Here is a 276,930-nt window from a genome sequence, read left to right as displayed (position 1 = left end):
GACACCTTTCTTTTTCCTTAACCCATCAAGTTTACATTCTGAAGGCCTGTCTGGATTGTCCCTTTCTCACTGCCCTCCCCACGCCACTTTTAGTTCTCATTAATTTATGGTCTGCTTCCTAAGCTGCAGCGAGTGGGTCTCCCTACCAATCAGTTCTCTACGCCGATGTGAGAGCACTCCTTCTAGTATATAAATTTGGCCACGTCATTCTCCTGTTTAGAATGTTTTATGACTTCCTGCTGCTTTGGGGGTAAACTCCACGCTCCCTTTGTTGGCAGTCCTCTGCTGCCCTCTCCTCCCTCTTTCCTCGCCTTCCCTTCCTCACACTCTCTGTTCAAGGAGTAACTGTAGTGCCTCAGAATCACCACCACACTTGTTCTGACCTCCATGCCTTTTAACATGGTTTCCTTTCTGCTGGAATGTCACTCTCCTGTTTTCTTTTAGCCAAACATGGCTTGTCCTTCAAGATTCCACCTGGTTCTGGCCTCTCTGAGAAGTTTCATTTGATGCCCCAGTCTAAATTGCCTGCCCCCTGCTCTCAGCAGAAGCTCCCACTCTGGGCTCACCTCTTTCTTAACCCACAGCACAGGTAGTAGAATTCTTAGCTGATCTTGACTCTTTCTCTCCACAAGAAGGTGAGCTTATTGAACACTGATTTTTGTGTCCTTTATGTCTGTGATTCCTGTGCCTAACAGAGTTCCTGATGTATTGTAGCCCTTGGTACCTATTTTATGATGAAAGACTGGATAAATGAAACCACATCCTTCTTTCTCCCTAAGAATTTTAGGCCTTGCTCATAGATTCTCTGGATAGGGGGATGAAGCATTAAGGAGATTTCCTTGGCTTATTCCCTTAGGTCTTCTCCCCCACCCCCCACCCCCGGCCCTTTTCTTTATAGTAGCATGTGGAGTCTTGAGTTGCACAGAGCTGCATTTTGCAACTTGGGGAAGCGATTGTTGGGAGGCCCACTGAATGCTGGAGAGAGAGGAGAGCTGGAGTTACAGAGTGCTACATGTTTGAAGTCTATGCTTTGGTAGAGAAGAAAGGTTATCTGTGTTACTCATCTGGTTAAATTAGGAGGGAAATGGTGAGCAGGAATTCAAGGCATATTCTGTTTACAGGAAAAGAGTATATTTGATTTGGGCCTTCTTTGGCCTTTGTCATTTGGGGACCTGAGGGTAGCGGTAAGCCAATGCCCTTCCTTGGTTCCTCTTATGATAAAACTGGTACCTGAGTCCCCTAGGGTTTTCCCTTCTATAGCCTCATCTTTTCTGCTTCCCTCAATCACAAACCTCATCCGGAGTTTCCTGAATCATTATGAAGAGACACAGAAGACTGGAAACCATTGTGGAAGCTCCTATCAGGCTGACAGATTCATCCCTCTTTCTCACTGCTTGTCTCCTTTCTGCTTCTTCATTATAACTGGAGTGTTCCAGACTCCTACCACATATTCCTCAAATATGTTAGATTGGTTTTTAGGGCACCGTGAGATCCTCCAAAGGAAACATCCAGTCCTAGGAGCTTCATTTCTCAGTTTAGTCCCAGCACTGTTTATATCTTCTAACCCTGGCTTAGAGATGCCCAATTCAATTCAGTTCAGCAGGTCATGGCTAGGCACTAGGCCAGGCCCTGGAGTCCAAAGGAAACATCGACAACTGCTTCCAGTAGGCCATGTGCAGTGTAAGGAGAGAAGCTCTTGGCAGGGTTCAGAGCACTGCCCAAGGGTCAGAGCAACCCTCGCCAAGCCTGCCCTGGCAGTTGCTGGAGTGGTGCAGGCAGGCTCTAAGATGGCCCCCCAATGCACAATCCTCTTTCTTGGAGTGCGGTCTGGATTTAATGACTCACTTCTGAAGACCAGAACACAGCAAAAGTGATGTTATTTCACTTACGAGATTAGGTTCTAAAAAGATTCTTCTTCTATCAGGGGGTTTCAGAACAACAGGACTCGGTGAAGCAGAAGGAGGAACAGAAATGATGTTGAGGTTTCGGGATAGAATAACTAGGTGGATGTGTATCAGGAACTGAGATGCTGAAGATTGGATTAAAAACCAGTTTGGGGGGGGGGGAAATGTTCTTAATGATGATTTTCTATTTGGATGTGAAGTTTGAGATGTTTATGTGACAATGCAAATAAAAATGTCTGCTAAGTAGGACCAATTTAGGTCCGAAGCTCAGAAAAGAGGTTTGGGCTTGAGTATAAACTGGGGGAGTTGTCAGCACACTGATGATGTTTAATCATGAGACAGCACAGATTGTCATGGGCGAGTACAGATGGAGCCAAAATGAGGACCCAGGATCGAGCCCTTAGTAATGTCAACTGCGAGAGGCCGCATTGAAGAAGAACACGTTAATAAGGCAGGAGAGAGTGGTCAACAGCTGCCAGAGAAGCTGGAGGAAGTCCAGGCATGTGCATTCTTGTGGGAAAGAGAAGGAAGTTCCCTGAGAAGATGGGAGTGGTCAGCTTGGTCAGAGGGTTTTGAGTGGGTGAGGGAGTTTAGGAATGGGAAGTGGCCATTAAAATTGGGAAGTAAATCTTAAAAAAAAAAAAGAAAGAAAAGAAAGAAACCTAAAGCATGATACATTTGACTTGTTAACACCATAGTTAAAGTAGCTTGGTAAATTGCTTCCCAAAATGACTAGCCCTAGTTTTTGCCATAGATTGAAAGATCAGAAAATGAATATAGTCAACTTGCCCTTCACCTTACCTAGCAGTAATTGCTAGTTGCACACACAGATTATAAAAATGCTTCTTTACGTGCTTGAATTCAGCCATCTTGAATGAATTCTAGATGCTAGATGCATCTTCTAGCATCTTCTATAAATAATGCAGTACACTTACAGTGACTATGTTAGATAAATAGGGGCTCAGGAAGTGTGTATGTATGTCAACACTGCGTGGAAAGGAATTTTCCAGTTTTGAAAACTATACCACCCCAGGGGAAGAGAATCCTTCATGTAGCCCCTCAGCAACTCAACGGCTCAGCAGCACAAAATAACACTAGGAAAATTATGCTGCACACTGAGTAAGCATGACGTGGTCAATTTATTCATAGTCTATTTTTGCAGCGATCTCTTTGAGCTATGCCAGGATTAATAAATGTGGTTTATGCATAGCCATGATGCTCTCGGGAGACTTAATTTAATAAAAATATAAACCCCCAGATAAGTCTTATTTTTGTAATGTTCTGGTAATCACAGGATTAGGGTAGGCAACCCAGCAGTGCTGCTGGCTCTTTCTCAAAGCCTGGGTGTGTGGCCTGCGGACCAGACTTAGGGTTGCTTTAGGTTAGTGCAGGGCAGGGGCCGGGCTGAACTGTGCTGACTAGGGAAAGTCCTAGAGATTTTGAGCTGTGATTTACACAGGCCTTTATGCATTATTACAACACATACTCAAGGGCACACACATTTTCTGTGGTTTTCTATCTTCATGAGCAAAGTACTATTTGGAGATGTTTCTTTGGCAATAGTCGAATAAGTTGGTTGCTGATTGTACGTCTCTGGATCAAGAAATATTTGAAGATTGCAATAAACTGATGTGATTTTAGGCACTCTTTGTCCTCCGACATTTTCTTTTTAAAAATCTCTTGCTGATTTTAGCCATGCACTGTAAAAAATAAGAAGAAAACAACCATAAGATACTGAGAATAAAAATAACAGTCAATTCACAGACATGCCCAGACTTTAGAAAACAAACATTATTACCATGTTTGTACATTTATGTCCTAACTTCTATCATATTCTATGTACAGAAAATATGTTAAATAAAATATGACGCACACTGCACATGGTTTCGTGTACATTTCTACCATCATTGATTATTACAGATTTTATTTTAATGTACAAATACACTATTATCTGTGTAGCCATTCTCCTGTTGTAGGTAGTTCTGATTTCTAACTATTAGGAATAAAATGTCAGCATCTTATCCCTTCTGTTTCATGTGATGCTGTAATTATGGCCTTCCAATCATTAAAGAAATGGAATTATTGAGTCAAAGTGTGTGAATATTAATGAGGCCCTCGGTATGTATATTCAAATTTCCTTCCAGATGTTTTTGCCTATGCACACTCTGTCACGACATTCTCATTTTTGAACCCGTTATGGTAATTTGATGGGCGAAAAAGATGTCTCGTGTTCTTTTGTTGTTAGTATGAGGTGTATCCTTTTGCAATATACGTGTTTGCCATTAATACTTTGTCTCTTGTAAATTATTACGTTGTTCTTAGTTTATTTTTCCTCTAGGATGTTTGTTTCTTATTTAATTTAGAAGATATTTATACATTAAGAACTTTGTTATATGGGGCTCCTGGGTGGCTCAGTGGGCTTAGCATCTGCCTCTTGATTCCGGTGCAGGTCATGATCTCACAGTTGTGAGTTTGAGCCCCGCATTAGGCTCAGCGTTGACAGCACGAAGCCTGCTTAGGATTCTCTCTCTCCCTCTCTCTGCTCCTTCCCTCCTCGTGTTCTCTAAACATACAAACAAACATTAAAAAAAGAACCTTATTATGTACACTGCTAAACTTTCCCTTATTTTTTCAGTTTGTTTTTTATGACTAAAAAAAGATTTTAATTTTTATAAAACCTAATCTTTCAGACTCTTTTCTTATATCCTCTCTCTGTTTTGTGGTCATAAAAGCTCTCTGAACCCCCAGAAAAGATCATTTTCACCCATGTTCTCTTTTAGACTGTTCAGGCGTTCATAATTTTTATATTGAAGTTTTTGGTAAATCCAGAATTATTCTTACTTTACATGGAAAGTAGAAAGATGACATTATTTCTTAAAGCATAAGTTGTTCCACCTCTATTTATTGAAGAATATTCTATTCATCCCATTGATCTGACATCTCACCTTTTTAGAATATTCCAGCCTTTAGGGCGATAAATTGGTAGGCCAGGGAAAGGCAAAAGGAATTAGTTTGAGTGACAACTAAGATGATTGCATAGAATGGTACGCTAAAACATTCTGGAGCCATGTGAGAGCAGACTAGGGTGCCATAATTGATTACTGATGTCTCCCATGAGCCCACGAATGGGAGGGTAATAGTAAACATGCTTTATATTTGTACATTGTGTTTTGTTAATATCTGTTCCTTGTTGACGCACTGTCATGTACTATAGCTTTATGCATCTAATTATATAGCCCCAATAAACATGAAAGAAAAATTTATAGAATTGCTATGAGGAATTGGCAAATCTATAGCCTCTATGGAAGATTTTAACATACCTCTCTACAATTGGTAATTTAAGTGGAAATGGTTAAGTTTTCCCCAGATTTATCTATTATTTATTTATTTTTTAATGTTTATTTCTGAGAGAGAGAGAGAGAGAGAGAGAGAGAGAGAGAGACAGAGACAGAGCATGAGTGTGGGAGGGGCAGAGAGAGAGGAAGACACAGAATTTGAAGTAAACTCCAGGCTCTGAGCTGTCAGCACAGAGCCTGATGTGGGGCTTGAGCCCATCAACTGCGAGATCATGACCTGAGCCGAAGTCAGACGCTCAACCGACTGAGCCACCCAGGCACCCTACCCCCAACTTTATTAAGGTTTCTTTGGCAAATTTATAAGATGTTTAAACTCTACAACTTGGATGATATGATATATGTATGTATTGTGAAATGATTCCTACAATCAACGCACTCGTTACCTCACATAGTTACCTTTTTTAAATTTTATTTTTGGTGAGAATGTGTAAGATCTATGGTCTTAGTAAATTTCAAGTCTACAATACAGTATTATTAACTATAGTCACCATGACATACATTAGGTTCTCAGAACTCATTCAGCTTATAACTGAAATTTGTACCCTTTTATAAACCTCTCCTCGTTTGCTCCCCGCTGCAGTCCCTGGCAACTTCTATTCTGCTCTTACTTTCTATGAGCTTAACTGTTTTCTTTTAGATTCTGCTTATAAGCTATACCATACCATAATGTATGGCTTAGCTCATTTAGCATAACACATTCCAGGTTCATCCATGTTGTCACAAATGGATTTCCTTCTTTTTTTAGACTGAATAATATCCCATTGTATGTATATACCACCTTTTCTTTATCCATCCATCCATTAATGGACACTTAAGGTTTTTTTTAAGTTTATTTATTTGAGAGAGAAAGAGTGAGAGTGTGCATGTATGGGGGAGGGGAAGAGAGAGGGAGAGAGAGAATCCCAAGTAGGCTCCACACTGTCAGTGCAGAGCACAACACAGGGCTTGAACCCACAAACCCTGAGACCATGACCTGAGTCAAGACCTAGAGTCAGATGCTTAACTGACTGAGCCACCCGGGCACCCCACTTAGGTTGTTTTCTTATCTTGGGTATTGTGAGTAATGCTGTAATGAATATGAGAGTTCAGATGTCTCTTTGAGATAATGATTTTGTTTCCTTTGAATAAATACCGTAAGTAGAATTGCTGGAATGTATGGTAGTTCTGTTTCTAATTTCTTAAGGAGCTTCCATAATGTTTTTCATAGTGGCTGCACCAATTTGTGTTCCCACCAAAAGCATTCATGCATTTCCTTTTCTCCACATCCTTGCCAACACTTGTCACCTCTTGTCTTTTTGATGATAGCCATTCTAATAGGTTGGAGATGGTGTCTCATTGTGGCTTTGACTTGCATTTCCCTGATGCTTTGTGATATTGAGTACCTTTCTACGTACCTGTTGGCCATTTGTATGTCTTCTTTGGAAAAATGATATTCAGCCCTCGGCCCATTTTGTAATTGGATGGTTTCTTCGTTTTTGCTATTAAGTTGTAGAAGTTCTCCATATAGTTGGGATATTAATCCCTAATCAGCTGTATGATTTGCAGATATTTTCTCCTGTCACATAGATTGCTGTTTCATTTTGTTGATGGTTTCCTTTGCTGTGCAGAAGCTTTTTAATTGAATGTAGTCCCACTTGTTTATTTTTACCTTTGTTGCCTTTGCTTTTGGTGTCAAATCCAAACCATCTTTGCCAAGACTGATGTCAAGAGCTATTCCACTATGTTCTCTTTTAGGAGTTTTACAGTTTCAGGTCTTATGTTTAAGTTTTTAATCCATTCTGAGTTGATTTTTGTGTATGGTGTAAGATAGGGGTCCAGTTTCATTCTTTTCATATGGATATCCGGTTTTCCCAACAACATTTATTGAAGTAACTGTCTTTTCCCCATTGCGTATTCTTGGTGCCTTTATGGAAAATTTGTTGAACTCATATGCATGGATTTATTTCTGAGTGCTCTATTCAGTTTCATTGATCTCTGTGTTTATTTTTATGTCATTACCATACTGGTTTGATTACTGTAGCTTTGTAGTGTAGTTTAAAAACAGGAAATGTGATGTCTGCCATTTTCTCTTCTTGCTCAAGAATGCTTTAGCTTTTTGGGGTCTTCTGTGGTTCCATACAAATTTTAGGATTGTGTCTTCTGTTTTTGTGAAAAATGCCATTGGAATTTGATGGAGATTGCACTGAATCTACAGATCGCTTTGGGTAGTATGGACATTTTAACAGTACCGATTCTTCTAATACATGCATATAAAATTTTCCATTTACTTGTGTCTTCTTCAATTTCTTTCATTAGGTTTTTTTTTTCTTTTTTTCTCTTTCTTTTTTTGCAAGGAGAAATTCAGCAACACATGAGTAATTGTGTAAGATCTTTGAGTTTGGCCCAATTCTGAGATTCAGTATCTTAGTTTAATCTTTGGGATATTCATGGGGACACAGGTAAAGTGTTACCTTATGGACTAAAAACACTAGATGTGCGATATGAGGGAATAAGAAGATGGAACAGAGAGAAGATGGACAAATCAAGGCTCAGATATAGAAAGGCACATCAGAAAGGCCTGATTTGGGGTTTACTATAGTGACATTAAAAGTAAGGAAGAGGTGTGTTTTGACATAGAGGTGTTTTAATTTCAAGTAAATAATGCTCAACTGTGTATGAAAATAGGCTCTTTGAGTATCACCTACAGCGAATGATCAAAGGACACACTTCATTGTGTATGTAGGGTGGGAGGAAAAGGTGGTTGCCCCCACATTAGTTGTTTTAGCAGTGCATTCTCACACATTATCATTATCAGCATTTTATCATTGAAAATAGCAGACAGTAATATATTAAAAATTTATTTAGTGTTTGATGACTGAAATACCAATTCATCAAATAATGGAGTACTATTTGTATCATTCTTCAGTTCAAACCCAAAGTGTTAAAAACCACCCCCAGTGTAATGGCTGGCACATATTAGGCACTCAGTAAATACATGTTCAACAAATGAACCAGGGACCAAGATTCTAACAACCATGCAAGTTTTGTCTGACAACATTGTAATATATAATTGTTAAATATGGTACTTTGCCCCATAGTATTTAGCAGTAAAGCCTTTAAAACCAAATAAGACAAATACAATGATTACCTCTGTTGTTACGGAATTGTATATATTTATAATGTTCTTTTTTTACTTTCTAAGTGTTATAAAATATCCACCTTGAATATTGTTGTCCGTAGTTCGTTGTTACAGAGATGGCTGTCCCAAGAACTTGGAGATAAGGATAATACAGCTGCCGTTAGAGTTAAGCTCTGATCTTCATGCATGATGGATCAGTAGATAGATACAAAACATCATGCAAAGAAGATAAAGTGGGTTCCAGGCTTAAAGGGCTTGGGTATAATCTGTTTTAATATATTCACCTATTTAATTGAAGTATTCTTTTTTAAAAAAATATGTATCTATTTTTGGGAGAGCACAGGCAGGGAAGGGGCAGAGAAAGGGGGACAGAGGGCCCAAAGTGGGCTTTGCACTAGGTTGACAGCAGTGAGCCCAATGTGGGGCTCGAACTCACAAATCATGAGGTCATGACCTGAGCTGAAGTCAGATGCTCAACAAACCCAGCCACCCAGGTGCCCCTGAAGTATTCTTAATCAGAAATATAGTACTGCTAAACCGTGGAAACATGAATAAATATCTTCAGAGGTTAGTATTAATCATACCCATCCCAGGAACATCCCAAGGAAACTGAGTTTTAGCAGTCAGGCTTAACATTTTTCTTAGAGTTGTCCTTTACAAGATAATATGAAGAACTGACTCTGCTTGAGTGTTCACTCTGTGCCGGTCACCGTTCCAGGTGTTTTGTATCAATTTATGTAATCCTTATTAGAATGCTAGGAGGCAGGAGCTGTCAATGTCCTCATTTTATAAAGAATCCGATTTTGTAACTTGTTTAAGCTCACACAGTCACTAAGAGGCAGAGGCAGGATTTCAAACAAGGAAGCCTGAATATAGCACCTGTGCCCTTCGCCATTACTCTGCCCAGCTCCTGGATGTGCTTTCGTTAGTTCATTTATCAAGTAGGTCCCGAATGCTTTCAGAGGTGCCAGGCACTGTGGTTGGCCCTGAGGAGCTAGTGGGACTCAAAACAAACGTGGTTCTTGCTCTCCTAGAGCTTACAGTCTAGAGGCAGACAGATCTTACAGCAACAGATGAGTAAGTGAGGTAAGTGCTATAAAGGGAAATTACAGAGCGCTCTGGAGTGTTCAGTGGGGACCCTTTCTTAGATAAGAAGACCAAAAAAGGTGTCTCTAAGAAAGTGATAATGAAGCTAAGATTAGATGGATTAGTAAAAGTTAGTGAAGAATGGGGAGAGAATGTACCAGGCTTTGGGAGAAGCATGGCAAAGTGTTTCTAATCCCTTTGACAAGGCTTCATAGAGAGATGGACGTATCAGGCTCTCAGAGCCATTAAAAATAAATTTCTCCGTGTCCCCTTGTTCTGACTGTACGTTCACGAAAAAATTTTATTATACTTTGGCTTCACACATACTTTAACAATAATAAGAGAATGCACTGATTGTGCAGACTTGTAGTGTTTTTGTTATTACGAGAGTCCTTTCTCCTCGTAAATTACTAAATCCACATTTACATCACTCTCCAGCACACGGTCTTCTTCTTACCAAATTTGTCAACTTCAGACGCCAAGCTTTCCCAGTAGAAGACCAAATCCTCAAATGGAATGACCTGGATTCCAGGTTGAGCTCCCACCAAGCTCCAACCTGCCTTTCCTTTGATAAGTTAATGCTAATACCCAAGCTCTCGCATTTGTGAAGTTTTATTTATATGCACTACTTAGTAAAATAAAAGAGAGTTGAATGGTTTAAGAAAAAAAAATAGATTTAGCAAGCACACAATCCATGATTATTCTGATTAGTTTAACTGAAAAGGAAGTCCATCTGGGAAAGAGTCTGAATGAAATCATGTTTTGAATATTTAGGGAATAAAACAGACACCATCTTGTCTTAGCAGTCATGTGCTGAGTGAGTAATGCTGGTATTCTTTTATGACATTGTTTCAGTTTAAGACTGTAGTAAACGGTGCTAGTAAGTGTTTCCCCACTACAAGCATGGAAACGAGACTTACTCATAATATTTATTTCTTCTCCAGAGTGCCTTTGCAGACCTGAAACATCTGAACTAACAAAAGGCCTCCAACTTATAATATAACACAGCTGCTCTGAGGATTGCGTGCGTGCATGTGTGTGTGTGCAATGGGAGGGGATTTCCTTGTATTTATTCATTTATGTGCCCTCTGGAGAAGGGGCAAGTTTAGTCCAACTGGAATTCTAAGTGTCTTTTACTGGGCATTTGTTAGATGTAAAAAGTTGGCTCATGTCTAAAGCATCTTCCAGGCAGTGTGCAGCTGAGAGCCATAAAACACAAGATTGTATATCGTTTGGGAGCGGTGGCACTAATGGGTGGCATTTTCACAGTGAACAACTTATTTTTCTACCAGTGCAGAATAGTGCATGTATTATAAAGAGCTGGGATTATGTGGAGCCTATTATCAAAAGCTATGTTGTATTGCTATTTGCTGTTAGTAACTATTTACAATCAATAAATTAACCTAACACACGCACTATGTTTTTAACAGGGCATAAGCAAAAAATAGTTACCAGCTCCAGTAATCCAGCTCTTTCTTTATTCTTCACATTTGTCTTCTCAAATTGGTCGAACAAAAGCATGGGAGAGCTTCAGTGGTACCAATTTAAGAACAATCTAGAGGTTTTAGGAAAACGCTCCTTCTTGACTCTTTTGTCTCCTTCCCAAACCTGTTTATTCCTTTTACTAACTGAACTTGGCCCTGGGAGTACAGTGACGAGTCCGTCTCTATCTGGGAGCTCAGAGTCTGGGTAGGGAGATGAGTGAATACATCAACAATTAGGATAGCGTGGATAAGTGCTAGAGAGACATGTTTAGAGCACTCTAGGGGAGCACTCTGGGCACTTATGGGGGCTCCTGCAATGTTGAGGGCAGTCTAAGATGACTCCCCAGAGAGGGTAGCATTTGAGCTGAACAGTTGTTCACTAGGTAGATGTGAGGGCAGGAAGCAAAGCTCACAGGAAGCAGCCTCTCGAAGAGGTGGGGATATGAGAGAAATGTGCTATTTCCCTTCTTGCCTAATTCATTTCTGCCTCCTGCCTTTCTGTCAATGCCAAAAGAAGGTAAGGAGACAGGAATTCAAAGGAGGAGGTGAAATAAAATATAACAAGAACAATTGCAGATCACGTTGCCATCTGTTGGACAAGTTGGCTACTTGACAGCAGATGTCCAGCATTTCCCTCCGTAGTAACTAGGGGAATCAGCCAAGAATGGAGAAACAACTACATTCATATAAGAAACTAGGGAAGGGTACCATCCAAATGCTAGAATTTCTAATTATAAGGCACATGAGACTTGTTTAAAGAAGATTAATCAAGATTGACTTGCAAATCATTTGCCTTAGAAATTAGAGCCTTCCAAAAATTAAGAATTCTAAACATACATTATTTTATATGGTCCATGGCTTGAGTTGGAAATGGACCATGGGATCATAGGAAAATCCTCTTCCTGGAAGGCCTTTGCCAGCTGCTGCTTACCAGACTTTGATGGTGTAAGTGCCGTAGGGGAGTCCAGTAGGGCTCACGAGTAACTGTCCCGAGAGTTCTGAGCCATGGAAGTCTTCAAGTCACTGGCTGCTAACAGTGGTGACGTTAGAAAGCTTTGGTCAAGGTCTAGACCGCTCACTGTTCAGAGGGCTGAAATAGGCATGGGCATAGGTGGGGAATAGTCTCCTGGAGGTGGCACAGCTTCTGCGTGGGTTTCCACAGCTTATGCCGTGACACCCAGCCACACAGGATGAGATATTTTGAGAGACACAGATGAGAAATTCTCCAGAAATGAGATTTACCTACCAGGACTGTCCACTACCCCACATCCCTCTGCACTCAGTTTGGACTACTGGATCCAGGAGCTAGAGATCAGCCTTACTTGGGGGAAATCAAAGAGCAACCAAGCACCCTGTTTCTGGGAGGTATACCAGGCGCTTATCAAAAGAATGAACAAAGAGAAGATGTTTCTTTCACCAAAAGTAGAAAAAAAACCAGACCTTAAGAAATATCCTTTTCAAAACAAACTATTGTGGAAAAAAGAAATTTTTTTATTGTCTAAGTAACAAATATTCAAAATGTTTTAAAAATTTCAGGTATAGAACTTCATTACCGATACGTGTGTGTGTGTGTGTGTGTGTGTGTGTGTGTGCGCGCGTGTGCCTGTTTTCTTTTTCTTTCTCTTTTTTTTTCTTCTCCATTTTTCCCCCTGCTGCCTACCCAACACCCAGACTTTCTCCCTTCCTACTCTCAGGGACTCTCTAAGGAGTCAAGGCACTCCTCACGCTAAAGAAGCCTAAGGTTTCAGATTCTCCCCCCTTGCTTCCAAACCAGGCTGGCACATGAAGAGCATTGGCCAATCAGATGCTCCTAACCAGGAATTTAAGTTCTAAGAATAAAACGAAAGCCAAGGATACCTTAGAACTTATTCACTGTCATGGCACATGGCAGCCACAGAGTTCAGGACAGAAGTGCGAGGGCCAACGTGTCACCAGAGCCCGACGTCTCCCAGGCCCTTGCTTTGACACAGTGCCTCCCGCCTAACTTCCCTTGGTTTTTACCCATTTTTCAAGTTTGATCCTCTAGGCTTCGTGTGGATTCTGTGAGATTCATGATCTTCTTCCAGTAATTACTTGTCCCCTTCAGTTAGGCAGAGGTGGTATTAATCAGTAGCATCTAATACAACAGATAAGGAATTTTTTGTTTTAAGATTTACCTCATAAAAAGGTACTTTTGCACTCTGTCCTGGGCATTTCGAGTTTTCACAGATACCAAATGTGAACACTTCTTGTCATAGCCCGTGAAGGTTCAGTGCTGGCATCTCCCCCAAGGTTGTGTCCTGCTGGTTAGGGCTCAGCTACCCTGGTTGTACATGCCTGTCCTGATAGATGTCTGGCTACCCCAGAACATATAACCTCGGTCACAGGTTATCTGCTTTCCCAACATACTCCTTGGAATCAACCACCTTCTATATCCTTAGTTGATGCTGTATTCCTCTTACCTGGTTGAAAACCCTACTCCAACAGTTTTTATGATCATGACTTAAGTGCTAGGCCCTGTGGAACACCTCACAGCTCAATAAAGTTAAAAATGTGACCTAATTAATTGTGTGGAACAAGCAGGTCTGATTTCTCTTTTTGAATATCAGCCAATCATACCTCTCACACATGGGTGCCATAAAAGCGTTAGCAAAACCTTCTCATGGCTCAAAGAGAGATATGCCTGATTTACGATTTCTTGATAGCCCTTAACATTTCATTTGGATTTAGAGATGACTCTAGACACATCAATCAAACAAGCTGTTTGCAAATCTCTCTTCTCAGCTGTTACTGGTGCCAGATTGTCTAACAAATAGAGGCACAAACAGATGTAATTTGTGACTGGTGGTGACCGTTCTCTGTCATGCAATAGGCCAGCTGGCAGCACAATCCGCAATACAGTCTATGGCCTGACTCACAGACTCTTCATACACACGGACAGTGCTTAAATATTATAATTATAAAGTGATAAAAGCTGTTGTAGGAAATTGATTTAAACATTTGCTTGCAAACTTTATAGCTGGAAAATAGTATTTTATGTTTTGTTGTGGATTATATCATGTATTCGCATAATCAGATCACTCAAACCAGAACTTTCCTTACATGATTAAAAAATATATATGGATTGCATGGCAACTATACTTTATTTGTTTTTTAATTTTTTAATGTTTATTTTAGAGAGAGAGACAGAACATGAGCCGGGGAGGGGCAGAGAGAGAGGGAGACACAGAATCTGAAGTAGGCTCCAGGCTCTGAGCTATCAGCACAGAGCCTGACACAGGGCTCGAACTCACGAATCATGAGATCATGACCTGAGCCAAAGTCAGACACTTAACCAACTGAGCCACCCAGGCACCCCTGCTTGTCAACTATACTTTAATGAAAAATATATATATATATGTAGTTAGGGTAATTGACAAATAGAACTTTGGTAAAAGAATCAAAAGAGTATGTAATTGACAGTCCGGAGACATGACATATACTAATATGTGGGTAAACACGTGCATATATATATATATACACACACACACACACACACACACATATATATATATACACCCACACACATATGTATATACACACACATATATACACACACACACACACACACACATATACACACACACATGCATAACATATACATACACATATACACTCACACATAAATAGATGTTATATTATGAAATTATAGCAATTTTGTGAATAAAAAAGAAAATTTAAAACTTGCCAGGGTGTTTTCTTAATTATTTAGAAAATAAATCTTCCCATCTTTTGTACATAAGCTAATTTCACATGAATTTAAATAACAAAAAGCCAAACTATGTAATAGCTGGATGGAATATATAGATAAATCTGAATGATCTTAGCATGGGTAAAGATTTTCTAAGGATAAAGGCAACCTAAAGAATAAAAAAAGAGCAATACATTTTACTTCCCCCAAATTAAAATATTTTATATTATAAAAAAATCGTTAAGAAAACACCAAATTATTGAAATTCAAATTGTCCAATAAATCGTACCTCTCTACTCTGTCCCATTTCTGAACCTATTGAAAAATAAAAGAGATCGGTCAGTAGAGACCAAGATATCACCTTTCTTAGTAAGCTAATCTTGGAGGGTGTTGCTGGATAGTAATAGGCAGGTGTGTGCTAATATAAAGTCGCTGAATTAGGTCTTTATACCCATCCACTCACAGCTAGCCTTGGACCAACCAGAGCCTTCACAAAATACAGGGGGCCTGCCCCTATCAAACTCACAGCATGAAAGAGCAGAACAGAACTTGTTTCTCTTGTCTCACTGGAGGGAAGTTTGCTCCCAAACTCATCGATGGGATCATGATGCTTTTTTCTCCCTCGAAAAGAGTGATAACAAGGTCAAGATATCCAGGGATTTTATGCAAATAGATTCACACATAGACATCAAGAATGAGGTAGAACCTTTCTCTACTGAAGAGAAATTAAGGGTAAATACTTGTTACTGAAATCATAATTGATTACTAACTATAGCACATCAACAGCTTATGTAAACTACATAAAATAAGAAAAAAATTCCAATTGACTATTCAGCAAAGGACATAAAAATTCACAGGCTTTTCTCCCTCTGGCATGGTTGTGGGAATAAAACCACAAACTCAGATATTTTTGTAGTGTGGGTTTGGATTCTGGTGCTTTACCTGAGGGGAGTAATTTAATCTCTTTCTTTCTTCATCTGTAAAATATTGTAATAATAATAATGCCTACCTTGTGTGGATGTTTGATAAGGAAATACACCATCCTGTGCTTAAAGATTTTAAATTATTCCTGAAAACCCTGTCCTTAAGTGAATGACTATTATTTTTTAAAAAGCCATTAATTTAAATGAGAATATTCTATCCCAACTAAGCAGTTCCCTAAGCAGTGAGTACATAAGAGATACTCACATCCTTCTTTATAGCATTTATATTATGGAATTCAGACCCTTATAATCCATTGTGTGTGGTGACATGAATCTGTGGTAGGGCTAGTTTGAAGGGAGACGTTGAAAACACCTAGAAAACATTATCAATCCAATGTTTAAGGCTACTGAAAAGATCAAACTCTTCAACCACTTAGAAGTATCTATTGATTGATATATTAATAATGTACTAATTGATACATTAATTAAGAAGCATACTAAGTAGTGTAATTTGAGATTTAAAAAAAAAGAGAGCGAGAGAAAGAAGCAACTGAAATACGGCGAAGAGCTTTTTTTTGAACCAAAATGCAAAATCTACACAATATGTTGATTATGAGCTTTCATGCACCAAATAATATAATGAGAAAGCAAAAAAAAAAAAGAAAATGAAAAGAAACATAACTGTTTTTCCATGAAAAACCAAGTGGTCAAGAAATAAACATTATGTAGAGGATATGAGAAATATGCCAGAACTATAAATTTTGAATTCTGTAGAATGCAAGTATAGACTAACTCTTTTCGTAGCCCCTGTGGACATTTATTAAAATTAATCCTAAAATAACACTCAAAGAAAAATTCGATAAACTTTAAAAATAAGAAATAATATTCTTTTTAAAGTAAAATAATGTTGTCCTACATTACTTTTGGGTTAACGGTATTGGGATATTTAGGATAACCTTAATGGCGATGATAACCTTAATATATCAAGAATCCTTACAAAATAAGTAGAGAAATCATGAATTATTCTGTTTTTTAAAAAGGGGTAAAAGACATGAACTCTGTGAAATTCACAAAAATCAAGCAGGCCATAAACCTATAAAAAGTTTGAAAATATTTAATCAGACAGAATTTTTTAAAAGTTATACTTTATACTTACTTTGAAACAAACGTATTTTAATATAGAGTATATGTAAATCAAAGGGAAAAATTGGTCCTGGGACCAATTTAAAAATAATACTTAAAAAATAGAGATATATTTTAAAACAAAAATTCTACTTTTAGGAATTTATCTTGTGGAGACAATTAAGCATGTGACCCTGTAATTAAGGAATTAGGCAATAGGATGTTCATGACAGTGTTATTTATGAGAACAGGAAACTGGAAATAATCCAAATTTCAGACAACATGTAATTGATTAACTAAATTATGATATACTTTTACAGCCATAAAAAACCGGTTTTTGAAATATGACAAGGCAATTTGTTTCTAATACGTGGTTCATTTGAAAAACCTGTTGCAAGATATATTCCATTTTTGTTAAACATGTGAATAGAAAACTCGGCTGTGCACTAAAATGTTCATAGTGATTTTATCTGTAATTATGGATTTTAAATTTCTTCCATCTGCTTAACTTTATTTTCCCATCCTACAATACACATATACGGTGAAAACAATAGTGTCTGTTAATAGTTTTAAGAAGTCATGTCTCCAATTTTTAATGCATCTAGAAATTGGTTCTTCAAGTTAGCAGTGCCATCTGCTGTTTCTTTAGAACAACAAGAAGTTTCAGAATTTGGGAAGTCAGTAATTCTTAAACATTGTGACATACTTAAGGGAAAAGAGGAATATATATGAAGAAATCTTATGAAATTCACTTAGTTTAACTTACATATGGTGCCATTAAAATGGTTTTCAAAATCTGAATATGGACTCTGTCATTCTTTTATCCCTTTGTTTTACTTTATAGCTTTATCATCTTCAATTTAAGAAGTAATCCAAGAGAATGTGAATTCTAGCCAGGTGTCACTGCTAGCCAGAAAATTGTAATGAATGCCAAGGCTCAAGGCAAAGTCATAAATGGGAAAATGGAACAGGTCAGAAGCTGGGGTAAAAACAAACAAGGATCAGATAAGGGAAAATTGGTTAGGACAACAGTAGTGAAAAAGAATGTGTTGATAGTGAAACAGTAGTGAAAAAGAATGTGTTCCTACCTCTTTTGTAGGAAGGAATGAGTATCTGTCACAAATATAAGTCTAATAGCTTATAGGAAACAGTAAGAAACATACAGCCTCCATTTTCCCATTCTGTCCGAAGGGGTTTAATAAAAGATTTGTCAAATGTAACCACACATCCAGATACATTCATATTTACAACAATCCCCAAATCTAGCTATCCTGTCAAAAAAAAGTCTAGATAACCTGATAGTACTTCTTCACAATAAACTGATGTTCAACCAGTGCTTCACATGTTACCTTTTTAATAGCCATTCTGTGACACTATTTTAGGCTCAAAATCAAAATCACTATAATATGTTAAAATCCACCACTTAAAATTGTGGGAGTCTGAGGAGCCCAAAGCAAAGACAGTGGTGTAAATTCAAATCTCCCAACATGGCCTCTTAAAAAAAAAAAATCAGAATAACAAGAAGAACAAATAAAACTATGCAAAACTCTTGTAGTAGAGAAGGTCCAAAGTTTACATGTAAAATTAGAAGACTAAAAAGACCAGTGAACTATATCTCATACTCATGACAGAAGTGTTCTTTGAGGTCAACAGCAGCCCATTAAAAACTGCGTGAGAGAAAAAGAGAAATGTCAGTGGACCTAAGATCTAAAAATTACTTCCAGAGAAAGGAAATCAACCCTAAGTGTAAAAATGCTGAAAAAGGGTAGTAATTTCATGAAAGGGGCTTAAAAATGTATAAGAGGATATAAGAAAGCAATTGGAAGAGAACAAATTTTGGTGAAAGATAAGAGTTAAAAAGGTGAGAGAGACATGTCTTGAAAAATTCAGCGTAAATGAGAAAAAGAAGCAAAAGAAATTTAAGATCCTGAAAGACAAAAGGAAATAAAAATGTCAAAGAGCACACATTTTCTTTACTCTCTACAGAAAATCAAGCACCATCTAAAAAGAAGTTACACTTTGTTATACTGACAGAAGAAGGTGTTTTTGAGTAAGAATCTCATAAGGGGCATCTGGCCAGTTTAGTTGGTAGAGTATGTGACTCTTGATCTTGGTATTGTAAATTCAAGCCCTGCGTTGTGTGTACAGATTACTTGAAAATAAAACCTTAAAAACAAAAGAGTCCCAAGCAAGGACATAGTCTTTGTACAACTTACTGTTAAGAGAAAACAAAAATGCAAATCGAAAGAGTTTATCTGATGAACTTTTCCTCAAACAGAAGAAGAGCAAAGTAGGAGGAAACTATAACACAGTGCTCCAAGCTGAATTAAATATTCTTAAACCAGTCTTTTGGAATTAAAACAAAAAACAGGTTACGTCAAAAATCCAAGAGTCAAGAATAGAAGGAAATGAAATGGGAATTGATTGAATTGGAGGGGGAGGGGAATCATATAAAAAATAAAGACTAAATTATGGAGAACCCAAGGAAGAAAAGATGTGAGTGAACACTTAATAAAGTGTAATGAAAAATAGTAAGAAAACAACCTTGTGAATGAAAAATAAAGAAGAGGTTTTTAAAAGGCCAAAGAAAAGTGACTGAGATGGTATTCAAGCAAAGAAGAACTAACTTACGTATAACTGCAGTTTCAGAAGGAGGAAAAATTGACCCACCAGGCAAAATTGAACCACAATGATAAATGCTGTGATATACCCTATTAGACCTATTAGTCTGAAACTATTAGACTTTAAAAATTAGGAAAAAGAGGGATGCCTGGGTGGCTCGGTTGGTTAAGCATCCAACTTCGGATCAGGTCAGGATCTCCTGGTTTGTGGGTTCAAGTTGCACGTCAGCCTCTGTGCTGGCAGCTAAGAGCCTGGAGCCTACTTCGGATTCTGTGTCTCCCTGTCTCTTTCTGCCCCTCCCCTGCTCGTGCTCTGTCTCTCTCTCTCAAAAATAAGTAAACATTAAAAAATTTTTTTTACATTAGGAACAAGCTTCTCAAGGCCACCAGGTTAAAAAAAAATTAAAAAAAAGTTCCAAGGACAAGATAATGAGACCAACATCAAATTTCTCAGAAAAGCATAAGTAAAGCGAGGCATCAATTGACAGTGTTTTCAAACAGCTTAAGGACAGGAGGTGTGAACCAAGAATTGTAGAAAGGCAAGTTGCTTTTCAGATATTGATGCTAATATGCTAGTGAGCAGCTCATTCTGTACCCAACGGCCCTTCCTGAGAAATCTACTAGAACAGGAGCTTTTCATAACTGAAGATATGACTGAGGAAGCTTCAGCAAAAAAAAGACGGCATACATTTAATATGTTCAGTTGTAGATCTAAGTAAGATCAAAACAAAAATGGAGACAAGTGTGGTAGAAGAACTCGTTGTATGCTGTGTAAGTTATTCTTTGACAAATATAAACAATGCAACTAAACTATGGGAGAAGGGACAGCAAAAGGGGAAGGTAGAATAATTTTATTCTTTTATAAAACTTTTTTAATGTTTACTTATTTTTGAGAGACAGAGACAGAGCACAAGCGGGGGAGGGATAGAGGCGGGGGGGAAACACAGAATCTGAAGCAGGCTCTAGGCTCTGAGCTGTCGACACAGTGCCCAACGTGGGGCTTGAACCCATGAACCATGAGATCAAGACCTAAGCTGAAGTCGGATGCTTCACCAACTGAGGTAGCCAGGCGCCCCGCTAATTTCATTTTTTTTTAAATATAGAGAATGGAGGAGAGTAAATGGATATCAGAAATAACTAATAAAATGTTGAGTTAAAGGTTAAAGAAGGAAGAGAGAACTAAGAGTATTAAAAAATACGTAAGGATAAGGATAACACTAGAACTTTCTAAATAGAAAGAGATTTTAAAAGGTAAAAAACAAAACAAAGAAAAGATGCAATGTATAGAAAAAAACTCAGCAAATGTACATTGTAATTATAAAATACCATGATAAACTTGAGACCACAAATACCAAGTTGATAAAAAAGCTCAAGGATATATAAAGCTTCAAACTCTGTTAATAGAGTGTACCTAGTCAAGTGCACATGGCAGTCACAAAAACTGATCATATGTCATGAGGAAAATATCAATCATTACCATGAAGTAGAAATGTTATACATTATCTTATCACAGAGCCAACAAATAAAAATTATTGACAACAGAAGTCCAGCTGGAAAATTAAAAGCCTTCCATTCAACAGTTCTTGCTTAATAGGTGATGGGGGAATACAAACTGAAATTACAGAATTTTCGAAAAATAATGACATGAAAACACTACATATCAGACTCTATTTGGTATATTTAAAGTACCGATCAGAGGAAGCTTCATAGCGTTAAACACTTTTATGAGCAAAACTTAAAGAATGCAAATAAATAAATTTCCAGCTCAAAATGCAAAGGGGAAAAAATAAAGAAAAAAAAAAGATAAATAAAGCAAACCAAAGAAAGAAATAAGCAAGGAAGTAGTAAAGATAAAACCAGGAATTGTTGAGGTTCAGAATAGAAAACAGTAGATCTAATTAATAAATAAAATCCCCATTTTGTGGCAAAATAAAACACTAGACAAACACTAACTTAAGGAAAAAGAAAGTTAAAAAATACTAAATGAGAAATTGAGTGGAAACAAACTGAAGCAGAAAGCAATTAAAAATCACAGGGGACTGCTTTATAGATGTCTATACATGTAAAAATTTAAAACCTTGATAAAATGGATAATTTCCTAAGGAAATTGTATTTGTGTCCTATGGCTGCCATAACAGAGTTCCACAAACTTGGTGGTTTAAAACAAATTCTCATTGTGTTCCTGGCTCACTTTCATTGCCACAAAAATGTAAAGGCTACCACGGTTCAGTTATTTATTTTTCCTTTTGTGCGTGTCTCCGTAAGGTCTTAAGGACACATCTTCTTAATTCATCATTTTGTACTTACAAACCAAGCTTGATGTCTTTGCTTCTCAAACGCGGTGCATTTCTGCTTCTGAATTCCCCTTCTTGCTTAATAATGCCCATTGATCAATGAAATTATCTTAATGTGCTAGTCTCAAATATATTCTCCTAATAATTGATGGGGACTGATAGACTAGAGATGGTGTTGTGTGTTAGATTTCATTGCATTACAATAAATTGATTGAAAATGTTTAAGAAATTGTATGAAAATATGTGCTGAAGTTTAAGGCACAATTGGATAGTTTATTTATTTTTTAACATTTATTTATTATTGAGAGACAGAGACAGAGCATGAGCATGGGAGGGGCAGAGAGAAGGGGAGACACAGAATCCAAAGCAGACTCCAGTCTCATCAGCATGTAGCCCGATGCGGGGCTGGAACTCACACTGCGAGATGATGACCTGAGCCGAAGTCAGATGCTTAACCGACTGAGCCACCCAGGCACCCCCACAATTGGACAGTTTAAAGTCCTCATTGTTATAAGAATAATGAGAGTTGGGGTAGTTTTTGGTTACAGAGTCAGATTGTCATTATCTGACAACCTCATCGCAGATAAAATCACTGTTATTAGCTCAGAGTATGTTCTTTCAGACATTAAGTGTACATATACATAACACATAAATGTACACACAATATATACACGCACCTTCATTTCTAAAAATGGGAGAAATACTGTTTGTACTTAGTACTTTTTTTTATTTTTTAACTCCCAAAATCTCTTATAATTTTAACTTTCACTTGGTATTTTAGGGACTTGTAACAAGCAAATGAATAATTAAATTAAAACTTTGAATTCCTGAATATTACTGCATTCTATGATACTATTGAGTTTATATCATACATCTCTTGGACATTTACTTTAGTTTATTATTTTTTTAATGTTTATTTATTTTGAGAGAGAGAGATGGAGGGGCACAGCACGAGTTGGGAAGGGACAGAGAGAGAGGAGAGGAGAGAGAGAGAATCCCAGGCAGACTCCATGCTGTCAGCACAGAGCCCGATGTGGGGTTTGAACTCTTGACGCCATGAGATCATGACCTGAGCCATGATCAAGAGTCAGATGCTTAACTGACTGAGCCAGCCAGGTGCCCTTATTTTAGTTTATTTTTTAAATGCTTCAGTTTTATAAATAAAAAACCTTTTGTGAAAAAATTACTCTCTTAGGATTACTTCTAAAAATAAATGTTCTTTTATAATATTGCCAGTATTATAATTGAAAACAAGTTGCTAAATTACTGTGATGTAAAAAGCACAAAAATGATACATTGGCTAAATAAACCCAAGAGCTTATGAAAATATCAGTGAAATCCACACGACTCTAGTAATCTGAGAATAAGAAAAAATACTCATTATTATGAAGGATAATACCACATACTTCCATAGTACTGAAAAGGAAGAAATTGTTCAAGTAAGAGACAGAAGTAAGAGATGGAAAGTAAAGACTAAAAAAATACAATAAAAATAAATAAAAGTACATAAAAAGACTCTAATTCAAAAAGATAGACTGCAGATGAACAAAAGGATAGAAATAATCGCCTCACCTGGAGGTATGGTGGCAGACGAGGAAAGAATTGAGAGACTCCTTGGCTAACATTAAAAGGATATTCCAGAAGAACTACAATAACAGGGGAAGATAAACACATTAGGAAGTCATGTAGAAGATAACTCAGTTGGAGATTGTTGTCTAAAACCACAGGATGAGGCCAGAAGCAGGATATCTAGTAGATCATAGCTAATGTCAAAGCACTGAGACTGAAACAAGGTTTCAGAAACAAGGTTTCTCTAGAAACAAGGTTTCTTCCTGCGATCATTCTACTGACCAACTACCTGAATTCAGGATATAACCCCCACAGACCAAGGCGATATAAAAATACAGTTCTAATGTTCACCGATTGCAGCGCTGATATTTGCTGATGGTGTTCGCTGCTAAGTTAACATTTTTCTACAGTACTACACCAAGATGATACGTAAGTTTAAGAGTTCTGGGATGCTCCTTAAGGTGTACTATGGATGCGAACCTTCATGCCTAATGGCACTTGACAACACTATCATGCCTTTGTATCTGAACAAGGGGCCAGAACGATTTCTTTTTCTTTTCTATTTTTTTAATGTTTATTTATTTTTTGAGAGACCAAGAGAGACAGAGCGTGAGCGTGAGCGGAGGAGGGGCAGAGAGAGAGGGAGACACAGAATCCGAAGCAGGCTCCAGGCCCTTAGCTGTCAGCACAGAGTCCGATGTGGGGCACAGACCCACCAACCAAGAGATCATGACCTGAGCCGAAGTTGGACGCGCAACCGACTGAGTCACCCAGGCGCCCCCAGAACTTTCTAATAAAAGAGTTGCAATTATTTTCATTATTATCAGCACAGATTCTTACTAGAAGTTTAATGTGGTGACACAAATGAAAAATCTCTATGAAGTATGAATGTACAAATATTCGTGTTTATTGACCCCATCTGTAACTATTGCTTCAGTTTGACCTTCTTCAGGTGGGAGGAGACAGATAATGCATTTGATCTTGACCTACCAAGGTAATATCACAGAGGACGTATATAAAACTTTGTCCAAAATGAATACCAAGCCCCCAAAATCTGAACAGTCAATAGTCCCTTCAAATAAGGATCTGGGAATGGAAGACACTTGATTTTCTCTTTTGAAGTCTTTCAGAGTTAAGCACGTGAGCCACTGGAGGGCAGCAGAGACAGAATTTTAACACCAAGGTCATTTACCATTCGTTGACCAATTGCTGGATTTCTTCATTTAACACCTAAGGAGTGCCTACTATGTGCAAGGCATTCACTGTTTATTATGACCAAAGTCATATGTAAACTGTTCCATTAATTACTTCTATTGTGAAAGAACATTTGCCACGCATTTCTGTAGGGATCTGGATCCCTATTGTGTCTAGTGTAGACAAATCTACATTTGTGTGCATAGTACATTGAGAAGTCATAAAATTATAGAATTTTAAAGATAGCAAGAAACTTACAGACCACCCATATTTACTGATTTCTGTTTGAATGATGTCACTATCTTTTCTGTTCATTCCTGTGTGTAAGCATGTTTATTGGTTTTCTTTTTGACTTGCTCATTGTGAAAGTGTGGGAAAATATAGAAGAGTGAAAGATGAAAATAAAATTCAACCATAGATAACTGTTGTGTTTTGATCTAATCCCTCCCAGTCAAATATACATAGATGGAGGTTTATTCACTTTCCGGATTTGATCTTGGAATCTATAGATATAGCTTAAAATTATGCTGTAACACTGAAGTGCCATATCCATATCAATAAATATTTAAAGAAAAATACCAATGACATAAAACATTTTAAGAAGTTCAGTACTTTTTATGTGTTACACTGTGCAGACAACAACAATTTATTTGGACGGAATTCTTTTTATTTTTCTAGATTAGTTCATTTTAGTTTTCACCCTGCTCTCAAAAGAAAAGAAAAAGCTTTAAGTTGATTTTGGAGATGCCTTGTATTTTGATCCATCATAAAACATAGAGCAAGAAGAAGTCACGGAATATTCTCAGTGGGAAAGATTGGGGTGTTTATTGATTTCAGGATGAAACATTTTAATGATAAATTAGAACTAAAATGTGTGAGGGAGGGGAAAAGGGAATATGTTCAAGTGTGTGCATTTACCATCAGATATCTCAATTCATGTAGTCAAGTAGTGAGGCTGGGGATAACTTCCCTTACCTCCCACGGCTGCCACCGTCAAATGGTCTTACCAAAATCAAGGGGAAGAATACACGGTTTAATTTTCCACTTACTTAGCAAATCATCACTAAGATGTGCCAAGGCTCTATTTCACATCAGGAGATTTCCAGAGCAAATGAGGGGATATTTCCTGTCCTTGAGGGATATATAGTCTAGTAGGAGGCAGGCAAGTAAATCACTTGCTGTGTTAGGGGCTACAAGGTGTAAGGCCTGGGGTGTTATGTGGTGCATAAGAGGTTCACCTGCAGGGGGCGTCTGTGTGGCTCAGTTGGTTAAGCATCGGACTTTAGCTCAGATCAGGATCTCCTGGTTCCTGGGTTTGTGCCCGTGTTGGACTCTGTGCTGGCAGCTCAGAGCCTGGAGCCTGCTTTGGATTCTGTGTCTCCCTCTCTCTGTGCCTCTTCCCCGCTCGCACTGTCTCTCTCTCTCTCTCTCCCTCTGTCTCTCAAAAATAAAATAAACATAAAAAAAAAAAAAAAGGTTCGCCTGTGGGTATAGCTCGGGAGTAGAACATTTGCTGCCTAAGAGGCTCACCTAACCATGTTTTAGTCCTTGGAGAAGTTTTAGCCAAGGAGATGTTTAGGTTAGAAACTGAAGGTCAGAGGAAAAGGGTGAGACAAGGAGAGGAGGAAAAGCATTTGGCCAGGAGAAACAGAATGCAAAGGCCTGACTTACTCTGTGAATGGTTAGTAATTCATTATGATCAGGGACCTAGGTGGAACAGCAAGGCAGAAGAGGTAAGCAAGAGTCACACCGTAAAGGTCTTTGTAAACCATATTGGGGAGTTTGAGCTTAACCATGTAACTAAATTTTAACTTTACAAAGTTAATTCTGGCTTGTATGTGGAAAATGGATTCAAATAGAATATACTGGAGGAAGGAGGTCCAGTTGCATCTACAAGCTGATGAGTAAATTTTTGTTATAAATTCTAAGAAAATGGTTGATTCTTTCCAGAAACTGATACGGACTCTAGACATAACAGGTGTTCAATGTATATTGAATAATGACTAAATGGATGAACCTATACTTGGCCTATTGTTATTCCATCTATGACCATTTCAATATCACTGTCTTAATACCACTTACTTTTACTTCTAAATCAGTATCACCCACTTGGAGTTGCACACACTGAAGATGTCAGCTGATTCATCCTCTCTTACCACTGTCAAAAATTGGAAAAGTCTGGGGGCGCCTGGGTGGCTCAGTCGGTTAAGCGGCCGACTTCGGCTCAGGTCACGATCGCGCGGCCCGTGAGTTCGAGCCCTGCGTCGGGCTCTGGGCTGACCGCTCAGAGCCTGGAGCCTGTTTCGGATTCTGTGTCTCCCTCTCTCTCTGACCCTTCCCCGTTCATGCTCTGTCTCTCTCTATCTCAAAAATAAATAAACGTTAAAAAAAAAAATTGGAAAAGTCTGATTTTCATCTGAGTGTATGTTTTACATAGTTTTACATACATCTGAGTGTATGTGTTGCATAGAGGAAGACTCTGTTTACTTTGTTGGATTTCTTTTACCGGTCTTATTGCTTCAGCCAACTTCCCTCGGAGAATTTATTTTGGCAGTCTAGTCATTTGTTGAATGTTTATCCATAAAATGGATGAGACTACTTGAAAATTCGCCCCATTTTATGGTTCAGATTATAAAAGTAGATCTCCATATTTTAAAGGAAAACTGTTGCACAGATTGTGTACCTAGCACATAAAATATTGTTTCCTCGGGCACCGTGTCGCCTTAGGGTCAGAGGAAGAATCAGAAGGGAAATGTCTGATTATAACAAAATATTCATGTAGTTCTGTGTTTCGTGAGTCTCAAACTTTCTCCGTCTGCTGTTTGTTAAGAAACAAGCTGGGGGAATGGAAATTCAATTTATTTTCTTCAAGAGACTTGCAGGGAGTAATTTCAAAACTGTAGTGTCCGGGAATAAAATGTTTTAAGCGTGGCAAAGCAATACAGGAGTAGATGGTACCAAAGGACTTTTTTTTTTTAATATGAAAGAAAATTACATGCAGACAAAAGACAGTGGTAAGTCAAGGAAACATTTGAGTCATCTACAGCTATCCCTATCTTCATCTGATCATTTGATATCTGTGGTGTTCACTTGGGACGGCTTAAATATACTTCAAGTTTGTCTTTTGAACTGCAAGTTAATTGTCACTTGTGGTCAGAAAAACGGAAAGCAAATTTAGTAAGTAGCATTCCTTCAATAATTTTTAAAGATGCAAAAAATAGTTTTCACATATAGTCATCAAAAGCACGTATTTCCAACACCCAGATGGCTTGAATGAAAATATTAACATTTTCTAAGCCAAAAGTAAAAAACGTATAGAGATAGTTTTATACTTAAATTCATTCAACGATAGTCCATCATTTTAATCACACAAAAATAGATTTGAAAGAGCCTTAAAACAGTAGCAACTCCCCCCACCCCGCTGGGATAAGTGGATGTTATTCTTCCTACTTACATATGCAGAAAATGGCGTTTAACGAGATAATACCACGTGGATCGTTGAACGTAGGGGATTCTGAGTTTCACGTGGATAAATTAATGAAGGTGAATAGTATGGGGTAGCGCGCAACATCAGAGGTTAATTCTTTATGGGTGAATGGCGGGAGGGAAGTGGATGATTCGGGAAGTAGAAGGATTGTTGAAGGTGATAACTTTATTTTGGACGTGTTGAGTTTGAGATGCCCATGGAAAACCGGATGGCCGATCCAAGTTGTAAATGATTAAACAAGTCAAGAGGTTGGAAAGAGGTCTGGGCTGGGAGTGGAGGACTGCCAGAGACTGGATGAAGTCACTCAAGGGGAATGTGTAGGGCATGAAAATATGAGGCCAGAAAAAGGAATATGCATAAGGAAAGCTTTTGAGTGGTGGAAGGAAATGACAGAAGCTAGAAGACTAAAAAAAAAGAAAGCAGGTGATCACAGGACGAGCAGTTTCCATTACCTGCTGCCATTAATGGCAAATATTTACCAAATAAACGTGGGCATGATAGTCTTTACAAAAACGGTGTTCTTTTCTTCACAGCCTTGCAATGAACATTGGGAAGTGGCAGTTTTCTAGCTGATTTCGTATTTAGCATGAAACCAGGATGAATGCAAAAGAAAACAAGGTACGCATGTATAAAACATAGAATAAGTTTCAGTTTATGACGCAGGTAGCTGGTTTTGGGGAAAAGCCAAAGCTAATAGGAAAGCCAAATGGCAGTGTTGGAGTTCTGCCATGGAAATGACAATTCTGGTCGGAATGGTGCATACAAGGGCTCAAATGGCCTCTGACTAGCAGCTCCGACTTTACCGTGTCCAGAGTTCACATTAAAATACTGACAGAGCCAGAGGATAATGACACTCCGAAACAACAAACAGTGAAAAGCAGTATTAACAGACTGTTGTTAGAATCTGGAAGAAATTTTCAGTAATTCCTGGGGCAACGAAGATGGCTTTATTAAAAAAATGATTTGTGTTCTACACATTCTTCCCTTCATGAAACAAAGCTGTTCCTGTCCCACAATAGACTGTGAGACCATTGGGAGTTACTAGAATTCTGACGTTCTTCATTAGTAGGAAGGATCTGTTTACTAAGATTTGTTTGTATTAAATGAGCTAATGCAGACTAGTTGCTTATCAGAGTGCTTGGTACAAGGTCATTAATAAATCGCCAGTAGTTCTTACATGGATCCTTTCCCAAGTTGCCAAAAATTATTGATTAAAAACAGAAAAGAATGAGCATTCAAAATAACGTATCAATAGTATAGGCTGACAGCCTGTTGCCAGAATCTGGGAGGCATTGTCACTAGTCACTATCCTAAATGAAACTCCATTTATAAAATAAGTGGGTTTTTTCCTCATTCTTCGCTTTGTGAACCAAAGCTATTTATTATCATCATCACCAACATATGTAACTTATTCTATGCTGAATTGTGTGAAGTCTATGACTCACTTGGGCTCCAGGCACCCTCACCCATTAGCCATCTTCAGGGCATCTGGAATCTATGGAATTATGTGCAAATTATGAATTTTTCTGAGGAGAGGATCCATAGCCTTCGGAAGGTTCTCAAAGCATTAAGAAGCTCAAAGCCACTGCCCCCATAGACTAGGAAACGGTGTCAGATAGAACCTTCTCGTTTTACAGAGAGCCCAGATGGGGTGTCACCCCAACCTGTCTTGTTCACTTGCATTGATCCCCGAAAGCCTCTATACCTTCACCCATGAGCTCTCAGCCTGGTGAAAATAATCCTAATTTGCAAGAGAGAAATACACATATTACTGATTTTATTTTCACTAACATCCGCTAAGTATCTTATTCCTATTTTTGAAAGGTGGCCTTATCAAATTCTTTATCATTTTCTGGTATTTCTTGCCATTTTTGTATCTGTCACTGCCTCTAAAATCCAGAACCTTAAGTCTGAAAGGTTCGGTTATCACACTACGATGCTGTTTTATTTGGTTATTCACATATTTTCTCAGAATTTGAAAGTCTGACATTCAGATGTTTCCAAAAAAATCCATCAGTTCCTGAAAGTGAAGCCATTGCTTTAACGTGTGCCTGCGAAGTACACAAAAGAAACCAAATGTTCTCTCTCCACCCTATAATAAGACCTTCATTATCCAAAGAATAGAAAGCACTAAACAAAATTCAGGAATTGATTCGTCATTTATGCAAAAATGGATAAACACTTGCAGAGTAGAAGGAGCATAGAAATTGTTAAGCCTACTAAGTTTAAGCATAGAAAATAAAAAAAATACAAAGTAGTTAGCAGAAGCTGAATTATGAAATTGTAACATTAGAACTCTTCTGTGAAAATGGCCCCCAGATCATTATTCATGAGCCTGGTTGTTCCAATCGTCACATTAATAGGTACTTTTCAGGCACTGATTTTTACTAATGACCACAAGACTTACGCTTTTATTCCAAGGTTCTTGGCATTTGCTTTTTTCCTTCCAAATGAACTTACCTGATAGCGTTTGGTCGGAAAACTTGTCAGGCCTCGAAAGGGATGGTGGCAAACTTTAGTAAGGTGCTAGCTGTACATGTTCAAGTTCAGGAAATGCACTTAGAGCCGTAGAAGCTTGTCACTCCAGATAAGCAAATTAGGAAGGTTCACTAGTGTGGTGGTAAGCCAGTTATATCACAAACAGAATCTTCATGTGTTCCTCCCACTTCTCAGAAGAGCCAGAGTGAAATCTGATACTTCTTATGATGTACTTAAAAGCATAAATATGGGTTACTGGTTTACTCTTACATTCTTGGTTAGGGCTGATAATTTGCACTTGAAAAAAAAAAATGAACAGATATAAAAACTGGATATTCCTTTTTTTAAATATAATTTATTGTCAGATTGGTTTCCATACAACACCCAGTGCTCATCCCAACAAGTGCCCTCCTCAATGCCCAGCACCCACTTTCCCCTCTCCCCCAACCCCCATTAACCCTATTTGTTCTCAGTATTTAAGAACTTCAAAAAACTGAGTATTCTTAAATATCACCTGAAGAAAACCTGTCTGTAATGCTGACAGAATTATATAACGGAGAAACAAACATAGGCTAAATGAAAGAAGCCAAGCACAAAAGACCGCATCCTGTGTGATCTTAGTTATAGGAAATGTTCAGAATAGGTAAGGACGGAAGGTCGATTAGTGATTCCCAGGGCTCACAGAGTAAGGGAGACGACGGGAATGGCAAGTGACTGCCACTCAGTAGGGAGTTTCTTCTCGAAATAATGAAAATATTCTAAAATTAGATCATAATGATGGCTGCACAGCTCTGTAAATGGACTAAAACCATTGAATTTTGCACTTTAATTGGGTGAGCTTTATGTAAGTAAATTATATTTCAGTAAAACTGACAAACATATATTATCAATGTTTTGGGAGGCATTCTGGGGCATTAGACACTTCTACCTTAAAAAGACAGAGCAGAGGCCCCGCCTTTCCATTCCAGCTGCTGCTTCTTTCCCCACCGCCGCCAATCCCAGATCTGTTCTTTAGTGCAGACAAAAAAGCAGGTATCAATAGGTCAGGAGAAGAATGACATTCAAACAGATTTCTAGCAACAAAGGCTTTGGAGATTGTAGAAAGGTTTGGAACATGACAGTGTTGAACTGAACTGCAAAATAAAATTGGCTATCTCCTTACTGATGTGGGCAACAAAGGCAAAGGAAAAAAATTAAGTCTCCTGGCGATTTACAGCCCATTGAGGAGTCCTTGAGACTGGCAGAGTGACATTCCTGTAGGAGGTCAGCTGCCTCCATGATGACACTTTGCTGAGGGCAAAAGGCAACCTCAGCTTAACATTATCCTGACTTCCAGGTTCCTCGAAGTCTACTTTAACATGTAAAAATTCCTTTGGAAACTTCCCCCAAATGTATGTTGGCAATCATCCTCCAAGCATACGCTGATGTACATCTGACAGGTCTCATGACTGAGTATTTACTAAACAGAAATAAATGACCTCTTCCTAACAATAACAGCTAGCCCTGTCAGGGTCCTGGAAACCTTGCTCCCAAGATTCCTTAGAGAGTTACACTATCCCCAGCCTCCGCCCAACTTGAAAGTGCATAAGCAGTCACCCATCACAACCCCAGCGCAGCTGTTTCTGCCCACGGGTTCTGTGCCTGTGCTTTAATAAAACCACCTTTTTGCACCGAAGATATCTCAAGAATTCTTTCCTGGCCGTCAGCTCCGAACCCCCGCATTCCCACATCACTTACTACCAAAGGCAGAAAATGGAAAATCCTCTGCACTGAGTTGGCTGTCTGGTTTAACTTGCACAGAACGAAATTTTGTATCAAAGTCTGGTTCTCATCAAGCTGCCTCAGAACATGGCCTTGTCCTTGCTCCAGATACCAGCCCTTGTGTCTGTAATTTTAAAGGAGAAGGCTAGAGCTGGGACTTTGGCAACGGCGCTGGGTTTTATGTGGATGCTATTGAAGATCCTTGGAAAATTACCTATAGAATGTATTCTTAGGTAACTGAGGAGCTGCCCAACTCATAAATGCCCATTTTCCAGTGGACCCACAAAGGATGTCAATTTCTGGCCACTCTGTGGGAGCACATGAATCTCTAATCTGTACTTTGAAGAATCCTGGAAAGTACAAATCTGTGTCAGCATTTGCTCCAATTTGCAACCCAGTGCTCTGTCTTTGGGACACACACACACACACACACACACACACACACACACACACACAAGCCTTTAGTGGATATTTGGGAAGAGATCAAAGTAAGTGGAAGGCTTATAATGCCTCTCATCTTTTGAAGTCTTATCCAGGTTCTCAGCTAGACGTGCTAATTGACCAAGGAAAAGATGACCAGTTCCTTTCAGATGGACAGTTACTACCTGGTAACTTCATAGCTGTTTGTACAAAGTCCCTGTTGTTTTCAGATTACAAGAGGGTTATTATTATAGCTACTACTTCATTGCAACCTTTATTACTGATCATATCAGACATCATCTTGAATGCTTGAATGCATGACTACAGATAAGAGAGTTTCTTCAGGCCTATAGAATTGTAATGAACAGAATTGCAGGGGAAAAGGATTTGAAAACTCTGGATTTCATAGTGGTAAAACTATTCACTCCATAGTTGAATCACTTTGAGAATAAATATAAAAAGCCTGAAAAGAAAGTACTTTTGGTTTTCTTATTCTGTGACATAAAACAGGTTTTGTTGTCATTTCTCAGAGATCATGAAGTTTTTCTAATGTATCCATGTAATAATATTGAAACTACAGTTGAAAACTTGCTTCAAAAGAGTGCTTTGGTACTAAATTTTTTCCCCGCTATTTCACAAAATCATATGTATTTAATGAATTCCCTGCTCTGATGGTTAACTACCCATACTCCAATCTTTTGCTGTATCCAGTATGGTTCACAGATTAGTATCATTAGTATCTCCGGAGAGGTTACTAGAAATGCAGAATCTCTACTCCAATCTGGCTGAATCAGGCCTGCCTTTTAACAGAATCATAGGCGCAAGAAGGTGATTCATATGCACGTGAAAAGTGCTCTAAAGTAGGGCTTCCCACAGAAGATCTCCAGAGCAACTGCCTCAGCTGGGGTTTTGTTACAAATGGAAATTCTCAGGCCCCATCTAAACCTAGCAGACACCCTAACAATCTGTGTCTTATCAAAATCTTGGTGGTTCTGATCATGATAAATTTGCTGCACACGATAAAATCGTTCTGTTGCAAAATAGAGTCACCCGGGGAACTTTAAAAATTCTTGATGTCTAGGTTGCAACTCATGCAAGTTAAATCAGAGTCTTCATGCCTGGGAATCAGGTGTTAGTGTTTTTAAGAATTCCTCTGGCATTCAAATTTGAAAATCTGCATTCTAAAGGAGAAAAATAATATAAATTGATTTTTTTGATTGATCAAACTAGTTGTAGTTCTCAGAATAACTATGACTTATTTGACGAAATTATGTTCTAGCAGAAAATAATTGACTGGCCTTTTGGTTCATCTGTTGCAGGAGAGTTTTTTAAAATTCTTCATTCACCTTGAACTCTGTGTTTTTCTTCACTTAATCTGTTACAAATCCTCTGGTGACATTTGTGCTACAAATGTGGAAAATGAGTGAAATCCAAGCCCTAAATGTAACACGCCTAGGGCTTTAGAAAAGGATACAAGAGAACAGAAGAGGGAAATACCTCTTTAAAGAAGGGGTAGCGCATAAAGAGGTAATTATGTGTAACAGGGACAGTAGGCCATGCCTGCTAGCTGTTGAAAGACAGAAAGAGGAGAGCAGATGTTGTATTTTCTTAAAGAAGCACATGCCACAGGTTTTGGTTATAAAAAAACAAAAAAGACAGGGCAAGGGCTTCAGGTATTTCTGCAAAGTTGGGGATCACTTCAATGGGAAACTAGTAGTCTGTATGTAACTAAGAGGAGAAGTCCAGTTTGGGAGACACCATAAAGACCATGTCCTCCTGGTCTTAAATCATAAGGAAGATCCTGGATGGGATTCAGAATTCCCAGGGAGTGTGGGAGAGGAATGAGGCCCAGTTCTGGTGGTTTAAAGAAATTCATATTAAATAAGGGGGCGGCTCTTGGGAAGTTCAAACATTGTAACTTTTATTACAAACTCCATTGCTCCTGTGTTCTCTCAAAGTATTGCCAGGAATGTACCTGTCATACCTGTCAAGGCAGTGGCGAATGCTGCCTGAGAATAGATACCTGTCCAGTATCGGTATTAGTTTGGAGATGCCACTCCAAAATTATAAGAAATTGATAAAAGTTACTTAATCAACTTTCAGACAGAGACAAGAATTATGCTTTTGGTATATGTATTTTCCAGCATATTATACGCTCACACAAACTAACTGGAAAGCTGACAAGAGAGGAGGGGCCCTAGAAGTTAATCCATAAACCAGAATCTACAGACGTAAGTTGTGTAGAACACATTGAGTTCTTCCTTAAATTAGAAGGAAGAGCTATAGCAGATGTCCTTTTAGTGTCCTAATCTTACCACAATTATTTGAACAAAGAGCTTAGTTCCTCTGAGGACTCTGTGGGTCCTTTTAAGCAGGAAATAAAACGCTTGAGACAAATCACATGCTCCTGAAAACTGGTTGATTTGGGGCGTAGTATGGCTAGATGAAGAAAGGCCCTTGACTGAGGGCTTGGCCATGTACAGAGTAGCAAGCAAGTGCTTTGAAACTTTCTGAATGTACCCTAATACCAAGTGCACATGTTGCTGCTGAGGAAGTTTTGGCAACAGATAATAGGGAGAGAGGGGAGGGACTCCTAGAAAGAGAAGGTGATCAGACACTCTTCAAAAATTTCCCTGTGGAAGGGGCGCCTGGGTGGCTCAGTCGGTTAAGCGTCCGACTTTGGCTCAGGTCACGATCTCGCGGTCGTGAGTTCGAGCCCCGCGTTGGGCTCTGGGCTGATGGCTCAGAGCCTGGAGCCTGCTTCTGATTCTGTGTCTCCCTCTCTCTCTGCCCCTCCCCCGTTCATGCTCTGTCTCTCTCTGTCTCAAAAATAAATTAAAAAAAACATTAAAAAAAAAAATTTCCCTGTGGAAGCCTACGCTGTCCAAGATTCCAAAGATTATATCAATTCTTCTCAATAAAAATAGCCTGGGGAGGGCAAAGGTATGAAATTAGAAGTTTCTAAGGAAAAGGGTGGACTGGAGAATCAATGGCCAGAATTTGGGACTAAACTTTGATGGTAGCTGGAGGGTGGAGATGGGAAATCAGCTTGAGGCTAGAGAAACAGCACCTGGGAGCAGGCAATTGTCCTGAATAAAGCCTGGGGAGTTTTTTGAGATGAACACCTTCCAGTCACAAAAAAATTGGTTTGGGGTGACTTTTGGTAGTTTATAGTTTTCAAGAAATTGGTCCATCTCATTTAAGTTGTTAAATTTATGTGCATAGAGTTGTTCGTAGTATTCCCTTATTCTCTTTGTACTATCTGAGGGATCTGTAGTCTTATCTCCCCTTTCAGTCCTGATTATGGTAACTTGCATATTTTTTCTTCCATGTTTCATCTGGCTAGAGTTTTATTGGAGAACTACTCTTTGGTTTGATTGGTTGCTCTACTATTTTTCTGTTTACCACTCCATTTATATCTGTTCATATATTTGGAGAGTGCACTTCCATAGTAATGTGTACATTGTCTCCTTCCTTCTGCTTATTTTGGGTTTAACTTGTTCTTCTTCACTAGTTTCCTCATGTGAGGTTAGATAATCAACGTGAAATTTTCCTTTTTTTTTTTTAAATTTTTTTTTTAACGTTTATTTATTTTTGGGACAGAGAGAGACAGAGCATGAACGGGGGAGGGGCAGAGAGAGAGGGAGACACAGAATCGGAAGCAGGCTCCAGGCTCCGAGCCATCAGCCCAGAGCCTGACGCGGGGCTCGAACTCACGGACCGTGAGATCGTGACCTGAGCTGAAGTCGGACGCTTAACCGACTGAGCCACCCAGGCGCCCCAAAATATTCCTTTTTTAAATATAAGCATTTAACTTTACCCATCCCATAAATTATGATACATTGCATTTTCATTTTATTTCAGGTAAAAATATTTTCTAATTTCCCTTGAGTTTTTTTTTTCTTTTGCCCATGGGTTAATTTCTAAATGTTTTGGAATTTTCCTGATGTCTTTATGTTATTCATTTCTAGCGTAATTCCATTTATAGTGAGCCATACGATGTAGGGCTGTGTGTGATTTCAACATTTGTAAATTGGTTAAGACTTGTTTTATGACCTAGAATATGATCTGTCTTGGTGACTGTCCTATGAATATTTGGAAATAATTTGTATTCTGCTATTGTTGGATGGAATGTTCTATAAATGGCAGTTAGTGTTAAAACTCCTATATCCTTGCTGATTTTCCATCTGGTTCTATTGATCACGGACTGTAGATATCTTCAACTATATTTGTTAATCTGTTCTTTTAGATGTATCAGTTTTTGCTTCACATAGTTTGATGCCTGTTATTAGGAGCATATGTATTAATATTATTATGTCTTCTTAGAGAATTCATCCCTTTATTAGTATTTAACAATAAATTTAATGTCCTTTGTTATCCTGATAATATTTCCTTATTCTAAAGTCTACTCTATCTGATGTTAATATGGCTACTGCAGTATTCTTTTGATTGTTTTCATAATATATCTTTTACCTTTTACTTTTATCGATCTGTATGTTTATATATACAGTGGATTTCCTGTCATCAACATATAGCTGAGTCTGCTTTACAATCTAATATGCCAGTTTCTGTTTTTAATTGGAACATGTAGAAATGTAGAAGCCTTACATCCACATAGGTCCCTTTCTACTCCTTTCTTTGTATTATAGTTGTAATGTATACTCACATACTGACATTGAAAGGGTCACCAGACAATGTTACACTTTTTGCATTTGATAGTTATATTTAAAGGACTCAAAGGAAGAAAAGTAACCTATTATATTTACCTTGATATCTATCATTTCTGTTACTCTTTATTTCTGTGGTTCCAGGATTCCCTCTGGCATTATTTTTCCTCATCTTTAAGATCTTCCTTTAGTGTTTCTTTTAGAACAGGTCTGTTGGTTCCTAGTTCTAGTTTCCCATCAGCCAAAAATGTCTTCATTTGCCATTACTCCCGAAGATTTTTATTGGATATAGAATTTGGGGTTGACGATTCCTTTTTTTGTTAGCACTTGGAAGTTATTTTACTGTCTTTGGCCTCCATGGTTTTTGATGAGAAATCCATAGTCGTTCAAATTGTTTCCCTGTGTGTTTTATGTAATATAAATATATTGTCTTTATCTATACTATATATATACTATATATATTATATATATATTTGGGTTTTGGTAGTTTGATTATGATATGTCTGGCTAGGCATGGGTTTTGTTTTGTTCTTTAGTTTATCCCATGTAGGGTTCTCGGAAATTCTTGAATCTGTAAATTTATGTCTTTCACAAAACGTAAGAAGTGTTTATATATAATTTCTTCAAATGTATGCATTTTTGCATCAATCAATTTCTTCTTTCCTTCTGAGACTCCAGTGATGTGAATATTAGGACTTTGATATTGTCCCAAAGGTACTTATGACTTTATTCTTTTTTTCCTAATATTTAAAAAAAAATTTTTTTTAATGTTTATTTATTTATTTTGGGAGAAAGAGTGAGAGAGTGAGCCCGAGTGAGCACGATGGGCAGACAGAGGGAGAGAAAGGATCCGAAGCAGGCTCCGTGTCACTTGAACGTACAAACTATAAGATCACGACCTGAGCCGAAATCAGGAGTCGGATACTTAACCAACTGTCCCACCCTGGTGTCCCCCCTTTTTTTAAAATTGTTTTTTAATGTTTATTTATTTTTTGAGATGGGGGAGGAGCAGAGAGAGAGGGAGACAGAAGATCTGAAGAGGACTCAGCGCTGACAGCAGAGAGCCTGATATGGGGCTTGAACTCATGAACCATAAGATCATGAGATCATGACCTGAGCCAAAGTCAGATGTTTAACTGATTGAGCCACCCAGGCACCCCTTTCCTAATCTTTTTTTGATTGCACTTCAGATTGGATCATTTTTATTTATCTATTTTCAAGTTCACTAAACATTTCCTCTGTCATCCCTTCCTCCATTGGAGCCATCCAGTAATTTTTAAAAATTTCAGATATTGTATTTTTTAGTTTTTAAGTTTCTATCTGGTTCATTTTACAGTTTCTCCGCTCTAAAATTCTACTTTTCTATGCGTTTTCAGAATGTCCGCCTTTCTATGGAAGAAATGCCTCTATGTAGGTAAAGTGTTATCTCTGCTGCAACAGTAAAAGCTAAGAAGGGGAAAAAACCAATTTGAACACAAAGGCTCTATGGAAGAAATACCTCTAGGTAGGTGAAGTGTTATCTCTGCATGCAACAGTAAAAGTTAAGAAAAAAAAGAAAAAAGAAAAAGGGGAAAAAAACAATTTGAACACAAAGGCTCTATGGAAGAAATACCTCTAGGTAGGTGAAGTGTTATCTCTGCATGCAACAGTAAAAGTTAAGGAAAAGAAAAAAAGAAAAGAAAAAAAAAACAGGAAGAAAATTCACCTTTTCTTTAGGGAGCATGGGTATAATGGGTGCTTGAACATCTTCGTCTGATAACAAATATCTAGGCGATCTTTGGGTTTGTATTTGTTGCCTGTCTTCTCCTTTGAAAAGTGGTCAAAATTTTCTTTTTCTCTTAAGTAATTTGGGGTTATATCCTGGATATTTTGGACATTACACTGTGACATTCTGGGTCCTTTTAAAGTCCTCTGAAGATGTCAGTTATTTTTATTTTGCTTTGTTTTGTTTTAGCAGGCCATCAATCCAGTTAGGTTTAGACTACAAGTTCTCTCTTTCTGTGGGTGGTGACTCAAACATAAGTTTCGTTTTCAAAGACTTTTCTGTGTTGCTTGGGTCTGCTTCGTCCATGCCCTTTAGAGGGATTAGTCAGGGCTGCTAGTGGTTTATATTGTCGTTCGGTTCTCAAAGCCATGCTTCTCCGTGTCTGTTCCACTCACTTGTGGTTCATGAATGAGAACAACTTCCTCCAGTAGTCTACTCCCTGGGATCTTCCCTCCACTTTCTGCCCCTTGTGGTGCCTTTTCCAGGTCCTCTGACTAGACAGCCAGTTTCTTTCAGAGTTGGATCCCCCCCACTCTGTGTGCAGACCTGCTACCAGGACTGCCCTCAGGATGAAGAAGCAAGAGAAAAGAGAAAAGAATAATAATGCTGATTGCCTCCATACTCTTTGGACCACAGAGGCCCTCTTCTTTGTTCTATAGTCAAAGACATGAGCTTTCTTTATGGATCCTAGTACCCAAATTGCTGCTGCCGTGGCAAACTGCCCTAAGATTTAGGGCTTTACACAAGAAACATTTAGTATCTGACGTTTTCTGAAGCTTAGGATGTTAAGTGTTGCTGAGCTGGGTTTTCTGGTGCATAGCATCTCACGAGGTTGCAGTTACGATGCTGCCTAGGGCTGCAGTCATCTCCGGGCTGGGCGGTGGGAGGCTCTGCTTCGGAACATACGGCCATGGACAGGCTTCAGAAGTTCCACTCTGAAGGTCGCTACATGGCTATTGACAGGCTGCTGGTTCTTGCTGGCTGTTGGCCAGAGACCTGAGTTCCTTGCCACGCGGACCTCTCCATAGGGCATCCCGTGACTTCTCCTCAGAGCAAGTGAGGGAGAGAGTGAAAGAGCGTGAGCAAAATGGAAAGCAGAGTCTTTTGTAACCTAATCGTGAAAGTGACCTCCCAACACTTTAGCCATATTTTATTTGTTGGAAGTAAGTCATGAAGTGCAACCCACATTCAAGGAGAAAGAATTACAAAGGGCATGAATATCAGGAGGGAGGGGTCTTCAGGGGCCATTTCAGAAGTTGCCTACCACACTTTCCTCAACCAAATGCCTGGTGTGCATGATCTTAAAGAGCATATTATATCTTCAGACCTCACCCATGTAGCATGGAAGAATATAAAATACTGTCGCATGTTTGGTTTTCTTTTTTTCCTGGCAAACATAGATTCCATCTGGGTTCAATAGAAATTAAGGATGTTGAAAAATGCAAGACAGATCTAGAAAGAGCCAAGGATATGGAAAATAAATGTGGGTATGTTTGGTGCATCATTTTAATGCTAGAATCGTTTCCTAGTCTGAATATTGTTAGGCAAATGAAGTATAAGAAACATCTGGCTAGAGGAAAACAAGGCACAGATTAACAGGATGAACAGAAGTTAGTGGAGTATGTTATTTCATTTTAAACTGTTCAAGTTTGCAAACATTGTAAGTCTGAGATCAAATCACATTCCATAAGGGATAAATTAAGCTACTGCAAATTGGTCCTTTATCAAGTAGTGAAATTAGAGAAGTTCCTGTTTTTTAGACTTTACATCAGCTTAAGACACATTGAGTACATTAACGCTCTTTGAAGGATTAGAATCCTTAGGTATGAGGCTGGCAAGATAAAGAATAGCTAAGATATCTTTAAAAGTCACAGATTTGCAGGGCACCTGGGTGGCTGAGTCTATTAAGCATCTAACTCTTGATTTTGGCTCAGGTCACAATCTCACAGTTTGTGGGAGTTCCAGCCCCACATCGGGCTCTGCGCTGACAGTGTGGAGCCTGCTTGGGATTCTCTCTCTCCCTCTCTCTCTCTGCCCTTCCCCTGCTCTCTCTCTCTCTCTCTATCTCAAAAATAAACTAAAAAAATAAGTGACATATTTGCTTCTAATACTGAGGGACAGAGTATAATTTCCAAAGAGGTCCACAATAATAATTTTCATTCCCCATGATCTTCTGTGATGTGATCTCACTACTTCCCAATCAAGAGGTAGAGTGTATTTTTCCACCCCCTTGAATCTAGATAGGTTTTCTATCTGCTTGACCATTAGAATATGACAGAAGTAATGCCATGCCATCTCCAGTCATCACTCTTAACAGATCCAGAAGTTCTGCTTCCTGTCTACTGAAGCTGTGAGCCACCATGTAAAAAGTCTGGGCTATTCTTTTAGAGCAAGAACTACAGAGAGATGCACTGAGTTTCATACATGTGAGTGAAGAAGCCATCTTGGACGTCCTGTTGACCCTCTAGGTAACTCCAGCCAGAGCCTCTGTCTAATTGGAATCACATGAGAACCAAGTGAGACTCAGTCAACTGATCCCAATTAACCAACACAATCATAAAAGATAATAAGAGTAATAATTTTAAGACATTAAGTTTTAGAGTGGTTTATACACAATAGATCATTGGAAACCATGATGTTTCCAGAATTTGAAAAACATTTTTGTATTAGACATGGACATTTTGAGGGGTGCCTGGGTGGTTAAGCATCCAACTCTTGATCACGGCTCAGGTCATGAACTCATGGTTTCTGGGATCAAGCCCTGTGTCAGGCTCTGTGCTAGTAACACAGAGCCTGTTTGGGATTCTCTCTCTCCCTCTCTCTCTGCTCCTCCCCCGCTCACATACATTCTATCTCTCTCTCTCTCTCTCAAAGTAAACAAATGAGCATTAAACAAAGATGTAGACATTTTGGGAGGTTTACAATATTAAATTACTTAACCATAGCATACCGCTGATATATATTTCATAATATCTATATTGTTGGTTCTCAAGCTCGGAAGTTTCCCAGGAGTAATCTGAAACTTGCCTCTAGGCATGGAGGGCACAAAGAGATCTAAGAAAGAGGCAGACCACTCCAGATTGATAGATGGCAGGTTCAATAAGTGAGCAAACTTAGGTATGAGACTTGCAGGCTGAAAGATCAGTAGACCTCTGCACCCACCTGCCAGAATCTTAAAAGTTTATATAGAGGCCTGACCTGGGTTTAGTCACATATACCATCCAGAGGGCCTCAACAACACTTTGCTCTCTCAAGGCTACTTCCTTGAAAATGCTTCCCACGGTGGGAATGGTAGATAGAAGGTATATTCCAAGGACAGGGCAGGTGGTGGGGAACCTTCAGTTGCCTGGATCCAGCTCAAGGGTCAACTGGCAGTTACATCCTCTGTATGACTTCCTCAACACTGTCTGGATATGGACACAAAGGTATAGTCTGTGGCTTAAAATACAGCGAATAAAATAACCATAGTAATTGCTCTATCCTAAGATGAACATTATTACATATTTATGTGTTTCCTTGCATAGTTTTTTTCCTATGTGTATTTTTTTTGGATTCACATTACATGAGTGTGTTTCTTGCCTCTCCCCTCCCAATTTAGCAAGATGTATTGAGCATTTTTATAGCATTACACTTTTTTGAAAACATAAGCATACTAGTTGTAAATGTTCTCTGTATGCATTGAATGTGCTTTAACCATTCTCTTATTATTTTACGTTAAGATAATTGCCAATATTCCCAGCATTTCACTTTTGTAATTAGTACTCTGAATTTCAGCCTTGTACACAAATGTGTGTTCATCTTTGATTAGCTACTTAGAGAGGATGCCTTGTTAAAGGATATGATCATTATAACTTAAAAAGAAAATCATATTGGGGTGCCTGGGTGGCTCGGTTGGTTGGGCATCCGACCCCGGCTCAGGTCATGATCTCACAGCTTGTGGGTTTGAGCCCCGCGTCAGGCTCTGTGCTGACAGCTCAGAGCCTAGAGCCTGCTTCAGATTCTGTGTCTCCCTGTCTCTCTGTTCCTTCCCTGCTCACACTGTGTGTGTGTCTCTCTCTCAAAAATAAATAAACATTTAAAAAGTCATATTATTGAATCAGGCTGCCAAGGCTAACCATGTATAACAGGCACTTTCATCAAACTTTAGGGATGCCAGATTGATTCAATCTGGAGTACTAGCATCAATGAATTAGTAGTGGTGACCTGGTCTTCCTTTATGAGGACTGGCTGTAAGACCACATGTAGTTTATCTTTAGCAGTTAAGGATGCTAAGATAAATTAGTGATGTTTAACTTCAGTGAAGGATGGAAGAATAGAAGCACATGTGATTTGTGTCCGCTACTCAGCCTTAGCCAGTCTGGGGCTGAGTACATATTCAGTAATTTTTGCCAACATGAAATCCAAAAAAAAAAAGTTTTTTGTTTTCCTTATAATGCCTATTTCCACAATTATAAATGTGGTTGAATGGTTTTTCGTATGCTTGGTGACCATCTGAATTTAGTCTTTTGTGAATTGCTTTTCCATTATCCTTTATCCATATTTTCAATTGTCTTGCTAATGTGGACTCACAAGAGTGCTTTATATGGAAGGATAATGAGATTTTTTTCTGCCGTGATCCAATCTTTATCCATCTAATTTATGATATTTTATGATTATGATATTTTATGATGAGTAAGGGTGTTCATTGCTATGTGGTCAAACAAATTTATGTTTCTCTTCGTGGTTTTGTCTTTTGTTTGCATGTTTAAAACATTCCTTCCTACCCTAAAATCTTCTAAATGTTCATCTGTGTATTCTTTGGTCTTATTTGTGATTTAATTTATATTTCTCTCTCTAAATCCATCAGAAACCAACTATCCTCGTAAGGCATATCAAAGAGAGACAGACTAAAAGAGGGGGTAAAAAGATTGAATAAGAAAATATCGAGAAAATCGTGGGGCACCTGGGTGGCTCAGTTGGTTGCGCATCTGACTTTGGGCTCAGGTCATGATACTGCAGTTAGTGAGTTCGAGCCCCCCATCAAGCTCACTGCTGTCAGCCTGTCAGTGCAGAGCCTGCTTCAGATCCTCTGTTTCCCTCTCTCTACCCCTCCCCCACTTGCAGTCTTTCCAAAAAATAAGTATTAAAAAAAGAAAGTATCAAGCAAATTGAAAATAGTGATATTGATGATAATAATAGTAATAATTTTAATAAAGCCGATGAGCTAGTGAATAAAGATACAGAGCATTTAGATAATGTGTATGGTAAAATTGATTTATTAGAGAAGAATTTATATCTTACAACTAAAAATGTTCGTTTTTCTCAAAACCTAATGGTATGTGTTACTATATGACATATATTAGGTCACAGAAATGTTCAGTTGAGGACAGTCCTATTCTCTGGCCTCCGTGAAATAAACTTGGGAATTAATTTTAAAATAGTTTAACAAAACATACAAACACTGGGAGTTAAAATGATCACGTAAGAATAAAATAAAATATGGGGTGCTTGGGTGGCTCAGTTGGTTCAGCATCCGACTCTTGATTTCGGCTTAGGTCGTGATCTCACTGTTCAGGAGTTTGAGCCCCATGACAGGCTCTGTGCTGACAGCCCAGAGCCTGCTTCTGATTCTCTCCTTGTCTCTCTCTTGCTTGCACTCTCTCTCTCTCTTTCTCTCTCTCTCAAAATAAATAAATAAACTTAAAAAAAATAAGATCACCCATTTCAATAATTTCTTGGCCAAAAAGGAAATAAAAGTCCAATTATAGGGTGTTTAGAAAATAATCATGCACTACACATGAGATTGAGTGGAAAATGACATCTATAAGAGCTCTATTTTAAAAGTCGAATAAATGAAAATAAATGAACAAAGGATTCAAGTCAAAGAATGACGAAAGAAATGGTTCAGGATAAAAGCATAAATTAATATATCAGAAAACAAAAAGCCCACAAGTTTTGGGTCTCCATAAAGCACAGCAAAATAGATTAAGTGTTCACACAAGTAATCAAGAGAAAAAAAGTAAATTGAACATTAGAAAGAAACTACCTGACACCTTACATACAGAAGAGAATATGATAATTGGAAATATAAGCTACTTAAATCTCTGTTAATAAATTTTTAAATTTGCATCTAAATCAGGACAATTTCCTAAGAAAATGCTAATTACTATAACTTTCTTAAGAAAAGCTATAAAACTTTAAATGAACAAATAACCTTGGAAGAGTAATGAAGGAAAATTAAGTTGTTTTTCAAAATATAAAGTAATGTTCTAATTCTGCATGAGTTGGAGTAAGTTTACTCCACCCTGTCTCTCCCACTGAATACAACTATAAAGTCTGTATGGGAGGCATGGAGCCACTATTTGAGAACTCAGAAAAGTTAATAGTAGCAGGGGACTTGGGAAGAAGGCGAATTCAGAATGCCACTGAACCAGCAATGAGTTTATCATTTTCTTCCCCTCCAGGATCCCCCAAGGTTGAATGCAACAGTCTGAAACCCAAAAGTAGGCATTGATACCGAGTGAGCTCCGGAGAAGGCATTCTAGTTCAGGCTTAAAAAGGGAGAAAGAGAGTGTTTGTTTTTCTCCTCTCTGCTTTCATACTTCCCAAACTTCAGGCAATCTCTTGAGCACTGCAGTGATGGCAGAGACTGTCATGCAACAGGAATCTGCAGAAGCCAAATCTTGGAGGAAGAGCCTTCCTCTCTTATCAGCAGAGCTGTAAATCCGGGAGGATGGGGCAAAGCCTTTCTGTCTTCCTGCTGTTTGGCCCAAATGCAAAAACACAGTCACAAAAGTGTGCAGGAGAGCAGGGTAACGAAGTTATCAGCTTTTTGGAGAGAGGACTGAAAAGAAGAGCCCTAGAAAATAGGAATGTAATGGGGAGGTCATGGGAAACAAAGGGCTTGGGATCTTCTTGGCTGCTTGTGCATGGATTTGATTTTGATTTGTAACTGGACGCCAGCCACCCAGGTTCCAGATTGACCACTGGGGAGCTCACCCATAGGAAAAAGTCCTAATAGCATTGCAGAAACTTTGGAATCTGAACTAACATGGGAACGAACACCCACAAAAGGCCGGTTGGATCTTGTGACCTGAACCTTGTCAGGTTAACTGACAACTAAAACAAAAATATCAGCCCTTTCTATGGGATTTAAACAAGATCCAGAGTCTCATAACATATCTAAAATGTCCAGGATACAATTAAAAATTTCCCACCATATAAAAAAAAGAAGCCACAGATTGCATGGGAAAAGATGACATATTAGAATTATATACTTCCAATTCACAAAGACTTCAGAGAAGGTATCATAGAGATACCTCAACACTCTATGTTGAGGTTATAAACACTCTTGGAACAAGTACTCTTGAAACAAATGGAAAAACAGATAATCCTAGCAAATAGAAGATATGAAGAAGAATCAAAGGAAAATTTGAGACTTGAAATACATAATAACTGAAATTTAAAATTTAAATGGGCCCAACAGTAGACTGAAGATAACAGAGAAATGGGGAGTACTAGCAATCTAGAATTATACGCAACTATGTAATTACATATGTAAGTGTATCTATATCTATTGATCCAGATATAGATATAGATATAGGTTTTTATATAATCTGTATACTTTTACATATGTATTATATACATATCCAGCAAAATATCCTTCAGGAATTAGGGTGAAAAAAAACACATTTTCAACGTTTTTTTTTATTTATTTATTTATTTTTGGGACAGAGAGAGACAGAGCATGAACGGGGGAGGGGCAGAGAGAGAGGGAGACACAGAATCGGAAGCAGGCTCCAGGCTCTGAGCCGTCAACCCAGAGCCCGACGCGGGGCTCGAACTCGCGAACTGTGAGATCATGACCTGAGCCGAAGTCGGACGCTTAACCGACTGCGCCACCCAGGCGCCCCCAAAAAAACACATTTTCAGATGAAAGATAACTAAGAGGATTTGTGCCAGCAGATCTGCTCTACAAAAATTAAAAAGGAAGTTCTTCAGACAGAAGGAAATTTGAAACTTGAGGAATGAAGAAAGAATAAGATGTTCACTAACCATTTGGAAATGCAAATTAAAACCACGATGAGATACCACTACCTACTGATTTGAATGGTGACAATCACACACACACACACACACACACACACACACACACACACAATCAAATGTTGGGTAGAATTCACAGCCACACATTTCTGTTTCTATTGTGAATGAGAAATGGTACCTGCACCACCCTGAAAACATTTTGGCAGTTTCTTATAAGATTAAATATACTTTTCCCATATAATCTAGTAATCCCATTCTTGGGCATTTGTCCTAAATAAATGAAACCTTAAGTTTACACAAAAACCTGTATACAAACTCAGAAGACTCTCAAAGTTATTATGCTAAGTGAAAAAAAAAAAGTCTCCAAAAAATACATACTGTATGATTCATTTATATGATTCTGAAAAAGGTAAAACTATAGGGATACAGAACAAATCAGTAGGTTGCCTGGGGACTAGGGGTGAGGAGAGGGCATAATTACCGAGGAGTTTTTTGGAGTGAATGGACCTGTTCTGTATACTGATTGTGGTTGTAGTTACATGAATCCATATAGGTGTCTAAATTCATGGAACTGTATACACATGAAGTCAATTTTATTGTATGATAATCTTTAAAATTTTTTTTTTTAATGTTTATTTACTTTTGAGAGAGACAGAGAGCATGAGAGGCAGAGGGGCAGAGAGAGAAGGAGACACAGAATCTGAAGCAGGCTCCAGGCTCTGAGCTGTCAGCACAGAGCCCGACGCGGGGCTCGAACCCACGGGGTGCAAGATCATGACCTGAGCCGAAGTCAGCGGCTCAACCAACTGAGCCACCCAGGCGCCGCCCCGACTGTATGATAATCTTAAAAATAAAATTTATAAAGTAACCATATTATAGGTGCCTCTAAATGAGAGTGATGGTGATATACTTTGTCAATAGGAAATTAATTATCTTTACTGATACTTTCGTATTTCACACACTGGTAGGAGAAGGAAAAGAGATAAAGAAAAATATGCCTTTTTAAAACTTTTACCATCATTATTATTTGTTATTAGCAGAGCAACCTCCAGAATTATGGTAGAAGTCACCAATAGAGTTGGGCTCAAGCCTTGACCTTGGGGTGTAGCAGTATCCCATGTAAGATTCTCAACACATGTGCCTTTGCAAGTTCAAGATGCAAGTCCTGCAAAGGTTAGCCAAGGATAACCCCAACTATTGTTTGGAAATATGCTCATGGAACTCAGGTCTCCTGGACAAGAGCACCTGCTTTTCTAAAGACTGTTTTGAGACCAAGCTACTTTTCATTTGGAAAGGGAGGCACACAAATAAGGAGATGGACCAGGAGACAATCCAGACAACTTCCACTGGACTTCAGCCACCCAAACACAAGGCAGAGCGATGGTGTGACATGACCTGTGTCTTGGGACCATTTTCTTTGAAGCGACACGTCTGAAGAGATGAATTTCATCATGCAAAAGGACCAATTAGTGACCGCGTATGACAGGCTTGGGCTGGGTTCCAACAGGCTGGCACAGCACCCCATTAAGGCAGAAGGGGAAGGGACTCATTGGATAATTTCCAACACTGGGTTGGCTGATGTGGGTGTAGACTGCCAGATCAGAACTTTTTTGATTCCTTCTTCTGGGGTTTGTTAAAGGCTCAGGTTTAGCCTGTGGGGATCAGAGACCAAATTATCTGAGGGCAGTACATCATAGATACAAATGCAGAGATTGACACGAATGATATAGTAATGCACCACATTCACTGCAAGCTTGCATTGCTAACAAAGCACAGCACGTTGAACATGCCATGCAGTGGAAGGTGATAGCAATAAACCGCTTATATCTTCAGGCTTTATGGGCATCTTTACAGTTCTATCACTTCACCTATAAAAATGGAGTAACCATGATATTTATTTCAGGATTTATGGAGGATTAAATGAGATAAAACACATAAACAGGATGCTTAAAAATTTTTTTTATCTGCATCTAGTGTTGTAACCAGATTTACAACATTTATTAGGAAATTAATTATCTTTACTGATACTTTTGTATTTCGCACACTGAGCTCTGTCTTCGGGTAATCATACAAGGTGGTAATATTTTTCCAACCTCTGTGTGTGGGAGACTGTCTTTGTTAAACTCACAAGAAAAAGATACTCTTATAGAAAAGAGTCACAAGGGGGCACCTTCCTCCTGTCCTTACTGTCTGTCGCTGTGATTAGCTCACGTTGTGTTACAGATTTTAAAACAAAACCAGACACTTTTCCCAGCGCACGTGGAATCTGAAAATTTTCCTGCTCCCCTTCCATTTACTGGACTCGATTCTTGATGTCTCAGAAGGATCTTTGCCAGCATAACTCTGCTCCCTTTCTTGGTCCCCTCTCCATGTTTCCCCAAACACACACGCGTCCTGTCTTTTTCAGCACTTGCTTTAATGTAGAAAGATGGTTGCCACCGAAGGGTGGGATGGAGGTGAGTGTCCTCTGTCACCGGTCAGTGGACAGACAGGGATGGAAGTTCAGTCTCTGGTTGATCAAACCATAGGACTCTGAGTCAGGGTGAGAGAAATATAATGCATCCCTCCTCCCCGACTGCACCAACACACTTTCTTTCACAGAAATCTTTATTTCATGAGATGAAGCCAGGGTAGTTTTTTTCTCAGCTGAGTCATTTGAGTAGCTTTTGGTTGCTTCTCAATCTTAGTTTTTGGGTATAGTGAAAGTTTATCATTTTCTGTGTCCGTTACTTATTGTTTAAACCCTGTTTAAGTCAGGATTTCTGAACCTTGGTGCTATGGACATGTTGGTCTGGATGATTCTTTGTTGTGGGGGCTGTCTAGTGCATCCTAGGATGCTAAGTTGCATTTCTGGCCTGTCCACCAGATATTAGTAACACTGCTCTCCACCCCGCCAAATAGTAATACTGCTCTCCCCCTAAATATTTACAAATTTTGCCCAATGCTCTCCGCAAAGTCAACCCCCGTTAAGGACCACTGCTTTAGACTAGAGAGTAGAATACGTAGAGAGCTTTGAGGAGTAGTGCCCAGATGGGAGCTGGAGTCTGAATAATGTTCCCTGTGCCCCCACTTTCTTACCATGAGGACGATGAACATAGTCCTGACTGTTCAGCCTATCATAAGGACACGACGCCGTGTTGACGTTATATGCTCACCCCTAGGGCATGTGTCAGGATCATCTAGGGAGTTTCAAATGTGCCTAGACCCATGCCAAATACCTCAAAATATTGTTACCTTCATCACTGTTTAGAAAATAAGGCATTTACAGGGCCACCTGGGTGGCTCAGTGGGTTAGGCATCCGATTCTTGATCTCAGCTCAGGTCATGATCTCATGGTTTGTGAGTTTGAGCCCCACGTTGGGCTCTGTGCTGACAGTGAGGAGCCTACTTGGGATTCTGCCTCCCCTGTCTGTGCTCTCTTCCCAGCCCTGCTCTCTCCCTCTCTCTCTCTCTCAAAATAAATAAATAAACTTAAAAAAAAAAGAAAGCATTTACAGGACAGTTGACACATGTTATTTAATGTGATCATGAAGAAGTACATGACACATTTAGCTTTAAAAAATATTTTAGTTAGGGGCACCTGGGTGGCTCAGTTGAGCATCCGACTTCGGCTCAGGTCATGATCTCACAGCTCGTGAGTTCGAGCCCCGCGTCGGGCTCTGTGCTGACAGCTCAGAGCCTGGAGCCTGCTTTGGATTCTGTGTCTCCCTCTCTCTCTGCTCCTTCCCCTCTCGCATTCTGTCTCCGTCTCTCTGAAAAATAAATAAATATTTTTAAAAAATTTAAAAAATATTTTAGGTAACTAACTTGAATCTAAAAAAATCCAAAAAAACCTTAGAATAAAAAACATTTTAATAACCATATTTTAATATAATCCAGTGTTTTTATGCACAGAAAGACAAAGGTTCCTAGATGGGCTGGGGTGAAAAACAGAGAAAAGAAGATTTTAACCTAATGCCCATGGCTGCTCAATTAAAACTCCTGTGAAAATTGGGTACCGTTACATAATTCACCACAGTTATATGTAAATATAGCAGTCATCAGATAAACTTACTGTCCCAAACCAAAGATCAGAAAGCTCTTCCAGAAACTGATTGATAACTCTTTCCTGTAGGAACCTCCGAAATGTTGGGGTAGGCTAAGCTTTCCAGGCTTTTATCTCTCCTTTGCTTTCTGGGGTTTTTTTTTTTTCCCTTTCCCCCTGCCCACTCCTTCTCCCCTCCTTTGCTTTGTGAAGTCATCTGTCTTCTCATTGTCACGTGACTCAATATGGTAATTATTTGTTCTTTTCATCAAATATTTCTAGCTTTCTACTTGGAATATGGTAGGATTATACTTCCCTATTCCTTTTTGGAATTACAGATGGCCATATAATTTTCTTTGGCCAATGAAATGGAGAAGTGATGTGTATCACCTTTGGGGACAACTTTGGGAGGCCGGGAACGATTCATTATGTTCTCCTTTTTTCTGCCACAGCACTCATGTAAAGCAAAGCCTGTTTTGAAAGACAGCCCTTGGCTACAGGTTTGGGTTTATCAGTCAGGATCCAGTTCAGCTGCATGTGACAGAAAGGTCAATATCAAGTGGGTAGATGGGAAATCTGAGATAAGTATGGTGATTCTGCTCGGCCCATCCCCTTGATCACAGAGTGGGTTAAGGGATGGGCATATAACCCATGCCTACTCTAGTGGAGACCTTCCTTAAGGTGATGGTGGTGGTTGTGTTGATAACTTTTTAAAGTTAAACTTGAGAAGAAGAGTCTTTCCTTCTCAGATCACAAATCTGAAGATAGAGACTAAATCTAACATGCAAAGAGAAGCAGAAGGAGAGAAAAATGGAAGATCTAAGTAGTTTGTGATTTCCTTCCCAAGCCTTTTTGAGACCAGCTCTGCCCCCTACCCTTTCCTGTGTGAGCCAAGAAATCCCTTTTTGTTTAAATGAGGAGAAGGGGGTGCCTATTGTTTGCAACCAAATAATCCTAGAGCAATTGTCTACCTCCCTGGATTTTTGTGAAGAACACATGGGCTAGTACACATAGTAGTTGCCGTGGAGTCTGACACATACAAGTCCTGAAATGTTAGCTCTTAATGATGTGTTTGAAATAACACAGAGGAGATACAATTTGGAAAAACTCTCCCTTTTTTTAAAGTCTCAGCTCACATGAGGTCTTGCTCACCCCCCAGGAGGATTCAGACCTTTCTCCTTCCTGCTACCCCTTCTCCATTCCTGCAGTCATCTTACTGCTCTGTAACTGCTTGCAAATTACATTCTCTTCTGATATCCTCTGAACTTCTGGAGGACTGGATGGAACTGGGTCTTATTCAGCTTTAAAACCTCAGTATCTAACATCCTGGTGCATGATAGATGGTCAATAAATATTGTTAGAAAAATCAGAATTTGAAGAACCTTCATGATGAAAGATGGCAATGACAGAATCAGCAATTATAGAGTACACACTATATTCTAAGCACTGTCCTAAGAACTCTAGGTGTTTATGATTAAGTCCTTGTAGTCACCCTAACAGACTGTTTTTATTGCCCCATTTTACAGATAAGCAAACTGATGTCAAGGTGATACATTAGTGAATGGCAGAGCCAAGATTTCATCCCCGGCAAACTGATTCCAGAACCCTAACAATTCAGCCAATGCCCTGTGATATCTCTCATTGAAGGAATTTCAATAAATATAGATGGAATCAAATCACCTGATATTAGAGAGCGAGGAAACTTTAAGATCATTGAATTCTAGCATGAAATAGATGCAGCTGATGCCAAGAATTGGCGGTAACTTGGTTCAGGTGGTTTACGTAACTGCCGGGACTTTCTCCACAAGGCTCCCGACTCCTAGCTGGGATAGTTTAATGAAGGTCTCTCTCCGTCTCCAATGCAAAGTGTGCTTTTACTTTGGGGATCTTGCTTTGGAAAAACCACACCCAGGTAGCAACTATGTTTCACAGTAGCTGTGTGCTGACTACCGCTCAAAGTCAAGGGAGTAGACCTCTTTGGGTCCTGCTTGTTGAAAGGGACCACAAGCACAGGAAAGGGGACTGGGGGAAAAGGACCCCTACTCATTCTTCAGATTTCAGCATAAATGTTCTCAGAGGTTTCCCTGACCTCTTCAAGGTCGAGTCTGTCTACTTAAGATCTCCTCCACAGCACTTAGCATGGAGGACTGTAACTATAGATGTTGTTTGTGGAATATCTGGCTATGGTCACCTCACTTGTTACCCTTTAAGTTCCCTGGGGCAAAGATCCACACCAATTTTTTGTTCCTCATTATCTTCCTGGTGTCCTGGCCCCATAATAGGTGCTCAAAGGTACTTGTTGAATGAATGAACAGATGAATGAATAAATAAATGCACGGATGAAGCAGCGGGACAAATCATCTCCCTGAGGTGCGTGGGGGTCGATGCAGTCCCTGATACGGCGTGGTCTGAGGGGACCTCAAGAGTCTATACGCGCACACACAGCAACTGATCAGAAATCCCCACCAGGAAAGTCACACATGTATTTGGTGAGGGTTTGGGGGCACCGGAGGGGGGGGGGTGGGTGGGAAAGAGACACACAAAAGGTGAGCAAGCAGTTTTCAAAGGATGCTTTCAACTCTCTGGCCGGTCCGTGTGTGTTTTCCTCTACAAAGTGTTTCCAATTACTGTGGCACTCTCGGTATCTGGATCCATCTCCAGTGAATTCCTCTGCAGCTCCTGCCAGACATATGGGATCAATCAGGGCTTCGGCGCTGGTGCGCTTGCTGCGGGAATGTTGACAGCCTGACAGACGCGGGGTTCTGGTGTCATGGAATCTCCGAGACTTTGGCTGGATCCCGGGAGGAGAATGAGAGGGGGAGGAGAGAGATAGAGGCAGAGATAGAGGAAGGAGAGAGGAGAGGGGAGCGGGAAAGACAGAGGAGGAAGAGAGGGAGAAGGAGGGACGCGGGAGATTTTTCTTGACTGCCCCCTTTCCTTCAAACATTTTATAGGCTTCGGGGAGAGAGGAAGGAGGAGAGGGGGAAGAAAAAGGGCGAGAGCGCGACGGGTAGAGAGCGCGCGCCGTTCCCTGCGAGCCCCCGAGGCGCCGGAGCCCACCCGTAGTCCCCCGGCTGGGATCAGGGGGCGCCGAGGCTCCGGCCGCCGCCCCGCGCCCGCGCCGCGCACGCCCCTCCGCGAGCCGGGCGGCCGAGCGTCTCTCCGCGCCGGGGCCGACGCCCGCGCTCCGGGCCGGCCGCTCCGTCTCCAGCGCAATGTGGCCGCGCCTGGCCTTTTGTTGCTGGGGTCTGGCGCTCGTCTCGGGCTGGGCGACCTTTCAGCAGATGTCCCCGTCGCGCAATTTCAGCTTCCGCCTCTTCCCCGAGGCCGCGCCCGGGGCCCCGGGGCTGCTGCCCGCGCCGCCCGCGCCCGGCGAGGACGCGGCCGAGAGCAAAGTGGAGCGGCTGGGCCAGGCGTTCCGGCGGCGCGTGCGGCGGCTGCGGGAGCTCAGCGAGCGCCTGGAGCTCGTCTTCCTGGTGGACGAGTCGTCCAGCGTGGGCCAAGCCAACTTCCTCAGCGAGCTCAAGTTCGTCCGCAAGCTGCTTTCCGACTTCCCCGTGGTGCCCACGGCCACGCGCGTGGCCATCGTGACCTTCTCGTCCAAGAACAACGTGGTGCCGCGCGTCGATTACATCTCCCACCGCCGCGCGCACCAGCACAAGTGCGCGCTGCTCAGCCGCGAGATCCCGGCCATCACCTACCGTGGCGGCGGCACCTACACCAAGGGCGCCTTCCAGCAAGCCGCGGTAAGGCGCCCGCCCTCCCGGCTGCGGCCCTCGCCCCCGGCCCTGCCCACCCTTTGCTGCCCGCTCCCCTCCAACCCGGGGTTCAGCCTCGGGCGAGCCACAGCCTCCCCAGGTCAAGTTCCCCTGCACAAAATCAGAGTCATACCTAGCCTCCCATTGTTGGGGGGGGGGGGAAGGTGGGAGTCCTCGGGGGTCATGGATTTTAACCTCTTAGCGTGATGGCACGGAGTGGTCTTCTTTGAGGGAGTGGTCTTCTTTGAGGGCCTTCTTAGGAAGGGACCCTTAAGATGCGGTTCGCATTCACACTTGTAAGGACAGACCATATCTGAGCTGAACAGGTGAGTGTGTTTTATGAAGTGTCTCTGAAGGTAAGACGTAGCATAAACGGAATAGTTTCTCAATTCCTTTTCATGTTATTTTATGCTTTTGCTACCCTTGCGTGCCTTTCCTATTTTTACTTTGAGACCTTTACAGAATTTTTAGCATCTGCAAGAGGAAGTCCGTTTTAGATGATGGGGTTTTACACCATTTAACTTTTTCTGATTACCAAGTGATACATATTCAGTTGAAGAAAATTTGGAACATATTGACATGCCTGACACATAATAGCAAGCCAGTGTTTGTGGAATGAATGAAACAGAAAGGAGGAAAAGGGGGGAGAAAAACTGTAACGCCATCACCCTTACAAAACCACTGTTTACGTGTTGTTGGACAGTTGCCCAGTATGCACATTTGTGCACACTTTTCACCCAATTGATGCCTTGCTGTTTTGTAGCCTGCATTTTTCATGTTATATCAAAATGATCTACTCTAGCATATTACATATCTAATATAGGTATTAGATATCAACATTAGTTGTATAATATTCCATTGAATACATACACCATAATTTACCTGTCACCTATTATTGGACACTTAAGGTTTTTATCAACTAAGTTATGGTAGACACAAATATTTGTGCACCCTTTTAACTACTTTAGGAAGCATTTCTATAGAAGTTCCTGAATTAAAGAACTTGAACGTTTGTAAACTTCTTGATACGTACTGTCCGATTCTCCCTTGGAGGGTTGTCTCAATTTACATTCCCACCAGCAGAGTATCACAGCAGTTAGTTTGCCACATGGTCACCAATAACATGTACTATTATTTTATTTTTTTTAATATACAATTTATTGTCAAATTGGTTTCCATACAACACCCAGTGCTCATCCCAACAGGTGCCCTCCTCAATACCCATCAACCACCCTTCCCTCCCTCCCACCCCCCATCAACCCTCAGATTGTTCTCAGTTTTTAAGAGTCTTTTATGGCTTGGCTCCCTCCCTCTCTAACTTTTTAAATATCTTTGCCAATTTCACAGGTGAATAGAGGTATCATTTCAGCAAATTCAGAAACTAAAAAAGTTTTATTGAGGATGAACATTTTCCAGTATGTACTGGGCATTTGTGTTTTTCCTTTGATAATTACCTGGTCATAACTTTTGCCCATTTTGCAATGACAGTACACGTTTGGTTGTGTGTGTGTATGTGTGTGGTTTTAATGATTTATAACAGCTCTTTATATAGTAAGAGTGGTGACTCTTTTTTGTATATGCTGCAACTGTTCACTGCCTTTTACTTGTCTTTATTGCAGTGTCATTAGATGGATGATTTAACTTTTTATATAATTCAAATCTATCAAACATTGTCCCTAAGGTCCTGTATTTGCTTATACTCTTAGAATGGTCTTTTCATTTCCCAAGTTGGAGACATGGTTTTCCGTTTAACAGTTTAATCCATCTGGACCTTATTTTAGTGTATGGCATGACAAAGATGTCTAATTTTATTTTTTAGTAAATTTGTCCTCAAATGATTTGCTTAAAAGTCATCCATCCTTTTCAAGTTTAATTGAACATCACTTTTATCATATATTAAATCTTATGGGTATTTATCTTCTCCTGGCTTTCTATTAATTTTTACTATATATTGATCACTTTTAAATTTGCAAAGGTGATTTAATTATTATAACTTTACAATATAAATATATGGTAGTGCAAATTCTCCCTCTTTCTTATGCTTCTAAAATCAATTTTTATGTATTTATTTCTTAATATGAATTTTTAATTCATTTTCACATATTTCAAATGAAAGCACCCAGGATTTTCATTTCAATATGGAAAAATACTAGGTGGCCGGTTAGCTCAGTTGGTTAGAGTGTGGTGCTAATCAATATGGAAAAATACTGAACTAAGTTGTGAATTACTTATATTTTATAATAATAGTCCTTCCAAGTCAAAAATATGGTATGTCCATACATAACCAGTTCTTCTTATATTGTTCAGTAAAGTTGTAGATTTCTAATAAGTCCTACATCTAGTTCCAAATTTAGATCTAAATATATTCTATTCAATATTGCTACCATGAATAACACCTTGTCAAATTAAATTTTAAAGAATTATTCTTGATGTGCAGAAACGTTATTGGTTTTCTGAATATATCTTCTGTATCTGGATTCTTGTCGAAGTTTCTTTGATTCGTTTTTTTCTTTTTAAATATATTTTATTTACTGATGATAAATAGTTATTATTATAACCAGAAAATAAAATAATCAGACAAACTTTGTGTAAATACATTGTAATATTATGACACACAGCCTTCTTGGCTTTGCAGTTATCTAGGTAACAGGGATGATTTTGTGCATGTATAAACAGTGTTTGCCCCCAAAAGATCATGTTGTATGTTCTCTTTTGTAACTTGACGTTCTGTTCCACCATATTTTCAGTTTTCTTTCCATAAAAAGAAATATACTTTTGGGGCACACAGGTGGCTCAGTTGGTTAAGCATCTGACTTCAGCTCAGGTCACGATCTCCCAGTTTGTGAGTTCAAGCCCCTCGTCAGGCTCTGTGCTGACAGCTCAGAGCCTGGAGCCTGCTTCGGATTCTGTGTCTCCCTCTCTCTCTGCCCTTTCCCTGCTCGCACTCTCTCTCTCTCTCTCTCAAAAATATATAAACATTAAAACATAAAAATAAAAAAAGAATTATACTGTATCATTTTCATTGTCACTTAGTATTCCACTATAGAACATGCCTTTGTTTTTACCACATAAATACCTATTATTATATATTTAGGCTGTTAAAAAGAACACTGTGTTACTAAATTTTTGCTCATTTTTTTAAAGTTTACTTATTTTTTGACAGAGCATGAGTGCATGAGCAGGGTGAGGGGCAGAGAGAAAGGGAGAGAGAGAATCTCAACCAGGCTCCACTCTTAGCACAGAGCCCAGCGTGGGGCTAGAACTCACAAACTGTGAGATCGTGATCTGAACCGAAATCAAGAGTTGGACACCTAACCGACTAAACTGTTCTGGTGTCCCGAGTGTGCCCATCTTTTAAGGCCTTTGGTACATGTGCCAAGTTTCCCTGCAGAAAATCGGTACCAAATTACACAGCTATGTGCAGTTATCTGGATTGGTACCTGGGATGCAGCCAACACTTTGTTCATATATGATTTGCCGTATATAGTTCTTCTTTTTTGAATATCCATTAAAATATTTTGGGACTGTTACCTATTTTTTATTTGAGGATGGTTCTTACCGATTTGCAAATGCTCTTTGCATCGTAATGGTATTAACCCTCCTGCTGCTAAGTATGAGGCAAATAGTTTTTCTCAGTGTTTCACTTGCCTTCTAAATCTGTCACTGAACTTATTTTTCTTTTTATTTGTGCTTTTTTCATTTCCTGTGATGTTTCAAAAACTTTTGCCTCTAAGAGATGAAATAACTCCTTAAAGATGCTCTCTTTTTATTGAAGTTGTTTCACCAGTCAGGGTTCAGTTTTGCAGATCCAGTCCTCTGTTGGCCTCCACTCCAAGTACTCATGAGGTCCTAAGGCTGGCCTTATTCCTGATGTCACCACCCACGCCATCAGAGAAGAACCCTGCTGCATCAGGGAAAAACTTGCCATATACCCGTTCCTCTGTTTAGCTTGGCCAGGTTGGCTTGGGGCCCCTGAGTACGTTGATCCAAAGCAGTTATATGGGTAATGAATCGAGTACACACTGCTTGCCTCCAGACCTACTCTGTCTTCAGCTTTCTCCTTCCAAATACTACATCCTGTCTTGGAAAATGAACTTGCCAACAAGGTTCCCAGTGCCTTAATTCAGCCTAGATCCATTTGTAATTAACAAGCAGAGACTTTTCAAAAGTTTTTGTTAACTCAACTTCCCCTTGATTTTATTTTTCTTTTCTCATTTTGATTGGGTTATGAGAAGGTACAGGAGAGGGTCAGCTGGACTCCGTCCCTGTCTAACCTGGAGACTTACATGTCTTCACTGTAACCTTTCCAAATCCCCGATGAGCATTCTTAGGTGTAATTAAAGTATGCCGTCTGGAGAAAATTGATTAGAAGGTGACTGATGTTTGAAAATGACATTAGTAGAGGTTTGAATATGGATTCATTGCACGGGGATCAGGGAGGCATATCTCATTGGGGAATTAGTTTGAAAATGGTTAGCTCTGTCGTTTGGATTTGGATATGAAACTTAATACATTTCATCATGGAAATGAGACAGTTCATCAGATTCCCATGTGTGTGCACAATGGTATTACTGGAACTGATTGTGTTTATGATCTGGGAAATTGAAAATCATAGGGGCAGTTCTGAGGTTGTTAATTACTTTCCCCAGAAAAATTAGTTTTTCAAATGTTTCCACTTGTAACTGAATGTCCACACAATGATACACAGACACAAACACAGGCAGACAAATACACAGACACATAAACGTAGATATAGGATGTGCCTGTAAGCACACAGCTACCCCTCACAATGCATACACCTTACTCCTCTTCTGTAAAAATCTCAAGATACGGAATCTCTTCTGCCAACGCAAAATTTGCTGTTATATTTCAGCACATATGACTTTTCGACTAAACAGAAAGATAACAGTGGGCTTCATTTTTTATTTGGTATCAGAATTGGACAGCTTAATGGAAAGTATATGTGTGGACCCTTATCACACTTTATTTCAAAGAGTAAACCGCAACGTAGACCTTTTCTTTTTAGACACCATCTCCCGGCACTCATCAAAGAGTACAGGACTAAAGCAGTGAAATCTACTTAGCACAGATCCTTCCAGAAGCACAACCAAGAGAATGGGGGTAAAATTTAGCACCTTGAACTTAATTATGTGAAAACCTTTTACAAAATAAACAGAAATCTCTTCAGATTTTCCTTTTCAAGGAGTGACAATTTCATAATGACTTTTCTTCTTAGTTTTTCTCCCCACAATGTACTTATTATACATTGCCTTTCCTAAACTGCATATTTTGGATCAACCCCACTATGAATGCAAAGCTCTCCACCTCTTCAGCATTTCAAGTCATAATAAAATCTCCTCATTCCTACATCACTTTTGCTAAGTATCTCTTTTTTTAAAATTTTTTTTAAAAATTTTTTTTAAACTTTTTTTTTTTTTAATTTATTTTTGAGACAGGGAGAGACAGAGCATGAACAGGGGAGGTTCAGAGAGAGGGAGACACAGAATCCGAAACAGGCTCCAGGCTCCGAGCGGTCAGCACAGAGCCCGACGCGGGGCTTGAACTCACGGACCGCGAGATCATGACCTGAGCCGAAGTCGGCTGCTTAACCAACTGAGCCACCCAGGTGCCCCGCTAAGTATCTCTTAAACAAATAGCATGAAGCTTCCTTTGAAAAAAATTTCTGCTTTCCCCATTGTTTCAGAGTTCCAGAAATAGGATCCTTTGGTGGGGAATGTGCTGTCTCACCAAAAATTCCAGCTTGAGATGGCCAGAAGACTGGGAATGGATGGGGGCAGCCCTTCCTAGCTGTAGGCAAAGAGCATCATTGCTATATGTCCACAGTAGTACACATTCACACTGTTACCAGGACACGAATCTGCTTTGTCAGCCTCATGGGAAGAAAGGATCTGCTTTTAAGTTTTCTAATAAGATCTGGAGATGTGTGAGATGGCCCTAGATTAAAACCCTGATGAATAAAATTAGGGCCATTTTGTTTTCAGACAATAAGCTGATAATAGCCATTGGGCATTTTCCAGCAGTCTTTCTGGTGGCCCAACTGCTAAAGGAATAAGGAAGGTTTGAATTTTCCTTTCCTTTGGGAAAATGCGGGGGCAGCCATACAATCTGCAGTAGATTCAGCTGTTCCAAACTGAGAGCATGATTTAGATGTCAAGAGTTGCTCACTGATGCAAAAGCTAAGTTCTTTTTCGATCCTGAGAAGATCTATTTCTAAATGTACTTCTGGAAATGTTCTCTTTTTTGTGCTACTTAAACTTTTCAACAGTTCCCCTATTGCCTTGGTCTTCTATAGGAACTTTAGCAGCATGAAAGAAAAAGAAAGAAAGAAAGAAAGAAAGAAAGAAAGAAAGAAAGAAAGAAAGAAAGAAAGAAAGAAAGAAAAAGAGAAAGAAAGAAAGAAAGAGAAAGAGAAAGAAAGAAAGAAAGAAAGAAAGAAAGAAAGAAAGAAAGAAAGAAAGAAAGGAATGAGTCCTCAGTGCATAAAATAGATCCAGACCCCATGTATATTTCCCAGGCAAAGATGGTTCCAGAATTGTTCATTTGAAGAGAGAGAGCAAATAATTCTCAAATATCGATTGCATCCAAAGTTCTTAATTCCCCACTTGCATATATTTTATTTATCCTTTTGCTTTTCCCAGCATACAGGACACTGTATTATTATTATGGGTATGCAATAAGAATGTACACCTCCTGCTTCTGTTAAAGACACTTACCATTATTGGCTGCCAGTATTACGTTATGCTTGGCTGAAATGCATCTTGAGAACTCTTGGTCAAAGGCTTGGATGCCTAGACACAGAGAGAGGTTAGACTGTCCTGTCCTACTTCACTTCTGTGGTCAAAGGATAGGAAAGTCCCTCCCACCCCCTACTCCCTGCCATGTCCTCCTGGTACAAACGTGCTAAGAGACGATCTCTCTTAATAGTGGCCATGGGGGCGCCTGAGTGGCTCAGTTGCTAAAGTGTCCGACTTCCGTTGAGATCATGATCTGAGGGTTGGTGAGTTGGAACCCTGCATCAGGCTCTGCGCTGACAGTATGGAGCCCACTTCTGATCCTCTGTTCCCCCTGCTCCAATTTGTGCATGCACACACTCTCTCTCTCAAAAATAATTAAACCTTAAAAAATAAAAAAATAAAACAATAGTGGCCATGAAATTATTAAATGCATCATTCTTGACCAATTATACCTTTAATTTGTAAAGTGATTTATAATTTACAAAGTGCTTTCATATTACGATTTTACAGTCAGTTTTACAGATTTACAGGAACAGCATCAGATTCTAGAAGTCAGGTAACTAAATGCTAATCACAAAGCTAAGTAAACGCCACAGACAGAGTCAATCCAGCCTTCTGACTTGTCATCTTGTCTTTTTCCTTGTGTCCCCTGCCATTTCCCACATTTTACTGTGTTACTGCCATGTCCTGAGTTATATCAAAAGCTAGGGAGAAGTGGAAGATTCCATTTCTGAAGCTGAAGTGTTACATAAGATATAAAGCCAAACATGTTAACCCAGAAGACATAAACCATGGCTTTCAGGCCTTTTCATTCTGCGGGTGCATTTCAGTTGGAGATATGTGTATATGTTCATGTTTGTGTGTGTTTAAATATCCATTTCTCTCTATATATAATATACATACAATACATTTTCTAACTTTAGCAGAGATTTTAAAATCAGAAAATAGCATTTTGTAAAAAATCTGACTTTTTGGCCTCCCTTTAACAAATTGTAGTATGTAGCAATTCTGGGTGTGATCTGTCTCAATTCATCAGAGACCTGGCACAGGGAATTTCATTTCATGGTCCTTGATTGCTCTTCCATGGTCTAACATAGACTAATCCTTGGCAGAGCCTGAAATGGCCTAGTCCCTTCTAATTTATCTTCTGAGCTTCCTTTTTTAGCCAGTGAATTAGCTAGGAGTAGGTTTAGCTGGATGTAATTGAAAAATCTCCAGTGCCACTAGCTTAAGCACAATAAACATTTATTTCTCTCTCGAATTGTTTTAAGTAGAAAATTCTAGTATGGCAAGTCTGTGATGTCTTCTGGGATCTGGAGTCTTTCCTTTGGGCTCTCTGTTCTGTCATCTTCAGGGCACCTCAGTGGTCCAAGATGGATGCTGGAGTGCTTACTTAGACACCAGGGGCTTACTCCAGACTCCAGGAAGGACAGAGCAAAGAGAGTTACACCATTCTTTTTTTTTTTTTTTTACATTTTTTAATCTTTATTTTCTTTCCAATATATGAAATTTATTGTCAAATTGGTTCCCATACAACACCCAGTGCTCATCCCAAAAGGTGCCCTCCTCAATACCCATCACCCACCCACCCCTCCCTCCCACCCCCCATCAACCTTCAGTTTGTTCTCAGCTTTTAACAGTCTCTTATGCTTTGGCTCTCTCCCACTCTAACCTCTTTTTTTTTTTTCCTTCCCCTCCCCGATGGGTTTCTGTTAAGTTTCTCAGGATCCACATAAGAGTGAAAACATATGGTATCTGTCTTTCTCCGTATGGCTCATTTCACTTAGCATCACACTCTCCAGTTCCATCCACGTTGCTACAAAGGGCCATATTTCATTCTTTCTCATTGCCATGTAGTACTCCATTGTGTATATAAACCACAATTTCTTTATCCATTCATCAGTTGATGGACATTTAGGCTCTTTCCACAATTTGGCTATTGTTGAGAGTGCTGCTATGAACATTGGGGTACAAGTGCCCCTATGCACCAGCATTCCTGTATCCCTTGGGTAAATTCCTAGCAGTGCTATTGCTGGGTCATAGGGTAGGTCTATTTTTAATTTTCTGAGGAACCTCCACACTGTTTTCCAGAGTGGCTGCACCAGTTTGCATTCCCACCAACAGTGCAAGAGGGTTCCCGTTTCTCCACATCCTCGCCAGCATCTGTAGTCTCCTGATTTGTTCATTTTGGCCACTCTGACTGGCGTGAGGTGATATCTGAGTGTGGTTTTGATTTGTATTTCCCTGATGAGGAGCGACGTTGAGCATCTTTTCATGTGCCTGTTGGCCATCCGGATGTCTTCTTTAGAGAAGTGTCTATTCATGTTTTCTGCCCATTTCTTCACTGGGTTATTTGTTTTTCGGGTGTGGAGTTTGGTGAGCTCTTTATAGATTTTGGATACTAGCCCTTTGTCTGATATGTCATTTGCAAATATCTTTTCCCATTCCGTTGGTTGCCTTTTAGTTTTGTTGGTTGTTTCCTTTGCTGTGCAGAAGCTTTTTATCTTCATAAGGTCCCAGTAATTCATTTTTGCTTTTAATTCCCTTGCCTTTGGGGATGTGTCGAGTAAGAGATTGCTACGGCTGAGGTCAGAGAGGTCTTTTCCTGCTTTCTCCTCTAGGGTTTTGATGGTTTCCTGTCTCACATTCAGGTCCTTTATCCATTTTGAGTTTATTTTTGTGAATGGTGTCAGAAAGTGGTCTAGTTTCAACCTTCTGCATGTTGCTGTCCAGTTCTCCCAGCACTATTTGTTAAAGAGACTGTCTTTTTTCCATTGGATGTTCTTTCCTGCTTTGTCAAAGATTAGTTGGCCATACGTTTGTGGGTCTAGTTCTGGGGTTTCTATTCTATTCCATTGGTCTATGTGTCTGTTTTTGTGCCATTACCATGCTGTCTTGATGATTACAGCTTTGTAGTAGAGGCTAAAGTCTGGGATTGTGATGCCTCCTGCTTTGGTCTTCTTCTTCAAAATTACTTTGGCTATTCGGGGCCTTTTGTGTTTCCAAATGAATTTTAGAATTGCTTGTTCTAGGTTCGAGAAGAATGCTGGTGCAATTTTGATTGGGATTGCATTGAATGTGTAGATAGCTTTGGGTAGTATTGACATTTTGACAATATTTATTCTCATAAAAGCCATTTATGAAAAGCCCACAGCTAACATCATCCTCAATGGGGAAAAACTGAGAGCTTTTTCCCTGAGATCAGGAACACGACAGGGATGCCCACTCTCACTGCTATTGTTTAATGTAGTGTTGGAAGTTCTAGCATCAGCAATCAGACAACAAAAGGAAATCAAAGGCATCCAAATTGGCAAAGATGAAGTCAAGCTTTCGCTTTTTGCAGATGACATGATATTATACATGGAAAATCCGATAGACTCCACCAGAAGTCTGCTAGAACTGATACATGAATTTAACAAAGTTGCTGGATACAAAATCAATGTACAGAAATCAGTTGCATTCTTATACACTAATAATGAAGCAACAGAAAGACAAATAAAGAAACTGATCCCATTCACAATTGCACCAAGAAGCATAAAATACCTAGGAATAAATCTAACCAAAGATGTACAAGATCTGTATGCTGAAAACTATAGAAAGCTTATGAAGGTAATTGAAGAAGATATAAAGAAATGGAAAGACATTCCCTGCTCATGGATTGGAAGAGTTACACCATTCTTTAAGGAGACTCTGAGAATGTGCACAACACTTCCACGTAGGCCTCATTTGGAACAACTCGGGTTCATATCCATCCTTGAGGAGGGAGAAGAGAATGGATGCTGAGGAAGTTATAAGCAGTCTTTGCCACACCAGTGTGTCAGGGAGAGCTTGTGTCTAACTGGGGAAATTTTGGAAATCCCACTTCATTTCTTCCTTAGTGGCACTGGCCTGATTCAGCTCAAGATGGAAGAGTCAGGCCTCGCCTAACTTATTCCTTGTACTAGGTTCCACTTCTTTTAGTAAAAACTATCAATGTTCCAGAGCAATCCATGTAAATTTTGGCATCGAAAGCTACTTATGTAATTTTCCCGGGAGCCAGAAGCTTCTAAATAATATGGCATTAACTCCCAAATAAAATATTGTACTGAAAGTGATGGGGGAAAATGCACACAATAAAATAAAATTAATATTTTAATTTTAATATTTTGTCATTAATTAAGTAAACCCAAATGAACACTTCTCAGGAAAACATGGTACTTCTTTGGCTTTTCTTAGAGTAAGCTGTCAGGTTAAGAGAATTTTACATTAAAAGGAATGTCCTGTTCTGTATTGTGGCTGCCTTTCCAATAGATTTTTTGAGACTGTTCTCTAAAGCTCCCCAGGCCATATGAAAAGTGGGTTTCTGGCATAGACTCAGCTTATATCCAGTAACCTGCTATGATTTGGAGGCCAAATGTGGATAGGAAAAACTCTGTGAGAGTTGATGATGTATGTTCAATGTTGCTACAGCTCTTCACATGAGATGGGCGATAGTGCAAATGAAATCTGCAACACATTAGTAGGTAATTTTCTTATCAATATTCATAAAAAGATTTTTATAGCATGTATCTTCTTTGTTACCAGTCCTTCTCATGAGGTCATTCAAGCAGTTGCTATTTTATTTTGTAGTGTTAAACAGTAAGGAGTTTTCAAATTCAGAGCATATAGTTCTTTCGTAGACGGAGTAAACTTGAAAGCTATAAACCTGAGGACAGGTTCTCATTACTGTATATGTTGAAATAGTGATAGTTACCTTGTTTCACGTGAATAGATGTAATTCAAAACTAAGGGGGAAATAACTTCCCACAATACTGATAGAAACATTTTAAAGAAAGTTCTTAGCAGGAGCTATTACACGATTGAATCATTTGCTAAGTAAGGTTACTTAGTAAACTTAGTCATTTAATTAGTAAAGTCCAAGTTGTATGTTTTTTCCAGTTGTAAGTTGTTGCTAGAGCATATGAAATATACTTTGCGATACGTGCATTTGATGCACTATTTTCTTAATTCCTGCTGAACCATTCCTGATAACCTTCATTATTTTAATGTCCATCCTGTAGCACCTGGTTATAGGACGTACTAGCCGCCAATGCAAAATGTAGTTTTTATTTTTTACTTTCAAATATGATATTTTAAATGCATATACATTTATGTGATTAAAATACATATGCATTTTCTCAGGTGTGAACTCTTCCAAATTTTCACTAGTTCCTCTAGTTCCACAAACTCAGCGTGCATCAATGCTTCCTTATACGTATTAGAGTAAGGGTCTCTTCCCTCAGCCAAGGAAGACCTTCCACCAAGTATTTCCCCTTCTTTCTTACATCTTCAAGATCTTCCTCCCAATGGGGAGCATTCACAATACATCTGTGTGTTTACAACATGGTAGCATGTTTCCAGAGCAGTATGATAAATGGTCAGTATGTTTACAGGTCTTCAAAGTAAATATCTTAAAACTAAGTAATTACCAGTCAAGGAGTTTCTTAGAAAATAATGACCCAAGACATAGTGAAAGATTCCTCTAAAAGGATATTCATCTCAGCATTACTTGGAATAGGGAAAATTTAGAAACAGTTTGGCTGTGGTTTGGGAAGGCTCAGTAAATTATACTTTTCTTCACCTCTCTTGAGTTCCAAATCCATTGCATTTCAATGCAACGGAAAAGGCAGGTGGAGAATCAAACATGTCCTTGTCTTCTGCTGATGGAGAATGTAGCTTAGGTGCACAGCTTTCTAATACTGAATCTTGAAATTAGATTGACTTGCCTCCCCAGGAAAGACAGTTCTGGGCACATGGGAGCTTGCCCCTGTAAAACCTAGCTGTTTCCTGGCAGCCAGAGGCCAAAGAGAAGGGGGCAGAGAGGGGCTGGGGAAACCCTCTTCCTCAGGAGAAGAGTGAGAAGTGGTGTGGGGGTGGGGGGGCAGAGGGTAACTGTAATTGCTGCCACCCCACACAGAAACTGGAGGCAGCAACCACCAAGTTCCCACAACTCAAGACAATTTAATCAAATATCCTATCCACAATGAAATGTCTCATAGTCAATAAAATCACATTTTTGAAAGCTACCTAATGATGTAATACATTGGCCAAATGGCATATTAAATGAGCTGGAACTCTGTGTGTGTATTTAGCATCAGTATATAGAACTGTATTTATAACATAGAAAAAAAAACTGGGAAGAAAAATTTTTAAATGTTAACAGTAGTTATCTATAGGAATTATATTATTTCTACTGCCTTTGAAAAAGTAGTTACAATGAACATGTATTATATAACGGGAAGTGAAATCTCAATGTCTACCTGGGCACAGGTGATTGAAGACGTACCTTTGGGGCATTGGAGGCATAGCCTGAAGGGATCGGTCTCAAGTATGAAAGTCCTTTTATGGCTCAGCTTTTCTCTTAAATATTCAGGAGAATATGGTGTTCTATCCCGCAGCATAGCTCTGCCTTATGAAATGAAAGGCGCTTTAGCTAATTATCAAGAAACTTAAAATGATATAATTCTAGTCTTATTTTCACCAGATGCCAAGTACTGTAGCACTGAGTCTGTTAGGACTGGAGAATCATACTGGGTTGAAAGCACTGACCCTTCAGACGCTGTCACCCCACCCCAGCTGTCCTTCTCCTCCCTCCTGGTGCCACACTGGCTCTTGAGAACCCAGATTCCCACACAAGTGTGCACACAGATGACGGTGGTTTTTTCACTGCTTGGCAAGCTGCCTTCAGTTATTCGCTGAGGAGATGAGCCCGGACAGCTGGCCATGAGGTGACACAGCGCAGGGTGTTGAGGCTGCGGATGGTGGAAATAACTTCCTCCATCACCTTTCTGAGAGGTCGGGAGAATGTGGCCTTCCTCTGTCTTGTCACACACCGAGAGGGACGCCGTGCCCACTGCTCTGTCAGCATCTCTCATCCTTACTGGTAATGCTCATCAAAGAACATTCTCAGGGAAGAAAGACTGTACCCCTCTAATGTTATCACATGTAAATGAAATGGTTGCCTCAAAGGACCCGTTTCCCACAATTCATTCTCTTTCCGTAGCTCTCATGCTTCATTTTTTATTGTGAGGTTTTTTTTGTTTTTTTTTTTTTTTTTTGTCCTGTGCAGTAAAAGACCGTCTGTGTGCCTGCTGTTGTTGATGGAGAACATTCAGGCACATTCAGAGGTGTTGTTTGATAGTGTATTTTGATCCTGGCATTTCTTTCAACTTGGCTTACATATTTTGACCTACGCCAGTTGAGTCATATCTGCAAGTAAAGCCTCATCATTTTAATCCTGTTTTATAGGCTTCACCTTTCCAATTGAACCTGAAATTCACTCTGAAAGAAGCGAAGCAATTTTTGTTTATGTTTTTCACATTACTCTTTGTAGCCAAGATTGCTCTTTTTTTAGTCACAATTTCCTTCAAAATATGTGTGCTTGGCTTTTAAATGGCACGTCAAAAGTAATAATTTGAGACCGTTGTTGGACTTTTCTGGCAATAAAGATACCAAAGTTTAGGCTTTGTGTATCTGGTCAGTAGTAAAAATCTGTGTTTTAAATACTCATCTGCAACAGGATGTTATGTGGGACTCTCTGTTGCCCCAGATTTTGCACCAGGACCCACGGCTTAAACGAAAGAACACTGAGCATTCCACATTTTAGAGCCACCAATAACCGAAAGTGATTTATTCGCTCAGAGTTCACAGACTGTGCAGCACAGACCCTATAAACTCAATCCCCCTCACCTCCTGCCCAGCATCCGACTCTAGTCTGTACCACCGGACAGAGAATTTGGGAGCAAGAGATAAACAGTGAAATAGAGCAGCCATTGGGACCCTGGGGGAGAGCAGAGTTCGTACTGAAAGCAGATCTCTTCTGTCCTTTGTCCAGTTGTTTCCTTTCCAGCAACTTAGCAAAGAAGAGACCGGCATTCTATATACTGGTTGGAAATGTCCTTGGGCAGAAGCTTTCATTTGTCCCCGTGCCTGTGTAATGGAGAAGAAGCGAGCCAGAGACAACGGCCAATGTCTCAGTTTTGGGTTTGCCAGAAGCAGAACCTGAGATGAGGATTCAAGTGCCAGTTGTTTGTTTGGGAGGTGATCCTAACTAAACACTGAGGCCATGAGACAGAGAAGGGAACCAACAGCAGAAAAGCTAAGAGTGGCTAACTGTACCAGGGGTGGGGGGCACTGTAGAGTTCAAGCTTTAGAATGACCACACCTGAGAGGGATCTGTGGCATTTAAAGACCTAGTCTCATCTGTCGCTGTCGAGATTTGCTCTCCGGAGGGCGTCAATTCTCTGTCACTGTCACCTCCCCTGTGAGTGGGCAGAGTGGTCTCCAGGCACCAAAACAAGCCCTCAGATGAAGAGATACAGATGCTGGCAGTTGGAAGTCTGAGATATGGGAACAGGGAGGGATGGACAAGGTCTGCTGTTGCAGGCAGAAAGGGGGCTCAGAGGAACGGCCTGCCCTAGTAGCACTTTGTAAAGCCAAGAGGTGTGACTTTTCCACGGGGAAAGGACAACCACAGAAAGTATCTGGAATTGAGTCACTTGGTTCCCCATTAAGCAAGACATCTCCAGTAGTAAGTTGTGGAGTGCTCTCCTGGGAGCTGGATCTGAGTAAAGGTGTGCAAGTCTCCAAAGCACAGAGCGTCTGGTGGTCCACAAACCCAGAAAGCGCCAACACCTTTTTCTTTATTTCTTTTCACATTTTGCTCTTTCGAAATTTCCATTTTCTCCTACACCTTTAAGGCGTAAGACCCATTATCAGAATTTACTAGGCAGAGATTGATGAAGTCCCAGCAACAGAGAACCTTGCAGGGATTTGCAGACTAATCTGCATTCACTCATTTGACATGTTCCCAAAATGTGGAGAAACACTGTAAGGACGTATCTGATTAAGGAAATTACAGGGAAGTGTGGCAAATAGCACTTGTCGTGTGATGCCTGTCTCCCCTCTACTTGTGGAGGACAAAAATTACATCTTACGTGATGTTCATCTATGCTCCACGACCTAGCAAACGACATTCATTATAACCCTGGTGTTCCGGAAAAGACATACCTTAGTCTGTTTAGCATTTTAAATTTTAGTATATCAAGGGTAGTACTGTGCTCTGATTTCAAACTAAAATGAGGATAGTTAGGACATCTTCTCAGAGGACCACTTAGGGGATGCTCGACTTTTGAAATGATGGATTATAATGATTTTAGCAAATTTACCCTTCAGACCACTTTCCCAAGGGAGCGACATAAACTGTTGAATAGAATCTCAGGCAAGTGTGAATCCCTACCTCCCCGCCCGCACACCCACACTAAATCTGATCAAGGGGGGCAAACCCCACAGCACCTCTGCGGAGAACTCCATGCCGTGAGTTCAGAAGGGGAATCTGCAGGCCTCTGCGTTGTGAATTCACATCCTCCCTCCATGTCGATGTCCACACTGCCCTTTACCAACCTTGCAGTATCATCCTCAGTAACTGCAAAAGTCAGGTTATTATTTTTTCTGGTCTTCCGCCCAAAGCATTATCACCTTCTTCTTGGCTCAAGTAGGGTTGTGTGGTCCTTGGTTACAGAATAATAATTCTCCTAAATCCCCTGTCCCACTTTGTCAGCTCCTACAAATACGATTACTTGTTTCCATTCACAGCTTTGGACAAAATGTTGGTTCCATTGTATGTTTTATCTGCTTGACAGACATCCCGGCAATGTGCTAGCAGTTTCTTTTACTCATCATGATAATGGCGATGAGTAATCAATCAGTGCTTATCAGGTACCATGCTAAGTACTTTCCCTGTATGAATTCATTAAATCCTCACAACAGAAAAATCTCCCCCTGTAGGCTAGTATTATTATCCCCTAAGTACAGATGAGGAAACTGAGGCACAGAGAATGTCGGTAACTTGACCAAAGTTATACTGCTAGTAAGTCCAGTTATTAGAATACACATCAGGGCAGTCGGAGCCAAGGTCTAAGTTCTTTGATCTGCTCTACAGTTTTTTTTTTTAGATTCTATATTGTTTATTTCTGCTCTGATCTTTATTATTTCTCTTCTTCTGCTGGGTTTAGGCTGCCTTTGCTGTTCTGCTTCTATTTCCTTTAGGTGTGCTGTTAGATTTTGTATTGGGGATTTTTCTTGTTTCTTGAGATAGGCCTGGATGGCAATGTATTTTCCTCTCAGGACTGCCTTCGCTGCGTCCCAAAGCGTTTGGATTGTTGTATTTTCATTTTCGTTTGTTTCCATATATTTTTTAATTTCTTCTCTAATTGCCTGGTTGACCCACTCATTCTTTAGTAGGGTGTTCTTTAACCTCCATGCTTTTGGAGGTTTTCCAACCAAGGTCTAAGTTCTTAACCACCGTGTAGTACTACCCTGTGCTGTACTGTCAGAAGATCTAGTAGGTACAAGGCCCCCGGATACATACTTATCGTTGAAGTTCATTGCGAAGACACGAGGCAGAGAGGGCAGCCATGACGGGCCCTAGGTATATGGGTGACGGAGCAGAAGGCCACATGGAGCAGATGCAGGACCAAGAGGAGTGAGCATTTGGAGACTATCATTTGAATGGATGCTCTCTCACTATCTGGTAGTCCCAAGTGATCACCTTGACCCCCCACCCCTCTGACCCCCGTCCAGCCCAGGGAATTGCCTCTCGTGTGCCATTTGTATACAGTATATTTTGATTGGCTAGCACCTCCCGTTTTGTGTGCCTTAACTGATGTGTCTACCAACCATTGCAGAGACCAAGGAAGTGAAAGATCATCTTCTATTTGCAACACGTCTGTGTCTGTCCTCTTCATTTATCTAGTTTCCTGAATGAATTCTTAGGTTTCTGTAATCCATGGTCAGTACTCAACCTCACACTCTCCACGAAACTAAAAATATGAGTCAAAGAGAATTCATTTTTCCAATCCTAGGTACATCTAGTCCCTTTCTCAGATTACCATACAGCCTAAACTTAAGTTTATAAATGTTTATGCCAAACCTCCACATAAAATTTGGTCTTCCAACTAAATTCAGTATGTCCCAATCGGGGATACACAGTGTTCCCCCCTGCATCGTAATATTCCTTGTTTGTTTGTGTGTTTGTTTGTTGGTTTCCATACGCCATCCCGTTTCACAAAAGAAAAAAAAATCTCCCTTATGACTCTTCTAGTAGTTTCTTCAGGTCAAAAGAATGCTCACTTTAGCAATCAGCTCCATGATCATCAGTGTTTAGAAAAATCTTTTTTCAAATCCTTTAGGTAATGAACTAGACTCACTTATGTATCCAGTGCATATTTAGGGAAAACTGTCACTGTTGTAAGTGTAAGCATGTGATTAAATGATAAGAGTTGGCTAAAATTAAATGATAAGAGTTGGTGCCTGGTTGGCTCAGTTGGTTAAGCGTCCAACTTCAGCTCAGGTCACGATCTCACAGTTCGTGAGTTTGAGCCCTGCACTGGGCTCTGTGCTGACAGCTCAGAGTCTGGAGCCTGCTTCAGATTCTGTGTCTCCCTCTCTCTTTCTGCCCCTCCCCTGCTTGCACTTTGTCTCTCTCTCTCTCTCTCTCTCTCTCTCTCTCTCTCTCTGTCTCTCTCTCTCGGTCTCAAAAACATTAAAAAAAAGAAGTTGGCTAATCCACCAGGGTATATTTTTCTCAAAGTAATTTTAAAAGTCAACATCTTTTGGGGCACCTGGGTGGCTCAGCATGTTAATTGTCTGACTCTTGATTTCAGCTCAGGTCATAATCTCACGGTTCCTGAGATTGAGCCCCATGTCAGGCTCTGTGCCAACAGCACAAAACCTGCTTGGGATTCTCTCTCTCCCTCTCAATCTGTCCTCATGCTCCTCAAAATAAATAAATAAACTTTAAAAAGTAAAAGTCAACACCTTTGAACACTTACATATGTAAATATTACTTTGAGTCATTGATTATTTAAGTATATAGATACAATGAATCTTTTAATTTATGCAACCTTAAATTATTTGGGTTTAACTTCAGGTTTTCTTAAGCTATGAAACACAGAATCTTTTGCCCTAGAATGGTAATTGATGCGGTCATTTATATAAACTAAAATGCAAAACAAAAAAAAAAAAAGAAAAATGAAACAAAATGTCATTTATTTGGAATGCTAATAAATGTCCCAATTAAAAGTGTTTTTTTGATAAATTTTGGATAACTGTAACAAATGAAATACACAGTAGGTTCATGAACTTGAAGTTTCCCCTCAGCCTCTGCTCCCTGTGAATTCCCACGTGTCAGTACATTTGATTTGAAGTATATCTGGCTTTTTGAAAAGTAAGGTTGTTCCTGAACCCCAAGTGTTTGCCACATAATGGTTAGATTCTCTGTGTCTTTTATATATTCTAAGCTCCTGATAAATTTTTCCCTCATAGTTACTATTAATATACCTAGTAAGACAGTGTTTCTTTGCTGACAGCTTTGAATCCTAAAGAAGATTTTTCTCCTTTCTGAGGAAAATGTTTACAGTTGACTTCTCCCAAATCTCTACATCATTTCCTGGCATTTTGTGCTTTTCTAGAAAGAGAATTTGCTCTGATACGCTTTTGCAACTATTTTTCTCCTGGATAAATCCAAGCATAGTATTCAATTCTTTCTTCTCCTTGAAGCTCATTTCTTCCGTAGTCCCTGTCCGTCAGCAACCATTTTCACTGAGAACCACACGCATCGCATCGTCAGTCCTTTGCCCAGCCTAGAGAGGCAATCCTTTTCTGTTTGGGTTGGGGGGGGGGGTGTGTGCAATCTAGAGGTTGAGATGGATCATTTATATTTTTTCTCCTAGGAATTTAGAAGAGGGGACAAAGAGCTCTGAGAGCATAGTTGTTTTGTTTTGTTTTGTTTTGTTTTGTTTTGTTTTTTGCCAGTAGGTAGGGAATATAAAGTTAAGACTGTGCACAGAGAACCAGAGGAATGTCATCAATGTTAGGAGTGAGTGAGGATGTGTTGACAGAAACTGAGACGAGACACAGCGTGGCCGCAGAAGCAAACAGGCAAACAGATGGAAGGCTGAAGGGAGTAGCCACTGGTTCCTGCAGCTTGGTTGGTCCTCTTGAGGCCCAGTTCTTCTCCCTGCTCTTGGGTTTGGAGGGATAGTCCTCTCTGTTTCCAATAAATTCCCATTTTGTTGAAGCTAATAAAGCGGATATCCAATTTTTACTGACAACCAAGTGTGGTTAAGACATCCTTCCCTAAATTTTTATCTTGCAACCGTGCAAATACCTGTTTTTAAAATTTAAATTAGGGGCGCCTGGGTGACTCAGTCAGTTGAGTGTCTGACTTTGGCTCAGGTCATGATCTCATGGTTTGGGAGTCTGAGCCCCTTGTCAGGCTCTGTGCTGACAGCTCAGAGCCTGGAGCCTGCTTGGGATCTGTGTCTCCCAGTCTCTCTCTGCTCCTCCCCCGCTCGCACTCTTATCTCTCTTTCAAAAATAAATAAACATTTAAAAAATTTTAAATTTAAATTCAAGTTAGTTAACATATAGCGTAGTATTGGTTTCAGGAGTAGAACCCAGTGACTCATCCCAACAAGAGCCCTCCTTAATGCCCATCCCTCATTTAGCCCATCCCCCCACCCACCTCCCCTCCAGCAACCCTCAGTTTGTTCTCTGTATTTAAGAGTTTCTTACGTTTTGTCTCCCTTTCTGTTTTTTATCTTATTTTTCCTTCCTTTCCCCTATGTTCATTTGTTTTGTTTCTTAAATTCCACGTATGAGTGAAATCATATGATACTTGTCTTTCTCTGAGTGACTTATTTCGCTTAGCATAGCTCTCATAGAGCATGGCTCTAGTTCCAGCCATGTTGTTGCAAGGGCAAGATTTCATTTTTTCTTGATCACCGAGTAATACCTTTAATTCAAGGGTAACCATTCAAAGTCATTTAGCCCTCTTTCATTTTTATTTGGATTCTGATGACTTGACTTTTCTTCATTTCCTTTATTCCTTGTGTGTCTATAGAATGGATAGTGGATGGAATTCAGCATTATTGGAAATCTGTTTGGGCTTTTGCCTATTTATTCTGTTGTTTTTTATAGTCTGGATTGAGTCTTCTACTCATCAACTCCTGTGCACACCATTTCCCAATGTGATGTACTGTCCCTATGGGTCCATTTGAAAATGATTTGTGTCCATGTTTAATAACAAAAACATGTATGTGGGTGGAAAAATTCTATGACCATAAATCTGAGATTAAGTTCTTTTTGACCCTCTGGCTCTTCTGTGATTTGGCTAGACTGTAACAAATAGCCTAAATGTTATTTGAGCCAAGATTTTCTTTTCATGCTAGAATTTCAGTCTGTGAAGCCTGAGTAAATACTTAAAATAAGTGAGACACATTAAATACCTAAATATGATTTATTTGGTATTGTAATATAAATAGGAAAACTCAGTTACTGCAGGATACTCTTGCCAGGTATACTTTTGTCATTGTTTTAGTTTTGGCTTGTTTTTAGTTAATGGTTCTATTGTATCATCAAATAGTACAATTAAAAACCCTTGCACAGTGCCTCATATATAATAGAGGCTCTGCCCGGATTTAGTGAAATAAGTTTAAGCATAATCTTTATAAGAGTTTTCATGTCACAATTAACAGAAAAGGATTTACTGTAACAGTAGCGTTTGGCTTAGAACTTACTCATTTATTCTGCGTGTTAAACGTGTAGCTAGTGAAAATTAAGGCATTTGTTTATTGATTTTTTTTTTCATCTACTGGTTGCATAGCCCTTTTTTGATCATCAACAGAGTGGAAATGTAAGAATCAACCTATGCCGTAGAGAATCTTGCAGTTAGCTTAAGGATGTAGCCAGACAAGTTACCTATAATTTTGACGGGGTTAGTGTAATGGCGTGCTGTGGGATTGTTGAATTGACTTAATATTTTCTGTACAGCAGAAGACTTGGGGAAAGTTTCAAAGAGAAGGTGAACTTCGATCTGGATTTTGAAGGATTGATGAAGATATAGACATATTAGGAGATGAGAAAGATTTGTTAAAAACTTCAGGTAGGGCAAACATAAGGAAAGAATGGTATGTTCCAAAACCTTCAAATAGACCTGTGTGGTGAGGGCATAATATAAGAGGTAGGTTGGGGAAGTAGGCTGGAGATGGGGTGCGACAAGGGATGTGGCTGGAAGTATTATTTAGGGCTGAATTGTCTAAGGACATGTAAAGAAATTTAAACTTCAGAGACAGGGAAAATAATGAAAGCCTTAAAACATGATTAGATCAATATTTTAGAATGATAGCTTTGATGGTAGGTCAGAAAATGAACTTGAAAGGAGGAATTTCAGCAAGAGATGCTGAAAACACCTCTTGCTTTTCAATAGTCCAGACAGAAGTACCTGAACCAAGGCTAGGGCAATAGGATTTCAAGGTCGGGAGATATTTCAGAGGTGAAAGGTATAGGTCTAGATGGATTACTAAAGGTGATAGATCAGAAAGGAGGCATCATAATTGCTCTTGGATACAGACTTGTATAGTTTCTGGTGCCATGTTTATGGGATAGTTTATGGTGCCACGTTTCATGTATCTTGAAAACAGGAGAAAGGAACCTTTACTTTTGCACGGAGAGGATAGGTTGAGTTTGAGAGTACTATAAAATATTCAGGCAGAGGTGTCCACTGGGCCAATGGAACTTCACTTTGAGAGTTAAAGAGTTTAATTTGACATAGATTTATTTAGGAGTCATTATCTTTAGGTGAGATTCAAAGTTCTGAGTTCACATGACATTCCCCAGGAAAAGACTAGAGAGAAAAAAGTAAAAATTTAGAAATGATATAAAACTACAGAATAGGAGTCAGTAAAACTTCCTAAATATACTACCAGAGACAGTCAACATTTGGATGTATATACTTTCAAACATACTAATACATACATGCCCATACATGTAGTACATGTACACGTACATGCACAGGTAATGTAATAAAATCATTGTATGTGGTTGCCTAGTTTTAAAATTTGTTATTACACAACAGTAGCATTGTAAGGATCATTCATGATTGCCCTGTAATTTATTTAACCTGTACCTATTGTTGGAATTTTATACTCTTTCTTTATATTGCAAATTATTTTGGGATACACATCCTTTGCAATCAATGTTTTCTGTGTATCCATGCTTATTTCTTAAGGCACCCCTACAATTTTATAATTAAAAACATCTTTGGCTAGGGGCGCCTGGGTGGCTCAGTCAGGTAAGCATCTGACTTCGGCTCAGGTCATGATCTCGTGGTTTGTGAGTGTGAGTCCCTGTTGGGCTCTGTGCTGATAGCTCGGAGCCTGGAGCCTGCTTCAGATTCTGTCTCTGTCTCCTCTCTGCACCCCCACCCACTTGCACACACACTCTCTCTCTCTCTCTCAAATATAAATAAACATTAAAAAATATTACGGAAGATTTCAGTGGGCCTGCTCTTGGCTTTTTGTAACTTTTTCTCCTGGGATGAGGTTATATCTATCTTGACCTGCACTATCCAGTAGAACCCCTCTCTACCTGGCTTCTTTGAAAGGCTTCTGCTAAATAAAATAAAAATAGAATGTAAGATACAGATAAAGCACAAGAATTCACTACACAGAGCAGAACCAAATCCTAGAAAGCGTTTGTTCCATGAACTTGAGTAAATAAAACGCTGAAATAAGATGAGAAATGAGGGAATAGACAACAGACTGAAATGAAAACAAAAGTGGCCGAGAAGCTGCAAGGAACAAAGAAAGAATGTGCAAGAGGAAGAAATATCGTCACAAGAAAAATAAAATGCGAGGCCAGCATCAGTTCTTAGTCAGAAATGCAAAGGAGGAGGCACGATTGTGCATCCGGCACAAAAGGTGATAGGGAAGAAAAACTTCAGACATTTCCACCAAATTCAGAAGGGCAAGAAGATGAGATAAAAGTGGGGAAAAAAAAAACAGGATAAAATCTATGAAGTCCAGAAAATGACGAGCCAACAGACGATAACCTCTTTCCCCAGAGGTGTTATTCAAAGATGCAGAACAGTAAGCATTCCTTGAATTGAAGAATATTTGAGTCTTCAGATTAAAAATATGAAGTACCTAACAGATGAAGCTTGGTGAAATCTTAGATTGTGAAGGATGAGGACAGTGTTATAAGTAGCTTCCAGTGTCTTGTTTGTCCTTAATGTTTCCTAACGAGGAAAAAAAATACATGTGCAAAACCAGTTGAAACGCTGACAGTATTTACTAACTTCCTGCTCGCTGACTGAGAGCGGCCCCGAGAGAGTGTCGCGCCAGGCATGGATTCCAGTCCACGTCTTTCAGGGGTGACTTCTGAGCTTCTCTCGTTGGTCTCCGCAGTTAGGTTGGGCCACAACCGCAGGGCTGTGCGACAGTTGGTATTCTACCGACATGTATTTTAATTAATGGAGGCCAAGGGCAAATATTGTCGCCACGTCAGATTTGTTGTGACTTCTCTTTTTCTTTCAAGAGCATCTTTCCAAACAGTTCCCTTGTGGCCTGACTTAGGGGGTAGGGGTGGCGTTGCAGTCTTGTGTAATGGTGATGAATCTCGGGTGTTAGAACAATGTTACACAACCCTGCATTTTTATCATTTTAATGACTTTTGCTGGACAAGGGGAGCTTCCTTCCCTGCCAGATATTTATACAAGCTAATCAGAGGCTTGATACAATACAGATGGTGATAACCTTTGGCCGTACAAAGCCCATGTCGAGTTTTTCTTTGGCAGCAAAGGGCTTGCCTCATTCCGTATTCTGGACCAAAAAAAAAAAAAAATTCTATTTCTTAAATGCCTTATAAAGGATAGCAGATGATGTAAACGATTTCAGGAACACCAGAAGGAGAATCGAGTGCTAGGCCTCTACCACATTCCACAAACATTACCAAAGATCTATTTATTTCTTAGATATGTGGGATGAAAATGTTTTTATTGAATTATGTTTTTATTCAAGTATGATGGAGCAGAAAGATTGGGGGAAGGGGACAAAATATTTTCAGTAAATCATCCGCTCCTCCTCTGTCTTTTAAAGTGCATTCCAAACCCAGATCTTGTGTAATTCTTTGCTTGGACTAGTAGTCCTGCTATTCTCCTGACTGTTTTAAGCTTAATATATTGTCCTGCCAACAGATATAATGGTTCCTGTAAATACTTCCCAGTTCCCTGCAAGAAGAGAAGAAAAATAGAATTACAGCTTAATGTGTCTTGCACGTAATGAATCGTACTGCAAGAAATGTCTGCTAAACCCCTAAATCCTAACCTGAATGTTAAGGAATATTACCGACATGAGCTAAAATTAATATTACAAAATAGTATTTGTTTATGTCAGAAGGACAGTAAAGGCACAAAAAGAAACTTTATCTTTTTTGTACAGAACTCTGCAAAATGAAGTACGCGAGGGCACACAAACATTCTATACATTCCTACTGCTCCCTCAAGACCAGCTCATTCAAGTAACTGTGTTCAGGGCATCCTTCCGTCTATTCACCCATCCATTCTTGAATCCATTCATTGAGTAGATATTTATGAACCCATACTCTGTGCCAGACACTGTCAAGAATACCAGACCGAAAAAGACAATTTACTTGTTTTCTCTCTTCTTTCTGCCCCAGTTCTCACTTCCTTAGGGTCTTGCTTCCAGTTTGCTCCATGGTCTCCTAAAAGAGAGAGTAATGGAAATGAGCAAAAGCTTAGCAGAGTGTCTGCGGAGGTTAGGTTATGATTTCAGAGGGGAACAACTCAGAAAGAGAGAGTTTATCACGTGGTTAAGAGCAAGGCCAATGTAAGCACAAGTTGCCACATCTCAGAGTGCTGGAACTAGGAGTTACCCTTTGAGTCCTGATGTCTATTATTAAAGACAAATAAAATAATATCTCATTTCATGCCACCTGTAACAAATCATTGGATTTCCCCCCAGAGGTGGTACTGAATGAAAAAAGTGCCTGTGTGTGTGTGTGTGTGTGTGTGTGTATGTGTGTATTTCAGTCCATTCCAATTATTGTTTATATTGATAGGGCTTTTCACCTGGGGTGTGTACTAACTGAAAATATAAATGTTTATACACATTTAAAGGTAAATGTTTATGATAAAATGTAAATATATATGATACATTTAAATTCATTTCAGTTATTACTTTTACTGGTACTCAAATTGCCCTTTGGCCAGAAGGAGCTTCTTTAGGCTGGTTTAATTCTTTTTGTCTTTAATAGTAGTAGGCTTTTGAGAGAAGGGGGTGACATGTTTGAATCCTTCTTCTCAAATTGCTGGCTTTCCAGATGTTTCCAAAGTCATTTTTAATTTGTCTTTTAAAAAAAAAAAAAAGATTTTATTTTTAAGTAATCTCTACACCCAACGTGAGGCTCGAACTCACAATTCCAAGATCAAGAGTCACATGCTCCACCAGCTGAGCCATACAGGCGCCCTTAACTTGATTGTCTTTAAATTCAGGTTTAACAGCTTTATCTTTAGCTCACAAACAGGAGTAAAATTTGCTAAGAGTTATTAAATTAGAATCAATAGCTATGAATTATATACTGATGAAGACATGGATCTTATTAGCTGAGAGAGTCTGGAGCTTAGAGCTGAAGTCTGCCCCTTGAACTGAATTGAGGCAGTGAATGAGTGAGTTTTTAATCATATCATCCCCTTTGAACTTTACAAAACATAGGGTATGATTGTTGCTCTTCCTCACTACCTCCAGACTGTACTTGAATTATTGCCTAATAGACATTGAGGTCTTCTTTCTAAGAGCTTGCCAGAAAATACGCCCTGGAACTTCTTTTCCTTTCCTACCCATTTCTGGTAAAAAGCAATAACAGTAAATTTAATTATAATGCCAGAGTGACCACTGGATTCCTCGTGCTTTTACAAATTGATGTTATAGTGCATCAGTGGCAATAAATAGATACCTTTTTAAAAAAATTTTTTTAATTAAAAACAATTTTTTTAAATGTTTATTTATTTTTGAGAGAGAGAGAGACAGAGTGTGAGCAGGGGAGGGGCAGAGAGAGAGGGAGTCACAGAAACCAAAGCAGGCTCCAGGCTCAAAGCTTTTAGCACAGAGCCAGATGCGGGGCTCGAACTCACAAACTGCGAGATCATGACCTGAGCCAAAGTCGGACGCTTTACCGACTCAGCCACCCAGGCGCCCCTAGATGCCTTTTTAAAATGTTTGTTTATTTTTGAGAGAGAGAGAGGAGGAGGGAAGGGGCAGAGAGAGGGAGACACAAAACCTAAGGCAGACTTCAAGCTCTGAGCTGTCAGCACAGAGCCCAATGCAGGGCTTGAACTCATGAACCGTGAGATCATGACCTGAGCCAAAGTTGGATGCCAAACCGACTGAGCCACCCAGGTACCCCATTAGATGCCTTTTTTGAAAAAAGGTTTCATTTTTTTCTCTTCTTTCTGTAGAGGAAGGAGAGCATAATAACATTATAAAGCATAACTCACTTGCCCTAAAATAATAAAGCCCAAGTGTTAGGTTGAATAAATCAGTATTTTCTCATAAAGATAGTACACCACCAAAACCAGCTGATTTTGTGCTAATACTGGGTGGTCCCGAAAAGATGAAGGATTGAATCAGTTCTACAGCTTTGGAGGAGCAGTGGAAAAACAAACATGGGAAGTAGGTTGGCCATTGTTAACTCTGGAAGAGACATTTTCTATTAAATTTGCATCTACTCAGGCTTTTGATATATGATCACGAGGGGGTTCAGCTAAGTGGATAGATGGGCAGCTAGCTGGATGTACTTGATGTACTTGGAAATAGATATGTAGGACTCAGATTTGGTTCCTGTTTTGAGAGCCTGGAAATCCATAAGAATTCCACAAATATTTGTTGATGATAATGCTGCTGCTGCTGCTGTTAATGATATCTTTTAAATGCTTTTAAGGTTTTTGTGGGTCTGTGCGGAGACCGTGGTAGGCCCTAGTCCGCCTGTTTCTGTCTTACTCTCATTGATCAGTGTTTGTCCTCACTCTTGCGACATGCTGATGATCCTCACAAATACTCTTTTATGTAAGAAAGGAAGCATGTAGTAGGCCAACACCATACAAACTCACGCTAACTTTGTTTCATTACAGCAAATTCTTCGTCACTCTAGAGAAAACTCAACAAAAGTTATATTCCTCATTACTGATGGATATTCCAATGGGGGAGATCCCAGGCCAATTGCAGCATCTCTGCGAGATTTTGGAGTGGAGATCTTCACTTTTGGCATATGGCAAGGGAACATTCGAGAACTGAATGACATGGCTTCCACCCCAAAGGAGGAGCACTGCTACCTGCTGCACAGTTTTGAAGAATTTGAAGCTTTAGCGCGCCGGGCATTGCATGAAGGTAATGGAAACCCAGTGGCATAACATGATGCAATTAAAGGGGCGGGGGGGGGGGGGTTCCTTCACTTTTACTGCTTGAAACCCATTGGAGGGTAATACCAGACCCTGTGATGTCTTCACTGAGAATGATGCCCATGTGTCCTTGGTGTTTTGTGAGCTGTGTTGAACTTCATACATAGAAATGACAGTCTGATTTGCAAGAAGAATATTTGGGGTTTTTGTTCTGTTTTGTTTTTTAACAGTTGTGATGGATTTTCACTAGAATATCCATAATGCTCCCACCTAGGAACTGTTAGAATCAATGGAATGAATTTAGGTGTGTTTTAAGGCCACACACAGAGTGGGAAGCCTTGACTTAGATCTCATTTACAGCTATCTGGAAAGCCGAAGTAAACATTCAGAGACATGCATAGTGAATCTCACCAGAATGTTTCCAGAAATACACATGAAGATATAGGGACAATAAATACTAGCACATACTTCTTGACTGACTGAAGACACATAATGCTTATGTAGAAGTTGAAGAACGTTACCCCAACAAGGAATAAAATCAGTAACTCCATCATTAGAGTTCTTTATACACCATTTATAAGGATGTTTAGTTATATGATTTAGGTTAGATGAACTTCCAGGCATAATATGGGCATGTATCTTGGTAAGCCACAAGAGAAAGTGTAGATTGGGAGGAAATTAGAGGAGATCCAGCCTCAGACCAAAGCCATGCAGCAGGTGAGGCTTGATCCTTGCAGGTATCCATGTGAAAGATTTGGTTTGATGGGCAAATCGGGCCACACAAGGTTTCAAGCAGTTAGTGATGTACATAACGACACATCAGCCCTATCAGAGTTCCAAGGGAAGCGTTTAGAACAGGGTCTCAGACTAGCTGTGGATACAACAAAAAAAATCTTAGTCACCTGCTTGCTGTGTGACTTTTGGCAAATTATTTAGCTTTTACATTCCTTAGGTGTCTTGTTAATAGAATAGGGAATGAGAATAGTACTTACTCCATGGGATTGTCACAAGGATTAGATGGGTTAATACATATAAAGTGATTAGAAAAGTTACTGAGGGCTTATTATCCGAAGCCCTCATTAACCGTCCACTGTTATTATTACCTTAGGCAATTTATCTAACGTCTACAAGCCTCACTTCCTCTACTTTTAAGACGGAGACACTATAATGTGTACCATATGGTTTTGTCAGGAGGATTAAATAAAATATTTAAAATTTACCAAGTATAGTGCTGTCACTTGGTGGAAGTTCAGTAACTATGGGGCTTCCTTTGTTTCTCCTTTTCTCATGGAAAAGTGGTATGTTGAGAGGGAAGGCACGGTGGCTGTTAATAGATGGGATTCTGAAATCATGGTGTTACTAGCTATGTTGTGGAGGACTAATTTCCGGTCCTGTGATCCCTCTGCTTGTAGCGTTGGGGCCTTCTAGAACCCTAATGCCAAGTTGCCCCAGAAGCTGGGTGGGACAGAGTGTTCTTTCTCTTGGTTACAGTATTGCAACAGAGTTTTGGAAGGCATCACTTTTATTACAATAAACAAATATCTAGAATGCATAATTCTCTGATCAAGTTTCCGGATTTGGTAAGAAAAAATCCTGTTCCCATTGCAAAGACATAGTCAAATCGAAGGAGATGAGCATCATTTTCCCTGCCTCTCTGTCCTCTGAAGCTACTTTCAATTTGGTTGGATCCACTTGCGGTCTCAAGACCATCCGTTTTTCTGGCCATCTTCCATAGACATAGCTTGCAGAATAATAGCTTGCCTCCCATAACACGTATCCTTATCTCTCTCCCAGACATGAATGCCAGTGTACCAGTCTTGGTAGCTAGATCTTTCTTGCTCCTAAGTTGCTCTACCGCCAAATAATCCCATGGCCCAGTGCCTCAGAACTAAGTGTGCATGTTGCAGACCTTTTACCTATACCACAGTCTGTTAGATGGAGCTTTAATAGGGTACCTGATTGTACTGGTCTCTTTCTCTTGGGGCTGGAGTCTTCTCCTTACTTTGCCCCTGTGTATTTATTGTTCAGAGTCGTAATGCATAGAGACAGATGTTCCATAAATGAGGCCACTACCAATCTTATTTCCAGGTATTCAATTGCAGTGCATGTTTCTTGCTGGAACTCATGCATTCGAGTTCCTATGACGGGCCCATCACTATGTCTGGGCCCGGCACCATGGACCTACCTCTAGGATTTGGGTTAAGACTTTTGAACTTCCTCAACAGAGTAAGTGGAACTTATTGTTTGCCTGGTTCTAGGCCATTCTTTCTGGGTGGGTCATATTCAACCTTACCTTACCCAGTTAAGTCACTTTCTGAACAACTCTGCCTGAATTATTGACTTCCCAGCATGCCTCACTTCAAAACATGGCTCACGTAATGAGTATGATCTCCCGTCACATAAAACATGATAATTTACTTAACATTGAGAAATAAGCCATATTCTGGTTCTATTATTAAACTTGTGTGGCGTTGTGAAGTCTTTATCAAATAACTATAGAAGTTACGGGATTTATTCTTAAGTCAGTAGCTCATAATCAAAATCCTTTTGCAGCGATCGAGATTGTCATTTTATTTATTTTTTTTTTGAAAAAGCGTTTTGGAAATCTCGTTACTGCTGTCTGACCTCATATTGAGGCAGTGGAACGCTGCTTGTGTGGAAGCCAGGGAAGTGACCTATGGAACGGACCACAGTACTTCCTGCTGCATCTGGAGATTCCTTGCTGAAGTGCTTAATTTCTGCCTGACCCTGCATGGCCCCAAGAACTTATGATGAGGTCCCAGACTGAAATAACTTAACTGGCTGAAGCAAATTCCCAGCCTGTGCTAGTGCAAATAACACGCATTCGTATCTGGGTGGGAGTGGGGTGCAGCTGGGAATTAGACGGATATGAAAAGATATTTTCTGCAGCTTGCACCTACATTTTAGTAACTAGAGAATGTAACATTGATCTGCGAATTTGTTTTTTATTACCCTCTGTCATATGTCATTGATAGATCTGCCTTCTGGGAGTTTTATTCAAGAGGATATGTCTCATTGCTCCTATCTGTGTGAAGCCGGCAAAGACTGCTGTGACCGAATGGCGAGCTGCAAATGTGGGACACACACGGGGCAGTTCGAGTGCATCTGTGAAAAGGGCTATTATGGGGAAGGTCTGCAGTACGAATGCACAGGTGAGTCTCCAGTTTGTGCGTCATCGTGTCAGTTATCTGTTGCCGTGTAAAGAAAAGATCCCCAAACTCAGTGGCTTAAAGCATTGATTTATTATCGCTCATGAGTCTGTGGGTCACTTGGGCAGCTTGTCTGGTCTCAGCAGTGCTGGCTTACACGTGCATTTGTCATCAGCTGTGAGTTGGGTCGGCTGCCTCGCTGGTCTTAGCTGGGTTTTCTTACCTGTTTGGGCATCAGCTGGCTGGAGTCTGGTCTATAATGACTTTGTCTAGGACCACTAGGTTGACCTTCGTGTGACCTCTCAGATTCTCTCAGGCTGCCCGGGCTTGTCCCCGTGGGGGTGGCAGAGGTCCAAGAGAGAGAAAGGAAGTTTGCGAGACCTCTTGAAGTCTCGGTTCAGAACTGTGAAAGGGAAGATTTGGGGTCTTTCATTTGTAATCAATCAGTAACCAAGTCTGTCCAAAATATGCTGTCGTCTCTGTAGGAGATTGAAGCCAGTGGGATTCTGGTCCTTAGGCCACATATAACTTACGGGATTGTCACAAAAATTGCGACTTTCACTTGGTGATCTTTCACCTCTTCACAAGCCTCCACGTAGGGGCCTCATAAAGCTTGACAGTTGGGGCACCTGGGTGGCTCAGTCAGTTAAGCATCTGACTTCGGCTCAGGTCATTGTCTCACAGTGTGTGGGTTCGAGCCCCGAGTCGGGCTCTGCGCTGACAGCCTGGAACCTGGAGCCTGCTTCAGATTCTGTGTCTCCCTCTCTCTCTGCCCCTCCCTGCTCACGTTCTTTCTCTCAAAAGTAAACGTTTAAAATAATTAAAAAATGAAAGCCTTAAAAGTGACATCACTTCACAATGGGTTTCACTTCATCGACATTTGTAATTCTACCTGCTCTAGATTTCCTGACAGGAGAATCTTTCTATTTCTAGTATTTTATTAGAAAAGCCAAGAGAGCAACTTAGGATTCTGGTATTTTACATTTTATCTTAGGAACTACTTCTAAATCATATTCTCCTAATCTTTAGAAGTAGTATGTGGCTTTCTGTGATAGCATTTTCTTTGTTCTGTTTTAGCCAAAAGGCAACATTTGCTATTTGGGAAAGATATATTCCCATGGAAATTAACAGCCACCAGGAAAATGTAGGAGCAGTAGCTTAACTTTATACTGCACCATGTGGTCTTTTACTGCTTGTTTCATGTGAACATTATTTTATGCTGACATTTGGGAGGTAGGTAGGCCTGCTCTATAGCACAGAAACGTGGCTCTTCTCTGTCTACGTGACCTGCTGTCTCTTTCCTTTTTTCTCCTTCTCCTCATAGGACATTTCCTCTTGCATTCTTCCTTTATTCTCTTTTACTCCTGTTGCCCCTCAGTTCCTCTCCTTTCATTTCTCCTTCCTCCCCTGGCCTGGGTCCCAGCGGGCAGACACATACTTCCTAGGTCCAACCATCCATGCTCACCCAGCAAATCACTCCTTTCTTGGCTCTGCTCCTACCCCACCCAGCAGGAATTCTCATTTAAGCAGAAGAAAGGGGGGGGGGGGGATCAACCCAACTGCCTCTGAGTTGGCAAAATGCCGCCCCTGGAATCTTCCCACACTTTCATCAACAGCCCAGCTTGGCACTCTCCCCAGCACCCCCTTCTCTCCCCTCCTCCCACCCAAGCCCACCAAACGCAGGCAGAAGCTCTCATTTTCTTTGCTCCGTGCTGTAGTCAGCATGTTTGCTTTCCATGTGGTCGTAGGCTGAACTGCCCCTTGCCAATAAGCCACTGCCATGTGGCTGCCCAGCCATGCTGGGCTGCAGCCTCCGCTGCTCCGCGACCCTATAATCTCGCATCCTGAGGGAGAAGCAGCAGAATGAGAGAGGGGGCAGTTCACAAACCCACTACCCCCCAGATCCCCAAGTAGCTGCGGCCGCTACTAGTCATGCACTCCAGGCTGGAAGGCACGGCGACAGCAGTCTGTAAATGTGTGAGATCGGGTGGGCTTGTCAGTAGAGCTTCCTAGAGGGGCCAGGAGTACTTTTGCAGCTGGATCTCACCAAGAACACCAACACAAAAGGATTAATTTATCCATCCCTTCTCTTAAATGAGTGAGCGTCAGCTTACTGCTTCCTTTCACGCAAGAGTTAAATTAGATTTAGTTGCATCGATATAAATGTTCATACTGTCATCTTCAGTATTTGTTTCAAAGGGATTAGGAAAAGGAGTGTCGGAACCCCAGTTTGTATGCTGTGATTTGTATATTTGTAGGAGGCGGCACTCATCACTGGCTTCTCCTACACGCTAGGAACTAAGAGAACATAAATTAATTGCATCTTTCCTGTGGCATGAAAGACTCATTACCAGACTCTTTAGGCAAGGCAAAAAGAAATATTAGCCCTAAATCATCCAGCACTGAAAACGTGGAAGCCGTGATCCTCCTTTTACAATCTGTTCAGTCGACAAATGGTATTGAGCGTGTTTTTCACGCCAAGCCCTGTGCTAGGCACCAGGCAGGGGTTCGATGGTGAGCAGACAGACATGGTCCTCACCTGCTGGGAACTCACAGCCTCCCCACACAAGTCAATTTGTAATCACGCAGTGTGATTAAAGAAAAAGGCCTGTGCTGTAAAGAAGGAGCTGCAGGGAAGGCTCTACTAAGATCGTCCCTCTAAGTAAGATCTGAAGGTGCCTTGATAGCAGCTATTGTCTTGCTCCAGGAGAGGATGTTACCTTTCGCTCTGAATACTTGGAATTCCCAGTAGTTTTCCTCATTGTAGAAACAGTGCCTTTCAGAACCAAATCATTCCTTTTCAGAGCCAGAAGAAACCTTAGAGGTTATCTGCTTGAAATCCCTCATTCTCCAAGAGGAAATTGAGGTCTCAGAAAAGATGAATGTTTTACTTAAGATGGCATATCCACCCATCAGCAGGACCCCAATAGGGACCCAGGACACTTTTATCTAAGTTCTGGGTTATTTCCAAGATAGCACGCTGCTTATTTTGCCTTTTTGAAAATATCTTCTTATATACACTGCTCTTCAGAGACCATAGACACCGAACTGTGCTCAAAGTGTTTAAAAACGTAGGAAGATCTGGCTCAAATTCAGCCTCTGCCAATTACAGATGATGTGGGTTTGATAATTTCTTCTGATTCTCAGTTTCTTCTGTAAAATGGGCCTAATACTGGTGTATGTATACATACCTGATGAACTGTGCTCAAAGTGTTTAAAAACGTAGGAAGATCTGGCTCAAATTCAGCCTCTGCCAATTACAGATGATGTGGGTTTGATAATTTCTTCTGATTCTCAGTTTCTTCTGTAAAATGGGCCTAATACTGGTGTATGTATACATACCTGATGATGGTATGTATATGTGTACATATACACACATATATATCTTTGTATATAGAAATGCATAGATATGTCTATATGCGCATATATATGTGTCTATTTTACATATATTTATATATTTTATATATGTATATATATTTAGGTTAATTGAGAAAATAGACTGCTTAGGATGGTATCTGGCCCATCAATTCCTACTCATACTAATCCTAATAATACTTTTATGATTAATCATTATTGTGCGATGATACAAGTATTATTATGAGAAAGTTAATGGATGGGTATTTAAGTAGTTACCTCATGTGTGGGATTCTTGAAGATGAATGACACCGTATATTTTATAAAACTTTGCCATGGGAGGATTAGGAAGGTCGATGCATGCAGGTGGACACCATCAAGAAGGCTTACACGTACTCAAGGTAAAAGGAGTGTTGGGAATGCAGTTTTGACCCATGAGTATCCAGTGCAAATCAAGAATACTGAGTGGAGAGAAGGCAGTGAGAGAATGTGCCACTAGATGTTGAAGAAAGTTGAGCTTGTTTGCTTTGATTAGGGAAAACTATGCTGAGGTAACTTGTGTTTGTTAATTTCATAGACCAGAATGCTAGAGCTACCTTGCCTGTCAGAACTTTTCTCCCTGCTCACTTGGGAGGTGAGGAAATTCAATCCTCTGATCATATAGGAAATAAGTGTCAGAGTGGAAGCCGAATGGAGGTCTCCCAAATCCCTACGGTCCTTCCTTTATACTAGACCATCTTCACTGGTGCTGTCAGCCTTCAAAGAAAGCTGATAACTGTAGGATGAGTGGGCTCTTCTCTTTTTCTCTCCTCGTTCTGGGTGAAGGGCAATCTAGTTTGCTTGGGTTCTGAAAGAGTGACTTTCTAAAGCTCTGTCCAAGGCAGTAGCTTTGCTTGAAATGGCCTGAGAACCACTGTCACAGTAAGCAGCTGCTTCACAGACAAGACCTTGATGCCCAGAAAGATCTTAATCATTGGGGATCCGTCCCATATTCTGAACATCTTAGCTTGAATGCAAGCTTGAATATATTCATTAGAAGTTACTAACAAGTAATGCTCTGACAAAAGGGTTTAATTTTATGAGACGTTGCTTAATATGTTTGAGCTGGTTTCTAATATCCCTTGGCTCAAAACTTTTTTGAGTTCGTCTCAAAATAATCACGTGCTTTTGGCTGGTGGTCTTGGAGAGTGTGTGCTAATAGGTTTTACAGAAGTGAGGACTATATAATAAATAGATAATCCAAAGTAGAATGATGCTTTGTTCGTGTATGTCTCATTCATTTGTGTTATGGCCTTGACCACAGAAACCATATTTGATAGAAGTTCAACTAATGCTAGAAAACCTGCTAGGGAAAGAGAATTTGAAACATAGTTGTAATACTTACAGATCCATATTCCCGGTACTCCAGGCTCAGAGAGGCATTGCAGGAAAAATCCAGTGCAGCAACCAAAATAGATTTCAAAATAGTGCAAGTCCTTTGCTTGATTTTCTCTGACTCCAAAATAGGGATTTATAGACCCAAGCAATTCTTAAAATCTCCCCTTTTTAATCATCCTCTCCCTTAGAAACCATAACTCTTCTGTGCTTATCTCTTCAAATTCCTCCCTAAACACACACACACACACACACACACACACACACACACACACACACAACCACTCATACTCAAGCACACATATATGTACCTTACAAGACCTAACTCAAACTCTGCATCCTTATCACTCTTTTCCTCCTGCATCTGCATCACCCTCTGGGGTACCAGAGAGGGAGAAAAGCCAAGAATACTTACATATCAGTATTTTTTGTTGTTGTCATAAATCAGTGCTTAAGGCCTATGATATTTTGGTTTTGTTTAAACCTACATAACTCAGTTTCATTTACCGTAAATATTTTGTGTGATTCAAATTCAGGTGTGGGGTTTTAATGCCGCATGTTTATATTTAAAGGATTGAAAAGACATTCCTCTAGGATTAGTAATTGAACTTCAGCTAAGGGAACTGTACTGCTTAACTGTGGAGTCTAGTGAAAAGTAGGTGTTGCTTCCATTTCTAGCTCTAGTATTCCTTTATTCATTCTGCATCTTTGACATTGGCTTTGACAGTGATAGATATGGATGATGATGATGATGATGATGACAGCAATAATAACTGATAATAATTAACTAATATTTAAAGAGCACTTATGATATTCCAGGCACTCACTTTCCCAAGCATTGATATATATATATATACATATATATATAATTGATATATGTATCACTATATCAATATATTGATCAATTATATTGATATATCAATATATATCAATATATATCAATACACACACACACACACACACACACACACCAAGGAAGAGCCAAGGAAGCTAAAAATTGGAGAGGTTGAGTCACTTGTCCTGAGTCACATAGCTAGTAGACCTGGGAGGTGAACCTAAGTTGTCTGGCTCCAGAGCCTACAGTCTGGCCATAGAGATTGGTATTTAACAAACACGCAATTAAAAATATCATTTCAAATTTGCTAAGTATTAGTTGGACCCTTCTGAGATCTTCAGTATTTGATCATTTTCTACCCACAAAATAGTGTATGTTTTAACTGAATACTAGGAAGGAAAAGAAGAAAAAGAGTTATATAAAATGCAGATCTGCTTAATGTTTTTTAATTATGGCTCACTCATAGAATAAACTTCAGGCTTATTAGCATGGCATAAAGGCTTTGCCTGAGTTGGCCTGTCTTTACCCTTTGAGCTAAAAGCTGGAACTAGTTATGGTTTCCACCAAATACCGTGCTATTTCTTTCCTCAGACCTTTTTTCATGCTTCTTCTGGTTCTCTTTTCCACCACACCCAACTATTTTCTTTGTCCTACCTCATCCAACTAGTGATTCTAACAGGCACTGAAGGACCATTTTATATCCCCACTGCCTACCTTCAGAAGAAGAGTAAATGCTAAAGAAAAAAGGATGTAGGTAAGAGGTCAAGTTTAATACCAGAATCTTAAGTAGACGAGAATTCATTTTTGAAATCTCAGTCAATGCATGGTTTCCATGTCTGGCTTGGGGACCACAGGATCCCTCGCCCAAAGGCACATGGTAAGAAAAGTTCAAGAATGTATTTTTTTAATGTAAAATATTTACATTTGGTTAAACTTTGTCAACAATAAATCAAATTCAGTCTATGGTTGATATCTGGATTGGTCATTTTGGATGGCTAGGTCATCAAATCAGTTGTGAATAGCCAGTGAACTCTCATTGTAAATCCATGCAAGGGCAGCTGTTCTAAACTTTCCCCTGAAGGGATTTGAGAGATACAGAGTATGAAGACAATAGGCGTCTTGAGGACACTGCTCCTCTGCAGACATTGACTCTATTTCAGTGAGTTTGGAATGATTCGCAGATTGGAAATTATAGCTGGATAAGGGCCAAGGCTGAGGGCTTGATAAAAAGCGGAAGCCCCAGTTACATTATTTTTCATAAAAGGAGGATACACCATAGAAATAGAAACACTAAAATATTTGTGTGGAAATATCTTATGCATGTAAATATATGCACATGAATCCCTACCCCCTACTGCACACAGATATTTTCTTGTCTAAATATTATGTCATTTCTTTGGAAAGAGAGAGGACAGAGAGCTCTACAAATTCTTGAATGGAAACCAAAACATTTGGAAATCTGTTCTCTGAGCAGAGCTTAGCTGACTTTTTTTTTCCCCAAAAAACATCCCCAGCAGTGCCTAATAATGGGTTTGTAAGGTACAAGGAATTTGTACAATGTATTCCTATTTGCTTTTTATGAGAGAATATTGCTAGCAGGTTGACACTGATTCCCACTAACTTAAGGTTGCTGCCTAGAATAGTTTAGTTTGTTCAGTTTTTCACTGAATGAAGTGGGTATTCAGTCCTGGTGGTGCATTTTCCAGTCTATCACGATTTTATAACAGGGAAATGCATAAAATTAGATGCCTACAACCATAGGTGTGAAACACCACCAAACTCCCAAGTCAGTAAATTGTATTTTCAGCTCAGTTATTGTATTCTTCCTGTCTGTGACTTCTGTTTGGTACTTTCTCATATTTTCTGTCTCTCTGTTGAAGTCCTCACTGTGCTCATCCATTCTCCTGGGTTCAGTGAGCATCTTTATGAACCATTACTTTGAAGTGCATCAGGCAAATTAGTTATCTCCATTTTATCAAGGTTTCTTCTGCTAAAGTCTTATATTGTTCTTTTGTTTGAAAAATATTCCTCTGTTTCTCCATTTTGCTTGACTCTCTGTGTTCGTGTCTATGCATTAGACAAAACAGCCACCTCTCCCAGTCTTGAAGCAATGACCTCCTATAAGGAGATGAAGCTTAACTTTCGTTGTCTCTCAAACCTTTGCGATTGTCCAAGCAGCCATTTTTATTTTCAATGGCTTTCAGTTGTTAAGGGTGTGCCAAGACCTGACAGCGTCCCAAATGGGAGGAGTGCGGTTAGCATCTAGATACAGATTGATTAGAAGCCAGACCCTCAGGAAGCAACTTTTAAAGTATGCAAATATACATAGTCTTGTGGGAATGCTTGCATAAGCCCTGGCATTCCTGGCCACTAGAGCCAGGTGATCTAGAGGTGTCCCCTGGGTGGCAGTTGGAAAAATTGAACCTCCAGTGGAGCGTATGTGCTCCTGTGGGGGAGATGTTGGTGAGCTGTAGCAGGCGGAGGGAGAGCACCAAGATAGCATCCACCTGCCTCTGTTCCCTCTCAGCAGGAAGCATCTGTGTGCCAAACCAGAGGCTGCGCTTGCAGGCCGAAGCTCCAGGACAAGTAACAGGCCTCTGAAAGAAAGACAGGGGGTGTTGTCTCTGCAGTGCCCTGGCGGTGGTAGCCTGCCAAGAACTCTCCCTCCCATTGATACCATCTGTGGGACCCAGGAGCACAAGCCCGTGGCCACCAGAGCCAGGTGATGAAGGGGCAGCCTTTATTAGGCTGCAGCTGCAAAGCCAGGGCCCCAGACCGGAGATACTGTCACCATAGAATGTGGCAGAGAGACTTCATACAGATGGCACGTGCTGGGAAAAAACCCTCAAAAACCTTGCATTTGAAACAAACAAGATGGTGCCCGTTGGCTAGCAAGTGTGAAGATAGCGCCTGCCAGCCTGCAGGCTTCTAGCTGTGAGCTGTGCGAGATGCCTGCCCACCAGGCCGACCCTTTAGGGTTAGCAAATGAGCCTCATCATGTGAGGTCTGGGTGCCTCCGGATTGGCTGCAGGTGGCTGGGCGGGGGCAGGTGAATCGAGGGATTCCTGAGAGACCCGCTTCTGGGTTGGTTACGGCCCTGTGCAGCTTGTGAACACAAGCCTGGAGCCTGAGTTGGTTTTCAAAGCTAGACGTTTTCTGGGCTCGTCTCTCACGTGTAGGTCTCAAAAGTTCAGGTGTCTGATGTAGGATTCAAACCCTTCACTCTTCAAGGAGATGCCCTGGGCTTTGAGTTTCCTCCCATTGGTGGGTCACCCCGGGCAGGGATGGGGTTTATGATGAGATGGTGTCCTAGTCTCTCCTACACACCGAAGTGGGCCTTCTCTTTTTTGTCTGATTCGTAGTGGTTGCTCAGTTTTTAGTTTCTTTCAGAGGAAGTTGTTCCATATGTAGCTGCAGAGTCAGTGTGTCCTTGGGATGAAGTGAGCCCAGGATCCTCCTATATCATTATCTTGAACTGGAATCTCCCAAAGTCAGTATGTTGTGTCTTTTAGGAGTACTTATAAAAATATATCCAGTATTCTAAAATTGTGAAAATAAGGATTATAACCAGTTCCTGCTTATCATCATAGAATCTTACTTTTTCTCCTTCTGTTTCCTAGCCCCATTATAAGTAAATTCAGTAACAAGAAAAAGGATGCAAAGAAAAACATTTAACATATGCTAATTGGCAGTCCTTAAATATTTTGCTCAAGTCACCCCTAAAATAACTAAAACCCCATGTACCCCTTGTTGATTTTTAAATAGCTATCAAAAAGTTTTCAGCAAGATTTTTAAAGATGGCATTTCCATAATTCAGTATTGCCTTTTAAAATAAAAGTGTTATATCACTTTTAAATGTACCCTTTGAAATCTCAGTACTATAACAAATTTGATTCCTTCTGGTAATATTCGTTTGTGAAGCAGCTTTTTTCAATGGAGAAACTTTGCGTGGTTTCTTGTTTTCTTACATCTCTTCCCTTCTCCTGGTACCATGTGATTCGAATACAGTAAGTTTTTATCTTCTAAAGCCTTTTATTGATCACAGAATTCTACTTCTCCACCATGAAGATTGTGGATATATATTGAAATTAATTTTTAAATTTTCTGCGATCAAAATTGATGTTAGATATCAAGTATTAGAGTTATTATTATAATTGTTATTTGTATATAATTTGTCAGAGCTATTACTCCTTTTGGTACTTACTCCCCGTAGAAATAAGATGCTATTGGAGATTTCATCTTTTCATGGGATGGATCATTAATTAATTCATGTGCCCGTGGACTTCTGCTATAAGAATAAAGGCATATGTGACATCAATTTCATTTCTCTTTTTCATTTTTGTAGGTCTTAGTGCTGAAAACCTTCATACAAATGCGTAGATGGAGCTTGAAAGAGTTGTGTGACATTGACGTCACTTCATTCTTTGAGTTCCTCCTGAGTTATGTGCCAAAAATAAATGAGTGATCTATCATCAAAAAAATATTGGAGATGATTAGCTGACTGTTCCCTTTGGTCCTTTTTCAATTTTATTGAAACTGAAGAATTGGAATGCTTTTGACTTGCAAAAGTAGTTGTTACCCAATCATTATAACCATTCGCTTTTTCACAAGTTTCTGGGAAGTCCCCTAGAGACTTTACTAGGACACGTTAAAGGACTATTTAATATGGAAGAGCTTTGTTTAATTATGTCTGGGAAAATCAAAACAATACAAATTTCAATAAACTTTTAGCAATCCAGTAGTTTCTGGTAAAATTATTTTACCTTAGAATGTGCATTAATATATCCTTACCAAAATCTTGGAGCCATAGATTTAGCTTATTTAATCTATGGACAAATATCTATATATAACCTATTTGTGAAAATGGTTCACACAGTTAAACCTATCCTCCAAATATTTTCTGAGAGAAAAAGGCTAAATAAACTAATGCACATTCCAGTGGCCAGCATATTGCTTTAGATTTTCACAATTGATGAATAAGGCAGAGAGCCTGCTCTTGAGTCTCTCAGCTGGATGGAAGTTGCTGCTGCCTTCAATATTTCCCGTCGACATTTTCTTCCTTGCTTTGCCCTCATTGGACTCTTCTAAAGAAGTGACATATTCTTGGACAGTAGTCAGGAAGTTGGAAAGAAAAGGTGGTAAAGGAACAATGCCTTTACTGGTACTTTCCCAGCCTACAATGTTTCTGAATTCAGAACATCCCAGAAACGAGCCAAAATACTCCATTTCTAAGGTCAGGAAATATTGAATCATATTTGACTGGGATATGTGAAAAACAAGGAACATTTCTTAGAGGACTTGCTTATGGTGCCTTAATTAAAGAAAGGTTTCCAGATATCAAGATTTTTGAATTGTGCTGAAGGTTTGCCACCTTGGGACAATGCACCGTAGTAAGATTCAAGGGGTGAAAAGTACACATTTCTTTTGAAAAAAATGAATGAAGGGCAGTTGTGAAGAGGTGCTGTGGATGCTTTCTTTGCTACATCAACTTAGGTAAGAGTACCTGTCAATGTTGAGGTTCTGGAAATTGTTTCTCTAAAAAGATTCGTGCTACAACCGCATGCCTCTTGCAGTTTTTCCCTATTTACGTTCCTCATTTGTAGAAGAGGAAACAGTGTTAAAGAATTTAAGAAATTTTCCTAATGCCATTCAACCATAAAGCAGTTAGCATGCGCACCCAGTTCTCTCAGATCCTAGTGTCCGTATTGTCTCTGAGCCGTTAGATTGCCCACGATCCATCCATAGCGCTTATTGCATGGTCATTCTCCATCAAAGAAATGATCCAGAAGTATTTTGATGCTCTTTCCAGGTTGTATTTAAAGGCAACTCTTGCTTCCAGGTTGTAGCTCAGCATCCCAAATGTTTGGCTCTGTGGGGTCTGCATGGGGTTGATACTTTACTGAATGACAGATGATAAGCCAAGTTTGGGTGATAGCCACTGTTGGCAATTTGAAAATGACAGCCCAAGCTAGAGAAAGTTAGACTCTCTAAAATCATGATGTGCCCCATAGTATGCTAAATGCATATATATCTGTCTTACTTTTTTTATATATGATATATATAAATCTTAGCATCTGTATATATCATACATATATGTATGATATCTGTATGTATAGTTCTTGAGTGCAGTTAGTGGCATTAATCTTACTCATAAATCCTAGTTCTGTCACTTACTGTGTTTTTCTGGGCAAGTTTTTTCACCTCTGTGGACCTCAGTTTTCTAGTCTATAAAATGGGGCTAGTAATAGTAGGATTGTTATAAAAATTAATGAGATAATGTGTGCAAAAAGCTCACTAGGAAGCTTGGCATATAGTAAGTGTTTGCTTAATTTAAATTTTTTCTATTTTTTAACAGTTATTCGTTTTTGAGAGATGGAGAAAGACAGAGCATGAGTGGGGGAGGGGCAGAGAGAGAGGGAGGCGTGAAATCACAAGCAGGCTCCGGGCTCTGAGCTGTCAGCACAGAGGCCGACGAGGGGCTCGAACTCACAAGACCTGAGCCCAAGTCAGACACCTAACCTACTGAGCCACCCAGGCGCCCTTCCCCCCCCTTTTTTGGCCTAACTTAAATTATTACAGTCTATAGTGTGATTCTCAACAGGGAGCGATTTTGCCCCCCCAGGGGGTACTTGGCAATGTCCAGAAACAATATGGTTTGTCCCAGCTGGAAGGAGCTACTGTCATCTAGTGGCTGGCAGCCAGGGATACTGCTAAATATCCTATAATACACTAACCATCATCAACAAGTCCCAAATGTCAATAGTACTGGGGTTGGGAAACTGTGCTCTGTACTGACAAACTGAGTTAATGCTTTAACATAAGATTCAAAAAGCATTACTGGATCTCTTTTTAAACTTGTAGAGGAAACATCAAAGCCACGTGATTCTACTAGGATTAAATTATCTCTTGGTTATGAACATTGCAGCATCTTCTCCTCCAGCTATCTCAAACCCTTGCGGCTTCTCACACACGTCAAGGCCTTTCATGGCTCCATGTTTGCGCATTTTGGTCCCCTTTGCCTAGAATATCCCACATCTTTTCTATTTCTTACTGGTACTTCGGGGTTCACAACAAATTCACTTCTCCTGTGAAACTTTTCCTTTCATCCCTTCTTGCATAGATTCATTGCTCTAGCGATGAGTTTGGGTTAGAGTTTTTGGTTTTTTTAAATACCTCTCTCTTTCTGTTAAGACCCACCACATGGTATTATCATTCGGGGTAGTTTTTTTTTTTTTTTCTTTACTATTCTATGAATTCCTTTAAGGCAGGATTGTATCTATCTCCCTCTCTCTTTTTTTAATAACCTCTGCTACATGGCACAGGGACTTAGAGTAAGCATTAATAAACTTTGAAGAATGAATGAATAAATAAAGCGAACTGTATGTTCAGATACTAGAACACAACATATGGAAACTCTGCTTGGTTCCCAACTTCCTGGGAATTTTCCATTCCTTTTTTGGAGAAGTGAAGGTGAACAAGTCTACTGACCCTGAGAAGCACTGGCTTAGAATCAAAGCAAGCCATCTGGAAGGCTGAGTTCAACAATAGGAAGTGGCTAATAACACATTTATCTCTTTTATGTTATCTAGTTATTGGTATTATTTCCCAAATCCAGTCCTAAAACAGTGGTGTGTGTGTGTGTGTGTGTGTGTGTGTGTGTGTGTGTGTGTGTAAAGCCGTTTGAATATATTGATGATTGATAGTTTGGGAAAGTGTTTTAATTCATCTAGCAGTGTAAGACAGCATTCCGGGATGATGTGGATTTTTACCACTTTAGCAATCATTTAACGGATATATAAAGCATATCATTGTTACTATATGTAGGATAATGTTAGCGGTCAGGAAAATTTGCATTGAAACTTGAGATTTATAAATTTTGTCAAAATATGGAAGCAGGCATATGAAAATATGTCATGAACTATGGAACAAGTTATAAGAAAAGACAAATCAAATGCACATTATCTGTGAAATACTGAAGGCACAACCATAAACATTAATGTTGAAGCAACATTCAACATCTGTTTCACGATCAATATTTAATATTTTAAACAAAAAAAGAGCTGTTTTACTATTGTATGTAGTATTATTCTTAACCTAGAAAATACGAAGAAGTAAATTGGAAACTACTAGAATTAATAGATTTATAAACTGACAAAATAAAATACATTAAAATCGATAAATTTTTATGTAGAAACTTTTGGTTTAAAAAACCTTATCAAATCCCTTTTACAGTAATAAGGAAAATATATATATTTCCTGAGAATAATTTGAAATAGAATTATGTGGCCCCCATGAGGAACTGTAAACTTTTATGGAAACCGATTATGAATAAGAAGGTCAATTTATGACTTTAAGCAGAAGGAATATGAATTTCTAGTCATGCTAGTGCTCACATACACTGTTCATGGTATTCTGTTTCACAGATCAAGGTATCTGTAAGGCAATGATTAGCCATGAAGAAATAACCTCCAACTACCGACCAACCACACCTATGTAGTGTACCCCAGACTTTAAAATACAGTGTTTTGATCTTGGATATTCTTGGATGTACCTTGAAATTTTGCTTTCCTGCCTTTTGCTTTTTAATTTTTATTACGTTTTTAATTTTGAGAGAATTGTAGTGTCACATGCAGTTTTAAGAAATAATACAGGGGCGCCTGGGTAGCTCAGCCGGTTAAGCGTCCAACTTCCGCTCAGGTCATGATTTCATGGTTCGTGAGTTTGAGCCTTGTGTCAGGCTCTGAGCTGACGGCTCAGAGCCTGGAGTCTGCTTTGGATTCTGTATCTCCCTCTTTGCCCCTCCCCTGCTCATGCTCTGTGTCTGTCTCTGTCTCTCTCTCTCTCAAAAATAAATAAACATTAAAAAAAACTATTTAAAGAAATAATAAAGAATAGGGTGCCTGGGTGGCACAGTCTGTTAAGCACCTGACTTCAGCTCAGGCCATGATCTCATAGTTCATGAGTTTGAGCCTCACGTCTGCCTTTGCACTGACAGCTCAGAGCTTGCTTTGGATTCTCTGTCTCCCTTTCTGTGCCCCTCCCCTACTCATACTCTCTCTCTCAAAAACATAAATAAACATTTAAAAAAAGAAAAGAAAAGAAAAGAAATAATACAGAGCAATCCCCTATATCATTTTCCTAGTTTCTCTCAGTGGTAGCATCTTGCAAAACTATAGTTAATATCACAGTGCAGATACTGACATGGATGTAGTCAGGATACGCAACAGCCCCACCACCACAAGGATTCATAATATGCTCTTGTAGAGCCCCAACACTTCCCTTCTACTCCTAGTTGCCCTCACTTTGACCTCTTGCAAATGCTAATCTGTTCTCCATTTCTATAAGTTTGTCATTTCAAGAATGTTAAATAATCATTCGCTCAGCAGAGAAAGGGATGATGAGCATTGCCTTATGCCTGCCAAGTGAACATAGATATCTGCATTCCTCATTTTGCTACTAGTGACCCTGATATGAATGTGTGTGAGGGGATTCTCATTACTGCTGGCTGCAGATGGGATTTCTGGCTCTAGGAGGGCCTCCTTATTGCTCCCCAGTCACTACAAAGAGGGGACCTCCTTGCTGCTTGGTGGTGATGAAAGTTCTGACTCTCCACAGGCTGGCTTTGACAGCACTGCAGGGGGCAGAGGAAAGACCCTTTGCTACTTTCTGGTGGGTGTGGAAGTGAGAGACAGTGCTCACCTCTGTGGTCTCCACTGGTGTGAAAGACTACTTGACCTTCTCTGATACCACCTGCAGAGGCATTGGGGTGCCTTGCTAGAGCTTTGTAAGAGTAGAAATCTAGACTTCCCACTTGGTCTCTGCCTGGTATGGCTGCATTGGGCCACAGTTTTTATTTTATTTTATTTTATTTTATTTTATTTTATTTTATTTTATTTTATTTTATTTTATTTTATTTTATTTTATTTCATTTTATTTCATTTTATTTCATTTTATTTCATTTATATTTATATTTATATTTATATTTATATTTATATTTATATTTATATTTATATTTATATTTTTGTGTGTGTGATGTTTGGCTGGAGTAGAGGAGTTGAGTGGCTCTTGTCTAAAAGTGTCCTAAGTTGCAAGGCGTCTGTTTCTTCGTCCTTTGGCTGGAGAGAGCAGTATTTTGTTGTTTTGGGGTTTTTTTGTCCATTCCCATTGGTGTTTTGGATTGCCAGCTTCTGTAGCCCTAAGTCTGGGATATGTGAGGTAAAAGGAAGCCCAAGGGACTCACTGCCATGTTGGGCTTTGGTTCTCAAGGTCCCTAGCTGGTCTGCCTTTGTATCAGTGTCATTTTATGTTTATTTTATATGTAACATTCAGAGGTTTTAGTTGTACCACTAGGAAGACTGAGAAAAAGTGCACCTACTCCCTCTTCTCAGAAACAGATTCCTCTGCTTTTTGTGTGCATCAGATCTTCTCTAGGGACAGGTTTTTTCCATGTTGGTTGTATCAGTCCGACTGTGGTTTTACTTTTTATGTGTTAACTTACTTAGGGACACCTTTTGTGGAAGCACAGCGGTATCAGTTTTCCCACATATTATACCCAGTGATGACTTTGTTTCTATTGAAATCAAAAGTGAAATGGAAAAAAAAATAAAGATCAATAAATAAAGGCTAACAATTTTAGACAAAGCTATAGAGAAAATCTTGATTTTTTGCAGTTAAGCAAAAGAGAAAAAAAAACCATTCATCAAAGCTCAAAGTTCTTAAACGATCCTTACATATAGGGAAAAATGGAAGTGACTGAATCATGCCATGTGTCTGAGAATGAAATGTTACGGTCCTTCAGAATAAGTCTCCAGAAGTCACCCAAAGTGATCTTGTCACGTACCTTAACTTAAACATTGTCATTGTTCTTACTGTTCTAAGGATAAACTCCTAGCTTTCGAATGTGGCCTACCCAACCTTCATGGTTTTGGCACTCACTCTCTTTTCTGGCCTCTCTGTACTCCAGGCAGAGTGAACACGTGTATTTTCAGGCATGCTCTCTCTTGCCCCTGGGCCCGCACATGGCGATGCCTCTGTTTTGAATGCCATCGCCCTCCGCCTACACTTCTCACTGGTGTGCATGGTTCATCCGGTCTCGCTCTGAGATCGCTTTGACCAACAAAGCTTACCTGATCACCCCACCCCTGCTTCAAGTCTAGGTAGTGTCTCTCTTATGTGTTGTCATATAACATGGCACTTTACCCCTCTTAATCATCTGTGTCAAAGTGGAATGACTGTAAGGGTACAGACGGAGTTCTGTGTTATTCCCTGTCCCCTGTAGCCCATTACCTGTCATACCCTTTTCATCTCTACAGAGGGTCATGAAATTTTACAAACATGATCACCCATCGTGTCATGATGGCAAAACAAGGTCTTCAATTGGTTATATAACTTAGAGAAGGGCAGACAGTGTCAGAGCCAATAATAATTAGCAGAATTCTCATCCAAGGATTCTGCACTTGGTCCTTCGCACCACACCCTGCTTTAATGGATGACATGGGAGAAAGGTGATGACACAGTGAAACTTGCAATTTTATTTACACACAGATTATTCAGAAAATAATCCAAACATTTTAACATGGGAATACGGAAGGAAAAATATTGCTTCATGAGCGGACTACTTCAAGGTGCAGTGACTGGACCACACAGATATCAGAATGAATGCCAGGTGGAATAAGGGTTTTATGGAAACTCCAGAAGGAAATCATTTCAGTCTATCCATTGACTCCTTTAACTGTCAAATATCTTTTAGATATTTTGGAAGATATGATTATTGCCCCAAACTTGCCTTAAAGTAGCTTATCATGAAATGGAGCTATAACTATAAAGAAGTCAGGATGTGTGTCATGAACAAAGTGTTATAGCTGATCCGGTTCTAAGCAACTGAGATTGAATGAAAATTAAAATGCTGTGACATGTATGATACACAAAAGGCTATCACTGTTCTGAAAATATTTAGTTATGAAGGTAATGGGATTTTCACCGGGTTTGAATGATAGGACTTGGACAGTTAGAAATAGGAGATACCACTGTGGAGAACAGAAAGTACAGACCCGTGACGGGGACTGGTGATAGCTTGTATGGATGGATGAACGGGCTACATCTGTGAACATAGTGGGGTTCAGAGCAAGAAAGGTAGGGAGTAGGAACTAGACTGTACTCGGGCTTGAATTCCATGCTACAGAGATGGCCTTTGGTTAACTGACAACTGCAAGACATTGAAGATTTTTGAGCAGGAAAGTGGCATGTTCAGAACGATGTTACAGGAATATTAATTCGGCATCTGTGGACAGAAATCACTGAATGTAACCTAGAACAAGAGTTGTATGTATGGAGGTTACAGAATCAATCATATCATAAAATAATTAGGTATAATTAGTGTAACAACAGTGAGCATGGAAAACAACAGGTAAACACATTTCCAAACTACCAAAGATCTTAAAGCCTTATTGAAGGCGAGTGTGGCCTCAGACTTTACTCGTCACTTACCACTCCTTATAGACCACAGGGAAACACAAAACTATACTCAGAGCTTTCTTCCTTTCTTACTGCCAAAGTTGTTCTTAGATTCAACTTGCACCACTGCTCTCTTTCCTTAGGAAAGGCTAATATTCAGCAGCTATGCATTAGTCCAGTTGTAAAAGTTGTTGAGATATTGAAATACTTATGTACTGATTGGTAAACGGCTACTGCCCTAAGTCTCTTGAATTTTCCTTCACTGATCTAACCCCTTTTCCAGGGTCACTGGCACCTATCCCATGGTCCAGCACCTGTAGAGGCAACATCTGGCAGATGGGTGGGCCTGCAGAATTCTGCATGATGCTACAGCTAATGTCTCTTGTCAGTGATCAGTGGTCGTGCCACTGAGTTGTAATATTTTGAATATCACCCCTTCCATGGATGGTGTTTTCTCCCAAAACGTTCTCACGTTCTTCAAGCAATAGACCTACACATATTTGAATCTCAGGGGTAGATCCACCCTAAGTTCAAGGTGAAACCCTGTTGCACTGAAACTCATAGGATTTCACTTTTAGATAACTGATTAATTGGTTATTTTATTTTTTAATAAGAGAACAAATCTACACCTATATTTACTTTTCAGTAAGTTTAAATCCGTGAGGGGTACAGCATCACACGGATTCTGTGGCCATGGCCTTAGCAGGAAGACGCTTTGTAATCTGGCATGAGCCATGCCACTGTTTTCCATGCACAGAAGTTACTTTTCCCCAGATTACTCTGGTTTTTATCGGTTTGCCACCAGGAGTCACTGTGTTGTTCTTTGTTTTGCACGCATAAGCACATCTCTTGCCTAAATAGAATTTGGTTTCATCTCGAGCATAAACACCTTCAACTTTAAGAACTGTGTGCTCCCAGCAAAAATGGCCTCGGACCACAGCCTTCCAGACATGTTTGTCATTTTAGGAGTCCTGTTCCCAGCAGGCCTCCGCAGGCTCCAAAATGGCCTGATTAATTAGTAATTTTAAAAAAAAGTTAATACCCAGTGTTCATGAGAGTACAATAAGATATATACTTTTAGCCCTAATAAAGTATTTGACTTTAATTCAAATATAAAGTAATATAAATATAGAAATATAAAGTAATTCGACAATAGTCTAATGAGTTTGAAAAGTTAATACTATTTTGCTTAAGAGAAAAGATTTTCACTGGATGAAAGAAATAAGAGAACAAGATGATTGCATGAAAGTTATTTATAATTACTAAAAAACTGGATTCAACTTAAATATCAAACATTAAACCAATGTGGTTTAGCTTACAGTAAATTTTATTTTCTTCTTTATATGATTCTGAGTCATTAGCTATTTTAGAAAGAATAAACAAGGTTAAAGATAATTTTAAAATCCCCAGTGGCCTCTCCTAAAAGTGTTTGCCCACCAAGTTTTCATTATAAAACTTAGGATGATCTCACATTTCTCGTCTAGACAGTAGACACCTTAAGACAATTAAGAAGACAGAATTTTCAACCCAAAAGACCTTGTATTCTGTACTCAGCCAGGTCGTATTTACGTGTGAGCGTGTGTGTGTGTGTGTGTGTGTGTGTGTGTGTGTGTGTGTGACATATGTCATTTCTTAATACATAATAATAACTTTGCTGATGCATCCTCTTTTGGACACAGTCTTTTGAGGCTTTTCGTTTTTGTTTTTTGATAGACTCGTCCTGATCCATCAGTAATCTCCTCTCTAGTCTGAGCAGGTGCTTCTATTTGCAGCATGGCGTCCCGCTGCGAGTGTGCCATTTGCTCCTTTGGCACCACACAGTTACTCGAATTCAGTTGAGTCCAAATATGCTGCACTTCAGCCAAATGAGCTACCCAATGGCAGGGAGACTGACAGGCTCCTAATTCGTTTACGACAGATTCAGTTGTGCAGCATCCAAGGCAGTTAAAAGTCTCCTTATCTAATTCATTAATGAAAATCGGAAGGATCTCGGCTCTCTGGTAGAAGCGTCGTTCTTTGTATGCATGCCCACGTCCTTGTCTTGTAGTTATGAAAATATTGGCTCGGCATGGGGAAAGAGAACTGGTTCTCTTCTAGGGCGGTGGATCCCTGTGCTCGAAATTTGAACAGAACTCTTTGTAGGAACATTTTCCTTATTCAGACCAGATCCATAAAGTTGAGGAGGAACATGATGTTGTAATAATAAAGAACCTGTCTCTGGGAGCCCAGACATTTGCTTGGTGCCCTTCATAGATAGAGCAGAACCGGGGTGGCACTGTCATCTACCTGAATGGGCACCCTTGGGGTGGTGTAGCACACAGCCTGAATGCAGCTGATGTAGCTACCGTACCACTATATTCTTTAAAGGAATTCGTTAACCTTTAAAGATGAGTTGTGCAAGGAAAAGAGGCTCTTAACAATTATCACGGTTTTAAAAAATTAATCTTAGATTATGTGTGAGAAGGAAGTTTATAAAATATTTGTTACTGTATAACGGATGTTGTTTATTCTAGCTAAACTAGTCATCTAACAGTTTAATATTGTGGATAAGATAGAGTAGAGAGAATGGAGGCTCCCTTATATTTTACAAATTCCAAACTGGCTGATGTTTTAATTTGCATCAGTCAAAGGATTCCTCTGTCAGCCGAGCAGAAGACTAATGTTAGCACAACATGATAATTTCAAGAATCACACTGCCAGTAATAGTAGCTGATAGCTGCCAAGATGTTTCTGAAAAGAGAAAGTGGTTATTTTAACAACTAAAAGAGCAATTAAGAAACAATATTTGGTACATTTCCAGGAAGGAAACATTTCGTGACAAAAAAAAAAGAACATACCTGGCCCTTTACCATCACTTGTGAAACTTGTTAAAACCATGGTTTTATTTAGTATTTTCAACTTTTGCTTGGTTTTAGATGAGGAGTTTTCCCCCTTGGGTATCAAAGAAGTTGATTACACCTCTCCCACTAGAATTGTGCAATGCCTTTAAATAGTTCTCCTAAAGTCTGTTTTCCATTATCATTATGAATTTCACAATACATTTCCAAATGTACTTTTGGATATTTTTATCCAAAACACTGTTCTCCAATGTTATAAACTCTTGATTACTCAAAACAGTTTGGAGAGTAATATTGTTAAGATTGCTTCCTTTTTATGTAATATTATTTTAAAAATAAATTGTAGAATCTGTAAACCGAATCTGATTGCTCCTATGGAAGATTTCTTTAACTTACTTTCTAGTATTATTCTATTTCTAGAATCATCAAATGTTAGCATTGAAAAGGTCAGGGCCATCATCAGTTGTAACTTCTGTAGTTTGTAGGAAAAGAGAAGAAAGTCACTTGCCGGTGACCCTGTCCCTTGTCAGCAGAAGAGCCAAGGTTGCATGCAACTCGGTGGTCTTGACCCCAAGGTCAATGCCTTCACATCACCTGATTGTTATTCTCTTTGACTTTAGTCCTCCTTCCGCACTAACCCGCCCTGCACCTTCCAACACAGTTGTTTGCCCTTGCCCTTCTTTGATTGAGTGACTTGGTCAGGCGATGCAATGGCTAATGGCTAGGTCAGATAATTGGAAGACTCTGAACATACAAGGGCATGTTCATATTACTGAGAGAAAGAGACAACTGCATATTTTACATACAGTGTGACATGTGCCAGAGCAGAGGTAAGCATGATGTACTCTGGGGGCACAGAAACGAAGGCAAAGGAATCTGTCTGAAGAAGAGGAGCTGTGAAGAACGAGTTAGTCATGAAGGGTGCTGGCGGTTCACTCAGACAAAGGAGAGCTTATGCAAAGGCAAAGCTAACTGGAAGATAAAAGAGGTAATATTTGCCAAGCACCAAGCACCCACCAGGCACAACAAATCTATAAAAGATGGATAATTATCTGTTGAGAAAGTTAAGAGTTGGAGACCTTATTCTAAAATTTACTGAATGCTAACTACATGCCAGGCATTTACTCACATTATTTCTGCTAATCCTAACAACAAAATTTATAAGGGACATACTACTAATGTTACGCACAAAGAAACCAAGTCTCAGAAAAATTAAGTAATTGCTCAAACTCCCAAGTCCAGTAAATTGAGATGGAGGAGGTATGCAAGACTAGGCTCTCCTTGATTCTGAAGCAGGTTCCAACCAGGATGTGAAATTGCACTGATCCCTTGTAGGAGACAGACAGGAATGTTACAGACAGATCAAAGATCTGTGAAGATCAGAGTGAAGAGAGAAGGCCTTATCCTGTTGGTGCAGTTTTTAGATAGAAAGTGATTTGATCACATTTCTATTTTAGAAAGCTCTTCAGGCACAGCATTCATGGTGGAATGAAGAGAAGAAATGGAGGCCAAGAGACCAGTAAAGAGCTGTGTAAAAACCCGGATGAGAGATAATGAGTTCAGATCTAAGATAAGGCAATGCTGATGGAGGGAGGGGGGAAACGCAGAGGATTTTGGAAAGAGAAAAATCCAAAAAACACGGTTTCCATTTGGATATTGGAGAAGATGGAGAAGGAGGAACCAAAGTGATCTCCGAGGTCAGAGAACCAGTAACCTTGTGAAATACAGCATTTGAGACAATGACTTTCTTTTACATATAATTTTTATTTACTTTTAATTCTTTTTGCACAGGTAATACCTATTCAGTGTAGCAAAACTCGAAAATACTAGATCAACAAAAGTAAACCTGAAAGTCTCATAATTCTACCATGAATATATACCATGTATACATAACCTTAAAAATCATATCCTTGAAGTTTCCTATATGTATTTATTAGCCCAAAAGGCTCATATAAAACATAGTGTTTGAAACCTGCATTTTTTACACTCAGCTACATAATTTGAATGATTTTCCATGTCAAGACTTGTATTTTTATGGCTACTATTCCATTGGATGGAATTGTCATAAGAATTTAACAAACCCCCCCACCCCCCATCTCTTGACGTTTGTGTTATTGCCACTGCTGAGTGTGTAAATGGTTAACAACAATTATACATATGTTTTTACTCATCTTTACTTGGGACATATTCTCAGAAATCAAGTGATTTATCAAAAGGAGGGTTCCACTTGAGGGTTTTGGCGTCTGCCCCCAGGTTGTCCTACAGAGAAGGAGAGAATGTTCACATGCTTACTGGCAAATGAGTATCAACATCCTTTAAAAATTTTGCCAAATTAAAATGTAGCCATCACTATGTATTTCTTTATTATGAGTGAGGTTAAACTGTTTATCCTGTGATTTTTGGTTATTTTCATTTCTCCTGTAGGAAATTTCTAGTTCTTGTTCTTTGTCAACTTTTCAATTGGAGTATTCTTTTCTTTTCATGCATTGGATAAAGCTCTTTATGTATTAAGTTTCTATTTCTTCTTAAAGTAGTAATTTATAGGTTTTTGAAGTATTTAGTGTATCTTTGTACATCCAATGATTTTTGACCTGTAGGTCTGGCTTATTTTAGGTGTGTATCTTATCAACAGGGTTAAATTAGTCCATGAATATTATTTATGATAGCTGATGTGTTTGGGTTTTCTTCTGTCATGTTAGTTTATGCTATTCTGTTTTTCATTCTTTCTGTTATTCTTTTTTTATTTTCCTAGGGTTTTTCTATCTGTATTCTTTGGTGTTTTTTTTCCCTCTTCCACTGATTTGGAGGTTATACAGTCTTTTTCTGTTCATAGTTACTTGTTTTTTTCAGGTACAAATTTCTTTCGGCTTTATCATATCAATGTACCTAAAAAGAAATGAGAACCCCCCCCTTGTTCTTCTTTCCACTCATCTCCCAATTTCTCTCATATTTTACACCTTTCTTCTTTATATTATGCAGATTATTTTCTTCTTTAGATCATATGTCTTTCTTTTTTAAAAGAAGTTTATTTATTTATTTTGAGAGAAAGAGAAAGAGGAGGAGGAGGGGCAGAGAGAGAGGGAGAGAGAGAATCCCAAGCAGGCTCTGCACTCTCAGCTCAGAGCCCAGTGTGGGGCTTGATCCCATGAACCATGTTCTGAGACACTTTTCAAAGTGATTCAAAGTACAAAATGTACACTACGTGAATACACACACATTCCAGACTTTGTGCCTCTAAATACAGCCCATAAAGATATGGCTTCATGACTTAAAAAACTAAAGGTACTAAAATGAGATTCTGCTTCTTAGCTGGAAAACCACAGGATCTATAGATCAAGAGTCAAACACTTAACTGACTGAGCCACCTAGGCACCCCAGATCATCTATCTTTCTTTTTAAAAAGGGCCTTATTTGATATTTTTTTTCATTTTTGCAATTTTAGCAAGATATTTAGTGATTTACTGTATGTTTTACTAGTTTCTTAATCTCAAGCTGTTTGCTAAATACCACTTTTCCCATGCTTGAGTTTTTAATTTGATTTCTTTTCAGTCACTGAAATGTGTCTTTATTTCCAGAATCTATGCATATCCTGGAATGTCTTTCTCTTCCTCATATTTACCAATAGCTTGCCTAGATACAGAATTCGGGGCTGATAATATTTTTTCCACATAGCTATATATCTTATTTCCATTATTTCTCCTGCCATTTGTTTTTGCACAGGAGAAATGGAATATCAGTTTGATTTTGCATTTATAAATGCTTGCTTTTCTTTCCTAGATGCTTGCTATACTTTTCTTTTATCCTGGGTGTCAATCACTTTTTGTTAATTTCACCTGAAACTTGAGGTTTTTTTTTTTTTTTTTTTTTTTTGCACTAAATCTTCAAGTAAGGAATATATTCTCGTGTTAATATCACAACTAGTACTTTTCCTAGGTGTACTTAGTTCTGTTGTTATGGAATTTTATGGCTTCTTTTTACTGTCTCAAAGAAGTTTAATTTTGCTGTTACAGTTTGAATTTTCTTCTCCATCTCAGTGTTCGTCTTAATCATTTTCTCCTACAGCTGCTGACTTCTGTTTAAAGGAGACCATGTTCAGGGTGCCTGAATTGTTCAGTCCGTTGAGCATCTCACTCTTGATTTTGGCTTAGGTCAGGATCCCAGGGTCATGGGATCAAGCCCCACGTCAGGCTCTGTGCTGAGTGTGGAGCCTGCTTAGGATTCTTTGCTTGTCCCTTTGGCCCTCTCTCCTGCTTGCACTGTCTTTCTCTCTCTCTCTCTTAAATAAAATTTTAAAATAATAATAATAAAAAAAATAAAGGAGACCATGTTGTCTTGCATCTTCTTGAAGACTGGTGCAAATATTTACTGAACTTTTTCTAGAAAGAAATACTCAGTAATATGAATAATTCAGTAATAATTTGACATTTAATACTGTGATGCTTTGATTGCAATGTTCTCTTTCTGCTGAGCTATTTTTCATAAGTCACATATCATTATAACTATTTTTATAATGTTTCTCTCAGTCTTAAATACTGTCACAGATCTAGCCAGTCCTAGAATTTTCTACTAAATATCATGGAAAAATGTTACCTTCTGTTTTTAAATATAATCAAGAATTTCGGAAGCATGGTTATTTTTTTCTAATAATTACATTATATTGTGAATCTTGTCTCTTTTATATTTTTAGCCTATTCTAGTGGTTAAAACAAGGACGATAGCATCCAAGAGACCTGGTTTTAAGACACAGCAAGTGTAGTGGTAAAGAATCTGGACTCTAGGGGCGCCTGGGTGGCGCAGTCGGTTAAGCCTCCGACTTCAGCCAGGTCACGATCTCGCGGTCCGTGAGTTCGAGCCCCGCGTCAGGCTCTGGGCTGATGGCTCGGATCCTGGAGCCTGTTTCCGATTCTGTGTCTCCCTCTCTCTCTGCCCCTCCCCCGTTCATGCTCTGTCTCTCTCTGTCCCAAAAATAAATTAAAAACATTGAAAAAAAAATTAAAAAAAAAAAAAAAAGAATCTGGACTCTGGATACAAACTATCCAGGTTCAAATCTCAGCTTTGCCACTTACTGTGTAACTTTGGCAAGTTATTTAACCTCTTACTGCCTTGGTTTTCTCACCTATAAAAGGAAATTAATAATATTAGTTACTTCATAGGTCTTTAAGGAGATATTAAAAGACAATATTTATAAAATATGTAGAACAGTCCCTGGGACATAGTAAATACCATATAAATATTTACTTTAAAATTCTAGCTCTACTCTTCCTCTCAATTTTGTTGTAAACCATATATATATTTTTTTTTTTTTAAATAAATAAGCCAGACCTTATCTTCTCAGAAACAGAGCTTAAACAAATGACAACAGGAAGGGTAAAGGAATGTGCTACCATTTAGAAATATGTGACTTGCTAATTAAGAACAAGATAAATGTAACTTTGATTTTTTTGTCATAAAAATGTAGTAAACCAATGTTAACTACTAAAGAAAAAATTCTAGCTGTATTACCTCCTCAGTAACTTCACTCAAGTCAGCAAATCTCTCTAAGCCTCCATTGTCTCATCTTTAAGGTGGACAAAATACTAATAAAATTAATGCAAATATTAATAACACTATTAATACTATTGACTAATACTTTGTAGACTAAATGAGATGATTTATATAAAATAGTATCACAAGTATATATTACTTGTTTCTACTATTTTTAAAATTATTTTTTTAATGTGTGTTTATTTTTGAAAGACAGAGAGGGAGACAGAGCATGAGCGGGGGAGGGGCAGAGAGAAAGGGGGACACAGAATCCAAAGCAGGCTCCAGGCTCTGAGCTGTCAGCGCAGAGCCCAATGCGGGGCTCGAACCCACGAAGTGTGAGATCATGACCTGAGCCGAAGATGGACACTTAGCCAGCTGAGCCACCCAGGCGCCCCTGTTGCTACTATTGTTAAATAATTGCACATGTACTTGACAGTGCTACATCAAATTAGCTGAGCATTGCAAGTCCTTCTTTTGGAAATGTCCTTTTTTTTTCTTTTAATGTTTATTTATTTTTGGGAGAGACAGAGCATGAGCAGGGGAGAGGCAGAGAGAGAGGGAGACACGGGGAAAAAAGCAGGCTCCAGGCTCCAAGCTGTCAGCACAGAGCCTGATGCAGGCTCAAACCCACGAACCCACGAACCCGCGAGATCGTGATCTGAGCCAAAGTCAGAAGCTTAACCACTGAGCCACCCAGCCGACACCTTTTGGCAATTTCCTTACTCAGTTTTGAGTTATTTTGTAGTAGATGTGTAACTCCAGAGAGTAAGTCACAGATTCAAAGTGACATTGTCAGTAAAGAGCACTGTGTCTGTAAAATTGAAGCAAGATCAGTTAGATCCTGCTTTTGATCTGTGTGTGTGTGTGTGTGTGTGTGTGTGTGTGTGTGTGTGTGTGTGAGAGAGAGAGAGAGAGAGAGAGAGAGAGAGAGAGAGAGAGAGAGAGAGATTTTCTGAGCCAGGGACAGCAGGGTCTTAATAATTCTTTTTTCTTCAAAGGGCCTATTTCCCATCAGTTGGATTATTTCCCTCTTTTACTTTCTTCTATCCTTAGACAAGTGCTTTGAACAGAAACAATGGGCTCCTTGGTTTTTGCGTATTTGGCTCTTCTCCTCTGCTGGCAGACGATCCCAGAGTGTAGTAGGGGCTGCACAGGTGGGGGTAGGAGAATACAGAGTCAACAGTATTTATTAAGAATTTTTATATGTCCTGTATCACTGATTCCTTTTAGTCCCTTAACATGCATTGTTGTTTTGGTTTTTCCCACAAATAAGCCCAGGCATCTCATGCTGGGTTGTGTTGTAATCGTAACTAATTGTGGGACTGAATAGGCCACATCCTAACCTGTAAATAACAAACTACATTATTCTTAAAAAAAAAGAATCTCTGCTTCTGTCCTTGCTTGAATTATACTATTATTTGTATGGAAAGCTATTATTGGGATTTTTTTCTGCCTACTTAGTCTCAAAAATGTTAATTATCACTTACCATCAATTAATATAAAATGGACTTCCACAGCTTGCCCATCAGGGACATACAAACCAGAAGGTTCTCCAGGAGGAATCAGCACTTGCCTTCCGTGTCCTGATGAAAATCACACCTCTCCACCTGGAAGTACGTCCCTGGAAGACTGTGTCTGCAAGGAGGGATATCGGGCATCCGGCCAGACCTGTGAAGGTAAGCCTCCCACATTTGGCAAATGGGAAATACAAAAGCTGATCTCTTAAGAAAAATGATGCTGATATTTCCATCCATTTTATTTTAAATGATCTCTAATAATCCTTTCTCTAATCTTATTTGGGGGAAGTTCTTTTTTTTTCTTTTAATTATAACCATAGGCACCAAGGTGGCTATATATTTTAAAAATATTTTTTAATGTTTGCTTTATTTTTTATTTTTGAGAGAGAGAGAGAGAGAGAGACAGGATGAGCGGAGGAGAGGCAGACACACACGCATGCACGCACGCACACACGCACACACAAACACACGCGCGCGCAGAATCCGAAGCAGGCTCCAGGCTCTGAGCTGTCAGCACAGAGCCTGACATGGGGCCCGAACTCATGAACCGTGAGATTATAACCCGAGCTGAAGTCAGACACTCTACTGACAGAGCCACCCAGGTACCCCCCTTTGCTTTTATTAAGTAGCATTTCTTATCAGTACATACACCCATATCTTGCTCCAGAGAAAGTAGATCTGAGACCCCAATAACTATGAAACCAGAAAGATTTAGTACTTGAAAAAGATCTAAATATGAATCTAAAAGCCACAAATTTAACAAAAAATATAACAAATGAGCTAGTTTGGGCTCTGGTGATATTTATATCCATTTAAGAGAATATGTTTATGAGTAAAGTGTCTTGATATTATTCATATCAAAAATTAAAACTGTGTGATTAGTCTGTAACATGTACAAGAGGCTGTGGCTCTTGGGATTTGTAGCAAACATACTTTGTTGAATTTATTCTTTGTTTTACGCCACCTTAATTAAGGAGGAAAATAGGGGCGCCTGGGAGGCTCAGTGGGTTAAGCGTCCAACTTCAGCTCAGGTCATGATCTCATAGTTCGTGAGTTCAAGCCCCACTTTGGGTTCTGTGTTGACAGCTCAGAGTCTGGAGCCTGCTTTGGATTCTGTGTCTCCCTCTCTCTCTCTCTCTCTACCCTCCGCCTCTAATGCTCTGTCCCTGTCTCTCTCTCAAAAATAAATAAATATTTAAAAAAGAAGGAAAATAGGTTATGACCTATGAAGATCAAGAACTAGAAAATTTCATATCCACATAGATGTCAAAATAAAACATTTTTAGGGCTTAAAATATATTTAGTCTGTTTAAAAAATTGGAAGTAAATACATACCTAATAGGAGTGAGATGTAAGGGTTCTTCTTTCAAATATGCACTTAGAAATTGAGATGCAGTAAATTGGAATGATGTGGGTAATTTAGCTGTGTGTGTAAAATGTCCTCTTAAACAAACACAGGAAAGGAGGCTGTTTCATAGGCAAAAGGCTAATTTTGCTTTTTTATTTTCTTTCTGTAAATGTTAGTTGTCCACTGCCCTGCCCTGAGGCCTCCCGAAAACGGTTACTTTGTCCAGAACACTTGCAACAACCACTTCAATGCAGCCTGTGGGGTCCGATGTAACCCTGGATTTGACCTCGTGGGAAGCAGCATCCTTCTGTGTCTACCCAATGGTTTGTGGTCCGGTTCAGAGAGCTCCTGCAGAGGTATGCAAACTGCCAGTTCACATTGTTTATTGATTGCCTTGCTTGATTTCCTTGACTTAACCTTTAATGGACCAGTGAAGTTCTTTGTTTCTTTTGATTTCATAGACCACAGACCACAGAAAGAGAAAAAAATTATAGGGACATTGGAAGTCAGAACTACTAAGTTCAATTGACCACATCATCGTAAACTATGCCCTCTATGTTTCTTTTATGAACGGACAGAGAGCAAAGAAAGGGCCTCCCTGGGAAGGAAATGGACAGGTTACCCCAAACCTCAGATTTCAAGCGGCCAAAATAGGGTGCCAAGGAGAGGGTTAGAATGAGGGCTTTGAGGACTCATGTGATTGGAGGACTCAGGGAGCCACATGAGGGTCCGGCAGTGGGAGCAGTGAGCCAACTTGTATGTCTCCAGCCTTTGCTTGGAATAGACAGTGTGCTGTAGAGAGTGGGGATTTGCCAAAGTGAGATCACAGAGTCTAGTCAGGCCAATAGAAATGGGGACTGTACCTCGAGTAGAAGCAGAGGCTCCCACATCACACAGAGAAAAGACAAATACTATGGTAGCTTAGTTCACCTCCACTCTCGCCATCTGTAGGATTTCCTTTCCTTCTTCTTACAACTATTACAACTCCCTAAGGTTTCACAAGTCGGGTTGGAAAAGACGGCTATCTAAGAAAAGAGGGGAACAAGCCAAAGGCCTTGAGAATCCCTCCTTTTCAAGCTTCTGAATACAGTATTCACCCGCTACCTAGAGTTGCCAGATGATATACAGGGGACACCCAGCGAGACGAGAATTTTAGATACACAACAACTTTTAGTGTAAGTGAGTCCCATGCAAGATGTGGGATTGACTTATACTAAAAATGAGGTGTTGATTTTCCAAAACTCAAATTTAACCGGATCTCCTCATTTGTTTGTTTGCTTTGCTAAATCTGGCAACCTCACCCCCCACCACATCCCCCAAGGCATCCTTTGGCAATACACTTTGCTGAGGATTTGACTGCTCCAGGGACCCCACATCACACAGCCCACTGGAGTACGGTAAGGAGTTTTCTCTTGGCTCTTGCACTCATAAGGGAAGCCCACCTACTCAGGCTCTGAGGTCGTTTGTGAGCCACAGGAGACAACCACTGTGGTTATCACCTGCCAGTTTTTACCATCTGCAAGTATGAGTCTGCTTAACTCAGGTCCCAACCCGTCCTCTTCTGTGTACCTACAAAAAAAGAAGAGGCACGCCTGTGCTGAGGTGGCTCAGTTAAGCCTCCATCGTCGGCTCAGGTCATGATCTCGCGGTTCATGAGTTCGAGCCCCACGTCAGGCTCCATGCTGACAGCTTGGAGCCTAGAGCCTGCTTCGGATTCTGTGTCTCCTTCTCTGTCTCTGCCCCTGCCCTGCTTGTGCTCTCTCCCTGTCTCTCAATAATAATAATAATAATAATAATAATAATAATAATAATAAACATTAAAAAAATAAGAAGAAATCAGCAAAATTGAACAAGAGAGTCCTGAAAGAAAAGGGAAACAAATGGAATCACTGAGATTCTAAGGCAATTACAGTGCTTAAAATAAGGCCAGGATTCCAAGAAATAGGATATCTCTGAAAACAAAAGGATTTCTTAAGAGGAAATAAAAGTTTGCAGACACAATGAATAGATGTAGTTAAAAGCCAAATTAATAAGTTACAAAATCAACTCAAGAAACACTTCTGAAAGGGGCGCCTGGGTGGCTCAGTTGGTTAAGCCTCCGACTTCAGTTCGGGTCATGATCTCACAGTTTGTGTTTGAGCCCCATGTCGGGCTCTGTGCTGACAGCTCAGAGCCTGGAGCCTGCTTCAGATCGTGTGTCTCACTCTCTTTCTGCCGCTACCCTGCTTGTTCTCTCTCTCTCTCTCTCTCTCTCTCTCTCTCTCAAAAATAAATAAAACATTAAAACTTTTAAAAAAAGAAACTCTTCTGAAAGTAAAGCAGAGTTTCAAAGATTAAAAAAATATAAAATGATAACGTGACATGAGAATAGTCCCGGGAAATAGACTCTTCATATTTGGAACCTAGAGAGAGAGTGGAATGAAAGAGAACATAGCCCCAAGCAGAAATCTTGAACATAAATGCAACGAACATCTTTGATATTCAGTTTAAAATCACTTAATGAGTGCTAGAAAAAATTATTGAAAACAGATCCATGTCTGGAAAGAATCGTAGTGAAATTTGTGAATGTGTTGGAAAAATAGAAAATTGTGCCTGTTTCACAGTTAGAAATAAATAATATTACCTACAAAGGAAAGAGAATCAGACTTGAGCCTCTTATTAGCCATTCTAAATATGAGAAGATAAGGGTATGTTGCCAGGAGTCTGAGAGAAAAGAATCAGACCCTAGATTTCTGAGCTCAGATCAGCTACTGTTTTATGTGGGAAGGCCAAGGAAAGACATTTTCAGTCATGCAGTCTCAAATGGTAAAAAAGCCACATCCCATGCCTGAAAAAGTTAAATGCAGAAATCCTCTTAGATATATTCCTATAAAGTCAACAGTTATCAGCTCTGTGTAAAATCACTACCCCTTCTTCCAAATACGTCATGGCAGAGGGTGGAAAACATTACATTTTAACTTTTCCACTTACTGGTCTTCCAAAGAAGAGTGAGAAAAGCGGGTAGACGACGCCTTCAGGGTAAGGTCCAACCCCTGCCTCTTTACCCTCCACAGTCTACACCCTGAGCCTCAAATCCTACACTAAAGCCATAAGAAATGGCCATGTCCTCTCGGGAAGCCATCCTTTGACAAGTTGTTACCACAGCTTTGAGTGCCTGATGGCCCTGAATTTGCTCTTTGTCTCTCTATATAAACCCTCTGCTGTCATCAGACTTCTCAGCCTGGATGGGATGACCTCAACTTCTGTACGTGTGTCCACGTACCCGTTCTCCCCTCATTCTAGAGCCTGTGCTCTGTGTGTCAGGCTCAGTCAAGGAGGCACAGTGACCACGAGTGTCATGGGATGAGGGATTTATTTTAGGAATTGGACCTTATGCAATTTTGGAAGGAGCTGAAGGCAAACTGAAGATCTAGAAGAGAAGTTGGAGCATCAGAGGTATTTCTACCAACTCAGTCTGTGAAACCAAGCCTGCCCTGCTGCTGGGGTGGGACTGAAAAGGAGAAATGCGTTGAGAGGTCTTAGAGAAGGTCTCCATGGTTCCACAGCCAAGAGCCTGGCAGCAAGCTTGGGGCTTCCTCAGGCCAACACAGTCAACAATTGGGACATGGAATAGAGGCAAGCAAAGACAAGCTGGGATCCGTGGGACATGTCTACATTTGTCCATCACCGTGTCTGGCTACAGTGGTCCAGGCTGCTTTCCAAAATCCAGGGCACGTTCTTCTTCTGACCAACCCTAGCCTGGCCTGTAGTAAGGGGAGTCTGACAGCTTGTTTCCCAGCTTAACCAACTCGATATAATACAAACCAACACACTTAACTTTTATTAATCAGCTTGTCTATCGCCTCTGCTAGACTGAGTTCTTTATGAGCACAGAATGTATCTTTTCTTCTCAACCCTTAGTTATACCTCTGGTGAATGATCAAGAACTTGATCAATAGATGTAATGGTAAGTCCATTGATAAATAGATATACTGATGGTCGGACTGCGTCACTTCCCATTATGCATTCACATTGTTAAAGAGCATTCTTGTTCTTATTTATGTGATTTCAGTTGATATTCCAATATAAACAAAACAATGTTTATCAAAGATTAAAAGATCCCTTTAGTTTCATTCCCAAAGCTACCACATAACTTACCAGTGTACAGAGTTGTCCCGAATGAAGATATTTTCTCCCTTCCTCTGGTGCATCATTTGTGACTTTAGTTACTTGACATATTGTTCTTTGAAAATATATACCATATTTCATTAATTATAAAACACTTTCCCCCATATTTTAACATCTCTAAAAACTCAGATGTACCTTAAAGTCAGTGGCATGAAATCCTTTCATAGATATTACTGTTTATTTATCAGTGGCACATAAAATAACGGTGTGCCTCACAAATGGGGCCTCTGGCATTCAATGAAATATGACAGCTGCATTGGGATTCACTTCTGTTTCAGGACGGATAACTGGAGAAAGTTGTATTTTACATTTCCAGGTGAAATCTAACGGTACGAACAGAATCATTTTAGTTATGGCATCTCTTTCTTGCAAATCCTCCTGAAATCGAGACAGAAATGAAAGAGGAGTTTAAAATGTAAAGGCTTTTACAAATTTCATTTTGCATCATTAATGTTTTATAGTGTTAAGTAATACTTAATAGGCTTGAGCCTTCTTCCTCCTCTGTACTCATCATAAAGCATTTATACTTTTTGTTCAATTTTCTCTGAATTATACATTTATTTCTAAACTAGGAAGGGTTCTTTTTGTGGTTTCCTAATGATAACTAACTAAGCCACAACATCACAGTAAATTAAATTTTGCGATAGCAGGTTTCCTCAGAAAATGGCTCACACAACAATAAGAAGCCTACACTTAATATCAGATTTATTTTATTTTCAGTATAGATGCTATCACAATTTGGGTTTGACAGGAATTATTTATATGGGTGGAAATCTAATTAGTCTTTAAAATGAGAACCAGAGCAGGTGTCACAGTGTCTACTTCTTAGTAGACTGTATTCTTGAAACGATTGCTATTTTCTAAAAACACCAAATGAGCATTTAAAGTTGCTTTGACATGAATGTGAATCAAGAAACATTTATTGCACAATTTGTCAGCTTGTTGAAATAAAAAAAAATTTTATTGAACCTAATAAATAAACATGTTCCTATTAAGAATGATATTAAATGGTCATTCCTGGTTGAAAAGGAGTATAAAATGTTTAAGGGCTAACTAGGAATCCTTCCATATGCTTTGTTTTCTCAGAGGAGCAATCAAAGTTTATTGAAAGCAACATTTGAGAAGCAATATAATTTGTATGTGTATGAAACACCAACTCTAATTTACTATCAGTGCTCTTGAGAGATGTTGCGAATCCATTTCATTTTGAGTGGGAAAGCTGGAGTGATTTCATCAGTGTTTTAAATCTAAAAGCAGTTGTTTAAAATATGGCTTTCCAGATTTTATACATTTTGATCACAGGGATTTATCTTACCTTTTAATTCCACGTGGCACTTGGCATTGTCTTACATATGGTGGTCACACTGAGTAAAAACCAAACTGTGGAAGGCAAAATATTTCTATGCCCTTGATGCACTCAGCAATGATTCTACTTACGTGATGGGCACATTCAATAAAAATCAAGATGTGGAAGGCAAAATGTGTCTACTCATTTGTTACTAGTAGTTGATTTCGATCCAAGCCATCTCAGGGATTGAAAGGCAAAGGCTTATGGTTTAGCTTCTCATTTGATTTTTGTCTTTTCTCTAAGAATGATCAATCCTAAATATATATTTAATGCACCCAATTTTATGCTCTGCCGACTAATATCATTTGAATGGGTTCCTTCAGAATAGATCCTGCCAAGCAGTGACTTCAGTTGAATATGCACTGAATGTTTTGCCCCAACTTCATTTCCTATTATTATAAAGTTAAGCTTTCATCATAAATATATGCTTGATATGAAAAACTGGCAAATACAGAAATGTGGAAGAAAGAAAAATGCATCCTACCCAGAGTCCTCCAAAACATTCTGAGTCCCAAATGATTCTGTTCAAAAATATTTAGAGATTGCTATGTTGTCTTCAGGCCTTTAGTGTTGCAGAAGTGCTATTGTTGATAGTAGAACTTTGTTCTTCTGTAGGGGTTATTTTTTTGTGCTATTCCTGATGCTTGTAGGATTTTATCTGTGAGCACATGAGTTTATGTGACCATCCTTTGACATATCTAACAGAAACGCACCCTCTTTTCCTCTCTGTATTTCTGTTTATGACAGGGATGTACATGCTGTCTGACAGGACAAATTTCCACGGGGCTGGACAGCCTCCCCGCTCCCTCTTTCTTCCCCTTTCCCTTCTTCCTACCTTACCTTCTCCTCCCTTTTTTTCAGCTTCCTCTCCCTCCTCTACACTGTCCTTCATATCCCCTTTCCCTTTTCTCTCCTCCCCTCCTTCTCTTATACCTACCTTCTCCTCCCCTTCTCTTCCCTGTCTTCTCTCTTCTTATTCTCCCATTTCCTTTCTCCTTTTCCCTTGCCCTCCTTCCCCTGATTGGAAATCTGAAGGGAGTGGGTTTAAGCTAGAACTGGAGAAAAAGAAGTAGAGAGAGTATAAATTCTTTAGAGATGATTTTATCTACAGAACACACAACATATTGGAGAGCCCAGTAGGGTACAGAAACTGATGGAGTTGAAGCCCTTCAGCGAGTGATCCAAGAAGACAGGAGGTTGTTGTCAGAGGGTGGGATGTTAGCTTGGTGATGGCAAGGTCTAGAGGATAAGGCAATGAAATAGGTGAAGGATTTGGTTATTGCAGGAAAGGAGGTGAAGAATATGACCCCACAATACTGGAATGATCATCTACACAGACAATGAAATCATCAATGTGTGTGTGTGTGTGTGTGTGTGTGTGTGTGTGTCTGAGAGAGAGAGACAGAGACAGATAGAGAGATAGAATAAAATCTTCAAAGAATGAGAAGTGGCCCGGAGGTCAGCAGACAGTTGGGGGGAGAAAGATGTTGAATATTTAATATGATACTTTGATACTTTGTGGGAGCTAAAAGGTTTTACAGAGAAGGGAGGAGGAAGAGAGAATAATCTGGGAAGGCACAAGGAACAAAGAGGACATCTTTTTCTCCAGGCCTTGTCTATAAGAGACCATTGGATTCTGAGTAAGATAAGAAAGTGAGAGAAAAGTTCACAAGTGAAGTTTAGGTTATGAGGGGATTTATTGAAGACTGATTGTGTATTCCAGAGGGCAGGTGCCAGAGTTTGTGAGTTAGATTTGGATTAGACGTATATGAGGATGACCCTGATAGATGAGGGATAACTTTGGAGCCTTGGGCTTCCTATGAGATTGTCAGAAACAGAAATATAGGGCATCATGGGATTAATTGAGAGAGACCCTAAAACACATTATGGGATTTTGGTGGGCTGGGCAGGGAGGAAAATCTTGCCAGGAGAGCTCAGAGCACAGATTCCATTTGGGGACCTGTAGAGGCAGAATCAGCATGAGTACTCTCTCGTAGCTTCTCTGATGTAGTGTTGAAGCCATCAAGTTAGAATTTGCAGTACTAGGAAAAGGCATGTGTCTCTGGACACCCCGTGGGCCTTCTGCTGGTGGTGTTGAGGCTGACTGAGGCACAGGGGCATTTCCAGCATTGAGGGGTTAGTAAATACCCCTTGGCTACTCTCTCAGGGTGGTTTTGAAGTTGGTAGAAAAAAGGATCATGTCACCAGTTGTACCTGCTCACTTCTGAGCCCAGGGAAATGTGATCCTAAGTCACATGCTCTACCTCTGAGCAGGGCTGGAGCACACACAAATCCCATGAGATGAAAGAGGGGAGAAACCTTTCCCTAGGAGAGTAGCAAAGGAGTGAATGGATGCTGGGCACAGGACATTAGGAATTGTGTACAGCTGCTGCTATTTCCAAGACCCAAATAACAATGTCTTAAAGCAATTAAGAGTTTACTTTTCTCTCATCTAAAAGAAGACGAGAAGCTGGTATGATAGCTCCATTATCATCAGAGACCCAGGCTTCTTTAATTTTTTTTGCTGTACCCTCTTAGTACTTGATAGTTATTCTATAGTAGTATCTCGTACTTAGACGATAATATGCTGGGGTACCATCCCTCATGTCCGTATTTCAGGACAACAAAGGAGGAAGAGGGGAAGGCAAAAAGTACTCTCTCAATTGAAAGGGTCACCATTAAAAAGCTTTTCCACACATCCCGCACAACTGCAGCTTATATTTCATTGGCTGTCAATCATTGTGATGGAGGTGGGCAGTTGTTACCTTCTAACTGTGCATATTTGGTGCTGAATAGAACTGGGAAGAATGTTATCGGGTGCCCAACTGGCACTCTTTGCCAAAGCAGCAAAACACACAAACAAAACAACGTTAGCGCGTAAGTCAAGATTAGCATCATGAAGTAGAGTTTGCAGCAAGTGTCTTGGAAGAAAGGAGTGAAAAAGCCAAAAGGAGCAGAGTTACAGTCAAGGAGTAGGATACTGAAATTGAAGATTACAGAGGCTGGGGTCATTAAAAGCCCAGGATGTACCCATGAGATCTGAGAATTGAGTTAATCGTGAACCTGAATCCCTGTCCTGGAAAAGACGTCCTCTTTTTGTTGGAATGTAGCCTGGAAAAGCTCAGCCGAGGCCCAGCTGAAGGTTGAAGATCCCTTCCTTTGTCAGCCACCTCCAATCTACAGGTATCATCGTCCATCTAGGACCAGACTCCTTAGGTTAAGTTTCCCACTTATGGGCAGGAGGTTGAGTGCCAGGATCTTAGTAGGGCAATGCATTTGATGAAACACATGCCTTCAGTTGTCCCATACTAACTCAAAACATAATGATGTGCTATTTACTATTTGCCATTTTAAGAAAAGTTATTTTCTTGCTTGCAATGTGTAGGCATTGTTAAACTTCCTATTTTTGTCTTTATTTAGTAAAATGTGACCCAATGTTTTTCATTTTATATAGTACGAACATGCCCCCATCTTCGCCAACCCAAACATGGCCGCATCAGCTGTTCTACCAAGGAAATGTCCTACAAGACAGTGTGTTTGGTTACCTGTGATGAAGGGTACAGACTAGAAGGAAGTGCTAAGCTTACTTGTCAAGCTAACACCCAGTGGGATGGTCTAGAACCTCGGTGTGTGGGTAAGTCATGGAAGGCATGGTGCATTTGGTGATTTATTTCTCTTGCTCTCTGATTTCTCCTTTCTTCTGTGAAGGCCTAGAACTTCTGTGAAGTTGATTCATAATGAATATAAATCCACATCCATGTATACAGATGCGCGGAGACACAGGTATACAGGTACATAAACGAATGTGCAGTTTTATTCCTCTCCACTGATAAAAAGACACCAGAATCCCATTATCCGAGTCACTGAAGTTTACAGCTTGAAATGATGATGATGTTTTTTTTTAACTCGGGCCAATTTGGATGGATTTTTTAAAGACCAAATTCTGTGTGATTCCCTTGCTTTGTTAAACGGAAGTTACTTTTTTACCTTGTTGATAAAAGGACAAAATTATGAACCAGTGAACCTTAGGATAGACCATAATTTCTATTTCATCAGAAGATTTTTTGCCTTGTCCTTCTCGAAGAGTTGTGACATCTCACTACTGAAATCAGGTCCAGAATGAATAAATTCAGGAATCTTTCCAGTTTGCTGCTCGTTATACACTGTAAATACAAATGATAACGATAATGATGATGATGATGAGGATCCTTATAAAATGTCAGATGTAGTATACAGAGCTTGGCAGGTAGATAATTAAATAAGCAACTTCCAAAAAAGGAAAAAGAAGAACTATATATAAGGAATAAATTGAAATATGCCAGGACCCAAGATGGGAAAACTAGGTACTATGAATCTGTCAGTTCCTTCCAAATTGATTTACAGGTTTGTTCTAGTATAATCTAGTACTGGATCCATGGTTGATGAAGGTATCACCAGGAAGGTTGTTGAGCTTGCAGGGTATGGGGGGATTCATTTAACAGTCCAAAAGTTGACCCTCACTGTTTAAGCTAAGAAAAACTGATATTATCAAACTGAGAAGAGATTAATCTCTCCTGGATGGGCAAATGAAATTCACTATTAAGCAAAAATTCAATTCATTAGCAATGAGATGCCTACTATTATGGATATTGTAAGACTTAGGCCTGGAATACGTTGTATTTCCCTGTAGACAGAAGCTGCAAGGACACCCAAGTCAAGAATACACTTAGTTTGTATGAAACCCAGACAAAGGGAGATAGCCCTTCAGATATTCCACAGAATTAAATGAGGTAAAAATGATGGATCTTCCATCATAGAAAGGTGCCTTTACGATGGCACAATAAATGTCAATGAACTTCTTTAGCTGGGATGTTGTCTCCTTACACTAGAGTTTCTATGTAAGTACTAATGTTTACTCCCAAGAATCACCTCTTACCCTGCTTCCATGGCTGATCAACTCCTCTTCTGAGGGACCCAATCTTTTTTTAGAAATAGTAATACTGGGGTGCCTGGGTGGCTCAGTCACTTAAGCATCAGACTCTGCATTTCCGCTTAGGTTATGATCTTAGGGTTGGTGAGGTCAAGCTCAGAGTTGGGCTCTGCACTGACAGCACAGAGCCTGCCTGGGATTCTGTCTCTCCCTCTCTCTCTCTGCCCCTCCCTGACTTGTGTGCTCTCTCTCTCTCTCAAAAGTAAATAAAATAAAACTTTAAAAAAAAATGCATCTAATAAGGTTTTCCTATTCTCAGTTCTTTTAAAAACCATTGTGTGCATTTCTGTAATGATTTAAATTTTTTTTTCAACATTTATTTATTTTTGAGACAGAGAGAGACAGAGCATGAACAAGGGAGGGTCAGAGAGAGAGGGAGACACAGAATCTGAAACAGGCTCCAGGCTCTGAGTGGTCAGCACAGAGCCCGACGCGGGGCTCGAACCCACGGGCAGTGAGATCATGACCTGAGCCGAAGTCGGACACTTAACCGATCGAGCCACCCAGGCGCCCCTGTAATGATTTAAAGCATATGCAAATCTTGGTGATTTATGTAACCATCGAAGGGAGATTGCATCCCTTTTTACAGTTTATTGAAGAACCACTCACTGTAGCCTCCAAATTCTGACAACAACCGTAATTACTATGATAATTCTGATTTTTAAAAAATTGATATAAATGAATAGGATGTGTGTTGAAGAATAGACAGGTACAAAACACAAATTTTGAACATGAGGTAAAATGAGGGAGAACTTATTCTCACCATCATAAAAACAGATTGTACACCTACAGTAATTAAAATAGCACATTAATGGTACAAGGATGCACAGAACAATGGAGCTACACACGACTAAATATGGTACAGAAACAAACAAACAAGTGCTATAGAAGAATATAGCACTTGGTAAAGGAAACTTCAGAAATCAATGGGGAAAAAGTTTATCTAAAAATTAGTCTTGACTCTCACTACACACCCACAAAAAAAATCACTAAATTAAGTTAATTAGTTCAATTGGGCAAGTTAAGGGGTGAAATGTAAGAAAAGGTACAGATTTTTATGAAGGAGAACTTTCTTTTTTTTTTTTTTTTTTATTTTTATTTTTTTTATTTTTTAATATATGAAATTTACTGTCAAATTGGTTTCCATACAACACCCAGTGCTCATCCCAAAAGGTGCCCTCCTCAATACCCATCACCCACCCTGCCCTCCCTCCCACCCCCCATCAACCCTCAGTTTGTTCTCAGTTTTTAACAGTCTCTTATGCTTTGGCTCTCTCCCACTCTAACCTCTTTTTTTTTTTTTTTTTTTTTTTTTTTTCCTTCCTTCCCCTCCCCCATGGGTTTCTGTTATGTTTCTCAGGATCCACATAAGAGTGAAACCATATGGTATCTGTCTTTCTCTGTATGGCTTATTTCACTTAGCATCACACTCTCCAGTTCCATCCATGTTGCTACAAAAGGCCATATTTCATTTTTTCTCATTGCCACGTAGTATTCCATTGTGTATATAAACCACAATTTCTTTATCCATTCATCAGTTGATGGACATTTAGGCTCTTTCCATAATTTGGCTATTGTTGAGAGTGCCGCTATAAACATTGGGGTACAGGTGCCCCTATGCATCAGTACTCCTGTATCCCTTGGATAAATTCCTAGCAGTGCTATTGCTGGGTCATAGGGTAGGTCTATTTTTAATTTTCTGAGGAACCTCCACACTGCTTTCCAGAGCGGCTGCACCAATTTGCATTCCCACCAACAGTGCAAGAGGGTTCCTGTTTCTCCACATCCTCTCCAGCATCTATAGTCTTGAAGGAGAACTTTCTAAGAATAAAAGACAATCTGAATTTTTTTTTTAATTTTTTTTTAACGTTTATTTATTTTTGAGACAGAGAGACAGAGCATGAACAGGGGAGGGGCAGAGAGAGAGGGAGACACAGAATCTGAAACAGGCTCCAGGCTCTGAGCTGTCAGCACAGAGCCCGATGCAGGGCTTGAACTCACGGACCATGAGATCCTGACCTGAGCTGAAGTCGGACGCTTAACCGACGGAGCCACCCAGGCGCCCCAAGACAATCTGAATTTTTAATGGAGAAGAATTTCCTAAGAATAAAAGGACAAAAGAATAGATTTGAATACATAAATATTTAAATACATAAAGATTTAAATATTAAACAGTAACTCTTCAAATGAATTCTTTACATCACTAAAAGGCAAACAGTGAAAAAGAAAGGTTACTTGAAACACACACAACCGCGTCAATGTTATTAATGATTGTCCTTAACATTTTCTAAAGTATGAAACTAGACAAAAACACAAAAGTGTGTAGACTCCAATACCAAGAGTCATAAAGGAAGTGAATTAAATGGATAAAGGAGAAATTTAAAAATACAATTTTTAGAAAATAAAAAATGAGAAATTTCTAAAACCAGAGTTACGAGATATGGGCTAAATTACACACTGATGTAATTTTATAGTTATAAATCCTTTCATTGTTAATCAGGGAAGTGGAAACAATTAAACATTAAATTCAAAAGTTGGGAAAAGAAAGATTGCAATGGAAGTTGAAAGAAATACATACTAATGTTTAAGTAAAGGAAAATGAGCTATAAAGGGAGATGGGATGCCATAGAGTGAGTAAGAGGGAAATCTTTGAATAAAATAATGGATTTTTAAAGTATAAGTAAGAAAAATGCAAAAGTAAAATTATTCTAAGAAGCTCTAACAAAGAATATAAGAGGCCAGAGGTTTTTCAAAGAATAATAAAACATCATACATAAATATGTGCACATAAAATAAAAATCATTGATATTTTATGTATGATTTTCTATGAAAATGAAAGTTTTTAAATGAATCAAGAAAAAGTAGAAATGCAAGTGTATAATTAGTCATAAGTGGAAAATGTTATCAGAGTTTTAATTCTCCAAAAATGACTGAGGGACCAATGAAACTCTTCCAGACTTTTCAGAAACAGTAACTCTGTACTGTATAATTTGGCCCAAGTAATGGGAAGCTAAACAGGTTATATTAACAAATAAAATAATGTTATTTTGTTGGCAACCCGATAGCTATTACCAAAAAACAGATAATAAACTATGACAGCAAATATGCTACCAGTCCATATCTGAAAGAATAGCCTGTCAAACAAGTAGGGTTTATCCCAGGAATGCAGAAGGGCTTAAAATAAGATATAATCTATCAACATAATAAATTACTTCACCATAACAAATAGGAAAAATTCATATGGCTGCTTGGTAGAAGATAAAAATGCCATTCATCATCGTTTAAATCACATTTTCAATACAATTCTGAGGAACTCTTGTTGATAACTGACATAATAAAAAAGATGTCCTTAAACCCACAGCCACTTATGGAACAATATAGGCAGTCTTATTAAATCTGGGAAGAGAAAAGGGTGCTGGCTCAGAATTATCCATTGTTTAGTATTGTTCTCAAAGCTGGAGCACTTGTAATAAATGTTAAGATTAGAGTTTTGGGGATTTAAAACCATCATCATTTGTAGATTACATGCCTTAAAATTGAATGAATCTACTAAGAGAGTTGAGAGTTCACTAAAGTCCTAAGAATACCAAATAAAGAACTTTTCCGTATACAGTGATAAGCAGAATATATAGTGAAAAATCACATTCAAAAGATTTGTGGAAAATATAAAATATGTAAGAATAATCTTAAACAGCAGTGCATGGAACCTGTGTCACACAAACTACAAAATGTTACTGAGAGGCAAAAAACATACCTTAATATTTTAATAAAATTGTATCAAAATGAAAGTTCTCTCTAAATATATGTATAGGTAAAAGGCAATCTCATTTAATATCCCAACAAAGCTTTTCTTTTTGACCCTCTTTTGGAATTAGGAAGTGATTCTAGAGCTTATCTGGAAGAATATGTAGGCAAGAATCACGAAAATAAGATTGAAATATAGATCAAGATGATTGAATAGATCCTGAAACTTACGAGTTTCATGTATTACTAAGGAAGCATCACAGGTCAGTTGCGAAGAAAAGATTTATTCAATTTATAATATAGAAAAATTGGCTGGCTCTTTGGGAAAAACAAATGAAACAAAATGAATTTCTCGTATGTCTTTAATTCATACCAGACACTGACATTAATTCTTCATAGATATTAAAATATAAAGAAAAAAATAAAACCGTTAAAAATTAGAAGACAGTATAGTTAAAATAGGTGAGCGTTAGCCAATTTCAGGACTTAAGTATAAAAGCAGCAGACATAAAATCAGCAGATTAGACTATATAAATAATTAAAGACATGTTTACCCCAAATACCATAAGCAAACAATAAAAAAGAGAATATTAATAGGGAACAAAATCTTCAACAATTATCACAGCCAACAGAATAATTTTCTTAATTTATGAAGAGCCATCCATAAATAAGGGATATTGAGCCCCACGTAGTCATTACATTTGAACCGCAAATTTGGCTCTGTGTTTTGCTCTTCATCACAGCCGAACAGCAAGGCTGGGCAGTCATTCGGCACATACTGGGCGAAAATAAAAGAAAGAAACCAATTTCTCAGGAACAATTGCATTTGCCGGCACAGACGGTTAAAAGAAATTTCAGGGAGGAGGCCTGGTGGTGAAGTGTTTAGGGGCACAGAGAGTCTGCCACTTAGCTGCGGGGTGACCTCAAGAATGTAGATTGTGGGTAACTTCCCCATAGTTGTGCCTTGGGACTCTTGTTTGTAAATGGGAATGGTAACAATACCCCTTAGCGCATAGGATTGAATGAGTCGATGCTTGTAAAGCACTTAGAACAATGACCAGCACATAGTACATACGTGTTAGCGATTATTACATGGGAGATGCAAAGTAAAGATGTTAGCACTGCTGCCGGGAGAATCATTCCTACAACAAATAAATGTGCATATGGGCAGACACACACACACACACACACACACACACACACACACACACACACCCTACATTAGGTCTTAGTCTTGGCTTTCCATTTTGTTTGCCTTCTGCCCACTTCATTTGTTATTCTTCATTGATTCCAAAGATAACATTAAGGGTCAGGGCCCCGATTATGACACAGTGATTTGAGGGAGGGAATAAAAACTTTTCTCACAATGTGCCCACTTAAATAAAGATGGAACCAATAAAAACTCATAAAATGGAGACTGCTGAATATTTTGCTTAATCCATGAACGCGGAACTCTGTTTACTCTTTCATACTTCAGAACCTTAAATGTTCCACAAACTGAAAGTGATAACAGTCACAGTTGGCATTAATTAAAATATAAGAAGTTTTTCAAGGTGTTGATGCACTGGCAAAATAACATGAGATAACCAGAGAGAGAACAGCTCAGCGTTGTTTATAATCTATCATAGGTTCAGTGTCATCAACAGATACCGTTTAGTGACTTACATCAGTTCCAAGGCAGCACAATTGTATTTTTCTTGAAATTTGTGGAAATGCAAGTAACACTCTTTCACTTCCCTACAATAGAGCGCCACTGCCCCACGTTTCAGAAACCCAAAGGTGTCATCATCTTCCCGGCCAGCTGTGGCAAGCAGCCTGCCAGACCTGGGACGATTTGTCAACTGAGTTGCCGCAGAGGATTCATCTTATCAGGCGTCAGAGAAGAAGTGAGATGTACCACCTCTGGAAAGTGGAGTGCCAGAGTTCAGACAGCTGTTTGTAAAGGTAGGTCCCCTATTCCATCGGGCTGAAAACCAGATTCCTATATAACGATATACTGGTATAGTGTGGGGCTGTGCCTCGTTGCAGCTTTTGCTGCAAACCCATGATACAGTGGTGGGTATTATCCTAATATGATCTATGAGGGTTTCTGTTTCAAAATGATGGATTTACAGAATCCGATTATAATTTGCCAGGCAATGACAGAAGAAATAGAAAAATAAGGATAATTTTCAAGCTGGAAATCAGGTAAGTTTTCCACCAGGAGATGGAGATCTTTGAAGAATTTTAATGGCCCATATAATGCAGGACCAAATCAGTTTAAAGAGGCATGAGTTAAAAAAAAAAATAAAAAATTAAAGAGACATGAGCATCCCATTACTTTCATAGAATATTGCCATCTGACTGGCAGCAAGCATAGCCTGCTACATAAAAGGGGGTTTTAAAAACAAGAAAGAGTGCTTAGAAGTAAAAGCATCATAAATATCTCTAAGAGAAGGATAAATAAAGTGGAGTGGATATTGTCGAAAACAGTATTAGCGATTTGAAGAACCAAACTGAGAGTTCCCTCAGAACGGAGAAATAATACACAGCGAACTTGAATATCCCAATGGATCAAACTAAAAAGATGGAAGTTAAGAGATACCAGTGATAGATTTTTAAAAACCCAGTATCCATTTACTAACGAGTTCCAGAAGCAGCGAGAGGAGTAGATGGAGGAGAAAAACTTTCCTACCAGCAGAAGGAAGTTTCTCTGGGCCAAACTTGAGATCAATCATAGCCCAGGACGGCAGGATATTTTCACTACTGGTGAAATTTCTGAGTTCCAGAGTTTAACAAGAAAGTTTTATATATATATATGCATATATATATATATATATATGGATACACATATATACATACATATGTATAGATATAATATACATATAAAGTAGATATATATATATATGTATATATGTATAATTTATTGTCAAATTGGTTTCCATACAACACCAAGAGCTCATCCCAGCAGGTGCCCTCCTCAATGCCCATCATCCACTTTCCCCTCCCCCTCCCCCCCATCAACCCTCACTTTGTTCTCAGTATTTAAGAGTCTCTTATGATTTGCCTCCTTCTCTCTATATAACTTTTCCCCCCTTCTCCTCCCCCGTGGTCTTCTGTTAAGTTTCTCAGGATCCACATATGATTAAAAAAATATGGTATCTGTCTTTCTATGCCTGACTTATTTCACTTAGCATAACACTCTCCAGTTCCATCCACGTTGCTACAAATGGCCAGATTTCATTCCTTTTCATTGCCGCGTAGTATTCCATTGTGTATATAAACCACATCTTCTTTATCCATTTGTCAGTTGATGGACATTTAGGCTTTTTCCATAATTTGGCTATTGTTGAGAGTGCTGCTGTAAACATCGGGGTACAAGTGCCCTTATGCATCAGTATTCCTGTATCCCTTGGGTAAATTCTTAGAGGTGCTATTGCAGGGTCATAAGGTAGATCTATTTTTAGTTTTTTGAGGAACCTCCACATTGTTTTCCAGAGTGGCTCTACAAGTTTGCATTCCCACCAACAGTGCAAGAGGGTTTCTGTTTCTCCACATCCTTTCCAGCATCTATAGTCTCCTGATTTGTTCATTTTAGCCACTGTGACTGGCGTGAGGTGATATCTGAGTGTGGTTTTGATTTGTATTTCCCTGACGAAGAGTGACATTGAGCATCTTTTCATGTGCCTGTTGGCCATCTGGATGTCTTCTTTAGAGAAGTGTCTATTCATGTCTTCTTCCCATTTCTTCACTGGATTATTTTTTTTGTGTGTGTGGAGTTTGGTGAGTTCTTTATAGATTTTGGATACCAGCCCTTTGTCTGGTATGTCATTTGCAAATATCTTTTCCCATTCCGTTGGCTGCCTTTTCGTTTTATTGATTGTTTCCTTTACAGTGCAGAAGGTTTTTATCTTGAGGAGGTCCCAGTAGTTCATTTTTGCTTTTAATTCCCTTGCCTTTGGACATGTGTCAAGTAAGAAAATGCTGCGGCTGAGGTCAGAGAGGTTTTTCCCTGCTTTCTCCTCTAGGGTTTTGATGGCTTCCTGTCTCACATTCAGGTCCTTCATCCATTTTGAGTTTATTTTTGTGAATGGTGTAAGAAAGTGGTCTAGTTTCATTCTTCTGTCCTTCATTCTTACTGTCCAGCTCTCCCAGCAGCATTTGTTAAAGAGACTGTCTTTTTTCCATTGGATATCCTTTCCTGATTTGTCAAAGATTAGTTGGCCATACATTTGTGGGTCCAATTTGGAGTCTCTGTTCTATTCCATTGGACCCAAATAGATAAAATCATGAATGAAAATGGAATTATTACAACCAATCCCTCATAAATATAAGCAATTATCAGGGAATACTATGAAAAATTATATGCCAACAAACTGGACAACCTGGAAGAAATGGACAAATTCCTAAACACCCACACGCTTCCAAAACTCAAATGGGAAGAAATAGAAAATTTGAACAGACCCATAACTGGTGAAGAAATTGAATCAGTTATCAAACATCTCCCAACAAATAAGAGTCCAGGACCAGTGGCTTCCCTGGGAAATTCTGCCAAACATTTAAAGCAGAGGTAATACCTATCTTTCTCAAGCTGTTCCAAAAAATAGAAAGGGAAGGAAAACTTCCAGACTCATTCTATGAAGCCAGCATTACTTTGATTCCTAAACCAGACAGAGACCCAGCAAAAAAAAGAGAACTATAGGCCAATATCCCTGATAAATATGGATGCAAAAATTCTTAATAAGATACTAGCAAATAGAATTCAACAGCATATAAAGAGAATTATTCACCATGATCAAGTGGGATTCATTCCTGGGCTGCACAGCTGGTTCAATACTCGCAAACCAATCAATGTGATACATCACATTAATAAAAGAAAAGATAAGAACCATATGATCCTGTCAATCAATGCAGAAAAAGCATTTGACAAAATTCAGCATCCTTTCTTAATAAAAACCCTCGAGAAAGTCAAGATAGAAGGAACATACTTAAACATCATAAAAGCCATTTATGAAAAGCCCACAGCTAATATCATCCTCAATGGGGAAAAACTGAGAGCTTTCCCCCTGAGATCAGGAACACGACAGGGATGTCCACTCTCACCGCTTTTGTTTAACATAGTGTTGGAAGTGCTAGCATCAGCAATCAGACAACAAAAGGAAATCAAAGGCATCAAAATTGGCAAAGATGAAGTCAAGCTTTCATTTTTTGCAGATGACATGATATTATACATGGAAAATCCGATAGACTCCACCAGAAGTCTGCTAGAACTGATACATGAATTCAGCAAAGTCGCAGGATACAAAATCAATGTACAGAAATCAGTTGCATTCTTATACACTAATAATGAAGCAACAGAAAGACAAATAAAGAAACTGATCCCATTCACAATTGCACCAAGAAGCATAAAATACCTAGGAATAAATCTAACCAAAGATGTACAAGATCTGTATGCTGAAAACTATAGAAAGCTTATGAGGGAAATTGAAGAAGATATAAAGAAATGGGAAAACATTCCATGCTCATGGATTGGAAGAATAAATATTGTTAAAATGTCAATACTACCCAAAGCAATCTACACATTCAATGTAATCCCAATCAAAATTGCACCAGCATTCTTCTCGAAGCTAGAACAAGCAATCCTAAAATTTGTATGGAACCACAAAAGACCCCGAATAGCCAAAGTGGTAGTGAAGAAGACCAAAGCAGGAGGCATCACAATCCCAGACTTTAGCCTCTGCTACAAACCTGTAATTATCAAGACAGTATGGTATTGGCACAAAAACAAGCGAGAAAGTCTTAAATGAGTTTCCAGAGAGGAAAGAGAAATTGCACAGAAGAAACAAGAACCAGACTTACATTATACTTCTCATTTCCAGCTATAAATGCCAGAAGGCAATACAACAATGTCCAAAGAATACAGAAATAAAATGGATATAAACTTTCAATCCCAAATCCAGTTAAAGTATTAGTCAAGTATGAATAAAAGTCAGCTACTCTTTTAGATTTTCAGAGTCAATATGTTAATGCATATTTGTGGGGAAAAAGTGTCCAAGGATAAGCTCCCTCTAGGAAAAAAAGAAAATATAAATTGTATGAAGTTTCAAAGAAACAAGAAGAGACACAGATTGTATCAACTCGGATATATTCACCTGCAACTTACAGAAGACCTAATTTAACATAACATAAAATAAGGGATTTTTTATATTGTATATTCAGAATTTAGCTCTACAGTGACTGATGTGGATTATGTTTATGTTACCAGCTCTAACTCAGTATTTGTAACATAGAGTTTCACACTGCAAAAAATACATTGGCTTTAATTTCTTGTTTTGACAGTTCATGTTAGCACCGCTAATTAATTCTACTTGACAGCCTTGTTTTCAAGTGTGGTTCTTTCCTGCCACAGTCAACATTTAGTTTTTGTTTGTTTCTTTTTTGTTAATTTTTAAAATATTTATTTATATTTGAAAGAGAGAGAGAGAGAGAGACAGAGACAGACAGACAGATAGAATGCAAGCAGGGAAGGGGCAGAGAGGGAGTCATAGAATCAGAAGCAGGCTCTGGGCTGTTAGCACAGAGTCCGACACAGGGCTCGAACTCACAAACCACAAGATCGTGACCTGAGCCACAGTGGGCGTTTAACCGAATGAGCCACCCAGGCGCCCCAGGTTTTTTTGATTGTTTCTTTATTTCATTCAAAAAGTATCTATCAGGCTTCTAGTGTGTGCCAGGCACTATGTAACACAATGGGACAAGAGATACCCTAGCCTTCAAAGAATTTGAATTCTGTTGGAGGAGAAACTCAGTTTCCTGATGGCAAGTTGTCTGGTCAGAAAGGACAGAAGGCTGTGGGGGCCCCTTTGGAGGGAGCACTTCCTGAGGAGATTGTGTCTAATCTGTGAGCTAAAAGACAAATAGGAGTTATCTAAGTAAAACAGGAAGAGGGCACTGACTCAGGCACAGAGAAGAACATGGGCAAAGGCTCAGGTGCAGGAAAGACCACAGGGTTTCCATGGGAATGAGACTATCCAGCATGGAGAGTGAGTTCCAGTAGGGGAACCGTAAGAGATGAAGCTAAGAGGTCAGCAGGTTCCAGTTCAGGAAGGGCCTCATAAGCCATGCTGAAGGCAGTTGTACATTCCAAATTAATCTGGAATTGGGGTGTAAAAAATGAGTCACGAGTGCCTGGAGGGCTCAGTCACTTGAGCCACTGACTCTTGGTTTTGGCTAAGGTCATGATCGCATGGGTCATGAGATCTAGCCCCGCATTGGGGCTAGACAACTGGGGCTACTCTATGCTGACCGTACGGAGCCTGCTTGGGTTTCTCTCGCCCTCTCTCTCTCTTTGCCCCATCCCCACTGGCGTTCTCTCCTCTCTCAAAATAAATAAACAAAAACATGAGTCACAGAGTATTCATATATTTTTGCCTCTTTCCTAAATGACTTAGAATTACATATCAATCTATATATTGATTTGTGCATTTTCTGAGTCAGATGTGGAGGCCCCTCAGATCAGCTGTCCCAAGGACATAGAGGCGAAGACCCAGGAACAGCAAGACTCCGCCAATATCACTTGGCAAATCCCCACAGCTAACGACAACTCTGGGGAAAAGGTAAGGTTTGTGCAAATATTTGCATCCTTTTCAAGTGGATTCTTAATGCGCTGCAAATATGTGCGATATTCAAGATTTACTAATACCCTCATGATAGTACTTTCTGTATAAACTCTACTCATAAATATTAACGCCTCATTGGATAAAAGAATGATTCACCTTGAATTTTTAGCTAGAAATCAGAAAAAAAACCTCTAAAACGGAAACTTTTATTCCGTGGACTTGTTGTATTGTATATCCACTAAGATTACTTGACTAAAAATTCTTTGCCTCTTACTAGGCTCCAGTGATCTTTTAAGAAAAAGAAGATATGGAAGCGATCTTAATTCCTATTTATGAACATATCTTTTAAAATATGAGCCCCAAACGACTGCATATTGGCCAAGCTGAAGGAGATTTCAGTGTTTTTAATTCAGCATTTTCTAACACAGTATTTTATTCAGAATACAATATTTTAATATTATATATACAGTAGCTTGAGATAATTATCCATCAGATGTTGGAAAAGAAACTAATTTATGATTTAACTCCCCTTGAACCTGTACTGTTAGTATTCACATACGTGAAGATACTTTTATGGTACATTGTTTTCACAGCTGCATATAAATATGTACAAATCATGGCAGACAGGATATACTGGGGTGGGGCCCACAACACACACACAAAACTGTTCTGATAGTTGTGTTAAATATACTTATAATCAAGGTAACTTAAAAAAATTAACTATGGGTTACATTCTCAGGATTGATTGATTGATAGAAAGTGTGTGTGTATGTGTGTGTGTGTTGTGTAAAACCAGCTTCTTTTTTTGTGTGGGGGGAGGGTATTTTTTTAATGTTTTATTTTTTCTAAATGTTTATTTATTTATTTTTGAGAGAGGCAGAGAGAGAGGGAGACAGAGAATCCCAAGCAGGCTCTTCACTGTCAGCACAGAGCCTGATGCAGGGCTCGAACCCACACATTGTGAGCTGAAGTCGAGTCGGATGCTTAACCAACTGAGCCACCCAGACACCCCTATTTTTTTATTTTTGTTTACTTTACGTTATTTACTGAGTGCAGTATTGGTTTCAGGAGTAGAATTTAGTGATTCATCAATTATATACAACACCCAGTGCTCATCATAACAAGAGACCTCCTTTTTCTTTCCTTCTTTTTTTTTTTTTTTTTTTGTGCAAGAGAGGGCACAAGTGAGCAAAGGGCAGAGAGAGAGGGGGAGAGAGAGAGAGGGAGAGAGAGAGAGAGAGAATCCTACAAGGGGCAGAGAGAGAGAGGGAGAGAAAGAAGCAGGACTCACCCAAAGCAGAGCTCAAGCTCATCCGAAGCAAGGCTCGAACTCAGGAACCATGAGTTCATGATCTGAGCTGAAGTCAGATGCTTAACCAACTGAGCCACCCAGGCACAAGTGCCCTCCTTAAAACCCATCACACATCCAGCAGATTTATTTATTTTATAAATGGAAGTTTGTACCCTAACCCTTTGCCCATTTCACCACCCCCACCCCTACCCCCATCCCCTCCTCTGACAACCACCATCTCTTCTCTGTATCTATGCGTTTGCTTTTTTGTTTTCTTAGAGTCTGCATTAAATGAGATCCTATGGTATTTTAGGTAACTAAAGACAAGGTAACTTTTACATGTGAATTTAAAAGTGCAAATGTGACATCTAGTAGGTGATGTAAGTGTTGAACGATCAGTCCGTCATGTGTGGTTTTTACTTTTCACTAAAGGGCCCATGAAAACATGCATGCATTGTTGTTACCTTCATCATGATCGTCATCAAGCTCTAAGAAGAGCACAGGGACACATTTCAGGATCTAATGAGAAGTCACACTAAATGCAGCACCTGTGTGTTGAAATATTTTTAACGGTGCAATTGAAAAGACCAGGGTATTTGACTACAAAAGTATTTCTAAATTTGCATTTTTAAAATTTTCTAAATTAAAAGACAAATAGCAAACTTGAAAAAAAAATGCTTTGAAAGTGTCAAAAGTGAAGAATATGTATTACCTGACATGTTCATGTTATGTTATCTTATAACATAATTTTCAAAGGGACTAAGAAGGCAAGCATATCACTCAAAAAGAAAAGAACAGGGGTGCCTCGGTGTCTTAGTAGGTTAAGCATCCCACTCTTCATTTTGGCTCAGGTCGTGATCTCTCAAAATAAATAAACTTAAAAAAAAAAAGGAATGACTATGTCCATATTTCCATATCATGCAAACATGTGAGATTTTAATCTCGGTATAAGGCATTAAGAAACTGTGAGTTAAAACAACAACCTGGTGTCATATTTTTGAGTTACCAAAAAGTAATAGTATTTAATATAGGTCAGAGAACTTAGAGTGGGAACTTTCACATTGACTCTCAAATACTGACAAATGGGAATGCAAATTACTACCTTGTTTTGGGAAAGGAATTTTGTATTATCTATCGATACATTGTTAATGACTTCTGGTTAGTAATTCTGTTCTGGAAATGTATTATAAAGACATAATAAAAATATTTTAGAATTACCTGTTCAAAACTGTTCACCCCAGTATTGTTTGGTATAGTAAAATTTGGGACCAATTTAAATGTCCTTCAATAGACTTTTTTAAATTACCATATATTTATTCTATAGAAAATTACAGAGACATTTAATCTTGAATTCTAAAGACTACGTAACAGAATAAAGAGTGTTTTAAGATATTATGTTTAAAAAACAAAGAATAATATTCCATGTGTATGTCAGCTGCACAAACTATGTAAATAGTAGTCTGGAAAGAAACATACTAAAAGGCTGTGTCTGATTTTTTTTTCCGTTTCACTACATATATGAAATATTGATTGTGCCATTTTAAATTTTATTTTCCCTAATAATATTTAAATATAAGAAGAGTAAATACACTGTCAGTATTAACCTTAACTTTCAAAATATTTATTTATCTCTACAAGGTATCCATCCATGTTCATCCAGCTTTCACCCCACCTTACCTCTTCCCAATTGGAGATGTTGCTATCACCTATACAGCCGTTGACCTATCCAGCAACCAAGCCAGCTGCACTTTCCACGTCAAGGTTGTCGGTAAGTCACAAAATTGCTTGAGTAGGATTGCGAAAATAATCCAGTAGTCCAAGGGCTTGGCTTCTCCTTTATCTTCAACAACTCCCTCCCCCCGATTCTCCCGGCTGGCTTTGAAACCTGCCCATGCCACTCCCTCTTTGAAACCTACATCCTCTTTAACCATTGCTGCCTCTCTTCGATTTCTTCCAATATGAGCCTTTGGAAAAGTTCCCAGTAATTGTCATCTGTTTTGTCTCCACGGCCATTTATATTCAAAGTCACTCAAGTGACTCTCGTCCCCTTCACTCACATACAAACTACTTTCATCAGAGGCATCACTGGTCTCTAGAGTTATTTCTACTGCACACTTTTTTGTTCTTATATTACATAATCTTTCCTTAGATTTTATCACCTTAGATTTTATTAACCACACACTCCTTATCGAAACTGTCTCCTTCCCTAGCTTATCTGACAACAATCTGTCTTGGTTCCACAACCTGTTTTTCTCATTTCTCCTTCTTTATCTCTTTCCTACATGGCTTCTCTTCCTCAGACCGGCTCTCAAATGTGGATCATCCCCAAGGTTCCAGCCTTAGCCTTCTTTTCTTTCTTTCTGTCTGTCTCTCTCTCTCTCTCTCTCTAGTTTTTCTGGTGATTTTGTTAACTGACAACTTCCAGAATTCAATCTGAAGCTTAGATCTATTTTCTGAAATTCAAACCAATATATAGAACTGCCTATTCAACATTCCCAGGTAAATGTCTTACAGGCATTTCAGACTCACCCAAACCTAGTATATTTCTTAGCTCAGAATGGCACAACCAACCACCTACCTACCATGCAAAAATCCCTCACTCCTCTCCTTCCATCACCAACATTCAATTATTTCTCAAGTTCTTCTGGTTTCATCTACATATTGTTTCAGAAATCTGCCCTAGTCTCTTCACCCTCACAACCGCTGCTGTAGATCAGTCCTTATTTTGGATGGGGTGCTGGTTTATTTCTTAGTCTTCCAATTGCTCTTTGTACTTTCAATCAAGTCAGTAGATATTCAATAGATACCAGGTACCCACCACCAAGAGGTAATATGTGGAGAAATAGGATATGTAGCAGCCTGTAGTGGTCAAGAGCACAGACTCTGAACCCAATCTGCTTCATCCAAAAGTAGCATATAGGGTTATTGTAAGGCTTTTAATTAGTTAAAATATATAAACCACTCGAACTAGTGCCTAACTCACATTAAGTTCTGTATAAGCATATTGACATTTAGCAATATTCACCTCATATATTTTAATCTGTTTGTTTAAAATTTTAACACAACAAGTTCATTTTATGTTAAGAATTTTACATAACTTCTTGAAATAACTAATGTATAGTCAGACTGGCTCCTGACCCTAGAAATGATAGGTTTTGGTAGAAGTGCATAGAAAGAGACTCAAGTGAAAATCCGTCTAATTCATTTCAGAGTGCTTAGGTATTTTAAATGCTTTCTCACTTGTTTTAAGCCTGAACTTGGCCAGCCATATGTAAAAGATGCTAGATTCATTTTTTGTGGTGCTATGATCTTAAACATGGCATTGTGGTTCAAGCATTTGCCAAGTTTCAATGTTTCGCCATGAAGAGTCAGCACAGTGAAATGTAAAATATGTACTCAAGGGTCTGACTAGACACTAGCTCAGTTTTCATAAGTGTGAAAGAGAGAGGTGACCTGGGAAAGACGAGGAAGCGGGAGAAGGTGAGAGAAAGGGAGACGAGGAGAGAGGGAGGGAAGAGAGAGAGAGAAAGATAAGAGACAGAGAAAATATTCTAAAGCCTGCATTTTCTTGTTTCCTCAGATGACAGGGTGTGGGTGTCTTATCGATAAATGAGAGGAGGCAGGAGTGCTTTGGCTTAGCTTTCCAGGGAATACTGCCTCACTTGCTTTGAAATAGGCTTTCTCTCTCTCCTTTGGACACCACGCCTCCGCTGGTACCTCCCATTCTTTTGACAGTAATTGACTGAGTCTTAGCACCCTCTCGTACCTGCAGTTCGACTTTAAAATATTCGTCTAGAATCAGATAAGTGTAGAAAATCTTGGAAAGAACCGATTTGCAATGTCTTTGGGAAAATAGTAAATACCACCAGATTCTTCAGTTTAACTGTAAATTGACTCGATTGAGTCACTCTTCAAGCGCACAGACCTCCACTGAGCATTTTTTTCACTTTTTTCTTTGTTCAGCAAGTTTTTCGGAGCCTGTGTGACAGGCCAGGTGCTATGCTATGCAGTGGAAACCTAACTGTGAGCAAGAGAGACTTCGTCACTGGTCCCCAGAGTTTATGGTCTAGAAAAGGAGCCAAACCAAAGGTGCTAGACCAATGAAATGACAAGCATGAGGAAAAGAGAAAATGGAATTTATTCATAAGACGTAGTGTAAAACAGAAATCTCTACATTCTCACAGATACAGCTCATTTAATTTCCGAGTGTGTGTTTTCATAGATCATGTAAAGAAACACCCTGGTCTGGATGCCTGCGGTTGCAATTTTCTAGCTTAGTGACCTCAGATGAGTCCCTTTATTTGCGTACTCTGAGATTTGGTCATTTCACTCCTCCCACTTCTCTGGGAAGGTTCTCTTCACTTCCTGGCCGCATCCAGAATTGCCTTTGATACCACTGTGCATAGGGTATTTTAGATTTTAGACACCTTTCTAGATACATTTCTTCTTCAACAGGCAGAGGGAAGTATAGCAAGAACCAGCTCTCTCTCCTGCCTTGAGACAAGGGATAACCAACTCTCATTGTCAAAGGAGCTCCAGGGCCAGCCTTGTGCTCACAAGGTCAAGGCTCTCTGCCAGCACAAGTAGACTTCAGTTCTCTTATGCAAACCTCCTCGTCATTTTTGAATATCAGTTGTGACTTCTTTGTCTGCTTTCCTGTCTTTTAGACGTGGAACCGCCTAGCATAGACTGGTGCAGATCCCCACCTCCGATTCAGGTCTCGGAGAAGGAGCATGCTGCAACCTGGGATGAGCCTCAGTTCTCAGACAACTCAGGTGCGAGCCCAGGGATTTTGTGGTCAGCATGGTAACACTGAATTATGTTTCCTTTTTAAAAGCTTTTTTAAAACGTTTATTTTTGAGCGAAAGTGAGAGAGAGGGTGGGGGGAGGGACAGGGAGCGAGGGGGCCAGAGGATCCAAAGCGGGCTCTGTGCTGATAGCTCTATGCTCCATCTGGGTCTTGAACTCCTGAACCATGAGATCATGATCTGAGCTAAAGTTGGACGCTTAAGCACCTGAGACCCGCAGGCACCCCTTAAAAGCTTTTGAAAGGATAAAAGAAATGAAAAGCAAATTACATCTTGTCTAAGTGGTATGAATAATCACATAAGGTAATATGTTGTAATCTAGGATAATTACATGTCATTTAATATTATTAATCTTACCCATTCTTTAGGTTCCCTGCCTTCATTCAGTATTTAGCGGACATTTATTAAACCTGTACTAGGAGGACTTGAAGATTTCTATAAATTCACTGAATCTCTAAGCTTATATTATGCCTGAAGGCATAAACTATGCATTTTATTCGTATCTTTAGTACAGTTTATGTATTCACGCTCATTTCTTAAACATATGCCCCCGAAATGATAAAAGTTCATAGGACAGCAGAAAAAAAAAAAGAGCAAACACAACTGAATTTCATGTTAGAGGTTTCACTAACGCCCAGTAAATAATAATAAAAAATGCAAATTATATAGATGGCTTAATTAAGTTTCTCCAGGGTCCCAACAGACTGACCCATTCGAGGAAAATCACCGATTCAGCAAGAATGCCTTAATCTAACGAACCTTTTGAGTCTGCTACTTCTGCGTTATAGCGTAACATCGTTTGTTTCTCACTAGTGGCCAAATCAACATAAGTTGCGTGCCCATCTGGTTTGCATAAATAGAAAATGAAAATTCAAATCAAAAAAAGTAAGAAGTAAAGTGACTGCAGGCCAGTCACCCCACAACTAGATCCCTTCTTTCCCTTCTAGGGGCTGTATTGATCATCACCAGAAGCCATACACCAGGAGACCTTTTCCCTCATGGGGAGACTATAGTGCAATATACAGCCACGGACCCCTCGGGCAATAACAGAACATGTGACATCCACGTTGTCATAAAAGGTATTCTCTTCTCAAGCCTCGAAAAATCTGGTTGACCTTTGTTACGTTTAATTGCTATGTTTTATGGCAGAAAATAGGCTGTGTGAAGCAGATTTGTAAATTTAGAATACTGACAGATTTTATTTACGTTTCCGATTATTATTGCTTCACCTGACGGTAGGTAGAAATATTTTCTTCCAGGGTAGTCTTTTTCAGTTTATTTTTTTTTTAACCTTTATTTCTTTATTTTGAGAGAAACAGAGACAGTGTGAGTGGGGGAGGGGCAGAGAGTGAGGAAGAGAGAGAGAGAGAAAGGGAGAAAGAATCCCAAGCAGGCTTGGTGTTGCCATCACAGAGCCCAACGCAGGGCTCGAAGTCACGGAACCATGAGATCATGACCCGAGCTGAAACCAAGAGGTGCACGCTTAACCGACTGAGCCACCCAGGCACCTCTTCCAAGGTAGTCTTTAATTAACGCTTCGTTAACATTTGCCCTAAAGGTACAAAATATTATGGTCACAATTCTCCTTCAAATAACTGAGGAGACAGGTTCTGAAGATGTACTTGCTACGTAATGTTATCTACTTTTCTCTCTTATTAAAGGAATGCCACAAACAGCAACCCCAACTCAGAAATAACTTTTAGCATTTCATAAAATTTGCACAGCCTCTAATTCTTTTTTATTTTTTTATTTTTTTAACGTTTATTTATTTTTGAGACAGAGACAGAGCATGAACAGGGGAGGGTCAGAGAGAGAGGGAGACACAGAATCTGAAACAGGCTCCAGGCTCTGAGCTGTCAGCACAGAGCCCGACGCGGGGCTTGAACTCACAGACCGTGAGATCATGACCTGAGCCGAAGTCGGCTGCTTAACCGACCAAGCCACCCAGGCGCCCCTGCACAGCCTCTAATTCTGATTCCACATAGGTACAGCTTTTCAACTGTGTCCACCTCGGAACCAAAAAGTGTCCGTTGTCACAAGGATTTATGGTAAAAGTTTTTCTAGGAAGAGTGGTGGAAAGGGAATTCTTTTCAAACATCACCTTAAACTCATGGAATTTAATTTATATTGTTTATACCACTGTATATAAATAGTGTAATTTTTTTATACAGGTTCTCCCTGTGAAGTTCCATTCACACCAATAAATGGGGATTTTATATGCACTAAAGATAGTGCTGGAGTTAACTGCACATTAAGTTGCTTGGAAGGCTATGATTTCACAGAAGGGTCTACTGAGAATTATTACTGTGCTTATGAAGATGGCATATGGAGGCCGCCATATTCCACTGAATGGCCAGACTGTGCTAGTAAGTTTTCATTTTTTTTTCTGGATTCCTTTCATATATGTGAGTATGTGTTTGGGTGTGTGTACATTTTTTTAATGTTTATTTATTTTGAAAGAGAAAGAAAGAGGCAGAGAGAGAGGGAGACAGAGAATCCCAAGCAGGCTCCGCACTGTCAGCACAGAGCCTGACACAGGGTTCCATCTCACGAACTGTAAGATCATGACCTGAACCGAAATCATGAGTTGAACACGTAACCAAATGCACCTAGACACTTAACCAGGCACCCCTGGGTGTGTGCACATTTCTGACCATTAAAGAGGAAAACTGCCTTACAATAGGGATTAGGAAAAAATGGTGCCATGAATTTGAAATGTCTGTGGATAAGAGAAATGTTCATCCCTTGATTTAAAATGTTAGCCCCCCCAGAGACTGGTTATTGGTTGAATTGCTACAGGACAAGATTCAGTTTAAAGCAAAACCATCTTGGCCCTCTTATTGTTATTTATCAGAAATACCTGAAGAGACTTACTGTTCTTGATCTATAAACTTGAACTTAAAGTATAACCTTATAGTCTGCAGAAGAGCTTATATTTAAAGTAAGGTCCCACCAACAATGAAGCAACAGAAAGAGAAGTCAAGGAATCGATCCCATTTACAGCTGCACAAAAAACCATAAAATACCTAGGAATAAATGTAACCAAAGAGGTGAAAAGTCTGTACACTGAAAACTAGAGAAAGCTTATGAAAGAAATTGAAGAAGATACAAAAAAAATGGAGAAAGATTCCATGCTCCTGGATAGGAAGAACAAATATTGTTAAAATGTCAATACTACCCAAAGCAATCTACATATTCAATGCAATCCCTATCAAAATAACACCAGTGTTCTTCACAGAGCTAGAACAAATAATCCAAAAATTTGTATGGAACCAGAAAAGACCCCGAATAGCCAAAGCAATCTTGAAAAAGAAAACCAAAGCAGGAGGCATCACAATCCCAGACTTCAAGCTCTACTACAAAGCTGTAATCATCAATACAGTATGGTACTGCCACAAGAACAGACACTCAGATCAATGGAACAGAATAGAGAACCCAGAAATGGACCCACAAACGTATGGGCAACTAATCTTTGACAAAGCGGGAAAGAATATCCAATGGAATAAAGACAGTCTCTTCAGCAAGTGGTGCTGGGAAAACTGGACAGCGACATGCAGAAGAATGAACCTGGGCCACTTTCTTACATCATACACAAAAATAAACTCAAAGTGGATGAAAGACCTCAATGTAAGACAGGAAGCCATCAAAATCCTCGAGGAGAAAGCAGACAAAAACATCTTTGATTTTGGCCATAGCAACTTCTTACTCAACACGTCTCCGGAGGCAAGGGAAACAAAAACAAAAATGAACTACTGGGACCTCATCAAAATAAAAAGCTTCTGCACGGCAAAGGAAATAATCAGCAAAACTAAAAGGCAACTGACAGAATGGGGGAGAAGATATTTGCAAATGACATATCAGATAAAGGGTTAGTATACAAAATCTATAAAGAACTTATCAAACTCAACACCCAGAAAACAATCCAGTGAAGAAATGGGCAAAAGACATGAATAGACACTTCTCCAAAGAAGATATCCAGATGGCCAACCAACACATGAAAAAATGCTCAACATCACTCATCATCAGGGAAATACAAATCAAAACCACAATGAGATGCCACCTTACACCTGTCAGAATGGCTAACATTAACAACTCAGGCAACAACAGATGTTGGCAAGGATGCGGAGAAAGAGGATCTCTTTTGCATTGTTGGTAGGAATGCAAGCTGGTGCAGCCACTCTGGAGAACAGTGTGGGGGTTCCTCAAAAAACTGAAAATAGAACTACCCTGCGACCCAGCAATTGCACTACTAGGCAATTATCCAAGGGATACAGGTGTGCTGTTTCGAAGGGACACCTGCACCCCCATGTTTATAGCAGCACTATCAACAATAGCCAAAGTATGGAAAGAGCCCAAATGTCCATGGATGAATGAATGAATAAAGAAGATGTGGTATACACACACACATACACACACACACACACACACACACACACACACACACACACACACACAATATGGAGTATTACTCGGCAATCAAAAAGAATGAAATCTTGCCATTTGCAACTACGTGGATGGAAGTGGAGGGTATTATGCTAGGTGAAATTAGTCAGAGAAAGACAAAAATCATGATTTCACTCCTATGAGGACTTTAAGAGACAAAACAGATGAACATAAGGGAAGCGAAGCAAAAATAATATAAAAACAGGGAGGGGAACAAAACATAAGAGACTCTTAAATATGGAGAACAAACAGAGGGTTACTGGAGAGGTTGTGGGAGGGGGGATGGGCTAAATGGGTAAGGGGCACTAAGGAATCTACTCCTGAAATCGTTGTTGCACTATACGCTAACTAATTTGGATGTAAATTTAAAAACATAAAAAATAAAACAAGTTAAAAAAATAAAGTAAGATCCAACATGTGTGATAGAATGAAAGATCAGTCACATTCTCTTTAGATCTGATTTAGACTTAGAGCTATTCTATAATCTTAAATATGTGTATTGGTATAAAAATAACCAATATCTTTGTCTAGTGTAAATATTCTTTGGAATTAATAGTTGATCCAGTACCATAGATGGAGTTTAAATGCCAGTGTCTTGGAGAAAGGGTAAAGCCCGCTTACTTGAGCTATTTTTCTCCCCAAATGAAGGAAGTAATTAGAAGCAGTATCATTCACCTCTATCACAGATTTAGACAGTAGGATTTAAAAAAATTTTTTTTTAACGTTTATTTATTTTTGAGACAGAGAGAGACAGAGCATGAACAGGGGAGGGTCAGAGAGAGAGGAAGACACAGAATCTGAAACAGGCTCCAGACTCTGAGTAATCAGCACAGAGCCCGACGCGGGGCTCGAACTAACAGACCCTGAGATCATGACCTGAGCCGAAGTCGGACGCTTAACCGACCAAGCCACCCAGGTGCCCCTAGACAGTAGGATTTTAATGCTGATACTATTAGGAGGCGTTGTCTCTGAATATTTGGAGACATCTTGCTAAGTCTAACCCTGCAAGCTTTTGATCCAAGGAGAAATTCTCTGTGGAAATTATACTTTCAAGGAATATGATTGCACATAATATTTAGAAAAATTTCAGTGTCTATTGGTTAAAAGTGTAATATAAACATATATGATACAAATTTATATAAACATAAAAGATATCTTTGACCCAGGCAGGATTTTTCAGAAATTCCCAGAAATATAATTTAAAAATTTTTACGTCTCTTTTTCCCTTAAATACTCATTTTCTTAACGTGGTTGTAAGCTAAAGAATAATTTATCAAAGCAAACTCATCACTGGGTAATTCGGTACAGTGCTGCTTGGCTCGTGGTTTATAATGCCTAGAAACTTTTCCTAACTGTCATCTCCTGTTTTTGTAACGATCCCACAAATTGTTTTAGAATTAAAATACTAAGTTACCATTACTCCAAAGACAATTAAATCTTTGGGTTGGAACACCAGCTAAGTGAAACTGTTTTCTCTAACATTTTCCAGTAAAACGTTTTGCAAATCATGGGTTCAAGTCCTTTGAGATGCTGTACAAAGCAACTCGTTGTGATGATACAGATCTGTTGAAGAAGTTTTCTGAAGCATTTGAGATTACCCTGGGGAAAATGGTATGTCAGCAGTATTGTCTGTCATATTTTAAAGGATACCGTTGAGCGTTTTCGTCGTGTCTCAGGGTAACCTGCCACTGGAATTCCTTGTCCTGATGATTTCCCTCCTCTATGTAATCCAGACTTTTCCCTCATATTTGGAATTGGTCATAGGTTTTGGACGTCTGGAATGAATTATAAGTGAATCTTTATTAAAACATTTTGAACTTTTTAAAACATTCTGAGTCAGAAAGCCAGAGAAGCGTGGGGTCCATGTGGTTTGAAAATGTCTGCTTTGTTATTTAAAGTATGACAAAAATGCCATTGTAGGCTGTATTTATTTTAGGATGGGATAATTGAACACTGAAAGGGCTTTCTTTTTCATGCATTTTTGTTGAGGATTCTCTCAATGTTTACAGGAAAGCAAAACAATGTATTTAACTTGTGTTGAGCATCTCAAAGGCAGGAAACGTGTTCTATACGTATTTGAATCCCTAATGGAGTAGGCAGCTTAGATTTGGGATAGATTCTAAGAGTGGAATTGGTGGTAGTAGATTTGATGTACAGTGTGAGAGAAAGAGGGGAGTCAAGGAGGCAGAGTGCCCAGGAACACGGACGCACGAATGGGTATACATGGCTGGAAGTGTGTCAGAGGATCTTTTCTGATGTCTCTTATTTTCTCAGTGAACAACGATGCAGAATGATCAGCTGAGAGAATAAGGATGGGAAGGAGTTGTTGAGGTTTGGAAAGAGAGGTGATGGTACCAAATGATTTTCTAGAAAGGCACAAATGAATGTGCTAAAGAAAGGTGCTAGGATTGGCCAGAAGCAGGTGTGTGTTTTCTTTCAAGCTGTAATCAACCATGTGGGTGGGTGCATGTGTGGACAAAGCAGAGCAATCAGTTTAGGGTTAAGGGTTCTGCAGACAAACAAGTGAAGAAGGGTGCGTGTGAGAGAGTAATTCAGGAATAATTCATAATAAGGAGGTGAAGAGACATCAGGCTGAGAGACGGTGAAGAGATGGAGGGGTCAACGGATTATAAATCTGATGAAGTCAAAGAATTCCAAGAGGAGGAGAGGGTGCAGTTACCGGGCATGATGAGGTCTGAGGGTATGGCTATGAGAGCAGGTGACAAAGTAAGGCTGGAAGACATGAGGAGAAAGAGAAAAAGGAAGTGAGAAGCCAAGGTGAAGGAAGGATTAGCTGGATGGATACAGAAATCCCCAACAATTATAGCAGGGAGAGTTACTGGATGTTCTTAGAAGGAGGGGGTGATGCAGAATGGGGAAAAGCTGTTGGTAGCGGCCACATGGAGAGGCCATCTACTATACCATGAGCTTCAGGACTGTGAGGCTCTAAGGAGGGGTGAGGGAGCATGATCTGGAAACAGCAGGGAAGAGTGAGGAAGATACTTCCTCCACCTCTATGCCCACAGTTTGAGGAAGCTAGAAAGTGAGATGCCGTTGAGAGCAAAGGTAAAAGGAACAGAAAGAAAGGAGATGAAAAAAATAATAGGAGATTCGCTGATTACTGGCTGTGAGTTCCAAAGGGCAGAGGAAGGTTCTGAGGACTTGGAGATGGGTGGGAGATAAAGTCAGAGGAAAGGGATCTAAAGAGCCATATGGGGTAAAAGATCAGAGACAAGAGATATGCCAGGAGTTCTGGGCTTCTGGGGATCAGTGATATAAACAGAGACAAAAAGGCATGAAAATAATTGTGGTGATTCACAGACACGGGAGGCTGTAAGGGGCGGGGCCTGGAGGAGGACCAGGAGTCTGTCCAGGAACATGCAGGGCTCTAGCCCTCTCCTCTCTCCTGTGGATAGAATTGTGAAGGTCAGGGGAAAGAAGGGCTTATCCAAAGCACACAGAGATGTGATTTACATTTTATACTTTTCATTATTTATTTGCAGGTCCCATCATTTTGTAGTGATGCTGATGACATTGACTGCAGATTGGAGGACCTGACCAAGAAATACTGCCTTGAATATAATTATGACTATGAAAATGGCTTTGCAATTGGTAATTATATTATGTAGTGTCAGTAGTTTGCAAGACTGATCTGCAAAATAAACTAATTCCAGGAGAGTGGGGCAAATTAGAAAAATTAACTTTTTTTAAGCCACAAAACTCTTGAAGTGATAAAAAGAAGAATAAGTCACATTATGATTGTGATAGTTTAATATTTATGTGATAGGATAGTACTAAAGCAGTTTTTATATGGCATTCAATTAAAATTGCAATTAAGCCGTGAATTTAAAACAGTTACACATGTAAAATGCTCCGATTCCTCACCAAGAATATGTTAAGACTCAATCTGTTCAGGTCGGATATACCTTCTGGTTGAATTTTGATATTTTCTGCATGGCATCTCTAAACATTTTTATTAAGGTCATCCCTAAGTCTGGTGTGTGATTTTTTGCTGGCGTATCTGGCCATTTTGCTTACTGCCTTAATATTCCTGGGAGATTTTAGTAGTCACTCTTGGGTCTTTCATTAGCAAAATCATCAACCTTTCCAGTAATTATATTTCTGATTTTTATCGCATTGTTATAAAACTGCCGAACACTTCCAGAATACTGTTTTTAAAAATAATAGTGATAACAAAATAGTGTCATGGTTAAGCACCATGGACTCTAACACCAACTTCTTACATCCAAATTCTGGCTCTACCACGTGCTAGCTTGTGGTCTTGAGCAAATTTGTACTCTGTGCCTTACTTAGTCTTCTCACCTATAAAATAGGTATATAAGAATTCTAAACTCATAGGGCCATTCTCAGGATAAATTGAGTAAACACAGGTACAAATAAAGTCCTTAGAAGGTTATCTGAGACAATATTAGTTGACATTACAGCAGACATCCTTTTTGTTTCTCGCACTAATCACATGTATCGTATTTTTAGTGACTTAGCATGAAGAGTGATGTTGACCTTTGCTTTATACTTTTTCAATTTTAGAAATATTATTTTGCATATATGTTTATTGCAAAAATTTGAAAACTGACAAAACCCAAAGAATGAAATAAAGATAATCCACATAAATAATCCTGTAAATAATTCCATTAATGTACTAATATATGTATATATGATATACTAATGTATATGTATACACACATATAACTGTACATGTATGTGTGTATATGTGTATATGTGCCCATATTATTTTATTAACCTGAATTTTTAGTTAACATTTTATTGAGGACATTTTTCCTTTATTAAATATTATACTTCAATTTTAGGGGCCACATATTATTATTTAATCAATCAATTGCTGTAACTTAGGTAAACAACTTCTGGTTGGTAGACTTTGGGTTTCTCTCCATTTGAACTATTATATAAAACTTCTCAGCGAAAATTTCGGACATTAAAGTTTTAGGTAGAAAAACATGAAGTGGCATTGGTAGTGGCATGACTAGAGTAACAGGCCTCTTCTGCCACACGTGACCCAGGTTTCCCCTCCCACGTTACTGAGGTAGATTATTGAGGGTTTAGGGATACACACAGAGAGAATCACTTGCCGTCGGAAGACTTTGAGATAGGCAATGTTTGTCATCCAATAAGGATCAAAATAACAGTTGTCTAGATTCAGACATGGACAGATGGTACCACTGATCCTAAGAGATAAGCCTTCATCCTTGAATGCCTTTACAATGGAGAGTCCCAAGATTAGCATAGTATTTATTTAAAAAAAAAAAAACATTGTAATTTTTAAAGAGAGAGAGAAAAGAGCATGAGTGGGGAAGGGACAGAGAGAGGGAAACACAGAATCTTAAGCAGCTCCAAGCTCTGAGCGGTCAGCACAGAGACCCACACGGGGCTCAAACTCACAGGCCGCGAGATCATGACCTGAGCTGAAGTCAGACGCTTAACCAACTGAGCCACCCAGGCGCCCCAAGATTAGCATAATTTTTCTAACAACTTGATGAGTCATAATGTATGAAAAATATACTATATATATATATATAAAGTATATATATATATATACTTTTTATATATATATATACTTTATATATATATATATACTTTATATATATATATACTTTATATATATATATACTTTATATATATATATATATACTTTATATATATATATATACTTTATATATATAAATGGTTTGACCTCATGATAGTCTTATAATTCAAATGAAAACTAAAATGAGATGCCATTTTCAACCTGTCAGATTAACAAATTCAAATAAGAATCGTAACACCCAATCTTGGCAAGGGTATAAGGAAAAAAAAAGCATACTCACATATTGAACACAGAGGAGAAATTGGAGGACAATGGACAATATGTGTCAAAAGGATTAAAAACACTCAAGCCTGACATTCTCCTTCTAAGAATATTCCTCAAGGTAAAAATCATGCCAATGTGCAAAGATGTACTCCATTTCATAAATTCTAAGGTGTACATTTTTCCTCTGAACATCTCTGAAATTGGAATATGTCTTCTCAATAATGGTGCTTACACTGTATGAAATCCTATATGCACAAGGATGTTCAAAATTTTAAAATAACCTAAAAGTCTGAAAACAGAAACCTGGTTATTTTTTGGTATATAGACATAGAAGAGAATATTATGAAAACATTTGACACAGAAATGCCATAATATACCATTGATAAAATTAGAAAAAGATTACTAAATAATATACACATAGTATAATCTTTTATGTTTATATCTATTCCACTGTTACACATATCTGTATGCATAAATGTGTATGTGTGGGTTTATATATCCATAGAAGAAAATCTTGCCTAAAATGCTATAGTTGTTACTTCTATGTGGTGGAATTATAGATAATTTACACATTTTTTTTTTGGTCTTACTCATCTGTTTTCCTATAATGCCTACCTAATACTTGTGGGAAAAACACTTAAGTGAAAAACAAAGTTATTTACAAAATTATTTATCGTAGACAATTTTAATAGCCCAAAACAAGTTAAACAAAAAAATTTTTAAGCAGCTTATTTTATTTAAAAATCTATTTTAAATTTTATTTAAAATTTTTAAACAGCCTACTTAGGTGGACAGGCCTGTATAAATATAATTTGATATTTATAATTTTTTAATATTTATTTATTTTTGAGAGAGAGACAGAGCATGAGTGGGGGAGAGCAGAGAGAGAGAGAGGGACACACAGACTGCGAAGCAGGTTCCAGGCTCCGAGCTGTCAGCACGGAGCCCGACGTGGGGCTCGAACTCACAAGCTGTGAGATCATGACCTGAGCCGAAGTCGGACGCCCAACCGACTGAGCCACCCAGGCACCCCAATATAATTTGGTATTTAAAGCACATAAGTAAGCAACAACAATATACTCAGGCCAATATTCGCATCATTTACTGGGGTTTTAGAGTGAGTCAAATACTGAGCTAGATGGTTTATGTATATTGTCTCAGTTATCCCCCAGACCTGTGCGGTAAGAATAGTGACCTCAGTTTATAAAAGGAGAAAGTGTGGTTCAGAGAGATGAAAGTAATTTGATGAGGACTGTACACCCTCACATTATGCATTCAGAAGCTACAATCTGAATCCATGCAGGGAATCTAAAGATCTCAAGTCTCCATGTCACATCCTCCAGCGTGGTTGCATCACGTTTAACTTACATGCTATCTTCAGAAACTGACCCCACTCTAAAGTATGATGCAGCTATCTTGAATAATCCCCACAAAAGGAAACCTGCTCATGTGCATTAAGTTCGTAAAGCTGATATTAACGTTTTTTAAAAGAATGGAACAAACCCTGAAGGGAAATGGGAATTTATTAAAATTCTGCACCCACATCCTATTTACCTCTAAAGCTGAAGTAATTAACTATTAGCTCAAAGATAGAATGGCTTACGGGCATAGGTAGCTCCACTGAGACTTTTCTTTCTTCTTTTTGGTGTAATTCTTTGGTAATCTAAATTTAAAGTGATGTGCCTAAAAATTATAAAATTATAGATGAAAACTATGAGGTTCTAGAAGAAACCTGTATTCAGTTCATTATGGACAATTTAAGAAATAATCAAGGGCGATCTGACTTGTGGCTTAACATTAAAATCTAAATGCTGCTAAAGAGGCAACTGTAGAATCTTGTTTCTCTGCCCCAACTGTCTAGGGCCTGGTGGCTGGGGCGCGGCTAATAGGTTGGATTACTCTTATGATGATTTCTTGGACTCCGTGCAAGAAACACCCTCAGGTGCCAGCAAAGCCAGATCTTCACGAATGAAAAGAAGCGCCCCGTTATCTAACCACAAAATTAAGTTAATTTTTAACATCACAGGTAAGGATAGACTGTCTATTTGAAAAAACAATAGTGTGGGGAAGTCTTGAAACCTATTTCAAGTGTGGAAACCTTGAAAATAGGTGTGGAAACCTATTTTGCAAATTTTCCATGTCTTATCATTCTTAGGAAATAATCCTGGAACCCAAAACTAGGGACAGCACAGTCCCCTAAATTTTGTCATTCTTTTCAATTTAATATCACAGATACATTTTATGATTCTCGCAGCAACAAGTGGCCTTCTTTGTATTCATTTTGACATGACACACTGAGGCATGTTTTTAAAAAGCAAGAGCTTGCAGAAATTTAACATGCTACATGGGAGAACTTCATAAAAACAATCTAGATCCAGCATATAATAGAAGGATTTAAACAAATTGCATTGTTCCTAATATTGTCCACGTACTAGTTGTTCAGTAAGTAGTGACTGAGTTTGAGTTTATCTTTCCTGGAAGATTGTAAATATGCCATTTCTTCTTGCTGAAGAACTAACTACAAACAGTTTCCTGAAACACCGTGTGTGCCGTGTTATGTTTTATTTCATCTTGTTTTTATCTCAGCTAGTGTGCCATTACCCAGTGAAAGAAATGATACCCTTGAACTGGAAAATCAGCAACGACTCATTATGACTTTGGAAACCATTACAAATCAACTGAAAAGGATCCTCAATGAGGAGCCCATGTATTCCTTTCAGCTTGAAACTGACATGCTTGTAGCCGAGAGCAATTCGTTGGAGACTGAAAAGGCTTTCCTTTTCTGCAGACCAGGCTCAGTGCTGAGAGGGCGGATGTGTGGTAAGACTTTTCCCTGCAATACAAAGTACCTGGCGCATAGTGGGTCAGATGAGATGCACAGAGCTGTTTTACAACTATACAGGGATACTGAAATGAAACATTTCGCTATTGCTGTGTGGTCCTTACTACTATTCTGTCTGAGGAGTCTAAGTAACCACTGTTGTTCAGGACAAGAAAACTATTTCACGTATGGGACTCAGATCCTTAGAGTTCACAGCTTTCAACAACATCTCCAGTAATAATAATAACGAATACTTTTGGGCCATTTCCATAGGCTGGCTGAGCACCTCTCGTGTTTAATTCTGTTTACCAATTCTGCGAAGTGCTATTATCATTAAGCACATTTTACGGATGGCAAAACTGAAGCCAGAGAGAGAGGCTAGGCACTTAGTAAGTCTTACCCCTTAAGACAGTAAGTGGTGTAGCTAAGATTCCCACCCAGGTAGCCAATGCCAAGTTCGCATGGCATAAAACCAGCCATTTGAAAGTGTACAAGTTCATTGGTATTTAGTACATTCGTGATGTTGTTCAGCCATCACTGCTACCAAAATATTTTCATCACCTCCAAAGAAGATCTCATAACCATTAAGTAGCCATCCCTCATTCTCCTTACCCCCAGCCCCTTAATTTCTAACCCCGACTGCCACAGTCTGGATCAATTCCAGCCTGTTTCCCGTGTAAGCCGATTGTTTATAGATACTGGAAACTCCTCTAACCAGGTTCTGTACACTCAACTGGACCAAATGACATGAGTCTGGTGCCAGTCTCTCTGTAGGCATGGGATCTTGCCTCCTGGATGGAAAACCTTCCTCAGCAGTTTTTATTGCTTTTCCCAGAGCTCAGTTGGGTGATCAATTCAGCCCAGCAAAAGCACACTAAAGCGGTCATTCTGAGCCTGCTCTTGTTTCCTCCCTACCTTGTGAATAAAAATTAGAAATCACCTTGACCAGTGTTCTGCATTTCTCAGTGTGGTCTTGAGACGGCCTGTAGCAGCAGCATCTGAAGTGCTTATCAAAATGCATCTTGACTCAGGTCCTGTCCCAGATCTAATACATCTGACACTTTGGGGGCAGAGCCTTGGACTCTGAATTTTTAGTGAGTTCCCAGGTAATTCTTACAGACTTTAACATCAGAATCCTCTAGGTGCTAATTTCAAATATCCTCTCTGTGCAAATACTAAGTTTGCAAGCAGCCTTTTAGTGGGCTTAACATTCCACTGTGGTCTCAGAAATCCTGAGTCACATCAAGTCTGCCAAGTAGTAGACCAGATCTCCAAGGAAGGAAGGTCCTGACATTGGCCTGTTTCCTGGGAACCCTTGAGTCTGAGGATGCCTCGGACTTGCCTTCAGTGGACAGTAATTCCTGTAGGCAGAGACAGGGGTCTGCTTAACTCATCTCTTTTACTCTCACAGCCTTTTCCTGGTTTTGTTTCTAGAAATGATGCTGCAATGGACAAGCAGTCCATTTCATAAGGGAGCCATTCAGAGCAACAGCTAAGGAACTGTTTTTCAGATCTTGAAGCCTCAAATTAACCTAAATGTGCGTTGTTTTATCCTTTTCTTTCAGCAGCCTTTTCTTTGTTAGCTCTGTGTTTCCCGGGATGATCTTCTTTAATCCACACTTTAAAGCCCCTATCATGGAAGCCTGAAGCTTGGGCAATAAGAATTTGCATTTTCTTAAACAAAAAAGAATCTACTCTTGGTTTCTAGAAATACATTTCTGGAAGGTTTATCTTGTGAGTAAACCTCTGACAATAAGATTTAACACATAAACAGTAGTACTTGGAAGCGTGCTTAATTATTTTCGTGCCTTAGGAAAAAAGAACCCAAATATGTTCCATTTTTCTAGTTTACTGTATTCAGTGTTTCCTGTTTGTTTTCTTTTCAGTCAATTGCCCTTTGGGAACCTATTATTCCCTGAAGCATTCTGTCTGTGAAAGCTGCTTCACGGGATCCTATCAAGATGAAGAAGGGCAACTTGAGTGCAAACTCTGTCCAGCAGGGACTTACACTGAATATCCCCATTCTAGAAGCAGCTCAGAATGCAAAGGTAATGGCTTAGTGCACATTTTGACCAGAAGCCTGAATTTGATCTCCAGTTATGAAGTCTCAATGGCAGATAGGATTATTTTTGTCTTTCGATTTTCAATTTTTATCTTAATGTTTCCCTCACTTTAAAGAAGTCTATTTTTTTCCCCTTTGGAACATTTTATTGCTCTAAGTCAAATTCCACTGTCAATAATTCGAATCCACATTTATCAAATAACTCAGATTTTTTTTAGTGAATCTCACATTAATTGGTGGCAAGGACTTCCATAACACTTAGCAATCATATTAGAATGATACTTGATATGAGATCAACTCTCCATTTACTTGGAAATTAATGACTATAGGTACAGATGCATGTATTCTTTCTGGTAAAGTATCTCAAGATTTTATAAAAACATTTTATTGTGATTCTCAATAAACATTCCTGATGGGAATGTTCTCTTTCATGGTTAAAGTTATAATAAGCTACACCTAGAAGAAGGAATTTCAGACCTGCACCCCTCACTGTTGTTGCAAATGCAGATGTGGTTGCTGAATGACAAATATAAACGTGAGAGTTGCGCTAGGTGATTAGAAGTGCTAAAAACATTAGCAGTGCTGGAAATGAGCATCATTTAGAGGACGAAGGCAGAAGGAATGGATGGTGTACTTGGGGGTTGAGGATTCTGGCCCTACCACAAAGCCACTGCTTTGAATCTTAGAAAGTTGCTTAATCTCTCTGGGCTTCTTGCTAAGACTACTTTTATTCTCTGCTCTGCCAGCCCTCAGATGGGGTCTGTAGGTAGGAGGGCAGAAGAGGGCCAGTTCTCAGAGCCATGAAGTTACCACTGTAATTATGAGGTTCTAGCCCAATTCGAGGTTTTGTTTTCTGTCACTCCAGAAATAGCGTACAAGCTGAGAACTTATACAAGGCCAAGTCCCCCTGTGTACAACTTGTTCTTATGACAGTACCTTTCTGAGATGGGATTTCTAACTTCACTCAAAAACCATTTATTGGCAGGGGCCTGGGTGGCTCGGTTGGTTAAGTGTCCGACTTCAGCTCAGGTCATGATCTCATGGCTCGTGAGTTCAACCCCTGCATCAGGATCTGTGCTGACAGCTCAGAGCCCAGAGCCTGCTTCGGATTCTGTGTCCACCTCTCTCTCTTCCCCTCTCCCATTTGTGCTCGGTCTCTCTCTCTCTCTCTCAAAAATAAATAAACTTTAAAAATTAAAAAGTAAACAATTATTGGCACTTTCTAGGTGGCTATGCTAGGCAATAACGAAAGTAACTAGAAATCAGTCTAAAACTTACTAGTACAGAGAAGCACGGGGCAGTCTAAAATACAGTCTATATGTAGTTCTTTGTGTCCCTCATTGTATCCTGAATAAATTAAAAGGCAGAAAACCGTACCCTACCAAGTGCTAGTTTTGTATAGCTTAATTGTTCCTAACCATATTACGTTTTTCTCTTCAGCTCAGTGCAAACAAGGCACTTACTCATCAAATGGCCTTGAGACGTGTGAATCGTGTCCACTGGGCAGCTACCAGCCAGCATTTGGTTCCCGGAGCTGCCTCTCGTGTCCAGAAAACACTTCAACTGTGAAAAGAGGAGCCGTGGACATATCTGCTTGTGGAGGTAATCAAAGCCTTAGAAGTTGTTATTTCTTTACACCTGATACAGGTTCTATACCTGGAGGAGTGGAATGTTTTCAGCAAAACCGTTATGTCTACTGCACACAAAGAAAGTAAATGACTGTCTCTTCATGGAGAGTTTCCTTTCATTCAGCCAGTCAACACTTAAATCTAAACACCAGCAACACAAACACCGTGCTCGTGCCTTTAGGATCCCAAAAAAAGGTGCAAGACTTGGTCTCAGGATTCAGTATTAATAAACATGTGCCTCCATGATAGGGTAGAAATATATCTCATCTAGGAACTTAGTTTCCTCCTTTATGAAGTGAGGTTCTGTCTCATGTTCCTTGAAACTCTAAAAAGACATTCAATGAATTATGACATTTCATTTCCTATAGTTTGAAGGTTTTTGTGAGCAGTTATCCACTCTGGCTGTACTTTGGAATCATCTGCACATTTACATCAACATTTTAAAAATACTGAAGCCCTATCTCCTCTCCAATATTCTGATTTAACTTGTCTGGTGTTCTTTTTAAGTTCTATACCCTTCCCCAAGTGATTCACAAGTTACAGGGGGGCACCTGGGTGGCTCAGTCAGTTGAGCTTCTGACTTTGGCTCAGGTCATGATCTCGCATTCGTGGGTTCAAACCCCGCATCAGGCTCTGTGCTGACAGCTCAGAGCCTGAGCCACCTTTGGATTCTTGTCTCCCTCTCTCTCTGCCCCTCCCCTGCTTGCACTCTGTCCTTGTCTCTTAAAAAAATAAAATAAAACATTAAAAAAAAAAGTAACAGGAAAAGTTGAGTATGACTAATTTTGGGTCTCACATGTCAACATGGAGGGCTTCAAAATGAAGATTGCAGGGCCCCACCCTTAGAGTTTTTAAGTCAGCAGGTCTGGTGTGGGGCCTGAAAATTTACATTTCTAACTAGTTCATTAGTGATGCTCCTTCTACTTGGTCCAGGGACCAAATGTTGAGAGCCACTGGTTTGTTTGTTTGTTTGTTTGTTTGTTTTTCAGTTTATTTATTTATTTTGAGAGAGACACAGCATGAGCAGGGGAGGAGCAGAGAGAGAGGGAGAAAGAGAATCCCATGCAGGGCTCAAACTCATGAACATTGAGATCATAGCCTGAGCTAAAACCAAGAGTCGGTTGCTTAACCAATTGAGCCACCCAGGTGCCCCAAGAGCCACTGGTTTAAACAGAAATAAAAAGATTAGGGCTCCAGTTTTCAAATATTTCTAACATCCCTACCATGTACAGTTTTCCAATACAGCATAAAGACTAGAAGATACAAACAAAACTGAAAATGAAAACTTAAAATGGCCATGACCCTAAGGCTAAGAGCCCTGCTGCCAGGAACTCCCAACTCCATGCATGTACTTTGCAAAGTCAATGAAACTTGTTTAAAAATAAAAAGTCGCTGGCCTACCTCTGCTGCATCACTGGGAACAGAAAAAGCATGCTGGTTGAAACATGGCTTTTTAAAAATTGTGGATCCTCCACTTTCTCTACACCCTTATTTAAAAACCTAAGGTCTACGGCCATCTGAAAATTTAAAAACTGCTCCCTTAGTAAATAATACACATCTGTATCCAATTAGAAACAAATTTTTGGACAACAGCTGTATAGGACATTTTCCTTTGATGCTGGGACATTCCTTTGTAATGTCCAGCATTACATCTTAGGATCTGCAGTCCTCATAAGACGGTGCTGCAGGGAGAAAACCAGGAAGCATGCCATAATTACAGGTTTTATATACTGTGCCAGTTTCACCAGTTTAAATCGTCTCAGTCAGGTGGGATCACAGTACATAGAAAAGTCTGTTAGAACTTTGGAACCGGGCAAGCAGCGTTCATCAACCTGATATTTCACTGAAGAGAAGAGAATTTAACGGGGACCTAATTGAAACTCATACACCATGTCTGTTACATCACACCAGCTTTGAGGATTCTTTTTTTTATTAAAAAGCAAATCAGGGGGTGCCTGGGTGGCTTGGTCGGTTAAGCATCCGACTTCGGCTCAGGTCATGATCTCACGGTCTGTGAGTTCGAGCCCCGCGTCGGGCTCTGTGCTGACAGCTCAGAGCCTGGAGCCTGTTTCAGATTCTGTGTCTCCCTCTCTCTCTGCCCCTCCCCTGTTCATGCTCTGTCTCTCTCTCTGTCTCAAAAATAAATAAATGTTAAAAAAAAATTTTAAAAAAAAAGCAAATCAGGCTTCACATTATGGTTGAAATAGATCTACTAAGGACTTTTTTTTTTTTTTTTTGGTCAATATACAAATGAGTTTTGGAAGAAAGTCTACAGTAAAAAATTCTCTTTTTCTCCCTCACTCCCTCCAACCACAAAAGTAACTAGGATCTTTACAGTGAAACAAATTCATATCTGACGATTTTTCCTTTTAGCTTCCCAAATAAGCCTTGAGGTTTGTCTAATACCAAATTATTGCAATAAAGTGATTATAATTCCCAGAAAGTCTCTAATTAAACTTCTGGTAACTGCCATATTTCTCCTAATATCCCCAGCATAAGTTTTAACCACATTCTGTTTGTCATAAGTGAGTTAGGCAGAGCTGAACTCAACATTCTTCTGTGGTGTTAAATAAATACCGTTTTACTTTAAACTTAACATGTGTATGATTTCTAAAATAGTCTCATATATATTTGTCTTAGTTTTAAGCTCCTTCCTTCCTCCCTTCCTTATTTTTATCATTCTATAGTGATTTATTTTTAGGTATATGTTTATGGTTTACCTACTCTTTTACTAAAGTATTACTTTTTGCATTCTTTAGCATGTTGAATTTAAAGTTATTTTTAAGTATATTACTGTATTAAAGTAATATATATTTCATGCATTTCATGTTTTATCACCACTTAGAATATTAAATATCCTTAGGTCGGTGGCTACAAACTGAAGAGTCTGAAATTTTTCATTTTTTAAAAATGACTTTCAGGGATGCCTGGGTGGCTCAGTCAGTTAAGCATCCAACTCTTGGGTTTCGGCTCAGGTCATGGTCTCATGGTTTGCGGGTTCGAGCCCCACATCAGACTCTGTGCTGGCAGCATGGAGTCTGGCTCAAGCTCTCTCTCTTACACACAAAATAAATAAACTTTAAAAAATAAAAATTAAAAAATTAAAAATTACTTAGACTTTTATCAGAAGAATAAGTCCCACAAATGATTTTTTTTGGTGATGGTGTTGTTTACATATGGTCCTATAGGAAAAGGAAAGATTACTGCTGAACCAGGATGATATTTCTTACCCCGGCCCCATAGAATGAAGTTAGAAGGAAGCTTAGGATAAGAGTCTCTGACCCCTGAATTTGTTTTAGGAAAGCCATTTATTTTATTTCATATTTTTTTAAGTTTATTTATTTTGAGAGAGACAGAGTGAGAGCGCGTGCGCTCACATACAAGTGGGAGAGGGGCAGAGAGAGAGAGAGAAAGAGATAGAATCCCAAGCAGGCTCTTTGCTGCAGGCCTGCAGTGGGCTTGATCCCATGAACCAAGAGATCATGACCTGAGCTGACTAAGAGCCTGCCTGACCTCAAGCTCAACTGACTGAGCCACCCAGGCGCCCCAGGAAAACCATTTAAAATGCAAAATTCACTTGGATCCAGGGCTGTCTGTGTTATCCTTAACACCATCAGGGAACAGACATGTGGGATTATATTTTTCAGGTCACTTCAATGCACTATTTTTAATTCTATTTTAATATCACTTTTGGCGTACTTAGATTTCTCTCTGTCTCCAGTAGAAGAGGTTAAAAGGATCTTGTCCCATTTTTCTTGACTCAGAAACCACAGCTGCTTTGACCAAGATTCAAAATGAAACTTTTTCCCCTTTCTTCTTACAAAATTAGACCATGAGGAACTGCCTGTGTATAGGCGCATGTGTGTATATTTAATACTGTATTGTATACTACATATAATGCTATTGTTATGTATGTTATGTTTACATTTACATATGCTATATGTGTATATGTATACTTACAACATATATATATGTATATTTACTATATGTATCAATAATATATTAAGTACTGACTGTCCACTCCTGGAAAGTATATTTCTGATGACAACTGTCTCCCTTTGGAATATAATTTAAGCTCATTTTCACATGAAAATTCACATTTTCTGTGCCAAAAAGCAAAGTATAGGGGCACCTGGGTGACTCGGTTGGTTAAGCATCTCATTCTTGGTTTCAGCTCAGGTCATGATCTTGCCGTTTTGTCAGTTCAAGCCCCTTGTCAGGCTCTACGCTGGCAACACAGAGCCTGCTTGGGGTTCTGCCTCTCCTCTCTCTGCCACTCCCCCATTTGCACTTTCTCACTGTCTCTCAAATAAGTCAATAAACGTTAAAAAAAAAGCAAAATATAAACATCACTGTTTTGAAAAGCCAACTGACTTGCTGATTTTTAATCTTAAGATTTTATTATTATTGCATATGAGTATAATTTTTGGCATGCTGTCAGTTTCTAGGGGTGTAGTCTTTTTTTCTTTTGAAGGTAAGGTGCTGAAAAAAATGTATGTGCAAAACAGTTTAATTCATCACAGCATCTTGGTTTCACTGACAGAATTTATATTTTTACCTTATCATACACACTCATATATCCTCTGAAGCAGAGTTTTATACCTTTATTGGTGGAAGATCCATGCCTCCAATTAACTACTGTGATTAGCTGTTTGGAGGTACCTTTTCCAAATAGATGATAATTTTTTTGGAAACTTGACATTCAGAAAACCCATTTTAAACTCAGCAACTTTATAATATGTTTGTGCAAAGCCCTGTCTAGAACTCTGAGATCTAGCAACAAAGAATAGATTAATTTATTCTTGGTGAGCAAAGGTATTTATAGTTTGAAGTTTTAATATACAAATGTTTTTGTTATAACAAGTATCTTGTTTCACTAAGATACTTACAATTTAAAGTTTTAATATAACAAATGTATTGAGAATATTTGTTTCTAAATAAGCATTAATATCTATGATATCTTCTGCCATCTCTTGATTTGATTCCTGACTTTTTGTCAGAGGATGTGTAAAGGAGCACTTTTGCAAAAGATGTGACTGGCTGTTTCTGCTTAAAAACTTTGACCTAAACCTCTTGAGATGACCGCAAATGCTTTATTGCTTATTTAATGTTTATAGTCATACCAATAAAAAAGAGATGCCATTACCCAGAATATCCTGCTCCGTTGAGCTTCAAGTGCATTTCTAAATTTTTCAGTCATATTGCTAGTTATTTCTGCCGTACTGATTTTTATTAACAAAAACCCAAAACCTAAATGGAAAGTATGCTGAGATTCCCCAAAGCTACTTCCTTGTGTTCTTCTATATTTAAATTTATGCAGACACGTCTTGATAATTTTAGTGGTTTCCTCAGTTTGTAATGGTTTTAGGACTCATGCACATGACACCAGTCAGTTCACATAAGAACATGCTCTGGATGAATTCATCTTTGGGTCACAATCTAAAATCCCAACCCAAAGATTTAGTCGTGGCTAGTCTGCCCCATCTTCCCTCTGCCAAATGCAACCAAAATTTATTGAAGAAAATGCAAGTTCATGTCATATTTGAAGCTATTTCTTGTTTGGTTACCGTCCCACCAATTAGCAAGATTTGGATAAATGACAATATTCAACTGGATGTTGTTTATAAAAAGCATGTCTAACACAAAATGACATTAAGAGGTTTAAAAGTAAAAAAAAAAAAAAACAAAAAACCCTTCCCCATAAATACCATAAATCATGGATAACTATACAGGAGAAATAAAATATCTAATAACATGAAAAAAGCAACTTAAATCATCATCAAAATGTAAATTCAAATAACAGTGCAATTCCATTTTCACTTTCAAATTGAAAAAATACTTAAGTGATCATTATCAGTAGTGATGAGTGCGTAGTAAGAGCAATTCCATACACTACTGATGGGGCTGTAAGTTAGAATCTTTTTTATGTATTTATTTTGTTAAGGATTTGACATTCTGTATTAATGGCTTTACATTTTCCATTATCTTTAGATCTATAGATTCAACGACTCAAATTCAGCTGTTCAGATTCAACTGTTATCCCAAGGAAATAATGAGAGCTGTATACATAAGTTTATGTAGCAAATTTCACATCAGCAATATTTATAATAGCTAACAAAGAAAAGCAACCTAAATGGCCAGTAGTAGAGGAAATGTTAGATCGTTTATGGTCTGTCAATGGCATATATTTTTCTTTTCTTAAAAACCATGCTGGTTAGCAAGTTGGAGGATGATTTGGGAAATGCTTAGGATATAATGTAAAGTAGAAAAATCAGAATACAATATTACAAGGTCAATTCAAATTTTTATTGAGTTAATGTGTGTTGTTAAGAGAGGGGGGAAACAACAGAATGTTTGGGTGATAGCATAGTGCAAGCAGTAGATATGTGCAAGAGAATATTTTCACAATTCAATAGCTTTCTTATGACTGAAGGTTGATGTACTTCTTTTCAAAATAGAGCATGTTGCTTCCGACTCACAAATGCTTTGTTTTTACCCGTGCAGTACCTTGTCCAGTAGGAGAATTCTCTCGTTCTGGATTAACACCCTGTTACCCGTGTCCTCGAGACTACTACCAACCCAATCCAGGGAAGTCCTTCTGCTTATCTTGTCCCTTTTATGGAACTACAGCCTCCTCCGGTGCCGGATCGATCACCGACTGCTCCAGTAAGAAGATACTCTTCATTTCTTACGTAATCGCGCATGTTGGAGACTTGTGTTTGTCTTGTGGTAGCCGTGATTCCGAATATTACTATTCTCAGTGGATGTAGGTGTCGGGACTTGCTAAATTGTCCTTTGGGGGGCTTTTTGATGACAGTGACTCAAAGATTCTTATTTTGGGAGCATTGAACTTGATAACTTCCACATCTCTCTCTAAGAGTCTAGGATTTAGTTATATATGCCATCCATCTATATGGTCTCTTTTTTACTGTTACTAAAACAAAATATGTGTGACTTTACCCACTTTGATAACCAGAATATTGACTATCATATTTAGGTAGAGTCTACTTACTGGCAATATCTACGGCACACTAATTGGAAAATCTAATGTTTTCTTATTAATCTTATTAGGTTTTAGTTCAACTTTCTCAGCAGCAGAGGAAAGTGTAGTGCCCCTTACTTCTCCTGGACATATCAAAAAGAACTATGAAGTCAGCAGTCAGGCAAGTCCCTTTTATACTTCTAGAATCTTCTCCAGTGGAATGTTTGGAAAACATGATGTCATTTTACATGCCACACTCGGGGAAATTGCCAGATTTGAAACCTTAAGTAATCGTCTCATGGATATTATCAATGAATAATAGTATTTACTTGTGACTTCTAATAAGAACTTTAAAAAATGCAGTATCAGAAATTCTGAGTACCAAAAATTGGGAATTTTCCCCAGCAATGTCTGGCATAGAGAATGTGTGGGTAAGGGAAACCTCTAAATTCACTAATAACTAACACTTATCACAAGCATAACCCATCATTTGAGTAAGGGGCATTTGGTTTAGCCAAAGGCCTTTTTTCTGATTGGCAGGAAGAGTTACTCAACTCTCATGAAAATTATTTAAAATTTTTGTCAGAGAAAAAAAGAGATTGTTTATTGGAATAAGGTATAGTTTTTTAAAAATTAAGAGATAGAGCTCATGAACATAACTAGATAAATTGTTTGGTAGATTTAGCCATTACTCTGAATAGACCTTGCCCAATGTCATGATAAATTCTTTGGCTCTAAGTATTTTTAAGGAGGATACTAAGGTTGTATTTCTTATTTCAAGTTTCTGCAGTCTCGTCCAAACTTGTCAGGGCTTCATAAGCCACATTTGAAACTGAGCCCAGCAGACATAGAAATTTGTAATAATAACCAGAGAAGTGACTACCAACCCTGGAGAAGTATTAGAATCCTCTGGCCAAATTTAAAAAACAATGATGCACAGATCCCCAACCTCCAGAGGTTCTGATTTAGCTGGTCTGGGTGGGAGCCCTATCCTGTGTACTTTAAAAACACCTCAGGGGCGCCTGGGTGGCTCAGTCGGTTAAGCGGCCGACTTCGGCTCAGGTCATGATCTCGCGGTCCGTGAGTTCGAGCCCCGCGTTGGGCTCTGTGCTGACAGCTCAGAGCCTGGAGCCTGCTTCGGATTCTGTGTCTCCCTCTCTCTGACCCTCCCCCGTTCATGCTCTGTCTCTCTCTGTCTCAAAAATAAATAAACGTTAAAAAAAAAATTAAAAAAAAACAAAAAAAAACAAAAAAAAAACACCTCAAATGGTTTCTAACATGAAGGCAGCATTTGAAAACACTTACTAGAGCATCACTTAAGGATAATATATATCATATATGTCCAACGTGGCAGGCACCAACATGATGCAGGCAACAGTCCAGCTAGCATTGCGTGAACTCACCCAGAAACAGGAACGTAACACTGCAAACATCAAACTCCCTAGTCAGGATTGCTTTGAAGTGATTGAGTGTTTTGTCTCTGATAGATTTCTTTTTTGCCATCCGGTAGGTTTTCCATGAATGTTTTTTAAACCCTTGCCATAATAGTGGAACCTGCCAACAGCTTGGGCGTGGTTATGTTTGTCTCTGTCCATCTGGATATACAGGTAACATAGAGGAATGCAACTTTTAATATACGTTTCGAATGAAATCATTGTGACTTGCATATCAGACTCTGGGACGCTAAAAATAAACCCTGTGAGATACATTAGACTGTATCAATGCACAAAAATTTGATTAGGCTTGATAAACCAAGGTGAAAAAAGTGCATAAATTACAAATTACAGTTTTCTTTGCACATTTTAGAGGAAGAATAACGAATCATCTTCTCTATGAAAAAGTTACATCATAACTCACAATTTAAATAGGAATGCAGTTTCAGAGGCCATGGCCAAGGCTCCATTCTAACACAAATTAAATGTATGATACTCAACGTAGAACAATTTGTCCAGCATAAACATCTTTAAACAAACTCCAGTTTCTCTCATTGGCCTCACACTAGTGGAAGTTTTTGTGAATAGCTGTGATTTGTTGCTTTGTTTCTGTCTTTCTGGAAGCTATGCCCAGAAAAACAATATGGCTTTGAACTTGATTACGCAGGAATTATGTAAGAATTATGTTTTCTTGCAGTTTGAGTCGCATTCTAGTTCAGTCCAGAAATAGAGTTTTTGAGAGGGAAGTGAACTATATCTTAAAATTATAATTTATTTAAAATAGTTTGGTATTTCCTCCTAGAAATGTCGTTTTTGCATTTTTCCCCACTTTATGAAGCCAACATAAAATATCTTTTCAATGAGGAAAATGGTATTGAAATAAAAGAATTCACCACAAAATGAACAAAAGGCCCAGGCCTGTCAAGAATATGGCATTCCACTTATTTCAACTTGTGTGTATGTGTGTGTGTGTGTGTGTTTCAATTTTCACAAAAATTTTGTCCCAACATTCCATAAGAAATAATGGATCTTATCCTAGAATTTTATAAGCGAGTAGTGGTTGAGCAAGGGCGTAATATAGAACAGTGGTTCTCAAATTTTAATGTGCATCAGAATCATTTGGAGGGCTTCTTAAAACACAGAGTCCTGGACCCTAACCCAGAATTTCTGATTTCAGTACATCGAGGGAAGTTTTGATCATTTGCATTTCTGTCTCATTCCCAGGTAATTGCTTATGCTATTGGTCCAGGGAGCATTTTGAGACCCAGTGGTGTAGAGGAAGAACATGGGTTTCTGGCAGAGCTAGCCCACCGATAGCTTGTGTGCATCCTATGGAAAGATGTATCCTCACTCTAGAACACCTGGTATAGGAGCTGAGATCTGGCAAGACTTGGCCCCACCCCCTCTTCTCAGCCAGTGGTCTTGGTGGAAAGTATATATGACTCTGTGCTTTTCACTTTGGAGTTAAGCTAATTTCTGGCTCCATTTTATGCGCCCAGGTCTTCCCCCTCACCCTTCCCACCACCAACCTCTAACTTGGGATTTTCTATCTTTTATGTATTTTTATAAGGATATCTTAAATCTCTTTAGAAAGAGGCAGTGCTTTCATTAAATACTTAACTAGACGGTAGCACTTAAGGAATATTGCCCTTTCCTTCATCACCACCGCTCCCTATAAATTCAGATGATTGAGAGAATTGTCTTTAACTGATCATGGTTCTGTTTCTGTTAATCCTTCCTTTGATTGTCCTTCAGTGTTTGGTTTCCATTTTAGGCTTAAAGTGTGAAACAGACATTGATGAATGCAGCTCACTGCCATGTCTCAACGGTGGAATTTGTAAAGACCTAGTTGGGCAGTTCGTTTGTGAATGCCCATCTGGTTACACAGGTAAGAGGAGAGTTTGCTGTCTTTACAGTATAAACATTGAAATCATTGAAATTTCATTGCTGGAAATCAAGACCACAAATAGCATCTTACACCTGTTCGAATGGCTATCATCAAAAGACAGGAGGTAACAGTCTTGGCAAGCACATGGAGAAGAGGGAGCCTTTCTTGGTGGGAATGTAAACTGGTGCAGCCTCTAATGGAAAAGAGTATGGAGGTTCCTCAAAAACTTAAAAATAGAACTACTGTATGATTCAGCAATTCCACTGCTGGGTATCTATCCAAAGGAAATGAAGTCACTGTCTGGAAAATTTGTTCATTGTAGCATTGTTCACAATAGCCAAGATATGGAAGGAAGCTTAAGTGTATCTCAAGGGATGAATGGATAAATAAAAGGCGATCGATTTATATGTAGTGGAGTGTTACTCAGCCACAAAAAAAAGGAAATCCTGCCATTTGCAATAACACGGACAAAAATGGAGGGCATATGCTAAATGAGATAAGTTGGACAGAGCAAGACATACTGTATGATCTCACTCATATATGGAATCTAAAAAAGTCAAACTCACAGAAACGGAGTGTCAAATAGTAGTTTCCAGGGGCTGGGTGTGGGGTTATCATATATGTCATTTAAGGGTACAAACCTACAACTACTAGATAAATAAGTCATGTTTAAGGACTCGGGGAATAAATTCAACAGAGAGGTGAGCAACTAACAAATAATATAAAGTTTTTAAAGCAGATCACACTTATCATCCTAACTATAAATAAATATAAAAATAAATAAATAAGCAAGATATTCACGGTCATCATTTTCCGTCCTATGCTGAAAATACCAGATTTCCTGCTAGAAATGTTTTGCAATAAGTAGAATGGAAGAAAACATTTTACTGCAATATATTTGGCAAAGAGCAACAATTTTTCACAACTATATTAGCCACAATTTCTGATTCTTCTGTTCTTACACCTGAATGGCTTGCTTGAAAACTATCAGTCTTAAATTCCTTTCAGGTTTTCTCTGGGTAAAATATTCTGTTATTCTCTGCAGGTCAACTATGTGAAGAAAATATAAATGAGTGTAACTCTAGTCCTTGTCTAAATAAAGGAACCTGCATCGATGGCTTAGATGGCTATCACTGCACCTGTGTGAAAGGATACACAGGTAAGATGTTTCCATTTTTCCTTCATTGTCTCAAAGTCCTGCAAAGCACCACAAGGTACTACATTTTTTTTTAACATTATGCTATGTTAACATTGACTTTCTGATTTTGTAACTGTGCTATTATTATCTAAGCAAAAGTCCTTTGAGGAAATTCACCCTGAAGTATTTCAGGGTAAAAAGGCATCAAGGGTGCAATTTAGTTTCAAACAGTTTAGAAAAATGTGTGTGTGTGTGTGTGTGTGTGTGTGTGTGCACGCATATGTATGTGTGTGTAAAGGGAGACCCGGAGACAGAGAGAGAGAGAAGACCAGAGTTTTATGCTAAGATAAACATTCAAGAAGGAACCGGAAATAAATTGTATAAGATCGTATTGCAAATTGATGCTAAATAAAATGATGTAGTATATATAATTTATAAAGAGAAATTTCCAGAAAAATGACCAGTGAAGGAAAAGGGCAAGGTCAAAGAAACAGTAAAATTTTGAACTAAATTTGCTAGTTTTATCTTTTAACATGATCTCAATTAGATGTCCCTTACTAATGTTAGCTTCAGAAAGTTCTAAGATAAAAAGAGAAGATTACCAAAAAAAAAAAGAAAAAAGAATGCTTAAATGACTTACAAAAGCCAAAGCTCATTCAGGAGTGGATCTCAAAGCAGTGTGACAGGCCAGTAGTTCTAACAGCTTCCCTTCCAGGAAGGGAATCTCCTGCTTCCTTCAGGAGCAGCATCCTCCAAGGAGTCAACACTTTGATCATGGTTTCGAGAAGGTTAACATTTGGGCTCTTTCCTCGTCCTCTTCCATCCCCAGGCCTGCACTGTGAAACGGAAGTCAATGAATGCCAGCCAAGCCCATGCTTAAATAATGCCGTCTGTGAAGATCAGGTCGGGGGATTCTTGTGCAAATGCCCTCCTGGGTTTTTGGGTACCCGATGTGAAAAAAACATGGATGAGTGTCTCAGCCAACCGTGCAAAAATGGAGCTACCTGTAAAGACGGTGCCAGTAGCTTCAGGTAAAGCCCTAAGTCTGGTGCTTTGCACTATTTTCATTTTCTTAACCATTCAGTCATTCTGCAGTCTTTACCGAGTATTGCTGTGAGTCCCGAGTCAGACCTTCCCTAATTCTAGCCCAAGAATAGACTACAGTAGACTCTCCCCACCACCTGAGGTTCTGACTCACTAAGTCTGGGGTAGAGTCTAGGCAACCTGTATATTTTAAGTTCCCCTGTGATTCCAATGCACAGCCAGACTTGGAAACCACTGTTCTATACTTGGGAGGTCAAAAGATCAAAGGAAACAGAGTAACACAGAAGCGAATACCCGAAGCACGAGACAAAACCTCATTTTTAAATGTTTTATATTTTAGCTGGAGGTTTTACACTAGCTAAAGTCAAAAGAAATTGTGCAATCATGCTGTCACAGGGCCAATCGACAGTCTCTGTGGTTTTCAAACATTTTTTTTTAGTTCAGTAACCCTTGCTTCATAAGAAATCTAATATGAATGTAAACAAGTAAAAAAAATAAATAAAAACCAAACTTTTGTGTTCGGAAACAGTAGTATTTGTAGAGAAGAAACACTTTGTCTTCCTGAGGCAGCTCTTGGGGTGCCAGTGGAGTATCGTTTGAAAACCAACACTCTCCTTCATCGTGATCAAGTCTACCCTATTTCATCCTGTTACCCACGCAGGGTGTGTGCCTTCTGTAGTACAAATACAAAAAACAGAACTCGTCTTACTTGCAGAATCTTAGGAAACTTTATTGTCCTCAACATGCCACTGTCTCTGTAAGTTTATAAAAGTTAAAAGAAAAAAACACTCTACCCCAATTCCAGCATTTCCCAGTCCTCTTCTGGTTCAGCACCACCCACCCCCTTGTTACTGTCCCCCAACAAAATAGCCAGCACTATCCAGAAGAAATAGGAAGCAAATTCTGCCAGTGAGACTTTCACTCTTTATGTGGAAATGAAATCTTATCAGTGTAGCTTCATCTTTCATAGGCTGTTTACATCTTCTGGCATATAGTGCCTACCCATAGGAAATGAGAAATTTCCAGATAAACACAGAGTTCTAAAGTCTCCCCAGCATCAAAAACAATTGCTGATTACCAAATCTGTCTAAATCCTAGATAGAGGAAAGGTGAAGGTAAACTCTCCTAATTCCAAGGAAATGTTAGTTGTCACCACAGTGAACCCGTTTCACAGACAAGGATATTGGACTGCCGTGATGATGTCAAACATGGGCAGATAAAGAGGAGTGAAATTTTAGCCAAAATAGATTTATTGCCAAATGGAGAGAACTCCGTAAAGATTCCCCCCCCACCACCACAATTCCAACTGACATTTTCTCTTAAACCCTGAAACACCATTTATTCTTAGAGGTCCCCGTGTTAACTAACAATGTTAACTATCATGTATTGGACTGATCGTTTTTAATTAAATATTTCAGACATACAGAAGGTTACCAAGAACAATAAAAGTCACACACTCATCACAGCAATTATCAAACCTTAGCATTTTGTCATATTTGATTCACATCTTTTGGGGTTTTTTTAATGTTTATGTATTTATTTATTTATTTATTTATTTATTATTTATTTATTTATTTAGAGAGCATGCGTGAACAGGGGAGAGGCAGAAAGAGGGAGAGAGAGAATTTCAAGCAGGCTCCACGCTGTCAGCACAGAGCTCGACACAGGGCTCAATCTCACGAACTGTGAGATCATGACCTGAGTTGAAATCAACAGTTGGATGCTTAACCGATGGAGCCACCCAGGGGCCCCCACATCTTTTATTTTAAAGAAATACCTTCTGAAGATAGTTTTGGAGTCCCTTCAATACACACACACACACACACACACACACACACACACTCCTCTTTTTCCTCAATAGTAACCACTATTCTGAAGTTGGTGAATATTTTTCTCATTCAGATTTCATTTTTTACCACATAAATAGTATATAGTATAATTTTACATATTACATAATTGGTATTATACTATACATATCCTTTTGCAATTTAGGTTTTGTTTTCACTCAACATTATGTGTTGTCAAGGTTGATACATTTGGCTCTAGTTTATTTATTTTAACTGCTGATTAGTATTCCAGTGAATGATTATACCATGGTTTATTTTCCCATTCTCCTTTTCATAAATATTTAAAATAATGCTTATGAACATTCATTACATGTGTCCTTGTGCACTGGTGCAGTGATTTCCTGGAGCACGTTAAGTAGAAATGGATATACAGACTATGGGAATGCAAACTCTCAACTTCCCTTGACAATCCCAAATTGTATTTCTACTCACTATATGAGATTTCCCATTTCATGACACCTATATCAGCATTTGACATTACCAAATATATTTTCCATTCTGACAGGTTTAAATGATTTGTTGCATACCACAGAGACCGTATGGCATGATGATTAAGAACAAGGCACTAGATTGAGTTTAAAATCCTATTCCAGAGGCGCCTGGGTGGCTCAGTTGGTTAAGCGTCTGACTTCAGTTCAGGTCATGATCTCACAGTTTGTGGGTTCCAGCCCCACATCAGGCTCTGTGCTGACACCTCAGAGCCTGGAGCCTGCTTCTGATTCTGTGTCTCCCTCTGTCTGCCCCTGCCCCCACCCCCCAGCTCACACTCTGTCTCTCAAAAAAAAAAAAAAAATTAAAAAAACTTTTTAAATGATATTAATTAATTAATTAATTAATTAAAAATGATACTCCATTGTTTAATAACAAGGGAACTTGGGCAGATCAACCTCTCCGAACCAGTTTACCTGTCTGTAAAAGGGGAATGATAATAATGCTACTTCATTAAACCAGTGAAGATTGGTTTAATGTATATAAAGGCGTTAGAATGGCACATGAACTTTTTATATTTTTTCCTAGCACTTCTATGGGGAGAGAACTCCCAGTGTGTACATAATACTTCACCTGGATCAGACCTACTTTCTACACTATTTTTGCTACTACAACACTCCAAATATATGTTGTCTTAAAGAGGTTTAATCAAAGGAACTAAAAAAATAAAGGTGACTAACAAAGTATTGTTTTTACGTGGAACATGTTTCAGCATTTCAGAGTATTTTACCCAATTTATTTAAACTAAAAACAAACAAAACCCAATTCACCCATTTCTGCCATCCCACCTCCACTCTGGCAACCACCCATCTGTTCTCTGTATCTATGAGTTTCAGTTTTCAAAGGCTTTTGAGACAATATTGTCATAGATGGGAGACTTCTTCTGATGCCTTTCTATGTGTTAGTAACATTTTGTTTCTTTCAGGTGCCAGTGTGCAACAGGCTTCACGGGGCCATTCTGTGAATTAAACATCAATGAATGTCATTCTAACCCATGTAGAAATCAGGCCACCTGTGTGGATGAATTAAACTCATACAGTTGTAAATGTCGGCCAGGATTTTCAGGCAGCAGGTGTGAAATAGGTATATATGAACTCAGTGTTACTCATAACAGCACTAAAATTATTGATATCATAAAAGTGTCCATTTTTACCTGTTCCAAGCACTGTCTACATACCATAACCTATGCTAAGCATTTTGAATTTACTTAATCTTCATAGCCATCCAGCAGATGAGGTAATATTCTCCCCCATGGCAAAGGTGAGGAAACTGAAGCTTAACGGGGAAATAGAGAAAATGGAACATAGTAGAACTCTTCACATTCTACATGTTTAGAAAGGACGCTTGATTTAGGGGGACTTGGTTTCAGAGTCCGTGACACGAATGAGAATCGGTGCCGAGCAGCTTTCTCGGGATGCTGGAGTCTCTTAGCTGTAGAACTTTTGTTTTGTTGGGTGTGGTATGCAGGATTGGGGCAGAGCTGAATTGTTCATGAACTAGGGAAGAACTAGGGGCTTGAGTAGAGGCGGAATGTGGCCCTTGCAGTTATCCCTCCTCCTCTCCTGCACCATCAATTACCCCGTTCTGCGGAGTCATCCCGTCAGCATATAGACATGCCTTAGTGTCTCTAAGTAAATGCCAGCTTTACTGACTTCCCAATTCCACCTCTCCTTCTAGCTATTCCCTATTTCTCTGCTTCCTGACACTACTGAGTGCTCTCCCTATCTTAAATACCCACTGATTATTTTATTTAAAAGAACGTGTTCTATATTTTATAAATAATATATATTTAATGTTGAAACTGCTTCTCAGATCATCATATTTACTGAAACGGGCTGCTTTGACAATAGTATTACATGATCTGCTGATCACCTTAGACAGTTGAAAAATGCCTCCCAAGTGCCACGGGCCACACACTTTTCTTATTTGTTGCAGACCAGTCTTCAGGTTTTAACCTGGATTTTGAAGTTTCGGGGATCTATGGCTACGCCATGCTAGATGGGGTGCTTCCACCTCTCCATGCTGTAACCTGCACCTTCTGGATGAAATCCTCTGACACCACTAACTATGGGACACCGATCTCCTATGCAGTTGAGAATGGCAGTGACAACACCTTCCTCCTGACCGATTATAATGGGTAAGCAAAACCATCAGGAAAGCCATACTCTGGATCTTATCCCGGCACCAGGTAGAACTGACACTGGGGATGGGGGACAGAGGAACAAGGGGGTCAGGTGCTCCAGCAGGACAGCAGAGTGACAATAATCAAATAGAACATTTGGGCAAGTTCTGTAAGAAAGTTTCAGGGATAGTACCTTCTGCATGTATTATGTTTTGCTCTTTTCTAAGTATCACTTCATTTGATCTTCATAGTGACCTGAGGAACTCATTTTACAGGTAGCAAAACAAAGTTTCAGAAGGACTAAATGATTCGCCCAAAATCTTACACCTTGGGAGTGGAAGAGCTGAGTCTCAGACTCTGACTCTTAACACTGACACTCTTTCTTTCACATATCAGAGCCTCTGTGGGTTGAAGGATTTCAGTGACATTACTGACCCATGTGAGACACATATATTGAATATGAATCCACCTACAAGTTCAGGTGTACAAAATGATATTTCTTTATTTCCTTTTGGATCAATTAATTCCAACTGCAGGGCCCCATCTCTCTGGGCTGTCAGAAAGGCCATCCTCAGCTGTCTCTGCCTTCTTTTTCTATTGAGCACTTCCCTACCTTAGATTTTTGCAGATTGTCAAAACCCCACAGAGCTGTGTTAAAGAGCCACAGACTTGGCCAGGACTTTTTTCATCGGTCCTTTGTCCACACTGCTCTCCACTGAGCTGTGAACTGCCCCAGCTTCCGTGGCTCCTTCAGAATCACAGCTCTTTGCTGCGTGGAATCCTTACCTTCAATCTAGACAGATTCTGTGGTGTCCTTTCTCTGTCTGATCCTCTCAAATTTCTGTCCTGTTGCTACTGAGCAGGTTGCCAGCCCCACAGAGCTCCCTTCCCTCTCAGTCCATGGGACGCTCACTATTCTGGTGGAAATCGCCCTGTCCTCAAGCCCTATTCTTCTTAGTGAACCTGAACTTTCAGAAACAAAATCCAAGGTATTTGCAAAAAAAAACAAAACAAAACTCTCCTGAGTTAAAATACATATAAAGAGAGAATCTGTTACCCCCTTGAATAGCAGAAGGAAAAGGGGAAAACACAAAGGGGAAACAATTAATATTATAAAGATACCATTTTTTTCCACAAACGTCTTTAAATAGGGACTAAGAAGATGCAGAAAGAGATATTTAACGGATTCTTATCTTCCTTATGAGTTTTCCCTAATTTTTTCTTTTTCTCCAATTGCTTTTGAAGATAGTGTACTTTAAGCTGCTTATTATCTTTGACATTCCCCAAAGTGACATGGTTGTTGGAACCCTCTTGTAGTTGGTCACCTTTGTTTCGTGCCAATTATGCTTTCTTTTGGAGCGACATATGTTGTCTGCCCTGTGACAGCTTCAGCAGCCCAGAGACAGAACTTCTTTCTGAGAGTCATCTGAAGCTTGTTCCTGGTCTTAGGAACATCCATTCAGAAGGAAGGAAACCAGTCTGACGTTTGTACAACTCTCATTCCTTCCATTCTTGATTCACCGTCTCCAGGACAGACGGTCGGTGAATTATCTCACATTGTATCAGCTTCTCACATCATCCTAAGACTTCTTCCTACCCCTTCATGTGTAAGAAGCATAAATTAATTTTCAGTGAACTGCGATAAAGTATAATTTGTAAACCAAATCTGCCTCAATGAAATATGACTAAATGGAAGAAAAGAAGTAATGTTTTTGCTGGAAGTGCTTAAAGAACAAAAAAAGAAAAAGAAGAAAAATAGCAACATGTCTTACAGATGAGATTACAACATATGACTGATGACTCTATTGCCTGGAATCTTTTCACAGCTGGGTTCTTTATGTGAATGGCAAGGAAAAGATAACAGACTGTCCCTCCGTGAATGATGGAAGTTGGCATCATATTGCAATCACTTGGACAAGTGCTAATGGAGCCTGGAAAGTCTATATCGATGGGAAATTATCTGACGGTGGTGTGGGCCTCTCTGTTGGTTCAGCCATACCTGGTATGTCTTAGCTAAAGGAATGTAATTCTGTTTGACGCCAGACGTGCGGGTGCTTAGATGAACATCAAGTTTGCTGGTTTTGTTGTCCTTGGTTCTACACAAAGGTCAACAATTATCTCTCGATTTCTACTCCCTGATTATCCAGACTGTGAATTATTAGACGCTTTTCCTAGGTGAGCTGTGGGACTCCCTGTGTAAGAAATGCGACTGGGGACTTAGAGTAAGACTAGCAAGATCCATGCTGAGGGAACAATGGATGGCTACTAAACTGTCTTCCAAGGAGGAGAGGAGTTGCTGGTGTGTTCCATTTGCTTGTTTAGTTTCATGATCATGTACGTAGTATACAAGTATATCCAATATATAAACTGGAGCACTGGTAATAGTATATCTCTTTAATGTCCTTTTTCAAATAGAACTCAAACTCTTTTCTAAAAGTACCTTTTAAAAGGTATTCAGAGAGTTTTTTCTTGAAGGAATGCAGAAGTATTAGGTGATACGGGGTTCTCAGTATTGTACGGGGCAATATGCTTGCTCTATCTGGATCCTTCTATGACATATATGAAGAGGAAAGGTTGGAGGTTCCCTGTAGTAAATAAGGAAAAATTAAAAGTGTTTCAACAGGAAGTGGCATTATTATCAGGTGAAGTGGGGTGCTGTTCCCTTTTTGTGTTTAAGTATTCTTATGTTCAACTATCTCTTTGGATAATGGGGTTGCAGGTGGCTTTTCTTTTTTATTCTCTTCCCATATTTCATAATGAACATGTATTTCCTTTATGGTAAAAAAAAAAAGGATTTGTATATTTAAAAAAAATAAACCATGATAAAAGAGAGAAAGTAGGTTAAAGGAATAGGAGAATAAAACCTGGAAACTGTAATAGTAGCCACCCAAGGAGATGGTTGTCTGCCCACATCAGTATAAAAGAATTTGAGTCCATAAATACTGCAGAGCTCCAACTGACAGAGCTTAGTGAATAGATGGCTTCAGTTTGGGTGACTAGGTCTATTGAAGAGTCTCTTAGCTGAGAAAAGAATTCTAGGAAGAAGGACAGTTATCAGAGCAGAGGTTAGGAGTGAGGTAAGATTTTAGATCTGATTTTAGACATACTGAGTTTGAATTCTAATCACAGGAATACATGCAGCTAAAAACATAGGCTTTTGCCATTTTATATCAAACTGACAGAGTTGTTTTTAATGATGGGATGTGATTGGCAAGGATTCAGCGTGGCAGACACTGTTAGAGATTGCTGATATGAAAATTGATACAGCCTTTCTGGGAAGCCTTTTAGAAACTTCCGTCAAGAACCTTAGAGAAACCCTGTGCATACAACCAACAATTCAACTACCAGGAATCAGATTAAAGGAGATAATCAATGATCTGAATAAGTGCTTATGTATCAGTATATTTATCTCAGTGAAACTTTAGCACCAAACTTGGAAACAACTCCAGTATCCAATAAGAAATGGTTAATAATTAATTAAGCAAATTAGGAACTGTTGTACATTCATTAAAACTCGTGAAATGAGAGCATGTTGAAGAAGAAAAGCAAGATTCTTTTTTAGCTCAGTGTTGAGCGTCCGGCTCTTGATTTTGGCTCAGGTCATGATCTGATGGTTCATGAGTTCAAGCCCTGCATCAGGCTCTGTGCTGACAGCTCAGCGCCTGCTTGGGATGCTCTCTCTCTGCCCCTTTCCCACTCACTCTCTCTCTCAAAAGAAATAAATATACATTTATAAATGAATTAATTAATTAAAAAAGAAGAAAAGCAAGATTCGAACATTGTATATAGTATGATCCTTAGTTGTGTGTATTAAAATCTCTCTCTCCCACACATACAAATATACTAAAAAAATAATAAAAATAAATCCTAGAAGGAAATACACAAAACTGTTAAATGTTTTTTTCTGGGTTAGTAGAATTCCTTATGCTTTATTTTTCCCAATCTCCTTCTGTGCATGTATTAATTTTTAATGATTATTGTTATAAGAAAAGGATATAGTTTGGGAAGCCTTGAAAGGGGGTTCTTCACATACCAATTGGCAGGCGAGTAAGATTAGATGGGGAGATTGTTGAAGGAAGGAGCAAGGAGGCCAGGGGTGGAAGCCTGGGTGCATCAGCACCTTAAGAGGCAGGCAGACAAGAGAGATGAATGAGCAGAAAGGTTCGAGGAGAACCAGGAGAAGATGCTTTCATGTTCACCAAGTGGAATCAGCCTGGCTCCTGGCAGGAAGGTGAGGAGGGTAAACTGACGAGAATTTAAGGAAGGGACTGTTTTCAAAGGCGTGGTCAGGATTCAGAGAAGCAAAACATGACAATAAAACATCCATGACTAGCAACAATGGAATGGCACAAGAAGTAAACTCAAAGTGGCAAGGAGTGGGAGTTGTTGCCAGAACTTAGGCAAACCTGTGATGCCGGAGAGAAATCACCCAGCAGAAACCATGACATTCGATAGAGGAAAACAGCCTCCTCCAGCCTTTTGCCTGGGACAAAGGCATCCAGGAAAACTAAACTTTTCTCTCATCCCACTTTCTTGCCTGGGCCGGTCCTTCCATTGGCCAGGGATAAACAGAAGCCAGAGGAACAAGGCAGCCAGGTGGTGCCATCGATAGGTGTCAACCTTTGGGGGCACAAAGCAGAGATGAGAAGGGTGGCAGGTGTCTCTGGAGGAGCAAACACAGACCATCCAGTGCGTCTAGGAAGGACAGTTTAATAGAATGAAATGTTCAACCGCAACGGATGATACAGTGAAATCACCAGAGGAGAATATTAAAGACTTCCCATTGAGTTTGGTGATTAGGTAGGCCTGGCAAATGTAGAAGTTACCTTGGAATTGGTGATAGAAATAAGCACTGTAGGCTTAAGAAGAAAACAAAGAGCAGCTACTGGAAGCTTCTGGTAATTTCCCGGAAGAAAGGAGGAAAAATAGGACTTACTGTTGACACAAAATATTACATGCATATTGTTTATATGTGTGGTTCTTAATAGTTAAATATTTATAAATCTAATATTTAAACCTTCTCTGACTCTGTTCTACGTTGCTTTATATAAAATACTGAATTTTTCCTTATTGGTAAAACACACAGTAAAGGTAGGTAATTTGACTTTTCAATAATTTTCCCTGATACGTTTATATTGGCAGTGCTTTAATTAATTTGGCATTTCAAGACTAACAGACATTAAGGTCAATTTTCCTCCCTATTTCTCTTGTCTCTTTAGGTGGTGGTGCATTAGTGCTTGGGCAAGAGCAAGACAAAAAAGGAGAGGGATTCAACCCAGCTGAGTCTTTTGTGGGCTCCATAAGCCAGCTGAACCTCTGGGACTATGTCCTGTCTCCACAGCAGGTCAATTGCATTTTCAGTGTATGACAGTAATGAGATACAAAGGTACAAACCTAGTACAACTGTGAACAGACTAATGATGCCATATCTTATTGCAACCTCTGGGTTTTCAAACTTGACCACCGAGATCATTTGATGCTACTACGGTCGTAGACTAAGCCAGGCAGAGGTTATCTACAGTGACCTTCAGCGAATCCCCTTTTTGGTTTCTCGGTGATGTTTTTTAAGTTTTATTAGACATGATTATTTTAGGATGCCTTGTAATTCCAGGACTGTAGGGACACCCCCTGGTGGTCTAGTGGTCAGGATTCAGCGCTTTCAAAATTGTAGAGAATACTGCTTCAAATTCCTCTGTTGCAGAAATTGAGGGCTGGCACAAGATCATGCATAGAGATTAACAGATGAGCTAGAGTCCAAAAGCCTGGAGTAAACTCGAAGTGGCAAGGAGTGGGAGTCTGGAGTCCAAAAGCCTGGGTTCAAATCCCAGTTCTACCACAGACGTGTAGTGATTATTTTGAACGTGTTACCCCATCTCTCTGAGCTTCAGTTTTCCATATCTGTGAAAGATGAACAAGCAAGCTTCAGTTTCCTTATCTGTGAAAGATGAGTGAATAGCATAGTACATAGTAGAGTTTCGTCAGGATTGAACACAACACGGCGTATACAGTCATGGTCTTGTTTGGCACAGAGCAAGGGCTTCATAAATGTCTGCCCTTATTACAGTGGCAGAACTTGCCTAGACCTCAGTTTACCTGCCTCTCAATCAGAGACAGAAAACAGGAGGATGAGGAATGGGGAACCTCTACAATGCTTCCACAAACTGTGAAGCTTTACACGAGAAATTCTATGTGTAGAATTTCAGGATTTCTGGCAACTGACATATTTGGGAGAAGGAATGATGGGATGGAGGAGAGAGAGGGAGGGAAGAGGCTTACCTGTTACCCCTGAAATCATACTGTACAAAAGCCTCCTTCCCTTTACCCTCCCCGCTAAAATCTGTGAATGTTTTCAGTAGGACTAAATTAAGACATAATAACTCTGTCACATTGAGACAAGTAAGGTTGATCTAAAGACGTGTGTTTAAACTTTCAGGTGAAGTCACTGGCAACCTCATGCCCAGAGGAACTCCGTAAAGGAAATGTGTTAGCCTGGGCTGATTTCCTGTCTGGAATTGTGGGGAAAGTGAAGATCGATTCCAAGAGCATATTCTGTTCTGGTTAGAATTTCTTTCTTCTCTACACTGCCATCCCTTGACCACTCCCGAGACTTTATGACAAAAGGAGACAATTCAAAATTCCATGTTGGTCAAATAGTATGTGCCTGTCAGTCTGTTGTTTAACTACGAATTCGTCTTCACTCTAACCTTTATCCAAAGGATTCATTTTTTAATTCTTAAATACATGCTGTATAAGAGAGTACCAAATTCATCATGGAGGAAACTTGGACAATAGTAAAAGAAGATGAGGAAAATAGGACGAGAGGAGGGATACAGTTAATTTTTGAAATGCCACCAAAGTCCTGTCCTCCTGTTTGAGATGGGGTACTCTCTTGACTCCATACTTCCTAGCAGCCGTCTAGCACAAGGAGTAAAGCAACGGACATTATAACCCATACACTGAATAATCAAAGTCTCAATGATTGTAAAATTCAGTGTATGTAAAGAAGTTCCTAAAGATGTCCTAGAATTGGGGCACCTGGGTGGCTCAGTTGGTCAAGTGTCCGACTTCAGCTCAGGTCATGATTTCACAGTTTGTGGGTTTGGGGCCCATGTCGGGCACTGTGCTAACCGCTCAGAGCCTGCAGCCTGCTTCAGATTCTGTGCCTCCCTCTCTCTGCCCCTCCCCTGCTCACACACACACACTCTCTCTCTCAAAAATAAACATTAAAAAAAAGATGTCCTAGAATTTGTGGGTTTTGATAGATTTCATTAATATTCCTAAAATACCACTTCTTCCTTTCAAAAAAAATACTCAGTGGGGAGCCTGGGTAGCTCAGTTGGTTAACGTCCGACTTCTGCTCAGGTCAAGATCTCACCGTCCATGAGTTTGAGCCCCGTGTCAGGCTCTGTGCTGGCAGCTCAGAGCCTGGAGCCTGCTTTGGATTCTGTGTCTCCCTCTCTCTCTGCCCCTCTCCCACTCTCTTTCTCTCTTCCCTCTGTCTTTCTCTCTCAAAAATAAACATTAAAAATTTTTTTTTAAAAAATGTTCAGCTGATCTCTGCTGAAAGAGGACAAGTAGTTGACTCAAATAGTTTTTTTGAGTAAATTTGCTTGTCAGTGATCTGGTCACGTGTTACCTTGTTTTAGTGTCAGTGGAGTGGCCTTTGGATGCTGCACAACACATGATTTGAAACTCTTGACCTAGCGATGCTGTTACAATGTCGCTGACCAGCTCTGCGCCTTTGTTCTTTGCCGTCAGATTGTCCATCTTTAGAAGGAACGGTACCTCATCTGCGAACTGTATCAACAGACTTAAAGCCAGGCTCCAAAATCAGTCTGTTCTGTGATCCAGGCTTCCAGATGGTCGGGAACCCTGTGCAGTACTGTCTGAATCAAGGACAATGGACACAGCCACTCCCCCACTGTGAACGTGAGCTGCCTTTGTTGAAGGCATTTTAGTAGCTCTTGAAAGATGTTGGACCATAAGAAATGTTTCAGGAATGCTGCATAAAAGCCTGGTGCACCACAGTAGCAAATACAGCAAATGTTCATTGAATAGTTCCTTCGTGTGACGAACTGTGCTGGCCACCATGAGGGAAATGGGTGGTGGAAATCCAAAGAGACACCCACCTGTGGCTGTACCCCAGGTGCAGCAGGGAACTGGTTGGGAGGGAAAGACAGATCTGCGACCTGGAGTCCAAAGGGGGACGGGTTATGGCCGGGTGGGAAATAGGAAAAGATCCCTTGAGTTGGGTGCGTCCATTCATTTCTTTATTCAGCAATTTTAAAGCACCTACCATGTGCTAGACACAGGTCTATGTTCTAGGGATGCAGCATTGGAAGAAAGTCTCTTTCATGGAGTTTCCATTGGAGTAGGAGAGACAGAAAATAACAAATATTTTTTAAGTTATAATAAATAAGAACAACAAGGGCCACAAGTAAGTAAGGACTATGGAGAAAAATGAAGCAAGGCAGGGAAATACAAAGTGAGGGATTGGGTGGAGGCAGACTGCTGCTTTAGGTAGGGTGATCAGCAAAATTTCTCCATAGTATCTATTCTCACTGACTTACATATTTATCTGTGGCTTGTTTCTCTACTCCCACTAGATAGTAAGCTCCACAGGGCAGGAGTTTATCTCCGGTTTGTTACTGCAACGTTAGCGCCTCTGGCAGTGTCTAGTAGGACCTTCGTGAATATTTCTTCCTAACGAATGAAGTGCATGCCCACTCTGAGCCAGAGAGCACGCTAGATGCCGAGGGCACGGGCATGTCTACTGCCTGCTCCCCCTCCTAGCAGACTCTCCCGTCTATGTTTGTGTGCCATGAAAAAGTCATGCTTAACTGAACTACTAGTTTAATATAAACAGAATGTCCTTTGAGCATGTTTCTCCTAACGTAGTTCTGTCCTTCCTGGTCACGTGGCAGGCATTAGCTGTGGGGTGCCACCCCCGTTGGAGAATGGCTTTTATTCAGCCGAGGACTTCCATGCTGGCAGCACAGTGACCTACCAGTGCAACAATGGCTACTATTTGTTGGGTGATTCGAGGATGTTCTGTACAGATAATGGGAGCTGGAATGGCATTTCACCATCATGCCTCGGTGAGATAAATCTTGGCAAGTACTGTGTGCGTTTATTCCAGCTCCATGAGAGACAGTCACCCCAAATCCCTGAGGCTCTCTTGTGACATTCCTTTGTTAACTTCATCTCATCCCAAGACACCCTGGACAAGCCATAGTGACCAAGCAGCTGTCCCTAGAGGTGCCAAAAATGTTTTAAATTGTTACCAGGCTCAACATCAAGACTCTTTTTATCTCTCTGTTCTTCTACTTACCCACCTACAAACTGGGGAAATAGGGTTTTTTTTACTGTATGTAATTAACATACAGTGCAATATTGGTTTCAGGAGTAGAATTCAGTGATTCATCACTTACATACAACACCCAGTGCTCATCCCAACAAGTGCCCTCCTTCGTACCCATCACCCATCTAGCCCACCCCCCACCCACCTCCCTCCATCAACCCGTAGTTTGTTCTCTATCATTAAGTGTCTCTTGGGGTTTGTTTCGCTCTCTTCTCTTTTTCCCCCTTCCCATATACCCATCATTTTTGTTTCTTAAATTCCATATATGAGTGAAATAATATGGTATTTGTCTTTCTCTGATTGACTTATTTCACTTAGCCTGCTGCATTCTAGCTCCATCCATGTCATTGCAAATGGCAAGATTTCATTCTGATGGCTGAGTGATACCCCATTGTATATATAAACCACTTCTTCTTTATCCGTTTATCAGTTGATAGACATTTGGGCCTTCTCCAGTTTGACTGTTGTTGATAATGCTGCTATCAATGTTGAGGTGCATGCACCCCTTCAAATCTGTATTTTTGTATCCTCTGGGTAAATGCCTAATAGTGCAATTGCTGGATTGTAGAGTAGTTCGGAAATCGTAGCTTTGATTGCGTAACTGCAATGTGATCATTATTACTGTATTTAAATTTTATGAAAATATATACGGTGTTATATGTTAAGCGATATGTAATGATGTAAATATAACAAAATGCTTAATACATAAGAAAAATCAATCAACTTCACTACCTGTAAGCTGTCTTCATTTTAGATGTCGATGAATGTGCAGTTGGGTCAGATTGCAGTGAGTTTGCTTCCTGCCTGAATACAAACGGATCCTACATTTGCTCCTGTATCCCACCCTACACAGGAGATGGCAAAAACTGTGCAGGTAACTAGTACGTGTGTAATTGGGAGGATTATTAATTTTTTATGTTTTTTAAAAACACAACACTATTTTCAAGTTCAAAGGACAGGTGGAGAAGATAAACCATCTTTAAAAAGACACATAAGTAACGACTAAAGGAGCTTTACCTTAGCGCTGTGCTAAGCCCAGCTTCCCAGTCTCTGAAACACAAAAGCCAACTGTATCACCAGAATATTGAAGCAATATCTGCATGGTATGAGAATAACAGAGGGGATTTAGAACTATAATCTGGCCTCTAAAGCCTCAATCGGAGCAAAGAAGATACTTTGCAATCGGTATCTTTCCTCTGCCTCAGCCACACAGAATTATATTGTTGGAAAAAAGGGACATCTTGCCTTATCACATCTCTGTATTTTGTGGTAACTTTGATAAAACGAGCCTCAACCCACTGATGTCTTTCTACATTTATTGAGAGAAAGCAACTCCCAGAAAATAGTAAAACAGGAAGTGAAGAGGAATTCTCAAAATCAAGTCTTATAATGGCATTTACTTTCTCAGAGGCTTTAAAGTCCTTGACTTACATAGCCATAATGACCTTTAGAAAGATTGAATCAATGTATCTTCCCCTTTTGAGAATTTGAGTATTATATTTACTCCTATCCAACTCTAGCCCCAAATATCCCTTTAACTTATTTCTCTCCCTAGAAGAGGTGACCAACCTCAAATTTGTACGTAGGAGGGGTCTCTGATCCATAGCCTGTTTGGAAAGGGAGTTTGAGAACTTTCCTCAAATATGCTTAGGTATTGCCTTTACATCAATTTGAGAGAAAGTCAGTTGCGCTTAAAACGTAGGTATGAGGGGCGCCTGGGTGGCGCAGTCGGTTAAGCGTCTGACTTCAGCCAGGTCATGATCTCGCGGTCCGTGAGTTCGAGCCCCGGGTCAGGCTCTGGGCTGATGGCTCAGAGCCTGGAGCCTGTTTCGGATTCTGTGTCTCCCTCTCTCTCTGCCCCTCCCCCGTTCATGTTCTGTCTCTCTCTGTCCCAAAAATAAATAAAAAACGTTGAAAAAAAAATTAAAAAAAAAAAGTAGGTATGAGGTTGGGCGAGGTAGGAGGAGCTAACGTTCTTCTAATAAATGCCCTGGTACCACCGCTACTTCCCCAACAAACAACTCCCTTTGCAGCCAGATCAATTTTGTATATTTTTGTTAGTCATTTATGTTCCAAAATATTGTTGTTTAAATGCCTATTAAACATATGTTCTGTGGGTTTGCCTAAGTGGCTCAGTTGGTTGAGCGTCCAACTCTTGATTACGGCTCAGGTCATGATTCCAGGGTTGTGGGATCAAGCCCCGCATTGGGCTCCATGTGGGGCCTGCTTAAGAATCTTTCTCTCTCTCTCTGCCCCTCCCCCATTCGCTTATTAGCTCTCTCTCTTTCTCTCTCTCTCTCTCTCTGAAAAAACAAAAAGAAAAACGTTCTGATCTAATGTCCAGCATATCCCAGACCTCCATGCATCTCCCTTCAAAAGTTTTTTTCCAAAAAATTTAACTCGTACTTTAATGGTAGTGAAACTCTTTTGCTGTGAGACCTTGCGTGGTTGTGTGAACACCACTTATTTCCCCACAAAAACTTGTTCTTCCTTTCAAGAACCTATAAAATGTAAGGCTCCGGGAGATCCAGAAAATGGCCACTCTTATGGTGAGACTTATACAGTGGGCGCCGAAGTCACATTCTCGTGTGAGGAAGGATATCAGCTGATGGGAGTGACCAAAATCACATGTCTGGGCTCTGGAGAATGGAGTCATCTGATACCATATTGTGAAGGTATGTGTAGTAAATTCACCATGTTCATGGCATTGGGCAGCACTAGAGATTTAAAGTGTAGAAATGTCACGTGTTAAGTGTATCAGTAGTCTTCGTATTTAAAGCCCAACTATTAGGTTCATCTTTAAACTTGACAAGATAACCTAGAGCTGCCCTGGAGCTTTTAGAGATTTTTGTACACACTAGCAAAGAAAAACAGTACCTTCTTTGTTTTTCCACCTTTAAGCTGTTTCCTGTGGTGTACCAGCTATTCCAGAAAACGGAGGCTTTGATGGCTCAGCATTTACCTATGGCAGTAAAGTAACATATCAGTAAGTGCGTAAGATTAAAACTACATTGTGGGGGGCACCTGGGTGGCTCAATCAGTTGAGTGTCCGACTTCGGCCCAGGTCTTGATCTTGCAGTTCATGAGTTCGAGCCCTGTGTCAGACTCTGTGCTGACAGCTCACAGCCTGGAGCCTGCTTCAGATTCTGTGTCATCTCCTCTCTGCCCCTCCCGTGCTTATGCTCTGTCTCACTCTCTCTCTCTCTCTCAAAACAAAATAAACACTAAAAAATTTTGTTTAAACTACATTGTATACATTGTTGATGACATGCTGGCTGTGATATAGTGCTGAAAGAAAGGGAGAAGAAGAATCCCAGAGGATGTTTTTGAATTAATATGGAATTAATTTCATTACGTCTAGTATAAAGAAATCTAATTTAATAACCTAATGGGTAGTCCTATCTAGAATCCTTAAATCCCTTGACCAGTCACCTATTCTTGTCCCCAGCATCTCCTTGAGGTGTTCTGAGAATGGATGTCATAGAGGAAGGCCATGTAAGCTGATGAATATTCTTGGTTATAAGCTGGAGTTTTGTCTCCAGACCCAATATCTCAGGCACTTGTGCTAAACCAGACCATTCTCAAATTAGGAATTGTCTGTTTGCAGCTACTAATCCATGGCACAAACTGGAGGCAAGCCAAATTCTTTATTTTTCTACTTATCACTCAGCAGGGTCCCTGGGGGAAGATGTACAATATTCAACCTTAAAAAAAATAATAATTTCAAAGCATTATTTCAGTAGGAAAAAAAAAGAACTCCTCCAATAAATTGTGAAGTGTAAATCCTCAATATTTTGAAAGGTTCTGGTGCTCATAAGATGATGCAAAATAAAGCAAAGTATACTCAGTAATTTTCCTTTATCTTCTTCAGGTGTAATAAAGGATATACTCTGGATGGTGCTAGAGAATCATTCTGTCTTGCTAGCGGTTCTTGGAGTCATTCTCTTCCTGTGTGTGAACTGGTCAAGTGTTCTAGTCCCGAAAACATAAATAATGGGAAATATATTTTGAGCGGGCTTACCTACCTTTCTACTGCATCATATTCGTGTGAGAGTGGATACAGGTAATGTCCGCAGACACCAGCCAAGCTGCCTATAATACCCTGTTACTCGTTATTCACTCAGTAGATTTCATTTGTATATGTCTAGCTGACTCTAAATACAAATTTCTAAATGTAAAAGATCGCCTCAAATTTGTATGCTTCCTGAAGACTAGTTTGTAGTGCTAGGAATGCCTAGAAAAATATTCCACCTAACTTTGACTCTGGGAGCTCTAGGTCAGTTACTATAAGCATTCAGTCATTAAACATAAAAGCAAGCATTTGCAAAGCAAAACACAATATCTGGATTTTAGGGGAGTGGGTGGTAAATAACTTACCACGCTTATACGCAACATTGCATGGAATGTTCCAAAAAACATGTCAAGGTAAGGGCCCGGGTTCTTAATACTGTAAGAGGTTGATTTGATTAATGGTGTGTGAGGGGATGTATGTGCGTATGTTCAAACAGAAGGGACAATAGAGAGAGGTTGTAGTCATAAACTTGGCCAACAGGATCTGAAGTGAAACATATCCAGTGAACAGAAAGTAGAAGGATACAGACAGTCAGAATCAGGTTGGCAAGCAAAGGTGGGTAAGCCACGCCCTTGGGATGTAAGGTTTGTAAATCAAAGGAAGACCAGAGGTCAGAGTCATGAGCAACGCACGTTCAGGTGCCCAGGCTCATGCCCTTTGACTTCAGTTACCTTGACTTCCTGAGTGTCTGCCTCAGTTACTGCTGGATCCCAACCAGCCCATTAACCCCTTCTCATCCCGGTAACCTATTTGTGAGGTCTGGAGTGCCCTACGCCACCACCAGTGAGCACATTTTATTTTGCAGCGAGACCCTAAGCTCATTCATTATTATAAACACCCTGGAGCCTGCTTGGGTTTCCCCTGCTTTTATGTAATCCTCTCCATAGCAGTGAATAATAGCCAATGAAAGAGGTGGCATCATTCTTTCCTGTAGCTTACAGGGCCCTTCTGTCATTGAATGCTCGGCATCAGGCAGCTGGGACAGAGCGCCACCTACCTGCCATCTTGTCGTCTGTGGAGAGCCGCCGGCAATCAAAGATGCTGTCATCACTGGGAGCAACTTCACTTTTGGGAACACTGTCACTTACACTTGCAAAGAAGGGTGAGTAACCCTATGAGGGAAAGAAACATTGGGAGCCTCGAGGGAGCGGACGCACCCCCAACTGTGGAGATGGGCTCCATTGGACACTAAATTAAATTTCTTGGCAGCCAAAGCCACAGAGAGTTTTATGCTCTTGTTTTTCCTGACAGCAGAAAGGGAGCATATTCTCCTGTGGGAACAGTGTTTTCCTGGAATTAGAGTAATTTATCAAATTAGGCCTTGAATAATGGATATTGGGCAGTGCAGTGGAAAATATCTTTACACCTTTCTTAGAGATGAGAAAAACACATTTAAATAGGCAGTTGCATATTTATCTTCTGCAAACCTGAAGGCAAGACTTTAAGTCACAACATAAAGGTGACATGTCCACAGGGACAAAAGATAATAAAGTTCAGGTTTTTATATTTTTAATGATCTCGTTTCATTCAGAGATAAATTTTGAAAAACGAGGAAGCAGGTTACAAAGAGCTTTCACACTCACTGTTTCATATGATCCTCCAAAAACTGTGGAAGTGCAGAGAAAGGGGGGGCTCACTCTGGGAGGGTGGCTGCTTAAGATCTCAGGCAGGCAACAAGCAAGTGAAGGAGAATCCCGGCTCCTCTGACATGCATTTCATTGCTTGCTTCCCCCCTTACTTCTTCAAGAAATATTTTCACCATTAATAGTGCTTTCACGCTCCAGATTTACAGCAGGTGTTTTTCACACAGTTGGAAGCAGCAACAGCAGAAGAGTTGCTGCTTTCTGGATTTGCATCTCAGCTCTGTCATTCACTGTGTGGCTTTGGGGAAAAGCTCTGGGCTTCAATTGTCCTACATAAAAATAATCTCATTAAAGTCTCACACTTCTTATGGATACTGTGAGGAATAAAATGGTATCATGCCTAGCCTAAGCAGAAAAAACAAAAAACAAAAAAGGGTCACCTGGATGGTTCAGCTGATTAGGCATCCGACTTGGGCTCAGGTCATGATCTGTCTGTGGGTTCGAGCCCCATGTCAGGCTCTGTGCTGACAGCTCAGAACCTGGAGCCTGCTTCAGATTCTGTGTCTGCCTCTCTCTGCCCTTCCCCTGCTCACACTCTGTCTCTCTCAAAATAAAAAATAAACATTAAAAATTTTTCAATTAAAAGAAAAAAAGAAAAAAAAACTTAATTCAACAAACCTTGCCATTATTATGACTGGAGCACAAATGACAGTGAAGTTTCTATTCTACCATAGAAGCTGAAGTTCATTTCACCTGGGTTGAAGACAGTCCCGAGAATACAGGACTGCCAGCAGGTGGCGACAATTTTTTTTTTTGCAAAAAGCTCCTGAGAGTCAAACACTTGAATAGCCGATTGAGATCCCAAACCTGGACACCTTCTTAAGTAAAAAATATATTTTCTTTTTTTCTTTTCTTTTTTTTTTCAATATATGAAATTTATTGTCAAATTGGTTTCCATACAACACCCAGTGCTCATCCCAAAAGGTGCCCTCCTCAATACCCATCACCCACCCTCCCCTCCCTCCCATCCCCCATCAACCCTCAGTTTGTTCTCAGTTTTTAACAGTCTCTTATGCTTTGGCTCTCTCCCACTCTAACCTCTTTTTTTTTTTCCTTCCCCTCCCCCATGGGTTTCTGTTAAGTTTCTCAGGATCCACATAAGAGTGAAACCATATGGTATCTGTCTTTCTCTGTATGGCTTATTTCACTTAGCATAACACTCTCCAGTTCCATCCACGTTGCTACAAAGGGCCATATTTCGTTCTTTCTCATTGCCCTGTAGTACTCCATTGTGTATATAAACCACAATTTCTTTATCCATTCATCAGTTGATGGACATTTAGGCTCTTTCCACAATTTGGCTATTGTTGAGAGTGCTGCTATGAACATTGGGGTACAAGTGCCCCTATGCATCAGTACTCCTGTATCCCTTGGGTAAATTCCTAGCAGTGCTATTGCTGGGTCATAGGGTAGGTCTATTTTTAACTTTCTGAGGAACCTCCACACTGCTTTCCAGAGTGGCTGCACCAATTTGCATTCCCACCAACAGTGCAAGAGGGTTCCCGTTTCTCCACATCCTCGCCAGCATCTATAGTCTCCTGATTTGTTCATTTTGGCCACTCTGACTGGCGTGAGGTGATATCTGAGTGTGGTTTTGATTTGTATTTCCCTGATAAGGAGCGACGTTGAACATCTTTTCATGTGCCTGTTGGCCATTCGGATGTCTTCTTTAGAGAAGTGTCTATTCATGTTTTCTGCCCATTTCTTCACTGGGTTATTTGTTTTTCGGGTGTGGAGTTTGGTGAACTCTTTATAGATTTTGGATACTAGCCCTTTGTCCGATATGTCATTTGCAAATATCTTTTCCCATTCCATTGGTTGCCTTTTAGTTTTGTTGGTTGTTTCCTTTGCTGTGCAGAAGCTTTTTATCTTCAAAAAATATATTTTAAAAAATTACCCAAAAATAGGGATGCCTGGGTGGCTCACTCAGTTAAGCACCAGACTTTAGCTCAGGTCATGATCTCACAGTTCGTGGGTTTGAGCCCTACATTGGGCTCTGTGCTGACAGCTCAGAGCCTGGAGACTGCTTTGAATTCTGCCTCTCTCTCTCTGTCTCTCTCTGTCTCTCTTTCTCTCTCTCTGCCCCTCCTCCATTCACGCTCTGTCTCTGTCTCTCTAAAAAATAATAAATAAACATCAAAAAAAATTTAATTACCCAAAGGTAAATGGTAGTAATTACTGTATTTCTTCCCAGAATTTTGTCTACAAATATTTTTACATATTAAAGATCACTCTGTAGATGCAAATTAACATTTTTCTTCTTTTCTTTACGAATAATTCACCTAAAATATGTCACAAGAGTTCTGAGTCTGCCTAATGTTAAGTCTATATATTATACAAAAGGATTTTATTAAAAGTACTCTAGGCAGTAATAAAAATTACAACAAATCCACACATTCATAGAGGGTTTACATTCCTCAGAGGACTTTCACATGAATTATCTCATGTGCCCCCTTCTACAACAATGAAAGTTTGGCAGAATAAATAGTATTCCAGCTTTATAGTTAAAACATGAAGGTATTGGGCCACATTATCTTACATATTCCTCCTGGTTTAGGCAAGTGGACGCTCTGTGGGAGGTTTCATCCCATTGAAAAGATGGAAACCGAATCTACCCACCTAAAGCACATAGCTGTTAGAAGGCCTGAGAACAGTTTTAAGAAAGTGCTTTAAACATGCATGAAGTGCGATGTGTAAAAATGGCTGTTTTATTTTCTCTGTCACCATTATCGCTGTATACAGTGATAACATTTTAATAATTTAGGGGGCAACTATCTTAAATAGTTAATCAAATTAATAGAAAGTACCCGCAGTCACAAATCACTGCCCATCTACATTTTGTTCTAAATGAAAAACATCAAAAACTATTAAGAGATAGCTTTCATTTTTTTTCTGAAAGCAAAAGTTTAGGCGAGAGGAAGAACATTGATGCCCCTTTGCATACCCTCCCTCCTCTTTGGGATGCTACAGGGAGGGCCAGATAGAAAGAAAGCCTTTGTACTCCTCTTTTGTCTGGCCAAATGGCCAATGAGACATTTGAAATATACAGAAAACCACAAAAAGTCATTAATCTCTATTTAAAGTTACTGGGCATCCATTCTTGAGAGACATGTACATATTAATTTTTTTGCCATAGTTATAATAGCTTTCTTTTCATGAAAGAAATACAGTATGAAGTAAAAATAATACAGTAAAGTACCTCAAATGTAACGAGAAGCCGTCCTCATCACTTTCCCTTTCTCCCCGAAGTAACAAATGTTCATTTTCCCCTTATTCCATATGTATGTCTCCATAAACAATGTTCTATTGATTTATGTCTTTCAATTTCTGAATATGACTCTTAGTACTCTTAAGTGTCTTTTTGAAGCTTGAGTTTTGCTTACCACGTGTTTTACACTCTTCTCTATTGATACGTGTAAATTAACAGAATTCATCTTGACTACTATAAGGTATTCCCTTGGAAGAATGAACTATCTGTAGGTCACCCATTTCTCTACTGGTAGAAGGTTAATTTGTTTCCACTTTATTTGCTGATGTAACCATTCTGAAGTAAATATCAGATGCACCTGTTTCTTGGTACATATGAGTGAGACTGTTTCTGGCTCAGACACCAAGAATTAGTGTTGTGTCATGAAATATGCATATTTTAAACCTTAGGAGATATTATTTGATATCTATCAGTTGTTTACTTTATATTTGTGTGTGTGTGTGTGTGTGTGTGTGTGTGTGTGTGTGTTTGTCAAATTTAAGGAATCATCCCCACCCTGAGGTCATACTGAATATCTTTGCCTTTCTTCTGAACAACTCAAAGATCTTGGAAAGCATGAATAACTTCTGACTCCCCTCTCATCTTAAACGTCTCATCACTATATTTTATTTCCCTTTTTTTACAACTTTCCAAATTAGTAATTTTTTAATATAGTCAGTGCTTATTTAGGTTTACTCACATTTATTAATCTCTTCATCACCATTGCTTTTTGCATCCCATTCCTTAATTCTGGGTTTAATATTTCTACTTCCTAAAGTATATCCTTTACGTTTTTTTTTTTTTTTTCACCAAACGTATGTTCTACAATCTTTGTCTAAAAATAATAGTACTTTACCTTTGCTCTTGAATTACAGTTTAGCTGGGTATACGAGTCTACACTAATAGTTTTCTTCCTTAGACATTTTTGAAAATATTATTCCATTGCCTTATGGCTGCTAATGTTGCTATTGAGGATTCCATCATCAGTCTGCTTGGGGTTCTTAACCAGAGGCAGTGTTGCCCACCAGGAACATTTGGCAACGTCTGGAGACTTTTTTGGTTGTCACAGTTGAGGGGAAGGTGCTCCTAGCTCTCATGGATAGAGTCTAGGGATGCTGCTAAACAGCCTATAACGCATAGACCAGCAGCCCACAACCCAGAAGTGTCCAGCCCAAAATGTCAGTAGTGCGGAGATCGAGAAATTCTGAATGAATTGTTGTTCCACTATAAGTAATATCTTTCCCCTTTGGCTTTTTTATTTTTAATATGTCTTTGTTGTTTTAGTATTTCCTTATGATATGACTAAAAATGTGTTATATTGTCATTCATCTTGTTCAGGACTCATTGTACTTCTTACCTCTGAAAATTCACATCTTTCACCAATTTTGGAATATTCTCAGCTATCTTAACTTCAAATATTCCCTCCTCTTCACTTTCGCTTTTCTCTGTTTATTTAAGCCTTATGTATTGGACCTTTCCTTTCTCTCTCCGTGTTTATTAGTCTGTCACATTTTCCATCTGTTTATAAACTTGGGCTGCAATTTGGGTAATTTTCTCACATATATCATCTAGTTTACAGTTTCTACTATCTGTAATCTGCTTTTAAATGAGTCCATCAATTTTTTTAAAAATGTACTTTATATATTCTTGCTTCTATAATTTATATTTGTTTATTTTTCAAATATTTCTTTTTGAATAACTTTTAAATATCTTTTCCTTTTTTGATAGGATTTTGTGTCTTTTTTTATTATTAATTATTTCAACATACTTATTTCATATAATTTTTTAATGTTAGAACTTTTTTTACTGTCTCAATTTGTTGGTACTCTAATCTCGCTGTTTGTTCTGCCTGCTGACTGATTCATGATGAAAAACATGATCATGTATGTTTTGTAATTTCATATTGTGTCCTTAGAGTAAGCAAAACTTGTTTTCTCCATGACAATCCCTTATGGTTTAAGTATGTGGATTATTTTTTCTATCAGGAACCCAGGGGATATCACCAGATAAGAACCCAATTTTACATTAATTTACAAATTTGAAGGCTTTCCATATAAAGTAAATAGTATAAATTCTAACATCAAATCCATGTGAGATGAGACCCAGGGACTACTACCTTAGCAGGGACTTTTTCTTTACCCACCCAGGGGCCCAACAAATACAGAGATCTCACTTTTCCTCTCACTGAGCCCCTAGGTGGAATTTTTCTAGTGAATATCCTTTCAATGAATGTCCTTGTAGGACAAAGATCCATGTCCGATACTTGGCTGCTCCCCTGTTTCAACTCCAAAGTTGTATTTCCTACCACCTCTTCTTCTCTTCCCTGTCCAATCCTTGGCAATTGCAGCCTCCAGTCACAGACTTACTTCTCTGTTAGTTCCCTCCTTATTTCTGGCATGTGCATAATAACTTTTGTTATATTCCATCAAATATGGTAGAGGGAAGGTTTCAGACTGTGGCATGGCCAGAAGTAGAAGTTCTGTCTGTCCATTCCTTTTGTTTCTTCCCCCAAGGAATTGATTGGCATAGGCCAGCATGCACTGTGTCTTCCAGGATGGCATCACTGTGTGCAAGTGATGGCTTTTGGGCGATGGGCCTGTTTGGCGGTCTCTTTCTGCTTCCCAAGATACTGTTGGCTCGATATGAGGATTAGAGCCTCTTTCTTTCTCCAGCTGCCTCAACTCCCACTGCCCTGCACACAGGGCACCCAGGCCTGCTTAGTGAGCCACCCAGGCCTGCTTAGTGAGTCCACATACACACATTCTTGCTTCAGTCTCAGCGTTGTTTCTTCTCATATTGACGTTGTCGTTTGTACAGACCTTTCCTTGAAATAAGGGGGAGTGAACCGCTCTCAACTCTAGATGGAAGAGCCGATAGTTTAGGAGACAGGAGTGGTAAGATGAGTGTCAGGGAAAGAAAGAAGCAAGAAGTGGATTTCTGCCTCCTGCCCTAAAATTGGTCTTTAAAATTCACCTTTTATCAAAATACTGGGCTGGAAGTGTTCAGTTGTCTGCCCAAGTTAATAAAATGGTAACTTGTCTCTCATTTTCCTTTTCATCCTTATGTGTCTGTTCTTTTGATAAGAAGCTCAGAGGGAAAGAAGAGTCATTGATATCCTAAAATCCTAATAGAATGTTTCCCTTTGGCTCGTCTTTAATTATATAGATTTTTAAATTCAATTACTGAATATACTAAGATAAAAATTTTGATCATTTTTAATTGAAAACAGAATTAACTGCTGATGGAAATTTATACTTTCTATCGTTCTTATTAAATTGCGGCTCTTTACATATCTAGTATGCTGCTATTTTAAGGCTCTTTTAAGGTTCTTCTTTTAAAAAGAGAAGAGCTAATAATCCACTGGGGAGGTCTCTCATAAAGCTTCACACATGCTCCCTTAGTAGGCTTCCACTCAGTGTGTGAATCAAATCACTGAAAATTGCATCTGAAGACTACTCTGCCCATTTTCAAAGAATTTTTCAACATTATTCCAGAAAGATGCTAATGAATTACAGCAAATGCATCCTGGAGTATTCCCTTCTATGACATCACTGTAATACCAGTGGGTCATTTTTCCTTGGAATTACAGAGTAAAACAATTTGTTATATAATACATAGGCCCTGATTTTTTAAAAAAAAATTTTTTTTTCAACGTTTTTAATTTATTTTTGGGACAGAGAGAGACAGAGCATGAACGGGGGAGGGGCAGAGAGAGAGGGAGACACAGAATCGGAAACAGGCTCCAGGCTCCGAGCCATCAGCCCAGAGCCTGACGCGGGGCTCGAACTCACGGACCGCGAGATCGTGACCTGGCTGAAGTCGGACGCTTAACCGACTGCGCCACCCAGGCGCCCCGTATAGGCCCTGATTTTTAAATGAGGGTCTGTAATAGTGTCCCCAGTGTCTCTTGAATGAGAATACAATATGTCACAGAATATTAAATATTCCAGCACTTGAGATTTGTGCCAATTCCAATTTTCCTGCTTTGCTGGCCAAAATAGGGTGTGTGTCATCATCTGTACAAAACTGTTTGTTTTTTAAATGATTCTTTTAAACAAATGAGCAGGTGAAGTATGTTCCCCAGAAATCATAACACACCTTCAGACTCCAAACATAAGGAAGTAATGCAGCAGTCGGATCAGAGACCAATTATAATTCAATCTATAGCCAATAGTTAACAACTCCTATTTTCTTTTGTCATTTGGAAAATATATCCTTCTGTAGCATCTTGAAAGACTACCTGACATATTTTGAAGATCATCTTTTTGTTTTTATTTTGTTTTCAAAGAGAGGGTGCGTGTGAGCAGTGGAGGGGCGGAGGGAGAGGGAGAGAGAATCTCAAGCAAGCTTCATGCTGTCAGCGCACAGCCCCATGCAGGGCTCAGTCTCACGACTGTGAGATCATGACTTCAGCTCAAATCAAGAGTCAGACACTTAACTGACTGAGCCACCCAGGTGCCCCGGAAGAGTTTGTTTGTTTTTTTTTTTTTTAATAAACCTCAATCCCCATCTTTATTGAATATTTTATCTGGTCTCCAGTACTAGCTTTGGTTTCACTTCTTGAAACTACTCAGTATAAATTTTTCCACACCTTCGAGTATTCATAGCTTGGTCCTGAGGTTCTCCTGCAAAGGGATCATTAGAGCTAATGGGGAGGCTTCAGGAAAAGATCCCAGCCCTTCACACATCTCCTGACTGAGAAAGGATCCCTTACTCTGGTGCCGAGAGACAGACATTTCAGCCAACTCAGCCTCCAGTCTGCACTTGTTCCTCTTAAATGGATGTGATTACAAGCCTGTTCCTCTCAGAGTCACTCTCTGAGCCTATTTTGTAGGTCTGCAGTCCATTTTCAATCTTGGTACCCAAAGCCATAATGCACACTGACACGTGCAAATTAGAACATAACAGAGATAAAAATGCCAAATCGAGAGGCTGACACATACCTACAAAGATAAAAATTTATTTCATTTCTCTTCTCTTTCTAAATAAATGCGCTTCTAGAAATCAGTCATCCTTTAAGGATGTCACCATTGACTCATTCAACTTACATTCAGTGAAACACTAAAGACTCATATTGGCCGTCATCAAGCCGGCCATTTGTGCAGGTTTACTTTACTGTGTATGTGCAGGACCTTTGCCTCTTATCTTTGTTGAGTCTTATACTTGTAATTAGAAACATTAGTAGAACTGGACTATAAAAATCCTTATCCCCCACCCTACTGTTATGTGTTTCTTGGAAACTGATGGACCATAGGGACTGAGGACAGAGTTTGATGGCATTCACAAGATATGAAACTCCCAACTTGCTTATTTCTATGAATCAGTGCTCTTTGGGTCATCCAGGTAATACACCACTTCAGTATCTTTCTGCTCTAGCAACATTTTGTCTGCCAAAACCTGAGTATCCTTGGAAAAGACACTGTCAAAAACCATATCCTGTTCACTTGCACCTGCCACAACACACAAGATCCTAGTGATCCCCACTTCCTTCTTCAGGTGTTCATATGCCATTCCTAACTATTTGTAAGTTTCCAGAATGCCCCACCCATACCATACTCCTAGCCCTTTGTTCATGTTACTTTTCAGCCTTGAGTGACTCCTTTTCTGCTCGTCTTCTCTGATGATTCCTCTCAAAAGCCATTTCAATAGGGAAGGCTTTCCTCCTCTTTCCATTCTTCAGGTAGAATCAATCGTTTCTCCTTTAAGCAACTTCTCTAGGTGTGAAGGGGCCTACAGTACGCCAGGCAGTGGATGGGGTAAGGAATACAGGATGGACACAGATGCATAAAACAAGCAAATGCATTAGCTTTGCATTGTGTACTAAGGAAGTGACTCTAGCGCATAGCATGGTCCTTAAGAATTCTTTAATGAAGGACTAAATGCTGATTGAGACTAATAAAGAAAAGCTAAGATCTTAGGTCAGAGAAAGAGATATTGTAGGTTCCAGGAAATTATGGGTAGTGTTGAAAATGCATTGTTTAAATTCGTTTATTCATCATATATTTCTTTGGTGGTAATCTTCCACTACTTTACAGAAGAGCTTTGCTGTGATTTTTCGTTAGGGAGGAGTCGTTGGTGGAGATTTTCCTGAAGATCAGGGGTCAGAGGCCTTACAAAGTGCTGCCAAACTGCTACACACAATTTTTTGTATCCTTAAGAGGCTTCGAAGAATAAGGAACGTTCTGGAGGCAGATGCTTCTGCCTCAGAGTAGCTGGTCCCATGAAATAAAGGAAGCATTTTATAGATGGCACGGTGGATCCTAATAAATCAGGGATGTCTCAGGTGACGTCTGTGAACTTCTGCCAATCAACTGATGCTAGGAGCATCAAGGGACCCGTGAAAATAATGATGCACGGTTCAAAGTGCACAAAGGATGTAAATTGTGCTATGAAAATACAAAACTTCAGGAGCCTCTACAAATGGAATTTCTACTCAGAGCACATTCAACATAGAAACAGTGAAATCTGGGCACTCAAACCTGGGATAATGGATTTTTTTAAAACGTTATGCCTTTACATATTGTCTTTGGATACTTTCCTGTATCCTTCTAGACAGAAGCCATCTGAAAACTTACTAAGTTTGATTTCTAATAGAAAGAGCAGAGCTTATCGATCGCCATGAAATGTAGTAGACCCTGCGCTTAGTTGTTAGGGACATCTATGAGTGTTTCCAGACCACTTCTGTCCACAGCATGATATGTGGCCGTAAGCAAGGTGGATGCTCACATCTCTGCTGATGCTGTGCCTTTTTCTCCTTGATCCTTGTTTCCTACAGATTTCATGAATCTTGACAGCGAGGGCGAAGGGATTCAAAGCTCTCTATCATAGCAGATCCCTCATAAAACTAAAAGGGACCTCAGGGGAAATGTTTGCTAACTAATGACTTGAGAATCTCTGCTGAAGGGTGGGTCAAATAATTTGTACTAGTGACACTGCAATGCAGTTTCCACGGGACACCTGCAAATTGTGATCTGCCTCATTTTAAAAAGAAAAAGGAAGGGAAACAGAACAATGTCATGGAAAATGTATAAGTGTTAGAATCTAGTAAATCAAAGGCAGATTTTTAACTCTGCTGCTTTCGGCTGTGTGACTCCAGACAGGTTCTTTCAACCTGTGGAACCACCATTAACTCATCTGTAAAATGAAGAAATTTGTATGTCTAAAAAGGATTATGTTAATTGCCAAATTATTTTAGTCCTTTTATCCTTCATTAGTAGCAAAATGACGGACTGATCAGGTGTTAGACGTTCCTTTATATTTTTTATTTATTTATTTTTGAGGCGGGGGTGTACAGAAGGAGAGGGAGAAAGAGAATCCCAAGCAGGCTCTGCACTTTCAGTGCAGAGCCTGACGTGGGGCTTGATCCCAGAAACTGTGAACTCATGACCTGAGCTGAAATCAGGAGTCGGACACTCAACTGACTGAGCCACCCAGGTGCCCCAGACATTCCTTTAAAACTCTGTATCTTTCTCTTCAAAAGAAAGAATCAAGATCAGGACGACTCCAGGGGTGCCTGTGTGGCTCAGTTGGTTAAGGGTCTGACTTGAGCTCAGGTCATGATCTCACAGGCTCTGTGCTGACGGCTCGGAGCCTGGAACCTGCTTTAGATTCTGTGTCTCCCTCTCTCTCTGCCCCCTCCCCCACTCATGCTCTCTCTTTCTCTGTCTCTCAAAAATGAATAAACATTAAGAAAATTTTTTAAAAAATAAGGATGACTCCATTATAATTATTCTAATACTGTATATCATGATATTGTGTTCCACTTTGTTGAGAGAGCCCTTGAGAATAATTTAAGGTTTTGCAAATCATTAATCTGTCATCATCTATGGGAAAATATGTTAAAGGCAGAAAGAAAGACTGAGAGTTATTAAGCAAAGTTGATTCATACTGGTTGAATAGCAGAGCCGTATGTGGAACACAGCTCCAAACGCTAACGCTTGGTTGGTTGAGGGTTTAGGAAACATTGTGGACTGAAATTATAATTGCTGCTTTAAATATCATTGAATATGAGTAAATGCATGAATTATGTGTGGGCCACATATGGTTCATTAGAGTTTTTGTTTCAAAGACTAGTGATAAAATCGACCAACTAAAACCATATGTAGACAGATGATGTTCTAAATTTAAACTGAGTCATTCTTATTTTTAAAGAAATGTGCAACAATTTTTAGAGTTTTTTTAAATAGCCAAAATTGTAAGTCCACTTCCCTTACTTAAACAAGCATTAATATTAATATGAGATATATTTCTATATCCTAAAGGAGCATCATTTGATCAGTAAGCTCAATATTCAAGCAGTAAATATTATTTTTTGTCTTTCCAAGTTTTTATTTAAATTCCAGTTAGTTAACATACATAATGTGTAAGTTTAGTTTCAGGTGTAGAATTTAGTGATTTGACATTTAATGTACAACACCCAGTGCTTATCACAACAAGTGCCCTCCTTAATCCCCATCACCTATTTCATCCATCCCCCTGCTCACCTACCCTCTGGTAACCAGCAGTTTGTGCTCTATAGTTAAAAGTCTTGTCTCTTGGTTTTCCTCTCTTTTTTTCTCCCCATGTTCATTTGTTTAGTTTCTTAAATTCCATGTATGAGTGAAATCATATGGTATTTGTTTTTCTCTGACTTATTTCACTTAACAGAATACACTCTAGTTCCGTCCACGTCATTGCAAATGGTAAGATTTTATTTTTAAGGCTGAGTAATATTCCACCACACACACACACACACACACACACACACACACACAGACACACATACACACACACCACATCATTTTATACATTGTATCCATTCATCAGTCAATGGACATTTGGGCTTTTTCCATAATTTGCCTATTGTTGATAATGCTGCTATAAATATCAGGGTGCATGTATCCCTTCGAATTAGTATTTTTGTACCCTTTAGGTAAATACCCAGTAGTGTGATTGCTCGATCATATGGTAGTTCTATTTTTAACTTTTTTTAAAGTTTATTTATTATGAGAGAGAGAGAGAGCATGAGCAGGGTAGGGGCACAGAGAGGGAGAGAGAGAATCCCAAGCAGGCTCTGCACTGTCAGTGCAAAGCCCAATGCAGGGCTCAAACTCACAAACTGTGAGATCATGACCTGAGCTAAAATCACGAGTCGGACACTTAACGAACTGAGCCACCCAGGTGCCCCTATTTTTAACTTTTTTAGGAACCTCCATACCCTATCCCACAGTGACTTATACCAGTTTTCATTGCCACCAACAGTGTAAGAGGGTTTCTCTTTCTCTGCATCCTTGCCAACACCTGTTATTTCCTGTATTGTTAGTTTTAGCCATTCTCACAGGTGTCAGGTGATATATCATTGTGGTTTTGATTTGTATTCCCCTGATTTGTAATACCTGATTTTTGAGTATCTTTTCATGTGTCTGTTGGCCATCTGTATGTCTTCTTTGGAGAAATGTCTGTTCATGTCTTCTGCTCATTTTTAATTGGATTATTTGCTTTTGGGTGTTGAGTTATATAAGTTCTTTATATATTTTGGATACTAACCCTATATTGGGTATGTCATTTGCAAATATCGTCTCTTATTCCGTAGGTTGCATTTTGGTTTTGTTGACTGTTTCCTTCACTATGCAGAAGCTTTTATTTTGATGTAGTCCCAATAATTTATTTTTGCTTTTGTTTCTCTTGCCTGAGAGGACCTGTATAGAAAGGTGTTACTACAGCTGATGTCAAAGAGACCACTGCTTATGTTTTCTTCTGGAAATTTTATGGTTCAGGTTGCACACTTAGGTATTTAGTCCATTTTGAATGTATTTTTGTGTATGGTGCAAGAAAGTGGTCCAGTTTCATTCTTTTGCATATGGCCATCCAGTTTTCCCAAAGCCATCTGTGGAAGAGATTTTTTTTTTCCATTGGACATTCTTTCCTACTTTGTCGAAGATTAATTGGCTATATAATTGTGGGTTTGTTTCTAGATTTTTTTGTTCTGTTCCATTGATCTATGTGTCTGTTTTTGAGCCAGTGCCATACTGTTTTGATTACTACAGCTTTGTAATATAACTTGAGGCCTGGAATTGCGATGCCTTCAGCTTTGCTTTGCTTTTTCAAGATTGCTTTGGCTATTCAGGGTCTTTTGTGGTTCCATACACATTTTAAGATTATTGGTTCTAGGTCTCTGAAGAATGCTGGTGGTATTTTGATAGAGGTTGCATTAAATGTGCAGATTGCTTAGAGTAATATAGACATTTTAACAATATTTATTCTTCCAGTCCATGAGCATGGAATGTTTTTCCATTTCTTTGTGTTCTCTTCAATTTCTTTCGTTAGTGTTCTATAGTTTTCAGAGTACAGATATTTTACCTCTTTGGTTAGGATTATTCCTAGGTATCTTGTGGGTTTTGGTATGTTTGTAAATAGGATTAATTCCTTGATTTCTCTTTCTGCTGCTTCATTATTGATGTATAGAAATGCAACAGATTTCTGTACATTGATTTTGTATCCTGCAACTTTTAATGAATTCATGTATCAGTTCTAGCAATTTTTTGGTGAAGTTTTTGGCTTTTCTATATAGACTATCATGTCATTTGCAAACCGTGACTGTTTGACTTATGCCTTGCCAATTTGGTTGCCTTTTATTTCTTTGTATTGTCTGATTGCTGTGACTAGAACGTCCTGTAATATGTTAAATATCAGTGGTGAGAGTGGACATCCCTGCCTTGTTCCTGACTGTAGAGGAAAAGCTCTCGGTTTTTCCCCATTGAGGATGATATTAGCTGTAAGTTTTTCATATATGGCCTTTATTATGTTGAGGTATGCTCCCTGTAACCTTACTTTGTTGAAGGTTTTTGTCATGAATGGACATTGTACTTTGTCAAATGCTTTTTCTACATCTATTGAAAGGATCATATGGTTCTTATCCTTTCTTTTGTTAATGTGCTGTATCTTGTCGATTGGTTTGCAAATACTGAATCACCCTTGCCACCCAGGAATAAATCCCAAGTGATCCTGGAGAATGATTCTTTCAATGTATTGTTGGATTCAATGTGGTAGTTTTTTATTGAGAATTTTTACATCCATGTTCATCAGGGATGTTGTTGTGTGTTTCTCTTTCTTAGTGGAATTTTTCTTAGTGGAGTTTTTATTGGTGTCAGGGTAATGCTGGCCTCATAGCATGAATGTGGAAGTTTTCCCTCTTCTATATTTCAGAGTAGTTTGAGAATAGAATTAACTCTTGATAGAATGCATCTGTGAAGCCATCTGGTCCTGGACTTTTGTTCACTGGGAGATTTTTGACTCCTGATTTAGCTTCTTTACTGGTGATTGGTCTGTTCAAGTTTTCTATTTCTTCCTGTTTCAGTTTTGGTAGTTTATAAGTTTGTAGGATTTGTAGGATTGTAGTTTATCCATTTCTCCCAGGTTGTCAGATTTGTTGGCATATCGTTTCTCATAACATTCTCTTATAATTGTGTTTATGTGGTATTGGTTGTTATTTCTCCTCTCTCGTTTGTGAGTTTATTTGAGTCCTTTCTCTGTTTTCTTTTTGATAAGTCTGGCTAGAAGCTTACCAATTTTGTTGATTTTTTTTTTCACAGAATCAGCTCCTGGTTTCATTGATCTGTTCTATTGCTTTTTTAGTTTCTATATCATTTATCTCTGCTCTCATCTTTATTATTTCCTTTCTTCTACTGGTTTTAGGTTTTGTTTATTGTTCTTTTTCTAGTCCTTTTGGTGTATGTTTGGGTTGTTTATGCGAGATTTTTCTTGCTTTCTTGGGGTAGGCCTGTATTACTATAAACTTCCCTCTTAGTACCACTTTTGATGCATCCAAAGATTTTGAACTGATGTTTTTTCATTTCCTTTGGTTTTCCTATATTTTTTTTATTTCTTCTTTTATTTCCTGGTTCACCAATTCATTATTTAGTAGCATGTTATTTAACCTCTATGTATTTGTGGTCTTTCCAGATCTTTTTCTTGTGGTAGATTTCTATTTTTATGGTGTTGTGGTCAGAGAAGATGCATGACATGACTTCAGACTTTTTGAATTTATTGAGGCTTGTTTTGTGGCCTATATGTGACCTGTTCTGGAAAACGTTCCATGTGCACTCAAAAAGAATGTGTATTCTGTTGTTTTAGGATGGAATGTTCTGAATATATGTTAAATCCATCTGTTCCCGTGTGTCATTCAAAGCCATTATTTCCTTGTTGATTTTCTGTCTAGATCTGCCCATTGATGTAGGTGGAATGTTAAAGTCCTCTACTATTATTGTATTACTGTCAATTAGTTCCTTTATGTTTGTCATTAACTGTTTTATGTATTTGGGTGCTTTCATATTGGAGGCATAAATATTTACAGTTGTTAGATCTTCTTGTTGGATAGTCCTCTTTATTATGATAAAGTGCCCTTCTTCATCTATTGTTACAGGTTTTGGTTTAAAATCTAGTTTTTCTAATACAAGTGTTGCCACTCCAGCTTTCTTTTGATGCCTGTTTGCGTGATAAACAATAAATGTTTCTCCATCCCCTCACTTTCAATCTGCAGGTGTCTTTACGTCTAAAATGAGTCTCTTGTATGCTGCATATAGATGGGTCTTGTTTTTTAATCCATTCTTACACTCTGTGTCTCTTGATTGGAACATTTAATCCATTTGCATTCAGAATAATTATTAGAATGTATTTAATGCCATGTTATTATTTGTTGTTGTTTCTGGAGATTTTCTCTGTTCCTTTCTTGTCTTTGTCACTTTTGGTCTTTCCTTTCCACTCAAAGAGTTCTCTTCAATATTTCTTGCAGGGCTGGTTTAGTGGTCACGAACCCCTTTAGTTTTTGTTTGTCTGGGAAACGTTTCATCTCTCCTTCTGTTCTGAATGATACCCTTGCTAGATAGAGTATTGTTGGCTGCAGGTTTTCCCCATTCAGCACATTGATTATATCATGCCACTCCTTTCTGGCTTGCCAAGTTTCTGTTGAGAATCTCCAGCAAGCCTTGTGGTTCTTCCCTTGTAAGTGAGGGACATCTTTTGTCTTGCTGCTTTTCCAGATTTTCCAAATTTAATTATATGCATTGGTGTTGGCCTGCCTTTTGTTGATTTTGGTGGGAGTTCTCTGTGCCTCCTAGATCTGGATATCTGCTTCCTTCCCCAGATTAGGGAGGTGTTCAGCTATTATTTCCTGAAATAAATTTTCCGTCCCCTTTTCTCTCTTCTTCTTCTTCTGGGACTCTTATGAATGTTATTACATTTGATGGATTCACTGAGTTCCCCGAGTCTATTCTCATGTTCTATAATTCTTTCCCTCTTTTGTTCAGCTTCCTTATTTTCCATTATTTTATCTTCTAGATCACTTATTTGTACCTCTGCTTCTTCCAGCCTTGCGTTCACTACATCCTGTCTATTTCCAATCTCAGTTACTGCATTTTTCATTTCTGACTGCTTATTTTTTAGTTCCTTAATCTCTGTGGAGGGCCTCCCTAAAGTCTTCCATTCTTTTCTCAATCCCAGCAAGTATCCTTATGATTGTCGCTTTAAATTCTCCATCAGGCACATTGCTTATATCTGTTTCAATAAGATCTCTCTGGCCATGACCTTATTACGTTGTTTCCTTTGGGATGAATTCCTCTGTCCTGGCATTTTGTCTGGCTCTGTCTTCTTCTCTGTGTTGGAAAAACCTGTTACGTTTCCTGCTTCTGAGAGGAACAGCTTTGTGAAGAAGAGGTCATATGGTGTCCAGGGCCTGGGGCTTCCGGGGGTGTCTGGTGTGTGCTGAGTATACTCTGCTGCTATGTTTTAGCTGCTCTGTCCTTTAGGCCAGTCATCTGCTGAGACTCTCCTTGCCTGCTGTGGGCAGTGTTTGGTCCTTGGCCAGAGTATAGTGAGCCTTAAGTAGATGTGCTGTGCTCTGCTTTTTCTGTAAGACCTGATGCTACCTCCACTAGAGCTGAAGCCTTGCAGAACTTTCTGGTCAGAAGACATGATGTGGGCAGGGGTTTGTGCTGGTCTGAAAGGGAAAGGAGCCCGCTGCATCGGTGCTGGGGCAGACTTGCCCAAGAAGGGTGGTAGCAGCAGAGCTCAGGGCTGTGGGACCTGGTGTAAGAAGGTCAGGCAGCCAGCGTCGGTGCTGTGCTGTTTACTGCTAGTGGCTCTGCATTCATGCTGTGGGGCAAGGGGGAGAAATGCCGGCTGTTTTGTCCCTGCAGAGGTAACTCTGTGAATGCCACCTCCCACGGATGCTGTCCAAGAAGAGCAAACAGTCTCCTCGTGTGGCTTAGGTGTTCTTCAGATCGCGCCATCTGCCCCTGGGCCGCTTGCCTGCCTTCTCTCCAGGAGCAGGGCAGCGTCCTCAGGTCTCTACACCAGCCACGCCTGCTGATCTTTAAAACTCCAGTCTTCAAGCCCTGCTGGTTGCAAAAACTCACGAAAATCAGCCCCTCTCATTTTCCCAGCCAATCGCTTTGGGGAAGCACTCTCTGTGTGCATTTCCCTGAGGGCTTTCTCTGTCGCCTTTGTCCGCCACCAGGGCTTTTTCCCCTCTGCAGCACCTGTGATCCATTTCTCCCCCAAACCGTCTCTGCACTTTCTTGATGTGGCCTCTTCTCACCCTCTAGTTGTGCAGTTTGTTCTGTCCGTCCTCAGGCCGATTTCTTGGTTATTCAGAATGATTTGATAGCTGTCTAGTTGTGTTTGAGGGACGAGATGAGCCTAGGGTCCCCCTACTATGCCTCCATCTTAGCAAATACTATTTTAAAGAATAACAAATGAAAGCAAAATCATTGTTGGAACGATAAAAAAATAAAAACAGAATATACAAAGATGCAAATACCTTTTCTCAAATACTATGCTTAGTTATTGTTCCCTTCCTCCCAATCTCATAGCTATACCCTCGCTGGTCCTGACACCATTGAATGCCTGGCCAATGGCAAGTGGAATGGAAGTAACCAGCAGTGTTTGGCTGTCTCCTGCGATGAGCCCCCCAATGTGGAACACGCCTCTCCAGAGACTGCCCATCGGTTATTTGGAGACATTGCATTCTACTATTGCTCAGATGGTTACAGCCTGGCAGACAATTCCCAGCTCCTTTGCAATGCCCAGGGCAAGTGGGTTCCCCCAGAAGGTCAGGCCATGCCCCGTTGTATAGCTCATTTCTGTGAAAAACCTCCATCTGTTTCCTATAGCATCTTGGAATCTGTGAGCAAAGCAAAATTTGCAGCAGGGTCAGTTGTGAGCTTTAAATGCACAGAAGGTTTTGTACTGAACACCTCAGCAAAGATTGAATGTTTGAGAGGCGGGCAGTGGAGCCCTTCCCCCATGTCCATCCGGTGCATCCCCGTGCGGTGTGGAGAGCCACCAAGCATCCTGAATGGCTATGCAAGTGGATCAAACTACAGTTTTGGAGCCATTGTGGCTTACAGCTGCAACAGAGGGTTCTACATCAAAGGGGAGAAGAAGAGCACCTGTGAAGCCACAGGACAGTGGAGTAGCCCCACACCCACATGCCACCCTGTGTCTTGCAGTGAACCACCTAAGGTTGAGAATGGCTTTCTGGAGGTAAGAGACTGATGAGTGAGTAGTTCGTGGCTTTTGTCACTGACAGCTAGTCCACTGCACCTAACCGGGGATTCGGAAGCAGGGCATTGAGCAAATTAACTGTTGAAAAACAGAAGTGGCTAACCCTACAGGTAGTGAGTATTGGCAAGAAGTTGATAGAGGTTAGGAATCCTTTTAATGTAGAGTTTCTACCTTCTGCTGGCGTAGAGACATTTGAAGTGCTTTGTAGCAACACCTTGGTCCTAACTATGAAGTTAGAGTAAACCAATTTTAATACAATATTGTTTTGCTTTGTAGAAGAAGTTATTCCAAGATGGATGTAGATTTTGTAGAAAACAAGGTCTAATGGAACCTGTAGACATCTGGTATCATTTCTAATTTTTAAACAGCAGATGGCGTGAACCACCCGTTCACTATAATGCAGCTTCTGCAAGTTTCTTTCAGTGGACCCAACGGTAGATTCACCAGGACAAAGAGCTCTCTCAGATCCACACATATCTTCCTTTCATATTAATATGTGCCTTCTCATGAAGTCCATCAAGAAAATGGTAATAAGAGGCACCTGGGTGGCTCAGTCAGTTGAGCGTCCGACTCTTGGTCTCAGGTCTTGATCTCCTGGTAATTAATTCAAGCCCCATGTTGAGCTCTGCACTGGGCATGAAGCCTACTTAAACAAAAAAGAAAACAGTAATGAGGATCTATTTCCCCAAATCAAGGGCCATTTTAAAGAGACAATATTCTAATTAAACACTATGTAAAAACCCACACATACATAATACCTTTTCTCCTTTATATTCTAAAACAACAGTAACAACCTTCTGTTTGACACCTTTGCTCAGCTGTATTAGCATTCCATTGGAAGAGGGTGTATATAAGATAAGGGAGCTTTCTTCATCTGTTTCTTTGACAAATATCTCTGGAGCTCCTACTAGGTGCCAGGTAAGCATCGGAAAGCTGATATTTAACAACACAGCTTAGGCCTCTGATGGTATGGTGCTTATGTGCATGGGGGTGGGTGCCCAAGAAATAAATCCACAAAACAAATAATTACGTCCACTAGAATGAGAAATTCACTATAGTGTGGAAGCTAGACATTACCATGATAATCCTTTTAAAGCTTTCATAACTAATTCGTCTTTCGTACTGCCTGACAACGATCTGTTATTGGGGTACCTGGGTGGCTCAGTCAGTGAAGTGTCTGACTTTTGATCTGAGCTCAAGTCTCGATCTCAGGATTATGAGTTCAACCCTGTACTGGGCTCCACACTGGGTGTGAAGCCTACTTAAACATTTTTTAAGAAAGGAAGGAAGGAAGGAAGGAAGGAAGGAAGGAAGGAAGGAAGGAAGGGAAAGAAAAGGACTTGCTCTTATATTAAGCACTTATTTATTTAAATGTTGAGATCATGAGTATTAACTTTCTGTTTAAAAGATGAAGTATTACTTTTTTATTTCCCAGCCTCAGAGCAGCAATTTTTTTGAGGTATGTTAAGAATGAACACAAAAAACTCTGATGGTACTGTTAGAAATATATCCACGAAACATATTTTGTTTGCTTCTTTTTTAACAACATTAACAAATAGAGGTATGTTTGTATGTGTATGTTTCCTTTTCTGTGATTAAAGCAACACACTCCAGCATTGCTTTGGTGAGCAAGATTTTTTTGAACTAAGTAATTTATAATTTTTGGTAGTCCTCCATCAAATCATCAATTTTAAACGGTTGGTCTTTTACCAATTATGGGCTCAACCCTATGGTAAAAATTTCTGCAGTAGAGATTACCTAATTTGACCTATCCTTTTCGCTTATTAAAAATAGAGTGGACCTATTGAAAAAAAAAACAGAAGTCTATATTTACTTATGCCTTAATGGATTCATTTTAACATAGGTATTTTTAGTTTAATTTTTAAATTATTATTCACAGTATTTAGTCAACCATATGATTTGTTATGCACACTGTGCTTAATTGTTTTCTCCCTGTTATACAGCATGCAACTGGCAGGATCTTTGAGAGTGAAGCAAGATACCGGTGTAATCCAGGCTACAAAGCAGTTGGAAGTCCTGTATTTGTTTGCCAAGCCAATCGCCACTGGTACAGTGAATCCCCTCTGTCATGCATCCCCCTCAACTGTGGAAAACCTCCCCCAATCCAGAATGGCTACATGAAAGGAGAAATTTTTGAAGTAGGGTCCAAGGTTCAGTTTTTCTGTAATGAGGGTTATGAGCTCATTGGTGATCATTCTTGGACATGCCTGAAATCTGGCAAATGGAATAAGAAGCCAAACCAGAAGTGTGTGCCTTCCAGGTGCCCAGAGCCACCCCTCTTGGAAAACCAGCTCGTCCTGAAGGAATTAGCTAGTGAAGTAGGAATGGTGACATTTTCTTGTAAAGAAGGACATGCCCTTCAGGGCCCCCCTGTCCTGAAATGCTTGCTATCACAACAATGGAATGATTCTTTTCCTGTTTGCAAGATGGTTCTTTGCCTCCCACCTCCCCTAATTCCCTTTGGTGTCCCCGCTCCCTCTTCCAGTCTTCATTTTGGAAGTACTGTCGAGTATTCTTGCGTGGATGGATTTTTCCTAAGAGGGAATCCTACCACCTCCTGCCAAGCTGATGGTACCTGGAGTTCCCCACTGCCAGAATGTGTCCCAGTGGAATGTCCCCAACCTGAGGAAATTCTCAATGGCATCATCGATGTGCAAGGTCTTGCCTATCTCAGCACAGCTCTCTATACCTGCAAGCCAGGCTATGAGTTGGTGGGAAATACTACCACCCTTTGTGGAGAAAATGGTCACTGGCTCGGAGGAAAACCCACCTGTAAACCCATTGAGTGCCCAAAACCCAAGGAGATTTTGAATGGCAAATTCTCTTATACAGACCTACACTATGGGCAAAGCGTTATATATTCTTGTGACCGAGGCTTCAGGCTTCAAGGTCCCAAAGCCTTGACTTGTTTAGAGACAGGTGATTGGGATGTGGATGTCCCATCATGCAGTGCGATCCACTGTAACCCCCCACAAGCCATTGAAAATGGTTTTGTAGAGGGTGCAGATTATAGCTTCGGTGCCATGATCATCTACAGCTGCTTTCCTGGGTTCCATGTAGCTGGTCATGCCATGCAGACCTGTGAAGAGTCAGGATGGTCAGGCTCTATACCAACGTGTGTAACCATAGACTGTGGTCTCCCTCCTCATATTGATTTTGGAGACTGTACTAAGGTCAAAGGTGGTCAAGGATATTTTGACCAAGAAGAGGACTTGATGGAAGTTCCATATCGGACTCCTCTCCCTCCTCATCACCTGGGAGCAGTGACTAAATCCTGGGAAAACACAAAGGGATCTCCTACTACACATTTAGCACACTTTCCACATGGCACCATGGTTTCATACACCTGTAATCCAGGATATGAACTTTTGGGGAACCCTATACTGATCTGCCAGGAAGATGGAACGTGGAATGGCAGTGCACCTTCCTGTATTTCAGTTGAATGTGACTTGCCTGTTGCTCCTGAAAATGGCTTTTTGCATTTTACAGAGACTACCATGGGCAGTGCTATACAGTATAGCTGCAAACCTGGGCACATTCTGGTGGGCTCTGACATAAGACTTTGTCTACAGAATAGAGAGTGGAGTGGTGCTTCCCCAACCTGTGAGGCCATTTCATGCAAAAAACCAAATCCAGTTATGAATGGCTCTGTCAAAGGAAGCAACTACACCTACCTGAGTGTGGTGTTCTATGAGTGTAATCCTGGGTATGTGTTGAATGGCAACGAGAGGAGAACATGCCAACAAAATAAAAATTGGGATGGGAATGAGCCGATCTGCATCCCTGTGGACTGTGGTTCACCTCCGGTTTCAGCCAACGGCCAGGTGAAAGGAGATGAATATACATTTCAAAAAGAGGTTGAGTACACTTGCAATGTAGGGTTCTTACTCGAGGGTGCCAGGAGTCGTGTTTGTCTTGCCGATGGAAATTGGAGTGGAACCACTCCCCTCTGTGTGCCTGTCAGGTGTGCTACCCCACCGCAGTTGACAAATGGAGTGATGGATGGCTTGGACTATGGCTTTGGGAAGGAAGTGGTGTTCCACTGTCAGGAGGGCTACGTGTTGCATGGTGCTCCAAGACTCACCTGTCAGTCAGATGGCAACTGGGATACAGAGTTTCCTTTCTGTAAGCCAGTCAACTGTGGCCCTCCTGAAGATCTTCCCCATGGCTTTTCTAATGGCTTCTCCTTTTATCACGGGGGGCATATACAGTATCAGTGCTTTCCTGGTTATAAGCTCCATGGCAGTCCTTCAAGAAGGTGCCTTTCCAACGGCTCCTGGAGCGGCAGCCCACCTTCCTGCCTGCCTTGCAGGTGTTCCACACCAGTAATTCAAAATGGAGCTGTCAACGGGACAGATTTTGGCTGTGGAAAGGCAACCCAGATTCAGTGCTTCAAAGGCTTCAAGCTCCATGGAGCTTCTGAAATCACCTGTGAAGCCAATGGCCAGTGGAGCTCTGTCTTCCCACACTGTGAACACGCTTCTTGTGGTTCTCCCCCAACGATACCAAATGCATTCATCAGTGAGAGCGGCTCTTTGGAGGAAAATGCGATAACTTACAACTGCAGATCCGGGTATGTCATCCAAGGGAGTTCAGATCTGATTTGTACCGAGAAGGGGACATGGAGCCAGCCTTATCCAGTCTGTGAGCCCCTGTCCTGTGGACCCCCCCCATCTGTCGCCAATGCCATAGCAACTGGAGAGTCACACACCTATGAAAGTAAAGTGAGACTCAGGTAAGACCGTGGCTCTAGAATCTCCAAAGGGTGCAGGCTGGAGGGCGGTAAAATAAAAAGCACTCGGTCAAAAATTTAGCAAATTGGGAAAATACCACCTCTGGACTGCTCTCCCAAAGCTGAAGTTTTTAACCCCTTGGCCTTATTCTATTCATAATTATGTAGAAGTCCATTGTCTATAAAAACTAAACTCCATTTTCAGATTGTAGTTCCTAATACAAGTATCATGATTATCATATTCTGTTGATCTTCATGAAACAGTAAGATTCTCTAGCTAGCTTTCCTATCTCTTAAGTCACAAGGCTCTTTTTTCTTTTAAACATCATGCTGGTAAATTTCTTTATGATACCACTTTATGGTTATATCCATACATGCAAATATTGGACATATTAGGCAAAAGCTGAAGAATTCAGGTCAAAAAGCATATACCTTCACTGATCAATATAAATAGGGAGATATCGTAAGGAGCCTTCCAGACTTCACAATTTGAACAAACTAAGCATTTAATGCACAAATAGTGAGTTTTTCTGTAAAGTTCCCTATCTACAATGCATTCTTAAAAAGAAATGAGAGAATACAGAATAAATCTATAAATTATTTTTTTATTGGAATGAATGTCCCTCAATATATCAACCCTCTAAATCAACTTAGATTTGACTCACTTCTGTGAAGGAGTTATGGCTTATCTTTCACATATTGGCTTCTTAGATGTTAATAATTCAGTAACTGTTCTTGTGGGCATTTTAGCCTTCCTTCTCTCCTTCCTTTTCTCCTAATTGCGGTAAGAATAAACCCACAGGAGGATCCTCAATGACAAGAAAGCCAAAGAGTAGTATATCATGCACCAAGAGGAAAAACAACAATTATCCCTTGCTTTTGAAATATATTTTCAGCTTTCTCTTTGGATGTTGATGTGTGAGATACCTTGAGAAATCCCGATATCACCTCTTTCTCAAGACCTCCCTTGTTTGTTCTTCCTTGCTGTGTGTTGATGATGTTTCAGATCTTGTAGTAAACAGATTACAAGTTTGCAAAAGTGAGTCCTATCCAGCTTGGTGATTTGTGAAATTAAAAAAATATATATGTCCACCTAGTCAATGTTCATTAAATGGTTCAACTTAAGCGGCAGCGTAGTACGGCAGTGAAAGCATGGACCCTGGAACCGGACTCTGGAACCAGACTCCGTAGGCAGGAATCTCAGCTCTGTCACTTCCTGGGGTATCTCTGGTGTCAGTCACATCATCTGCCAAATGGGAATAAAGATAATAATCATACCTACCCATAGGGTTGACATTAAAATTAAATCAATTAATATTTGTAGAGCACTTAGAACAGTGACTGGAATTTAATAAGTGCTATGTGAACATTCGCTGAATAAATAAATGCAAATTCTAAAAATCAGAGTATTTTAGAGCCAATTTGATTTGAGTTTGAATACCAAACTCATGGTTTGTTACATAACAGTATCTGCCTTTCAGGATTAAAAGAAATGCCCTCTATCAAGGACTTAGAACAGTGCTTGTCACAAATAGATACCCAATAAATATTAATTATGTCATATTCTTGTTAATATCTGAGTCTATTTTGGACTTTGTCTAGAATTTTTAGAACTGTTAACTATTTTCAGAATAAAAGTGAATTCAGTGTTAATATTACCTGCAAGAAAGGTAAATAATGTCAACAACATTTAAATCAACTGTAGGCTTGGTTAATCCTTGGCGTGGACAACTGAGGACTGATCTGATTGTCCTCGTTATGTTGTTTTTTTGTTTTGTTTTGTTTTGTTTTTTGCATGGCAGCGCCATTCCCTTGAGCTTTGAATCAGTTTTAATATGTCACATAAAATCTCCACTGAGTGTTGGAAACATCATCTTAAATCCAAGAATAAGTCACCAGCTGTATTGTACTCTCTTTAAGACACTCATTTGGCTTTTCCATTCCAGATGTCTAGAAGGTTACGTGATGGATACAACTGTAGACACATTCACCTGTCAGAAAGACGGTCATTGGTTTCCTGAGACAATCTCCTGCAGTCCTAAAAAATGTCCTCTGCCAGCAAATATAACACGTATACGTGTTCACGGGGATGATTTCAGTGTGAATAAGCAAGTTTCTGTGTCCTGTGAAGAAGGGTATATCTATGAGGGAGTTAACATATCAACATGTCAGGTAAGATTCACTGCCTTAGAACATGCATTTGTAACTCATTTACATATATTAAATGTGTGTGTGTCCACACAAGCAGTATTTTGCAGCCCTGAAAAAAAAAATGTCTCAAGTTTCCAATTGTGTCAAGAATTTGAGAAGTTTTTTTGGTAGAAATATAAAGCATCTTTCTTTTCAATATTCCCATTTTTAAACTAAGAAAATGCCAAGAGTAGATAAAAAGTGCCAAAGTTAGATAAAGCGTTCAAATATCTATAACAAAATATTCATGAAAAATTAACCATAAGTCAGGTGGCTCATACATAAATCCTGTAAAGAGTGTCTTTGTGTGGGAACTGAGCCCTGATTGAGAGCAAATGTCTCTAGTTTTAGTAGAAAAAACAAAAGTCGCAGAAACAATAGAGTCAAATGCTGTCTCTGCTACCTACTACTTGTATGACTTTAAGAAAGTTACCTAAAATGCCTAAGCTTCAAGTTCCTTATTTGAAAAAAAAATGTGTATAACAGTGTGTGTCTTGTATGATTAGAACAAAAAACTAGAGAATTAATGGGGGAAAGGGCCTAGATCAACACCATAGATAGAAGATATTCCTAGCACATCCCCTTCTCCTAGCTTCCATAAGATGAGCCAGAGAAAGAAAAATAAAATGAGTTATTGATATATTCTTCTGTTTCTGGAGTTGGGAGAGGGAGGAGTTGAAGGTGGGGAGCAGGCTGCATGGTCTAGAAATAAGTTTTACCTTAAACATTCCTTTGAACTGCATCTCAGTATTTATAGGCTCTGTGGCCTTATGTTCCCCCAACTTGTTTTATTTGTAAATCAGTAATTGCAAGGATTTAATTAATGCTAATAAAGCATCTAGTACATGCCTGACACTTAGTAGGGACTCAAGAACTATTTCATTCTCCTCCCAGTTTTCCATTTATAAGTCATGCATACTCAGTGATTGGTTTCTGCCAAACCTAAAAACAGGAACATCACAGGAAGCAAGCCAGATGACTGGCGGGGGTACCACGCTGTCAAAATTGGTATCGTTTCCAGATTATCCCTTTTAGACTTAGAACTGAAGCAGTTTGAGGGGAAGCTTTTTCAAAGACCCTGAACTGTTTGAAGTAAGCTAATGGGAAATTCGTCCCACCACGTTTAAGGGAATAATTCAATGTTCTCCCAGAGCTTCTCCAGGTTGGGTGTATGAACAATCGAGTGCCCCTCCATGTGCCCCGTGGGACCCCAAACACTGGTGACTATGCTCTTTTTTTCTGAATCAGTAATTTATTTTTGACAACCCTCCTCACTTTCTCTACACAAGGTATGACCCCTAACCCTCACACAACTGAGTTTTGGGTTTGAATTTTCGTCCGAAAGGTAGAATAGACCCTTTATAAGTGTTTAGATGCACAAATTGTGTAACGCTATGTTCAGTGCCTAGAAATATTTTATCTTGATAGAGCAAAATGATTCTGTCCTTCATAGAATAAATGGATGAGAAGATCACTATGAAGTTTGAAACATGAGTACAGGAGGTCCAGCCTTTCCTGAAATGATGACCTATTACAGAATTACAAAGGTCCTATCAGTGTGGTATTGGTGTAGACTCAGCAGAAAGGAAAATGAGTGGAACGGAAGAAATAAATCCAAGTACATCTTGATAAAGGAGTCACCACAAGTCCATGGAGAAAGGAATCATTAGTAAACAAATTACTCTGATATAATGAAGTAACCAGTGGGGGGGGGGATTAAAATATGCCAAAACAGGTTTCAGATGTATCAAAAGAAAACAGTACTGTGTAGTTTTTAAAAGTTAATAGTAATACCCAGAACAATTTATGCAAAAAGGTATCTTTATTGAAGCACCATTCATAGTATTGAAAAATTAGATACAACTAACACTTCCGACACTAAGGGAATGGTTAACTATGAGGCAGACATACGTATAAAATTAATTCTGCCTCATACATAGAATAAAGGGTTTAGCCTGAAGTCCTGTTATTGACTGTTAATGAGCTCATGCACTGTTTCCTCAAGGAAAAGAGAAGAATATTAGCAAGAGAATAACAGTCTTTAAGGGAAACATCTGTGTATGCCTCACTTCACTTAAATAGAAGGTTGAAAAATGTTCACTCTGACCATGGCAGTGGGAAATAAAGTGAAAAGTGATGATAGATTGGTATCAGGATATAAGGATGCCCTGGAATATTTGTATCAACCATCCAGTCCTCATGCATCATAATGAAAACAAACTTCTTGGCGTTCTTGATATTTTAATGGTTTCTATTAGGAAGAAAATGCTTGTTTTATGTGTTTGAGAAATGTCTAAAATTGTTCAGTGATAACTAACAAGGGCATCTAATAACTAATGTGTGTTTTCTAAGGCCACAGACTATACGTATCAGAAGTAGAACCAAATTCTGGGATCATCATTTTAGGGATTATTCTGCTCTGCCAATATTTGCAAACTTCATTCATACGTATTAACTCTTAAGTGTAACTTCTAATCTGTCATTTGTCATTTAGCTTGATGGCACCTGGGAGCCACCGTTTTCTGATGAATCCTGCAGTCCAGTTTCTTGTGGGAAACCTGAAAGTCCAGAACATGGGTTCGTGTTTGGCAGTAAATTTACTTTTGAAAGCACAGTTATTTATCATTGTGAACCTGGCTATGAATTAGAGGTAAGTGAACAAACTGTTTAACTAGAATCAATTTGTTTTTTGAGTATTCTGGGAACATTTTTAGTATAATACCAATTTGTTTCACTGGTTCTGGTCCTAAAAGATTTTTTTATACTTTGTTACCTTACATCCTAACACTTTCCAAGAAATATTTGAAGTGACTTATAATTGGGGAGTCTGAGTGGCTCATTTAAGCGTCCAGCTTCGGCTCAGGTCCTGATCTCCCAGTCCACAGGTTCAAGTCCCACGCTGGACCCTGTGCTGACAGCCCAGAGCCAGGAGCCTGCTTCAGATTCTGTGACTCCCTCTCTCTGCCCCTCCCCTGCTTGCACTCTGTCTCTCTTTCTCTCTCTCTCAAAAATAAATAAACATTAAAAAAAAAAGTTGGGGGGCGGAGCCTGAGTGGCTCAGTCGGTTAAGCGTCCAACTTCACCTCAGGTCATGATCTCACGGTCCCTGAGTTCAAGCCCCACGTCAGGCCTGTGCTGACAGCCCAGAGCCTAGAGGCTGCTTTGGATTCTGTGTCTCCCTCTCTCTCTGCCCCTCCTCCGCTCACACTCTCTCTCTCAAAAATAAACGTTAAAATCATTTTTTTTTTATTTTCTTAAATGACTTATAATTTTAAAAAAACAAAGTAAGTCTCAAATTACAAAAGAATCAGAGCCATGAAAAGGAAGAGGAAACTAGTATACCAGCCACAAGACTTTTATTGTTACTTTAGTTGGCCATTTAAACTTGTGTTTTGGCCTCTTGTTAAATCCTACTGTGTAACAGGCCAGGCCATCTGTCACTGTGGGGAGGTAACCATAGGGACTGACGTACGCAAACTAGGATTTCCTCAAGCAATGGGTTTAAATACTTTGGAGAGTTCTTGGTAGAGATCCTAGGTTGCCACCTGGCAGGTGTGGCCTGAAAATCCTCAGAGCAGTTCTAGCTGAATACCAAGTTAGTCGCAAGACCACTCCTGGTTTGTAACATTAAAACCCCATCAGCAGCATCTCTGTCTTCCTATTTACTTTGGTGGGAAACCTGCATTTTTTTTTAAAGTTTTTATTTTAATCACCCAGTGATCATCATGGCAAGTGCACTCCTAATCCTCATCACCTGTTTCACCTGTTCCCCCCACCTCCCTCCCTCCTGGTCACCATCAGTTTGTTCTCTATAGCTAAGTGTCTGTTTCTTGCTTTGTCTCTCTCTTTTTATCCCCCTTTGTTCATTTTTTTTGTTTCTTAAATTCCACATATGAGTGAAATCATATGATATTTGTCTTTCTCTGACTGACTTATTTCGCTTAGCATTATACTCCCTAGATCCATCCATGTCATTGCAAATGGCAAGATTTCAGCCTTTTTATGGCTAATATTCCATTCCGTTCCATTCCGCAAACTCACCAATACCTGCTGTTTCTTGTGTTTTTGATTTTAGCCATTCTGACAGGTGTGAGGTGATATCTCATTGTAGTTTTGATTTGCATTTCCCTGATGATGAGGGATGTTAAGCATTTTTTCATGTATCTGTTGGCCATTTGTATGTCTTCTGTGGAGAAATGTCTGTTCATGTCTTCTGCCCATTTTTAATTGGGTTATTTGTTTTGGATGTGTTGAGTTATATAAGTACTTTATATATTTTGGATACTAACCCTATATCGAATATGTCATTTGCAAACATCTTCTCCCATTCCATAGGTTGCCCTTTAGTTTTGTTGATTATTTCCTTCACTATGCAGAAGCTTTTCTTTTTTTAAGATTTATTATCTTTAAGTAATCTCTACATACAATGTGGGGCTTGAACTCACAACCCCAAGATCAAGAGTTGCATGCTCCACCAACTGAGCCAGCCAGGCACCCCTGTAGAAGATTTTTATTTTGATGTAGTCCCAATAGTTTATTTTTGCTTTTGTTTCTCTTGCCTGAGGAGACCTATCTAGAAAAATGTTGCTATGACTGATATCATAGAGACTACTGCTTATGTTTTCCTCTAGGAATTTATGGTTCAAGTCTCACATTTAGATCTTTAATCCATTTTAAATGTATTTTTGTGTATGGTGCAAGAAAGTGGTCTAATTTCATTTTTTGGCATGTTGCCATCCAGTTTTTCCAACACCATTTGTGGAAGAGGCTGCCTTTTTTCCACTGGATATTCTTTCCTGCCTTATCAAAGAGTAGTTGACCATAAATTGTTGGTTTATTTCTGCATTTTGTTCTGTTTCATTGATCTGTGTGTCTTTTTTTGTGTGCCAGTACCATACTGTTTTGATGATTACAGTTTTGTTATGTGACTTAAGTCTGGAATTGTGAGGTCTCCAGCTGTGCTTTTTTTTTTTCAAGATTGCTTTGGCGATTCAGGGTCTTTTATGGTTCCATACAAATGTTAGGATTATTTGTTCCAGTTATGTGAAAAATGCTGTTGGTATTTTGATGGGGATTTCATTAAAGGTGTAAATTGCTTTGGGTATTATAGACATTTTAACGATATTATTTCTTCCAATCCACGACCATGGGATGTTTTTCCATTTCTTTCTGTCATCTTCAATTTCTTTCATCAGTGTTTTATAGTTTTCAGAGTACAGGTCTTTCACCTCTTTGGTTAGTTTTATTCTAAGTATCTTATTATTTTGGGTGCAGTTATAAATGGGATTGTTTTCTGAATTTCTCTTTCTGTTGCTTCATTATTGGTGTATAGAAATGCAACAGATTTCTGTGGATTGATTTTGAATCCTGTGATTTTACTGAATTTGTTTATCAGTTCTAGAAGTTTTTTGGTGGAGTCTTGGGTTTTCTATATAGAGTATCATGTCTTCTTCAAACAGTGGAAGTTTGACTTCTTCCTTACCAGTTTGGATGCCTTTTATTTCTTCTTTTTGTCTGATTGCTGTAGCTAGGACTTCCAGTACTATGTTGAATAAAAGTGGTAAGAGTGGACATCTTTGTCTTTTTCCTGACCTTAGGAGAAAAGCTCTCATGTTTTCCCCATTGAGGATGATGTTAGCTGTGGGTTTTTCATATATGGCTTTTATTATGTTGAGATATGCTCCCTCTAAACCTACTTTGTTGAGGGTTTTTTTTTTTTATTGTGAATGGATGTTGTACTTTGTCAAATGCTTTCTCTGTATCTATTGAAAAGATCGTATGGTTCTTATCCTTTCTCTTACTGATACAATGTATCATGTTGATTGATTTGTGAATATTGAATCATCCTTGCAACCAAGGAATAAATCCCAATTCATCGTGGTGAATGATTTTTTAACATGTTGTTGCATTTGATTTGCTAGTACTTTGTTGAGAATACTTGCATCTATGTTCATCAAAGATACTGGCCTATAGTTCTCTTTTTTTGTGATGTCTTTATCTGGTTTTGGTATCAGGGTAATGCTGGCCTCATAGAATGAATTTGGAAGTTTTCCTTCCTCATCTGTTTTTTGGAATATTTTGAGAAAGTATGGGTATTAACTCTTCTTTAAATGTTTGCTAGAATTCACTTGTGAAGCCATCTGATCCTGGACTTTGGTGGCTATCAGTCTGTTCAAGTTTTCTATTTCTTCCTATTTCAGTTTTGGTAGTTTCTATGTTTCTAGGAATTTTTCCATTTCTTCCAGGTTGTCCAGTTTTTTGGCATATGGTTTTTCATAATATTCTCTTAAAAATATTTGTATTTCTGTGGTGTTGTTTGTTATTTCTCCTCTCTCATTGGTGATTTTATGTCTCTGAGGCCTTTTTCTTCTCTTTTTGATAAGTCTAGCTAGGTGGATTTCATTGATTTTTTTTTCACAGAACCAGCTCCTGGTTTCATGTATCTGTTCTATTTTTTTCATTTTCTATATCATTTATTTCTGCTCTTATCTTTATTATTTACTTCCTTCTGCTGGTTTCAGGTTTTGCTTGTTGTTCTTTTTCTAGCTCCTTTAGGTGTAAGGTTAGGTTGTTTATGTGAGATTTTCTTGGTTCTGGAGGTGGCCTATACTGCTATAAACTTCCCTCTTTGTAAGCATTTTTGATGCATCCAGAGGTTTTGAGCTGATGTGTTTTCATTTTCATTTGTTTCGTTGTATTTTTTATTTCTCCTTTTATTTCCAAGTTGACCCATTCATTGTTTAAGGCATTTTATTTAACCTGCATGTATTTGTGTTTTTTCTAGATTTTTCTTGTAGTTGATTTCTGTTTTTATGGTGTTGTGATCAGAGAAGATGCATGGTATGACTTTTATCTTTTTGAATTTGTTGAGGCTTGTTTTGTGACTTAATATGTGATCTGGAAAATGTCCCATGTGTGCTTGAAAAGAATGCCTAATCTGCTATTTTAGGATTGAATGCTCTGAATATTTCCATTAAATCCATGTGTTCCAGTGTGTCATTCAAAGCCATTGTTTCCTTGTTGACTTTTTGTTTTGATGATCTGTCCATTGATTGAAGTGGAGTGTTGAAGTCCCCTACTATTATTGTATTACTGTCAATTAGATCCTTTATGTTTGTAATTAACTATTTTATGTGTTTGGGTGCTTCATGTTGGAGGCATAATTATTTACAATTGTTACATCTTCTTGTTAGATTTTCCCCTTTATTATTATATAGTGTCTTTCTTTGTCTCTCATTACAGTCTTTGTTTTAGTCTGTTTTCTCTTATATAAGTATTGCATCTCTGGCTTACTTTTGACACCCAGGTACATGATAGTTGTTTCTCCCGTCCCCTCACTTTCAGTTGATAGGTGTCTTTAGGCCTAAAATGAGTTTCTTGTAGACAACATATATAGATGGGTTTTGTTTTTTTTTTATCCATTCTGTCACCCTATGTCTTTTGATTGGAGCATTTAGTCCATTTACATTCAAAGTAATTATTGACATATATATTTATTGCCATTTTATTACTTGTTTTGTGGTTGTTTCTGAAGATTTTCTCTGATCCTTTCTTATCGTTCTCTCTTTCATGTTTTACTGATTTTCTTTAGTAAGACATTTGGATTTCTTTCTCTTCATTCTTCGCATATTTATTAGTGGTTTTTAATTTGAGGTTACCATTAGGTTTGTATATAACATCTTCTGTATATAGTACTCTATATTAAGTTGATGGTCATTTAAGTTTGAACCCATTCTTTACTCCTCTTCTCCCCACATTTTAGGTATATGGTGTCATATTTTATATCTTTTTTATTTTGTGAGTTCCTTGACTGACTTTTACAGAAATACTCATTTTTATTGCTTTGTGTTTCTTACCTTCATACTTGTCATTTTTGGTCTTTCCTTTCCAACCAAAGAGTCCCCTTTAATATTTCTTGCAAGGCCGGTTTAGTGGTCACAAACTCCATTAATTTTTGTTTTTCCAGGAAACTCTTTATCTCTGCTTCTATTCTGAATGAGCCTTGCTGGATAGAATATTCTTGGCTGTAGACTTTTTCTCATTCTGCACTTTGAATATATCATGCCTCTCTTTTCTGGCTTGTAAAGTTTTTGCTGAAAAATTCACTGATAGCCTTATGGGATTTCCTTTGTATGTAACTGTCTTCTTTTGTCTTGCTGCTTTTAATATTTTTCTTTATCACTATATTTTGCCATTTTAGTTATAATATGTCTTAGCGTGGATCTGCTTTTGTTGATTTTGTTGGGGGTTCTCTGTGCCTCCTGGATCTGAATATCTGTTTCTGTCCCCTGATTAGGAAAGTTCTCAGATATTATTTCTTCAAATAAATTCTTTACTGCCTTTTCTCTGTCTTCTCCTGAGACTCCAATAATACATGGAGTCACTGAGTTCCTTAAGTCTGTCCTCATTTTTCATAATTATTTTTTTTCCTCTTTTTTACAGCTTGATTACTTTTCATTACTCTGTTCTATGTCATTAATTCATTTCCTTGCTTCTTCCAGCCTGCTGTTCATTCCATTAAGCATGTTGCTCATTTTGGTTTTTGAGCCCTTTGTCTGCTATGTTATTCCTTATCTCTGTTAATGTCACTGATGTCCTCTACTCTTTTCTCAAGTCCAGTGAGTATCCTTATGATCATTGCTAAACATTCCATCAGGCATGTTACTTATATCTGTCTTGCTTAGATCTTTGGCTGTGGCCTTGTCCTTTCTTTCATTTGGACAGATTCCTCTGTCTTCTCATTTTGTCTAACTCTCTGTGCCAGTTTCTCTGTGTTAGGAAAGTCAGCTACATCTCTTGTTCTTGAGGGTAATGGCTTTATGAAGAAGAGGTCTGTAGTACCCTGCACTGTAGTGTCCCTTTTTCCCCAGGGCCTGGTGCTTCTGAGAGTAACTCCAGTGTGTGCTGCATGTGCTCTGATTTTGTGTCCTGGCTTCGTTATACTTCAGGCCAGTGGTCTGCAGAGGTTCTCTTTGCCTATTGTGAGCAGTGTTTGTCCCTGACCTGAATGTGGCACATTTTAACTAGGTGTGTTCTGGTCTGTTTGTGAAATGAGATCTGTCACCACCACCACCACCAGAAGTAAGGTCTTCCAAAACTCCCAGATTGAGAGATGAGGTGTTGGCAGGGGTTTAGACTGTTCCTCTGAGGGAGAGGTCTGCTACACTGGGACTGAGGCAAGCATGACTGGGAAGCAGGGTTCTTCTGGAGTATGGGATGGCATGGTTTGGTGTAAGCAAGTTAGGTAGTGAGTGTCAGCACTGTGCTGGTTCCTGCAGGTAGCTCTGGGCTTATGCTGAGGGGAGGGGAGGGAAATGGCACCTGCTAGTTCCTTTGTTCCCAGATGGGTCTGCTGTGAGCACTACCTCTCTAGGACATGCTCCGAGATAAGCAACTAACCTTCCCACTGTATGCCCCAGGCATTCTTCAGATCACTGTGTCCACACTGTATGTCCAAGGATGTTTGCCTGCCTTCTCTCTAAGAGCAGCCCCAATGTCCTCTGAGCTCTTCTAGACAAGCATACTGATCTTTAAAACTCCAGGCTTGGGGCGCCTGGGTGGCTTGGTGGGTTAAGCGTCCAGCTTCGGCTCAGGTCATGATCTCCCGGTCCGTGAGTTCGAGCCCCACGTCGGGCTCTGTGCTGACAGCTCAGAGCCTGGAGCCTGTTTCGGATTCTGTGTTTCCCTCTCTCTCTGCTCCTCCCCTGTTCATGCTCTGTCTCTCTCTGTCTCAAAAATAAATAAGCATTAAAAAAAAAAATTAAAAAAAAAAAAAAAAAACAACTCCAGGCTTGAAGGCCTGCTGGTTGCCAGAACTCATGAAATACAGGCTCTCTTGATTTCCAAGCCAATTGCTATGGGAATTTGTTTTCCCTATGCACTCCCCTCTATGCTATTCTGCCTCTCACCCTTCTCTGTGACCGCAGCTTTCTTCCCACTGCAATGACCACAATCTGTTTCTCTCTCAAACTGTATTTCTTCACTTCCTACCTTCTTCCATGTGACCTCTTCTCTCCCTTAAGTTGTGGATGCTGTTCTGCTAGTGTTCAAGTTGATTTGGGGGGGGGGGGTATTTAGTATGATTTGATAGTTATTTAGTTGTATGTGCGGGATGAGGCAAGTCTAGGGTCCTCCTCCATTGCCATTCTCCCCTCCTCTCGGGAGTCAGTTTTGCTGAAGATTGATTATATCATCAAACTTGAAATTTAAGAGACATGTTTATATTTCATAATGCCATCATCTGGTTTTTCAGGAAACTTCTTTCCTGTTTTTATTGTGGTAATGGTATTTAAATAGGGGTTTTACAGAAGTATTCATTGCCAGTGATTTGTTAAATTTGTATAGTATGTTCTATTATTTTTTGAGCATGCAATCAGAATTGTCATAACATAGGTCCATGAAAACTGGAACTAGACATATATGGATCTTATTTCATTTTCTTAAAAGATTTTTAAAAAAAAGAAAAGAAGGAGGATAATGTAATGGTTGATTACAATTGGAGAGTTTTTCTGTTTTTGAAATTTATTTCTTCATGTTAGATTACTAATCTTGCATTTTCTTAAGAAGTAAAGTGGTATAAAATTTAAACTTAATAATTGAAATTTAATATTTAACAACTTGATGGGTCATTAAATTTGAGGAAGTAGATAATTTACCTTAAAAATTTTTGCAAATACCTTAGTGTTAACTATAAAATTGAGAAGAAGTGCTATAGCCATAGTTCTCATTCTAGGCTACATGTTAGAAACATCTTAGAAACTTGTTTTAGAAAATTTTTTAATGTGTATTTATTTATTTTGAGAGAGAGAGCATGCATACAAGTGGGGGAGGGGGTGAGAGAGAGGGAGAGAGAGAATCCCAAGCAGGCTCCACATTGTCAGCACACAGCCTGACCCGGAGCTCTATCTCATGAACTGCGAGATCGTGACCTGAGCTGAAATCAAGAGTCAGATGCTCAACCAACTGAGCCACCCAGGCTCCCCTTATCTTAGAAACTTTTAAAAATTGTTAATGTCCAGCTACTATCAGAAATAACCAATGCCAGGTCTGGTACATGAAATATAAAAGATTAGCTAAGAAAACTTGTCCTGTGAGATAGCAGGGAACTTATCAAAGCCTACGTGTCAAAAAGCCTTGAGGGTCAACTGGACGAGGCTCCCACAGGCCAACATAAGACCATTTGGGCTTCAATAAGGTAGTAACTTAATGGACTGAAACACATCAAATATGTCATGAGTAATAGTAGACTCATAATGACACTAAAGAAAATTAGTTGGTAACCAATATTAGAAGATGCTTATGAACAAATTCATTATTTTGAAAACAGACAATAAAAGAAGAATTGTCTTTTCCAGGCTAGCTGCATGACTAGAAAACCAGTAGTAGATGAGGGAAGCTTCCCTTTATAGAAGTATTTCAGTCAATAAATAATAGGATTTAAATCTCAGAGTTTGCAGTTCTTAGGAACTAATGGATGTAGGTCATCATCATGGCTACTGGTGTTAGAAAAAATAGAAGCAAACAGATGTTATGTGCCTCTGGATGGAAAAACACACCATATGAAAAAGTCTCGCCAAACAAAATTTTTTTTTGAATTTGAATCTTATAAAATCTCTAAATCCCGACAACCGACACCAAAGACGGAAGGACATGCTACGTGACACCACCATGGAGCAATCAGCAAAATTCTGTCTGTAGAAATGGCTACAGAACAAAGGACCCAGTTTCCCAGTTGCTAAAACAAATAAGTTGGCAGTGTAAGGGAGAAATAGAAGGAACCTATAGATTTAAAAAGGTTCATAAACCAGGTAGACTTATTTTGGTCCCGATTCAACTGAACTACAAAATAATCAGTTACAAAATTTATGCAACAATTGGAAATTTGACTGCTAACAGGATTAGATTAATATTAAGGAATTATCATTTTTAAGCTGTGGTAATGTTATTGGTTATTGTGGTTATAGTTCTAAGAACGCTCATCTTTTAGAGATTCATACTGAAATAACTACTGTTAAATGATTTGATATCTGGGAGTTGCTGTAAAATAATGTGAGTTTTTAGGAAGGGAGTGGGGCTTAGAGGAAACAAGTTTGGCTTTGAATCAATTGTGTAAGGTGGGTGATGGTTATGTGGGAGTTTGTTACTCTTCTTTCTACTTTTACATTTTTCATGTGTTTGAGTTTTTCCATGAGACAAGATTTTAAAAGCTACCAATACCTACTGTCACCCCTGGCTAATTAATTCAGTACCTCTGTCAGTTGGGTCCGGGGCGGCAGCATCTTTTTAAAAGTTTCCCAGGTGATTCCAATGTATGGCCAGGACTAGGACAGAGAACCACTCTGAGACATCACTCAGTGTTTCTCAAAGTGCGGTCTATGAACCCGTTGCTTGTGAATCATCTGAGAAGTTCAAAAAAGGAGTGTACATTCCTAGGCTGCGACCCTCTAAAAATAGGACCTATGGGTTTGCATTTTTTTTTTAATTTTTTTTTTTAACGTTTATTTATTCTTGAGACAGAGAGAGACAGAGCATGAACGGGGGAGGGGCAGAGAGAGAGGGAGACACAGAATCGGAAGCAGGCTCCAGGCTCTGAGCCATCAGCCCAAAGCCCGACGCGGGGCTCGAACTCACGGACCGTGAGATCGTGACCTGAGCTGAAGTCAGACGCTTAACCGACTGAACCACCCAGGCGCCCCAAGGGTTTGCATTTTTAACAAGCACTCCAGATGGCAAGGGTCAGTGGCTGGAAAGTGGTTAAGAATAGCAACATGGTCCCAGCAGACCTCTGTTACAAGCTCTGTCTCTCACTGGACGAGAAGTATTAAGAGAATAAATCAAACCTCTCTGCCGCTGTTTCCTCTCTGTTTTGTCTACACTAGAAATTTGATAGCGACCTTTGCAAGGTTACTGCAAGGGCTGAAGATTTAAAAAGTGGCAAGCACTGCCTTTTATGCATGGTTCCAGTTCAGTATAGGGCAATTACTGTGATCCCTACTACTATTTGTATTGTTACCCAAATCAGGCAAAGCAATTTGGACAATCAATGTCAGTCATGTTAAATTCTTCCGCTTTGTAAGTAAGTTACTGTTTATATGTACAATAAACAACTTTCTTAAGCCACCTAAGTCTCAGAAATTTTACCACACATGCAATCTTCTTGAAATAAAATTACTATAGGAAATTGAGGAATAAATCAAAATAAATAACTCAAAAATGGGCTAGTCATTTTATAAAATCACTAGTGAACAATAAAGTAGTTGTGATGATTCTAAAGCATTGTAAGTATCTAACCTAATGGTTGATCATGCAAAAACACTATGTCAAAAATAGTTACTGGATGTTAATCTGGATCTAAAACTCCAGCTTCATTCATCAAAAACAAGAGATGTAAAGGGACAGAGAGAAAAAAAGTCAAAAGGAAAAGTATGATGAAATTCGCAGCGTAACTGTGGAGGGAGCCCAAAGACAGCATTTGATTTTTTTTTTTACATCAATAATTACAGAAAATAGATTTATTTGAGTTTCTGTTGGAATTAAAAATTGGCATAGTCAAAACAGAATATTTATTATTCAAATCGTTAGATGAAAGAGAAGGGAAAAATAGTGGGGAAAATGCTCAACTATTAACTGAAATTAACTACTTGACTGTAGTCCACTCTGGAAGTACCTAAATAGGGAACTGGCTTTAATGGCTTGTCATACACTTCCTCAAAATTAATAAAAACTCACAAACTAAAATAGCACATTTTCCTGTGCATACGTAAGTATATAAGTGTAGAAAAAGCATGGCAAATGTTAACAGTGTTTGTCTCTGGATGGAGAATCCTGAAAAACCCCATTTTTCATTTGTATTTTCCAAAATTTCTATAATCAACACACATAACTTTTTTCAATAAGAAAAAAAATAATGACTGTATATCAAAAGAAACATTTTCTTAATTGATTCAATTATTTTCTTGGAAAGTCAGGAGAGTAACCTTCCACCAAAGCCAATGGAATCTTTATAGGTAAAGATTTATCAATAAACTGATAGCTCAAAGAAAATATCTTTGATAAAGAATAAGGATGAAAGGCATCAGTCAGATCAAACCAAAATAGAGGCAATAGCTCGTTTTCAGACTTCTTGCTAATATAGAACACAGCTTCAAGACAATATGATATCCAAAGGGCTCTGAGCAATGAAGAAACAGGTGACAAAATCCATGTGCATAATCTGACTTAGAATTAAGGTCCCTAAAACTTTACTTAGAACCTAATCTTTTTAAACATATATTACAAAATTTTATTTATCTTAGTTTTCCATAGTAGCTAAGGAATTTAAAGCATGGAGAAGCATTATCATTAGGAACACTGATGATTACAGTAAAAGATAACCAACAAAGAGGGAAGAAACAAAGACTCATAAAAATTATATCCAGAAGTCAAAGAATAGTAATCTTAGTCCATATATGCCTATAATAACTATAGAGGACCAACTGCCTATATAGCCATCAAGGGCTATGGGATATTGAAAAATATGCAAAAATATATTCAGAATAATAATCATAAAATTTTTCAAGTAAATTATATTCATTTTTTTAAATTATCCTTTATTTTTTTTTAACATTTTTATTTATTATTGAGAGATAGAGAAAGACAGAGCATGAGCAGGGGAGAGGCAGAGAGAGGAGGAGACACCGAATCCGAAGCAGGCTCCAGGCTCAGAGCTGTCAGCACAGAGCCCGACACGGGGCTCGAACTCACAAACCACGAGATCATGACCTGAGCTGAAGTCGGACGCTCAACCGACTGAGCCACCCAGGCGCCCCATTGTTTTACTTTATTTAAGAAGGCAGGGAAATACATTTTAGAAAGATTTTTACCCCAAATAAAATTTTGAATGCTTGGGCCCTTAGTAGGATAAATTTTTCTTTTTTTTCTTTTTTTTTTAATTTTTTTAACGTTTATTTATTTTGAGAGACAGAGACAGAGCATGAGTGGGGGAGGGGCAGAGAGAGAGAGGGAGATACAGAATCTGAAGCAGGCTCCAGGCTCTGAGCTATCAGCACACAGCCCGATGCGGGGCTCGAACCCGTGAACTGTGAGATCATGACCTGAGCTGAAGTCGGATGCTGACCTTACTGAGCCACCCAGGTGCCCCAGGATAAATTTATCTTTAATGGTTAAGTTACATTGCCAAAAATTCACTCTTCATACCTGTAAGATATCTTAACTTGTTTTATGTTCAAAACTATAAGGTGTAACAATGCCAATTCACATTCTTGGCCATACCTCTCTCAGGTACTGAAAAATAAATTCAATTCAAAATATTTTTAAAACTTACTCAGCAAATATACCTCTTTGACATTTCAAACATGTTTTTGATCGACCTTTGCTATTGGTTATAATCAGATGTCAGGTCAGTAGAAAGTGAAATAAAATCTGTACTTTAATTACACTGCTCAGCCAGGGTATGAAGTTTGAAGTAATTTGATGAAAGCATTTTTGAAAGTCTAAACCTAGCCCTTAAAAACTATATTTATTTAATCAATTGATTTAGCATTCCAGTGCTGGAAGATTCAAGTTCACGGCCATGATTACTTTGTGTTCCCTTATCATCTTTCCGTTACTGAGTATAATCTTGTCAATGACCTTTTTCTCATCAATTCACAGGGGAACAAGGAACGTGTTTGTCAGAAGAACAGAATGTGGAGTGGAGAGGTAGCAGTGTGCAAAAGTAAGTCAAATGACACTGAGCAGTCCTAAAAAAAAAAAAAAAAAAACGATACCATATCATGTGACACATGATAACAACATGGCCACATTTTCTTTATAAATCAGTTTTTTAATAAAAAAAATTTTTTTAATCATCTCCGTAAACTGTCGGAGAATCTTTTATGGGCTTTTTGCTCAAGGTCCCCGAGCCAATAAAAGGGTCAAAAACAATAGTAGAAACTAATGATTAAATTGGAATAGAGCACAAAATTACCAAATTGGGAATGGCAAACATTTTGTTTCGAAATTAGTTCATTATTGGATTTATTTGCATTCTTTTTGTGGACTTTTCCCCCAAATAATTATAATTAGAAGGCTTAGCGCTATTGTTTTTTGGTGACGGTACTAGCCAAAACTGACAGTTTTTTAGTGATGTTGTCATCACATCTGTCACATTTTTGTGTGTGTGGAATTTTGCATTAACTCATCTTATGAGAACATGCAAGTTTATTGAGCAAGACATGAGTTCATTCACATGAGTTCATTCCCAACACATGGCCCATATGATCCCTCTGCTGGAGACAATGTACAGTTGACCTCCTAACCAACCCAGGTTTGAACCATGCATGTCCACTTATATGTGGGGTTTTTTTTTTTTTTTTTCAATAAATGTAGTCTGGTACTGTAAATGTATTTTCTCATCCTTAGGACTTTCTTCGTAACATTTTTCTCTAGCTTACTTGATTGTGAGAATACAGCATATCATACCTAAAACATTCAAAATATTTGTTAATCAACTGTTTATGTCATCAGCAAGGCTTCCGGTCAACAGACTATTGGTTTCTTAAGTTTCTGGGGATTCAAAAGTTATACATGGAGTTTTGACCACATGGGGTGTTGGCGCCCCTAACCCCCATGTTGTTCAAGTGTCAACTATATTTAGATACAAGTAGTTACAAGCCTATCAAAGTGGCAGGCTTTAAACTTCTTTTCTTAATAATCGTGGGGAATCATCAAATTTTCAAATTAGAATTGGCCTCTTAGATTCTAGTCAAGCAGCTTCTTAGATGATTCAACTGGACTAGATTGGATTAAGTCCAAGATCAGATAGATTTATTTATCTCACTAAATAAGTAAATGGGGACTAGGAGAAGTGAAGTGACCTACCCAGTATCATAAATTAAATTAGTGTCAAAGCTGCCACTAGGACTCAAGGTTGTTTCCACATGTCTTCTGGGGTAGAGTAAAGATTTGATTTTATATACACAGGAATCTTACATTCTTAAAGGAATATTGTGTGGTTGGAACTCAATGGAGAATATATGACTATTTTTAGTTCTCCAAAACTTGTATATATTATACAGAAAAATATTTTTTTTTTTAAGTTTACTTATATGTCTTGAGAGAGAGAGTGCACGAGTGGGGGGCGTGCAGAGAGAGAGGGAGGACAGAAGGTCTGAAGCAGGCTCTGCACTGACAGCAGAGAGCCCAGTGCAGGGCTTGAACTCATGAACCGTGAGATCATGACCTGAGTGAAGTCAGACTTTTAACTGACTGAGCCACCCAGCTGCCCCAGAAAAATATTTTTTAAAGATATTGAGTGATATCTCAAGTCACAGAAAGGCATCATTGGGGATTCCTGATAATAGCATTTTTTTTTCAAACTCAGCCATTCATGATTAAAATAAAATGTAGGAATATATTTGCAGGGAATGGGAGAGAGGGAAGAAAAGGAAACATGGAGATCTGGCATAGGAACCCACCATGGCATTGGTGAGGGAATTGTTTTAGTTCTGCAGCGGGTATAAATCAAACTGCAATGACAATGGTTTGTACAGTTGCTCTCTCTGAAATGCAAGAGAGTAATAAGTTCTGTATGAATCCTATTATTATCTGTGGGTTTTTTTCTTTCTAAATTACTAAATACGTGACACAAGTTCTTGGCAGAAAGTTAAAAAACACAAATAAGCAAAAAGAAAATGATAGTTTGAATTCCACCACTCATGGATTAAAAAAAAAAAACTATTGATATTTTATATATTTTATTATACACCTTTTTTCTGAGGCATATAAAAAATACAGATATTTCTGTGGGGGAAAAGTGCTCATACTGAGCAACCTGATTTGAAAAATTCTTATATAATTATGAAATTGTTAGATATATTGATATCTGTATTATCAGTTTTCAGGGAAGCCTGTTCACATCAATATGATTCTCAAAGTGTGGCCCACAGACCAGCAGCATCAATAGCACCTGAATCTTGTTAGAAATGCAAGTTCTCGGGGCGCCTGGGTGGCTCAGTCGGTTGAGCGTCTGGCTTCGGCTCAAGTCACGATCTCGCGGTCCGTGGGTTCGAGCCCCGCGTCGGGCTCTGTGCTGACAGCTCAGAGCCTGGAGCCTGCTTCTGATTCTGTGTCTCCCTCTCTCTCTACTCCTCCCCCACTCATGCTCTGTCTCTCTCTCAAAAATAAATAAACATTAAAAAATATTAAAAAAAAAAAAAAGAAAGAAATGCAAGTTCTCAGGCCCTACCCCAACCCTGTTGAACCAAAATTTGCATTTTAACAAAATCCCTAGGTGATTCCTGTGCGCATTAGTTTGAAAGCACTGCCTTACTCCCCTGGCTTTTAGCCTTCAGCACACTGGGACGCTGTGAAAAGCTAAGGGAGCTTTGAAAAATCCGTTGCCCAGATCAATCAGGTCAGAATCTCTGGGGGTAGAACCCCACATCAATATGTTTTTAAAGCTCCCAGGTAATTCCAAGGTACAGCCAAAGTTAAGATCTGTGGTCTCAGTATACGGAATACTCACCGGGCTGGAAGAAGCCCAGAGAAGTCAGTTAGTGTCTAATCCATTGGCTCTCAACCCTGAGTGACCATTAGAAATCATTTGGGATGCTTTTAATACCAGAAGTTCGGCCACAACACAGAGATTCTGATTCATTTGGTCTGAGATAGGGCTTGCTCATTTATACCCCCAGCACTAGTAATGACAAAAGTTAGCAATAGACATAAAGACAGCTAGAGTCAATAGGCAAAATGCCAGTCTTGAATCACCTGCATGTACAAATCCAAAACTTAGACACGCTGGGGTTTTTTCTTCCTTCAAAACGTATCCTTGTATCTCACATATGAGCAGGCTATAATATTTTATATGATGCACTGAGTACCTTTAGCAATTGTAGCAGAAGAAGGAAAGAGGGTTGGAAGAAGCATGTAATATGAGGCTTTTATTTTTCTTTCCAGAGACCAGGTGTGAAGCTCCTCTTGGGTTTCTGAACGGGAAAGCCAAAGTCGAAAACACTGCTGCTGGACCCAGTGTGGTATATTCCTGTAACAGAGGGTACAGCCTTGAAGGAGCACCTGAGGCATACTGCACTGAAAACGGAGCTTGGAGCCACCCAGTTCCTTTCTGCAAACGTGTGTGTTGACTCTAAGAGAGGTTTTAATCAGATTCAGTTTCATGATTAATTTCCCCAGTGTCTGAAACAGAGGAAACTCCACTGAGTGAGACTGACCCAGAGAAAGCAATCAGTGTATATCCAAACCAAATACTGTGGGCTATTTTTAAAACCCAGTTATATTATCTGAAATATCCTAAGAATTGGCTTTCGTCAGATTCCTTGGATGATTACAGGTAGTCCAAGGCACTAATAAAAAAATGCAACTTAATGAAAAAATTTTGACACAAGTATGTAATGAATTTGACTGGGGCTGTGAAAAGGGTGAAGAAAGAATATATTAATGTCTAATTTTAATATAATAAAGTATATACATATATATAATGAATGAAGTTAATTTAGTTAGAAGCATTAGAATGAAAACAATATTCACATGTAAGATCTGAACTGAAGGAGCTCTGGTTATTGTTTCAAGTGTTATAATGCAGTAACTGAGCCTTCAAGACTCAGCTGATGCCTTCCTCACTCACAAATACCTCTTGTGCGCATTGAAAATCAGGAAAACCAAAACTGCTGAAATATATGTTAATATGTGTGTCACACACTTGCAGTAAGAAGTCTTTGTGCTATCATCATTGCCGTTTTTCCTTCAGACCTACAAAATGAATCCACTCTTAGAAATAAGCCTTGAAAACTCTACAATTTAAGTTCTAATATCCTGTTCATGGTAGTGTAAGTCTAAAGTTAATATCAGCTTGCTTAGAAATGTCTGCCAATTCTCTGGGTCGTCCTTCTGTAGGATGTTCAGTTAAAGAGAGTAAAGTGACAACAAGAAGCATTTACTCTGCATTTTTAATATTTTTTTCTTCATATATATAAATGAAAAAAAGGGGGGATGTTGATGCACTCCGTGATTTCTAGCACACCTCGTTTCCCTAGTGTTGAGCCATCGTTTCAAACAACTATTTAATTTCCCATCTTAGAATTTTAGGACAATGTGTGAGTGGTTGACTAACTTGGGGTTTTCAGACCTTAACTGATCTTATCCTTAAAAATAATGTCATGTGGATACAAAACAAATATTTTTTGTTTTTTGTTTTATTTTTTTAACACTGCTTTTTAAAATAGTTATTTATTTATTTTGAGGGGGTGCGGGGAGAACTGCGAGCAAGGAAGGGCAAAGAGAGAGAGGAAGAGAGAATCCCAAGCAGACTGCACGCTGCCACCAGAGTCCCACGTGGGGCTCGAACTCACAAACTGTGAGATCAAGACGTGAGCCACCCGAGCCACCCAGGCACCCTCCTTTTTTTATTTTAGAGAGCGGGGGCAGAGAAAGAGACAAAGAAAGAGAATCTTAAGCAGGCTCCCTGCTAAGCATGGAGCCCGACGTGGGGCTCAGTCTCACAACCCTGAGATCACGACCTGAGCCAAAATCTAAAGTCAGGTGCTTACAGACTGAGCCACCCACCTGCCCCCAAACCGAGGTTTTTTTGTTTTTTTCTTAATGTTTGAAGTTCCATATTTTTAAGCCTCATTATCATAACTGTGAACCCAGCTCCTACAGGGCTCACCACACTCTGCATTTGAAGAAATCAGAAAAGAGAATATCAGTAAGCATTGTTTTTTCTGTTTAACAGCAAATCCATGCCCTGTTCCTTTTGTGATTCCTGAGAATGCTCTGCTTTCTGAAAAGGAGTTTTACGTTGATCAGAACGTGTCCATCAAGTGTAGGGAAGGCTTCCTGCTCCAAGGCCGGGGCGTCATTACCTGTAACCCCGACGAGACGTGGACACTGACAAGTGCCAAATGTGAAAGTAAGTAAATGGAGGTGGAAGCCATTTCATCTCATGAGTGCAGAATGTTTTCTCATCCTTGTGAGATTATTTTGAATCAAGTGACTTAAATGTAGGTATTTAGGTCTCTGTGTTATCGTGGTTATCAGCTTCTGTGTTGACAATTTTTAAAATTAAAAAAAAAAAAAAAGATCTTTGCATTCCAAACATAAAAAGGAAACCATCTTTCCAGAAGTAGGCTAAAACCTACCTGACCAGAATTCACTGAAGAGATTTTCAAAACCTGCTCTTCTAGGAATGAGCAAAATATTAAATCTAAAATACATATTTTTTTCTGAGGTACCTGTCTGGCTCAGTGGGTAGAGCACGCAGCTCCTGATCTCAGGGTCCTAACGTCAAGCCCCACACCGCGCATAGAGATTCCTTAAAAAAATAAAACAAGGCGCGCCTGGGTGGCTCAGTCGGTTACGTGTCTGACTCTTGATCTTGGCTCAGGTCTTGATCTCAGGACTGTAAGTTCAGGCCTCATGTTGGCTTCCATGCTGGCCATGAAGCCTACCTTAAAATAAGTAAGTAAGTAAGTAAGTAAGTAAATAAATAAATAACATAACATAACATAACATAACATATTTTCCCCATATTCTGAGAGTCCCCAGTCTATAGGCTGTGGATGCTTTACAATACAAAAATGATTCCACATTGATTCTCAAACTTGAACCACCTAGAGGGCTTGTTTAAAACAGATTTCTGGGGGCGCCTGGATGGCGCAGTCGGTTAAGCGTCCGACTTCAGCCAGGTCACGATCTCGCGGTCCATGAGTTCGAGCCCCGCGTCGGGCTCTGGGCTGATGGCTCGGAGCCTGGAGCCTGTTTACGATTCTGTGTCTCCCTCTCTCTCTGCCCCTCCCCCGTTCATGCTCTGTCTCTCTCTGTCCCAAAAATAAATAAAAAACGTTGAAAAAAAAAATTAAAAAAAAAAAAAAACAGATTTCTGGACCCCACCCTAGAATGTCTGATTCAGCGAGGCCCAAGAATCTGCCTTTTGAACAAGCCCCCGGGTGTTGCTGCGGGTCCCGGAACCAAACGATTTGCGACCCTCCAGGCTAGCACCATGTGATACATCACACGTCATCTGGCGGCATCTCTTATTGCCTTGTGGTAACTCTTGACATCTCTTCACATACACTTCCTGCACTTAAAATATCTCCCCTGCCCAACGTTCTGCCCTCCGGCTCCCTTGTACTCCAAGCTACTCCCTCTGCAGCAGTCAGTGAACAAATTCTCATCGAGTCTAACCAGATGCAAGACACTGGGCTACATAGTTGACAACTGTATCATGCCTACAATAGCGTCCATCTTTACAACACTTGCACCCCAGTTGTGAAGTGTGAAGGCCATGGGGATTGTGGAGGCAGAGAAGACCTGGGTTTGAATTCTATCCTCAAAACTTTCTAAGTCGGAACTTATGCCAGTGCCCTAACTTCTCCGAACCTTCGGGCTCTCCTGTGTTAGTGACACCAATAATAGCTATCTTGTAAGTTTGCTTTGAAGAGTAAATGAACTGGTGTATGTTAGCAGTGTCCCCTGGTAGGAGGAGATGCACCAATGGCCCAAGTGCCTGGAGTTTCAACTAGCGGCCTACTACGGCATTAGAATTTTGATTTTAGGGCACCTGGGTGGCTCCGTCGGTCAAGTGTCCGACTTTGGCTCAGGTCATGAACTCACAGTTCCTGAGTTTGAGCCCCGCGCCGGGCTCTGGGCTGACCGCCTGGAGCCTGGAACCTGCTTCAGATTCTGTGTCTCTCTCTCTCTCTCTCTCTCTCTGCCCCTCCCTCACACTCCGTCTCTCTCTCAAAAATAAGTACACATTTAAAAGATTTAAAAAAAAAAGAATTTTGATTTGACTCCAGGGAATATATACTATGCTTTTAGTCTTATAAAATCTACTCCAAGTGAAATAGGAAGCATTACGTATGTATAAGCCTTGACCACCAGCCTGGACTAAAGCAGGCCAAGTGGCCTGATTTCTGCACGCATATCCTCACATCGGTCTTGGCTCCCTGAAAAATACCACTCCGAGCACTGGAAGAAAAAGCAAGGAGAGACATGCACTCTGGTGCATGCTTAATTATTCCTCAATATTCTTGAGAGCATCAGGGGTTGCCTTGGAGAGAAAGAGACAGTTTCTACCATTGTTTGTTATCCTCAATCCCTCTTCTGCATTTTCTATTAAAGCAAAGCCTCTGGCTTAGAAGAAAGTATCTTCCCTGAGAGACATGAGCAACAACTTCCCTCATTTTTTTGTCACCTCATCCTGATATCTGTCCTTACGAGTCAGCGACTCAAATTCAGTGTGTCTAGGAATCACCAAGGGTAGTAAGATGCAGACTCATAAGCTAGAAACTCCCAGAATTTGCACTTTAAAAAAAAATGGTAATGTTTACTTATTTTTGAGAGAGACAGAGAGACGGAGCACGAGCAGGGGAGGGGCAGAGAGAGAGGGAGACACAGAATCCGAAGCAAGCTCCAGGCTCTGAGCCATCAGCCCAGAGCCCAACGCGGGGCTCGAACTCACGGACCGCGAGATCATGAGCTGAGCCAGAGTCAGATGCTTAACCGACCGAGCCACCCAGGCGCCCCCCAAAATTTGCACTTTTAATGTGAACCCAAGGTGATTCCCATATAGGTGGTTTGAAATCCATGCTTTGATCACTTCGGTGAACCAACCATGATCTTTCTACATGCTATTCACCCCAACCTGGAAGCTTCATAGCCTCCACTCAAGCTTTGTAGCCTAGTCCAAATGCTACTGTCACTGCGATTTGTATCTTGACAGTCCTAGGCATAATTAGTGACGTTCACCTTGATTTTCCCATAGTATAGTCTCCAAGCCTCTATGACAGCTGTCTCTTAAATTGCCCATCTTCTTCCCACTACTCTGAGTAAAGGGGCAGCATTTTCTTCATCAATTTCTTTTCCAGTTTCCAATAAATATTTGATTTAAGTATTTACATTAATACATATTTGATATCCGATTCGTTTAATTAATGTCTGTAACCACCTTAGAAAGAAAAGAAAATTTAGAAAAATTGTACACATTGTTAATTTCCACTGACAAGTTCTTAATGGTATTATGTTCAGGTCACCTTTTAGAAGCCAATTCAGGAAGAGTCATCCAAAAAGTTAGACTTCTACAAACTGGATATCGATTGGAGCACCAACTCTAATTCAACCCTTGTCTTGTGAGCCTCCCCAGAATGACTCTAGTTATCTCAACGCTTCTTAAAGCAAAATTAGTTACAAGATTTTTTATTGAAATTTACATACAGTACGGGGGTGCCTGAGCGGCTCAGTCAGTTGAACGTCCGACTCTTGATTTTGGCCCAGGTCATGATCCCAGAGTCGTGAGATCGAGCCCCGCATCAGGCTGCTCACCAAACGTGGGGCTTGGGATTCTCTCTCTCTCTCTCTCTCTCTCAAAATAATAAAAATTAAAAATATACAGTATGCATCACTTTTAAAATTATCATTCATTTTCACACGTTTCATAAGTGACAAGTCACTGCTTTACAGTCTTGAAAAGAAGGAAACTGATGTGAAACCTTGAATGTTGTAAACCTCATCAAAGTGTGTAAATTGAGTCTCTAGAGGCTAGAGACAATATTCATTCATTTACTCATGTTTCAAATTTGTTATCAAGAGCCCACTGCATGTCAGTTGCTACTCTAGGCACTAATAAAACAGCCTTGATGGAATCTGCAATACTGCAATTAATGACCTTTACTCTAACACAATAGACTACAAATAGTCCCTATGCTTCTCCTCTTGTAATCTGATAAACATCCTGCATTGAAGTTCTCTTGGAAGCCACCTCTCTGGTGCTATTTGATCTTTGCTCTTGAAATTAATTCAGTCTTTGAGACGAGACTGTGTTCTCTCTCATCTGCTGGCTGGGTTAGTAGCACAGGCTCAATTGTGCTTTTGTTTTCCTGTAGAAATATCTTGCGGTCCACCAACTTTTGTAGAAAATGCCATCACTCGAGGCGTGCGTTATCAGTATGGGGACATGATCACCTACTCCTGCTACAGTGGATACATGTTGGAGGGTCCCCTAAGGAGTGTTTGCCTGGAGAATGGAACCTGGACATCACCTCCTGTTTGCAGAGGTAAGGAAATATTTGAATGGTTATTTCTCATTGAAACTGTAGAGAAATGTATATGGAAGTCTGGGGAGGCCAACAGCTAGGATGCCTGCTCTGTTCTTTTTCCTTGGCTTTAAATTTTCTCTTGGGGCACCTGTGTGGCTCAGTTGGTTGAGCGTCTGACTTCAGCTCAGGTCATGATATCACGGTTTGTGGGTTTGAGCCCCGCATCAGGCTCTGTGCTGACAGCTCAGAGCCTGGAGCTGTTTTGGATTCTGTGTCTCCCTCTCTCTCTGCCCCTACCCCACTCGCACTCTGTCTCCCTCTTACTCTCTCAAAAATAAACATTAAGAAAAAATTTTTAAAAATAAATACGTTTCCCTTGACATTTGTGTCATTTTCCTTAACATTCTGGGTTTGAGTTTTAAAAGCTTTCACACAAAACTCTGGCCCAGCACACTGTCCCTTCCTGAGTCAATCATGGCTCCTCGGGGAAGTGCTTGTGCTCTCTTGGAGTGTTCACCAGCTGCTAGGGGGAGCTGTGTCATGTCTGAGCCACGAGGACACCTCTCGGATGCTCAGGTGTTTCAGCAGATTCCAGTTCCACACTCGCATCCTGGGTAGACCCCTAGCCCCGCTGGGGACGGGATAGCCTGCCCAGTGGGCAGATTCAGAGGGAAGAGGTACCAGTCAGCCCCAGGGAAGCTGAGCCCACCCCATGGTCTCCCTGGCCACACTGGGGGCTGGTGACAAGCACTCTGAGTTCATGTGAGCACTGCTGTGTCTTCATTTGGTGCACTGAATTGGCAAACCCAAGGATGAATTGTGTATGTGCACTCAATAAAATCTCCCTTGGGGGAAGAAGGTTCTGTGCTTAAAATTCTGCAAAATTGAAAGAAGTAGACAATGAGGCATCCTGGTATGTACTAAAACTTATACTTTTCTAGTAAAACAGATTTGTTTTGTTTTGTTTTGTTCTGTTTTACAAATCATAGTGATTGTTCCATTCTACTGAAAGTCAGGAGCTATGCTAGTGAACATGACAAACATTAACCCAGGAACTAAAAGAATAATCTAATTGTTGAATGGGTTGTTCACACAGCCGCGTGAACAATGGTTGGATTTGGATTTGGGGTGAAAAGGCCAAAGTCTTTAATGACCTGGGAGGGTGGGAGAATTGAGGAAATCCATGAATGAATGGCCTCAAAAGAGGCAAGGGCAAGTGCAAGAGCTGGAAGGAGATTGTCTGACAGCAGCAGTGAGAAATGAGATCACTTACAGGCGAGATGTAAGAGAAGGTACAACCTCTTCCTCGTGAGAGGGCAGCTGAGGAGGTGACATCCTCAAAGAATAGCCCAAGTTTCCCTTAAAACCAGAAGGCAAATGAGAGTTGTGTGTTTGCTTTGCTTGCTTGTTTGTGTCTTCACTTGTTTGTTTTAAGACACTGAGTGTCTTAAAGAGGCAGCACCAAAGAGCTATTGGCCATCAAAGGGCACCTTCGGAAGGGCATTTTCACATCTTCTGGAAGAGGCATTTCCCCTGGGGCAGACCAAAAGAGATTATCTTTGGTCTAAACCACCTTGTCCCCTTCTGCTCTGAACCCCCAGGTTATTAAATTTTGGAAGCCATATTCCCAGAACTACCCAAGCTTGTGTATGCCTCTTTCTCAAAACCCTCACGTTAACCCTCGCTGAATCTTGAGATTCGGTTTTGTTTCTCTTCTGTAAAACTTGACTCAAGGAAATATAAATAAGGAATCCTATCTTCTGACAGACACTCTTCTGTAATTCCCTAGATTTGTGACCCATCCTGCTTCTTTTCCAGCTGTCTGTCGATTCCCATGTCAGAATGGAGGTATCTGCCAACGCCCAAATGCCTGTTCCTGTCCAGATGGCTGGATGGGGCGCCTCTGTGAAGAACGTGAGTCTCCTCAGACCTTACATACTATGTCCTTAAATCTTACTTTGAGTCCTGATACCTTGCCTGGAGGCTGCCAAATCAGGGGAGTTACCAGGAACTGGCTTTACTGGTGGAAGGAACTCATTTGCTTTGGTGGAAGCAAACTTTACTGGTGGAAGGAACTGGCTTTACTGGTGGAAGGAACTCATTTGCTTTTGGTGGGCTTTACTGGTGGAAGGAGCTCATTTGGTCCTGTGGTAGACCAGACAAGAGCATCTGGAGTCTATCTGAATATGTCAATTGGTTGCAGAAGAATTGGAATATAAGTGACCTTGAAAACACAGTTATCAAGAGCCATCTCCACACATACCTCCTGTCACAAATTCCCAAGAATCTTCTTGGGAAGCAGTTTATAATAGAGGGTTTCCCAGCCCCCATCTTCTCCTACCTCAAGTCAATTTATATACTGTGTCTCTCATTGCTGCAGTTGGGATAAATTCACAGCATTGCATAACGTTGTACTTTGTATGTCGTATTTGCAACCCACCATTCACTCTTTCTCATTAGGGGTGGTTCTTCCCAACTTAAAAAAAAAAAAAAATAGGGGAAGTGGTCACTCCTGTGTCTACACAATGCTTAGTAAATTAATACAGAATTTTGATCCTTGTAAGTTTGAATTTGAACTTGCGGGAGAAAGGGAATAAGTGATTTTGAAAAACATTTCAATGTCTAAACTATTCTCTGTTTTAATATCTTAAAAAATATATGCGGGGAAAAATTATTGCCTGTTTCATTGGGAGTGGTATATGGAAATCACATCCAGGGTCATTCATGTGATGGCTCTTGGCCTCTATCAGTTTTATCATTTTTTTGAAGGCCAGACATGTCATAAGAGATTCTAAAACTGTTTTGAGTGTAACTATTTCAACTAATCTAGAAAGAAAAAAAATATACAATGGAAATAAATTTAGGCCAACAACTCACCAAAGCAAGTGTTCTCACACTGAGTAAGAAAGAAGAAGAATCATGTTTTTCCTCCCTCTGCTCTGCTATCATTCTTTCTCATTTAGAGCTCCCAAACTTGACCTGCTTTAATGCTAAGCGTCCAAAGACCGGGGAAACATTTACCCTGGGGGACCCTGACAGCAGGCCTCGCTTGGTTCACAGAGCACGTGCCTGTGCTACTGCATTAGACCAGGGTTCCCCAAGCTTTAAGGTGCATACGCGCCACCTAGGAGATGTGAAATGCAGATTCTGATTCAGTAGTTCTGGGTTGGGACCTGCGATTCTGCATTTTGTAGCCAACTCCTCGGTAATGCTATTGGCTGGAGAACTGTGCTTTGAGTAGCAAGCCAATAGACAGCCTCACTCCTTCTAAACAGACTATTCCCTTTTAAAGAGCTCAGTAATTTCTAGGAAGAATGATCACTGGGGACAGTGTAGGAGAGGCCTCACTCAGTCCCCATCAGGCCTTTGCTTCAAGGAAATAAAGGATGAGCTGTTCCATCGCTACTAATGTGTTGCCAACACCGGCCTACAGAGAGCCCATCTGACCCGTTCTTAGATTTAATTCGAGACAATAAGAGAGCCTCGAGACGGCCAAACTTCTTGAGCACTTTATGTAATTTGAAAAGGAAATTTGAAACAATAATAACGGGAGAACATTCCGCTTATCCTGTGAAGAGAAAGCACAGCACTTAGCGGACATCGATCACGGTGTATCCTCTCTAAAAGAGTGCATTTGGCACTAGAGTCATTTCATTAGGCTAAAGGTCCAGCCTTACTTTCCTGATTGTGTTTTTCCAGTGATACTGATTAATAAACAGAACACATCCGGGGAGACTATCTGGTGGGTCATTCAAGGTTTTACTCCTCCCGGAAAACGTTTTGTGAACACTTGAACGTATATCTGAGTGTGTGTGTTTTGATTTAATCCCTGTCGATCTCCTTTCTAGCAATATGCATCCTCCCCTGTCTGAACGGTGGTCGCTGTGTGGCCCCTTATCAGTGTGATTGCCCACCTGGCTGGACAGGATCCCGCTGTCATACAGGTAGGTCTTCTCTCTGGGTTTGTTTTCTTGGTGACTTGGCTCCATGAGGCCCTGGAGAACATTGATGAGTATGACTCAGATTCAGAGGTGGCAGTGAAACAAAAGGATGCCAAGGTTTTTCACAAATCCCCCAAGATGGTGTCTTGAATGATAGTCTCAATGCTGAACTCTACGGCTGCTTCGTAGGACCTGTCAGGGTCGTGAACCAAAGAAGAGCTTCTAAGTCAGCTCAGCCGCCTGCCTTCTTCACGTCATCTGCTCTGTTTGCAGAATATCGAGAAAGCATGCGGAGGTTCAGAAGAATATTTATTTTAAACTCTGTGAAACTAAATTACTGTATTTTGGTAACTAGAAAGAACACGACCCTGAATAAAAACCATTTAAGTGGAAATCTCCCCAAAGAGATGGTTCCTTCGTGGACAACAGTAACAAACTGTTGTTCATTGATTGGTGACAAATCTTGTCCCCTTAACCTTTGCCTGTCTCAAACATTTACTCTTCTGTACTTTGAAGTCTTAACTGATTATCGATCTGTCCTTGCTCCTACTAGATTATATGCCACTTGAGGGCAGGGATGCTTCTTCATGATCTTTGTATGTCTGCTACCTAGCATAAGTGCCTGCATATGATCAGTTTCTCATTTCGAATAAATGAATCTGCTTGAAATGACAGGTTTTGGGGCGCCTGGGTGGCTCAGTCTGTGAAGCATCCAGCTTCAGCTCAGGTCATGATCTCACGGTCTGTGGTTTCAAGCCCCGAGTCGGGCTCTGTGCTGACAGCTCAGAGCCTGGAGACTGCTTTGGATTCCGTGTGTGTGTGTGTGTCTCTCTCTCTCTCTGCCCCTCCTCTGCTCATGCTCTGTCTCTCTCTGTCTCTCATTAAACATTAAGTTTTAAAAAAATAAATAAATAAATGACAGGTTTTTAAAGTCTGAAATCTTTAGGCAACTGTTAAAAGAACAGAACTTGCTGTATTTATTTGTATTATGTCTAACACTCTACCATCCCTCGTGAAAGCAGTATTTATACCACCTCTCTGGTGGGTAAAACATCAAATAGAACAGGCATATTGGCACCAGGGTTTGGCATGAACTCTAAGGCTCGGTGACCATGTAATTTAGCTTTCACACTAGGGCATTTTTTGAGTGAAAGGGCTACTATTAATAAGTAAACCAAGGGAATGGGAGTGAAACATACTGTCACAGGCAAAAATCACACATGTAGTCACCCTCCCTCAAGCCAGCCACCCATGAATGTAGGAAAGGAAAAACCTACCAGAGGAAGCCAAATGTGAAGCTTTTGTTTGAAACTCTAAACGCAGTCTATATAGTGTTTGTTTCTAACAAGTCAGCTGTGATGTTTTATCTGCATTTCTCAAATTGAAGTCACATGCAGACGAGTCTGGCCCTTTTCCAGGCATCTTACTCTGCAGCGGGGGCACCGCTCTTCAAGATGGAGGCATCCTTGAGTCTCCTGCTCCTTCCTCTGCGATCACCAGTATCAGCCCCTTTCTGTTTCTTTCTGCACAGTATCTCCTACATCCTCCTCTGTCCTCGCTGTCACCAGCTAGTAAAAGGTCTCTTGTTTGAATCACTGTCAGAGTCTATTGATTAATCTTTCTGTCTCCATTTCCCAGCTAGACATCACTATACTGTACCACTTTGGGCTTATCTTTTTGCCCTGTTTAGGAACCTAACATGGTTCCCTATTGTCTCCATATCCAGCCCAAATTTTTCAGCCCAAATTCTTCTAACCTCCAAGGTTCTGCCTAAATTGGCTTCAGCGCACCTGATAAAACTCAGTTCCCATCCTACCAATCCCATACCATCCCCCACAGTGATGGCTTCTTCATTACCCCCAAATAGTCAGTCCCTTCTCCCCGCATCTCTCAGCACAAACTCACAGTCTCCCTCTTTCCCTTACCTCTTCAACGCTTATCCAACCTCAAAAACCCTGCTTAAGCTTCCTCTTATCCCCAAACTTGCTTTATACCACAATAATCTGTTTTCTAACATTCCATTTCTGTAGATACTACACAGTTAGTTAGAACCATGAAGTTTAAAGCTCCATTGATCTGCTTTATTTGTATTTCTTTTAGCTCCTTGGCTCCCTAACTAGAATAAGCTCCCTAATGATGCTGCATCATATAGTGTTCCTTTCTTGTTGACCTCGCAGCAGCTATCTTGGCACGTGCTTACACTCCCTACATACTAAGCAGACAGCAGTGTATGAAACAGGAGAAAAGATGCAGAATGGCCTCTAAGTAGATAATTCTAGCTAATTGAATTCTCTAAAAGGGGCTCTGCCAACAGTGAAGATAGGTACACTAACCAAGTAAAGACATTCAGAAGTCTTCGCAAGCATAGAATCAGAAAAGCGAGAGTAGTCACCAAAAGATCATTCTAGTCAAAAGTGTGGAAGCGTAACACAGGTGTGTTCACCATAGCAGGACTGAAGCCATAGAGGGAATGTAGGGGTGTGGCTGGAAATGAAGCTGTAAAGATGGACAGAGCCAGAGTAGAAAAATGCAATGGGTGCCAAGTTCAAGATGCTGGATTAGGTCTTACGAGCAACAGAAGCCACTGAAGGGTTTTAAGCAGGAAACTCATACGATCGGATTTTCTTTTAGAAAAGTGATTTTGGCAGCAGTATGGAAAATGGCAGAAAGTAATACTTGGAATAGTTGCACTTGAAAAATATGCAGTTCAAAATGGTATACATCACATCGGTTGCATAAATAAAAAGAATTGCTGAGAAAAATCAGTGGATTTAATGTCATCAGCAGAGGTTTCAATACACAGGCAGGACTTAACCTGGGACTTACATTTGCAACTTGACTAGCTTGGAAGGGAAAGGGAGGGATGGTGGGTAGTTCACATGAGACCCAAGGTCAAACAGAGTGGCAGGAATGTGTAATACAAATGGTCAGTGAGGAATGGGAGTGGCTGGAGTGGAAAGCAGCATCAGATCTTATTCTACACCTCTTCATGGATGTTTTCCAACCTGCTAAATATTAATTAAATAAATGCATGAATTTTTCATCCCAGCTGTTTGCCAGTCTCCCTGCTTAAATGGTGGAAAATGCATAAGACCGAACCGATGTCATTGTCTCTCAGCTTGGACAGGACATGACTGCTCCAGGTAAGACCATTAGAAGAAACAAATGTTTAACTATAACACAAAGAGATCAAAATTCAAGTTAAGTGTGTCCCAAAAGCCAGAACGTATCTCCAGTTTAAGTAGAAGCTTTTATTTTCCAAAAATATCTGCTTTCTGGTACTCTTTAAATGTGAACTAAAGCCACACAAAGAAATGTTAGTTAAGGATTGACAAAAGGGTATCTCACAAATAAATAATCTTGTGCTCACCTTTGGCAGCGCATAAAGTCAAAATTGGAACACTACAGAGAAAGTTAGCATGGCGTCCTCTAAAAGGATTGCATGCAAATTCATGCAACGTTCCATAGTTTTCCAAACAAAAGAAAAAAGTTTTCATTAAACAAATAAATTAACTGCCTTCATGAACAGAAGATTGCATCCTTCATATGTAAGGTTGTAAAATAAATAATAAACAGTACATTTTAATGATGTTCATTTGCATTCCTGATTACAAAAAATACTATTGAAATTGATAAGAAATGTTTATTTTTAAAATCAAAACTCCTGGGGCGCCTGGGTGGCTTGAGCGTCCGACTTCGGCTCAGGTCATGATCTCACGGTCCGTGAGTTCGAACCCCGCGTCGGGCTCTGTGCTGACAGCTCAGAGCCTGGAGCCTGTTTCAGATTCTGTGTCTCCCTCTCTCTCTGCCCCTCCCCTGTTCATGCTCTGTCTCTCTCTGTCTCAAAAATAAATAAACGTTAAAAAAAAATTTTTTTTTAAATAAAATCAAAACTCCTGTTTCATATTTTTAGTGTGTGTGTGTATATATATATATATACACACATATATATATTCAGTATTTAATTGACTAAAAAATTTTAGTGTAAAAATACATCTGTCAATTGGTTTCTCATTTCTAACCAGTAAGTATGTTAGTTGAGAAAAGATTATCACAAAATTAAGTCTAAGGAAAAAATAGTTTAAAATAATGTAAACTTTTTTATTGAAGAATAATTGACATACATTATATTAGTTTCAGGTATACGATATAATGATTTGATATTTGTATATATATTATAAAATGATTACCACAGTAGATCTAGTTAGCATCCATCACCATATATAATTACAAAATTTTTTTCTCATGGTAAGAACTTTTAAGATTTGCTGTCTTAGCAATTTTCAAATATGCAATACAGTGTTTTTGACTGTAGTCACCATGCTGTATGTCACATCCCCATGGCTTATTTATTTTATAACTAGAAGTTTGTACCTTTTGACTCCATTTCATCCATTTCACCCCCACCCCCTGCCTCTGGCAACCACCAATCCGTTTTCTGTATCTGTAAGGGATTTTTTTGGATGTTATTTATATTAGTGAGACCATATGGTATTTGTCTTTCTCTGTCCAACTTATCTCACTTAGCATAAAGTCCTCAGGGGCCATCCATGTTGTTGTAAATGGCAAGATTTCATTCTTTCGTAGCTGAATAGTATTTCAGTGTGTGTGTGTGTGTGTGTGTGTGTGTGTGTGTGTGTGTGTATGTGTGTGTGTCACATTTTCTTTATCCATTTATCAATTAATAGACACTTAGGTTGTTTTCATATCTTAGCTATTATAAATAATGCTGCAGTGAACATGGTACATACATCTTTTCAAGTTCGTATTTTCATTTTCTTCAGAGAAATACCCAGAAGTACAAGTAGAATTACTGGATTGTATGGCAGTTTTGTTTTTAATTTTTTTTTCTTTTTTGAGGCGCCTCCATGCTGTTTGCATAGTATGCAATTTGCATTCCTACCGACAACGCACAAATGTTCTCTTTTCTCCACATTCTTGCCGAAACTTGTTATTTCTTGTCTTTCTGATAATAGCCATTCTCCCTGGTGTGAGGTGATATCTCACTGTGGTTTTGATTAGCATTTCCCTGATGGCTGATGATGTTGAGCACTTTTCATGTACCTATTGGCCTGCTATATGTCTTCTTTGGGAAAATGTGTATTCATATCCTCTGCCTGTTTTTTAATCAAATTGTTTGGGGTTTGTTTTTATTTTGTTTCGTTTGTTTGTTTGTTTTGTTATTGGGTTGTATAAGCTCTTTATATATTTTGGATGGTGACGTCTTATCAGATATATAATCCCATTCAGTAGGTGGCCTTTTCATTTTGTTTGTTGATGGTTTCATTTGCTGTGAAGAAATTTTTAGTTTGATGTAGTCGCACTTGCTGATTTTTGCTTTTCTTGACTTTGCTTTTGCTGTCAAATCCCCCCAAAAAATCATCACCAAGTTCTATGTTTTCTTCTAGGAGTCTTATGGTTTCAGCTCTTATATTCAAATCTTTAATCCATTTTGAGTTAATTTTTATGTTTGGTATAAGAAAGTGGTCCAATTTCATTCTTTGGCATGTGGCTGTCCAGTTTTCCCAGCACCATTTGTTGAAGAGTCTGTTGTATATCCTTGGCTCCTTTGTCATAAATTAATTGACCATACATGCAAAGGTTTATTTCTGGGCTCTTTTTTCTGTCTTTCTGATCTCCATGTCTGATATTATGGCAATACCATATTGTTTTGATTACTAAACTTTGTAATATAGTTTGAAATGCAAGAGCATGATGCCTCTAGCTTTGTTTTTCTTCCTCAAGGTTTAAACTTTTTTAAACTTCAGGAAATGTCAGACATACTACATCATACCATGGATAAAATATTTTCAATATTGTAACATCGTCCTCACAAATGTTGCAATGTTGGAATATTAACAGCTCTATTTTAAGGTTTTCAGTACGTGTCATTGTATTACATCACTTAGATTTGTATTATGTACATTTACTTCTGTCTTAAAGTAATCATGAAAAATAAATGGATATTTTCATATTCTCTTTAAAAAGTGGGAAATTCAGCTAACTGAAATCATCTCTAATTTTCCCATTTTTTAAAATTTCATTGTGATTAGAATACAATTCAGCTTGCAAAGGCAAAAACCTATTTAAGTACACACTTTATTAACAACAACAACAACAACAAAAAATCAGCCCTGGGCCAATGAATTTCTTCCTATCAAGTGTATGCCATCTCTGCAGAGAGAAAACATAAACTCCAAAGAGCAAATTTGGATTATATATGGATATGTAGAAACTTCCAAGATAAAAATGATGGTTTTACGTGAGAGCAGAGTTGAAAGAATTTTAAAAAATGAGAGTCAAACTGCAATGGATTTCTGGGGGGAAAAAGGAAAAGAAGAGAGAGAGAGAGAAAAGAAAAGATAAAAGGACTAAGAATGACAGTGACTCAAAAAGGAGCAGGAAGTATTTATAAAATTCTTATAATTTTATACTTTCTATTTCAACTCCTTCATCTTCTAGATAAGAAAAGGAAACCCAGAGTTTGTGTGGTTCCCTAACATCAAAATACTCCAGAGGATCTCTTTCTCAACTAGGGGAAGGATAATTATTAGCTTATGTGAAGAAAATGATTAATAAAGAGAACAAAATCTCGATTTTTTTAAAGCAAAAGTTTAATGAAGGAATCCAGATGTATATATTCAGCAAAATGAGTTAAGAGGCATATCCCACATACGAGGAGAGGTTCATCTTCAACCCAGAAAATGGGGCAAGTCCCTGCCTCCTTGTACTGTGATCAGTTATTCTAAGAGATGTGTAACAGTCGGGACTCTCTTATTGCAACTCTAACTAGCTTCACTAAAGAAAGGAATATGTCCTCAGGCTAGAAGGACCTTGCACCCAAAGACATGAGGTGGCTGAGCATCAGGAGGACCAGACTGAGGACTTGAAAGCCACCTAAAGCCTGTCCGCCTCTCGTCTCCCCTCCTCTCTCCAGCGTCTGTTCCATCCTGTCTTTTGCTGCAGTGGGGTGTTCTCTGCTGCTCAGTTCAGGTGGAGGGACAGCCCTGCTTATAGCTTCCACATTTCACATGTCATCCCACGGTATCCACACAAATAAGGCACTGACCCCGTTTAACAATCCAGAAGAACTGACTACTGCAGATCGATTGGAGGGCCCACGAGGGGTCAGTGAACTGCGGCCCTAGGTTGAGTTCTGTTATACTAACTTGAAGGGTCATTTTGTCAAAATCTCTACCTTACTTATGGGTGAAGGGGAGAGGCGGCTGGCAGTTCCTGGAAGAAAGAAAGGTGGAGTATGATTCCCTGAAATGGGGAGAAGAGAAAGCTTTTCTGAGAAATCAAAACAGTAAATATTTCCAAGCAATTTTTTATTTTCTTCTCTCCCACAAGACTGAGTGCCTTGAAGATTGTATCCCTCGGACTTGGTACAGGCACAAAAACTGGTGCTCAGTAGACGCTTCTTCACGGATGGAGCGCCTTCCTGCCATCAGTGACAGCTGGGGGAGAAGCACCCCATGGCAACCATTAAATCCCTCAGCCTCTAACCTCCTCTGCTGATGAATAAGGCAGACCCTGTATCATTTCCAGTTCGTTCCATCCTTAAGAAAGAGACTGGGTTTCCTCTGATCTCTATGAGCATCTTCAGAAAATTGACCCTAAGTAAATGCCGTAAACAAAACCATCAACTGTTAATGCTTAAGAGACTTCCAGGTTCACAAAGTCCAAACTCATCATTTTAGAGATAAGAGGATTATCAGACAGGGAATTGGTGAGAGGGACGGGATCAAAACCCGGGTTCTTTTGATTCTCAGATCTTTCCATAAGGTAGCACCTGTTCTCAAGGAACGACCCCCATCCCTACAAACCGTGTCACAGATAATGCCCAGGCATCTGAGACTTTCAATGCTGTTGTCATCAGCTCCTAAGCTCTTACGTCTTCAGTTTTTCTGTTGAATCTCTTTGTTTTTTTGTTCCAGGAAAAGGAGGACTGGGTTTTAACCACTGCACAACCAACCAGCTCTCCTAAAAGCAGGATCATCTCTTCCTGGGAGTCCTGGGCATCCTGGAACTTACGCAAAGAAATTCCAACACGGTGCTGGGTCTTGTTTTGTTTAGTAAACTTGTTATTTTGGGTTTACCTTTTTATTTTGTGTTATGTTTTGTTATTCGTTGTGACATACTTTGTTACATGTTTCCATTTTTAAATATGCTTGTATTTTCTATATAAAAATATATTAAATACATGCTGCTCCGCTCACAAACTGTACATACTCTGCTGTCTGTTGGGAAAGTTCCTGCTACACATTTTTATTCCGTTACTTCAAGTGATTTTCCAATTAAAATATATTTTGCTATGAAATAATATTTTGCTGGATAGTGCCATTTTGTGAGCTGTCCAGGAAATAATGAAGAGGGTCATGATCTTTCATCTGTGCTATTGGCACAGTACAGGATCACAAGCAGTGTACCAAGAAATCCCAATGAAGGAGACCCCTTCCTTCTAGCTCTTTCTTCTTTACAGTATGTGTAACAGTAAAGGTTTCCTTTTATTTAATCAGCAGGTAAGCATTGGACATACTACCCTCCATACAGAATGCTGTCCCGGCTCAGAGGGCAGCCTGGCTAATTCCTTTCCCAGCACTTGTAAAGCTGTAGGCAATCAACTTAGTGGACAGAGGAAGAAAGTATAATGGTCATGGTTCACAAAACAAAGCGCTCCCCTTTCTTCTCGCAGCTGGAATAAGAAATGCAAGAACGGGAAGATTAACAGAGAGCCCACTTGTGGGTCAGAATTCCACAACTCACTGCTTTGGGAGAAAGGAGACAGGAATAGCAGGACAGAGAAAGGGAAGGAAAAATGCAAATGGGAGAAGGTCCCCAAAACTGTGCTCCTGGTCTCACTTGCAAAAAAAGAATTGATGCTGCCCAAGGCAGAGCGGACCTGCTCCTCAGTCCCCGCTAACTCCATCACCATACTTCTGCCGGGATAAAGACTTCCCGAAACTTCTGGGGGAAAAAGACGCCAAACGCTAGGTTTTGTTTAAAATAGGAACATCACGATCACCTCACTTTCATCCTCTGGGAGAAATGTTCCCAAATAGGCCATGGGGTGCATTGTAACGCTATGAAGAAATGCAGGAATGATGAAAAAGATCTTCATTGTCCTAGTGGTTCTCTTTACTGCCCTGCACGTACCGGCTGTTGACTTCTCCTTATTTCTCCTGACATTCGCTCTCGACCAATTTTACGTGCTTACAAGCATACCTCTTATTTAGCTTATCACTGTCCCGTCAGCTTCCAAACTATGTTGATCTTCATCATAATCATAAAACTACAAAATGAAAGCCAAGTAACAAAAAGGAAGAGAGTACCAGAAAATACAAGCTAGGGAAAGCTACTGCAATTGAAAACAAAACTCACTTCTGAAAGTGTGCCTACGGAGTAGAACTCGTATTGGGTTACTTTGAATAGGTTAAAAAATCCATATTTCACAATAAGTCAAATTATCTGTGTTATGCAGACAGTAATATGAAATAAACCATCATACATATGAGGTTTGCAAATCATATTTCCTAACTAGAAATGTGAGTCACAGAGTAACAACACTAAAAGTAGTTGAAGAATGTTCTTTTTTAAATTTTCTATACTGCATATATTCGCAATGAATTCTTAAATTTCTAAAAAGGAAGTGAGAGTGTTTGTCCAGGATGCCAAAACCTATCTGTTCCAGACCAACTATAACCAGTCCTGTAGTGAGGTATTAAATGCTTCCCTTTAAAATCAGCAACAAAGCAAAAAAGCTGTCCCCACTTATCTTGGACATTATTCTGTGAGTTCTAGCCAAAACAGTAATACATAAATTTATCAAACAAATAAAAGGTATACAGATGAGAAAATTGATAGTCACAAGTTTTATTTTGGCAGAAGGTGATATACCTTGTAAAATGAAAACCCAAAGGCCTGAAAATCCATTAAAAACAGAGTCCAGTAAGCTGAATTGTTACAGATAAATATACAAAAAGAGCTTTCCTGAATATTTATAAAGTAGAAAATATAGTGAAAAAGATCCTATTCATAATATCAGCATATTTATATAAGATATAAATATATTATAATTACATAATTATATAAGATTATATAATCATGACCTGCGCCAAAATCAAGAGTTGGACGTTGAACTGACTGAGCCACCCAGGTGTCCCGGAAATTAAAATACTTTAAAGAAAAATGATGAAAAGGCCCATCTTCACTAAAATTCAAAACACTGAAAAGCTACAGTAAGTATGGGGCCCCTGGGTGGCTCAGTCGTTTAAGCATCCAACTCTTGACTTCAGCTCAGGTCATGATCTCAAGATCTGTGAGTTTGAGCCCCACATCAGGCTCTGCGCTGACAGTGTGGATCCTGCTTGGGATTCTCTCTCTCTCTCTCTCTCTCTCTCTCTCTCTCTCTCTGTCTCTCACTCTCTTTCTATGCCCCTCCCCCACTCGCACTCTCTCTCAAAATAAATTTTAAAAAAAGCTACAGTAATTCGAATAGTGCATGCTGGATCAAGAGTCACAAAAGCATCTGGGGTGCCTGGGTAGCTCAGTTGGTTAAGCACCTGACTCGATGCCAGCTCTGGTCTTGATCAGGGTCCGAAGTTCAGGCCCCACACTGGGCTCTGTGCTAGGCATGAAGCCCACTTAAAATTTTAAAAAAATTACAAAAGCATCAATGTGATAGTTTATATACATAATTTCAAATATTCTACTTAAAAAATCGTAAGTGACCAGTGGAATTTTTGTTGCCAAGTATTAGAAGGAGTGACTGCCATTAGACAATTGGTAAAATTTAGAGAATCTTTTGATTTGTATTTTCACCACAAACAAAACTAAATTCAGGGTGGATAGGGAAGTGAAATACCAATATTAAAACCATAAAAATGGCTTTGGGAATTAATTTTTCTTAACAGTTTGAAGGCTTAATAACCTCTCCTAAGCCTAGAAGTCAGAATAATCATGGTAGGAACGATGGGCAGATTTGATAGCATCTGGAAAGTTCTGGTGTCATTTAAAAAGTCGTAATCAGATTTTTATAACAGACCAAGGAACAGTGTCTTTATTATATCTTTATTATATAAACTGAAGAAGATTTATGAATTCAAGAACTCAGACAACCCACCAAAGAAATGCAGTAAATTCATATACATGTGAGAAAATGTTGGGCCTCACAAATGTGGCATGTACATTCAAACAATAGTGAGAAGCCATTTTTTTTACTGGATCAGCAGTGACTTATTTTGAATGTTAATAAACAATGTGGGCAAATGTAGGAAATTTTATACATTGTCAGTGAAAATGTAAATCAGTATAATAATTTTAGAAAGCATTTTGACCATATGTATCCTTAAAAGTATTTGTACAGGGGCGCCTGCTGTGACTTCAGTGCATTAAGTATCCAACTCTTGATCTTGGCTCAGGTCATGATCTCCCAGTTCATGAGTTCGAGCCCCCTGTGGGGCTCCTCCTCGCTGACAGCATGGAGCCTGCTTAGGATTCTGACTCTCCTTCTCTCTGCCCCTCCCTTGCTCTCACTCACTCGTTCTCTCAAAATAAATAAATGAACTTACAAATAAGTGTTTTTATACACTTTGAGCTAATATAAAGCACATTTTAGGCAGAATTGAGTTGATCATAGCATTATTATTATTGGCTAAAATATGGACGTGGATGAAAGGTTCAACAGTAAGGAATTCTAAACTCTGCTACCTGATGCTCATTTTGAATCACATATTACATCGCTTTCAAAGCTATGCAGTAACATGGAAAATGCTTGTGGTACAAGGTTAACTTAGGGGGAAAAAAAACAAGATATAACATTTTCCATGCTCATTTGGTTACAAATCTACAAAAGTGATGCATAATAAAAATTCTAAGGAAAAATGCCAAGGTCACAGAATTATAACTATTAGAACTTGAATTAAAACTCATAGTGGCGTCTAGTCGGTTAAGAGCCAACTTTGGCTCAGGTCATGACCTTGCGGTCTGTGAGTTTGAGCCCCATGTCTGGCTCTGTGCTGACAGCTCGGAGCCTGGAGCCTGCTTTGGATTCTGTGTCTCCCTCTCTCTCTGCCCCTCTGCTGCTCGTGCTCTGTCTCTCTCTCTCCCTTAAAAATAGATAAATATTAAAAAAAAAAAAAAAACCCTCAGCTATGTCTGGCCCTAAATGTCTGTGCTCTTTTCACTGTCTTCAAATACTACTTCTTAACTTTAGAATATCTATATGGCAAACATAAAATAATTAACAGCAATAGATAAAAACAAATTCAACAATATATGACAGTCAAATGGAATATGGTTTTGCCACAAGAGTGAAAAAATCGTTCAACCACAGTAAAGGGATTCCTACCCTGTATCATGGGAACATCAAGTACTAAAAGTCATGTGATCACTTCAACAGATGTAGGAAAAGCTTTCAGCAAAGTTTAATATCCATTCTTAATCAGAATCTCTAAAACTCAGACTAGAAAGATACTTCTCTACTACAGTAAAGCTTTTCCTTTTTTTGGGGTGCCCGGGTGGCTCAGTCGGTTAAGCATCCAACTTTGGCTCAGGTCATGATCTCACGGTTTGTGGGCTCAAGCCCCGCGTCAGGCTCTGTGCTGACAGCTGGGAGCCTGGAGCCTGCTTCAGATTCTGTGTCTCCCTCTCTCACTGCCTGTCTCCTGTTCATGTTCTGTCTCTGTCTCTCTCAAAAATAAATCTAAAAAAAAAAAGTAAATCTTTTCTTTTTCAAATTAATATCAATCATGTTTACTAGAAGCTGACTAGCAAATTAACTGAAGCCAGTGGGTTAGGGTGTGCTATAACCAAATAAATCTTAAGTTTCTATAGCTTCTCAAAAAGGACAAAGGAGGGGCGCCTGGGTGGCGCAGTCGGTTAAGCGTCCGACTTCAGCCAGGTCACGATCTCGCAGTCCGTGAGTTCGAGCCCCACGTCAGGCTCTGGGCTGATGGCTCAGAGCCTGGAGCCTGTTTCCGATTCTGTGTCTCCCTCTCTCTCTGCCCCTCCCCCGTTCATGCTCTGTCTCTCTCTGTCCCAAAAATAAATAAAAAACGTTGAAAAAAAAAATTAAAAAAAAAAAAAAAAAGGACAAAGGATGTAGCAAAACCAAATGTGGTCAGGAGGAGACAAAAAACAAAGACTGACATTAACCTTGGGAACTTGAAATTACTGTGCACAATGAAAGAAACCAGATGCAAAAGGCCGTATATTGTTTGATTCCATTTATGTAAAATGCCCAGAATAGGCAAAATGCTTTGGGGGGTGATGCAATGTTCTGCAATTAGATAGTGGTGATCGTCGCACAACTTTGTGAATAGACTAAAAACCACTGATTTGTACACTTTAAAAATAATTTGAAAATAAAATTTTAAGGAACTCACAAAAGAAATATGTATTTGACTACAAAACATGAAAACTTCTGGAGCGCCTGGGTGGCTCTGTCAGTTAAGCATCTGACTCTTGATTTTGGCTCAGGTCGTGATTTCATGATTCGTGAGTTTGAGCCCTGCGTTGGGCTCCACACTGGCAGCATGGAGCCTGCTTGAGATTCTCTCTCTCTCCCCCTCTCTTTCTCTCTGCCCCTCCCCAGTTCATGCACACGCTCTTGCTCTCTCTCTCAAAATAAATAAACTTCAAAAAATGTGAAAACTTCTCTCACAAGTCAAAAATGACCATAAACGGAGTTTCCAACAAAGCAAAAACATACATGACAAAATAATAATACTCTGAAGTATTAAGACTTAATAAATAGCCCTTAGAAAACATTTTGTTTGGGGCCGAGATATGCACGAGCAATTCATTAAAGAAGAAATACAGATAGAAAAGGAGCAGCCTCATGAATTATGAAAGAAATGCAAATTAAAATGATGTAAAATTTTGCCTACTAAATTGGTGGTGGTGGTGGTATTTATTTTAGTGATAACATGGAGTTGACTATTAAACACAGTCATTTCCTTGAACTTCTATAAGGAATGTACTCTGGTACAACCTTTGTCCAAAAAATTGGCAACATGTATTAAAACTTGAAAAATAGGCATGCATATTTTTTACTTCAGTAATTCCCAGTCTGAGAATTCTGTAAATATATATATATATATTTATATATATATATATATATATATATATATATATATGACTTAGAGGCAAATATTTATGCACAAAAATATTATGGCATTTTAATATTAAAAATTAGCAACAACTTACATGACTAAAAATCCTGGAATTGGTTATGGAATTCATGGTATATTTATAGTATTAAATACTATGAAGCCATTAAATATTATATTTACAAAGAGTTTTAATAACATGAAAAATCGTTATGGCATAATGTTCAGTGGAAAACAGTATAGGAAATGTGCTTATAGGGGGCACCTGGCTTGCCCCCTCGTTCAGTGGAGCGCAGGACTCTTGATCTCAGGATTGTGAGTTTGAGCCCCACGCTGGGTGTAGAGATTACTTAAAAATCAAAAATCAAAAAATAGCACCAACAAAGTGCTTATAGTATGCTCTCCATTGCCTAATATGCATATGCAGTACGCATAGAAAGAAATAGTATGCCAGTCTTTGTTAATAATGATTTTCCCTAAGACATGGAACACTGGGAGATTTTTATCTCTTGTCCAAATTTCCCCTTTATTTCTGACTTTTTTTTTCTACTGAAACATGCAGAGAATTTTTATTTGTCACATATACTTACGTTTACCTGCAGAACAGAGTCACAGATAGACGTGCAGTCCAGGTATTAGTAGGGTTCAAGGATCAACGGCAATGGAACATATTGTCCCAGGACAATGGCTAGAGTTTGACTTACTTTCAATGAGAATATATTACTTTTATATTCACAAGTGTCCTTTCATAATCGTCAGAAGTAATCTTAAATTCATGAAAAGTAATTGATTTAAAGCCCCCCCATTAATGCATGTGTCATCTTTCCGTTTGCCCTAATTAGCCTGGGGTATGCATCGGCATGTGTAAGTGGAAAGATCTTGCCTCCATATGGTTTTGTTTAAACACTTCTTTAGGAATCTTTAGAGAAGAATTCACATCAAGGTGATCCTTAGGTTAATAGAAAAATGGAAACTGTTACCAAGAGGAAATACCAATAAATGTTGAGCTACCTTTGTACACAGGAGAAAAATATTTGCTGAGGTTCAAATTAAAGGATTTAACAGATTAATTATTGAGACTATCAGTGTATTTTTACAGAATACTCTTGTGCTTTATGCTCTAGAGGAAACCTAAGAGACTGACACAATATTGCAAATTTGCCTGCCGGGTTACATCAGAATTACCTTCTTATGCTTCCTTAACAACCAACATAGCGACAACAATACTCTTTTTTTTTTTAAGGGATTACACCTAATTACTCATGATTCCCTCCTAATTCTGACCTTAAGGCAGTGACAGCAACTTCAGACCTTCATTTTTCCCCCTCATTATCTTACAAACCAGCCATCCCAGGTAACCTGGGCCCCAAATGTAGACTTGGATTGAACCTGAGTGAAATGGGCTGTTTTGAAAATAATGAAAAGCTGCAAACGTGTTGTAAGGGCTGCACGTCCTAGCCACGGAAAGCAGCAGGCAAAGCCACTTAAAATATGCGCTCTTCAGGTGGAACGATTCTGGGCTGTTACGTTTTGTGAACAAAGCCATGCTACTTTAAAGAAACCCACACAGAGCTCGGCTGGGTGTCTGTAAGAGTTACAGTACTGACTACCGAGAGATGCGAATCACACCCACCGCTCACAGAAAACATTTTCTGGTGTGTTCCCTCCACCCTCATAAGTCCCGACCTGTCTAATTACACACCTGATCCTCGCCCTTCTGAATCATTGAGATCCCTTCTTTCATTATGTCCACTGGATCTTTGACTTCCCCAGCAGAGTGCTCAAGCTAGTTTATGCTTCTGTAAGTTAAAGTGTGTCTGATCAGCAAAGGTAGTAAAGAGTGTGAACTGACAAACTAGAAAAACCTGAAAGAATGGATTCGCGTGAAGACCACAAAAAAGAAGCAAAAACTACATACATGTGTTTCTCAATTATACCACATTCTTCAAAAGAGCTGTTGTTGAGACTCTATGAAGTGTGTAATCAAAGGGGAAATATTTCCAAACTCTTTTCTGCACACCTTACAGTTTGTATGCTGCTTTGTAATTTAACATGTATTTTGTCCTGCATTGTCTCAAAAGAAGTTATGTGGATGCCGTATGTTAACCAATGGCTGAATAAATGTTTGAGTCCCTCCCTCTTCTCAGCCCCTCCCCAACCCTTCTCAGCTAATTCTGCAAAGGTCTCTCTTGAACCCAAGAAAACTGAGTTACCGAGAAACAATGCCTACAAGATCTAGGAACCACCAGCCAACTCCTGAAGTCCAAGGCTAGGCTTGAGTACTCAGCCACAGCACTTTCTAGACAACAAACCTTAGCTAGAATATGGCTGGCATTTTCAACCCCAAATAAGCTTTGTAACCATGGTAGTTTATTATTACAGCCTATGTTTCTGGCGTTTGGAAAAGAAAATGTTCCTAATCACAAAGCAGCCTTGGTTTTTGTGAGAGTCCCACCAAATAACTCTAGGCTATGTTTAAAGGGCAGCCCAAAATGTTCCATAAGTCATAATTGCCACATTGAGAAGACCTCATGATGAATGGCTTTCAGTTTTCAGAATGCCCATGTTGTCATCTCGAGGCCTTTGCCCAAGTCCTTCCCTTTACCTGTGTCACTGTTCTCTACTCCCAGTTCTCACCTAACCCCACCGTGGTAGTCACCATCCCCCACACTGTTTTTTCTACCATTTGTTCTTGAGTTCTGAGATGCTGGTGACTTCGTTCTAAACCCCCTGCCTCTCTCCCAAGGTCAAGTTCATAGGAACAGGGAGAGTGAGTTATGCCCTTTCTCATTTCAGTATTCCTCCCAGTCAACAATGCCAATGAGTAGAACAGACAAACCAACATGGATATCCAATATAGAATGAATATACTCTGTGTGAGTGTGTGTGTGTGTGTGTGAGAGTGTGTGTGTGTGTGTGTGTGTGTGTGTGCATGCGCACACACGATACTAAGATTCGGAGGAGAAGCAACAGGTCAGATATATTCAGAAGCTCTCTTAAATACACACACACACACACACACACACACACCATAAGCCTTTTCATTCCTATTAAAATAGTTCATGACGTTGGTCTTAAGCCACTGCCCAGCTTGCTACACTCAAATCTTTGGGTAAACACCAAAATGCAGAAATGCAACCAGAAGCCTGTAACCTTAGTGTCTCAAGAATAGGCTTATACTTTAATAGGATTTTTGCAGCCTAGTTCCTCACCTTGGCACATGCTATTTCGCTTCCATCATTACCAGGCATTTGTTTTTCAATTTTCTTAGTGGCTTTGGGGCACCTGGGTGGCTCGGTCAGTTAAGCGTCCAACTTCAGCTCAGGTCATGATCTCACAGTTCGTGGGTTCAAGCCCTACATTGGGCTCTGTGCTGACAGCTCAGAGCCTGGAGCCTGCTAAGGATTCTGTGTCTCCCTCTCTCTCTGCCCCTCCCCTGCTCAATGCTCTCTCTCTCTCCCTGTCTTTCAAAAATGAATAAACGTTAAAAAAATTTTTTTAATTTATTTAGTGGCTTTAACCTTACAAATACAGTTACGTTCTATGTGTGATCTATGAAAACTCATTTTATTTTTACTTCTTAACAACCTAAATCGCTCCTCGGAAAGGCTGTGTCTTTGCAAATATGCCAGAATAGAACTGAGAGGGAAAACTGTGCGCCTCTATTCCGCACAAAAGAAGTAAAAGTTCTTCTGTTAAAAGCGTGCTTATTAATCAGGAAAAATTAGACACAGACTGAATATCAGATGAATATTTGGAATTATTGTTGATTTCATTGGTTGGGATAATGGTATTGTCGTTAATATTTTAAGTCTTGGTATAATAGATATTCAGACTGAAGTGTTTACTAGTGAAACTAAACGGATGCTTGTATATGCTTTTAAATGCTCCAGGAAAAAAAAAAAAAGTGTGGGTCAGGCAGGTGCAGCTAAAGCAAGAACAGCAGCAGAATGTTGATAAGCAGCTGAAGCTGGGCAGGGGATACTCGGGGTTTATTATACTGTCCTCTCTACCTTGGGGTGTGGGTGAAATTTTCCACAACCAAACAATATGTTTACATCACCCTTACTGGCTATTCGCTGAAAACCCTTGTGTTTGATATACATCCATGAGCCTTAGAGAAAAGGTATTGCCATTCAATCCACAAATAGGCAAATGCATGGTATCTGGGAAACCCGTGGTCTGAGGTTATAGAACAATAAGGGAAGTCCCTTCTTAAAAAGAAAGTGTAGGGGTGCCTTGGTGGCTCAGTCAGTTAAGCGTCTGACTCTTGATACTGGCTCGGGTTGTGATCTTGTGATTGTGGATCGGGTCCCGCATCTGTCTCTACACTGAGTGTGGAGCCTTGCTTGGAATTCTGTCTCTCCCTCTCTCTCTGCCCTTCCCTGACTTATGCACATGCATACCCATGATCTCTCTCTCTCTCTCTCTCTCGGTCTCTCTCTCGGTTTCTCTCTCTCTCTCTTTGAAAAATAAATAAAACTTAAAAAAAAATAGAAAATGTAGCTGACTTGCTCTCATAGTAACTTTTCATATTATGAAAGATCCCTGAACTTAATAGCTTCCTCCTCTGGGCTCCAGGGCACTTTGTTCACATATCTTTTAAGGCAGTTTTCTCTTTATGTCATGGCTAGTTTATGTGTCTGAATCTCCGTAATGGCAAGATTTCTTTCTTATCTATGGATATAGTGATGAAAAGCACAGGCTCTGGAATTCAACCACCCACATTCAAATCCTGGCCCCTTGCCTTACGGGCCACATCATCTGGACAAGGTGCTTGTCCAAGAGCCTCCCTTTCCTCATCTGCATTATGGAAGCAATAACAGGACCTACTTTGATTGCTGTTGTCGTGAGGATGACAAACACAAAGAAGTAGGCACTCACACAGTTTACTGAACCAGTCAGTTTTTCTCAGTTGAGTACATTTCCTTGTGAGTCCCATTACTACACTAGCCATCCGTGGGATTGTAGCCCAGGCTGTTTTCTTTTCTAAGCCCATATTCTCTCTAGGCAACTGGACTAGACTGGAGGAGATGTTACAATACCAAAAACGATTCCTTCACAGGAAATACAGGCAACATTAGCTACAATGCAACATAGCCGATACTCTAGACAGGTAAATGAAACATTCTGTGGATCTTATGGATTTGATGCCTTGATGGCCCCAAATCTCTTCCATTGAAGAAGGAACAACATTGAGATAACTATACGGTCAAGCTCTAGAACTGGAATTGAAGAGCACTCTTATCCTTGGCCCATTGTTATGGCTGGCTCTCAAGTTGTTAAGACAATCAATTTTCCTATACCCTACCACCCAGTGCCCCTGCTACCAACACAGCACAAAGTCTCCTCCACTTAGGTCTACTGGCTTGGCGTTCAGCCTTCTGACCCAGGTATTAGAAAAAGGCCTTGAGGTGCGCCTGGGTGGCTCGGTCTGTTAAGTGTCCGACTTCGGCTCGGGTCATGATCTCACGGTCCGTGAATTCGAGCCCCGCGTCGGGCTCTGTGCTGACAGCTCAGAGCCTGGAGCCTGTTTCCGATTCTGTGTCTCCCTCTCTCTCTGCTCCTCCCCCGCTCATGCTCTGTCTCTCTCTGTCTCAAAAATAAATAAACGTTAAAAAAAATTAAAAAAAGAAAAAGAAAAAGACCTTGAGGATTAATAAAGTCTTGGCTGGAGTCACCTGACCACATCCCTAGCTATGATGGTGTCTAGGGAGCAGTTAAAGTTAGACTTTAACACAAACTACAATATTCAAAGAGTTAGGATATTTAATACATTTTATTCATCCAAAATGTATTTTTATAAATTATTTTAAGTTTATTTATTTAGAGAGAGAGAGCACAAGCATGGAGGGGCAGAGAAAAGAGAGACGTAATTCCAAGCAGGCTCTGCACCGTCAGCGCTGAGCCTGATGCGGGGCTCAAACTCACGAGCTGTGAGATCATGATGTGAGCCGAGACCAAGAGTCAGACGCTTAACTAACTGTGCCACCCAAGTGCCCCTACCAAAAATATATTTTTAACGTCTCTAAGATGAAAATGCATCTTACAAATGGCATGGTATAATATAACTGGCAGTTTAATCGTGTATCTTACCATTGTGGTATCTTAGATTTAATAAGAAGCAATCAAATGACATCTTCAGTGCCTGGCCCTGTATGAATATATTTAACATAAGGAAACTTAGAGTCTTAGGTGAATTGCTGGCCCAAGTCTCTGGAGGTGCTTTCTGGGTCTGTGAAAAGCCTTCTGAGTCTCTTTGTCCTCCCAACCCTGCTGTTGTTAATAAAAAATAAACAGCAAGATAAAGGAAAAACAAATGAGTTCTTTGAAACCCTGAACTTCGATTTGAAAAAGGCTCTTTCCTAAGCTCCATTGTTTTTGTTTGTATGAGTCATTGTGGAATGCCTCTCCAGATCCTGACCACCCCCCTCAATTCTGTTGGTTTTTCCTAATAAGTGAGTGAAGAAAATGGAAAAAAAGGAGTTGGCTAAATCCAACTTCTTTCCCCCTAAAATGCCTCATAACAGAATCATTCCCTTTCACACACGTAAACTACCTTCTCCACCCACCATCAGCCTTGTCATCAAGTTCCCTGGTGAGTCACATAAACACACATTGAAGGGCCTGTCTCTTTGGCAGTGGTATCTGAACTACACCCCTACACCCTGACTTTGTCTTCTGATTGCTGATATGATCCCCTTTCCCTTTTCACCTGGTGTGCTGATCTTTTGCTTCATAGTCCTCTCTCCTAGGAAGTATGCTTTTTCCCAAATCAGCTTCTGTAGTAACAATCACAACTGGTCATTCCCCTTGATGGCACAGTTTTCTGAATCGTTGTTATAACCAGAAGGGGAAAGGGCCTTGGGAAAGTTAAGGTCCTCAGGGGCCAAGGACTCTCTTGATTTTCAGATTTAAAAAATGGAGCTCAAGGGTGAAGGACTCACCCAGAGTGACACCATTAGGAATAACTGTGAGGAACAGAACCTTGGCCACGACCACTAGCCCTTCCCCCAGGGAATGTATACCTCTTCCCTCAGTTTAGATTATCTCCACTGCAGTCTCAAGGAGAGCAGATAAATGGTAACACTAAGCAGCTATCATCCTCTTTGAAATCTTTCTGGATTATAATAAAAGGGTATGAGAAGGTATTGGACATCACTGTCAAAACCCAGAGAGTGGTGGCTTTATAGGTGTAGCAGTGTGGTTGGGAAATGGAGCTTGAAGGCACACCTGCAAATGACTTTATTTAAGATCAAGAAAAAATCAGTTGTCTGCATCAAAGAGTGGAGGATGTATGGAAAGGGTCAAAGCATATCCCAAGCTATATCCTTGACATCTTCACTCAACCAGGTGATAGGTTCTGTCTTTGACCCTTTAATGCCTTCTCCATTGGGGGCTCTTCCCTGGCTGGATTCGTTTATCAAACATCTTTTACCGTGAAATTATATGACATTGACGTGAGGATGTATTCTCTTCCTCATGCCGTTGAACATCTTGGCTATCCTCCCTCTTAAGCAAAAGCATACACACACAATCCGAAACAGATTCAGTAAAAAATTTTGTCTCAAATAAAAGTGATAAAACTTAACAGACGTAGTAATGAGAAGTGAGGGTGCCTCTAGATGGCCTCTAGCTATCTGGTTCTTTGTTCTCTGTGACAGTGTGAGGCCTCTAGCTCCAGACCTTCATGATGTCCTCTCTTAGATGTTTCCTAAAACAGTGGAGGGAGGTACAATCTAAACCTTCCCTTCTTTCATCTCCTCACTCTCCTTTAATTTTTTTTCCTCCAGAAGTCCCACCCCCTGTCCCCTTTTCCAGATACTACCCCCTCCCCAGAAGTTGGCCAGTCTCAAGACTCTTCATATGTATTGTTCATGTCCAGTCTCCAGCTTAGCTGTTTTCTCCTCCATCTTTTAAAGCTGCTGGATATCACAGAAGGGTAGGCTTTTTAGTTTCCAAGTAGAAAGGGAGGAATGTTGATTAAGGACACGATTTCTTTTGCTTTGTTTCTCTCTTTGGGTTGCCCCTGACTACCTGCAAGAGTTAACTCCCTGCCAGTAGCACTGACTCAGAAAAATGATGGTAAATCTGGTCTTACTCTATCCAGCCAACATAAAAGAAGGAATCTAATGTGTGGCATTAAGCACTGACGCCTCCTCTGAAGGTGCATTGGGTCCACCTTCTCTATTTTTGGAAGCACATGAAATCTGGACTTGACTGTGGCATCTGTATATTCTAGATGTGTTTCCTACTAAGCACCTGTTGCTGTAGTAGAACCTCCAGCTCTCTTCTCCTGCGTTCTCAACCATTTCTGGAGGGCCTGAGGCTGTCTTACAGTTTTCCCAAATAAGTAACATCTGCCATTCTTTTTCTCTTTGGCTCTGAGACATCTCTGGAATGTACATTGTGAAGTTCTTTCCAGAACTTGTCACCATTTCCCTCCCCACCACTGAGTATTCATGCCCCTACAGTTGACCTGTGTTTACCACACTGACTTGTGATACTCTACTAATGAGGAAAAGTCTCTTTCCCCACACACCCATTGTAGTAACAATCTAGCATAGTGGTTGCAAATAGCACTGCTCACATTCCCAACATCCTATGAAGATTGTCTGTGAACTCCAGTTTTGAGACCAAGTTCCCCAGCATTGGCCAATGGACCCTTCTCTGAGATTCTGCTCCCAAATCTTCCTCTCTCTACTTCCAGTTACTCCTAACCTGCTTTCATGTGCTCCCCAGTTAGCCAATTAAGTAAAGCCTTGTGTTTTATTGTGAAACCTTCAATTTATGTGGGTTTACATTTTTGAAAGTGATAATATAATCTCCTAGGCATGTCTGCATCTGTTGTGCTCATGTTTTGTCTTTATCTCTTGGGGGAGGAGGTTGGGGGAGAGAAAGAGGAAGGCAACTAGGGAGGGGATGAGGGGAGAGGAGTGCACAGTGTTTTACTCAAGCACCAAACTGTTTTCGCGTGTCAATGCTGGCTGATTAAATACCAATTCCAGTGCCAAGGGAAGGCGATGACAAGGTGTTTTTGTCTCAGAATTGTTCATTTAGGCAAGGTGGGAATTGCAGACTGTGCCTTTTCTACATCATGCAACACATAGAGCATATTGTAGTAGAGTTCTCAAATTAGATCCTGACATATGTCCCAATGAGCATTATTGAAAAGATGACAGTGGCAAAAGTCTAGGGAGTTACAGGTGATTGAGCTACTTACCTGACCATCCAACAGCTTCTAGAAAAATTGACTCACATATGATGAAATCTACCTCTTCTCTGTCCCCAAAAACTCCTTGTGTTTGCCATATTATGTGTAGAAAAGCATGGTTTGAGAATTTTTTTAAGGGGGAAGGGAGGAAGAAAGGAAGGGAGGGAGGGAGGGAAGAGAAAGAGAAGGTGGTCCAATTAAAGAGCTATATACTCCAAATCCTCTACGTGAGTTGTTTTGCTTCTATAATGAAATCGAATTATCAAAACCCAAAAGAGGATTTGGCCTAAAGAGACCAAGGAGAAGCTCCATGTCATAAATTTAAGACCTAGGTTCTACTTACTGTCTCAATGGCCTTACTGTTCATTCATCTGTATGCCTCAGTATAGGTGCCCAGTGACTGTTTGCTTGGTCTCAGAAGAATGGCAGTAGCAATCCCATGGATTTGTGGGGCACTTCAAAGCTTTCAAAACCAGTTTCCATATATAATCTCATTTAATCCTCACAACAACTCTGTGAGGTAGGCAGGCCGGGTCATCTGAGCCCCATTTTATAGATCAGCAGTTCTCAAACTGCTTAGGTTTGGAGCAATCAGAGATCATGATCATGGTACCCTTTGAAGAACATTGTGAACTACTGACATTTTAAATTACATGGCAACTAATTATAGATTCTGGGGAAGGCAATGTCCAACTATAGGTCAGGTATTTGGTATATAGGTCAGGTAGAAGCTATGTGTGGGCTTCGGAAGAGGAGGTGATTAGAGCCAGGACATGGTTAGGTGAGGGTAGAAGCAGAGTGGAGCCTGAGGAAAAAGCTCTACAGAGGTGATCTGAAGGCTTTTAAAACAGGGATCAAATTAAAGGAGCAAGATAAGTAGACTAAACTAGGCAAAGCAAGAGGCTCAGATTAACAGAAATTATGATGATACAGAGAAAGTGTGAGAAGGTCGGATAGTTAGACCGCAAACAGGGTTGGGGTCTGTGAGTTCCTGCTGATTTCATGATCGTCAAGTAAGGAACTGAAATTAGCCAAGAATTTGGAACCAAAATGCTGAAGTTCGGTCAGTGTCAGTGATCTTTTACCCTGATGAGATGGTCTGGACCATCCTTGAGGACTTTTCTCTAAGACCTAGGTGTAGCATAAAATCAGTTTGACCCTTTTCCTGCTTTTACATAAATTGATGATAGCGATCTCTGGTGCAAAGGGCCCACAGAAGAATTCATCCTGCATGGGACTTGGGGAGGGGGGAGGGACGTTAAGACCACCAGTAGGTCAGAGCACATGAACAGTAACCACAATTGGACTTCTCCTTAAGGATTGGTGGACCAGAAAAAAGCCACAGGAATGTTTGGATTCCCCTTAGAAGTTATTGTACAGAAAAATGGCAAGGACAGAGGCTCTTGGGGGTTACTTATCATGAATTAAGTGAGAAAAGGGTATGCAGCAGTCCACACAGGAGGACAAAAATGTTCCTATTTTCATCAGTGGTATTACTATTTCTTCAAGGTATAAGGCCCAGAACAGTGGCATTCTCTCTTTCCTGTCCTTTATATATCTAGAGTATATGGAAACTTAACAGATATTTGTTGAGTGGGCACCATGGTTTCTGTCTTACATGTGAAGAAATCATTGCCTTCTGCTACACTGCCACTCTTGAAAATTCCTCATGTTGGGGTGCCTGGGTGGCTCAGCCGGTTGAGCGTCTGGCTTTAGCTCAGGTCATGATCTCACAGTTTGTGGGTTCAAGCCCCGCATCGGGCTCTGTGTTGACAGCTCGGAGCCTGGAGCCTGCTTCAGATTCTGTGTCTCCCTCTCTCTCTGCTCCTCCCCCGCTCATGCTCTGTCTCTCTCTCTCCTTCAAAAATAAATAAAAGCATTAAAAAAAAAAGAAAAAGAAAATTCCTCATTCTATCACTGATGAATTTCTAGAATTCCCAACATGCTTCTCTGAATCCAGTGTCTCTGCCTCTAGCCCATAGAGCATTATCATACTAATGGCTTTTCCTCATCATTGTCCCTGCTCAAGAACCCTCAAGACCCCTTCTTGGTTGCTTATTAAACTCAAAGTTCTCTCTTTGAAGACCCTCCGTATTCTGACCCCAGTTTACTTATCCAACCTTAGTTTTCTTATACATCGTCTCAAATCTGCACTGCACAGGGGGATTTAATGTTCAAATATTTAACTTTCATACAGCTGGTATCTCCATATGTCATAAACTAATACTCTGTTGTCTTTCATGTGCCAAACGTTTTTTAAAATTTATTTTAGACAGCGCGCTAGTGGGAAAGGGGGCAGAAGCAGAGAGCGAGAATCCCTTTTTTTAAAAGATTTTTTAATAGTTTATTTTATTTATTTATTTATTTGTTTATTTATTTATTTGGGTGGGGGAGGGACAGAGAGAGAATCCCAAGCAGACCTCCAGCTGTCAGCACTGAGACTGTAATGGGGCTCAAATTCACAAACCATGAGATCATGACCTGAGCCAAAATCAAGAGTCAGAGGCTTAACCAACCGAGCCACCCAGGTACCCTGAGACAGAATCTTGATGTGGGGCTTGATCCCACGACCCTGGGATTATGACCCGACTTGAAATTAAGAGTCAGAGGCTCAACTGACTGAGCTACCCAGGCGCCCTGCAAAACTATTTTTTATTATATCTTTACCAGCATTGATATTTTTTTTTCAGAGCTAAGAAAAGTTTTCAATGAGCAAATAATCATATTTGCTTCTATATTTTCATTAAATGTGTAATAAATAAATGTGAGTCTGAGGCAAGAATAAACACACGAACCACTGCAGGGAAAAATACTTCACATGCTTTATTAGATATGACTTCAGTAGGTTGTATAGGAAACATCACAAGACAATGGAGAAAAATTGATTGACATTCAGTAAACTGACTCTAGAGAAATGTGTGTATATCCTCATCTCTTTCCATAACAACAAATAGTGAAAGAAAGATTAAAATGTACATGGATACAACAGAGAGTATATGTAATATTTTATTTGCTGAGAGATGGGTACATCTTTTATCCTTTATGTTGTTAAAAAGAAAACCATAGGCCCAAAATGGCATCACTTAGATTAAGGTCCCACATCAGTAAACCAAGACTTAATACTTAACCTAACTGCAATTTCAAACCCCCAGAAATGTAACCTTTCACCAGTCAGGAATTTCCTGGTCAGTACCAATGAGGTAATCTATCACGAAGGCCCTCTTTTTTCCCCAAAGGAGGATAAGGTAATCCACCTACTAAAGCCCTTTTGTCCCCAAGTGAACGTTACTTCACCAGTAATAATCCTTCTTTCAATTTATGACTTCCTGGGTCTGCCTTTAAAAACCTCTCACTTTCTGTAGCCCTTTGGATTTCCCCTCTACCTAGTAGATCTTAACATTTACTTGGTTGAATTTTGTTTTTTTTACAGTGTATTTTGATTTTCCTAGGCTTCTATAAGTGTTTTAATTTAAAAAATTTAATGTAAAAACTAGCATTACTTTTTGTTATTAGGAAAAAGATTATACACGTAAGGAACCACAAAATGAGAGTATCTTTTCAATCTTATAACCAAGGCAAAACATGTCAAAAGACACAATCAATAGATTTGACTAAAAAAATTTAATTCCTGTACCTGAAAAAAAACATTAATTACTAAAACACTTAAAATACAAAGATCCTCTTACAAATTAGAATCTAACAGACCTAGTAAAAACAAATTGGCAAATACGAAATAGTTTGTATAAAAAAATAATAATGTGTTCAACCACATTAGTAAGGAAATGCAAATTAAAAGTATAATAACAAGTTCATGGATGGCTGGTGTGTGCAAAGTGTGTAAGCACACCAGACTAAAGTTTGACATTACACGTTAAAGTCACTAAAAATAGTTATATTTCTAAGAAATCACTCTAAGAGAAATAAGAGTGTCGGCAGTGATTTATTAGACACTCATCACAGGGTTGTTTTACGATTGTAAGGTTATTAAAAAACTTAGTAAGGAAAAAGTTAATTAAAACATAATGCACCCAAATGAAAAAGTCATATGCAACAATTAAAAATCATGGACTGTATTAGATGATGGAAAATGCCCCTGGCACATTAAGCATTAAGGAATAGAACAAATACAAAATCATGTAATAGTGTCATGGCAATTCAGTGAAAATGAATTACACATATTGTGATATTGTGATATACAATAAAAAAATATTTGCTCTTCCACCCGGTTCCTGGCAGAGTTCCCCAAACCCTATAAATACCTGTGATAAGAGAAGAAAAGGTGCTTTTGTTGTGTCAATGAGGAGACTTTCGGAAAACCCTGAGCTAACCTGAGGTTGGGGCTGGTTGCCAGGGAAACCAACCACGTGATAGGAGGGCTGGAAGTTTCTGCACCACCTCCCTCCCAAACTTCAGGGATGGGTTTGGAGGTTGACTCTTCTGTGGCCAGTGATTTAATCAACTATAGCTAGGTAATGAGCCTCCATAGACACCAAAGAGGATAGCGTTCGGAGACCCGGGTTGGTGACCAAATGGAGATTTAGGGAGAATGGCTCATCAGGAGACCGCATGGGCGCTCCAAGCCCTTTCCGCATCCTTTGCCTTTGCATCCCGGCTGTCTGGCTGTTTCTGAGTTATCTCCTTCTCTAATAAACTGGTGATCTACTAAATAAAATGTTTCTCTGGTCTGTGAGCCGCTTTAGCAAATTAATCGAACCAGAGGAGAGGGTCTTGGAGCCTCTTATTTATAGCCAGCCATTCAGAAGCACAGGTGAGCTTGTGACTGGTGTCTGAAGGAGGGCTGGGGGCTGGGGTGGGGTGTCCTTTGGGACCGAACTCTTAACCCGTGGAATGCTCTCTTTGGGTACACGGTGTCAGAATTGAGTTGAATTGTAGGACACTGAGCTAGTGTCCCCAGAATTGCTTGTTGGTGCGGGGACCCCCACCCAAACACACGCATAATGCGTATAAACGTGTGTGTGACATCGAAATACACATAGTAGTGGTAATACAATCTTAGAGATAGTATCCCAGTTACTTTTCCACTTTCTAGTTTTCAGTATTTCCAAATGCTTTTAAAATAAAAGTAATCAGAAATATATAGCTAACTATAGATTTCTACGAGGAGCATCACGTCTGTTGGAGAGATTGCAAGCTTCCTGTGGAAATGGGGGTGACAAGGAAAGCAAATAAAGAGTCTGGAGTTGGGCCATATGAAGAAAATGAAGTGTTTACCACGGTTGCCACATCTCACAGCGGAGCACCACGGAAGAGAGCCCACAAAAGCCAGAGGCATGCGTTTGCCCCATGTTGGCAGGATTAGCTCCGGCATAATTACTGCCCTAATACTAAGTAACTCACTTTTGTGAACGCTTTGCCCTTGGCCCAGTTTTCAACACTTACAATTTCATTCGTTTCCCTGAAGGCACGCTGCCGGGGTTGAGTGGAGAGGGAGAGTGGTCCTTTTCCATCTGGGTCTTTCTTCTCCGTGTAATCCAAGATGTATACGATTCATGCTGTCCACCATTGTGACTCCTGCCCCATCACCCTGAGCCATTGCCAAGTGCCTTTCAAATAATGGAGCTCCTTCCTGTTCTGTTCCTGAGACTAGCCCTTGGCCTAGGGCCCTAGCACGGCTTTGCTTCCTGGTAGTCAAGGGATCATAGAAGGTTTATAAATTCCCACTTTAGCACTGAAACTCCAAGCAAATACGGTTGTTTATTTTGAACAGATTTTTTTTTTTTGCCTAGTAAAGAACTCACATCTGAATGTTGCAGTTGCCCGCCTGACGTCTGGGAAGAACTATTATTGCCATTTCCCGTCGATATCACAGGCTGATCTTCAGTCAATACAGGTAGGAATGGCCAGTTTAACCGGTTGTTGCATTGTTGGAATATATAATGCTATAATCGAATTGTTGAATTAATGGGATATATAATGGCAGATGAGTAGCCTCTGCCCCCAGCCCCACCCCTATGTCCCCCCTCATTGAGGCTGACCCATTCACTCCCCTAGGACATCCTGGATCCAAATCCAGCAACTGAAGGTGTTGGATACCTGGCAGTGTAGCCCTCATCCCCGCCACTGAGCAGATGCACAGCTGTTGTCCCTTCTGAATGATCAGCCTCCAGGTCACTCAGGGTGTTAAATATTTCGAATGAGACTTTTGCATCATGATGGTGTTGAAGACATGATAACACCAGACCAACCTAAATCATTCCCGTTGCTTAAAAAAACTTCTGGCCCAGTAGTTCTCAAACTTGAGCATGCGGCAGAATCACCTGGAAGGCTTGTTAAAACCTACCCATCTGGGCCCTACCCTCAGAGCTTCTGATTCAGTAGGTCCAGGGTGGGGTCTGAGAATTGGCATTCCTCAAGATTCTCAGGCAACTTGCTAATGCAAGTGCTCCCGGTCCTCACCGACAGCTCCCTGATCGAAAGCTCCCTCTAGAGCACCGCTTCTCAAAATCAGTGCGCGCAAGAATCCCCCGGGGGGAATCTTATAACACAGACTCTTATTCAGTGGCTCGGGGTTGGAGTCTGAAGGTCTACATGTCTATCACACTCGCAGGTGATCCAGGTGATGCCGGTGTCTACATGACCTTGAATAGCGAAGTCTTAGGGCACTAAAGTGAATTCGCTCTTCTCCACAGAAGGAACGTCCTACTTGTACATCCTTGATCCTTTCTGTATACAATTACCTGTTCATCCTCCTTCGTGCATTTATTATTCTTTTTGTTGTTCCTGTAGCTTCTGGGTTCTTTCTTTCTTTCTTTCTTTCTTTCTTTTCTTTTAAATATGAAATTTATTGTCAAATCGGTTTCAACACAACACCTAGTGCTCATCCCAACAGGTGCCCTCCTCAGTGCCCATCACCCACCCTCCCCACCCTCCCACCCCCCCATCCACCCTCAGTTTGTTCTCAGTTTTTAAGAGTCTCTTATGTGTTGGCTCCTTCCCTCTCTAACCT

The 276,930-nt window shown here is 39.6% G+C and overlaps 1 protein-coding gene, 1 long non-coding RNA gene, 1 other non-coding gene and 1 pseudogene across 4 annotated transcripts; 3 read left to right on the top strand and 1 right to left on the bottom strand.

Moving 5' to 3' along the window:
* Nucleotides 1–3,024: 3,024 nt before the first annotated feature.
* LOC128778628 (uncharacterized) lies at nt 3,025–30,486 on the bottom strand. Its single transcript, XR_008424304.1, has 2 exons — nt 30,328–30,486; nt 3,025–3,604 (listed from the first exon to the last, which is right to left on the bottom strand). It is a non-coding gene; the product is annotated as an uncharacterized LOC128778628 (long non-coding RNA).
* Nucleotides 30,487–31,399: 913 nt separating this feature from the next.
* Nucleotides 31,400–32,896, top strand: LOC109270207 (S-formylglutathione hydrolase-like; annotated as a pseudogene).
* Nucleotides 32,897–53,637: 20,741 nt separating this feature from the next.
* Nucleotides 53,638–254,963, top strand: SVEP1 (sushi, von Willebrand factor type A, EGF and pentraxin domain containing 1). 2 transcript variants are annotated; one of them, XM_019454226.2, is made up of 48 exons: nt 53,642–54,753; nt 82,525–82,780; nt 85,788–85,964; nt 113,858–114,016; nt 115,382–115,561; nt 124,175–124,354; nt 131,180–131,377; nt 136,910–137,028; nt 139,961–140,090; nt 142,990–143,097; nt 144,078–144,209; nt 145,302–145,496; nt 149,063–149,184; nt 151,077–151,185; nt 155,262–155,426; nt 155,987–156,220; nt 158,108–158,269; nt 159,724–159,885; nt 166,416–166,577; nt 166,983–167,074; nt 168,404–168,500; nt 170,101–170,214; nt 171,260–171,373; nt 172,182–172,383; nt 175,658–175,815; nt 176,668–176,869; nt 178,681–178,856; nt 182,074–182,198; nt 183,288–183,411; nt 184,613–184,783; nt 185,779–185,952; nt 186,970–187,089; nt 188,714–188,890; nt 189,117–189,201; nt 190,087–190,278; nt 191,222–191,389; nt 210,024–210,696; nt 212,682–215,473; nt 217,417–217,642; nt 220,155–220,310; nt 233,312–233,375; nt 236,600–236,773; nt 238,392–238,568; nt 242,542–242,712; nt 244,513–244,608; nt 246,543–246,638; nt 249,685–249,778; nt 254,576–254,736. In XM_019454226.2, the coding sequence occupies exons 1-48, from the start codon at nt 54,223–54,225 to the stop codon at nt 254,595–254,597; spliced, it is 10,713 nt and encodes a 3,570-aa protein (XP_019309771.2). In that variant the 5' UTR covers nt 53,642–54,222; the 3' UTR covers nt 254,598–254,736. The 2 variants fall into 2 exon arrangements, with proteins under 2 accessions (XP_053764147.1, XP_019309771.2); XM_053908172.1 differs by lacking the exon at nt 238,392–238,568 and having other exon boundaries at nt 53,638–54,753; nt 254,576–254,963.
* LOC128778719 (U6 spliceosomal RNA) lies at nt 249,998–250,107 on the top strand. The gene has a single exon (XR_008424446.1). It is a non-coding gene; the product is annotated as a U6 spliceosomal RNA (small nuclear RNA).
* Nucleotides 254,964–276,930: the final 21,967 nt, after the last annotated feature.

Source organism: Panthera pardus, unplaced genomic scaffold (assembly GCF_024362965.1).
Source record: "Panthera pardus isolate Hobbes unplaced genomic scaffold, ASM2436296v1 HiC_scaffold_20, whole genome shotgun sequence".
Lineage (NCBI taxonomy): Eukaryota > Metazoa > Chordata > Mammalia > Carnivora > Felidae > Panthera > Panthera pardus.
The sequence above is the reverse complement of the archived record's forward strand: the minus strand, read 5'-3'. Positions and strand labels throughout refer to the sequence as shown.

Bases quoted from the DNA above. Each gene is read 5' to 3' on its own strand.
- SVEP1 (XM_019454226.2), top strand. From the start codon at position 54,223: ATGTGGCCGCGCCTGGCCTTTTGTTGCTGGGGTCTGGCGCTCGTCTCG. The intron at 131,378-136,909 runs GTAGGTCCCCTA...TTTCTGAGTCAG, and splicing joins TCAGACAGCTGTTTGTAAAG to ATGTGGAGGCCCCTCAGATC. The intron at 244,609-246,542 runs GTGAGTCTCCTC...TCTCCTTTCTAG, and splicing joins GGGGCGCCTCTGTGAAGAAC to CAATATGCATCCTCCCCTGT.